The sequence below is a fragment of the Equus asinus genome, chromosome 23 (assembly GCF_041296235.1).
Source record: "Equus asinus isolate D_3611 breed Donkey chromosome 23, EquAss-T2T_v2, whole genome shotgun sequence".
Lineage (NCBI taxonomy): Eukaryota > Metazoa > Chordata > Mammalia > Perissodactyla > Equidae > Equus > Equus asinus.
In genome coordinates, this window is record NC_091812.1 from 57,799,188 (window position 1) to 58,087,545 (window position 288,358).

General features: G+C 42.7%; 4 protein-coding genes and 1 long non-coding RNA gene across 10 annotated transcripts in view; 2 read left to right on the forward strand and 3 right to left on the reverse strand.

Moving 5' to 3' along the window:
- Positions 1–7,320: 7,320 nt before the first annotated feature.
- On the reverse strand, positions 7,321–20,409 carry EQTN (equatorin). The gene is given in 7 exon segments (XM_070495698.1): positions 7,321–7,600; positions 8,092–8,245; positions 11,089–11,151; positions 12,417–12,467; positions 16,044–16,130; positions 19,769–19,882; positions 20,334–20,409. Coding segments are annotated over 7 exon segments (825 nt in total).
- An 11,481-nt stretch (positions 20,410–31,890) lies between these two features.
- Positions 31,891–218,442, reverse strand: MOB3B (MOB kinase activator 3B). Its single transcript, XM_044756594.2, has 4 exons — positions 217,620–218,442; positions 152,994–153,609; positions 66,398–66,600; positions 31,891–37,125 (listed from the first exon to the last, which is right to left on the reverse strand). The coding sequence occupies exons 2-4, from the start codon at positions 153,409–153,411 to the stop codon at positions 37,096–37,098; spliced, it is 651 nt and encodes a 216-aa protein (XP_044612529.1). The 5' UTR covers positions 153,412–153,609; positions 217,620–218,442; the 3' UTR covers positions 31,891–37,095.
- On the forward strand, positions 198,143–212,861 carry IFNK (interferon kappa). Its single transcript, XM_070495527.1, has one exon. It carries the CDS (start codon positions 212,171–212,173, stop codon positions 212,795–212,797), a length of 627 nt encoding a protein of 208 aa, XP_070351628.1. The 5' UTR covers positions 198,143–212,170; the 3' UTR covers positions 212,798–212,861.
- Positions 218,443–233,909: 15,467 nt separating the features above from the next.
- Positions 233,910–258,213, reverse strand: C9orf72 (C9orf72-SMCR8 complex subunit). Of its 6 annotated transcripts, none has more exons than XM_044756709.2 (13): positions 257,851–257,892; positions 256,359–256,558; positions 255,845–256,041; positions 252,950–253,437; positions 251,785–251,844; positions 248,220–248,315; positions 247,432–247,496; positions 245,163–245,235; positions 242,948–243,064; positions 240,385–240,620; positions 237,120–237,177; positions 235,887–235,996; positions 233,910–235,763 (listed from the first exon to the last, which is right to left on the reverse strand). In XM_044756709.2, the coding sequence occupies exons 4-13, from the start codon at positions 253,391–253,393 to the stop codon at positions 235,577–235,579; spliced, it is 1,446 nt and encodes a 481-aa protein (XP_044612644.1). In that variant the 5' UTR covers positions 253,394–253,437; positions 255,845–256,041; positions 256,359–256,558; positions 257,851–257,892; the 3' UTR covers positions 233,910–235,576. The 6 variants fall into 6 exon arrangements, with proteins under 6 accessions (XP_044612644.1, XP_044612643.1, XP_014708863.1 ...); XM_044756708.2 differs by having other exon boundaries at positions 255,946–256,041; positions 257,851–257,890; XM_014853377.3 differs by lacking the exons at positions 256,359–256,558; positions 257,851–257,892 and adding an exon at positions 258,117–258,213 and having other exon boundaries at positions 255,946–256,041.
- Positions 258,129–288,358, forward strand: part of LOC106838954 (uncharacterized) — a 294,189-nt gene continuing 263,959 nt past the window's right edge. Inside the window, exons 1-2 of the long non-coding RNA XR_011497260.1 lie at positions 258,129–258,265; positions 260,383–260,532. This is a non-coding gene — a long non-coding RNA (uncharacterized lncRNA). The remainder of the gene's footprint in view (positions 258,266–260,382; positions 260,533–288,358) is intronic.

Consider the following 288,358-nt stretch of genomic DNA (forward strand, 5'->3'; position numbering starts at 1 on the left):
TTTACACGTCATAAAAGAACTTCACCATTTATAACAAAAATTACAAGAGGTTCAAATTACTTTGAAAAACTACAGTCAATTCTCCTTATTCACGGCAGTTATGTTTTATAGAATCTCGCAAACACTGAATCAGCGAATCCTGAACCATTGCTCCGAGGGCAAATACAGAGGCAGTCACAACATTTTCATCAACCAATCAACACCATCCTTGTTTTAAGTGTGTTTCTGTTCAAAGATACTTTATTTAGTACACATTGATGATTCGTTCCCGTTGAACGCGTGGTCAACAGCACTGGAACTCACAGCTGAACGAAGCTGATCTAACACACACATTTTCTCCATAAAGCACATTCCAGCCTTCTTGCTTGTAGGAACGCTAGACAGCACGATACTTGGGGGTCATTTTAAACAGTGAAATCACCAAATAAAACACAAAAATACAAAAACCATGGCCCTAACTAGACTGAGAAAGGGACATTAAGGCAGTGTTGCCTTGTCCCCCCTTAGCTGCGAATGTGCTCATTAGGCAACTCAAAATTTTTGGCACAACATATGTCTGCAAAAGACCACAAAAGCACGAGTCTTGATTTTAAGATCACAAATTTAAGGTTACAAATTAATTTCACTGAATAGGTGAATTCGCAATTACAAAATCTGAAAAATAATGAAGATTGACTAGATTAATTTATGGTTAAAAGGCTATGCAGTAGCAATACACCTGCTTTTAATGAAAATGTTAGACAAGGGGGAAAAAACAACGGGGAAAATGCTTACAAGTAGGAGTTAATTTTATTGACTGCCCACTTGTGCCCCCTGGTGGCTACCAAGACAAGTACTAGAATACAATTAAAGCTCAAAATGACAAGGTATGTTCTTTACACAATAACGTGCCACACAAGACAGGAACTAAATGACTCACGTCAAACTTGGCAATGTGTGTGATTCTCCTTTTTGGTCCAGGAATGTTTTGGTAATACAGCATATCTAATTTCATTTGCTTTCCTGAAGCCTAGTGAGATAAAGATAAGAATCATCCAATTTCAGCATAGGAAAGGTAAATCCAGCATGTTTCCTGAAGAGCCACAGGGATCCAAGCTACGAAATACTGGACAACTTACTAAGAAACAATTCACAAGAAATAATTTAATTTGGATAATCTGACATGCAGAGATTCCTATAAAAGATTCCTCTAATTTGGGAAATCAACTATACATTACTGTATGTAATAACAAGGCCTCCGGATACTGTCAAATCTGCAAGACACTATTGCCAATTATCAAGGCTTTTGCTTTGTCATTCCAATATATTATTGATCACAAGTAGTAGAACATATATATGTGTTGTGTGTGTGTCTGTGTGAATATATCCTATAGCGTTTAGAATACAGAGAATATGTACTTAAGGGAAATTCCTTTAGCTTTAGTAAAAGAAGGGTAAAGAAAACTGGCCAACCTGCTTAGCACCCTCTCCCCTCCGAGCTTGACTTTCGGTGAACTCATTGAAAATTCGAAGACATTCCTTCACAGTGTCACCAGAATCAGAGGGAGTGTCAGCTTCAGGACGCTCCTTATCAAAATCAAATTCCACTAATTTGCTGTCTTCAAAAGTAGTGAAGTCTTGACTACCGCCTCGCACGCTCAGCACACTGCCTTTTGCGTGCTCATCTGAGTAAGCGCTTTGCGGCTGGCTTGCTGAATACTGACATTCGGTTTCTTTTTGAGTATCATAAATTGTTTTTACATGGTTTTTCCTCTTTGGACAACTTGCATTATGACTTGTGTTCTGTGTTTCTTTGTCCCTGAGAAGTGCACAACATATACTTTCTTCTGAAATACAGACATGCTTTTTCTCACCACCAAAGCTTCCCATCCTAGAAATGTGGTTTTTTTTTTTTTTAAAGATTTTATTTTTTCCTTTTTCTCCCCAAAGCCCCCCAGTACATAGTTGTGTATTCTTCGTTGTGGGTTCTTCTAGTTGTGGCATGTGGGACGCTGCCTCAGCGTGGTCTGATGAGCAGTGCCATGTCCGCGCCCAGGATTCGAACTAACGAAACACTGGGCCGCCTGCAGCGGAGCGCGCAAACTTAACCACTCGGCCACGGGGCCAGCCCCTAGAAATGTGGTTTTTAACACCATACATGTTTATGTTACTTTTAATATCTAGTGAGGTGTTCGTGAGCGATTTGGGTGGTTCTAGTCTGCTACCATCATCAGCTATTTGCACAGCTAGTTGGGTTTTATCTACTCTCCTCTTCTGTGCCACTAATTTGAAGGTTTCTCTCCTCCAGGGGCATTATATGTACCCTTTCATCTATAGTCTGGTATTTGAAGCCTCTAAATGGTCTAGATTTTTTAGAAGTAGGCATGACCGGAGATACATCTATCACAAGGTCATCTTCATCAGAATCTTGAAGATTTATTTTAATTCTTATTGGTGAGACACAAGGTCTCTGGCTCTCCTGGGACTTGTGGCAATTTTCACCCACAGATTTTTTCAGGTGGCAGAAATGCTGGGTATCAGTGTCACCCTGCTTTGCTTCAGATGTCCCCATCGGCCCTGCAGAATAATTGAGCAAAGGATCACATTCAAGATCCGCTGCCGGACACGCGTGGTCCCCCGCATGCTTTCCAGGCTGACCCTCTCTGTTCTTGGGTGGCTCCTCCCGCTTGTCCTTCTGGAGCAGGCTACCTTCGGGAAAATCTTCTCTCACACTTGTGCCACGAATGGAGGCCACAGGGCTTCGCAATAGCTCTTCAAGTGCTGAAGTAAACTGAGGCAGCCTCTTCTGCTCTTCAACTTCAGTCTTGACTGACTCAGTTTCTCTGTTGATTCTTTCCAGTCCTTCCATAGTTTTGCCTAGTGTTGTCAATGGAAGATGAGTTTTATCTTTAAAAATGACTTAAGATGAAAGACAGACTCCAGAATATCCTGGACAAGTAGCTTCCCATTAGAAGGACATTAACTCTTTGAAACCCAGCCTTAAACACAAGCAGTTGTTTACTAACTGATCAGTTCTTGGGAGGAGGAGAAGTCAATGGCTATCATTGTTTAAGTCTTTCGAACGTCTAGCTCATTCTCATGACTGATTAAAGTACATTCATATCGTATTACTAGAATGGCTATACATCAGTGAGGCAGGCCAGGTTTACACATAATTATTAGACTGTGTCAAATGTCACATGGATGGTATACACTATTTACCAACCAGTGAAAATTTGAAAACAGTTCAAAAGCTGAATGCCGCTTACACAGAACTGTACATAGCATCACACACCAATACATCTCTTCTGTCATAATTTATTTAAAGCTCTAGTCTTTCCTTAATTTAGTGAGTCTAAACATTCCCACTAAGGTCTCTGATGTCCTACAAAATGACTCAAACACAAAATATACCAAAACACCCCCCATCAACAACCACAAAAACTTAAAAAAAAAAAAAACCAACACATAAAACAAAACTCCAGAACAGCCAGATCCTAACTCCTGAAGAAGCCCAGGATAGAGACAAGAGTTAAGGTTTGCACTCATGGCTGTTCACAACACCTGTCAGCTCCTCCCTGACTTTTACTAAGGAAATCACCACCTCTTCCCTTTTTCCAACACACGCTTGTCTATATCAGTTACGGGGCAATTTACACACTTCTCTCTTCTTCCAAACAAGAGATCTCAGATATGAGATGTGGTCCAAATTACGTTTAAAACTCTAAATTTATTTTAGATAACCTATGTGTTTTGATAACACACACATGCTTCCTCTTTACACAATGAGCTTTCTCCTGGCTCAACAGTCTTCCTATTCACCACTCATTTTCTATTAAGAAATTAACTCTATTGAAATCCACAACAACGTCTGTGTGACAAAGGTGTATGTCATTTGGATGGAGGAGGGAGAGGGCAAAGAGCAGGCACGAGATTGAGAATTATCCTCGAGTCCCAACATAAACGCCCGGATCTAATTTCTCTTTAAATAAACTTGGAAAGGGGAGTAAACTCTGGATAACCAGCCAGAATTGCATTTTAGCATAAGCTGTTTTATTTGTAGTCATGATTCCGGAAAGGTCGTTTAAGCAGTGCTTTGGGGGCGCCATTTAAAAAAAAAAAGTGATTATACTTTCCCTCCGTGTCACAGTTTATATATTTTTTTTTGCTCCATCGGAAGCTAGATCTGGAGGGCTAATTTTGAAGTTTGAAGGCACACATACAATCTTTCCTCAGTTAGAGGTGCTGGGGAAGAGCCTTTTGATTTGTAAATACTCCTTGCCCCAAACGGGGTCCCACCCCACCACCTTTCACCAGAGCACAGGAAACCCCCTTCTAATAACTCCACGCTGTGGTTGCGTAGTAGGGAGAGAAGATACAACCACACAAGACCACGCACGTGCATCTTACAACCAGCAAACCTGGGCACGCCTTTCGGGGATCCTGCGCTCCCAAGAGCTGGCATCTGCAGATCCTTACAGGGCAACCACAAACCCACCGCACGCCCCTCCCCCCTCCTCCCTGGCCACGTGACTTCGCCCCCCCCCCCCACTCCCGGGCAGCGCGGGGCCACCCACGTAGAGTGGGGCCGGCGCCTGGAGTTCTCAGTTACTGTTACCAAGGAGGAGGCTTCCAACAAGAATAAGACGGGCCAGGCAGCCCACGCCAACCATCTTCCTGAATGTAACTCGGACGCCTCCCTACCCGGGTCTTCAGGAACTGTGTGTGCCCCAAAAGGCCTGCAAAAACGCCCCCAAAGAGGACCCCCCCAGCACCCTCACTGTTCTGTATATCTCGGAACACGCTTTCTGTGGGAGGGACGAAGAAAGACCAAATAAATACTAGCACTTAAGGCCCCTGGTCCTGGGGGTGTGATACTGGGAGGATTTTTCTCTTAAGGACTCTAGAACAACTTGGTTCCTCGCTCTAAGGCAAGGGCTTTTTTCTCTCTTGCCCATTACAGCCGCTCTGTAGGAATTGTCTTAAGTAGTTAAGGTAGAGGAAGACAGACTAACGTCCCTCTTTGAGGGCTGGGAAAGGGGCAGGTTATAGGCAGAGAAAGGAAATACGAGAGTGCAGAATGGCGGACAGGCAGGTTAAAAAAGGAGCTGGTTTTATTATGTCCTTTCAGAGGAAACAGATCAGAGGTGCAGAGAACGCACTCAGGAAAGACAGGGATGGCATAGTCAGCATGGGCAAATGAGAAGACTCCCCTCCCCCCCCCCCGCCCGCTCCCTGCAACACACACACCAGCCTGGGTGTATGACACCCTCGTCACTTCTAGACTAGAGAAGAGGGGAGAAGAAAGGGAGCACCGGTAAGGACTACCTGACTTTCTTCATGCCCACCCACCCCGATACCTTGGCTGCACTTCACCGATGGCCTCTACAATGGTATCTTCAAGCTATACCAACTGAGGACGAGAAGCCAATTTTTTAAAATATAGTTAACATCATCTCCTTTGGCCATTTTAGCCCTAGTAATGCTATACTGATTAACTTTTGCACTCTGCAATACTTTGGTACTGGAGACAAGTTATGTGATTCAAAAGTGACTCTTACACCTATTTTCAATCAAGAAAATTCTTGGCACCTCCCAAGGATGGGTGGAGAAAAATAGTGGGAATGGTTGATACTCAACCCCTCCCCATGCCCACCTGACAGTCTTCCCACAAGCCCTCGCTCACCCAGGGATTCAACAGGGCTCCTCTGCACCTGGAGCACCTGCAGGCAGCTGCAACCACCTGCTTCCCTCGGCTCCCGCCACATTTCCTGGTGCCTGAACTGGCAGTACAAATGCTGGCTCCGCCCCCTGGGGCTGTCGAAAGGGCATGGAAAATGGCAAAAGTACCACAGAGGGTAGCATGGGCTATGCTCAAGGCCACCCCTTGAGAAACTATGCTATTGGCAAGATCAGCCCACCCTGCTGCCTCTTTTCCCTCAAGGGTACCATCTTATATAGCCATAGCTACTCAAAGGTGGAGCTTCATAGCTTTCCCAACTAATGGTGAGTCTGGGGCTGGTGTCAGGGGAGAAAATGGGAAATGAGTGAATGACTGTGAGAATGGATGGTAGGGGGATTGGCAGGTGAGTGTGAAGTGTATGTCTGTCCTCCATGGAAAAGAAGGTTCCTAGACACCTAAACTAGAAGTAGGGAAAACAGTTTCCCATCCTGCCTTATGGATGCCAGGCCTACACTGCTCCTAAACAACATCCTTTGACTTAGAAGTTTGACTATTAACCTTCATGGATCGTGGAGGGAACCTCAGTGTGGAAGCACATCTTAGCTTTGCCCCTCTCTAGCAGGAATCTTAGGCAAGGTATCTGACTTACCTGAGTTTTTGTTTCTTGATCTGTAAAATAAACTTGCTTTTCATAGGGTAGTAGAATTCAATGTGATATAATGTACCCATGTGCCTAGCATAAGGTAGGTGAGAATTTAGGAGGGCATTAAAATGTGTCCTAAGTTCTCCACCCTCCATTCTCCATACCTATTCACAAAAGACCTGTTGCATGTGCCTAAAATCCTTCTAGTTGAAAGTAGAAGGGAAACAATATTCCTATTCCATTGGTGGTCTTTGTAAATGGAAATACTCCTGGGATAGATGGCCTCATAAGTCACTAATAACTCAGATTAGTCTGTGAAAGGCTTTGCTTTTCATCCAATAGAGCATGAGCCTGGATCCTTGGGGTAAGAGAGAAGGAAGAGGGCCCTTCATCTCTAAAGCACATGGGGTCCGTAAAATCCCCCTCTAGGAAGTTACATGCTGGGATCCCTTCTTCTTTCTCTTCTTCTGGAACACCATGTTATCTCATATGGTGATGGATGCTTTAGAAATGGAAAAAAAATCCTTTCTTAGTCTGTCCCATGAGAGCAGCCCTGATGACTTTTACACAATTCAAGAATGCTAGAATTCTCGAGCACTAATTTAGTTTCATCTCTTGATAGGGCACAACTGTTTTGCCAGTGAAACATGAACAGGTGTGTTCTTTTTGCTTTGGTGGTGGGGAGGAGCATAGGTGGTGGTGATTACCCTGAAAGTCCTCAAAAATGGCCCCAGGGAAGGTCAATATCTAAACGTCCTCATTTAAAAATGAACCAGCCTAGAGTAAATACTTCTCCTAAGTCAATTTCCAGGATTATTTTTACTTGATGAGTTTTCTACACCTTAAATTATTTCCTTGTATTTTTTTCCATTAAATAATTTTTATAGCTGAGAGAATTTTATTGAATATGTCCTTTTAAGATGCTAGAAAATTTAAATGTCTCAGCAGAGTTTCCAGATCATGATATTAATGTGAGTCACAAAGATGCTTTTTTATGACAAAATATTAAAGCTGTCTATTCATCCATGGGGATTTCCTCCTTTAGTTCCTCATTCTGAATTACGTCTGGCTCATCATTCATGCCTGTATCATCTGAGGCTGTGGAAACAACGTCCGTTGTTCTAGTTTTTGACACTGTGTCTGATTGCCTCATTTCTGAAGGAGTCCCCAAAAATGTGCTGCTCTCAGCGCTCTTAGAAAAAGATGTGTCTGATACGCCTTCTGATGGATGGAAGTAAGACAGAGCTGCCAGTTCTGGGTTGACAGAGTATTCACTCTGAGATGTCTTATTGTAACTGAAAAAGAAAAAATATATCAAGAATTGTTTTGATTGTGTACATTTTCAGGTCAACTCAACTTGGAAAAGCATCAGAAAAGTTAAAGCAATATATGATTTCTGTCCAATGTATTGATACTTGATATAACACTATACAAATGGATGAAGAACGTTAGACCCTAAACAGATGTGCAGTTCAGAACAGAGTTCATAGCTCTTTTGCTCCAAGGCTATCTAGAAAGGATACATATCTAGATTCTCTATATCCTTTCCAATTGACTAGGGTTATTTCTATCCCTAGACTACTATTTTAGATGTTGGGGAAAAGTTCAAGTGGATATTCCCTGTGAGACAGCCCGATGCTCCTTTCCAAATCTAGGAAATGGAGCCCAACTGGATACGTTATAGATAAATTTGGGAGTCACATTTTCCTAACAATCTACTAAAGCGAGGAGGGTGAGAGCTTCACATCACGTATGTTATGAAGACTCCAGAGGTCTGTAGACTTACTTCTGCAACTTCACTTTGTACAACATGGCACTACCGATTGCCAAGAGGGTGACGAGGAGGAAGAGGGTCAGCAGTGAGATGCCCAGCATTAATTTTAACTTGACTTCCTGTAGCTCTGCCAGTTTGTCTTCATTTGTAGCATTCACATCAGAGCCTGAGAGGAAAGAAAGAAAATGCAATGGAAAAGAGTAACTGTGCTCAGCATGAGTTCCTGGAGGAGTGAGGATTGCAAAGCAATGGCTGAGAGTAGTGATCATCACTCCGGATGGTGAGGTGATGATCCGGAGTGATGATCACTACTCTCTCCTCCTACCCTCACGCGCTGCAAAGGCAGCTGCAGGCTACTCCCCATGGTTAACTACTCTTAACTTTTTTTCAGGTTTTTAATGATTTCATTGAGGTCATGTTGGTGGATAACATTGTGTAAATTTAACTTTTTCTGTTTAACCTTCACAGCAATCCTGGAGGAGCCATCCTTAGATCCATTTTACAGGATCATGGAAGCTTATGAATTTGCCCATGGCACCTGGGTAGTAAGTGGCAAAATCTGGTTTCAAACCCAGATTACCACATGTTAAAATATGTATGTAGCCGACTTCCTCCTTGATTAATAAAAAGTAGTTCAAGACTCTGAAGAGATTACTATTAAAAATGTGATGAATTTACACACACGGGATTAGTCCTTTGGGAGAGAAAGATGCAATTCCACTGCTGGGCCATGCATTAAGTTTTCTTTTAAACTAAAAGGATGGTGTATTAGATGCTTTCTCCATGAAGCTTAAGAACTGAATTTACCATTTTATTACTGAGATCAAACCTAATGTACTTGATATTAAAAAAAAGAAATGGAAACTTACTTAACTTTCTAAGTTATGTAATAAAAATCATGTCTGGATCTAGAGATGTCAAAAGCTATTTTACTAAATCTATCAATGGAAATATATCTTTACTGCCAAATTTTATATTTTCCTGAATATGTGTCTGACTTAATAGACACATTTATTTAATGGTGACTTTAAATGACCCGTTGATATTTCTCCCCCTTTCCCCAACTTCCTTCCACCCAAAAGTTCCAAGGGTTTCATTATTTTCTAAGTAATGATGGTTTAGGAATAAGCAATGACAAGCTCCCATGTCTATATTTTCTGATTTTTAAAAATTGTAATTGTCTAAGTGTGATTGTATGCCAAGGGTTAATGAAATGTGTACAATTGTCAATGACTGATATCTTGACTTTGAGGCGGATTATTTGGGGAATAGCCAAACTAACGATGTTTAAGTGGGCTGTGCTCTGAATTGCTTTGCTAATCCTTAAAAGCGTTTTTGTAAAGAGTTGTGCAGGTAGTACATTTTGTTCATCAAGGTGATGGTCAAAACTAGAGAAGGGTTTGGAATTCCTGACCATTGGAAATTACAGAAAAGGTAATTCCCACTTTGGCCAGGTTTTCTCTCTAAGCCTCAGTTTCCTCATCTGTAAAATGGAGATAATACCAACTTCATGGAGTTGCTGTGAGGACTGACATGATAATGTATGGAAAGCACCTGGGATGTAGTTTGTGCTCAATATGTGACAGAAAATCAGTCATTCTCAATTTAATTACTTGGAAAGACAAAATATTTCTAAAGTGGCACGCCATTTGTCATTCTTATACATAGCTTTTCTAAACAAAGAAGACGCATTCCATTTTCTCAAAGTACCACAGGCAAGCATCTGTACTTGTCAAATAGTCAAGTGCAAAACTGAAGTGACCATCCTTAGATGTATTACCAGGTGCCATTTCTTTTTCAATGGTTTATTTGTAGGACTGAGGTTTGGGGGAAATTAATATATTGCCTTGTCATAAAATTTGCCATTCAAATCAGCAGTTCTTTTACTCAGATATAACTAATTATGAATTATAATAAAAACGACTTCATTCGGCAGCAGGAATGCTCTCATTCATTGCTGCTGGGAATGCAAAATGGTGTAGCCACTTTGGAAGACAGTTGGGTAGCTTCTCACAAAGTTAAACACAGTCTTACCAGATGATTCAGCAGTCACGACCCTTGATACTTCCTGAAATGAGCTGAAAACTTATGTCCACACAAAAACCTACGCATGACTGTTTATAGCAGCTTTATTCATTATTGCCAAAAATTGGAAGCAGTCGAGATGTCCTTCAACAGGTGAATGGATAAACAAACTGGTACATCCAGACAGTGCAATATTACTCAGTGATAAAATCAATGAACTATCAAGCCACGCAAAAACATGGAGGAATCTTGAATGCGTATTACTAAGCAAAAGCAGCCAGTCTGAAAAGGCTACATACGTATGTCTCCAACTGTATGTCATTCTGGAGAAGACAAAACTATAGAGGCAGTGAAAAGGTCAGTGGTTGCCAGGAGTTGGGAGGAGGGACAAATGGATAGGTGGAGCATAGGGGGTTTTTAGGGCAGTGAAACTACTCTGATTGTAATGGTGGACACATGCCGTTAAACATCTGTCAGAACCCCTAGAATTGTACAAAGAGTGGACCTTAATGTAAACTATAGACTTTATTTAATAATAATGTATCAGTATTGGCTCACAAATTGTAAAAAATGTACTACACCAATGCAAGATATTAATAATAGGGCAAACTGAGCAGGGAGCATCTAGGAGAACTCTCTGTACTTTCTGCTCAAGTTTTCTGTCAGTCCAAAGCTGCTCCAAAAAAAAAAATAGTTCTATTAAGAAAACCCCCACATTCTATATATCATTCCCCTCCCTACTCCTCCATTTGGTTTATCTGTTTCAGGAACAGAAGTTACAAAACAGGAGGATGGAAACAGTCATCTGCAATATGGTAACTGGAGAACAGTACTTTCCTAAGTCAGTAAATGTCCTCTCTGATACGGTGTTAGCCTCCATGCTACCCTCTAAGCTACACTATAACTCACTAGGGAAAACAGTATCACCATGCAGGCACTAAAATGTGTGTGAGTATCCATTTAATTGAAATATTTTGTTCTTACTTGGAATTGGTTGAAATAATTCATTTTTTCCATCATTTTCCTCACTGGTTGTTGCATTTAGAGCTGTTAAAACAATAAATTGGTGTTATGGTAAACAAAGCTCACTTACTAAAATTATTGTATGTGTGTATAATATATACAGTTTATTCTCGTTATTCATGGTAGTTACGTTCTATGAAGCCACATGTACACTGAACTAGTAAATACTGAACTGCCGCTCCTAAGGGAAATACAGGGTGAGGTTCCTGAGAGTCTCTGGTCACATTTTCATCAACCCATCCATGCACGACCTTGTTTTATGTATGTTTCTGTTTAAAAACGCTTTATTCAGTATATGTTGCGGATTCATTCATATTGAACTCGTAGTCAACAACACTATAACTCATGCTTGAGCGAAGCTTATCTAACACACACACATCCTCTCCACAAGGTGCATCGCAGCCTTCTTGTGCTTAGGAGCACTAACCAGCATTTTAATACTACACTTGGGGGCCAGTTTGAATAGCAAAATCACCAACAGAAAGCACAAAAATGCAAAACACATAGCAGTAAAAGGACACTTATTTACTGTACAAGAGCTGAAAAAAGCATCCAGAGTGTTGCCTTGTTCCACCTCCACTGGAAACATGAGTGTCAGGCAGCGAAAATCTGTTGCTGCTCTGTGTATGTCTGCAAATGACCATGAAAGTGCAAGTATTGATTTGGGGGATTACAAATAAATTTCAGGTGTAGATAAGTTCACAAATACAGAATCTGCAAATAATGAGGATCGACTGAATATGGTATTTCACATTTATGACACTTGCTTATATGTGTGTGATACATGAATTACATTTATACATGCATGCATCTATATGTGATATATAAATTACATTTATACATGCATACATATATGATAGGCATGTTAAATTTATACATCATGCCTATATATTTATGAGATATACATTACTTTTATGCGTGCATATATTTTGATATCTGCTTTGCATTTATTCATGCATCTCCATGTGCTTATGTGCATACTGCTCTAAACACAAAGAGGGACTATATTGGGCAAGAGCCTTATTTAATATTTTTAATCATAACTATATTAAATGACTAGATTACAACATTTGTAGGGGAATAAAACTTTTGGCGGGAGAATCAGAAAATGTGTGACACTTGATCAACTTTCTGGGTTTGTTTTACATTTTTTATTACATGTGATGACGGCAGCAAAATGTTGACATTAATTCTCAGTATTAGAACTATGTACACTGACCTTGGCTTTCTTACATAAGCCTTTAGAAAACCAGAACATTTTCCCAGCTACCTAACTACTATGAGTTTACCTTTCGCTAAATTTGTCCAAAATTCAGGCTCATTTTGACCCTGGGTGGATTCTGTTTAGAAAACAAAATAGAAGATAACAAAATAAGGTAATTTGGCTTTAGTAGATTAGTGATAGAACATTCGTTCATTCATTTGTTAGTTTAGTCATTTAACAATAATACTTTTAGTTCCTGCCCTGTGCCACCAAGACACAGGTCTTATGTTCAAGGAATACACTCTCAGTTTGGGAGGCAGACAAGCATCACTGATAATTATGTTGCAGGATAATGAGGACTTTAATAGAAATGCACAGGTGGTTTTCAGAGGGACCTAATTCAGGTTGCAAAGGCCAGAATCCCTTCGAATGGGAGCTGATGCTGCCATATAGGCTTAGAGGACTAGAAACTGCCAGGCAAACAAGGGGAGGGAGAGGTCATTCCACTGTGCACAAACTCAAGAGTCATGAGCAGGGTCAGTAAGCTCTGAGAGCTTCAGGCAGTCTGGAGTGAAGAATGTGGATGGGGAATGTGACCAGAGATGAGACTGGAAAGTTCTTGAATGGTCAGATCATTTCGGACTTGAATGCCTAGTTAAGAAGTTAGAACATGACCCCAAACCTAGTAGTAAATTACTAAAGATATTTAAGAAGGGGGATACCAGAATGATCAGATTTCTATTTTTAAACTTATGAAAAAAGTGAATGTTTAAAAAAAATTTTAGTAGTGTTAAAGATGCAAACGAATTCATAGTAATCATATAGAAACATACTTGGATTGCATGAACAGGAGAAAACAGGGTTTCATGTAACGACAGGTCCATTGCCTTCAATTAGACCACTCATTCAAAACTTTAGAGGAAGCCATCCTGGGTTCATAGGGTTTAACAAATATTTTATAGGGAACAATATTCTTGGCAAGAGAGTAAAATGATGATTTTGATTTTGCAACCTCTCACTCCCAACACCCCCGGCAAAATAATTTTAGGAAACACTAATAATTGACTCTAATGAGACAAGTTTATTCCTCAAGCAGGTAGAAATTTTACATTATGAATAAAAAATTATATTAAAATGTATTAAGTATGTTTATATAAATATAAATTTATATTTAATGTAAATCTATAGTTAGTATAAACATAAATGTAATACATTTTATTAAAATAAAATCATTTTAAAAGACCTCACTTCCCATCCCTGGTCAGGTAAATCTGAAAACTGACTCTTAGATTTTCACTGTTTAAAAGATTTTAGAGGGCAGGCCCCGTGGCCGAGTGGTTAAGTTTGCGCATTCTGTTGCAGGGGGCCCAGTGTTTCGTTGGTTCAAATCCTGGGCGCGGACATGGCACTGCTCATCAAACCATGCTGAGGCGGCATCCCACATGCCACAACTAGAAGGACCCACAACTAAGAATATACAACTATGTACCGGGGGACTTTGGGGAGAAAAAGGAAAAAAATAAAATCTTAAAAAAAACAAAAAGATTTTAGAGTGACTGAATTGCAGCGGTACAAATTCTTTGAGCATGCTATTAGTCTATGAAATACTCAGAGGAGTGAAACCGAAATTTTTAAGTGATATAATGATATGCTCCAGGTATGACTACTGTGTAGTAACTTTAATACTTGGAATATTATTTTCAGTGGGTTCTTCAAAAGTTTCTTCTTCATTGGTGACACTTTCAGGAGGTGCTGTGGTTGTTTCATTGACAAGCTGATCTAGGAAAAGGGATAATGGATTATCAGCATGTAAAGATATTGATGCGACATCTGTGATTAGGCATATTTTTAAGCGAAAAAATGGAACAAAGAAAAGGAGACAGGAAAAAAGAGAAAAAGATGTTGACATTTTCCTGAGGTAACTTAAAAGAGGGGAGAGAAGAGGGCATTGAGGAGTAAAGTTTTTATGATACTGGGTTGCCTGAAGTGGGATTAATATGCCACTAATTTGCAAGAGAGAGAATAAACTGGAAGCGTGGGGCCACAGGCCTCCTCTGGAGGTGAGGAAGACCTGTTGGATGAGACACATTGGCTTCAGCTGGCTCCCTGCACAGGCCCTGAAGTGATATTCTCAGCCTAGGGCAGCTTGGTTGCTGGTGTGTAATGACACAGAAGACGGAGGTAGCATCAGCATCCTAGTAAATTGGAAACGTATGCAGTCTAACTACTCAGGACAGAGTTTTGGACTTAACGATCTGTGGCTACAAATCGAGTATTTTCAGGCCTGATTTAGTATATTTCTCAGTCTATAATGTGTCCCTCTGGAGACATGTCGGTAATGTATTTGGGAACAATTGTGACTGGAGAACCATTTTTTTTTCCCCATGAAGTTGGCCATTTCAGTTAACTTGGCTTAATACAGGAATCAGTAAAGTACAGGCGATCTCACCATAGGAGGAGTTGACAGAGAGGCAGAATTAATTCATACTGAGCCTACAAACAGCACCATTACAGGTATCTTGTTGGCAAAAACAGAATGGAAAGGAGACTCTATTAACAGAGGTGACACTGATCCCGGCAGGACTTCACAATTGATACGTAATCCTTAAATTCTGCAACCCTCATACTCTATTTTGGAGAAAAGTGTCTGGATTGCCTCAGCTCCTCTCCTTGCCCTCAGAGTCTTAGGGACTAAAAGAATCATTACTCAAATTATTCTGGAGATTTCCATCTCCTTGAGGGACTTGTTCTTCTAGAATGTCCCCACCATGTCAGTATGTCTCCCTCTGTCAGAGCCGCATTTAAAATGACAACGATTTCTTGTCCCATCCAACTTCCTTTGACAATCCTTTGGGGACCTGAATTGTGGGAATAGAAGTTAGGGTATTAAAATCTCTTCCATGGGTCCTGTGGTCCTCAATAATCCATCTCCTAAAGGAATTTGAGGTCCCCAGTCTGTTTGAGAGCTGGCTCCCTGTGTCTTGTCCTAAACAACTCAAGATGTTGTTAGCTGTGTACAAGCAAAATTCCTGTAAGTGATTTGTTAATTAACGTACGCCCTTGAAATGTCCCTATCTAATTTATGTCCCAAGATTTGGAATTGCTCAAAATATTCCATTATTGTCAAGTGGCTCTATTAATAATTAGGCATTACTGAGTCAGGCTTTTCCCAATATTGAAATTGCGATAGCCAGAAACCTTCTCTTCCCTATTTAGTTTCATCCTCTTTTCCTTGTCTTCTGTTTTATGCTTGTGTGTTTCATAGATATGAACTGTTGACACCACAAGGTGAAGATGTGGCATGTGTACTTTGGAGACTTTTAATGGCCTCCAAAGTCAGATGCTGGCAATAGTTTTACCTACCAAATAGTTAACGCTTGGTGGAAAGATGCGAAAAGGAAATAAGACCATTTGAAGCTGAAGGTATAAAGCAGAAAGGAGTAAAAATGTGGGTCTAAGAAAGACATCCAATTTTCTAGAGTCCTAAATTTAGTTATTATTTGATTTTTCTTTCCATGCAAACCAAAGCTATGAGGCTAAGAAATGTAAGAAGCTCCTTGCCTTCCGAATTTATCAGTGCAATGGACATGCTATCTCCTTATTTAGGAACTAAGACTCCTTGACCTTTTTCCTATCCAAGACCCTCTGTGCTCTTGTGAAATCTTGCTTTAAGGGCTTTTCAATATTTGCATTGGCGCCTTTCAGTACTTACAGTTTTTAAAAGCAAAATTCAGATCGGTTGTTGCTCTCACGGATATTTCAGAGTGGGTGCCATTGGGATTTTGCGTCGTGAACACATCTGCAAGTGTAAGACCAAAAGTTTTCAGCAGCTAGCTAAACTTGTTCCTTTACACTATTCCTCATCTGATTTTTTTTAAACATATGCACTAATTCCAAGAAAAGAACAATAAAGTATTTGGGACATTCTTCCTCTACTAAATAAAGTGGAGCAAGGGTCAAAAATTCATAGGGAAAAAAGCTAAACTAGTATCCTTCTGCTAAGTGACTCTTTCTGAGAAGAAATTACTGAAGAAATTGTGGAAAAACATATATAAGTGCGTAACAGGTGCTGAAGTAGATTTATAGATGTGTATTAGTATCACCGTTTGTACTGACATGATCAAAGAGCCAAGTAAGAAGCATTTGTTTGCCTTGAACCTTCTGTTAGACTGTGGAACAGTTCAGCTTGAAAAGCATGTACTTTAATAACAATCAGGGTCTCCCGTCTGCATTCACATTCATGTATGCACATGGAAAATCCTGCTCTGAAGAGTTGTCAGTGGGGCTGATTGCAATTCAAAACTACTGGGCATATCCACCCAACCAGAGTCAAAGTAAACTGGACCAAGATGGCAGGCTGAACATGCATACACGTCTCCTCTTTCCAAAATCTTATGAGATGACAAAATTTTATACACACGTGAATGTATATACGTGTTTAATACGTACATACATATTCATTCTCCCCAGCACACACACACACAAAAACAGTGCCCTTAATATACCATAATTTTTGAGGAATTTCTGAGCTAGATTTATGGAGAAATAAAAGGAAATCACAGCCCAACATTCATGTTATGAGTTATGAAACTACAGAAATCAAATTTATTAATTATTAATTTATGTAATTTATAGTTATATTTTATATAATTTATTAAAATTAATTTATAATTGGAGCTGGCCCCGTGGCCGAGTGGTTATGTTTGCGTGCTCTGCTGCAGGCGGCCCAGTGTTTCGTTGGTTCGAATCCTGGGCGCGGACATGGCACTGCTCATCAAACCACGCTGAGGCAGCGTCCCACATGCCACAACTAGAAGGACCCACAACTAAGAATATACAACTATGTACCGGGGGGCTTTGGGGAGAAAAAGGAAAAAATAAAATCTTTAAAAAAAATTAATTTATAATTAATTTTTGCAGAGAAAGACAGATCAAAGAAACATTAAAAAGATAGTAATTGACCCAATTACAAATGAGAGTTTAGACTATATTAAATGTGAGTTTCACGTGAGTAGGGCATTGGTGGTAGACATTTGGCAATCCTCCTTGAAAAATATAAAGTTTTATGCCTATTTTATGCCATATACAGAAATAATTGGACTTAAGATGTAAGAGTCGAAATAAAAATATGAAATTACTCAAAAAATTAGGAACATAATTTAGTATCTTGCCTTGGGTAAGGCCTATCTAAGCAAGATCCAAAAGGCAGAAATTATAAAGAAATTAAGAATTGATTTTATAAAATCTGAAGTTTTCTCTGTGATTAAGATAGCTAAACAGATTTAAAGATAAGCAACAGCCTGGGAGAAAATACTTGCTACTTTTACTATAGAGAAAAGATTAATATACTAAATAAAAAAGAGCCCCTACAAATAAATGAAAACATAACCTAATACAAAAATGGGCAAAGGATATGAACAAGCAAATCATGGAAGTAGAAATAAAAATGCACATAAATACAAAGAAATACTCAATTTCACAGGTAGTCAGAGTGCAAATTGAAACTGATGAAAATTTATTCACAAAACATGATTAATAACGTTCACTGTAGATGAGATTGTGGGGCATTCTTGGGGGATGTAAATTGGTAGATACTTTTTGGAGAGCAACTTGGTGATATCTATCAATATTTTAAAAGATTTACCCTTTATTCAGCAATTCCAGCACTTGGTATCAATCAAAAGAGAACACCCAAGTGTCCACGAAAAGAATGTACAAGGAAAAAACTGCACCTGATCTAATTCCTTAATAAAATAGTGGATAAATTATGGCACATCATTTTATGGAATACTAGTCATGAAAAATAATGAGGCAGATGTGAAAAGAGCTCCAGAGATGTTGAATGAGAAAAGCAAGTTATAATACAATTCTTTAGTATGACCCCACTTATGTTTTTTATATATGTGTGTGTTTATGTATATAAGAAAGATTTTTTGTTTGTTTGTTTTGCTGAGGAAGATTAGCCCTGAGCTAACATATGTGCCAGTCTTCCTCTACTTTATATGTGGGATGCCACCACAGTGTGACTGATGAGTGGTGTAGGTCCCTGCCTGGGATCTGAACCCACAAACCAGGACCGCCAAAGCAGAATGTGCTGAGCTTAACCACTGTGCCACGGGGTCAGCCCCAAGATTTTTTTCTTTCATCAAAGTAATCATCAGGCTCTTGATTTATTTACCCTTTGGTTAATTCAAAATAGAGAGACATCCTGAAAAGGAACTGACTGCACCATTCTGCACACAGTGGAGGAAGCCTGGAGGTGGACAGACTAGACCCCCCTCCTGACTCTGCTTCTTAGTAGCAATGAAACCTGGCAATTGACCTCTCTGAGCATCAGGGGCTTTTTTCACCTACAAACAGGGAACGTCGATTCGTTAAAGAAAAAACAGAAAATACGACTTAGGCATTAGCGTTTCCAAAATGCTTGAGTGTATGTATATATATAGATATATCTCTCTATATAGATATATCTTGATTGTATTTCTATTCTTTTTTGACTGACCTTAATACAGATCCCAGGATAATTAGATTTAATCTTGATTTTTAAATTTTTATCAAGAACTTATGAACTTTTCACTTTTTAGAATGGTGGACCTTATACAGACATGGAAAGAAAGTCCACGTGAGGAATGGTAAATAAACTAAAGTTTCATAGACCTTCCAAACATCTCAAAGTCATCCTGTTATGGGTGGAATTTTGGCCCACCCAAAGACAGGTTCTAGTCCTACCCCCAGTACCTCTGACAGTGACCTAATTTGAGAATGGGATCATTGAAGATGTATTTGGTTAAGATGAAGTCACCGTGGTGTGGGATGGGTTCCTAATCCGATGTGAATAGTGTTCTTCTGAGAAGAGAGAAATGTGGACACAGACACACAGGAAGAACATCGTGAAAATGGAGGCAGAGACTGGAGTTCTGCTGCCACAAGCCAAGGAACGCCTGGGGCTCCCAGAGGCTGGAAGAGGATAGGAAAGCTCCTCGCCCAGAGGCTTTGGTGAGGGCCTGGCATGGCCCAAAGTTTGATTTTTGATTTCTGGCCTCCGGAACTGTGAGAGAATAAATTTTGGTTGCTTTGGGCCACCCAGATTGTGGTACTTTGTTTCAGCAGCCCCAGGAAACTTGACAGACATCTCCAAATAAATCCTGGTGAACTCATCATAAATGAGGTCCATCGTTACCAATGTGAATAAATAACCATAATGCCATGATGAACCCTATGTCAATTATAGACCGTTACCAACAGAACCTTGTTAAAGTTCATCTCATCTCATGAAAAAAGTTGTAGGAAATAAGAATTTCATTTTACACACTGAAAAGTCTAAGTTAGAATTTAAGAAGTAGGAAATAAAGTGATTATTGGAGTTTTAAAAAGAGTTAAAAATAAACCAGTATAATCAGCTTCATATATGTACGGCTATTAACTTTAAAGACTTACATTGTTTTATATCTTTATAATAATTGCCACTTTTCTCATTAGCAGGAGTATTATCCTCATTTGCTAGTTCCTCTTTATTATCTTCTTCAGCTACAGGCATCATCATATCAGGCTCTGAAAAAAGCATGACATACCATAGATCAGAAATACAGTCGTCCCTCGGTATCCGCAGGGGATCCGTTCCAGGATGTCCACCAGATATCAAAACCCGCGGGTGCTCCAGTATCCTTGGTCGGCCCTCAGTATCCGACGGTTCCGCATCCGCGGATTCAACCAACTGCGGATTGTAAACAGTACAATCCGATCAGCAGTTGGTTGAATCCGCGGATGCGGAACCGACAGCTATGGAGTCCCTACTGTATGTTGATTTCTTTTACTACTTTCTTGTTCTAACTGCATTTTTTCACAAAGTATTTGAGGCAGAGATTTAAAATCTAAATTATACCATATTTCCAACAATAAACTTTATATCGTCCTAAGGAACATTCCCACGTACCAATTTTCTAGGATAATGGGTCATCTTTCTCAGCTACCATTTCTGTGAAAGCTTTAAATGCTTACTCACCTTCACTTTTGGGAGTAAAGTCGCTAGTCTGTGAGGAGAAAACCCCGGGTAAAAAAAGATACAATATAAAATTCATTGGGAAAACGATGTGCTTTCTCCAGTAACCTACTGCGTCTCCTCCGAATTTCCTGTCTCTGGCTCAGCAGGTCCTGTGCCCAGAGAGGACATTATGACGTCACTGCCAAACGGAGGTCGGAATCCTGGCGAGGAATCTCCAAAAGCTTCGACTCAGCCTGATGTCTATTTTACCTTCGGTACTAGGATGGTTTTTTAGTTTTTTAAAAATAAACCATTGTTAAGATTGTCTTTGAAAATTAAGACATACGTTTTCATGAAATAATGTGAATTATTGCCCCTGGGCTTTAAAGAACCACTAATATGGTTGATAGTAAAATGAGAACAGACCTTTTTGGTTTTCAAAGCATTACAATATTGTATGTTGTTTTAGATTACTGCAATCAAACTGTTAAAAACTCATCAGAGATACTAAGATTCAAGGCAAATTTGCTGCAAGTTCTGATTCATAGGCTATCTGAACTATAATTCTTTAGGAAAAGTTTTTGAAACTCATCTTTGTTGGGTTTTAAGACCTATATTCTTTATGAAATTAATATATTTGTTTTGCTTAAGACTTTTTTTAACAATGAAACCCATCTTTTACCTCACATGCAGATTGAGAAAATTACCTAATATTTAGTTAGAAGAGTACTTAGGCATAGGTAATATTCTCCACATATTTCTCATATAATAACTCACATAGTGAGCAATAAAGGCAAGAAATCAAATGGACAATATCACCAATATTGCTTTTCATGATATTAAAGGATCACCAAACTTCCCTTCTCTCAATTTTAATTATTGTTGAGGGATACCTCTCAGGGTTAGAGAACATTCATAATTAAAATGACACAAGCATCAGGGAAAAAGCGTGAATTTAAGAAGACTTGAAGGTTTTTTTCAGTGTAATGAATGCTCACAAATTACGTCCAACCTATGGTCTCCACTGGGCATACCTGATGGACTGGAGAGGGAGCTCCCCAGGAAGCGAACAGCAGAGGAGGGTGAGGGGAGGTGAGAGGACGACTCCTCAAGGAGGAGATGGTCAGGATCAGAGCCTTGGTCAACCAAAGGGCGGTGGTCCTGTGTGTAGCACTGGTTTTCTTTCAGGTCTTCTAGCCCATTCTTAGGTGAGCGCTGGCAGGTGGAGAAGAGGTGTGAGTAAAGAGCAAGCAGGCCTCTGGGACCATTTACTTGGGTATCTGTCTAACAGACTGCAACACAGAAAAGGAGAGAGACCTGAAGCAAGGACGCCCCAGGTCGCTGCAAACACAGCTTGGGATGATGCAGCTCAGCCATCATGAAACTTGGCAGAAAACACAGGCTCCCGGGGGAGAGGGGGCAGCCAATGGAACTACTGGTGGTATCTGGTGATGTTCTGGAGAAACATTACCACAATAGGCTCAAAGGCTGGCACAATGCTTGGCACGTAACAGGTGCTTGAAAAATGAGTGAAAACAACACTTTATTCAGTTCAGGAAGCACTTCAGTACCAAAAGTCAACTACGCGTTTTCTAATGACAACAAAACAAAAATCTCTTGGTTGTTTTATCATCTATGCCTATCTCTGCTGAATCCTCTGATATTCTTAGGATAGTTATCTTTATTTTCTGATGTGACAAATTCTCTCTACAGGTAATTGAGTTGGTAGAGTACAGCTATGGTAGATTTTTTTTAAACATTGGATTTCATGAGACTAGGTTTGTTTAAAAGTTGATTCTAATTTTCCTTTATCCTATGATCAGTACCCTTTCTAGGTGTTATGGGTTGAATCATGTCCCCCCAAATTCATATGTTGGAGTCTTAACCCCCCAGTACCTCAGAATGTGACCACGTTTGGAGATGGGGTCATTGCACATGCAATTAGTTAAGATGAGGACAAACTGAAGTAGGGTGGGCCCCTAATATGATGCGACTGGTTTCCTACAGAATAGGGAGAGTTGGACCCAGACTCACACACAGGGAGAATGCCACAGGAGGTTGAAGGCAGAGATGGGGATGATGCTGCAGAAATGGAGGAACACCAAAGATTGCCAGCAAACCAGCAAAAACTAGGAGAGAGGTATGGAGCACATGCTCCCTCACAGCCCTCAGAAGGAACCGACCCTGTGACACCTTGGTCTCAGACTTCTAGACCCCAGAACTACGAGATAACACATTCCTGTTGTTTAAGTCACTGAGTTTGTGCTACTTTGTTATGGCAGCCCTAGCAAACTAATACTAGATAAACCCTTTGGATCTTGGGAAGAGATTATGGAAACTAAAATGGAATGTGTCTTCACTGGATGTCATTGTTATTTTGGGCTGTGGTCAGTCATTCCATAAATGTAAATATTCTATTACTCAATATAGTAGAACGTTTTCCTTAAAAAAGAGGCTATATTTATTTTCTGTATATTAAACTATATTTTAAGTCTTTAAAGGATGCTCTAAGAAGGATGCATTGCTAATACCAAGAATGTCATTAGATATGCTTTATAATCTATGATTTTATTTTATTCCCCAAATGGTTTCATGTTTCTTGACTATGTCTGGAGTACAACACCCTCTCCGGTTTCTGTGTCTTCTCCCACAAGAGCACTGGGCCTGGAGGCAGAGGGCATATATTTGGGTCTTAGTTCCATCACTTTCTGCCTGTTTGATCATGGGCAAGTCATGTCCTCTCTGATCCTTAATTTGCTTGTCTGGAAAATGGGTAAATTAAATATCATACCAAGTAGATATTTGAGTCATTTATTGGGTTGAATGTATTCCCTGAGTTTACTTCATAGTTATGTATTGATGATATATTTAGGTCTTCTCAGGTTCTGCAGACCTGTGTGTAGGGCAATGTCAGTGTAAATAATAAACTACACCTCTGTGGTTTACGTTGCCTCACCTCTCCGGCCTGATGCCCTCGCTGCATGGAAGGACAACTCTAGGAAGCAGAGTGGGCTTGTCTCTAAGAAACGTGTACAAGTGTCCATTTCCAAGCTCTCTTTGTTCCACTGGTGGCTCAGGGACAAGACAGCACAATCCTACAAGGTCTGAGAACCTCAAGAAAAGAGAGTCATTTCTTGTCTATAGGGTGGGGGGAGAGGTCACAGCAGTTCTGTCTTCAGGTCACAGTGGGGGCAGTGGCAGCAGCTAGGGTGGGCTGGCCTGGAGAGAGGGCTCCCTGCCCTCCCTCCCACCAGTGGTCATGCAAGCAGGGTCACATAGAGAGGGACCAGGTGGTGAAGGGTCGGGCTCCCCAAGCATAGCAAGTACCTCTAGGCCTTCAGGCTCCCCAGGAGCTCCCCCCACCAACTCACAAACAAAAACAGCACACAGCTACTTCAAACAACTGCCTGACAACCAGGTCACTTCAGCCAGTGTCCTACTGAAGGCATACATGCTTTAACTATATTAGGGGAACCTAAAGGACTGGCTATTATTCTGAGATCTACTTTTTCTATTCTTTTTGAATGTTATTGAGGTCACATTGGTTTATAACATTATGTAAATTTCAGGTGAACATCATTATATTTCAGCTTCTGTATAGACCGCATTGTGTTCACCACCAAAAGTCCAGTTGCCATCTGTCACCATATATATGTGCCCCTTTGCCCCTTTCACCCTACCCCCTACTTCTTCTACTCTTTTGGTGTTGAAATGTCCTTTCTTCACCATGAAATAAGGGTGATGATAGATGGCAGCATTTCTAAGTCACTCTCCATTGTTTAATTTTAAATTTTCTAGGCCACGAAATCCAAACATCTGAGGATGAGAGAAAGGCGGTCGGCCATTCTTTCTACCCCTTGAAGAGCCTGAGTGGGGGCCTCACTGAAGAGAGGGGTTTAGTTCCTTCTGGTGGGGGTGGGCCGCCAGGGAGGGATCCTGAGGGGTGAAGAGGAAGGCGTTGTGATCTGGTGTGGGATTTAGAGAGAGCAGCCTGATTTCGGTTTGTGAAAAGTGGATGATGAGAGAAGATCCTGGACACAGGCAAAGTCCTTGCCTGGCTTTGGTACAGTCATGGCCCGAGGAAGGAGGGCCCGAAGCAGTGCAGGGCCGTGGGAATGGGAGATGAGGGGCCGCTTTGGCTTTGAGGCTAATTTTCTAAGAGTTTGGGCAAATCTTTCCCCTAAATTGCTGAAGCTTATCTGCCCTTTTGTCTTTCCATAATCTCATTAAAATAAGGAGGCTACCCTTCAGGACAATCTTTCAAACAATGGGACAGAAAAGAAAAGGGTGCAATTTATGTTCCACTTTTTCTAAATACAAGCTTTTTTCTCCTTCTGCCAGCCAGACTAGTCTGTTTTGGCAAGCTTCCATGGGTAATAGCTGCTTTCTCCATTCTGTATTCACAGATCGACTGTATTTAAACTCTAGTAATTATCAGATTTCTTTGTGTCTGCAGATCCCCCGCATCTGGCCCTAATGCAAATCACATCATGGTAGTTACCAGACATGATTGGTACAAGAAGGGATGCTGAAGATTTGCATGGAAATGGGCAAAATTAGTCTTGTCAAAGGGCTTCTAAACCTAGGCATGAGAAAAGGCAAAGCAGGGGAGTGCACCCAGCTCAAAGCGCGGGCACTGAGGTTGACATGCACTTGCTCCTGTGAAACCCACGTAAGGATAGTGTTTGCGGGTAAGTTACTCTGTTGAGTAAGGGCCTCTTAAGCATGCTCAGCCATAGTACGGAGGCAAACGTCTACTGCATTGGATTGAGTTTTCCTGCGCGTGTTCCAGTATAGGGCATTCCTATTGCCCAATTTGAGGAGAAAATATTTACTTTCCTCTCCTCGGTCTATACCAGTCTTCCTTGGTAGACTAAGGTTGGTCAGTAACGAAACTGTTGTGTGGGACAGATGGAAGGGTGAAGCCCTCTGAATCAAAGGCCAAGAGCTTGGGGGCGGTCCAGTGGCACAATGGTTAAGTTCGCACGTTCTGCTTCTCGGCGGCCTGGGGTTCGCCGGTTCAGATCCTGGGTGTAGACATGGCACCACTTGGCAAAAGCCATGCTGTGGTAGGCATCCCACGTATAAAATAGAGGAAGATGGGCATGGATGTTAGCTCAGGGCCAGTCTTCCTCAGCAAAAAGAGGAAGATTGGCAGTAGTTAGCTCAGGGCTAATCTTCCTCAAAAAAAAAAAAAAAAGGCCAAGAGGTCTCCTGTAGCCTTGCCTGTTCTTAGCAAGCTGGCCAAGACTGAGCTTCTCTTCTCAGTCTTTCTTCCCTTTTTCCCCAGGCAGTGGCCTGGTTAGCAACATGTGCAGCAAGGCCAATAACCCACAGTCCCTCCCCATCAGTGTGATGATCTTAACTTTGACAAATAGAAATGGCAAGCAATAGGATATATTGGAGTATATGAGGAAGCCATTTGGTGTAAACCTAATTCGGCCTGACCTTGTTTTTCCAAAAGGGCCAGACTGTGGCCATTGAGCACCCATTGTATATCTGCTTTCAAACGTTTCCTATGGCAAGAACAAAGGCCCTTGAGATAAAGGTACAACTTCCCCCACATTGGCATTTCCTTAAGGATAAGAATCTTTCCTTAGGCTGGGAACTGATTGCTGTGCTCGCCTGTGACCACCCAGCTCAGGACAACAGAGCTGCCACCCTGCTGTGTTCACCTAGACAGCAGACCTACCTGCTCTTTCCATCAATCACTGTGCCGACAGAGCAGTCTCGTGACTATTGTAAAAGGGACATTTCAATCATATGTGAAACATTCCTGTTTGGGGGTATATAACCACTCTGTGCACCCCACTTCTTCTGTGCCCTTTCTTCCTTTGGGAAGAAAGGCCCTGGGCAATGGTCCTCAGAGTTTAGCTCAGAATAAACTCTCCCAAATTTTCATTTGTAGATTGGTTATGGATTATTTTCGTCGACAACTTTCAATGGCTTTCAATGGTTTCCTTCAATACTGTGAGGGAAGCATTCATTTTACCTCCTCATTGCTTCCCAAGGGTCCTTGGGGCTTTGGGGGATAATGAATTTTATGATCCTCATGGTGAAAGAAACTTTTTGTCACCAGGGTAGCAGGTGAACAATCTAAAAGGTGGAATAACTTTAATAAACAAAGTGTGTGTGTTGGAGGGGATACAACATAATAATGAAGAGCAGAGGCTCTGGAGACAGACCACCCGGGTTTCAATCCCAGCTCCACCACCAACCAGCTGCAGGCCCTTAAATAAGAGCCTTGCTCCTAAACCTCCATTTGCTCATCTGTAAAATGGAAATAATAACAATGGTTTCTACCTCATAGGATTGTGCTGAGGCTTAATTCAGATAGTCCAAATAAAACCCTTGGCACCATGCCTAGCATGATACAAGAGTGGGGACCGTCCCTGTGGGAGCTCAGCATTGCTCCCCAGCAGGCAACCAGCCCTCAGCCTCCACACCCGCAACATGTCACAGAGCAGCTGCCATCACCAATACCTCCCTCAATGAACAGATGTGAGAATGGGATGGGAGAATGTACGTCAAGTGCCAAGCACAGTGCTCGGTGCAACGTAGATCCCAGTAAATAAATTCCCAGCCCTTCTCTCCCCTAAAATGCCTTCCTGATTCCCCTGAAAGCACTGTGCGCACCACCCACCCTGCTCCCAGTCCTTTCCAACAAGAAACTTGGGACTCTATGAGCAGCTGAGCATGTGCATTTAAAAACCACCTCTTCTATCTTCCCTTCCTCTTGGCAATGGGCGAGGAGCTAGAGTGCCTTTCTTTCCCATTTCTCCATCCAAGTTGCAAAGAAGTCTTTTTGCAGTCGCTTAGGAGAGAGAGTGCGAATTCCAATTAAATAGCATGAGCCCCAGGGCAGCGCATTCTCTCTTCTGAATGCAAGCAGAAGACATGGCAATAACCAGCTTATGGTTCTTAGGGACTTTCTGGACTTGCAATTTTTTATTTCTTTTATTTGAAACCCATAAACTCACAGGGTTTTGCTGAATTCAATGTCCAGACAATGCCCTGCCAGTACTTAACAGCAAAGCTACACGTTATGTTATCTGCACAACCTCAGGAAGCTCGTGCTAAGGTTGGAAGTGTGCTAAAAATGATTCCTGGGTGTGTGAAATGGGATTGCCTTTTGAATAAATTTTCTTTAACTTCCATGGTTCAACAGTTGCTGAATCTAATGATTTACTATTAAGCTCCTCCCCATCCCTGCTCCTTTCCTGACAAATGCTGCCTCCTTCTATATTCTGTAGTTGAATCATTTTGTGGACAACATCCATGCAGCCCTAGGAATGGGAAGGTAAAAGTAATTCATTTCATCCCAACATATTTATTTCATCCAGCCTTAAATCATAGGCCAGCATTGCGTGTGCTGATGTCGTAAAGATCTCCCGACGGGACCTGGAGCTGGAGAACGTTTGTGGTCTGCGTAACTCTTTGTGACCTCACAGGAAGCTGCATAAGTCAGGTGGACAGAATGAATGCTGCTTTTCAAATGTACTGTGATTCCTATTCATTTCTAAATTTAGTCCATGGAATATATGCATTAATAACTCTCACAGCCGCGTATTGCTCTGGCCTCTCAGTTGCATATTTCTAGTTGTTCATATGCTCACATATTTTACATTGTGGTTGAAGAATTAGTGCCAGTTAATTTCTTCAGTAAGGAAGGAAAATTAGCAAAAATTAACTGTGATAGTTTTGCAAACTTCTTACCGTCAAAACTAAGATCTTCTGCTTTGGGTGTTTCTGTTTATTAATTCTTTAAGGTCTGCTTGTTTTCCTATAAGAATGAGTAAAAATGCATGCATTTTTTCCATTTCTCAGCAGGGAGCATGACCCAGAAATTCCTTGATCATAGGATACCCTGCTCCCAGCCTGGAGACTCCTCCTGGACTTTGGGGTTGTCTTCCTGTCTCCTGCCTGCTCAGGACCCCATCTGGGCCTCTGGTCTTACCCTCATACCACTCAACATCGTGCGGACTAGTCATTCTAACCTTATTGGTGTCCCCCAGTTAGATCATTGTCCCACTTAATCTCTGACTCAGGGTCCACTTTATATTTGTGGATAGAAATACTGTATGATCGCAGATGGGCTGGTCATAGAAGCACTAACACAATCACATGAACAAATGCCCAGGAGAGAAACTGAAGGCTGAATTGCTGCAGCAGCTGGAGCCTGTGTCCATAGAGAGGGAACCGATCTGGAAGAGAGCCGGCTGCCCAGTGGGTGAAGGTGATTCCTGTGGTTCAAGTGCAGGCTCTGAAGCACACCTGGGTGGTGTTAACTCCTGGCTCCGTCACTTTCTTCCTTGCGACCTTGGGCAAATTCCTTAGGTAACCTTGTCTACAAAATGGGGATAACCACAGACATCCAACCTCACGGGGTTGTCACAGGCGTTAAATGAGAATATCCATGTAAAACGATAGAGTGTCCTTAGTCGACAGTATGCACTCAAATGTACACTTTTGGTGTTAGTATCATCAAATTAATATTGTCATTGTTATATAGTGCTTTTAATTCAACTCTCTCCAATAGCAGACTTTAATTAGTCATCTATCTGCCAGGTGAATTCATTCATTCATGTTTCATCCAAGGTTTATTGAGCATCTATGTTCCAGACACTCTCCTCTAGGATACATCAATAAACAAGATAGAGATCCTGATATCGTGGAATTTATATTCTAGTGGGAGGGAGACAGACGATAAACAATAAACTTAATAAATAATATAATATAATAATATAAATGCTATGGGAAAAAGAACAATTTGAGCAGAGAAAGGGGGATGGTGAGTCCTGGTGGGCAGGTACGATCAGCAGAGGCCTCACTGAGAAGGTGACGTTCGAGCAAAGACTGGCAGGGCAGAAGGAGTTAGCCAGGAGGCTATCTGGGGGAGGAGCCAGCACCAAGGCTGTGAATGCGAATGTGCCCTGCATGTGTGAGGGCAGCAAGGAGGCCAAGGGGCTGGAGTGGAGTCAGAAAGGGGGAGCTGAGGCTTTTCCTCCAAGTGTAAAGGGAAGCACTGCAGGCCTTTGAGCAAGGAAGGGACTGTGTTTTCATCCACAGACGGGCCGGGTTGGGCCGCCAGTTCCTCATTTCCAGCCGGTGTTAATTTCTCCCAGTGGTCTTCATCCTGTCTAAAAGGCCTCAGCATCTTTACCAAGGTTTTGCCTTAACCACACACTCACGTGGGCCCAACGCCTCTGTTGTACCTTCATGTGATTACACTTCTAAGACAAGCCCTAAGTGAAATAATTGGCCTTTAGATAAACAAACAGATCACAATTTAGGAATCCTCTAAATGCTGCTGTCTCTTGTGGATGTCAGCCAGTGTGTAGTTTTTAGCAATACTAAACACATCATTGGAGAGACATATATATGCACAGTCATGGAGAACAGTTCTCTGTAATATTGTTTCTGAGTTTAAAACACGGGATTCTGTGGAAACCTTTTTCCCCTCTACATTCACATATTTCTTGAAAATGCTTAGACTCTTCTCCTTTGCTGACTTGATAATATGTGAGGTCACGTCTCAGTCGTATGATGTGATTTCCTCTGGAGCAGATAGTCAACTTAATTTAGTATGCAGTAATACAGTTATAAACTCAATCAAAGTTTAATGAGGTTGAATTGGATTTAGTTTTTAATTTATTAAGTACGGAGAATTTTTGCTTGGTTTTTGTCTTCATGAAAATTCAGAAGATGAATGCTGCATTAAAACAATGAGAAGTTTCTGTTCAAAGAACGTGGTCTGCTAAAATCTACTTTACAATGAAAAATAAGAAAAACGAGGTAAAACATCACATTGTGATAAATGACACTACCATTGCTTTTCAATGACATTTCTTTATCATTTTGGTCAATGTAGCAATGAAGTTTGCTTGGAAGCAGAGTTGAAGGTTAAGAACTTAGGATAATCAAACACTGGATAGATTTAATGATCAGCTTAACTTCTGTGGGAAGGAAGCTTCCTGTGGGAGTATCAGTTTTTGCTGTTGTTGGGTGGAGGGACTGAAGGCATCTGGTTTCAATTTATTGTCTTCTAAGATAGTTTTCTATTTATTATCATTAATACAATGTAGGTTACTAGAAAGAATATAATAATAGAGCAGATATTCAATGTGTATGGGGATAAATTTGAAAACTAAAATAGTGGTTTCCTCAGTGACCTCTCTAGACATGGTGTAGCAGGGGCCACAAACTGAAAATGCCTTCAGGGGAGTGGCTAGAAATGTAAATAAGTGAAGGATCCAGGGTAAGAGGACAATGGTAACTGACCATCAGCCACATATCTGGGAGGCAATAGGGAGTGGTGAGGACAGTGGTAAACTAGAGAAACATACCCCATCTAAATGGGTCAACACCTTCTCAGTTGACTCCTGCCACTTGAAAACAAAAGCCTGGAGTTGCCAGATCTGATTTTGTAAGAAAAGCCAGAAATTCTGATTTTTATGTATCAAATTTCCCAAGTTTTAAATGTTAGGAGTTTAAAAAAAAAGAAAAGTGGTACAATACTGTGAAAGTCCAACAAAACATGCCTGCAGGCCAAATTCAGTTCACAGTCTGCCTGTTTGTCACATCTTGGTGCCCATTTCAGACAGTGGAACTGAGAAGCAGAGAACCCTTTATATTTGTGATTGGGTTCCAGAAGTCCCACTCCTCAATGCCCTGTGTCTAGAAATCACCTTGTCACAAGTAGCTTTTGTTAGATATAGTACTCTATTGTGCTATGAGCAACAGTGGCTATTACTGGAGTCACAATTGTTATATATAGTGACTGTAAATGTACTAATAGTAAACATACAGAATTCATATTTGTTTTTCCAAATATGTTAATATTTTTACCTTATATTATTTTCCAAAAATAGTTATAAGTTATATAGGAACAAATCTATAAGCCCAGTTGCAGTTCAGAAATCTGAGGCACAGAACAATTAAATATACTACCCAAGGTCACACAAGTAATGCAGTGCCAAATCTGAGATTAAAATTCAGGTTTATTTACTCTGAGTGATGAGTGTTTTTCTGTAGTCTAGACTTTATTATATTTATGTCAGGTTGTTATCAAATTTAACATTGAATCCTACTGCAAGAAAAAAGCATGTATGACATTAATCTGTGGAGAAGTTGAATTACATGCATGACACCCTCCTGGGGGAAATCCGTAATAGGATAAAGGAACTTCTGAAATACAAATCTGTGAAGGTGTGTTCTCAAATAAATTTTGAATTAGTTTTTATAGAATTAATAGGTTTTTTTTTTATTTACCTGTTCCAGAACCATTGCAAGATGAAGAACATCATATTTGTTAAAGAAATGAATTAGCACACAAAAAAAGACATAGATGATGGTTATGTGTCTTTTATTTGTGACATTTCAATTCCTAAGCTCACACAGAACTGATTTCATAAATATCCTTTAGTTTTATCTTGCTTTTCTAATCGATCGAATTGTGTTAGTCTGTTCTTATAACCAAACCCTTACCTTAATCACAAATGGAACTAAAAATATGGTAAGCATTTTTTTCTGAGGCAATTAGAAAAGACACTGAAAAACTTTGAAATTAGAATACTACAAGCTAGTAAAATAGCTTAATTGTCAGATTAGAAATGGACTCTTCCCTCTAAAAGTTACAAAAATCCTTATTTATTCATTGAAAACTTCTTACCCAGAATTAATAACTTACCCAGAAAATAATTGCCTATTATAAAAGTTTTTTTGTTGATATATTTTTTTAAGGCAGGAAAAAAGATACCATTATTTCCAAAACACACTTTGTTTGGCTAATTCTAGGAGAGAATCACCTTTTCATCAAGTGCCAAAATGATCAAAGCACAAATGACAACAGTATTATACAAGTGACACATCCAACTCCTCTGGGTGATTTTGCTTTTGTACACATTTCTTGAAGACATGGCTATACGTTTCCTATGATATTTCTTTTTTTCACAGTGTGATGCCCATGGGGTGTGGAAGTGATGTAGGTTAGAGACCACAGGATGTGATCTGCTTCCACCAATGACCAGAATGACGGACTCCACAAAAAGATGAGAGGAAGTCTATTCAAGTCCCTTAATGCTCTGCCAAGTAGAGAAGTGATTAAATAAAACAAAGCAGCGTAACCTTACGAAGAGTGTTAAAGGTAGGAAGGAAGGAAATTCAAGAAGATGAATCAAAATGGTTGAATATAATAAAGATTTCGTGTGGGCAAATATAACAGGAAATTTATAAATGTATACAAATCAAGTCAGCACTTAGCAAAGACACAATATATGGAGAAAGCATGCAATAATTTTACATGTTCACTGTTGGTTACATCCATAATGCACAGTGACATCACGGAGAGCTTTGGGAAGGTTTCAAGTTGAGCTACAAAAATGTTAGCAATGGGACAACAAGACTTCCAAGAGAATTCTGTCAATGGGAGAACACTAAAGGAAAGAAGGCTGAAGGACGATTGGTAACAGTCTTCAAATATTTCATTGATATGCAATAAAGCTCTCATTTATGATGTTTTTAATGGATATGCAACTAAAGCTCTCCTTTATTATGTTTTCAATTATCTGATATCATTTTTGGATCTTTCTTAATGTGGGACACCAGAAAAGGTGAGCTGAAATTCAAAGACAATAGTTGGGCTCAAGTTGGATGGAAGGATTTCAGATGTTGCAAAGTGTTCAGTGGGTTATACCAAAGGACGCTATAGGAATTCCTGTGCCTGAAGACGTTTGAGAGAAGAATAGGATTTCCACCTGCAACATTACTGATAGGGTTTGGGAGGGTAGAAGGAATGGATTAAGAAATCTCTCAGAGTTGCTTCCATTCATCCTGGCCCTCAGAAATGAGAAAACACCTCAGGAAGAAAAAGTTAACAACCTTGGAAGCAGAAACTGACTCTAGATGACTATGTGTCAACCCATTTTTTTTTTCATTGTCATCCTCCTAAGGAGTAGTTTTAGACATTTTATTACTAATCATCTCCCTATCCCCATGAAATTTTAATACCTCATACATACTTCACATACGTGTATGTACTGTGGCCCTTTGGAGGGCCATGACCCATCATAATATCTAAGATTGCTTCCCCACGCCCCACCAAAAGCAACTTTTGCACCCTTGGGCAATTACCTTCAATGAAAATGCATGCTCTCTAAAATACACCATGGGTCTGAATGGGAGGACAGTGAGGATTGGAGGAAAAAAAGTTATATATATTTCAACTCTGGCTACAGGGACCATACAAATTCTCATCAGCCAGAATACTCATGTATGGCCTGTGCAGGAAACTTCTTGCTTCTCCTTCTCTCTGGTAAATGAGAAGAGATGAATTCTTTGTCACTGCTTTATCATCTAACAGCAATGCTTGTAGTCTCTTGCAGATCCTGGACATCTTAGAGAATGTTAAGAAAGGAATGCACATATGCACAGCCTCACACTCTATAAAATGCAGGTATCCTGAATTCAGAGCTTCATAGTGAATTATGGACCTTTCTAATGAATGGGTCAGGTAGCAACACCTGAACCCACTGATCAAGCTTAATATGAAAACAGACAACTAGACAGTATATGCTTCCTGAAGTGATGCAATAGGAAAGAAATAATATCACTAATGTAGTATTCTTGCTAAAAATGTTTAACCTGGATCTAATAAAGAGGAAATAATCAGAAAAAAATAACAGATTGTGGGACTTTCTACAAAAAACCAACCTGAACTCCTTAATAATGTCAGCGTCGTGAAAGAGACACACGCACACACACACACACACAAAAGCAGAACTCTAATCCATTAACTACAGAGAATGACAACTAAATGCAATGTATGATTCTTAATTGGATCCTGGATCAAAAAAAACATTATAGGGCAGGCCCCGTGGCACAGCAGTTAAGTTCGCATGTTCCACTTTGGTGGCCTGGGGTTTGCCGGTTGGGATCCCGGGTGTGGACCTACACACCGCTTGTCCAGCCATGCTGCGGCAGGCGTCCCACATATAAAATAGAGGAAGATGGGCACGGATGTTAGCTCAGGGACAAGCTTCCTCAGCAAAAAAGAAGAGGATTGGCAGCAGATGTTAGCTCAGGGCTAATCTTCCTCAAAAAAAAAGAGCTATAAATATTTTTGGGACAGTTGATAAAGTATTCTAAAGTTTTACGATGTCTGCAACATATTTTGAAATGGTTCAGCAATAAGAATGTATATTTTCAGAGAAAGAAAAAATACGGAAAATGCTAACAATTAAAAAATGTTAACAATTGATGCACACAAGTGAAGGGTATATGGATGTTCATTGTAATCTTTCCTTTTTGAAATTTCCACTTCGAGATTTCTCACAGTAAAAAAAGTAGTGGATACATGTATTACTCAACTAAAAAACATAGTGGAAAATGAAAGAGAGCCAGCCAGGTTAGGAGGAAGAAGCAGGGTGTCAGTCTCAGAGCCAGAGAGCTGGAGATGCCCGAGGCAGACACCGGAAGCTCCCGTCCTCCATTTATAATGAGACCTAAGTAAGATGTAGTCAGGCCAAAGAGACAAAAATCACTTGTAATGATTTTCTTTAGAATTTGCCAAACAAAGTTCTGCGGGAATAGAAACACTCTGTAATTAAAAAATAAGAGTGGTTTGCCAGAACTTAGCCTAGAAGAGTTGATTAGTGCAATTAGCAATATAACCAGGAGGAAATTGTTCCAAGAAGTTTAAAAAATATTTGGATTTTTAAATTGAGTGGAAATTTCATATGCACAAATAGTTAATAGAAAACAACCTTAAAAAGAATTAATAACAAATGTCTTAGGAGTCTACCATCCTACTTGATTAGGCATTACTGAAATGCAGGAACACAGTCCACTGTTTAATGCAAAACTCCTGTGGTTTTCCATGGTGAGGCGCTTCTGAGTTCCTCCCAGGGCAGGGGCTCCATGCTGTCCTTTCTTGGTCCCACTGCTGGACATTCCCACGTGGTACTTACTGCATATTGCATAGGTCGGGAATAGGGGCTCGTATTTCTCTGTTCTCTGGATCCTTAAGACAATCAGATATTCTTTCAGCCAAAAGTGATACTGGGAAAAATCTTTGCCCATCCTGTCTTCTCAAAGTTACTTAGGAAGCCAAAAAATAAGGGTATATTTGTTGTGGGCTGGAGCACAACAATACGGAGAGAGGTAGCAACATTTGGATTCCATGAGACGACTTTGATGATATGAAGCAAGGGTCGATTTGCTGGGTTAGGTCAATGTAGAATGCCCCGTGCCCAGACAGTCAGCCCTTTCTTAGTTTGGACAAAGAAAGGTTTCATGCTTTCTAGGCTGTCATGGCAGCCATAAATGGCTTTAACACACATTACGTATTAGGAAACAAAATCAGAACTATTTAGTTATTCTTTAATCAGTATTACATTAAAACACACTAATACATTCTTATCTACTTCCCTCCACCAACTGCGATTTTGTCAAATTCCAATGGAAGTACTATTACCCCTAGTCACAGGCTGTCACGGCCACCACAGTTTCGCGCATGAATCAGAGAAGGCAACATTCAACTAAAACTCACTTAGGTTTCAAAAGGCAGGATGTAGCACAGACTGCATTATTCTGTCTACTGGAATAGAAAAATTGGGACGGATGGAAGAAGGACGTCAGCTCCAGCTCCACTGTTACCCGGGCAACTGTGGCACAATGAGAGGCGCAGAAATTAATTTTGTGCCATAAGATAACAGAGCAGCGGAGGGGGGAGCGTGGAGGAAGAGGAAGAAAACATCGGCTGGATTTAGAAACGCAGAGGGACCGTTAGGAAGGCTGTAAATCAATGAGCTGGGCGTTTCAGCTACACGCACCGAATAACCAATTGTACTTTTGTCTTTTTCACTGAAATTTTAGTGTTAGGCAGAGTCAGCCACGACTCCCTCCCATTTCATAAAGGACAAATGCTGCACTGATGTGGCTCAGGGCTTCTGCTGATCCTTCTTGGTCATTTATAACTTCCTTTTATTTCTCTCTCCTGGGAAACAGTAAAAAAGATCTTGAATGGAAGAGGCAAGGAATGGTGTGGTTACAAGAAACACATTCTGTTCAAGGTGAACTGGTAAATCATCAGCCTTATACCAGCAACCACTCTCTTCCCTGTAGGTAAAGCGTGCAGACCCTGTGTGGGGCAGAGACAAGCCCCCCATGGAGTGGTCCCTGATAAAACTCCCAATTAGGGAAACTGTGTTGATGCTGCGGGCTGGATCTCAGGTCTCTGACTTACAAGTTGGACCACAGGATCAAGGCAGGAGCTTTCCGAGACCTGAACACAAAGGCTTGTTATAGAAGAACTTGCTGCGCATCCGGAGTTCCAAAATTCACTGGGTACTTAGAAAACACGTTACAGGAAAGTCGGCCAGCAGACAAGGCAGATAAGTGGAAAACTACAAATAGGTATCTCAGTCTCTAAACCTGAATTCCAGTGAAGCTTAGGCGGCAGGTCACAGACAGGACTGTGACACGCACGGAGGGCAGCGCCGTCTTCTGGAAGATTCGGAGCCGGGAAGGTGGAGGGGCGGTCCTTCTCCCAGCCGAGGTCGGCCAGGTCCACACCTGGGGCTAGCAGCACTCAGACCGCCAAAAGCGTCCGGAGGGAGGGGAGAACGTCTCTCGGAGCCACCGCCACCGTAGCCACCGCTTGTCTCCAACTCGCCCGCTTCTGGAAGGAGGTGCGCCATTTCAGCCAGGGAGCTCTCCCTCCTCCCCGCTCAGGGCTCCAGCAGGAAACAGCTTTTCTCTTTCTTCCGAAGGGTAAGATGGGGCGTTAGTGACACATCCTGCTCGTCATCTCTTTCTGAAAAGCAGAGGGAGAAGGATGGTTAGGAGAAATTGAAAGCAGAGCAACGACTTGTTGAAGGATTGTGAAAAATACCCTGGGGACCTCTGGAGCCTTTAAACACAAGGTTGCAAGCATGGCCCATGAATAAGGCTCAGTATGCAAACGTGTTGTGTTTTGCTTTTGCTTTTTAAAATCAAAACGATGTTTAAAAACTTGGCTAGCTTGCCAAAAATCCAGGTTGCTTGTTTTTTCTGAAATATTGCAAGGGCTGGAGCCACTAAGCAGCTGGAGCTGAAGAATGACTCTCCTCTTCAGAGGGAGAATACGCTCTCCAGTTTGCCCCAGTCCCCACCACTCTCAATTGTCTCTCCAATAGGAATAAAGTTTCACTTACTGGTAGATATAATTGGATCTAGACTGCTGTTTTTCTTAGAGTGGAGAACAATTTCTCTTTACCTAAGTTTCAGTCAAAGATGGAAAAATGAAGGGTAGCTTAAGTGGGTATAAGTCAAGCAAAGCAGGAGGAAGGACATTTCTTAACGGAAATGAAGAATATACCAGTGGGTCTGACATGCAACCACCTGGGCTTTCACCCATTTACATCACCTGCCTGGCCCTTGGGGGCATTTACAGATCTTAATGTGTCATCCGTTCTCTTTCTCTGGGCCTCTGCACACGCTGAGACCCTTGCCTGTGGCCTGTTCCTACCACACCCTGTCCTCTTTACTTGACTACCACTCATGTTCCCAACTAAGCCAAGATGACTTTTACCAGCCTGGAAGACCATCCGACCCTCCCACCCCACCCCCTGTAGAGTTAGCCACACCCCCACCTGTGCCCACCTGGAGTCTTGCATGCAATGAACTGGTTTATACATGTGTGTGTGCATGGAGGATGGTGGTGTCTGTTAGCCCTGCTTGACTGTGAGCTACTGCCAGATAAAAGAAATCTTCATTCGATCACTACATATGCTTTCATCCTGTATCCCCCACCCTTAGCACAGAGCCTGGCACAGGCTGGCGGCCCCTCTTTCATCCTCAAGAATGGGGCCTGGATAGCAAGCTGGCAATGAGCCCTGTGCCATGCTCAGGGAGGACACGTTTCATGTCATTTTAATTAGGTGAACGAGCTGCTTCCATGTTCCACCTGCTGCAGAGCTGATGCCAGCTGCTACATCTCTTGCTCACTGACCCTGGGTCACCCCAGCCTATAAAACAGGAAACATCTGAGTAAGAGGAGATGGCAAACAGGAGTGCTCAGGGAGTCTTAGAAAGGATGCCAGCAGGTTGGTTAAAGAAAGAACATATGTGGTGGAATCTAGGCACTTTCACACCCCTATAATATTATTCGATACAAGCAAGTACATAGAGATACATATATTGAAAAATTAAATGACCATTTACGATGCTTATTGCTTGTACTATGGACCAGGTTGCTGTTTGCAAGGAGCTACAATCTATCCGGGAGAAAGACATGTAGATCACAAGCCAAAATACAATGAAACAAATGCAGATATTTAGAGGAGGAGAGGCCATGAGGCCTGGTAGAATCAGATGCACCCACATTTAGATCCCATTTCTGCCCTTACTAACCCTATGTGACCTCCCCTAGCCTTTGGGTCTTTGGCTGAAATACCCCTTTTTAAGGATACCTTCCCTAACCTCCGAGATAGGTCACGGCCTCCTCTTCTACTTTCCTAGCATCTTCCTTCACAACTGGACTAGTCTATTATTTGTTTCATTCTTGCCTCCTGGATTCATCCCATGTAAGATCCTGTAAGAGCCACAGAGGAAAGGGCTGTGTCTGCTGTTTGCTGCCGGATTCCCAGTGATGTTCAATAAATGTTTAATTAAGCAATGAATGGGCCCTCAGTCTCCTCATCTGAGAAGTGGAATGCTGATATTCACCTGGGAAGGTGATTGGGAAGGTTAAAAGTCTTAACATATGCATGAACTCAGTATTCATTCGTTCCCTTTTTTGGTCTCTTCAGAAGCAGGAACATGGCAGCCCTCACTTCGTGCTGGGGAAAGAGGCTTGAGAGACTTCTCTGATAATGTACTCAGAGATGGGCTCCAAAATTTGGAGGAGAAGGAGCCTGATGGATGAGGGTGGGAGAAAGATCTGAAAAATAGGGGCTACAGTGGAGGGAAGAGTGGCCAGGGTGCAGCCCGCCCGGGATCTGGGGTTGCTGTTGCTGGAGCAAAGGGGCCGAGAAGGATGAGGCCAGTGGTGGTGGGCAGGCAGCTAAATGCACAACTGTTCAAATAAGGACCCACAGCCTGGTGGGAGGAACGGAAATAAATGATGACGACCTTAAAGCGAATCTGCTGTTCCTTTGTTAAGCTTCCAAAAGTTCTTGTGTCTTTGGTTAACTTTTGATGACAGAGATGGGAAAAATAAGGTGGGAATGCCGTGTGTGTGTGTGTGTGTGTGTGTTTGTGTATGAAAGAGAGAAGGAAAGAGTGAGTGAGGGAGGGATCATGGGATGAACACAATTTTGGCTTTATAACTAATTCTGTACTTATTTGCAATGGGTCAATATTTTCGGAAAGAAAGGAACTAGCATTTCTTAAGCACCCATGAAATGCAGATGCTTTGGGATGGTTATATCATTGCATCTGTAAATCTAAGAGAAGGAATGATCCCATTTGACAGAGAGGAATCCGGTCCTCAGAGCAGAAGTGGTTTGCTCTGGGTGGATAGGTGGCTGCAGAGCCTAAACAGTAACAGTTGCTTCCATGAAACAAAGGTCCATCACTCCCAGTGTCCCTTGCGGCTCTATAGACATTACCCCATGTAACTCTTACCCTAATCCTGTGGAGGAAGAGCTGCCATCCTCATTGGACTGATGAGGAAACAGGCTCAGAGAGGGACAGTCACTTCTCAAAGTGCCACAGAGAGTGGCAGGGGTGGGATTTCAGCAGAGGTCCATCTGAGTGCAAAGGCCAGCTCTTTCCACTACACCAGGTGACACATTCTTATGAGTATGCATTTGGATGATTTTGACATATGTTAATTGACATACATGAATTATAGATGGTTGCAATCATTCCTGACTTTTCAAAATGCCAAGGAGATATTTTTTCTTAACGCAGACTGATGCCACTTTGAATTACAAGTGCAATGGGTAAATACTAAAACGATTATGCCACTAAAAGACTGTAGACACTAGAAATATGGAAGAGTTTAGAAAAAAACCCAAAAAAGCAGAAGAGAGAACAGTTTGAGAGCGGATATGCGACTTCAGCAGAGCTGCTGGGTTAGTCTGTGAAAGGCAGGACCAGTGCTTTCCTCACCACACCGCAACCTCCAAATGCAGGTGGGAAACTGTTTATTGGGATGCCTGTCAACATTCTTATAGGGGAAGAATGGTTGAAATAACAGATCAGAAGCGAGGAAGGCTGTCTCAGCTCCATCCACCCTTCAAAAGCCTACAGCCCTTCAAAGGTGTATTCTAGCACTTCCCCATTGGGTGGCGCCAATGAGCTGGTTAAGAAACAGCTGGTTCTGAGATTAAAGAACAAAAACCAAAAAGCCGGCCAATCCTGGGTTACAGAGCTTTCCTCCTCATCAGAGTTCCCCCGCAGGCATAAATCAGCATGGCCAAACACATTCCTTCCTACTGGGGAGAGTGGCCTGAACAACTTCTGGGCAGGTTGCTCCTTAGAGACAAATTTGCCATTGCAGGAGTTCCCTGAAGGCAGTATTCTGGCAGGTCACTGAAGAACTCCAAAGGTGCTTAAGAGGCTTCTGCACAGGTGATTAGAATTTTCTGAGAAACGTTCATCAAGACTGTATTTGGCTTGTATAGGAAGGTTTTTTTAAGCCCCAAGATTCTAAAAAATCCATTCTTAAGAAAAGAGTAAAGCCAGGTTTTGGTTGTGCTCCCTGGGTATCATTTGCTTTAACATGAGGTGAGGCAGTAATGGATTGTGTAAAGTTCCTGGTCCCCCAGTGTCAACAGAACAAATTCCGCACTCTGCAGCCTGGCAGACAAAGCTGTTCACACCCAGGACCCACCCACCCCTCTGCTCACCTCGTGTTGAACCCCACTCACCACACCCGCTTGGTCTCCTACAGTCCACGGTCTATCAAGGTTTCTAGTAGGTTCTCATGGGCTGTTTCTTCTATCTGGGAAATGCCTGGCAAATTTTGGTATCCTTCAAGATCCAACTGTCAGCTCCCAGAAGGGCTTAACTGGCTCTCTTCTTGGGTTCCCTCATCACTTTGCACACACTTGCATCTCATCACTTGCCACCAGCATTGGAATTCATCATTTCATTTTCGCCGAATCTGAGAGGAGCCTTAAAACTTTGTTCTATGTTAATGTATGAAGAGGGATATTTTGGTCAAGTCACATAACAGTATATATAAATTGATCTGATTACTTTGGGAAAATATAAACAAAATATGAGTCCAATGTGATGGGTTTATCTCTGGGTGAATGACTGGATATATGTTTTCCATTTCTAATTATTTTCCTTTTGCATATTCTCTGGATTTTTAGCCCTGAGCTAATATCTGCTGCCAATACTCCTCTTTTTGCTGAGGAAGACTGGCCCTGAGCTAACATCGTGCCCATCTTCCTCTACTTTTTATGTGGGATGCCTGCCACAGCATGGCTTGATAAGCAGTGTGTAGGTCTGCGCCCAGGATCTGAACCAGCGAACCCTGGGCCCTGGAAGCCAAGCATGCGAACTTAACTGCTGTGCCACTGGACCAGCCCCTATTCTCTGGATTTCTAGGTGTTTTTAATACACATGTAATTTTTTCTAAGAAAATCAGCTCCAGTAATTGAAAAAAACAACAAAAAGAGAAGTAGACCAAATCCCCAAATTAAAATCATGTTTTCTTTTAGAAATGAAGTTAAAATGACTTTTGCCTTGTTTTTATGGGGAATGGTGGTGGTGGAAGAAATAAGCATACCTTTTGCATGAGATGCTCAGCCTCTTCCGTTCTGATTTAAAAACTTTTAAACTGAAATAGAGATATTTGCTAGCCTTTGCAACAAGTTTTTTGATATACATAGAACAAACTCACGTGAACTCTAAGGGTCAAATCTCTCATCTTTCAGTGCAGCCATTTTCAGGACTGGTAGTGAAGAGCAGGAAATAAGTGGTCCAGAAAAGTAAAATGACTCATTCTAGGTCACACCAATAATTTCTGACCCAGCCAAGACTACAAGGAAACCAACGGACTCTTTAGTTTATTACACTCTCCCATCATACATTTTAGTAACCTATCTTTATATGGAAGAGATAAAGAAAAAACTTAGATGTCTACTGGGTGTCAGTCATCACACTGGCATAGCAGTTTTCATCAGTTAACATTAGGAATTATGAAACAAGCCCCGAAAAACAGTGACAAAATTGCAGGATCACAGACTCCTGGTAAAGCTAGGAGGACACTTGGGTATTATCTAGTCCAAGACCTTCACTTCAGAGACGTGAAAATAGACCATGAGAGAGTAAGCCACTTGCCTAAGGTGGCACGACTAATTAATGCCAGAGCTAGGACTCCTGGCCTGTGGACTCTCTGCACACCTCCTCGATTCTAGAGAGGCACCTTGTTGGGCCAGCTCAGCGTGCTTCAGCTAAGTCCCTCTGGCATTATTAGCTGTTCTTAAGCTAAACTCCTAATGGCTCTCCACAGTTTTCAAACTAAGTCCCAACTCTATCATACAATGCTCTTCTTGATCTGACCCTTCTCAACTCCTCAGCCTCATTCCCCATCACTCCCCATCTCGCCTCTCCTGTTCAACCCACAGCAATTTCCATATATCTGCTTTCATTTGGCCCTCTTTCCAGAACACATTTCTCCCAACTCCAACATCCTTCAAGGCTCTTGATCGGTGTCACTTCCTCAGGCACACCTTCTCGTATCTTCCCCACCCTGTCCCCAAGAAGTCTTAGGCGCTCCTCTTCTGGTTCCCCTGAGTGCCGGGAGCACCTTTCACATTGTTCTGTGGGAGGTTATCACCGTCCTGGTTCAGGGCAGCACGAGACCGCTCTTGAAGAGAGGAATCATACCATGTTTCTGTTTGGACACTCATGTATAAGACCTGGCACATACCAGATGCTTAAAAAAATTTGTTAATTAGACTAAATCCAATGAAGAAGAACAATTATTAGGTCTATAGACCCAGTCAAATGAGAGGCGGAGGGAACTATGCATTGAGTACCTATGGTGGTGGCGCTTGTATTTATTTTGTGTACTTCTTTCTCAAAACTCTGTGAAGTGGGCAGTCTTTTCTAATTTACAGATGAGGAAATGGAGGCTCAGGGAACTGAAGTATCTTGCCCAAGTTCACATACCTAGCAAGTGGAAGAATATGGATTTGAACCCAGATTTGGTTGACTCAAAAACAAGTAAACAAACGAAAACCATGCTGTTTCCATTACTCCACTGTGGGGGTGGGGGGGGGCGAGAAGAACTGAGGCTCTTTCTTTTTCCTAGTGTTTTAACATATATTAGGAATAGAAGTGCCACAAGAGCATTTTAAAGCCTATTTCCTGTTTTTTTTTTTTTTAATTTACCAACTTCCTGCTAATTCTGAGAAACAAGAAGAAAGGAAAGGGAGAAATATTGGAAATAAAGTAATGATTGAGGAAGAACGGGACACAAAGAGACAAAAGGAAGGTGGGTGGAGAAGGCAGTGTGGTCAGCAGAAGGAGAACACTGTGCTGAAAACTTGGTGAAATGACCTTTGTGTAAATGGACTCACCTTCTCCAATAGCAGAGCTTCTTCAGCACATTTAAAGGTAATATATTAAGGTGATGGTTGCCAAAAAGACACGAAAGAAAAGCAGTGAGTGCACCACAAAAGGCAGTTGGACCTGGTGCTCCTTTTATAAAGCGCTTTTTTGCCCACCAACCGGCAGCCCGGCTCAGGCCTCCAGTCACCTGCCCCCATGCTGGAGACGGCCAGGCCTCACCTCTCCTCAGCCCCCAGGCTCCTCTCAGGTAGAGACAGGCTTGGGAAAGAGGGCTTGAACTGCATCACAAAGTACAGGGACACCATTTCTGGCTGGGCTGGAGGATGAGGGTGTGGGTAATGCCAGATCCCTATAATCAGGAAGAATTTCATTCCCCACAGCGGGTCAGAAAGATGCTTTCTGTGGTGCCTTTCATCCTTCAAATTCCATTTCTTAGAGATTTAAAAACCTCCAAGTGGTATCCATATTGCCCATTTGTTTCTTTTGTTATCGGCTATTTTTTTTCTTCCCCTAAGTGCATGGATTGACAATGTTAACCATCTTGAAAATTCTACTTCTCTCATGGGTCTTGCCCCCTTCCCCCCTCCATTTCAAACAACTGGGCTGGCTGTGTCTGCCAAGATTCCACCAGAACCATCCCTGACCCACCTGCCCCTCCAGGGTCCTCCGCTCCTGCCAACACCCGTTCCCCCAGGCCATGTTTCTACACTGGAGGCCAGGCAGATATTTTGCTATTTCCTTGTCTCAAAATCTAACCCAGCGGTAGCAAAAGCAAGTCCCTTTGGAACTAGCAGTTTTCCTGGAGGAGCGAGGAGGATGAGAACAGGAAGAAATGCGAGTTGGCATCAGCAAGGGATGCTGTGACGGTCAGCTAAACCACGTGGGTCAGCTTGAGGCAATTTCTGACTGTAGACAGGAACAAAGATTCGATGAGGCTTCTTCTAGCATCATGACACTATGAGAAGCATCGCCATACTGGCATCAAAAGAATTCCAAGGATGGGCAGGTGTGGGTTTAGGGGCTGAAGATTCAGAAGAGGAAGTGGTATTGTGCTAAGGCATTTGATTATAAGATTCAGAATCAGCTGTTGTTTCCTAATCATCAAGTGTGAAGGGCTCAGAATTTCCTGTGATACCACGTTGCCCTGTGATTCCAATGTGTAGCCAAGGTCAACGGTGGAGAAGCACTCTCTAATCTCTGCGTGTGTCATCAACAGAGCTGCTGCAAATCCAAAGAGGCATACACTTGTTTCCACTCATCTCCATCTCCTAGCAGATAAAGTCCCAGCAACTTCCAGTGACTGCAAGGATTGCAGGATCTGCCTCCCTCTTCTCTCCAGCCTCGCACACCCCTTGCGTGTTTGTTTCTGTGTCTTGCATGCTTGTTTCTTTTGCAAGGACAGCCCCTTTCCTTCACCTGCCCAGAACACTCCTGCGCATCCTTTCATGCCCTGCTTCCATGTCTGTGAGGGTGCAAGCTGCCCAGATGGGAGACAGAGCACTCAGAGAAAGGGAACAGGACTCAGGGGGCGAGGAAAGACAGAAAGAGAGAAAGAGGATCCCAGGACCCCAGAGCTGGTTGCTAAGGATGTGGCCTGGCAGCTAGCCCTCCCGCAGACAGGGGGCACAGTTCTGCCCTGAAGGACAGCGTTGCACTTCCAGGGGGAGCCCAGGAAAATGGCAGCCAGCTTGCTGCAGGGAAATCCCCAGGATAAGAGAGAAGAGAAAAAAGGAAAAGAAAAACAAACACGCAGATACAAAACATTCCCAACTGCTCTCCAGCCCATTCCCTGTGGGAAAGCTGGACGGCTGAAGGTGGAAGCAGCAGTGGGGTGGGGGCAGCTCCCTCCTGCCTGCCCTGCTCTCAGGACCACAGCTGTCCAGATGAGGTCAGCTCTCCCCTCGCTGTGGAGTGTTTCTCCTCTCACTTTCTAGAATCCAAATAGCTGTGTGTATCAGAGAGAAAAAGACTGGCCCTTTCCCAAATGCCTTGACAATTCCAGGGGAAGGGCCTCTCCAAGCCCAGCTCCCTTGGGTATGCAGGTTATTCCATGGCTGGGGTCTCCTAGGGCATGACTTTCTCAGGAGCCCTCAGGTCTGCAAGGCCGAACAAGAGAGGAGGATTCCACCTTCACCCAGAGCAGGGCCACTCTGTACATTTCCAGGTGCATGGACCCAGTTCAGTCTCCTTGCTGAACTGGACCATTCTGAGCTGGTTCCGGGAGCCTGGGGAAGGTTGGAAACACCATGACCCTGCATGGAGGATCTCTGAGGTGCCCTCCCCCTGGGCTCAGAGCCCTCCACTCCTGTCCTCAGGGCCTTTGAAGCCAGAGGACGCAGGTCCTCCCCAGTGGTCCTGGGGCGGGGCTTCTGGTCTGGAAGCTTCTGTTCAGGAGGGCAAACTGACCAGGGAGTAAAGAGCATGTGTCTTGGGTGAGGATCCAGCATGGAGCCTAAAGATTTTTTTAAAACTCTTTTTCTTAACGTAGTTGTGTCTATTTATTGGGAATTGAGAGAAAGAATTCCAGTAGGAGCCTGTCACTAGCCACCCTAAATGAGTCTTGGAACGAGGCATTATACAGATAAATAACTTGAGGATAGAATGAATGAAGTAGTGTCGAGTCACAAAAGATGGAGTGGGCAAGATGCGGCAGCAGTGTAAGAGCCTTAATCGATTAACAAAATTGTACCGTGCTCCCCACAGAGCAGTATCTAGCACTTCCTGCACTTTTTCTGCGTGCCACGTTCTGTGCTCAAGGCTTCCCATTCATGATTTCATTCAGTCCTCACTGCAGGCTGAGGTAGCAAGTGGTGTCATCCTCACTTTACACAGGAGAGAACTGAGGTTAAGTCCTTTGGTCAAAGACACATAGCTAGTAATTAGGCTGGCCAAGGTTAAAACTTGAAAACCTGTCTTCCTTACTAGTTCACTATATCCCAAGGGATCGTGCGAATAGATCTTCATTCATGTCTGTGTGAGCTTTCAGCTGAATCCCCTTGAGTTAGCTGCCATACAAAGCCAGCCCTGGCCACAGGGACAGGGACTTGGCCAATGGAACCATGCATGGGCGGCCCATAGCCAGGGCCACTGTTTCTCCTTGCTAATATGCCAAAGTCTGAATTCTCATAAGGCAGGCAGGGCGGCCAGACAACAAAAATTTTTTAAAACTTCTCCCAACTTAAAGTATATATGGGATCCAGCCAGCACACAGGAATTAGAAATGTTCTTTCTGCTTTCTTTTAGGAATGTGGGTGGCAAATAAGCCAAAAGAAATAAAAATAGAAACATGGCAGGGCCAGACCTCCCTAAACAGGAAAGAACAATATTTATTTGATTAGTTCTGTTCTTAAACAGCAGCCCACATTACTGACACGGACGGCGTTTCCCTATGGAGGGGTGTGTGTATGAATGTATGCACACGTATGCACGCCCCCAAGCACATGTATACATATGTATGCATAGATGAACACACAGAGCGACCACCCATGGAGAATATTTATTCATACGATACAAGAATCAAACTGCTCTTCTTTTCCCAAATCCCGCAAACATTAAAAATTAGTCATTTTATGTAAACATATCCAGTCTCTTGATTTACACTGGTTCTTAGAAAGGCAGAGCTGCACATTTTTGAAGCTCTTTTATTGAACCACAGGAGATGGGTTATGGACACACGGCAGGCTGCCTCACAATGTCTCATGAAAGCAAGAGCATGAATCAAAACATTTTGCCGTCACTGCATTTCTCAAGATCTCCTCACCAAAGCCCCACAGGCCCCCATTCTGCCACGCTGTGCTTTTTAACAACCTGACTCACTCTTCAGAACTACCTGCCACGTCCTCCCCTATCCAATCCTTATCACTGGCGCACTCTTAGCTCCTGACCGTGACCACGCATCCATCAGCGTGATGCTATCGGTAACCCAATGAGCACAGTCTCGGCCCTCGCGGGCTGTCAGCCGTTCCTCCTCCCTCCTCCCGTCTCTGCCTGCCCACCCCCTCCACAGCCTGGCTGGAGGGCCTCACAGCTCCAAGGGGTCTGACTTCCTCCCTTCCACACTTCGCATTTGTCAGCACAGCTGGATTGCTTCTGGCAGATGCTCCTTATGCCCCTTGTTTTGGGATGAGCAAAGGGTGATCGAATGCACCCACCCCCTTAGAGGGATGTAACAGATTTCAACATGGCCCAGTGCCCACCTGTTGGGGTGCCCAGCTCTTCGAAGACTGGATGTGGGAGGGCAGGGGAAGGAATTCTCCCCTTACTTCTGTCACTTGGCTTTTTCATCAGGGTGGGGAGGGAAAGGCACCGGCTGGTGAGGGTAGGCTGCAGGCGCAGACTTTTATTTGTTCTGAAAGAAGCTTAATGGGTCCAACTCTTAATGATGTTCAAGAGAACCCGAAGAAATAGGATTTGTTGTTTGGGGTGTGTCCTGAACTTTCAGGGCATGGGTCCCTAGAGAAAGAATTTACCTCCCCAGGGAAAACAAAGAATTCCACAGAAGCCATTCAGCCTAGCTGAATTCACCACAGGACAGAGCTTGCCATCACTTAATAAGACCTCTATTGTGTGTCTGGTGAAAACACATGGAGATTTTTCTTCCTCAGAGAGCCTGTAATTTAGGAAGTTTGTAGTTTTTTAACAGTCTCATTCCTTTGGTAGGATCAAAGTATTATGTTAATGGAGTAAATAGACATGACACAAAGTGAATTTTCATTTTAATAAAATAAGATTGCTTGCTAGGAGTTTGGCAACCACCAAGTGAAATGGGTTCTCAAGCTCTCGTAGAGAGAAATATAGCCTCCTCAGGGCTTTAGGGGCTGGTCACCGTTTCGTGTCCCACTTAGTCACTGACTCTCATCTCTGTGGGATGGCCATTATGTTTCCCTATGGAGAAACTGAAAGTTGGACACATTAGCGACTTGCCCAAGGTTGCATGTTAATACTTGGCAAAGCGAGAATTTGAACCGAGATCTGTCATTCAGATCTCGTCAAAGGGCCTTGGAATCCTGTTTTTCCTCTACATGAGGGGCGAGGAAACTACAGCCCACAGCCGAAATCCAGACCACACCTGTTTTGTATGGCCCAAAAGCAAGAATGACTTTTACATTTGTAAATGGTTTAAAAAAAAATCAATAGAAGAATAAAATCTCATGACACCTGAACATTACATGACATTCAAATTTTCACATCCACAAATGAAGTTGTATGGGAGCACATTCACACCGATGGGTTCATGCACTGTCTGGGGCTGCTTGCCCACTTCAGTGGTGGAGTTGAGTAAGTGCAACAGAGACCATTTATGGCCCACAAGCCAAAACATTAGGATCTGGATCTTTTTTTTTTTTTTTTTAGGAAGATTAGCCCTGAGCTAACATCTGCCGCCAATCCTCCTCTTTTTGCTGAGGAAGGCTGGCCCTGAGCTATCATCCGTGCCCATCTTCCTCTACTTTATATGTGGGACGCCTGCCACAGCATGTCTTGATGAGCAGTGCCATGTCCGCACCCAGGATCCGAACCAGCGAACCCTGGGCCGCAGAAGTGGCCGCGGTGCACTTGACCGCTGCACCAGGGGGCCAGCCCCAGTATCTGGATCTTTTCAGAAAAAGTTTGCTGACCCTGCGGATACCACGAGCAGTGTGACTCTATCGTTTTAAAGCCCAGGTGGTTATAAATGGGTGCCCAAGCTGCCTTTCCAAAGTCACGTGGCCATAAACAGTCCACTATTTCTCCTATCTTGGGAGGGCAGTGATGCTACATCAGTAAGAAGACACATTTCGAACAAGAATGGAGTAAACTCCGCACGTGCCTACAGTCCCTTAGAAACTTCCACAGCTGTCAGAGAGCGGGAGGAGGCGAGCCTTTCTCTTTTTAGTCTCAGATTCCCAATTAATGAACCATGAAAACAACATGAATTTTACATAAAGGGAACGTGCTTTGGAGGCCAAGGCAATTTTTACTTGTTAGGGCTGCTTCCTTACTTGCTCTTCTGATATTTTATTACGTAACTATAATTTTAGACTTTTTAGCAATAGAGGTCACTATGTGGCAATGCTGTCACTCTGTTTTGCTCCCAATGTAAGAGGGAGATTGTCTAATGTATTGAGAGTTGCGAGCAGCACTGCCTCTGCTGAAGAGAAATGAAAGCAGATACCATTTTCCTTTGCATACTTTTTGTTCCCCTTTCTGGCCTCAACTGCACATCCTAAAGACCTGGCTCACACGTGAAAAAACATTAAAAAATAAAATAATAAGAACCATACGTATCAAGATGAAAAGTTCTGGAGATGGATGGGGGTGATAGTTGAATAACGAGGTGTGCATGCTTAATGACACTGAACTGTAAACTTAAAATAGTTAAGACGGCACATCTTGTATTATATGTATTTTACCGTAATTTAAAATAAAACTAAACGACAATGAAAAAGACGGCATAGATACCAATTTTGGAAGAAATAATTTCAAAGCTTCAAGGAAGAATACAATTCCATTAACACAATGAAAAAAAAATACTCAGAGAAGGCATTTTCAAAGATTTGAAGCTTTATCAGGAAAAAATGAGTATTAGCATGTGTGTGTCTGTGCACATGTGTGTGCTTGTGCTCCAAGAACACATGCATGTCCAACTAATTAAATTCCTCTGTTATTGCTGTCAATATTGGAAACGAAAATGTTTATAAGAATTCTTCCATTTGGAACAATGTGTCTCTATTAATGCAAATGCCAAGCACCCTTGCACCATCAACAGAAACCAAAATAAAGAGTAACTATGTCTGAGAACCTCTTATAACGCTAACATCTCACACCAGTGACACCAAGCAGAAAACCACACTCAGTGAGCACTTATTAAGATTCCTCTGTAGTGTATGTACAAAGGCTGTTGTAACCACTAGGGAAGCAGTGAGTTCCAAAAAAAGAGCAAACCACAATAGAAACCTTATATTAAAAATGGAATTTAGATACGAGCAGGAGTGCCAACTTTAATGACAAGTCTTCCTCTTCAATCATTAGGGCCATAAAACGAAAACCAGCGTATGTTAGATGTGGGTAAACAGCATATTTGACTCCTGTCCATTTGCCAATGTTTTTCAAAGATGAATAGATAAAATCTCTTGAGTGTGCTGTGAGTATGCTGGTATTTTCTGCCAGTTCCCTAGAGCAGAGGTGGTATACGACGGGGTTTCTGAAGGCTCTGTTTGGAGTAGGCATATACAATAACAACAGCTGCTGACGGCCGGGGCTTGGCAGCAACGGGGTCAACAATCTAAATGCCAACTGGCGATGACACTGGTCGCGTCAAGTGAAGCCAATGATAAAGGAACAGATGTGACTGTGCCTTGTTGCCTGCAGCAGTACAGCCCCTGCAGACCAGCAATGGTGATGGAGCAGAGAGCAGTACGGTATGAAATTGACATCAACCTAATCAAATGGCCATTGCTTTGTCTGCTTCACACAAACCCCGTACACCCCAAACATGCCACCCGCCCCCCGGCATGTTTCACTTCCTATGCTTGGATGTTCTGGGTTTTCGAGATAAGGAAAAACTCTAAAAATAACACTCCAAGTGCAGACACTGAATGTGTAATGTGCCAGACTCTCACCTGCCCACCACAGTCTCTGTTTAAGGCAGGAACGCAAGACGATGGCCCCTAGGCAATTGTACTCCTAGGAAGAGAACCGCTCTAATCGGTTGCCACCATTTAAAATTCTGGAGAGTTCACCTAAAATGTTGGAGCTCCAATTTCTTTTGATTTGGAAACCCCGGGTCTCTGCTCTCCCACTGAAACCACAAGCTGGGGTTGCACGCTGCCTGCTCCCACAGCTTCCTATCACTACCGGCTTGCTAACTCACAGGTGCGACCTCTGTAGGACCTTGGTAGGCTTTGGGTTTGGGTCTTCTGACCTACAGACATTGAACTTCTTGAGGCAGGGGCCATGACTTTTGGTTGCCCCGGCACTGAGCACCAGCTCTTTGCACACTGTTATTCACTGGAGTCATTCAACAACGCACATTCCGTGACTCAGACTGTTGATGTGACTTGACTACGGTCTCACAGCCAGACACTGCTGAGAGAGGAAGAGAACCCTGGGAATCATCTAGCTGCTGTCGATCATCAGAACCCAACTGAGTTAGTGTGTCCCTGGGCAAAAAGCCACCTCCTGCATTTCCTCAGCAGAGGCCACGTCTGGGTTTTGGAGTCAGAATGCATGTGTTCAACTCCTGGCCCCACAGAGCTATGTGATATTGGACAAGTTACTTCACCTCTTTGCCTGATTTTCCTCCTCTATAAAATGGAGATAAAAACAGTATTTATCTCATAGAATTGTGTGCAGAATAAATGAGGTAATACACAAACATATTTCCTAAAGCACCTGGTCCTTGGCTTTACTGAAAAAATTTCCCTCTTGTTATATCCTCAGATGCTGACCATACCAAATTTTGAAAGTATATAGTTATTACAGGCCATGTAAAGTTCTTCTATGCTGAAATATGTTAATAGGACATAGACATAAATCTCTACCATAACCCTCTGTTTTAAAATAATTATACTAATAGAAATAAATGAAGTAAAAGGAAAGGCAGTGACCATCGATGTCATTCTAGATCCACAATGTGCCAGAACTGGAGGGAAATCGAAACCTTTCCTAATCTGGTGGGTCTACAACTTGTTTTAGCAGCAGAAACCATTTCTTCTACCGTAACGTCACACAGAAGGCAGGAAGGAGAGAAACGTGGCAGCTCTGGTGGAACAGGAGGCAAGGTCCCACAACTGGGCTCAGGCTCCACCCAGCATGTTCACAGAACCTCATGCTAAGGACCACTCCTCTTGGTTACGGCCTCTCATTTTACCAGTGGCAGAATTAGGACCATTCACATCTCGGCACTGATAAGAAGGCTCATGTCAAGGATCAAGCCTGGCCAATCGCTGTATCCCCAGCACCTAGCTATGTGCCTGGAGCACTGGGCCCCAGTAGCACTAAGGTTTGTGTGATGGGGGCTCTAACACAGGTGAGGCATCAGGATAAAGGGGTGAGGTCTTGGGGGATGGGCTTCTAGAGTATGGTGATGACTGCTGCCAGCAGGGGGTGATAAAAAAACCACTGTCTAGATAGGGTGCTGGGTGTCCAGTGGATCTGGGGGAAGGGCTGGGGTGGAGGCAGGAAGCCTGGGCTTAAGGAAATAGAAGTAATGGGTCTGGATGCCATCTAAAATATCAAGATGAGGCCCTGGCCCGGTGGCGCAGCAGTTAAGTGTGCACGTTCCGCTTCTCGGCGGCCCAGGTTCGCCAGTTCGGATCTCAGGTGCGGACATGGCACTGCTTGGCAAAAGCAATGCTGTGGTAGGCATCCCACATATAAAGTAGAGGAAGATGGGCATGGATGTTAGCTCAGGGCCAGTCTTCCTCAGCAAAAAGAGGAGGATTGGCAGTAGTTAGCTCAGGGCTAATCTTCCTCAAAAAAAAAATCAAGATGAAAGGGCCACTCTTTGGCCCAGGCATCTTGTTGAACTCCAATTCTGCTTAGAAATTTGAGAATAGCTGGTATGCATTTCAAAGTGTGATGCCTGGACCACCTGCATCAGAATTACCTGGGAGCTTATGAAAAATGCAGATTCATGAGCCCCATTACAGGCTTACGGAATCAGAATTTCCAGTGGTAGAACCCTTCCCACGCTCTCAGATGTTCTTGGGCAGGACAAAGTTTGAGAAGCACTGGGGCTTTCCCGCAGTGTCACAGGAGAGCCATCTGGAGAGCTTTCCTTCGCTTGGGCCCCAAATTTGGAGATTCTAATTTAACAGGTCTGAGATGAGGCCTGAGAACTGGGATACTTTCTGGAATCTCCCCAGGTGATGTGCTGCGGAATGGGTTACAGTCGTTCCTACTATTGCCAGAGGGGACGGAGAGCCACCTATCTCTGTGACATGAAGTACTTCTGGCTACTTTTCCTTCCACTTTATCTCCTTAACCACTCATGCAGCAGGAAGACAAAAGTTTTCCCCGAAGACCTGTCAAAACATTCTTCTTGTGAATATTGAGGTTGTTTGTAAAATATGTCAGATATATTTATCAAACATACTTTAAAAATAAATTTTATCACGGTATATTTTGTCTCCAGTAAAATCCTTCTATTTGAACGTACAGTTTGATGAGTTCTGACAGCTATATGCTCCCACGACACCACCACAATTAAGACATGAAACATTTCTATCACCTCTGAAAACTGCCTCCTGTCCCTTTGTGGTCAATCCTCTACCCCCACCCTTGGCCCCAGGCAGCCACTGATCTGGTTTCTGATGCTGTGGATTAGTTTAGATGGTTCTGGAATTTGATATAAATGGGATCAAACAGTTGGCCTTTTTGTGTCTGGTTTCTTTTGCTCAGCACAATGTTTTTAAGATTTATCCATAACGTGAATTATTAGTGAACTATATTATTCATTGTTTCTTCTCTGTTTCACAAGTAAGTGCACAGGCCTGCAGGGGTACTGCTTCAGGAGAAAGAGCAGGTTTCTGGAGTGACCGAGTGCAGATTCCTGTGAATCAAAAGGGAAGTGAGAGAGTGGAGTCCACTGCCTACGTTGTCTTCTTCAAGGCGCGTGGCTAGGATGGGGAAGAGGAAGTGACTACACTGAGGTGATGGGTGTTTCCACGGAGGCAGGCGATGTCTGGAGCAATGAGCACTTGGGAGAGGTGGCAGACCTGAGCTTTAGGATGTGGGAAATGAGAAGAAAGGGCAATACAGGGGCCGAAGACAAACATCACCAGTTAAAAAATTTTCGTCTGTGTGGTGCTTTAAACATACATCCAAAAATTCTTGGATATTCCTCTCCTCAAGAGATAGAGCTTAATTCCCCTCCCCTTAAGTGTAGGCTGGACTTAGTGACTCACTTTTAAGGAACAGAAAATAGTGGAAGTGATGGTTTATCCCTTCTGACACTACTCCTTCCAGATATTGTGGCGTCTACTTGGTTGCCCTCTTTGGGATCAGGGAGCTCTGGGAGCAGTCCGCAGGGACCTACCATGATGTGGAGTGAGGGAAGTCGACTCTGAGGAAGGGATGTTTAAGCCAAGACTTGCAGGATGAGCAAGACTTAGGAGGACCTGGAGGCAGACGGATGGGCACATATCATGGCCGGGAGGTAAGAGGTCATGGCCCATTCAAGGAACTCCAGGGAGTTCCCTTTGGAGTAGTCTGAATTCCTCTTTCTTCCTCCAGATCTACCTGTATGCATTTCATTTTTATTTGTTGGTCCATTTACACTCAGATTCACAATGTGGTAGGAATCTATGAACACTAACATCATGGAACTAATACTGATTAGTACTATGGTCCAGTACTACATTATGGCTAAGTGGCTTTGTTGGTAGCTTGTATATCTGACCTTTATATATAAAATTACTTCATGGGAACAAGTGTTCTTAAGGCCACACAAGTGACCACACAAGTCCCTACTTAGTGACTGCTTATAATCTTCTCCTCATGCTTTTATTGTGGTAGGACAGGTAGATGGTGAAATATATACTGTTATATTTCAATAAGGAAAACCTTCCTGCATTCAAATCCCAACTTAATACTCATTTGACATCTTTTGGAGCCATAGAATCTACTCTTATCTGGCTGGGAAATTTGAACTAGTCTAGACCACACATAGCAGCCAACACTTGGCAGGCTCTCATATGGGCATCAAGCCACACTGACAATTCACATTTTCATACAAATGCTCATGAAGATGAATTAATTCGTGCTGTGATTGACATTCTACAGCAATTTCCAACACTGCAGGCAGAGTAAAGTGTAATGACGATTTGGTGCCCCAGAGACCAACAGCACTCCTGAGGTATCGAGCTGCTCCCTGAGGTGGAGATCCTGAAATGAGACCTAGGCAGAAGCATTGAGCAGATGGTTGTGAGTCTTATCTGTTCTTCTTCTGTAAACTGGGAGGGAAATGGCCTCGCAAAGAGAAGCAGACCATCCCAGGAGCTTAAAGAGCTAAATGGCAATGCCTCACTGAGGCAGCATAGGGACAATTTTGAACACATCTGGCGGCCATTCATGGTTGGAGAGGGTCTTAATAGTGTATCATAGACCTCTAATTCAGTGGTGTCCAAGAGAATGTTCCACAATGATGGAAATGTTCAGTATCTGTGCTACCCAATACAATTAACACTAGACATGTGTGGCTAGTAAGATAAGAACCTAATTTTGATTTAATCTTAATTAAGTTAAATTTAAGTAACCATAGTGGTTAGTGGCTACTATAATGGACAACGCAGCTCTACATAATGGGTTGAAGCATATGATTCTATAAAACTGTGAGCTTTTTAAAGAATAGAGATGCATCTTATTTGACTGTTACTCTGGCACACAGCATGATGTTTGACATACAGTAGGTGTTCAATAAATGCTTAACAGACCCTCAGCAGCCAGAAGAGAATGACTTTATAATACAGAAGGTAATTGTATAAGACTGTGTGCTTAGTATTTCCCAAAGGGTATTTCAAAGCCTTAGACGCACAAGATGCTCTGTAGAGAAAGGATTCCCTGAGCTAATAAATCTACATGTGCTATGCCTCACTGGGAGAGGTGGGATGCATGTTAAGGTATTAAAGAAACCAGAAAACCTTTATTAACTCACTGTTTCCCCTAGTTATTTGATCCTTGAGCCTCTTTTCACACAATATCTTTCGACATCTGTTAGAACTAGTAGATTCTGGGAAAAATACTTTGGGAGATGCTGCAGTAATGCAGGGTAGGATGAAACTTCCAATGAATTTTTTGAAAGTAAGGATCTGATTTTCAGCACACAGTCAGCAAGTAATAAATGTTTACTGAACAGTCTATAAACGACTCTCTTCCACTCAAAAATCAGAGGCAGTCTATAAACCATTCCCTTTCAGCAAAGGTAAAGAGAGAAGACAGTATATGATTTTAAGCCTAGACAATCTTGGGCTGCCATTGTGGGCATACTTGCAGAGCTGGAGGATAATCTGACATGTAGGAATTAAACAGAGGTATACAATGACAAACTGGAACAGAAACAATAAGAGTTATAGAAATATATCGATAGTTTTTAAGACTATATTTTAAAATTTAAACCAAGCAGCTAAACACTGAGAATTTGTTGTGATTAGAAAATCAACCCCATACAGGGAAATGACCAATCCAGAGACACAGGGTGGTATAAAGCAGGACGGGGCATGGGTTCCTGGGGATAGGAGAAGAGACTGGTCCTCTCTGAGAAGAAAAATGATAAAACAAGACCAGACCAGGACAGAGACATTTCCTTAGTCACCTCTGGTCTTGGTTTTTGCTAGTATCTTAGTAAAAGGGGTTGGAATTAACTCTAGACCCATACTATAGTTTCAGCTAAAAATTATTTGTAGCTATTGTAGGTACACTTATGCTTAAGTTCAATAAAACTGTACATAGACCATTCCATGGTATGGATTAATCTCTTTGCAACAAATCTCTTTCATGCTCTTTTAAAACTTGAAGTTAGAAAAAACCCCAAATCTCTCCCAACCTAGTTAAGTAGAGGAATCTAGATGGAAAAAAATGCCAACTAAAACCTTCAGTCATGATCATGGTGCCCTTGGCAGTGAGGTGCCTGAGCAAAGCCTGTCCCTGCAGAGCTGGACATGTTAGGTGTGGGTAATCTGCAGACTTCATCACGTGCTTTAGAACCACTGAGATCTGCCCACTCCAAAACTAAAACTGTACACATTATAAAGATAACATCACCTCAATGTTTACACGATGCTTAGCTCCCCACTCTAGGAGGGACCACCCAATATCCAGGGAAAGCTTGTTCACTGCAAGGTGGTTGTGCACATCCACCTCCAACTACAGTCACAAAGCAGTCTGCATAACCACTGGCTTGCTCCTTTGAGCATCTCTGTCAACTGCAGCCCTGTGAAAGGGGGAGCAGAGGGCATGGCAAGAAATGGGAGAGAGCACACTTAGACCCCTGGTCCTGGGTACACGGGCTGCTTGTCATGTGCAGCTTTGGTCTTTGTTGCAAGGCCTTTTATTTTTCTATTTACTTATTTTTGTTGTGAGGAAGATTGGCCCTGAGTTAACATCTGTTGCCAATCTTCCTCTTCTTGCTTGAGGAATATTGTCACTGAGCTAACATCTGTGTCAATATTCCTCTATTTTATGTGGGATGCTGCCACAGCATGGCTTGACGAGCCATGCTAGGTCCGCACCCAGGATCTGAACCTGCAAACCCTGGGCCGCTGAAGTGGAGCACATGAATTTAACTACTATGCCACCGGGCCGGCCCCTGTAAGGCCTTTTAAAGCATACAGTTTGATTTTCTGATTATTGTAAAAGTGATGTATGTCTGTGATAGAACCCTTCAAAAGCCCAAATAGCTATATATAAAAAGAAGCATTACCCATAATTCCACCGAGATAACTGCTCTTCATACTTTTTGCCGTATTTCCTTTCTCATCTATGATTAGATGATTCTAGCAAACAAGACTAATAGATAGACATATGATTATAGAGATTTTCTAATACAGTTTTGAGTCCTATTTTTATCACTTAATATTATGCGCTGACAATTTCCCCATGGGCATCATCTTCAACTCAACTAGCTGATCATATTTTAGATTCTAGGATAAACCAGAGCACATCTTACTCCTGACCCCCAAAAAACCCAAAACCAAAACCAAAAAACAAAACTCAGCTATCTGTCATCCTACAAACCAGAACAAAAGCTCTCTGGACACCAAGAGAGGATGAATAAATAGCACCGACACAGACATGTGACTGATTTGCCGCGTTCCCAGTAACCCAGCACAATGCAGTTCATTGAAAACAATCCCACATTGCTTTGCTATTTTTCAAATTGACACGTTAGGATACATCTGCCAAAGCTCCTAAAATGGTCTCTGGCAGGCTCTCCCTCTCATCTCTGGGCATTTGGGATGTCCTGAACAACAACCACCAGCTGATGCCATACTGGACACACACACAGACACACACACACACACACACAGACACACACACGAACTATCCAAATTGACAAAGTCTCTGAATGCAAACTCCAGCAACTCTCTGTGCCAGGTACATCCTCTCTGCTGGCATAGTGGGCTTTAATTCATGAAGGCCTCTCTAAGCAAAGAGAGAAGCTCAGCCTGAATGAAAGATGACAAGGCTGGTGAAACACCATGTCAAAGATCATAATCTCAATAAGACAAGCTGGGGGGACTCCAGATCTGCTCTCTTTCACAGATGGGAAACTGAGGCCCAGAGACATTACATGCCTCTCTCAGGGTCAGGCAACTTAAGTGGTAACATAATAGTGCAAACATCACTGTAAAGGCCAAACGGCCAGGCTCGCAGGCTGACGCTCTTTCTTCTTCAACGCCTGTGTCCATGTCCGAGCCACTTGGCTTAAAGTCAAGGAACCCGCCTGACGAGAAGCAGCCGGAGGCCTTTGCAGAGATGATGTTTCAAAAGAAAAGCTCCTTTCAAAAGCCCCACAATGACTCTTCCTCGCTGGCTATTTTGGGGAGCGGCTCTGGCTCCTGTGGGAGGCTCTGCTTCTTTTCACAGTCCTGACCTGATCTTGCCATGACAGGCCAACCTTGGCTACTGCACTCACCCAACCGTCTCCAAGGGAAGTGCAGGCATGACCTGGCCACCTCTTGGGGGAACACAAGGTCAGCATATGCCTGGGCTTAGATGGGCTGTGCCGGGCCTTTATGAGACAAGGCTCCCCTAATCTTTGGTCTTCAAACTGTTTTTCTTCCATCTGGTCCTAAAATACCCATTTTTAAAACAGTGGTTTTGGTGCTGAAGCCTAAAATCATTTGTTCATGAACCTCAGTCATCAGCCAAGAGGCACCACCTACAAACTGGTGGAGTGGGGGACGCTTTGGTGTGACAAGATGGCAGTAATGAGAAAAATGAGGGATGGAGAGGAATGTAGTTTGAATGTTGAGAAATTGCTCACCACATCTGTGTGAAATAAAGGTAACAAGTGTAAGAGATGAAATAATCTATGCAAAGTGCTTAACGGAACATCTGGAACTCAAGAAATGGAGCTAGCGTTTATTTCTTGGGAATCCTTGTGTGCCTTGCACATGGTAAGAACTCAATGATCTTGTGTGTCACACCATCATGTGGGAGGACTGAGGAGTGAGCATGAGCAGGGCAGGGTTTCTTTTCTTTCTGTGAAGCCCTCCCATTTGATGAATTTCACTTCCTTCCCATCTCCCTCTCTGAGTCTTATCTCTTACACATCCAACGCAGCAGTGGCGGGTATGCAGTGGCCAGGGTGGAGGCAGGGAGGGAAAACTCAGAATCTAGTGATCCGCCACAAAGATGAACGGTGTTGCCCAAAATTGTTCAACGGGTCATGATCTCTCCAAGATGTTAATGAGTGATAACAAAAGAAAAAAGATTTCAGGAACCAAATGCAGTTAAATTGGGTGGGCTACACAAAATCGAACCAGTGTCTTCACTGGAGGACTTCTCAATCTTCTAATCTGTGACTGAACATTTTGAGTCTCCAAGGGTGGAGATGACAGAGCATTTTGCAAACTCATTTGACCAAGTAAAGAAGTCTGTTTTCACTGGGCCATACTCGGGTCCAGCATTTTGAGGAATACTCTTAGCCAACACGGATCCTTAGAGTTTTCTTCTTTGCTTTACCTTCCCACCTCACTGAGCTAACCACAATCCTAGGGAAGGAGAAGAAATGATGTGCTAAAAAAAAATAAGTCTCCAATCTGAGAGTAATTGTCAACTAGAGTCTCGCCCCTCAGAATGTGGCCTGGGAACCAGGAGCATCCGGGAGCAAAATGTACACACTCACGTCCCATCCCAGGCCCAGGTGCACTGAACCAGAACCAGCATTTTGGCAAGATGCCCAGGTGACTCAAATGCACAGGAAAGTATGAGATGCAGACCGAGGGGGCTTGGTACTAGGTACTAAGCTCAATAATTCTGATTTCAGTATACGATGATGCACGTTTAAAAATACCGACTCTAGGAGATTCTGATGCAGCTGGTGTGTGGCCCTCTATTGAGAAACACAGAGAGCTCCCATGGCCCAAGTGCCCTGCCGTAAGGTAACAAAACAGCCCTGTGGTGAGACGTGGTTTCACAGCAGCACCTTGACAAAGTAAGTGATGGAATAATCACCTTCACTGTTAGAAACAGGGAAATGGAGCCCGAGAGACAGAAGGTGAAGAGGCTCTCGACCAAGGTCACCCAGGGGTCAGCAGGTGCTTTAGGGTGAACGAGCACCCTGCTGTCTTTCCTCCCCACCTCGACAACCTCACTCCTCCTCCCTAATCAGCTCTTTATTCACCAGCTCCTGCATTGCTAACAGCGCTCTCTGAGTCTGCTTTTGTTTTTAGTGAAAGGCCAACAAAACACTGCTGGCTGCAGTGCTTGCTAATGATAATTCTGATTAGCTCAATTCTGTCAGCTCACCCCCGGGCTGCCAAGCGCCAAGAGCAGCCCACTCATTCAATCAGGGCCCGGCCCATTTTCTAATTACCACCATCATTTGGGTTCTTTTCCACCAACTGTGAACTGCTTGAGTTCAAGTCATCTTCAGCTGTTGCATTTACATGAGAAATGGATTGCTTGTCACGTCTGTCTCTGTGTCAGTGCGCCAGCATCCCCCTCCCTGTTGGAGACCAAATGAAATGGCCTGTGTTTCCCAGGCTGCTGCTGACCAGCAGGTCCCAGTGGGAGCCATGAGGCATGCCTTACGGGCAAGATGGACGCGCTGGCCTTTCTCACTGCGCTGGCCAGGGTGACATCCTCTCAGCTTCTGAAATCCAAAGTATATTCCCACTCAGAGGCCTGATAGGGTGACCAACCATCCCAGCTGGCCAGGGACTGAGAGTTTTCCCAGGACATGAGATTTTTAGTGCTAAATCTGGGAGGGTTGGTCACCTTATCCCCAGCACACCAGGACACACAAGCAGTGAGAGCATTTAACATTCCCTGGGTGACCTAGTTTGAATCTGGAACAGGGAACTGACAGGGAGTTGGGGTCCCATCTTTCTCTGTCAGCCCTAAGCTTTATGATGCATCCCTTCACTGCTCTGCACCTTTGCTTTTAATCTCTTTGGCTAAACTGCTAAGATGAAGCATTTCCAGCACTGAATAAGTGGAGGTCTGCAGGCAGGTTCTGAGATGAGCGTGGCACCAAGGAAGGAATGCTTGGTGTGTAATCCCTTTGAATGGAGGTGCATCATCCTCGAAGTCTCTTACCAATTCAGAAACTCACTAAGCACTTATGTGCTAGGCAACGTGGGTGGGCAACGCAAGCATATATCCTGTATACTCCCAGCCCTCAGAGTTGACAATCCTGTGGGAGACACTGATACCAATACAATGAACTATATCAATTACAAGGCTACCTAGAGGATGGCTAAGATGGCCAAGGCCCTGGGAGACAGGAAGGGAGAATTAGGGTATCTCTGCTTACTATACGCCAGCTACTTTACATTCACTATATCATCCAACAGCTAACATTTCTTAAGCACTTACCATGTGACTAACTCATTTCATTTTTACAGCAACTCTATTATCATACTCATTCTATGAATGAGGAAGACAAGGCTTTGAAAAGCCAACTCTCTTGCTCAAGATTGCAAGTCAGTAAATGAAGGGTCCAGGGTTTGAAGCCAGAGAGTCTGAGCCTTGTCTTAAGCCCTGTGTGAGACTGAATCTCTTACCCTCGGGGGGTGCTGGCCACTCAGTCAACATCAGACAAAAGCAAAGGATGAGTGTGGTGGAAGCATGGCGGAGGGAAACTGAGGTGGGGTCTCTGAGTTCCATACTGTGGAATCCCAAGGCATGACAGCAGGAATGTCCCACTGGAGGTGTGGGAACTCTGGGAATGCTGATGTTCTAAAGGGAACTGGCCGGATAAATGCTGCCCTTCTGGCCCCTGGACATTCTTCTAAAGAATGTCCAACTAGAGTGTGAAGCCAAATGCCTAACTTCTTTATCATCCTTCAAGGCTGGAAGATGAGTGACAGTCATTATTTTATATTTTTTCAGACTGCATTTGTATATTCTCAAAAGCATATCTTTCTGATGCACTTAGCACATTTGAGCAACTTGCTTTGCCTATATAGGGAATTTGATACATGCAAATCAAATAAAAATGTGTTGATTTGATATGATATGACTGATTTTAAGATATGCATTGCAGCAATAGACAAAAGTTAGGTATTCCAGCACCATCAACTATTGAAAATGCTCATTTCAGTAATAACAATCCACAAGTACAGTATTCCTGATGTACATTGGACTACACTAAGTATTCAGAGCTTGACATTATATAATTATTGTCCTCAGAAACATTCTCAGTATCTTTTTTTTGTTACTTTACAGGTTTTGGTTTGTGTAAAGTGAATACATAATTTCAGACACTTAAGCATTAAAAACACTTGTTATTAATATGTAAAAGCATTAAAATGAATCTCCCTATAATTATAATTAATTAAACATAAAGGTAGGAAGGATAGTATTTCAAGCAAAATTTAAAGAATTATAAGCTTCCAGGGAAAAAAAACCCTGATACTCTTTTTGTCCCCTTCCACTGTTAATAATTCCTGGTTAATCCAACTGTAGTTTTTTCTGGGGCCCCCAGTGTGGCTCTTTCTAGAATACTGGGTTATTCAGGGCCTTTCTGTGATTCTGAGGCTTCAGTCAGCTCCTGGCACGGGCAAGTGTTAGAATCTCTTCAGTTATAGAAAATAACACAGTTTTTTTTTTTGGGGGGGGGGGTTTGATGAGGAAGATCATCCCTGAGCTAACATCTGTGCCAATCTTCCTCTCTTTTATATGTGGGATGCTGCCACAGCATGGCTTGATAAGTAGTGTGTACATCTGCGCCCAGGATCTGAACTTGTGAACCTTGGGCCACCAAAGTGGAGAGCATGAAGTCAACCACTCTGCCACTGGGCTGGCCTCCAGAATTTTTTGATAGCAAAGAAAGGCTTTCTCTACTCGCTAACTTACACTCAGCTTCATCCTACAATGGCCTTTATGCTGCTGTACATTAAGAATAAAGTGACTTTCTGCTCTATCCATCTAATGTTTCTGCTCCTTTAGTTCGGCAAAACCAAGACTGTGAATGCTGAGGAGGGCCTCTTCTTTCTGGTGGACCTACGGAGAAGGTATTTCCCTCCACCTGAACATGTCAATTGTAGAGAACTGAGATGAATTTCCCAGACACGGAACCTCAATCTCTATGAGATCAGACTGGTTCCTCTACTCTCTTCACTTACATGGCCCCCATCTACTCTTTCCTCTGTCCTTGACATTTTCTGAAATTAGCTTTATCACTCTTTCCAGCATTTTAACTCCCTGAGCTATTTGCATAAGCTTTTCTTCTTCTAGTGGCTGTTTACCCACAACAGCCTTTACACAGGACAAACTAGCACAACTCAATCATGATGCATTTTAGCTTCTTTCCACATTACTTGTCCAACTGAAGTCAGACACAACTTAGTTCCTGCCTCCAAGAACTTTCTAGAAAGCTGCTGTGAAAGAAAATGAAAACAATTAGCACTTGTTGGGCCAATGATAAACCTCAATAGTATGCAGAAAGTCTTGCTTTATTCCAGAACTCTTGAATGATGCAAAGAAAATATTTTATGCCATGTCCTTTCACAGCGCAATAACAGAGTTCAAGTTCAGAAACTCTAAACGCGATGTATGAAAATTCACTAACATCTTCTTTGCCAGATACAGGTACTGTACTGTGTTAAACATCTTTTATTTTTTATATTTTGATCCTTTCATATCTGGGGCCTTGCTGACCCTGGATGGACTACCCCTCCTAGGGCCAGCCAATTCCTAGAGATAGGAAACAACTCGCCCATGAGCTGTTTACTCACCAACCAACACAAACCCACAAATCCAGAGCCCACAACCCCAACCACCTCCTCTGTCAGCCTCTCACACTTAGGGCTACTAGTCTCCTGGACCAGGCACCAGACGACTAAGGACAGCCCCCAAGCCCCAGAGCCTGCTGAAATTATTCACGATAGTCAATCTGAAACCTTCTTACCCTGCCTCACCCCTTCCGTCCCAGGGAAACCACAATAAAGTCTCTTGCCCACGTTTTCCCTGCTCCCTCTGCCTCCGACCCAGCCTGGTGGTTACTGTGTGGCCCCCGGGACATGGTGTGCCCCCTTCTTTTGGGATCGGTGAGTATAACAAATGATCTCTTCAGTGGCAGTCGTCTCCTGAGCTATTGGCCTCGTCATACATAAATAATCATAAAATTTATATTTCAAAAACGTGTACATAAAGAGAAAGGAAGATAGGGTAGCAAAGATGACTGCAGCCTGGCCCGTGCATTCTGGCCATTATTCAGAGGGACTTGGATGAAACCTAGTTGCTCTGTCAGTTACATTTAGCAAAAATGCCACTTTGTTTCAAGGAAAAAGCACGACTTCACCATAAAGCACTGCATTCTACTGGATGAGAAAGCACTCAACAGAGCTGACCAGAAATAGCTGTGACGAGGGCATCCACAGTGAGATATCACATTACAACAGATGACAGGGTTTTCAGAGGTCCTTGACTTCTGAAGCACAGATTGAGTCCAACTGTAAAAATAACTTATGAAGAAAAGAAAAGTAGTCCCCATTCACCTAAACAATAATAGTAAAGTTCCATATCGAATGTTTTGGATTTTAATATATCCAATTAAAACTGCATCACAGGTGGGACTGGCCCCATGACCTAGTGTTTAAGTTCAGCGTGCTCCACTTCAGCAGCCCAGGGTTCATGGGTTTGGATCCCGGGCATGGACCTACATCACTCATCAGCCATGCTGTCATGGTGACCCACCTATTAAAAAGATAGAGGAAGATTGGCAACAGATGTTAGCTCAGGGCTAATCTTCCTCAAGCAAAAAAAGAGGAAGATTGGCAACAGATATTAGTTCAGAGCTAATCTTCCTCAGCAAAAAAAAACAAAACAAAAAAACACAAAAAACCAAACCACAAAAACCAAAAAACAGAAAGCTGTATCACAGGAGTTTCAGTATGAAACACAATGTCGCTGTGATAGTGTATTCACACTCATCTGGGGCTTCCTTTTGTCTCTTTCTTTGGAGCAAAATCTTTAAAGGCAGTTGTACTTGACTTTATATGCCCAGTAGCTGCTGCACAGTAGGTACAAAATATTCATTTACTGACAGAAGAAATGTTTCTGGTCATGTTTGAGTACCAGTGTAAGAGATGACATGAGAGATCAGAGGCCCATTTAAGGGACCAAGTAAGTAGGTGACTGGTTTTGGAGCGAAGAATTAAAGCTACTCTCCCTGGTCCAAACCATTACAATCCCACTACCTTCTGCCACCTCTTGGAGAGAAATTTAAGACCCTTATTTGATGGCCATTGACATCCTGGCATCTCCTGACCTTCCTCTGACCTGTGCATTAGTCTGATTCTGCAATCCTCCAGCTAAGAGCTAGCCATCGGGGAGCATTTTGCATGGGTCTGGAAGTGTACTGTGACCCACGGCTGAGCTCCGGGAGGTGACCGCTGCCAGCACTGCACAGTGACACTTACCAGGGGCTCCAGCTCCTTGCGGTCTATGAGGTTCATCTCTGTGACGAAGTAATAGAAGTGTTTGTAGCACGTGTTAACATGAGCCTCTGCTCCCATCACGATGACCCGGTCGAAGTGGTGGATGTACACGTGCACAAAGACCCGGAAGAGACGACAGAGGATCTTCTTGCAGATCTGAAGGAAGTTCTTTGGGAAGGGAACACCTAGAGAAGACAAAAAAAGGGAACCAAACTATCACGGGGGAGCTTTGGTAGGCCCTGGAGCACATGCATGAGGCTGGAGAACAGCCTGCAGATGCCTGCCTCTCCACGGGCAGCTGCAGGAGACACTGTCTGAAAAGGTGGCTAAAATGGTGTTAAATGCAACGCCAACAACCATCAGGAAGAGACCAAGAAAAAAGGGAAGAAAGCCAGGTTTGTTTCTTTGGTTGTATCTTTTTTGGTGCAGATACCATGCAGAAATATTTATTCTTACACAGAAACATGCATTCTCCCTTCTTGCTTTTTAATTTTTTCCCACTTTATACAGCAAAAGAAAGTTCATTTTCCTCTTACCTCTATTATGAGAAAACTGGTAGGAGGAGGGCAATGGACGCCACCGGGAGACTGGCACTCCCTGTCACAGTAATAGGGAGCAGTGGGGACTGTGGCAAGCTGGGATGCACCTTCTTGTCAAAGGCAGCAGCTGCTGCACAGCCCCAGCCAATGGGGACGGAGGCCCAGGGCTGTCAGAACTTCTGATTTTTCAAGATAATTGAAATCTAGAGTTCTGTGTGAACTCGTTACATTTTTTAAATGTTAGCATTTAATCTGAAGTTTTACAAAGTACCACAGATTGAAATAAAACATCTTTCTAGGTTAATTTGGCCTGCAGGCTACCAGTATGCAAATTCTGATCCAAACCCTTCCTGAGATACACTGTTTCCAAGGTGGGCAAATGTACAAGCTTCGTGGGTACTTCACACTGCCCTTGTCACCACCTCACCGCCTGGAGCAAGCTAAGAGTGAGGGGTTCTGTTTCTCACACCACAGACAGGGGAAGTGGTCAGAGGAGGCACCCAGATTTCCCGGCTGATGACCACTACTCCCAGCTTGGTCAAAGCAACAAGTAGCAGAATCACAAGCCTACTTCCTTTCTCCCTCTCGAACCTGGCTTACACTCTTGTTTTTTACACTGTCCTGAAGTGGCCACACGCTGTAAGTTAAACAGACTTTGAATTCCTACTCTGCTCCTTTTCCAGCTGTGTGACCATGGGCAAGTTATTTAACCTCTCTGAGCATCAGTTTTTCCATATGTAGGATGAGGATAAAAATTCCAATGGTTGTGAGGATTAAAAGTGGTACCTGTGCAACTTTGGTTTCTTGACTGTAAAAGAGGGGTCTTAATAAGGCCTTCCTTGTGTGACTAGGAGGGTTTTGACATGAGTAAAATCTTCCTACAGTGCCTAGAGCAGAGTAAGAGCTCACCAAATGGGAATGACCCCCCTTTCTCTCTGCAGTGTAAGGTCTGGAGCATTTAGCTGTGCTTGTAAGGAAAATAATTACCCTTATCAAGAAAAGGTAGACATGACCACAAGCCTTTGCAACCAAATTTCAGAGCCCCACTCAGGGCGAGCCCCTGGTTCCTAGGAAGCCTGGAGTTTTGCTGTCCTTGCCTCTGCAGGGTCCCGGTGGCAGGTGTCTGGTGAGAGACATATAAGGGGATCACCTGGGACCCCCAGGGCGGGATGAGGGAGATGGAAGACAGCTGGCAGTTGGCAGAGGCAGGATCTGTCTGCCCAGGGCCTGGCACTGCATAGTGGCTTTTCTTCAAAAACAAAGTGGCAACACATCCAATGAACCCGGGGAGAGACTGGGACACAGCTTGGCAGCTGGCTGGCTGGACAACAGATGCTGGGGTTTGGGGGGTGGGGTGAGGGGAGGCTGGGAAGGAGCTGGAGGGCAGCCCTTCGCAGAACTGATGGGTGGTGTTCTTTGCTGCAGGGGGCCCAGTGAAATCCACTGCTGCCAGGCTGGGAGAGGGTCTGGAATCTTCGAAGAAGCTCACATCCCAGAGATGATGGAATCCTCTCTGAGATAAGCGTGATCCTGTCAGAAGGGGCGTCCCGTAACTACAGGTGACAACGCCAGGGGGTTGACATGTGTTTCCTTTGCAACTTATCTGTGAAGTCCCTTTTGCTCTTCCTGTGTCACAGAGGAGTAACACTGAGGCTCTGAGGCGTGGGTGAACTTGTTCCAGATGACTCCGCTAAAAAGGATTTGGACCAAGTCAGCCTGATTCTAAAATCCAAAAGATCTGGTTATGTTTGGGGAGTGACTCTCTGAAAGGATAGAGGTGCAGCTCGAAGAGCAGCGAGGCATCTAAAGGTTACTCTTTGGTGGCTCAGAAATAGAATTCACAAAAAGAAAAGGGGTGAGGCAAGAAAGATGAAAAAAGGCCACACCCTCAGGAGCCACAGGTCCAAGGTGACAGGAGATCCCCTAATACCCTCTGCTGCCTTCAAGGAGCAATGCGTTTTCTCTGCCCATGCCTGAGGACCGTACACCCGGGACTAGGAGGAAAAGCCAACATTTACTGAGCACTTACTATTTTGGGGCTGTGCTGAGCACTTTATGTGGATTAGCTAATTGAGTCCTCAGAACGAGCTTTGAAGATAGGTACTATTACTGTTGCCATCTCAAAGATGAGGACACAGACTCTGGAAAATAAAGCAGCTGCCCCAGGTCACCCAGCTGGCAAACAGCGAGGAGGGGTTTGGATCCAGGTTTGTCTAACTCCCCAGGATCACCCTGAACTCCTGAGATGCTGCCCTGGGGCTCTGCACACACCTCCAGCTCTGTGGCCCTTCCTTTCTGGGTGGCCTGCACCCCCTCAGGCGCACTCACCTCTCACATCCTCTAACTCCAGCCTCAATGGACACTCACCAGCTGTTAGGGACACGGGCAGGCTCCGCTGTGCCAGTTTATGTGTTTGACCTTCTGAGCAGCCCCCACCCTGCATGCTGACTGGGTATAAGGCCAAGTCTTGAGCACACTGAGGATGTTCATGGTAACAGCTGGGTCCCTCTAGATTGTCCCCAATTTGCATTTTTCCCCCATCCCTACCTCTGCTCAGCTCTCAACTCTTGTCTCTGTCCTCCATTCCATGTGTGGTCTCCGGCCTTGCCTTTGGCCTTGAACTCGATTTGCCTCTCGCCTCTCTCTTTTTTGGGCTATGGCTGGGAGTAATCTTCAGAGTAGTTGAGAAGAGTTGGTTTTGGAGTCTGGAAGACCCAGTTCAAAATCCTAGCCCTACAACTTACTAGCCATAGAGACAAGTTACTCCATCACTCTGTTATAAAAGAGGGAAACATTTACTTTGCAGCGTTCTTGTGACAGTGTCTGTACTTAGTGGGCACGTAGTGGGAGCTTGGGGACTAAGTTGTACTTCTGTTATTCTCACCTGAACTCCTCTGGCAGCCAGGACTCAGGCTCAGAATCTCTTGGCTCTGGCTGCTAAGCTGGACCTGGCTCTTCCACATTCCCTCCCTTGCATATAATTCCTTCTTCCAGAGTGTATGCTGCAAGTGGTTCAAGGAGAACATGCTCAGTGTGCATCACAGTCACCCAGGCCAATTCTGGAAGCTGCGAAGTCCAAGGCTGGGCATCCTCGGGAGCCCAGAAACCCCAGAGGGATCTGCAAGCCAGAGACAAAATCCCAGCTCACAGAGCACGGGGGTAGGAACAAGGAAGCCCCACGGCAAGCACCACGGGAATTCATTCAATATTATCAATGGTTCAGGGGCCAATTCTTGAGTTTGTATACTATCTCAGTCTTTTGCTCCTTTTCTCTTCTGCCTTCTAGGTGTTCAGATTTGTGTGTGTGTGTGTGTGTGTGTATATATGGGCATGTATGTGCATGCCTGTGTGTACACATGCGTGCATGTATATTTGCATCTGTGTGTGTGTGCATATGTGTCTGTGTGGGTGTGTATGTGTCTGTGTGGGTGCGTATGTGTCTGTGTGTGTGCGTATGTGTCTGTGTGGGTGTGTATGTGTCTGTGTGGGTGTGTATGTGTCTGTGTGGGTGCGTATGTGTCTGTGTGTGTGCGTATGTGTCTGTGTGGGTGCGTATGTGTCTGTGTGTGTGTGTATGTGTCTGTGTGGGTGTGTATGTGTCTGTGTGTGTGTGTCTGTGTGGGTGTGTATGTGTACTGTGTGGATGTGTATGTGTCTGTGTGTATGTGTCTGTGTGGGTGCGTATGTGTCTGTGTGGGTGCGTATGTGTCTGTGTGGGTGCGTATGTGTCTGTGTGGGTGCGTATGTGTCTGTGTGTGTGTGTATGTGTCTGTGTGGGTGTGTATGTGTCTGTGTGTGTGTGTCTGTGTGGGTGTGTGTGTGTCTGTGTGGGTGTGTATGTGTACTGTGTGGATGTGTATGTGTCTGTGTGTATGTGTCTGTGTGGGTGCGTATGTGTCTGTGTGGGTGCGTATGTGTCTGTGTGGGTGCGTATGTGTCTGTGTGGGTGCGTATGTGTCTGTGTGGGTGCGTATGTGTCTGTGTGGGTGCGTATGTGTCTGTGTGGGTGCGTATGTGTCTGTGTGGGTGCGTATGTGTCTGTGTGGGTGCGTATGTGTCTGTGTGGGTGCGTATGTGTCTGTGTGGGTGCGTATGTGTCTGTGTGGGTGCGTATGTGTCTGTGTGGGTGCGTATGTGTCTGTGTGGGTGCGTATGTGTCTGTGTGGGTGCGTATGTGTCTGTGTGGGTGCGTATGTGTCTGTGTGGGTGCGTATGTGTCTGTGTGGGTGCGTATGTGTCTGTGTGGGTGCGTATGTGTCTGTGTGGGTGCGTATGTGTCTGTGTGGGTGTGTATGTGTCTGTGTGGGTGTGTATGTGTCTGTGTGTGTGTGTATGTGTCTGTGTGTGTGTGTCTGTGTGGGTGTGTATGTGTCTGTGTGGGTGTGTATGTGTCTGTGTGGGTGTGTATGTGTCTGTGTGGGTGTGTATGTGTCTGTGTGGGTGTGTATGTGTTTTTTTTTTTTCCTTAAAGAGTGGCACCTAGGCTAACAACTGTTGCCAATCTTCCTTTTTTTTTTTTTTTTAAGGATTGGCACCTTGGCTAACAACTGTTGCCAATCTTTTTTTTTTTTCTGCTTTATTTCCCAAACCCCCCCAGAACATGGTTGTATATCTTAGTTGCAGGTCCTTCTAGTTGTGGGATGTGGGACGCCACCTCAACGTGGCCTGACGAGCAGTGCCATGTCCGTGCCCTGGATCCAAACCCTGGGCCGCTGCAGCGGAGCATGCGAACTTAACCACTCGGCCACGGAGCCGGCCCCGGGTGTGTATATGTTTTAAAGAAACCTTCTTCAGAAGGTGGGAGGTGGATGTAGAGAACTGGATGTCCACCCCTTTGGTGGACTCTGGACTCTCACCCTGCGTAACTGGCCTCATGGCAGCAAGACAGGGCCAGACTCAGCCCTGCTGATCCACTCCCTTCCCTGACAGGGCCCAGAGGGGCCAGCTCATGAAAACAGGTTGATCTGAGAGTTTTCTGTCTTCATGGTGCTGCTAAGAAATATCCGCTCTCCATTGAATAGCCAAAGAAAAGGGAACTCTGGGTGAGGCCTTGTATGTGTATGGGTGATGTTGGTTAGTTTCAGTGACACCCTGAGCAGTGGTATCATTATTTCAATTTAAAAAAACGTAGCAGGCTTAGCTCAGTTAAAGTATTTGCCCCTGGCCCCTCAGCTTTTAAAAGGAGGTGGAACAGAGAGCTGGCTCCAAAACTCAGCCTTTTCTTTGCATCATGTTCCTGCAGGCTCCATGGTGGCCATGAATGTGACTGTTGAGATCACCATTTTACGACCCAAACTTCGTTCAGTACCGGCTTATAGAAGAAGCTCAAAAGGCGTTTGTTGGTTTGTTTTAAATGAATACAGTCTAGCAGTAGGAAGAATGAAAGGGTAAGGAATCATCTCAAATGGACACTGGGCTAATTACATGGCAGCCTGAACCTGAGAGGCTGTGCAGTGGCTGGGTCTGGGCAAAGGGCAGTCTATGTGGACACATGCACCACTGACCCAGCTGAGGACCACATCCAAACCCCTCCTTTTGTTGCTTCTGCTTCTCTTGAGTGCATAAGATACTACGGACCCTCCGCTCCAGTATTTCCCAACATACGTCTTAAAAATCACTAATCCTGGGAGATCCTTGGCTAAAACAAGAGGGTTGTGAGGTCAAATATATTCGCAGAAATGCTGCTTTCATAGAGGTTTACAATACACCTAAGCACAATGAAGGATCTCAGAATTCCTATAGCAAAAAGTCCTATTTAAGTCTCGACCCTCTTTTTTCCCAAAACATCTATTGATTTAAAACAGAGTCTGTAGTCAGACTTCTCAGGCTCCAGTTCTGGTCTACTACCTATTAACAATGTATTCAAATGCAAATGGCTTGGTGTCTCTAAGCCTCAGTTTCCCCATCTCAAAAGAAACAGAGATGTTAATGTAATCTGTAGCTCACGAGGTTGGTGTGAGGAATAAATACACACAGAGAAGGCTTTGCTCATGCCTTGCAGATAGTAAGCACTCTATTGTGAACTGTTAGTTTTGGTATCCATGGACCAAATATTCTTTGTAACTTTGGGATTAAATTCCTCCCATCCATGTTCAGGAGGGCAGTCTTGGTATTAATACATCAGTTCTGAACCGGTAAAGAACTTACAGTGGCAGGTACTCAATTAAGCTGGGATATATTCTGCCTTACATTATCTTCTACAAGTTTCTCATACTTAAGTCTTGTATTACTGTAAGTCTCTGAACAAAGGGACTGTTTCATATTTTGATTCTATCTTTTAATGCACCTGGCAGAGGGCTAGGTAAGGGATATTCATCAATCAAAGCTGAGTCATAAAAGAGTGGTGATCGTATTTACTTGAGACGTGAATCCATCATCTCCTATTTAGGGGAGGAAAGAAGCCTACAGCAGAAATGAAAGCTTTTTACCAGAGTCTTGCTATGATCCTGGCATGGAAGGTCGCACACTGCTTTTGGTGAGAAGGGAGGAGAGCTCTGTGATAAGAACATCTTGATCTAGCCAAGGGGGTGGAAGAAAGAATCTGAAACTCATCTCTTTATCATTAAAAATCTCCCGTTTTCGCCTTTCGGTCTAGTTTTTCAGGTGGTGACAGTTAATTTTCAGTCTTTGTACTCAATTAGAAGTTAATGCCAGACGATATTAACCAGCAGTCTTAACTGAAATAGACTGCATTTCTAAAAGATTTGGAGTTAAACTGTGACTAGTCTTATAAGAACTCAGACAAACCATCCGGCAATAATCCCAGACAGATAGGTATTGATGATATAGAAAACAACCTTTGATCAGAAGGTCTCTAAGTTATTTGCAAGCAGGAATTGAGTCTCAGAGCACCCTTTTCCTTTGTCTTACACTAAGCCATATTCCATACTCTCAGATTCAAGCTGGGAAATTTCAGACTCCAAGAAGTTGGCCGGAAATGAGAAAATGTGTTCAGATGAGTGTTCCACAGAGGTGGTAGACATGTAGGTGTTCAAGGGTGACCCTGGGCCTGGATGACCTGGGTCATGTGGTGGGGCTTGGTCTCTGAAAATGGGTCAGTACTGAAATGGAGTTAGTGAACCTAAAACAGGGCCAGGCTGAGCTCAGATTGCAGAGAGAGCTGAGGCAAAATGCCTGGGCAGAGGTCAGAATCCCAAACCAGTCACTCATAGGCAGTTGCTACAGGAATTTACACAACAATTAGACTCAAAGCAAGACTAGAGTTTGTTGGGGCTGGCCCTGTGGCATAGCGGTTAAGTTCAGCGCACTCCGCTTTGGTGGCCCGGGATTGCAGGTTCCGATCCTGGGCAGAGACCTACACCACTCATCAGCCATGCTGTGGCGGCGACCCACATACAGAATAGAGGAAGACTGGCATGGATGTTAGCTCACAGCTAATCTTCCACAAGCAAAAAAAAAAAAAAAAAAGAAAGAGGAAGATTGGCAATAGATGTTAGCTCAGGGAGAATCTTCCTCAGCAAAAAAAGACTAGAGTGTTGAGCAATTGGCCAAGGAAGAGGCAGGCCAGAGGGTTGGAGTGAAGGTGGATGGTAAGGTGACTCTGTGGAGCCGGAGTCTCTCTTGAAGGCCTGACAAGGCAGCCTCACAGCTGTGCTGCTCATGACGACTCGGTGCTCCTCCGGCACCAGCATCTGACAGAGCCCTGCAGAGTTTATGAATGTGTCTAACCACATCTTTCTGATCTCCAAGCCACATTCAGTACAAAAGCTAAACCAAGCATGGAACACAATATTTCTCTGAGGCCCCACACGGACTCGCCTTTCATCTCTGACTTAGTAAATCTCCCTTCTCTCAAACAGAATTTAATAAAAATTCCAGTAATTTCTGAGCTTCAATCTATTTTCTTTCCCTCTTCTCCCCTCCCTTCCACTAAGCCCTCAGAGGCTCCATTCAATCCTTCCTTTTTGGGCACTCCTGAAAGAAAAGAAGTCGTCTAAAGGGCTTGTGTGTTTTCTTTTATCCTGTTATGGAAGCCACAAAGGAAGAGAGTCCTCAGAGAAGACAGAAATGCTTTGGATGACAGGGTCACAGATGGGCGACGAAGGTCCCACAGTCAGACAAGACCCGGGGGAGTTTCTGCATCAGCTCCTGCTCATTCTGTTTTCACTGTGTTCTCTCTTTTCTTCTGAAGAAAAAGCCCGATGCCTGAGGATGAGACCCAGCTGAGATCATGCTGGGCTGGACCTGGGCTGTGGAGGGATGGAGAGGAAGGCTAAAAGGATGTCTCCAGGGACACCAGAGAACTGGCCTCAAACACCCCAGGTGCCCAAGCACTTGGCAGATAATCCTGCCCGTCGTTGACCTAGATAATGCCTCTTCTTTCTTAAGAGCTCAGCTCAAAGTCTTCTCACATCCCTAGACTCAGGTTCCCCGGCACCTGTTCTCTGCTCCTAAAACTTTCTTGAGCACAGATCCCAGATGGAAATCCTACGCTTACCTGTGGGAATCCCTGCCTCAGGTGTGCCACCCCCTGAAGACCAGCCTGTACCCTCCCTGAAGGCAGGGAGCACGTCCACGCTCCTCACAGACACATCCTGAGTGCTAGCGTGCAGCCTGGAGCAGGGTGGGTGTGGAATCAAGAGTTGCTGGCTGCAGGAATGAGTTGAGCTCTTACACCATCTGCTTACCCTAAAATCAAAGCTCCGAAAGGTGAAGGGATGGCCTGGCTTGGGATTTACAGAGCTAGTTTGTCATGAAAAGGGATCTGAATTCAAGTCTGTCTGATTCCAGTGCTACGCTTTTCCACTCTACCGGGAAACTTGACAGGGTTCTGAGAGCTCCTTTCATCTGACTCCAAACCAACTGGCAGAATTGGGGAAGCGAAGCTTGTTAAAAGATGAAGGTGGATGGGGGCCAGCCCCGTGGTGGAGTGGCTGGGTTCACACACTCCGCTTCGCGACCCAGGGTTTCGTTGGTTCGGATCCTGGGCACGGACATGGCACTGCTCATCACCAGGCTGAGGTGGCATCCCACATGCCACAACTAGAAGGACCCACAACTAAAATATACAAGTATGCACTGGGTGGATTCTGGGAGAAAAAAGCAGAAAGCAAAAAGTAAAAAAAAAAGATTGGCAACAGTTGTTAGCTCAGGTGCCAAACTTAAAAAAAAAAAAAAAGACAAAGGTGGAAAAGGCTCTTACTTCCCCAACCGTATGTGTCACCATGGTTGAGGATACTGGTTAAGCGCCTGGCTTTGATGACACTTGGGTTCAGATTCTAGCTGTGGAACTTCCGTGCTGCTGGCCCTTGAGGAGATCTGCTAACTTCTGAACGCCTCAGTTTCCTCATCTGAGGATTGGGGATAATAGTGTCTCATTCTTCCTGTGACCGTGAGGACGAAATGCGAGCACAGTGCAGCAAGCACATGGAAGGCACTCAGGAAACACAGCCGACATTACTGTCGTTGTATAGATGGCTCTTCCTCATCAAAGCCAAGGGTGGGGGCAGGCAAATGAAACAGGACAGGTGGAGCTGCCTTTTCTCTCCAAAGGACAAAGTCTTCTTGGAAAGCGGATCTGGAGCCGATGTGATATATGGGGAACATCGTGCGAACTGACCAAGGAGCTTCCAAATGACACGAGACGAAACCTAATGCCCTGCCCAATCCTGTGGGGACCCCGCTGGCATGTCAGCAACGACAACCAGAAATGCCCACATTTCTCCTTAAAACTGTTCCTCACGAGAGCATTTGTGTTGTCCTTTTTGTCTCTGGAGTCCAGTAACAGGAGTGCACATGTGCAAATCCCTCTAGAAGTCATAAAAATCAGTCATTCTCCATAGAGCGTGAATAAAAACAACATCCCACACACGTGGGAAAAGAAGACAGCCCTCGGCTGGCAGCGTGGCTGAGAACATACCATTTCCAAAAATACTCGCAAAGCAAAATGCAATTGCATCACACAGAAAAAAAAACAACTAACAACACAGATGTGTTTCTTACAAATACCTCTCCTGCCCATTCCATCCGCATTCTCCTGCCTCCTGCAAAATGTATACATATATAAACTTATCTACAAAAGCCTCATGCTCTTGCTGAGGCTGATGAAAACTCAGCTGCGGACTGATTCCTCTAAGCAGATGTTTTTTGTTATCTCAGAGCGTTCCTCAAGAAAGTGTCTGTTCATCACGCCAAGGAAAACAATCCCGTGGAGCGAGACTTTGTTCCTCCGCCTAAAAAAAAAAAAAAAGCCCCCAAACAAGCTGACAGCTGCAAATGGTTAGAAATAAACTGGCTACTACTCTACTCTCCAACTCCCTCTGCCCTTCTCCAGGGCCTCTGGGTTCAACTCCGACCTATTATCACAGTGGTTGGACCAAAAGAAAGAAAAATAGACCAGCACGTGATTACATGTTCTAAACAGATTGTTAATTCTTTCAGACATGCCATTCGCCGGGCAGAGGAAGTGCTGTTTCAGCCACCCAAAGGAGCGAGTATAAATACAGTGTGCCTGCTTGTCACACTTCCTCTCTTCCCCCAGGGCCACTTCTCTGCTGCCGAGGCTGCTCCTTATCTGCATCCCCGTCTCCAGGGTGGCTGCCTTCGCCCTCTGCTGTTGTGGCACAGAGGTGGAAGTAGACCAAGAAAGACCCGAGAAAACCTGAGAAAAGTATTCATTCACGATGGATTGACAATAAAAGCCATTAAAAACAAACTCTACCTAGTTCAGACCCGCTGAAAATCAAATGGGCCAAAGGAGATGGAGTGAGCTGAGAACGGGATGCTAATGAATTTCATTAGTACCGGAAACGGAAGCAGCAGGACCAGTACCTTGATCCTGAGCCCCAGCAGAATTTGAAAATGACTCAGCCTCCTTGTCCTGGATGATAGATATATTGTGAGTCTCTTCACAAATAAAACTTTTCTTTATTCACCAGCAGAATCTTTCTTCCATTATGTGAAGGGCAATTAATACGAAGTCTTGTCTGAATAGTTTCTAATCTACAAACTTCTCTCCAACCCCACTGCCACTTCCCTCTCTCAAGCCACCCTCACCGCCTGCCTGGTTTGCTATAGCTCCCCCTTAACTGAGCCTGCTTCCTCTACTCTTGGATTTCTCCAGTCTCTACCTGGCAGGTGGAAGATCTTCCTAATATGCAAATCTAACCAGGGTGTCTGTCTTTCTGCATAAAATTCTAAAGTTAAGGTGGGGACTGAGCAAGAAATGGTGTCATTGCATTTGCAAATAAACTCCAGTAAAGGTAAGTTGGTGGCATAGGGACGAAATGGAGTTCTAAAATATGTTCACTGGGTCAAAGTAGAGCTAAATTCACAGACAAAGCTGTGTATCTGTAAGTTACCTACTTGAACACGATTTGAACCAGCAATCACATATCCAAATACCTCCAGTGGTCAGAAAGAAACATAAAAGAGTAATGTAGGCTGGGTGTAATATAATAGGGAGTGGTGAGGACTGTGGCAACCTGGAGAGTGCTTTATGCAGGAAAGGAAAAGATCATCTCAGCCTTAGCTGATTGTTGTTGAACAGAAATATGGGTCCAGGACTGCCAGACCTTCTGGTCTTTTAAGAGAGTCCAGAAGTCTAGATTCTAATGTGAAATCTCTTCAGAATTAAATGTTGGTAACTCAAAAACATTAAAAAAATTTTTAAGCATTTTATTTATTAATGTTACTTATTTTTACACAGTTAACTCAGTCTGGAAGAGTTGACTATAAAATGACAGCTTCTTTTAAAAATTTACATTAAAAAATTAAAAAACACTCTGCCAGCAACGAGCACATGCAACATCCAGATCATAGTTTCTAATACCATTCTTCAATAAAGGGAATCAGGGCTCCCTGGAGAAACGGCTGATTCTAGGGCTGGGGCAGAACATATTAAAGATGGCCTGGAGCACCTTGCAGTGCCAGAAAGAACGGAAGTCCTCAATAAAAACACATTGATGGAGCTATGTCCAAGGGACATTGGAACCAACCTTAAAAGAGCTCCTCAATGGCCAAAACTGGAATTGGAGCAACAAAATAAATGGAATAGTATTGGATTATAACCCAAAGTATAAAATAAATATCCATGACTCTAGACTGATATAAATCAATGACTGAATAAATTAATGGGGAATGTACAAATCTCCTATGCAGCAGAGTTACAAATAATTTATGTAGCTACTTCCCCCTGCAGGAGGTGCAGCTCCCTCCCCTGCCCTTGACTGTGGGGTATGCTGGGTGACTTGCTTCCAAAGAACACAGCATGAAGAGGGAGGCCGGAAGAATAACTTTATAATGGAGAAAGCTGGGAAACACTACATTGGCCAGGTGGCCAAAGTTAACATCATCAATGATAAGTCATGCTCATGGCATATACGTTTGACATGACGCGATGAAAATGTCACTTTACCTCTGTGATCTTCCTCCCAAGAACCCATAACACCGGTCTAACCATGAGAAAACCATAAGGGTGGAAAACTTTTCCTTTCTTCCCTTCTAGGTTCTTTGGCTGCTTTAATAGCTAAATTGACATAAGACATTAACAGGAGAAAAAACAAATTTAATTTCATACGTGCAGAAACCCCAGAGATATGAGGCTCAGAGAAGTGACCAAAGCAGGCTGTTTATATACCTTTTAGACAAAGAAACAATAAATTTGTGAAGAACTGACAAGTAAAGAAACTCAGGCTTGGGTACTATTTAGGGAAGAAAGCAAGCAGAGTTTGTTTACACAGCCTTCTTGGCGCTGGATTCCTTACCTCTGGCAATAAGGATGTCTCCTCTCCTCCTGGTGCAGGGAGGGTACCTGTCACACGGCAGATTTATTTCCCACTTTCAAGGAGAAAGAGAGGAGGGTCAGAGCGTCCTCCTTACACCAGTTGTTTCTCAAATAAGTTGAAGTCAAAATAATCAATATGCCACTTTGGCATATTTTGGGGCGGCCCGCCCTGAGACACGTGAAAAACGTTAGACATACCCAAATTGAGCAACATTCTACAAAATATCTGACAAGTACTCCTCAAAACTGTCAAAGTCATCAAAAACTAGGAAAGCTTGAGTAAACATCATAGCCCAGAGGAGCTTAAGGAGATACGATGATTAAATGTAAAGTGGTACCTTGGATGAAATCCAGGAACAGAAAAAGGGAATTATGGGACAACTCATAAAATCTGAAAACTGTGTGGAGTTTAGTTAATAGTAATGTACTGATGTTAGTTCCTTAGTTGTGACAAATGTACTGTAAATATAAATATTAATGTAAGATGTCACCAACATGGGAGACTTGATGCGGGATATATGGGAACTCTCAGTACTATCTTTGCAACTTTTGAGTAAATCTAAAACTATTCTAAATAAAAAGCTCATTTATATTAAAAATAACCACTCTGTGGGCCAAAAATATCTGATTGGGTCCAGGGGCCATGAGTTTGTACCCTTTAGTTTATGCACTGACATTTCTACGTTTACTGATGAAACTCTCTGATCAGGACTGGCTACAAAATTTGCAGAGTCCCGTGTTCAAAAATTATTAAGAATTTCAAGACAGCAACAGCAGAGTATTAAAGCAAGCACGGGGCTCCTTTGAGAGCAGTCCCTGTGTGACCTTATAGGTGCTACACCTGGGCAGCCAGCCACCTCTGGTATACAGCATGCTCTAACAGAGATGTCCAGCTGGTAGTCAGCCTTGCCAGATAAAACTCCCACCATGCACTCTTTATTTGTTCATTAACTAATTTAAATAACTAACAAACATTTATTTATTTGGGGATGTGGTAGATACTAGATATTCAGCAATAAGCAAAAGAGAGTTAAATGGGACTGATAAATCATAAGGTCACCTTATATGTAAGTGAACTCGGGCACTGAAAGTTGAGCCTAGGACCTCCTCTGGATACAGACACTCCTTAGGTTCATCCCCTCACTCTCTATTTTCCTCTTTTCTCCCATCTCATCTGAAACATTAATTACCACAATGGGACTTCTGAAGGAAGCGGATTTTTTAAATTCTAAAATTACATATACAAAAGCATTATGAGGCTATTTTGCAAAATTCACAATTAAAAGTTTCAATTACATTGGCTCCTAAGAGAAACTTACATTTCCTGAGTACCTAAGGGCACCAGACATTAACATATGTTAATATCATTATCTCAAACAAACCCATAAACGGTCATCCCCATTTTGCAGATGAGAAAATGGGAAGCTAAGAAAGGGGGAGTCACTTCCCCAAGCAATAGAGATGATTGGCGGTGGAGCTGGAATTTCAACCCAGATCCATCCCACTCCAAAACATACAATTCTCAAATAATACATCCTCTACCATGGCAGTTCCTTTAAAATTGTTTTGAAAATTAAGCTCATCTTTAAGAAAGTTCCTCTTGAAAGTACTAAGAAAGTTAGTTACTAAAAAACTTCAACAGAAATAAATTATTGTAAGGCCTTTAGTCAATTTTAAGGTCCTTAATGAAACAAGACTTTTGAGAAGAGTCTGAGAGTTTAGGACACGTCTTTTGGAATTTGGTGGAGGAGGGTAAGAAGAGGAGTGAGAGGACACAGGTGACCACAGCAATTGCCTCTCTAGGGCTTGAGATTCTGCAGCAGAGGTGAAAAACTGAGGGCTAAAGATCAACCTCAGCTAGCAGGCGTGTTTTCTTTGGATTATATAGTATTTTTGAAATGCTGCCAACATTTAGAAATTGGGAACTATAACACATAGATCAAGAATTCTGGTTTCTCTTGGGAAAACTCAAAAGACCTGGGACAACTGGACTGAAAGTCCCTGGTGGCAACAGCTAAATGGTGTCTGCTTTGTGTAAATGGGAGATGCTATACTCACCTGGGCAGTCCCACTCATTTTATTTACTTATTTTGCCAGCCTGAACCCTTTAAAGAAAATGTTGCATGTGGTCACAAATCTGATTGCAGTATATGGTAGGCACTGCTGGCTGGGTGCCCTACTGTGGGACAGGTCTTCAGCCCTTCCAAGGAGAAGGGGCTACCCCAGACTGGTGCCCACTGGCCTGTGTGTGGGACTGGAATTGGCCACCCCAAGATATGTCTCTTTGGCATGAGGATTATTTTGGGCTGGTTACTTTTAAAAACTGCAGACAGCAAAGAAACTCTGAAAAGTAGAATTTACTTACCCTTTGTTAAGAGATATTTACATTTGTAAAGGAAATCTCCATCTGTAAAGATGTCTCCCTCTCTGTACCAGGAAGAAGAGGGGATGACCTTATCTCTAGAAACTCATTAATGTGGAAGGCAAGGACTCAAATCTGCATAATAACCTGACTCTTGTTTACTGGGCTTGTCTCGTAATCGCCCGTGACTGACTCCCCCCACCCGCAACATCCTCCTTTGTCTTTAGCTGAAGATGATATTTAAGGTGGTGGCTTCAGCCATTTTGTCAAGTTGTTCAGTTTGCCTGAGCCTCTCCCATGTATACATGTTATAAAGCTTTGTTTAATTTCCTCCTGTTATTCTGTCTCATGTGAGTTTAATTCGTTGTCTGGCCAGAAGGACCCAGAGTTGGGAGAGGAAATGTCTTCCTCCCCTACACCTGCCACCTGCTCTCAAGGCTGGGCCATCAGTCCCATGTTGTGGAAGCAGGAGGTTTTTTTTGTAAGGCCAGGTGAGGCTTGATTGCATAGAAAATGTCTATTGGCTATATCAGAAAATCATTACCCTAGTAACACGGTCCCTGAGTACATAATACTTTCAGATTCCTTTTTCCTTCCAGATCTCCCTGAGTACTGAAGCAGGATGGTCCTCTTTCTAGTGCTCCATTTGACACAAATGTGCAGAAGGCATCATTTACTTGCTTTCTCAAGCAACCCCAGGGGGAGCATTGCAGACAGATTCCTGAGGGTGAGGAAGGCAAATGGGCTTGGTGTTTTGCAACACAGGAGTTTTTCCCTATGTCTTTTTTTTTGTTAACACCATAGCTGGTCCTCATTGAATAGGCTTGACTTTCTTACCACCTGCATATTTGCACAGTATAAGTGGACATTGCTAAACCCCCTTTCGTATGGCACACTTGTTCTATTCTATGTTAACTGCAGTGATGCTTTGATGATGTCACCCAGCTGTACTCGCTGGAGGAGAGAACGCCCCACCCCCACCCCACCCCATGCATCCTGGGAGGCCCCCGGGAGGCCCTACTGCCTGCTCTACCAGGCAGACCACCTTGAAGAGCAAGTGTCCCCTTGTCCAGCACTACTTCTCCCAGGTTCTGTGAAGGTTCTTACATTTCCTAGGCCCAAAGTCATTAGCACCCTTTGAGACAGTAATTAGCAATTTTTAAATGTTTTCTACTTCTCCGAAAAACTTCTGACTTATAAATCTATAGTTCGCTTGCCCTTTGTGACAACATGGATGGACCTTGAGGGCATTATGCCAAATGAAATAAGGCAGACAGAGAAAGGGAATACTGTATGATTTCACTTATATGGAGAACCTGAAAAAAAAACAACCAAGCTCAGAGATACAGAGAACATATTGGTTGTTGTCAGAGGCTGGGGACAGGCGGTGGGCAAAATGGGGTGAGGGTGGGGTCAAAAGGTACAAACTTCCAGTTATGAAATAAATAAGTCATGGGGATGTAATTTACAGCATGGTGACTATAGTTAATAACACAGTATTGTATATTTGAAAGTTGCTAAGAGAGTAGATCTTAAAAGTCCTCATCATAAGAAAAGAAATTGTTTTGTAACTACGTACAGTGATGGATGTTTTGCAATATATACAAATATCAAATCATTAGTGTGTACAAATGAAACTGATATAATGTTACCTGTCAATTAAACCTCAATAAAAACAAAAGAAAAAAGGGAAAAAGAATCCACGGGTTGTATTTCAGACAGGTATTTGGAAACATACCTTTATAAAAGTAGGTGACTGCCTAAATTCTTTTGGTCTAATCATAAAAGCAATATTGTTAAAAAAAATTGGAAAATCCTGTCAAGTATAAATATCATTATTACCCATAATCCCACCAAAAAATAACCACTGGTAATATTTTGGTGTGTTACCTTCCAGACTTTTTTCTGTGCATATATATGTTGTATGTGCATAGAATATAGTTTTTAAAAGTAAGATTAGAATCATACTGTACATAGAGTTTGTATCTTCCTTTTTGCACTTAACATTATATCATGAGTATTAAATGTTCTTTGAACAAGGAATTGTCATATACCCATTACACAGATTGAACAATTATCAAGACAAAATACTGTTTGGATGACTCTCCTGGAGCACATCTTTCGTGGTTAGTCTCTGACAATCTTCCTTGGTTAGATTCTTAGGAGTGGGTTTAATCCCATCGACTATATTAGTAGTTCATGCACATTTCGCACTTTACTCCATAGCAGATTTATTTGCTTAATAGAGAATATTAACATTTTCCTAAATCTTGAAATAAAATTAATGGGCTCTATATATCCTGCAGCGTTGGTACTCCCTGGCACACCACTGAGTTCCCCAGCCGTGTAAACGCCTCCATTGGAGAAGCACTGACATAGGACTCAAGAACTTAAGCTGTAAACAGCAATTAGTAGTCTTCCTCTGAGTATAGCAGTGGTTCTCAACCCTGGCTGCACATTAGAATTATAAGGAGCATATAAAAGAAATATAATAAAGGATGGCAGTGTCCCATTCTAGAGTATTTCAATCTAAAATTATCCAGATGATTCTAATATGCAGCACTGGTTGAGAAACACTGGCCTAGAGTAATGATTCTTAAAGCATGGTCCCTGGACCAGCAGCCAGCAATACCTAGGAACTGATTAGAAACGCAAATTCCCAGGCCTCAACCTGGAGGAACTAAATCTGAATCTTTGGGACTAGAGCCCAGCAATCTGTGCTTTAAGAGGCCTTCCAGATAATCCTGATGCATGCTAAACTTTAAAAACCACTGGTCTAGAATATTCCTTTGTGCATATTCCTGATTCAAGGACATAACCTGCTTAACCAAGTGCATAGGCTTATTGAAGATTCACAGAATCTGATGTCACACAGCCGGAGTTCAAGTCTCTTGTCTGCCACTTTCTAGCCACATGATCTCAGGCAAGTGAAATAGCCTCTCTGAGGCTTAGTTTCACCATGCAGGCCATGGGGATGATATGAATAGTGCCCACCTCATTGGGTTGCTGTGAGGATTAAATGGGAAAAAAAAAAATGAAAGGTATTTTCCAACATAGATAGAGCTGGATAAATACTGGCTATTATCATTACCCAGGAGAGATATCATCATTCGTGGTCAGGAGATCAGGAAGGGAGCTTCGGAAGTGGAGAAGGCCAACTGATCCAGTGGTTTGAACATCCAAGATGGACGTCTGTTCCCTGACTCTTTTCTAACACAGGCTTGGATTTAGATTACACCTGCCATTGGCATGAACAGATGAGTCTCCCAGAGGAGATAATTAATCGTTCTCTCAGAAGCTATCTTCATACTGTGGAAGTGCTGACAATATATGGCTAGAGACACAGGCTTGGTCATCTGGATCTGAAAACTGCCAGAGGTGGGACGAGGGGGAATAAGGACGAGGATCCCCACTAACACCTAGAATGTTCTCAAATGGGAGCCCTGAGAAGCACCTGGAGGTCTTGTTAAAAGACAGGTTGCGGGGCTGTACCGTCGAGTGTCCGCGTGTTTAAGGTGGGTCTCATGTTTTGCATTTCTAGCAAGTTCCCAGGTGATAATCATGCAGCTGGTCCGGACCACACTTTCTAGGCTAAATTGAAACTTCATGAAACTGAAAGGCAACACTGAATCGTGACCTATAAAAGTTTAAGAAAGGAAGAAATGTTTTCTAACACTATCACATTTCCTCTGCAAAATTCAAATTCCCCTTCATGTGCTATGTGGCTTTGCCTCAGAACAGGACCGGCCAACTTTACAGACATGCTGATGTTTTCATTAGAACCCTTGGAGAGGTGGAGGCACGGCAGCCCCTGGGCTTCTTGAGCAGGTGGCAGTGATGGGGAGAGAAATCAATCATTTCCCAGTTGCAACTCCCCCTCCCAAGAAGCCAGCACCCATCAATCACTGAGTATGTACTAAGTGTCTGTATACACTATGTCATCCCGTCCTTCCTGGAACCCTAGAAGGTAGGTACTACCTGTATCCCAATTTTACAGATGAAGGTCACTGAAGCTCAGAGAGGTTAAAGAAATTTTCTGAAGGCAGGTGGCTAGCAATGAGGATCTAATAAGAAATCAGGTCTCAAAACCTTTGCCTTTCTCTTTCTGACTCACCCAATGGGTAGAAGAATCCTTGCTTCTAGACTGGAAAGACCCTGCGCATGGTTGGGAACAAACCAGGCATTTTTGGGATCAGGACACCTGGAATCTGAGCTGGGATAGGGCTGAGGTCATTGAGATGGGATCAGCATCTGGGTGTGGGTCAAAGGGGCACAGCCTATATTTCCTGCTCGTTTGCCCTCCAGCAAGCTCTGGTCTCAGCATCTGCACAAGCTGAACAAGAGGGAGAGTTGGCTCTGACTCCATCCAGTTCCCTAACCTCAAGGATGTGGCCAGGATGAGGACAGCTACCCCTAGTGCCAGCTCCAAAGGGACACAGCCAAGGTTTAGTCCCAGAAGCATCAGCACTAGAGGTGAGCTTAGCTGAATGACCTTGGGGAGAGGGCTGGGGATTTGCTAACCAGTCTGTTGCTGGCTCAGTCTTTGGTCTTCTGGTCCACTCTCCCAGCCCTTGCCAGCCCTGCTTCATTTCCTGCCCCAGAATCACACCTGGGGAACCGTATGTATCTTTGGTTATTACATGACTGGGCAAAGGCAGAGCCTGGGCATGTGCCTAAAGTAATAAGAGAAACTGAGGTCTTACCATGTAGGGAAGCATAGGAGAAGACTGGAAAGATAAAGTTCAAATACTGAAAGCCTGTCTTCGGAAAATGAAAAGGAGAAGAAAATAGCAAGCCACTCGCTCAGGGCCACAAAGCTAACAAGCCCTGGAGTGGAATTCAAGTCCATTTCTTTATGATTTCAAAGTTTGTTCTCTTTCCACCATTCTGCCTCCTTACAGCCGGAGGCAGCTCCTTCCTTCTTTAGGTCAATGTGAGGACAAACTTTCATATTGCCAGAGGCATCCAAAGTGGGATGCATTGCTCAGGTGGTGGTGAGCTCCCCATGCAAGGAGGTGTTCAATTAGAGGGTACTTGCTAGTGTTGTTGGAGAGGGGACCCTGGCAAGAGATGGCGGTTTCTACCACTGGCTGCACATGACAATCACTTGCATTTGTTAACAGGCCAGATTCCCAGTCTCCCTTCCGATTCCCTGAGTCTCTGGTGCAGCTTGGGCATAGCTAATTTTTAAAAGCATCTTGGAGGATTCTAAGGCAGCCTTTGGGGATCGCAGGGGTCTCCTTCAACTCTGAGATCCTATGACTGTAGCGACACTGGTGTAAGAGAGGGCCGGCTGGGGTGTCAATGCTGGTGTTAACAGTGACAACAATACTTGTTACCTGTTGAGTGTTCACTCCAGGCCAGGACCACTGCATTACCTCACTAAGTCCTCACACCAACCCCACAGGCTGGCACTACTGTCCTGCCCATTTCACAGATGAGGAATCGGGCAGAGGAAGATGAAGTTCCCTGCCCAAGGGAACCACAAGGAGTTGAAGGAGCCGGGCAGTGAGCCCAAGCAGGCTGCTTCTAGATCTTTACTCCCAGCCATAGGAGAAGGCACCAAATGCGACCCGTCCAAAGCCATCCAGTCCAAGGCAGGTTCTGAACAAAACCCACCTTCAATCAATCTCCCAAATAACAAAATCTGCATGGTACATGAGAGTGAAATGGACTCTTAGACCATGAAATAAATGACTATGAGAACTGAAAGAGGGGCCGGCCCGGTGGCTGAGTGGTTAAGTTCGCATGCTCCGCTTTGGTGGCCCAGGGTTTCGCCGGTTCCCCTCCTGGGCGCGGACATGGCACCGCTCGTCAGGCCACACTGAGGTGGCGTCCCACATACCACAACCAGAGGGACCTACAAGTAGAATGTACAACTATGTACTGGGGGGCTTTGGGGAGGAGAAGAAGAAAAAAAAAGACTGGCGACAGATGTTAGCTCAGGGCCAATCTTAGAGAAAAAAAAAAAGAACTGAAAGAGTTGCCAAGCTCTCAAAGTATAAAGTCTAGACATTTCTTTGGCCTAACTGTATTAGATTTGGTTCTTAAAATTTAAACTTTTCAACACAGCACAAATTGCACCCAGGTAATTCCTACTGCTATACCTTCATTTAAAAACAAAACAAAACTTGGTCGTTAAAAATGGTTTTATTGTGTCATGGAATGTTCAAACAAAATGGCATTAAGTATATTGACACAACGGTTAAAATATTAACCCCAGTGAAACTCCTGATGTGCTAATTCAACAGAACCAGCCCAGGCCTTTTCTGGGAAAAGCTGGGTCACCCCTTGTACCTTGCAAGGTGTGTCCAAACCCTCACCCATCAAGCGGTTCAGAGGCCACCAGGAGGGCAGCTTTAGCGCAGAGCCTTTCTCAACCAAATATATTCTTTTTTCCTCTCTTTGGGCGGCTCTCAAAGTCTTAGGAGGGCCAAGCGCAAAAAAAGAAATGAAATCTCTACACTGCGAGTGCTGAACTCACGGGGACTTTCCAGGTTAAATACTGCATTAAACTAAGCCTCTCTTTAAAGTCGACTCTGGGCAAAACGGCGGGAAGAGCAGAGGTGGTCCATCTTCTGCCTGCCACTTCCCCTTTCCCCAGTATTTCAAATCGCCTCTGTTGTAGCTTCCAGCCCAGGGCTCCTGAGCTGTTCTTGCCAGTTAATGGGCCTGTCTCTCAAAGCTCCTAACCCCTTGAGATTGGTTAAAACTCACAGGAGAGAGTTGAAACAGCCTGAATGGGATCAACCAGTCAGAGGAGGTGTCTGGGGTTTTTCATGCTGGCTAAGGAAACTCAATTTAACCTGTGGGATGAGGCTGAGCCAAATATCACCTTTTGACACCTAGAAATCATCTGGGAAATACCAGTTGGCTACCTCTTACCAGGCTAATGATCCAGGTGACTTTGGAGGGACCTGATTAACCTCTCCAGGTCAGGCTCCTCAACTGACCAACAAGAGGTCTAGCTGAGATCAGCGTGTCTCAGACTCTCTCCTGCAGGTGCTGAGATGCCGCCCAGCTGGCGGGAGGAAGGGCTCTCTTCTTCCACCATCTCTCCAACCATGCTCGATGTTCAAGTTCTAGGTAGCATTTCACTTGACAAAATTCAAGTGTGACAGCTCCTGACTTAGGTGATTGGTAAGGTCCCTTCCAGACTTCACAGTCTACACTTCTGAGACTCTATTTTCTACAGAAATCGATAGCTGTTGCCTCTTGTGTTGCTTTCCCAACTGATGCCGACCTGGAGACTGCTAAAGGGTTAACACCTCTTCCCTGGAGTCCTTGGGGCTACAAGTCTGTCTCTGCCAGATGAGTGAGAAGCTGCCTCCATCTTCTGCACATCTAGGGATCAGATGGGACTCTCAGTGTCCATGGAATTCTGCCAAGTGCTTATGCAAACCAAGCGAGAGGCAGACAGCAGGGGTCTGGGTGGAACAGCTACTTCGGAAGTGACATCCCAGGCTGGGCCCCTCATGGCACTGTCTGATTTGTGATGGAATTAAAGATGTTTTCCTTTCAGGCACTGCCCCAGAATTTCCAAGTCCATGAGAAGGTAATATGAAATCGGTGCGTGGTAGGCAGAACCTGATGGGAGTGAAGCCTTGGGGCCAGAAAGCCCCGGGGTTTGTAATTCTGACTCCCTCTCATTGTAGCTATGGGGCCTTGAGCACATTATTTCATCTTTCTGAGTCTCAGCTTGTTCATAGGTCAAATGGGTGATGAAGAGACATTGTGTGTGTCAACAACTTGGCACAGCATCTGGCACTGTAAATGTAATTATTTGTTATTATTGCTGCCACTTTGTACTAGGTTAGCTCCTGAACTGCCTCAAAATGTGATGAATAATAAAAAGAGCCCAAAAAGTGAAGGAGCTCCAAGTTACCCAGCTGTGTGGACACCCATCAGACACCAAGTCAATTCTTTGCACAAGGGCTTCTCTGCCTATAGTCCTAGGCTCCCTACAACACGCTAAGCACATTCAAATGTTCTTAGTTACTCCCAGGGCCCAGACTCGCTCTTTGCACCCAGAAGGTGGAAAGTATGTGCATTGTTCAGAAGATCAAGGCCAACCCGCCCCCCCGACTGCCCCTCCCCCACTCCCATGGCTTAGGGCAGAGAAAACCACCTAATAAATCAGGCGCATTATGAGTTCCTTCCTGCTGAGTCACGCAAACAGCTCCTTGGCTCCTACCTGGGCTGAGAAAAGACGAGACCAAGAATTCCCTGGACCTTGCCCTCCCAGGACATAATAAAAACCTGACAAACATGAAATTGTACTGATACACAGTTCTCGAGTGTGCCATGAGAGATGAAGTGATACTCAGGGGCCACTCGGAGTCTTATCTCAGAGCAGAACTGGCAGAAACAGGGCACTTCCTGCAGTTCCTCCAGGGATGTAAACTACCAGTGCCCCCCACCCCCCAATCCTATTCAAAGCCCCACAACAATATCACAAGCTTCCAGGACTTGGTGCTATGGGGTCCTTATGTGTCAAATACAAACAAACAAATAAAACCTTATTAATAAGCAAGAAGGTCCTGGGGGAAAGGAGAATAAATTGACTAATAATAACAGAGAACAGTTGAACAAAGGGAACAGATGTGGAGGGAGAAGAGAATGTTCATCAATATACATCTACTATGTGCCAGGCATTAGTCAGGTTCTTCATAAGAAGGCGGGAAGGTGAAGCAGTAAGAGCGTGGATCTGGGACCCAGCCCGCCCGAGTTCATGTCCTGACACACGCTCACTTGGACGAGTTCGAGAACCTCTCTGAGCTCAGAGGTAATAACAGAACCTCACCCACAGGACTTCATGAAGATGAAACAAAGTCATATATGTTGGGGCTCGCACCACAGTGCCTGGTGCACACCAACTGCTATGGAAGAATGTGCGTTATTCATAAGCTTTCTCATTTAATCTCTTCATCTCATTTTGATCTTTATGAGGTGGGCACAGTCCAAGTTTTACATCGGGAGAAACTGGGGCACAGATAATGTATCTGGGGTCACATGGGTAGTACATGGAGGTTTGGGAATTCAGACTCAGGATCTGGTGATTTCAAGGTAACCGACAAATAACACTGATTCATGAAGGTTGCACGCGAGAGGCCAGACAACCTGTCAAGGAGTCGACAGAAGGGGCTGCGAGGTGGCTCCTGAGTCAAGTCTAGAAGGGTGAGCAGGTTGTTCACATGCGGATGCGGGTGCAGAAGGGCACCTAACCATGCAAGCATGTTTTCAAGGCACCTAGTGAGCTGGTACCTCTAAGGAGTACCTAGGAAATATGCACCTATGTACATTTCATGCTCAGGTGCTAGCAGACTGCATTTATTTACACAGTATGCCACGCAAAACACAGCGGGCATCTAATAAACGGTTGCGATTACCCTTACCACTATATGTTGGCATGAGGTTAATTAAATTTAATGTATTGTCTAGCATTCCCCAAAGTCTGCTGTCTTGTGGCTAGACGGTTCTTTAAAAAAATAAATTTAAAGGGTAACAGTTAAATGAAATGCTGTTTACCCTAGCCCTTCCTAGGAAATTTCCTGGTGAATAGAAACATCAGAAGGGTTCTGAGAAATTCTACGGTAAAGAAACCTGCGTACTTTGAATGCAGGATTTCTTAAAGTTGGCCACAGAATCCTTTTCTATATAATAGAAACTTTGGAGAATATTGAAATTACCTGATTAAATTTTGACTTCTCTGCAAGTGAGGGATAATTATTCCCACTTTCCAGATGAGAAAATAGAAACTCAGCTGGCAGCTGGTGGAGCCACAGCTAGACGCCTCAGTCTCTGCTTCCAAAATAAGAACACTTGCAGTTCCAAAACACTGTGCTAGGAAATCCACTGTCCCAGGCGTTGTGTCTTTTGCTTTTCATTTTTTCTTTTTTTTTCCTTTTCTTCTTCTCCGCAAAGCCCTCTAGTACATAGTTGTATATTCTAGTTGTAGGTCCTTCTAATTGTGGCATGTGGGACGCTGCCTCAGCATGGCCTGATGAGCGGTGCCATGTCCGCGCCCAGGATCTGAACTGGCGAAACCCTGGGCTGCCGAAGTGGAACACGTGAACTTAACCACTTGGCCACGGGACCAGATCCTCATTTTTTCAATTACAGGTAAAACTAAATTTTAGTAGAATTAAGTGACTTGGCCAAAATCACAGGGCTGGTTAGGCCTAAGTTCACTAACTTTTTCCCATCTGTAAACCTAGAAGCAAGCAATCACTTGTCCTGAATGGTTTGAGTGCACACCTGCCTGAGCTGAGAAAAGGACCAGCAGCTGACCTCTGATGGCATTTAGGGTGGGTTCCACGAATGGAACTGGGGAGATCCTGTTATTTCAGAGCTCAATAGCTCACACAATCTCAGTCCATTCCTCTTGGCAACTAGCTGGCACGCAGTTCACTGGACTGATGAAAATAATCTGGTCATTTGGCAAATAAAATCAGTCTCATTGAAATGATTGTTCTGCAGCAACTCCTATTCTTCCATAGGAAACAACAGCGGAGATGAATGTGCTTTAGGACTGGAACACACCCATGGCAACGCTCTATCCAACGACACCTCCCTCCAGCATTTCCCCAGCACATCTGAGTGGAGGACAGAAGCATCCCCAGGCCTGCCAGGTGCCTCCTAGTGCAGCCCCTTTGCTCTTCTGCCAGTAAGTAGCATCTGAAACAGACACCAGTCCTTCTGGCCACGTGGCACCAGCTGGTACTCAGGAAGGGGAGCTTGGGCAAGGGAGAGAAGGCGAGCCTCGTCCTTGGCCAGCAGCCCCCAGCCTCCCTGCCAGGAACCCAGGTCATGTCTCTTAAGGTGCAGCGGTTGGTCAGGCAGTCCCTGTCCAGGGGAGGTGGGCTGAACATCTGGAGACCACCAAGGGATGGAGATAGGCATCTTGCCCTAGAACTTAGCGTCAAGCCAACACTGTTTAATTACTGCTGTCCAGTCCTGTTGCAGGGCAGGAAGCAGGACGGCAGGAGGAGAGGGGAGGCTATGTCTCCCTGAAGGTGTTTTCTAGCTCGGTCTCCTCCATGCGGTTTAATAAACTCCCCTGAATTCTTAGACTCACATGACATGTTTGAAAGCAAAGCAGGACATGCAAAAGGACAGTGACTCCATTTTCCCCATTCATGTCAACTCTATTAAAAATGTAACCAGCACTCCCAGAGTGTCAGGTCCTGTGAGACAGTAACAAGAGAGTGACGATAAGATAAAGAAGGTAAGACAGGACTGAGCCGTGGTTCTGAAACTGTATTCTGCAGGTCTCACCACGTGTCTACAGGACCTCAATGGAGCCCGGGGTGGTGAGAGGCTGGGAGCCCTCTCCCCACCCACTCCAGCAGCTCTGCTTTCATCTATTTTCTCTGTTTCCTTGCGGGGAGAGCTGTTGGGAGACTTCATTTCCTGACGTTTAGAAATCCCCTGGGAATATTTGAAGGTACTTTCTGCAGGACTGGTCCAGGAATGTGACTCTTATTAAGCATGCAGAGACAGATGCCAATATTGATTGCTCTAATGGGTTCTGGCAGAGGAAACGCACTTACAGCTAATTGTGTGCTGAGAGGTTCTGAGTGCGCCCCAGCGCTGGCCAGGCTGGCACTGCCTCAGCACCTCCTTGCTCCCTTTGATAGTTTGCTGCGGCAGCTGCTGGGGTAAGCCCCGGAGCACTTTAAGCTTTGGATTCTTTTCGTGCCACCCATTATGGTGAAGGGTGCCTCCAGGCCTTGGGCATCAGCATGAAGAAGGTTCTCAGACACTTTCCCTCACTCATGTCTTGGGGGGATTTCCATTTCGCAAGCTCTGGACACCTGGATTGCTGTGCAGACATGCACAAGAAGCACACAGACAGTCCTCCTGTTGCTGCTGCGTTTCTTTAGGCGTGTGATGTTCATAGGTGGGAGGTTGGAGGCAGCATGCAGAAGACATTGGGTGCCCAAGAATGTGTGTGAAGCTCAAGTTCTGGTCCCACTGCTGCCTCACTGTGACCTGGGGCTGGCGACTCCTCTCTTTTTTTGGTGAGGAAGACTGGCCCTGAGCTAACATCCGTGCCAGTCCCCCTCCACTCTGTAGGTGAGACACTGCCACAGCATGGCTTGATCAGTAGTGTGTAGGTCTGTGCCTGGGATCCAAACTCACAAACCCTGGGCTGTGGAAGCGGAGCATGCAAACTTAACCACTATGCCACCAGGCCGGCCCAACTGCTCTCTTTAAGCTTGTATTTTCTCATCTGTAAATCAGAGGGCAATGATTGTTCCTATCTCATGCGGGTGAGGGGTTAAATTATCCACATAAAGTTATAAGCATATTAGGTAAGTATCCAATACACCTTAGCCATTTTTACTATTATTTCATTATTATGACACATCTGAGAAGAACAACTCAACAAAGCCCAAGGAAATGTCCCATCCTGGCCAAACCTCATTTGATGGTCTGGATCTGGAAGGAAGGATCATCAAAATGAAAACTAAAGCAGATTGAAGGAGCTGCTGTGTTGATGGCAATTTTCTATCTTCTCAAGAACAGCATGAAGAATTTTTTTGGATGCTACAATGCATAAATGCATGAAACTTCTCTCCTTAGAGAAATTCACCAGATGGAAGCTCTTTTCGAAGGAATTTCAATATCTATAAACGTAGCACACACAGGGTCAGGTGTAACCCTCTGTCGGTTGTCATCACATTCTTGATGGTCCTTAGGCTGAGTCGGCCTGAGTTCCACTGATATTTTATTAGCTACAGGAATTGCATTTCAGAACATGTTTTGAAGAAAAATGTCAGGAGCTTCTCTTTCCAGGGGCCAAGGGGGCAATCAAAGAATCAGCTCACGACTCGTGTTACATCCCTCATCCAAGGACGTTTCCCTCTGCAACCTGCTTGTTCCTGGAGGAGTTCTAGGAGAGCATGAGCATTCGTCCCTGCTAAATCACGTCAACTCAGCACACCTGTAATTTCACAGCTGCCTGCAGTTGCTACAATAATAGAAATGTTTGTATTGGCTTCTCCATGCAATCTGGAAATAGCAGCAGAATGTGACAAGAGTTGCTTCTGGGTACAAAAATAAAGTTACAAGCCTGTGAAAATGAATCCCTAGGACTTAATGAAATCTGTGGCCTAAATGTGTGTTTGCTAAGAAAACTGAAGTTAGATGTCTCCTTTAAATAGAGTGAAAGGGGAGCAATGGATGAATAAATGAATGATCATTTACTTAAAATATTTATCATCAGTGGGAATCACAATTTCTAGTATACTCTTGAGGATGGGAATTCTCAACTAAAGGACTTTGTAAATTGAGAATAATGATTAAGGATTAAAGGTGAGGCATCTTAGCAGGCAGATTACTTCACACCCACCTGCCCCATATTCTTTCCCATCAGATGCCCCTCGCCCGCCTCCAGTGAAATGGAGGATGGACTGAGGGTTGGGGGCAGATGGCCCGGGTCTGAGCCTGCTGTTACTTCACTCTATGTGTGATCTTGGGTGAGCACATATACCTCAGTTTTCTCATCTATAAAATGGGGATGATAATACTACTACCAAAGTCATGGGCATGCTGTGAGAATTGGGTTAATATTTTTGAAATATTTAGATCTGTGTATGGCACATTTCTACATAAATGTTAGCAGCTGTTACCATTATTATCAGATTTTTCCATCTTCCTCTTACAGGCTGTGCTTGAGTTTCCTACATCTGCAACATTAACAGGAAGATTTTAAGGACAGAGATGTCCTCTCCAGAAGATCATTGCAGCATCTCCTTAACCACTGACCTGTTCATACATTTCAGACTGATTCAAAGTCACCTTGAAAGACAGCGAGTTCTGAGAGGCTGGGATAGAAAACAGGTATATTACATGAGGAATAGAGTTTGTCTTGTGGTAAGGGGGTCCCACGAGGGGATTAATAGGCAGGGCAGTGCTTCTCAACTGGGGTTGATTTTGCTCCCAGGGGACATTTGGGAATGTCTGGAGGCATTTCTGGTTGTCACACTTGGGATGGGGAGGTGCCACTGGCCTCTGATAGGTAGAGGCCAGAGATGCTGCTAAGCATTTTACAGTGTTCTGGACAGCACCCTCCTTTCCCCACCACTGGCAAAGAATTATCCAACCCAAATGTCAATAGTGCCAATGTTTTAGAAACTCTGCATTAGGGTAAACTTTGGGCAGAAAAGCACCCTGGCCCCACAGCAGCTTCCACTTTCAGTCGGATGCAGTGTTAACCTCCAGCCACTCAAGAGCTAAGCTAGTTTCTGAAGATGCCTGACCTGCTCTACAATGATTTACATGGGATGCTACTGCTGTAGTGCAGGAGTGATATATTACTGAGCCCTCCCGGTTCCCGGAGAGAAGACTGAGGAGCTGGCTTGGTTCCCAAGCACCCAGATAGTTTTCATTTCAGCACTGACCAGAAGGCTATCGCCCTCAATATTTTTAGTCCCTGCCTTGAAGCATCTGTACATGCTCGGCTCTGAGCCTTTAGAGATAGTTGTTCAAATTTAACACATCCAAAATATGTCCAATGAATTCCTTTCCTCTCCTTTCCAAACACGTTCCTGCCCCAGTCTTCCTCATCTCAGTAAATGCCTTGACCATCTTTCCTGTGTCTCAAGCCAGAAACCCAGGCAACATCCTCCACTTCTCTTTTGCTCACTCATCATATTTCATCCTCAGGTAGATCCCATTGCTGCCACCTGCTAAATACATCTTGAATGCTTCCTCTCCTCTCTACTGCCACTGCCCTTGCCTGACCACTGTGAAAAGCTCCCTAAGTGGCCTCCCCATTTTCATGCTTTCCAATTTCTAATTCATTTTCCACACAACGGTCTGAGTAGTCATTTAAAAAATAATAATTAAAGGCCATGGCTCTTGACATACTTTGATGGCTTCCCACTAATGCTTTCAAATAAAGCTCAAATCCTTTACCCTGGCCTGAAAAAGCCCTCTGTCAGGGGTTCTCAAAGAGTGGTCCCCAGACCAGCAGCATCGACATCACCTGGAACTTGCACTGAAATGCAACCTGCTCTCTGACCCCAGATCTAATGGATCAGAAACTCTGTGGGTGAGGCCCAGCAATCTGGGATTTAACAAGCTCTCCCAGTGACCGTGATGCATGCTGGAGTTCGAGAACCACTGCGTATGTGACCTGGCTCCTGCCCACCTCTCCCACCTCACCTTGCTCTGATCTCCTCCTTTCCAATTATGCTCCAGCCAAAAGGGTTTCTTCTCAAGACCACGCCAAGGTCTTTCTACTCCAGGTTCTTACATAGCTTGCTCTTGTATTTCCCATCTCTCTTCTCATACCTCCTTCTCAGATACTTCCTCTGACCCACTCCTTCTAATATGGATTTCTGCCTCCACCTTTAATTCTCTGTGCCTACAATCTGATGGTTTTCTTCATGGCAGGCCCTATCACTAGCTTTCCATCTTTATTTTCTGGCTTACTTATTTTCTGGCTCCTCCACTAGTCTGTAACCTCCACAGGGCCAGGGCCATGTCTGGTTTGTTTGTCAATGAATGTACAATGGATACTACAGTGCTTGGTACACAGTAGAGGATCAGCATATTAAATGCTGGATGCACTGTCAACCTTAAGGTACTTCCGGTAGAGTATAGGAAGAGAAAATATCTGCAAATGCCCCTACTCCAACATTTGAACAAGACAGAGCTCTTTGATCTCCAGTCTTTCCCCCCTACACCTGGATACGGCCTCAAAATTTTTCATGATACTTCACTCCAAGCATCCACTAAAAAACAAAAAGCAAAGTTGTCACTTGCAATGGAAGTGGAAGAGACAAGTACATCAATTTTTCTAAATAATATTTTAATAATTTAATTGCTACTATTATTTATGTGCCAACTAAACTAAACAGTGCCAACACTGTGCTAACATTTCACAAGCATTATCTTATTTAACAGTCATGTGAACCCTAGGTGGAAGGTACAGTAATTTCCCACTTATAGATGAAAAAACTGAGTTGTAAGACAATGTTATCTGCCCAAGTTCCCACAGTCAGTGGCAGAGAGGGCATCTAAACCCACATGGTCTGATTGTGGCACCCAAACTAATTGCTGAATCCTTTCACTATGGTGAGCATAACACATAGTACCAGTTATGAGCGAGAGACAGAGGGCGGAGCACCTGACCCAGGTTTAGTGTCAGAGGGAATCCAAAGTCATGAGCGAGTCAAAGGCATGTAAAGCAAAGAAGTGGGGAAGCAAAGGCAGGAAGCCTTTACTCATACCTTTGTTCTTAGTGCCATAGATTAGATTCTGAATCCTAGTGACCCTGTGCACAGCAGGGTGGACCCCTTCCTGGTCTTTTTGCACCATCCTGTCACCTTCTGGGGTCGTATCAGACAATACTCTGCTGCTCTTCATAGGGTTTTCATGGCCAATTTTTTCAGACATGGGTGACCAGGTTTTTCTTTCTAGAAGTCTGGAAGCTACACTGAAACCTGTCCACTATGGGAGACCATGCTGGTATTTGAAATCCCAGTGGCATAGCTCTCAGCAACACAGCAACATGCAGCTGCCAGAATGTGACAACTGACAGATGGGTGGTGTGGTCCCCTCACTGGGAAACAAACCTGGGCCAGCAGGGGGAGTGCAGAATCTTAACCACTAGACCCCCAGGGCTGGCTTTACTCGTGCCTAGTCCATTCTTTTTTCAATTATTTTATTAAAGTCATAATAGTTTATAACATTGTGTATTTCAGGTGTTCATTATTATTTATCATTTTTTGTATAGACTGCATCGTGCTCACCACCAATAGCCTAATTTTTATCTATCATTGTACAGATATTCTCTTTTACTCCTTTTGTCCACCCACAACCCCCTTCTCCTCTGGTAACCACTAATTTGTTCTCTTTATCCATATATTTGTTTATCTTCCACATATGAGTGAAATCATGACGTGTTTGTCTTTCTCTGTCTGGCTTATTTCGTGTAACATCATACCCTCAAGGTCTATCCATGTTGTTCCAAATGGGATGATTTGTCTTTTTTTATGGCTGAGTAGTATTCCATTGTATATATACATATATATACACCACATCTTCTTTATTCATTCATCAGTTGATGGTCACTTGGGTTGCTTCCACATCTTGGCTATTATTGAAAGAATTTGAAGAAGACATAAAGAAATGGAAAGATATTCCATGCTCGTGGATTGGAAGAATTCTTCACCTAGTCCTTTCTTAAAAGCGGTCTTAGTTGGAAAGAGGAATGCTTTGGTAAATGAGCTCAATTCACAGGATGATGTTTGGCTGAGCATATTCTGTTCAGAGGTGATGCTGCTGCCTGCTCTCATCTCAGCCAATTCTTCAAGGATAACCTTTTTTGAATATTGACAGCCTATCCAATCTCTGTAAAGTTTATTCGTGTACATGAATGCTGGGGTGTGGTGCGCTGTGCTTAGAAGGTCTCCTGGGGAAGAGAGCAGAGCTTTTCAAATTTTATTAGTGCCCCAGCTAATCTGGTTCAGCTCCCCTGGGTCAATAATCCCTCCACGTAATGAGTTAGGTTATTGTTGGAAGTCTGCTGTTCATGTGAAAAATATGATAGCAGAAAACATTTGGAAACCATAAATTATTAAAGTATTTTAATAAAAGTAAGTGTTTATCCCAAATATCCTCTCTGAGTGTGATCCAAAAAAAGAAAGTTTCTCAGTTGATTTGCACGAAAAGAAAATCTGCTCAGAGCTGGAATTCATAGCAGAGGCTTCACTTCCACGGCAACTGACGGCTGTCTCACACAGGATGGAGACTCTCTCAACGGGCCCAGGATTCAGCTTGGAGATATCACATATTTAGCTAAGCATAAAAGTGATTTCAAATTTAGGAAATGGGTTTTTTTTCTTTTAAAGATTAATTTTACTTAAATTGATTTTGGAAGGAAGTGCTTAAAGCAAATCAGATGGTTCTTCTCCAATATTTTAATCAGAAATGGATGTAGAAATCTCATATAATTCACAAAATTGAGCTTGACATGATGCCATATCTTGAAGGAAAGAACAAAGAATTCTCAATGCAGGGAGGGATCATTTCATATGATCCAGTGCCTTTATATCAGAGTTCCTGAAAATATTATTCCCAGATGAGCGGCATCAGCATTGCCTCCAAGGCTGCTAAAAACTCAAATTTGGGTCCCACCCAGAACTACTGAATCAGTCTCTCAGGGCAGGGCTCTGGAGTCTGAAATCTTAATGTTTCCCAAAGAATTCTTAATTGGAACCATTTTTTGGTAGAATCTGAACAAAGAAACATTCGTTTATCATATCTGCAAGCAGGTAATTCTTGAACATCATTACAGCTTAATGAGAAACAGGCCATAATCATACACTAGGGTGCAAAGAGGGGGCATTTAAAGAATTTACATGTATTTGGAGGGAAGGTAAGATGTAACATAGCAGTACCAGACTTCCGGGTTTCAAACTCCAGCAAAATTTTAAAAATTGGGCAAAGAGATCCGCACGAGTTGTTTTCTTTATTTTACCCACAAGGGCAATTAAAAATGCCTCACCAACTCCATACTTTCATAGAAGAAAAGGCATTTTTAACACCAAAAAAGAAATAAGTAGGAAAGACATAATCTCAGAATAAAGGACAGTCCTTTACATGGAATAAATTTAGGAAGAAGTATGATACATTTGATACCATGTCCTTATTTTCCTTGTTCTCATTTTGTCACAGGGAGCACTGGCTTGGCATTGACATTTGGGCAGCTCTCAGGTAGTGGAGAGACCAGGGTTTCATACAGAGAAAAATCAGTTCTAAGCTCTGCCTCTTGCTAGCTGTGTAATTGGGGCATCCCTTACATGGCCGATTTGTCTGGTCTGCTGATCTACAAAATAAAGATAATCGTCATTGTGACCATTCATGACCTAACATGGACTGATCCACTGTCACAAAGAAGGGACTCAAAAGAAGCCCTCCTTCCCTAGTTTTCTGTTCTTATGGCTTTGCCATCTCCTAAGAATCCTGTGGGATGTTAGATAAAAAGACTTGAGATCAAGACTTGTTTGAGAAAAAAAGGCTGCTAACTAATTGTTTCCAGCTTTGTTTTTCTGTTTTAGCTTCTCTTGCTTCAGAATTGATGGAGTTTCACATTAGACAGATCTTTGGTACCTACCTGACTGTTACGGACTATTTAAAATAGCAGCTTTCTGCCTCATTTGTCACCAAACACAAGGGGTACAAGTAAATCCCTGCCACACACGTTTAAAATGCATTTTTGCTTTTTCTCTTATGCCTATTTATGAGTAAATTATTTCCCCAAAGTAAATATAGGTCTGGTGATTATTTGTAAAGGATGCAGAGTTGTGTGTGTGTGTGTGTGTGTGTGTGTATGTGGGGGGGGGGAAGAGAGGGAGGGAGAGAGAATAGTGGAGGGGGTGGGGGGAGGACCACTGTGTTGCACAACTCCAGGCACCATTCACACTGTGTTCTATGTGAATGATGTCCCATTGTTAATTGTGTCCCAAGGAGTTGTGCAAAATGATGGACCTGGACTGAGGGAGGCACACAGATAAATACTGTCCCACAAACAGAGCCCACACGTGACCCTCCCAAGAATTTAATAAAATAATCTCATAGCTAACCCTTTCTAAGTGCTTATGTGTCAAGCATTGTGCTCAAGCACTCTGCATGCATTGTCACGTTTTATCCCTCACAATAACCCTACGATTTATATGAGGAAGCTGAGTCTTAAGAGATCACTTGCTCAAGACTGCCCAGCTGGTCAATGGCCGAGGAAGAATCTGAGTCTAGGTCTGTGGAAATTCAGAACCTAAACTCCACACCAGTTTTCTAGACCAACCCTCCAGAAAACAGATCCTGTTTAACACTTATAAACTTGAAAGGAGGGTTGTTTTCTCTTCTTTCCTTCCCCCTAACAGGCAGTAGACCAGCTTTGGCTTACGTTTTACCTCTGTGAAGGGAGAAACAAAGGCTTCTGGGAATAACTCATTCCTTAATCCTAGAGCAATGGTGTCTCTGTTTTCCTGGGCACAGGGCACTTGAATTTGAGGCTCTCTCGGCATAAGTTGGTCACTGTGTTTCCTAAAGCAATGCCCTGCCTTTCTTCAAGAAGTCATCCCTCATGCCCCGCTGAACTGGACAGAAAGCAGTAGCCAAATATCCTGTCATCAAGCCTCCTCCGAGGCAGCTCTGGGGAGGGGCTACTCTGGAAGTGCCTCCAGTATGGCACGTTGTGCAACTTCAGTAAGACTCACTTTATTAGCTACCACCAAGAGCTAATAAAACATGTCAGGAAGTCTCCGTAAGCTGTAAAAACATTTCCAAAGGTCACTGCCGACACTCCGGACTTCAATGACTTTTTAAAGGAAAAGAAAACAGAGGCAGAGGCCCGGAGTTCCAAAAGACAGAACTACCAAAAGCAGTGGCCCCAGATGGCCTGCGAAGGCTGACAGCTCCATGCTGCACCAGCCATGGAATAAACTGCCCAGAAGGTGTCTTGAAGGAAAGGTCCAAAAGCCACAAAAGGGTGGTGGGGATGGTGACCAGGAAGGGAAGCAGGACACCCTAGGCTTGATCTCATGTCAGGATACTCTCTTTCTCTTGGTTATTTAGATTTGGTGTGTGGGGCACCTAACAGCTACCCTCTCTTATATTTCTGGCAGCTACAATAGACTCCTTTAGGCGCCGGCCTGGTGGCGCAGTGGTTAAGTGCGAAAGTTCCGCTTCGGCAGCCAGGGGTTCACAGGTTCAGATCCCAGGTGCGGACATGGCACCGCTTGGCAAGCCATGCTGTGGTAGGCATCCCACATACAAAATAGAGGAAGATGGGCATGGATGTTAGCTCAGGGCCAGTCTTCCTCAGCAAAAAGAGGAGGATTGGCAGCAGTTAGCTGAGGGCTAATCTCCCTCAAAAAAAAAGAAAAATAGACTCCTTTATAGACAATGGTGTAGGTAGCAGAGAAGTGATTAATTTTAGGTTAACCACAGCATATCAGGCATTTTTCTTAATAAATGGCCCTTTTCTATGATAAACATAAACATGCTTTTCAATAAAAAGTAGTAAACTATAAAAAAAGGAGAAATAATCCTGTCATCTTAAAATCTGGGAATACAGTTTCACGTGTTATGTTTTGGGAGCTTTGACATTTGGGATGTCTCCAGACAAAGGACCAAAAGCCAGTGGTTCTGCTAGACTGGAAATATTACTAATCATTGAGATTTTCATTTACAGCTAATAGGCTGGTCCAGGCCCAGAAGAGACAATGAGATTTTTATCCTGGCTTAGGATAACAATTTTAGACTTGAAATCCAACCTTCGGGGGAAAAAAAGGTCATGTGCACAGTCAGCAAATCAGAATGTCATCTGGTAGAAGCTCAGCATGAAAGGACTGTTGATAAGTCAGTACGTCTCAGACGGAGAGAGGTGAGGCGGGCTCTGGCCTGCTTTGGTGCTGTTGCTGGGCTGCTCCCATGCACAGATTGGGCATGGCTGTCCTTAACCACTTATTGCAGGCTTCCATAGGCAGCAAAGGTGATGCAATTCCCTAAATATTGCAATGCTCAGTGAACTAGTCAATAAGCCAAGATACAGTAGGGCTGAGCTGCTCCTTCCCTTTGGCTGACTCTGTTTCCTTTCTCCTCTTGTATTTGCTAAGACAAGCAACACAGAGCCCCAGCAAAATGCCTGCTTCTGAGTTTCAGGCTGGTTCTCTTGCTCCTCTCGAGGCATTTGCACAGTGGAGATAACAATAGGACTTGTGGGGCCGTCCCAGTGATGTGGAGGTTAAGTTTGCACGTTCCGCTCTGGTGGCCTTGGATTTGCTGGTTCAGATCCTGGGTACGGACACGGCACCACTTGTCAAGCCATGCTGTGGCAGGCGTCCCACATATAAGGTAGAGGAAGATGGGCACGGTTGGTTAGCTCAGGGCCAGTCTTCCTCAGCAAAAAGAGGAGAATTGGCGGCAGATGTTAGCTCAGGGCTAATCTTCCTCAAAAAAAAAAAAAAGGTCTAGCCTCAAAGAGCACTTGGAGGATTAAATGAGGTAAGTTTTTAAAGCTCTCAGCAAGAATCTTGGCACCTAGTGGGCATTCAATTAGTGAGGAACTCAAGACACTGTTGCTGGACTGGGAGCTTGTCAAGGACAGGGGTTCCATCTTCTTTTTCAGATCCCGAGCACAAGGTGCCTGGGCACCCAAGGTGGGTGGGCTCTAAACAGGCTCAAGAACAAATTAATTTGGTTTCATTTATTTCACTTTCCTTTCCTGGTACGTTCTCCCTGTTGGCTATTTTTTTTCCTTCTCCAAAATAGTAAACCATGTTTTCTCTTGCTTCAAACAGATGTCTCGTTGACAGCAGGGTGAGGCTGTCCAATTCTCTTATTTTTTCACTTGTTCTATAAATATTTATCTTTCTTGTACTATTTTTGAGAGTCAGCATTCCTTTCCCCTTCCTCTTTTCAGAGTTTTCCTCCCTGGGAAGACTGCTCATCCATCAGTTCTTGGGGTTTTGGCGAGTTTACCAAGCTGTTATCCCCCCACTCTGCCCCTACCCACCCCAACTGACACCTGCCCAGAATCCTCATGAGACACTAAGGTTACCTACTTTCTAAGACATCCTTGTTCCTCCTCAGGTTAGTCAGAGCCAGTTTCTGTTGCTTGTAACCAAAGAGCCCTAAATGATATTTATCTTGCTTTTTCTTCCTCTCTGGTCCTCTCTCTTTTCTACTGGATGGTTTCCCGTATGTCTCCTTGACCGTCTACCACCAAATTCAATCTCCTTCCTCTGAGCATGGCAGACTTTATTCCCTTCTGTGACAAAGGATGACATCACCCCTCTCCTAGTAAGTTCAGCTTTCCTCTTACCTAGCACAGTGGCTCCATGAAATTCAGTTGTCCTCAAGGCAACCTTATTTTTTGCTGAGCAGAATGTTAATGGTAGCATCCTAAGTGCCTGAAGACTTGGCTTTCACAATCTTGAAAAGGTAACGTGTCAGGAGAAGTAGCTACCACCTGCTTTACCTCTATTCATTTTACGGCGAGGAAAAAGAAGGATGAAGGAAAGACTTTCAATGTCTTGGGCACAGCCAAACTGCCAGATACAGGATGGATTAGAACGCAGCCTCCTGACGCTTGGTGAGGTGCTGTCATCTTCTTATTGAGAAACTTATAAGGAAATACTATTTTGGACCCAATCCTAGCAAATTTTCTTTGTGAAGTAGAAAAGGCCTTCGTCACAGGACAGTAGCATCTACAAGGCAGTCTCATAATAAAGACACCTAAGAGTTGTTCAAAATAAAAAGAAGTTCGGGAAGAAAGGAATGCAGGAAGAAGGAAGAGAGGTGTTAAAGAAAAATCTCTGATATTATTTCTTCTAGAGGGAAATGCAGGGATCCTCCAAAACAGAATCATTACAAGTTGTTCGCCAGCCAACACATATTGAACTCTGACGTGCTGTGAGCTGTTTTAAATTTGAGAGTTCCCCCCCCACACACAAAAATAACCATTGGGTAACTGACCCAAAGCAATGAACTAATAAAAAAGTTCTTTCTTTTAAATTCATATATAAAAAATATTTAATTTTCTTTTGTCCCCAAGGAATAAAAATTCGTAGCCTCTTCAAACTCCCTGAGTCATTGAATGAAGGAAATGCAAGAGATAGATACAGACTTTAGAAATGCTTTGCATAAAACATGCAGAGTTCTCCAAATTTTTTGTTAGATAACATTATAGAAATGTCATTATCCCCAATTATGAACACTGAAGGCACACGGCAATGATATGAATCTTTAAATTTCTCTGATCTAAAAATCTGCTTTATAGCAGATATTTTCTAGACAGAGATGTGGGTCATTATAGCATCTAGCATATTACACTAGTCTGAAAAATGAATGAAGTTAGATGTGCACACTTGACATTAACCACAAAGTTAAAAGTCTGTATATGGCAGTTGCAACTGACAAAAGGTAGAGCAGATATAGCTTTGTGATTTTTTTTCCCCCCACAGGATCTAACTCAGAGAACTTTTAACTTCCAGGCTTAGAAGGATAGTGCTTAACTGTTAAACACATAAACCAGCTTTATCAAATATATGGCTTACATATCACCATGCTCCTCACCAGACTTCCAAAGCCGACATCACCAATTGACCACAGCACTCTTTTCCACTTAGGCCAAACAGTCCCAGAATTTTCCCCATGCACTGCAACAAAATGCCGTAACCGACAGGTAAACACAAGGAAACCCACTTACCGTTTCTCTATTAACTACCCTGGTACTCATGGCTGCTTATTCAATAGTTGGAATTTCCATAGTTCTCTTATTCAGTTCATTAAGTAATGAACTTGCAATATTTATAATGAAGAACCACATGTATCACTTACAAATGGTTCTAAAAATGTGGAGAAGGCCTGGGCCATTCATTTCCCCTGGTTCTCAAGAATATACAGCTGGGCCCTAGGGACCCCCAAAGACATTAATTATCTACCCCAGCACGTTCCGTAACATCGCACCCAACTCCACCTCTATAATTGAAGTAGAAGCATCATCAAGTAAGAAAGAGCAGTATTTTTTCACATTTTCCAGCTAAAATATGGATTTCTTTTCCTTGTTCAAGACATAGGCCCTGACCTCTTCAATTTCATATCCTCCTCCAAGTGGAAATAAAACCCATATGGCAGGCCTAGGATGAGAAGCTGTGACTATGAGTCTTAGAGAAGTGAAATCGCTTCCTCCTCCAAAAGTCAAGATTGACATATTAACAATCTCATTTCACTCTTCTTCCATTGAACCACAGCATATTTAGAGCTAATATATACATTAGAAAGCAATCACCAAATAAATGCAAATCAACAGGGCCGGCACTGATTATTATGTAAAGCAATATATTACAAGGGAATAAACCAATGTCTCAATATTTTGAAGTTTTCTTCTTCTGAAATTATGAGTGATCATCTCCACCCCTTGCTCTGGTGAGTGTAAGTCTGTGAAATTTGACTACGTCTCTTTCTTTTAGTACAATATACTTTTTAAAAAGTTTGTAGAGATCTTAGAAGAATCTAATAATAATAATAGAAGCTCCCTCCCAAGAATTGCTTTCATGACTAGCAATTTTGTCATTTATAATTTGCAGTAATTCTTTTTGTGCAAAGAAGGGTTTCCAATTACTTGAAGATTCATGACATTAACTCGCCCTTTTACAGCCGTAGAACTGTGTTCTCAGCAAGCGCGTTTATACCAGAGCTTCTCACCCTCAGCACCGTTCACACTGGGGACTGGAGAATTGTAGTGACAGGCTGTCCTGTGCATTGTAGGGGGGTTAGTAGCATCTACCCACTAGATACCAGGAGCACCCTCCTAGATGTGACCACCAAAAAATGCCTCTAGACATTGCCAATTGTCCCCTGGGGGCAGAATCACGCCCAGTTGAGAACTCCTGCTTTAGGCCATTCATCTATTGCTTACTAACCTCTCCCCTCTTTTGATAGATGATCCAAGGGTAAATCTCCTGGCATTCCTCCTCCCTATTCAAAAGATCAGCTTCTGGGTTATCTGAGTAGAAATTAAAGCAATTTTACTTTTAATCACATAGCATTCCTGGGAGGAGCTCATGTGTTATCTGCAGTGCCTTTGAGCAACAGAATCTAACCTCACACAGCTTTACTGTATCCCCTTCTCATCCCCCCTCCCAGTCTGGGCAGAGAGACCATCACCTCACCTTTGCCTTCTTCCCTTGGGCAGATAAACTTTGTACAGAAGGATTTCATAGCTCAGAGCAAGAACTAACCAACAGCAACCATCTCCTAGATAATTCTGGACAAGTTTTCTAACCTCTTGGAGCCTCAGTTTTCCTATTCATACAAATGAAGATAATAATTCCTACCTTTTAAGGTTGTTGAATTGAAGAATTGAATTGAATTCTTAGAATTGATGAAATTGAAGAAAACTGGAATTGAAGAAATTAGAATTGAAGGAAATAGTGTATATAAAGCATTTAGCACAGAGTTTAGTGTATAGTAGGTATGCATAACAAATGTTAGGTCTTTCATTCCCTCTTCATGGGGAATCTCAAGCCAGGGCCACTGCATGGTCATTTGGAGGTCACGTTGGGGACCAGAAGAGCTGTGCGGAAGGCAAGCAGTGCATGTGGCACCCACCACAGATATGGATGAAGGGGGAAGCTCCACGTGCCAGAGAGGAACACATCTCTGAAGCGGAAATACAGTGTAATCCTGCCAAGTCTTTCTATGAATAAATAATTACATATAATTAAATACCGTGTTGCCTTTTCAAAGTCATGTACAATCTGAATTAACAAAAAGAGACATCTGTGTCTCTTGTGGCAGGTTACTCAAAAGGCACTACAATCTCTCTTACTTTCACCTCACCATGCCCATCCCTTGCTGTTAGTAGGTTGAACTCTATGAAATGGCTGATATTCGACTACTTTTTTATCTGCAAAATGGCACTTTCTTAGGGGTTCATCTAAGTTTTGGGGGGCAAAACAGACTCTTTCAAATATCTAAACAGTTAGGTTCTCAAGTGGAGGTCAAATAAGTTATTCTTAGTTATGTGTGGAAAATTCTGAGGAAACCAAGCCCGCATGGGACGCACTATTATTACAGGTGAAAATTCTATTCTTCACCATCTTTCTTTCATAAACCCAAGAGGCTAATTTACAGAGTTTCCAAAAGACCCTCCAGCAAAAGAGGCAGGTGCTTGACCCCAAATCCCAGCAGCGCTCTGAATTAATCACAGGGAGAAGGGCTAATCATTTGAAACTGCTAATAGGCCATAAAACAAAAGCGATGGCATATGTGTGCCACACTGGGGCAGGATAAGGGAAGAGGCCATGCAGCACAAAATGGCAGCTGGAAGTGCAGTTCAGGCCATCATGGATTTGGGGCTGGTGAGCATCCTACCCCCAGCTCACTCCCACCTAGTCGCCCCACTGGGAGCAGAAAGTGCCAGGGAGTAGGAGTTAGGAAGGAGCTCCAGGGACTTGGCTGGGAGAGGTGAGTCACTGGATGGCTGTTTTAGAGTATTTTATACACCAACTGTACCTTAACGGGTGTGGCCTGGACACCCTTCCATTAATATGAATCTTGAAAACTGTCTTATATGCCTCTCTGACCCCTTCCACTAATCAGAAGGACAAAGAGATCAAAACTGCCAAATCTGTATGTGCACTCCTAATCCCTCTCCCGAGCCTCAGACTCCCTTATCCGACTGCTGACAGGGCTTCTCCACCTTGGTCTCCTAGTAGGATCTCAAATGCAATATGTCCTTAAATGAAATCATAGCTTCCAGCCCATTCCTGTTCCTATCATCCATCTGGGTTAGAGCTACCACTCTCGGCCCCACCTCTAAAGAGGAAAACCTTCAAATCCGCCTCAAGGTTCTTTTTCATTCTCTCCCACATTTAAATAATTTGGTCTCAGAAGCGTGTCTCAGGCCCAGCTGCTCCTCTCCATCCTGCCTTGGACCAGGTACTCCTTTCTCACCTGGACGATTACAGGTGCCTATTGCCTGCCCTCCCTGCTCTTCATCTTCCCTCACACCAGTCTCTCTTCCAAATTGCCTTGAGTCCTCATCCCAAAAAAGTAGCTTTAAGAGTTTTACATTGGTTGGACATTGTCCACAACACATTTCCTTGGCATTTAACTAAAGAAGAATAATACATATAAATGACTGACTTTGTCTCTGGTTAGAGAATAATGAATAATACTTCTAATAATTATTAATTGCATTTTTAATTGTATGTACAGCGCTTCAAAATCTGGCCCCAACCTAACCTTATTCTTGCTGCTCACCCAAAACACTGACTTTTCCAACCTCACTGACTTTCTCTTAGTCCATGAACTCAACAGGCCACTTTATAACTCCCTGCCTTTGAAAATTCTGTTCCCTTAGTCTGGAGAGCCTGCCTCTCTCCTTCCTTCCCCAACTGCCAGGGAAATTCAGCTCAAAAATCACCTCCTAGGTGAAACCTTTTCCAATATCCTCAGGTGAAACTGGTTATTTCCTTCTCAGAGGAACAATTTTACACCTCTGCTACAGTAGCCCCCACATTTGATGGTGAATCACTTGTTTGCTGTTCTCCCCATGATACACTGTGAACACCTCAAGAACTGGTGCTATGTCCTCGTTTTCATTTACCCAGTATCTAGCACAGAGCCTGAGTCCGCGAAGGTCCATGTGATGGAGGGTGAAAGGGACAGCCAGTAGCCTGAGCTTAAGGATGGTTCTTTCAGAGTTACATTAAAAGTATAAAGATAATTACTTAAAGGGGGTAGTTTTTAAATATGCTTTCTATTCCTTCTTTTAGTGTTTCTTTAAGGAGAGAAAAATATGAAATATCTAGCTTGGCCTCCTGTGGAGAAGGCAGAAGTGTCCGAGTCCTAGAAGTAGGGCATCATGGGCTTCCTCTGTCCCCTTTAGCTGTGGTAAAAATTCCTTTACCTGCTTTGAAACTTGTGTTTTGATCTGTCCATTACAACAAACAGAAATCCATTCAATTATTTAAGTAAGTGAGACATCTTTCTGTCCTAAAACGTGGCAGCCAAGAGTAGGTGATGAAGCACAGTGATGGAACTGGGCCAGGGAACCAAAGAGTGGGGACTGGCTGCTCTTCTCTCACAGGCCATGAGGTCTCACTTCTCTGTTTCATTCTTGTCCCTGGAACCCATCTCTTCTTTTTAGTTTCCTGTAAGACTTTATTTTCTCTTCATTTGATGTGTACAGGAGCCCCAAATGGCAGCCTCAGCCTGCCCCCCATGACTTTTCAACTCAAGGGCTCTGACTAACAACTTCTCCCCCTGGGCCTGAGTACTGTTCCATCAATTAAACAAGGAGGTGGCTCTAATGCCTTAGTAGCCTATGCAAGCAAACCAAAACCTAAGCCTGAACCACCTCAAGGTTCAGAGATCAAAACCTAAGACAACTAATCACAAACAGCCACCCAGTCTTTCCCAAATAAGGCAACTCTTAAGCTGGAGACAATCAAATAATTTCCTCACCTTGCTTCCGCCTCTTCTCCATAAACGTCCAGCTCCTGTCTGTGGAGCATTTCTAACCACTTCTGGTTTGGTGCTGCCTGATTTGAATTGATTTTTCTCAAGCTCTTAAAATTTTTAATATACCTCAGTTTATCTTTTAAACAGTACAAAGGTCACGAGAGAGGGGCTCTAATTGGTCCAGCTCTCTTTTTTGGTGGCACACAAGTCACATGGTACAGACCAACCTATTGGTGGGTCTGGTTCAGGTCAGATGTTCACCCTGGTCCAGTCACCAGTGTCAAGGAGGGGCAGGATCACGTGGACAGATGCCCTGTCAGCCGGGGCTACGAGCAAGGATGGATAGTCTGAGAAGGGTCACAGGCAGTACAGCCACCTCCAAAAGTATACTCCACACCCCTCTTCCCCAAGGAACTTGCCTGACACCTTTCTGCCTCATACCTCATCCCCAGTAGCTTTGCCAGCCTCCTGCTCTGCTAGCATCAACAGTGCCAGACAGAGCACATCTAGATGCCAAGAGTTAAATCCTCTTCATACAGCAATGAGGAATTAAAGCCATTAAAGGGACATCAAAGCAAGAAAAGCAAAAGAAAAACATACAGGTAAGCCAAAAGTTAGAAACACATGGTGAATTTAGCAATCTGTCTCTATTGGATAGCAGATTTTGAAACATGGTGACCACAATTCTGGGAGCTAAACTTCATTTCATCCATTGTTCCACATAACAGGTGGGCCTTATGCTCTATCAATTTCCTCTGCTCCCCTCTGACGGCCAACATACAGGCAGTATCTCCAATGTGCAGTTATTTCTGTGCCATAGAGAAGCTGGAGTCAGACTGAGTTATGCCTCTGAGTACTTGTGACCGAGAAAAACTCATCTAACTTCTTTATGTCAGTTTCCTCATCTATAAAATGGACACAATAAAACCTATTTTCCAGAGTTCTTATGAATGTTAATTGTGATATGTATAAAGCACATCCCCCTATGCCTGGTATATAGGGAACAATCAATAAACAGTATTAAGTTGAATCATATGAAGTTGACATTTTGGTAGGCCAAACTAACATCCTCCCCCTATCCGAGGACTTATCACTTTTCATTATTATTGTGTAGTTATATGTTTCTACCATTAAACTATGAGCACCATGAAAGAGTAGCCCTGCCTATCTTGCTTGCAACACAAAGCTTAGTACAGCTTGCCAGACAGTAGGTGTTTCATCTGTATGTTTTGAAGAAACGAATGTTGATGACGAGGGTAGGGATGATGATGTTGAAGATACGTCTTCTGGACTGCCTACATCTGGGACAATACAGCCCTTTATTCCATTGCCTGGCATAGAGTAAGGACATAACGAATGTCTACTAAAGGAATGAACGAGAGAACAAGTAAATGAATTTCAAGTCTATGGAAAGTCCAAAGAAACTATCAAGTCCATAAAAAGTTCTATGAAGCGGGGTGTTGGTCATTGCCATCACAAAACTTCGAGTGGCTTGCCTTCATTTTCACATTTCCAGCAGGCTCTTTGGTGCTGTGTGGATACTATCAGCATTCAGTTGGCCCTGTGGGCCTCCCAGGAAAATGAAAGAGGCAAAGTGCTGAACTGCAGCCTGACAAGCCAGGGAAGTTTAGGATTGTTGTGTGTAGCTTCCAGAAGCCTGCTGGCTTTAGTCTGCCCAGAGACAGCCAACAGCACACGACTGTGCGATAAGCTTTTGGACGGAGGAGGACCCTCCCAAGGCAATGTGCGCAGCTCAAGCGACTTGATGCAGTTTTCATCCAAAGAACCTGCTTGGTTGATGCCTGCATCTCTCATCAAACATGAACCTTCCTCAGAGAAAAACAGGTTAGAAGGGAGAACAGTCCCGAAAAAAAAAAAAGACAGAAAGAATGACAGTGAAAAGACTTCATCCAGCCATACACATGTCTTTAAAATTTCAAGTGATGGCCAGTTTTTGTCTCTGGGTTTTTAGAATGAAGTCACTTTGAGAGGAGGGAAAGGTTCTTTCTGGTTTTGACAACAAAGAAAGGAGGAACAAAGTATGAAAGGTAGAATGCAGTTACATTTAGAAGAGTATCAGTCACCTTCAGCCTATTTAACCTTCAGGAACCACAAATATGCACCCACGGGGAGAAGGGAAGAAGGAAAGAATGGGCGAGGTCCACAAAGACAAACACACAATCTTATCTCCAGAGATCTCCAACACCACTTACTGCCTGGCCCCGCTCTTTGCTCAGGGTTATCCTGCAGGTCTGGGAAAGACTGAGTGCCCTGCATGTCACCATTTGAGTTTAGAAAAAAAGCTCAGAGCAGAACATCAGGGAGCCGTTCCCAGACGAGGCTACCATTTCTCATGACTCGGGAGCTGGTCTTTTCAACTCAAGCTACTGTTTACAGAAGTGTTACCACTGGATTATAATTATGGGTTTTGTTTAGTTATAAAGAGGATCTGAGGCCTCCATCAAAGGAAGAGGAAACAACTCACTCAAAGGTATGGAGGGACTTTCACACCCGCTGCTCACTGGAATGCCAGTGGTCTGCATGGATTCAGGCCAAAGCATGAGCCCTCGAGGCAGGGAGAGCTCTGAGCTCATGGTGGGCAGGAGGGCCAGTGTTCTGCTCTGCCTTTCCCTTCCTTGGGAGAAGAGCCGGAGGTGGGGGAGGCAAGGAAGTCCTGTACTCCCTCGGGGCCAGCTCTCCCACCTAGGCAGACTTCCTTCTGCTCTAGAGAAACTGGTCACTCTCATCTCTCCTGCAGAGTATAAAACCAAAAATGCATGGAGGGGAGGTTGTCTTGGCCATGGGAATGTAGGGAAAGCCTCAGGGACTGTTTCTGGCAAGACAGTAGGATCTTTGGAATGCCTATCTGCTCCCCATATTGCTTCCTCTCAACTTCTTTCCTTGTCTTTTCCTCTATTTTTGCTCCGGATCCTGAAACTTGGGCTCCACAGTCTTTGACAACCCATCATACCACTGGCTTGGGGGACCCAAGTCTTGGTCCTGCGGGCCCTAGTTGGTACCCTCATTAAGTCCTCACAGGCCTCTCCATCTCCAGAGGCTGTTTCTGGGCACTGAGTCTGGTGCCTGGAATACCAACAGCTCTCTAGCCCAGGGCGTCCTGCTGATCTCTGGGTAGGACTTACACAGCACACTTGAGTCTGAGCCTCTGAAAGAGTGTGGTAAGCACAGAGTAGGATCTGTTGACCTTCTACCCCATGAAAGCTGTACAGATTAATGTAAGGTGACTCAGCCACCGGAATAATGCATGCACCACTTCTGAAGTGTCCCTGCAGGCTCTGTCAAGTTGATTAGACAGACAAGCCACACTGGGAGTGAAAGGAAAAATTATTCTCCTCCTAAGAGAAATCTGCTTGACACTATCCAGCATCTGTCCACTGGACACACAACAGATCAGACTGGGACTTAGTCCTCAGCCTGCCCGAATTCCCAAGAATATGCATTTCTGCACCCAGATGGGAGATGCATTTTCTATCAACACCTGAGTAAAGGGGGAAGTCCCCAGCTTTCCCTTCCTTCAGTCTACTTCCTCCTGGACCTGGGACATGAACATTCCATTTACATTTGGTTACCTGAAGGTACATTTTCCCAGCACACTATTATGCATCTTGAAAGAATGTGGTAGCTGCAGCTACAAGACCCACCATCAATCACTGGTCATTAATCCCCACTGAGTGTTCCTCTTTCTGTAACCTCACTGTGCCTGTCCTGGATAAGGTCCTGCTGGCTGCGCCCATTGGGACCATGCCTGCTGGTTCTTCTCCCTCTGCCTCTGGCCCCTCAGCATCATTGCTGGCGAGTGCATTTGCTCTAGGGAGCTCTGGGCAGCTCTGGGCTTAATGGGTTTTGCAGCACTTCCTCTTCCTTCCTGCTACAAAGCTCTGGCTTAGCATGAAAGCCCACCGAGATTCCTGAACCCATGGCAGCCTGCCTGCCTCTCGAAACACGTCACTATGTTGCAGACCAGGGCTTAGCATTGGCCTATGTAAGAAGCCCTCTGCTTGGTCCTAACAAGCATATTACCAGTTACAGAGTGCTCACTATGTGCCAGGCAGTGTGCAAGCACTCTCTGGGCATTGTTGCCTTTAATCCTCACACAACCCTGTTGGAGGGCACCGTCTTTCTTCCCATGTTATGGCTGAGGAAATGGAGCCTTAGGGTTTAAACTTATATCAGGTTACAGAAGCTAGTAAGTGATGGAGCTAGAATTCGTTCACTCAACAGATAATATGAAGTTCTTATTATGTGCCAGTCACTGTCCTAGGCCCTGAGGATACATGAGTGAACAAAACAGCCTAAAATTCCTCCCTTCATGGAGCTGTTTTCCTCCTGGGGTTTAAACTCAAAGCTGTCGGACCCAGAGCTGGAGTTAAATTTCACGACACTAGTTCAGAGGGGGTCACAACCACACAGAAAGAGTTGCTTTAAAATGGATCATAACCACAATGAGCTACCACTTCACACCCATTAGGCTGGCTATTATTAAAAAAATGGAAAATGACGAGTGTTGGAGAGGATGTGGAGAAATTGGAACATTGTCCATTGCTGGTGGAAACATAAGGTGGTGCGGCCACTGTGGAAAATAGTTTGGCAGTTTCTCAAAAACTTAAACAGAATTATCACCTGGTCCAGGAATTCTACTTCTAAGTATATACCCAAAAGAATTGAAAGGAGGGGCTTGACCAGATACTTGTTATGATATTGTGATTTATAAGAAATATATTTGGTCATTCAGATGACCAAAATATATGTCTGGTGTTTGTCCACAGTTCCTAAAAACCTTGGTATTTCCCAAGTGTTGACGGTGATAAAGGCGTCTTTTGTTATGTTAATGAAGCGACTTTTGGAAAGTACCTCAGGATGGAGACTGGCTGCTAATGGAGCCAACTGTGTGATTAGAGGGTTGGAATTTTCAGTCCCACCCTCCTGACCTCCAGGGCGGGGAGAGGGGGCTTGAAATGGAATCAATTGCCAATGGCCAATTACTTAGTCAATCATGACTATGCAATGAAGCCTCCATAAAAACCCCAAAGGACAGCTCATTGGCCCTCTTCTTGGAGAGCTTCCACCTTGGGGAACAGAATGCTTCCATGTGCCATCATGCTGGGTCCCAAGGACAATAGCTCCTTTGTTCGAGAATTCATTCTATGTATCTCTTCTTCTGGCTGTTGATTTTGTACCCTTTAATATCCTTTGTAATAAATCAGTAATCTAACGAGTAAACAGGTTTTCTTGAGTTCTGTAAGTTGTTCTAGCAAATTAATTGAATCCAAGGAGGGGGTTGTGGGAACCTCTGATTTACAGCCATTCGGTCAGAAGCAGAGGTAAAAACCTGGACTTGCTGCTGATGTCTGAAGTAGAGGGCAGTCTTGTAGAACTGAGCCCTTTACCTGTGTCTGAGGTACAGGTATTCTACCTCTGGATAGATAGCATCAGAATTGGGTTGACTTCTCGGACACCCTGTTGGCACCCAAGAACTGCTAGCTGGTGTAGGGAAGCCTCCACACACACATGTTGGAACTGGGTCCAGAAACCTTTTGCACCTGTACACAGATGTTCATAGCATCATTATCTGCAGTAGCCAAAAGGTGAAATAACCCAAATGTCCACCAACAGATGAATGGATAAAGAAAATTTGGTAAACACATACAATAGTATATTATTCAGCCTAAAATAGGAATGAAATTCTGATATAAGCTACAACAAAGATGAACCTTGAAAACTTTATGCTTAGTGAAATAAGCCAGATATAAAGGAACAAATATTGTATGATTTATTTCACTTATATGAGGTGCCTAGAATAGGAAAACTCAGAGAGACAGAAAGCAGAATAGAAGTGATCAGGGCCTATGGGGAGAGAGGACTGCGGAGTTGGTGTTTAATGGATACAGAGTTAGTTTGGGGTGATGAATAATAATTCTGGAAATGGATAGTGGTGATGTTTGAACACTGAGAATGTACAACATAGTGAATGTACTGAATTGTACACTTAAAAATAGTAAAAATTATAAATTTTATGTTACGTATATTTTACCACAATAAAAGAAACAGAGTTTTTTAAAAGTTTGATCATAAAGGAAATCAGGCCAAGAACAAGAAGTCAGCAGTGAATTACCAAGGGCCCTTGGGGTCCAGAGCATGTGCCCATTCATTCTGTCACTTGATTTCAAAATGAATGAAGATTTCTGCCTCAAGACACTTAGGGAAGAAAAGATGCCAGTTTTCCACAAGGCCTTACTCAGCTCCTCCAGTATCCAATGGGGTCTTCTATCCCTAAATAGACAGTCGGTATAGTGCAAATGAAATGAATACAGTTTGATGAAGATGATGGCAAGGGAGTATTGGAAACCGGCAAATTTGAGTCACCCAGTTCAAAAGAGTATTTAGATGCACCTCCTAGAAAAATGCTTAGAAAAGAGAATTTTTGCCTCCAGTTGTTGGAGATTCTTTTTAAGAGCACAGTTGCTCTTGTGATGAATGCATATTTTGCATCTTTCTGGAGGGTTAACACTGACCAGAGCCTTGCATCTCCATTACTTTAATGAGACTTGCTAATGAAAAGAAGGCTGCCTGGTTGGTCTTCGGGCTAGACATATCTCCTAGAAATAGCACACAGACAGTACTGCTTTCTTTAAAAATCAAATTGTTCTTTTTTCCTGATTATAAATTAATGATGCTCACTGTAGAAGATTTGGAAGATGTGGAAACACAAAAAGAAAGAAAGAAATATTGCTCATAATCACATCAGGAAGAGACAACTACTGCTTAATCTACTTAGTGGTCTAATTCTCTCTCTCTCTCAATTTATATCAGGTTTAAATTGGATATAATATATACACCAATATAGTTCTTTTTTTTTTTTTTTTTTGAGGAAGATTAGCTCTGAGCTAACATCCGCTGCTAATCCTCCTCTTTTTGCTGAGGAAGATTGGCCCTGAGATAACATCCATGCCCATCCTCCTCTACCCTATATGTGGGACACCTGCCACAGCACAGCTCAACAAGTGATACGCAGGTCCTCACCTGGGATCTGAACTGGCAAACCCTGGGCCACTGAAGTGGAATGTGCAAACTTAACCGCCACGCCACCGGGCCAGCCCCTATACCACTATAAATTGGAATTATACTACATATAAACTTATATCTCATTTTTTTCTTTAACATTATACTATATAAATATTCTTTGAAGACATGATTTTTAATGGCTGTCTAAAATTGTATTATATGACTGTGTGATTCAATATTGTGAATGAGAATGCAGAAGCCTGGTAGAAACTTGGTTTTGCTGTGAGTCTGTGAGCAAATGGTGCTCTTCTTCCTATATGCACAGAATTCTTATTATATGGATATTAAGTTTATAACAGGGTTTGACACTGTTATTAGTTAGGGCATGCGTTAGAATAGGGCCTTGGATCTAGCAGGAGGGGTCCTCCCTAACTAGTAATGGCTTCTTTCCTGGTAGATGCATTTCTTCTAGGCAAAAGGTGTATGTTCTCCCAATCTGAAATCTGCACCAGGAAAGACAGTCCTGGGGTTGGAGGAAGGTACTACTATAGTGCAGGAATCCAACTCTCTCTTGGTCCTAGAGAAGCTTCAATATTTCTAGGAAGGAGGCTCTAGGTGGTGAATCAGCGTCCTCCATTTTTCCAGCAAAACACTTGCAGATTTGCACCGACTTCTTCAGATTACAGTGTGGCAAGCAGAAGCCAGTGTGAGGCCTTGAGTGGGCAAGGGAGCCTGGGGGAACAGGACAGCCATTTTAGAGTACACGCTGTGCTGTTTTCAGACTTTTACATTGTCTATGTGCATTTCCTTGTTGATCTCCCTCAGGATTTGGCAAAGTCTTTTGAAAACTTGAAGCAATGCCAGTTGTACTAAATGAACCAACAGAAGGGGTCTTGCTCACACTTGAGGCACGACAAACATAAATCAGCAAGGAAGGAAGTAAATAAAGGGGAAGGATGAGAAGGCAGAGCATCGGGGATCTTTAGGGCAGTGAAACCATCCTGTATGATACTGTAATGATGCATTTGTCAAAGCCCATAAAACTGTAACACATAAAGAGTGAACCCTAATGTAAACTATGCACTTTAGTTAATAACAATCAATCAATGTCAGCTCATCAACTGTAGCAAATGTCCCACACTAATGCAACATGTTAACAACAAGAGAGATTATGGGGGGGGGGGGGAAGGAGCCTATGAGAACTCTCTGTATTATCTAATTTTCTATAAACCGAAAACTGCGCTAAAAAATAAAGTCTATTAATTAAGGAAAAAAAGAGGGTGCTTGTTAGCCCCAAATCATTTATTATCACTAGTGTTTTAGGCAGTCTAACAAAGCAAAGTGAAACAATTCACATAGCGTGTGGCAGGATAATATGGGGCAAAGGCTATAAAAAAAAAGGTCAGCTTTGTCTTGAAATCTGCCCTTATGGTAATAAAATAAAACACAGAGGAACAGCACACCTACCCCTCCCAGTACAGTGGTTCCAGTTGTCTCTGGAAATTCCAGGGGGTAGAGATGGGCTGCTTGGCCTGGTTCATTTCCTCACCTGGAGACTTTTCCAGAGCTACATCTTAAAAACTCCTAGTTGACTTCTCATAGGAGACGGGGTGGAGTTGCATGATGAAGCGCCCATCTTTCCAGATTCAAAAGGGTTATAGTCATACAATCCATCCTTGACATTTGTTCTTTTTCAGCGCCATGAAGAAATGTTCAGCACCAGGAGTCACTTTTCTTTCTGCTTCTGTAGTTTTTAGGGTTTCTTTCTTTTCTTTCCCTCCCCTTCCTTCCTTCCTTTCTTTTAAATTAAAGGACTGAGTACCACTTTCCCCAAAGCAAGTCTTCTGAACTTACAGGCATAAATCACTAAGGATTCCAACATTCTTAGAGCTATCATAGAAAGTGAACGATGACACTCAGGGCTAAGGGTTTATGCAGCATCATCTCTGGATGCAGATGAGCACTACAACTCCTCCTGCTTAAAACAGAAGCAGTGACCCTGAGCCATTAGCTTAGCCTATTAGAGCCAGTCACTATGACATTAGCCTATAGGTGTCTATTTCTCAGTTAAATTCTGATGACCCGTGCACATCCCATTGGTGTATATACACCAAAGCAGCTCTACCTATTGGGACATCACCTGTCTATGGCTATAGCTGATTGGACCATGAATGGACCAAGGTGGACCATCTATTCAGATGGATTCTCCTTTGAAATGCTCCCTTTAGCCACATGTAGGGCCAGAGAGCACAAAGCCACCTAACCAAGTAACAATATTCCTATCCTCTGTCTCCGGCTCCCTCCCCATGCTTTAACCCTGGCGGGGTCCAGAAGAGCAGTCAATAGTGGGCGAAGAAGCAAGTCATGGAACAGGAGTGGAATCCTGCCATTTTTCCATTGCTCCACTCCCCTGAGGCAAACAGCTCAATTGTAACTCTTAGCACAGCAGAGAGGTGAAGTGAAAGGTAAGGGGACGAGAACCATCTTTGAAATGCGATTATCATCTTGGATTAGACTCATTCTCCTTATAAATTGGGACCACTTGTATGTGTATGGTTTAAAGGGATGTAAGATTGTTATTACTTGGGAGTGACTAAAAAAGCCATGGCCTCTAAGAATTTTCTCTGAGAACAAGGGGGGATCCCCACGCTGAATATACTTTTTAAAGGGACAGTCAGTGACAAAGAATAAAGTTACATTTTGGTTGCAGCACTAGTTATACTAAAGAACCAGTTATGTACATGGCTTAATTTGTTGTAAAAGCTTACTCTTGGCTATTTTGATGAGAACGGATTGGAGAGGGGGCAAGAGTGAAGTTGGGAAGACAAAATTGGAGGGTGCTGTAGTATTCCAGGTGACAGATGATGACAGAAATGGCAACGAAGAGAAGTGAAGAAACTCTACATGCATTGGAAGGTACAAGCACTAGAATCGGAGGACAGACTGAAAGTGGGGGCAAGGTCCAGGGAGCTATCAAGAAGTTTTCTAGGTTTCTGGCCTGAGCAACTGGGTGGAGGATCTTGGCAGAACTGTGAGCAGAAGTAGGTTTGACTCAAGGAAGAGAGGGGGGCCCCTAATCAATCCAAGCCTTAGCAAGTTCCTGAGGCTATTTTAAAATAGCCTTCCAAAGAACTTTGGTTTCTTTGAGGTGTCTCAATGAACAGAAGGCAAATGCTGGAATCTGAGATGTAGTTTACAAACTGACATATGTGTTGGCGTTCGTCAGGCTTTCATTTAGCTTGGGAGCAACAAAGTATCCTGTGACATCTCCCCACCATGCGTGGCTCTATAAAACTGGAATGGGTTCCGATGGAGAAATACATATGATCTCTCTCGCTGCTGCTTCCCAAGGGAAGGTCTTGCTTTTCAAAGCACCAAATGTTTGCCTACTCTTGTCAACAGACGCCAACTTCTACAGGTACCATTTAAGGGCTTCAGAGGGCCTGGGTGCATGACTTTGAATAACCATCGTTCCCTGGCAACAGGCAGCAAAATTGCACATTCATTTTCCAGTGTTCAGGGCAGAATCATCTGTCTACAGCCACAAGGGCTTGGTGGATGTAAGCAGCTGCGAACCCGTGGGGCTCATTTATCTTAACACCAGATTGTTATAGATGTTTGCAGCTGCTGAGAGCCCATTCGGAAACTCATGGCCTCCATTCAACTAGGGCTGGGCAGAGGGATGACCCTGAGGATTCCCCACATGAGGCAAGACCCACCTCCTGCCTCAGCAGAGCTAATATGGGGATTAGGTTTAAAATGTCAGAGTCTTGAGTGAAAAAAGGCAGTTTTTCTTGGCTCTGGCTACTGAGGTTATACTCCCTATGGCCCTGGATTTGGTGATAAAGAACCGGTTACACACGGTGTAATTTTCAAAGTGCTGCCTCACTGCTTAAATCAACAGCATCAACACGAGATGACTTGGTCACGAGTTTTTTCCCTCCCCAATAAGTCAAATGCACGTAGGCCTTCCAAGCAGCTGTTTGTAGGAATTGCTGTTCAGATCTTCAAAATTCTCCACTAAAATGAGAAAGAAATCCCACAAGACTGCTTGGCTGAAGTGTACTCTAACTGGTTTCAAAGTCCTTTAGAATGAAGGAATTTTTATAAGATGGTTTTGGGTATGTGCACAATCTATAAAGGCAAAACATCAGGGTTTTTTTCAAAGATAGGCTAAAAGTGAAATTTTATTATTTGCTTTCAGAAAAATTATTAAAAATTATGACTTAATGTCAGTTTCCTGGGTTTGAAAATTGCTCTAAGGTGATGTAATGTGTTAACATGAGGAGAAGCTGGGTGAATGGTTACAAGGGAACTCTATGTCCTACTTTTGCAACTTATCTGTAAGTCTAAAATTATTTCAAATTATAAAATAAAATTTTAAAAATTAAGACTTGGTTCTGTGGTCTCTGAATTTTCCCGTCCATGACTTCTCTCTCTACGAGTGTTCTTTCCCAACGATAAAAAAAATTATCTGATCAATTCTGGGTGGGATCACGAAAAAATAAATGAGGTGGGCACTTACATTTTATGTCAGTCTAAACTTTGCAATAATTGACCCAACATGCTAGCAGAGCACCGTCAGCTAACTGTGTGAGACAGATTCTCATTTTTCACTTTCAAATAGGAAAGGTCTTGGCTGATTCAGACGGATTTGGCTTTAGATCTGAAAACCACTGCATCCTCTTGGGATGACCAAACAGATGTGCATCTACTTTACTGAAGTGCTGCCTTGCTGAGGGAAACACAATCGCATCACATCTGGTTCTCAACTGCAAGATGACTGGATTCTATCCTGATGCAGATTTTAGTGTGGGGTTCTACACACTTTATTTAGCTAGCTCATCAGACACAGAATTAGACCTGCTTTTCATATGCTGCCACCTCTGAGTTATCTATATTTCAACTCTGTCAATATTTGGACTTGCAATGTTTTTATCCTCTTATCATATGACAAAAATGTATTTTGGGTTAATACACTATTCTGATGGATAAAACTATTAGGTAGCACATACAGTATGATTGAATTCTGAACAGGTGAAATTTAATAAACTACATTCATGGAAAAAAATGACTATTTATATAAAGCTGTAAGATTTTCCTTCATGATCTTGAAGGACCTCAAGACTTTATTATAGGTATGTTTAAAGATCAGTTAATAAAAGAAACCCAGTAGCGGCATATTAGGGAAAACAATCTTTTGTTGGATTTGAATATGTGCAAATTTGGCAAAATGGCAACAATAGAGGGACCTCAGAGAACATGTGGTCTAATCCCCATGTTTTGGGATTTTAGGAAGTTTAAAATGATTGGCATGTAATTTGGGGTTGGGGTGGGGTGCCCACCCCATTGACATTCTGATTAAGCTATAGATAATTCCACCCAGAAAACGCAATCTTAAACACTTAAGATATAATTTGGAGGGTTTTGTGGAACCCCTGGTGTCTTTTTCACTTCTTTTTTGTAAAACAAAACTAAAGATAAGCACCACCATAAATCTGTAAATGTGTTTATGACTGTTTGAAGAGGCAAGGGAAAACTAAAGAAAGATGCACACCAAACTGTTATCTGGGGGCTGGGCCTGTGGCCGAGTGGTTAAGTTCCTGCACTCTGCTTCTGCGGCCCAGGGTTTTGCTGGTTCCCATCCTGGGCGTCGACATGGCACCACTCATCAAGCCACGCTGAGGCGGCATCCCACATGCCACAACTAGAAGGACCCACAACTAAAAATATACAACCATGTACTGGACGCGCTTTGGGGAGAAAAAAGAAAAATAAAATCTTTAAAAACAAAAACAAACTGTTATCTGCGTTACATTTGGAGCTGGAATTGGGTGGGTTCAGAGGTGAAAGAAACTTAATTTTATTGAGACTTGAAACACTTGGTATTTCTTAAATTATTAGTGCCAGAATGTATTGCTTTTGAAAGACAAAAGCTTGAAATGAATTAGAGGAGGGAAAGACAGAGACAGAGACAGAGACAGAGAGACCCCCTCCTTTAAATGAAATGGTAAAATTTTAGGTTTGAGAGATTTGATTGCAGCAACTCTGCTCATCCCCCGCTACCCTGGCTCCAGGAATCAATAGCTCTCTTGCCTGGGATTTTACAAAACACCCTCTAAGCCTCTAAACTGCTGCTCAGAGTCTATTTCCTTGGAGACTTTGGTGTCCAATAGGAAAGGGCTGGTAAAGGCAGCCAATGTTGACGGAGCTCCTGCCAGCACTTTACATATACGATCTCGTGAGATCCCTACACCATCACTCTGGGTTGAGAAAATAGGAAGGTCAACAACACACATCACTGACCCAGAGCTTGACAACAATAATCATCTTATCTGTATGGTGAGGCCTTCATCATACTTGAGGGGTAACCTTGCACCCAACTTCCCTCGACAGGGAACAGAGGTATTCTCACCTCCATTTCACAGATGAGGAGTTGAGGCTTGCAGTCAAAGAGCTAGTTGACAGTAGCAGAAATCAATGCAAATCTTTTGCTCACACCCAGGGCTTCTCTCAAACCATGCTGTTCTCTACACAGCAGCTGGAGTAGTTCTCTTAAAAGTCAATGGAGACGACTTGACACCTCTGCTTAAAACCCTTCACTGGCTCCCCATCTCCCTCAGAGTAAAATCCAAAAACCTTAATGTGCCCTTCATAATTCGACTTCAACTCTCCCCATTTCCCCACTGGCATCCCTGCTGTTCCTTGAACGTTCCAAACATGGTCCCACTTCAGGGCCTCAGCATTCCTTTTCCTCCAGCCTGGAGGGTGCTGCCCCGATGTCCAAAGACTTCTCCCTCACGACACGCAGGTCTTGCTCCAGTATCCCTTTCTCAGCCATATAAAACAGCACCCCGCCAGTCTCGACTTTCCTTCACAGCACTTACGACCATTTGATAAGTTCTATCCCTGATTACAGTCAGCCCTCCTGCTTCACTCAGATATGAGCTCAATGACAGTGAGGACTCGGTCTTTATTATTCTCTGCTGTGTGCCCCGTAAAAGTCAAAACAGTGCCCGGAACCTGGTAGGGGCTTAATCAAGATTTGCTGAGTAAGTGAGTGAATGAATACACGAATAAGTGAATGAATGCTACCTCTCCCAGGGCAATAAGTTACAAATGAAAATGGTGAGGACTAAATATTCAATTCAGCTGACCTTTCTAGGGCTGAGCCTGCTTTCCAAACAGATAGCTGGCTGAGCAATTTCCACTTGAGCTTTCCTATCCCAATATTTCCTGAGTTCATTCATTTAATCCTCGCTGCATTAAAATAAATCAAGCATCCACCATTTCATGCATAAATTAAATTCAGTCCAACCTTACTGCTTACTTTCAGAGGAGACATTTACAACAGAGGCATTTGGTGAATGTGAAATATGCTGACACCTATCTCGGTGTCATTTCTCTAATTCTGCTGATGTCGTCTGACCTGGGTTAAAATAGGTACCCTGTAGAAGTTAAACATACTGGTGGATTGTAACCAAGGAGTCCTATTTAATCAAGACAGCTGAAGAGATTGTATCTCTCTGTTGTCATGCCTTTGCAATATGTAGTTTTATATCTTGCCAAAAATGTCAGGGGAGTGATGTACTTTGTAAGCTTTTTGTATAACAATCCTTGTGAGATCAGCCTCTGATGAATACTAATGGCTTTGAAAAGATCGTATCTGGAAGAGATAATCCCAGGACTGGTTGAAGCCTGTATCCTACTAATTCTACTTGGTAAGTTGCAGTTTCAGAAACAATTTGTCAGGAACCATTATATTGTGATTTTTAAAACTTGCTAAAGGTACTTATAAAATTTTAAAAGCTGTGCCTTGAAAACTAGTTTTCTATGTCCTGAATCTGTAGACAGAAAAAAGATGTGGAGATATAGATAGCTGTTGGGTCTTGATAAGGTCAGGAAAGAAGTGCTGTTCAATTGCTATCTGCAAAGAAGTAGTATAAATCATCCTGATAATATTAAACAAGCATGAAATCTAAAAATTCTACAGAGTTGAGGTTTTGCTTATGTTCTGTGTAGAGAACCAGAAAGAACACTACATGGGGAGTCAAGATGCCTGGATGTCATTCAAGCCAACAAACAATACAGGTACTGATGATGTGTCTGGTAGTGACCCTGCCTGTGACGTGGGGTCAGTCAATTTACTACTTAGGGCTTCAGTTTCCTAGTCTGTAAATTGGGCATAAATCCTGCCCTGCTGACTTTAAATCATAGTTTTTATTATGACATAGACAATCAAGGGTGAAGAATGAACTACTAGACATTACAAGTCTTCTGGTTATTATCATTGTATGTAAATATAACAATTTCACCTGTCCTACATGTAGATAACTTTGGCCCCCATAATTACAATAGTAAGGGCACTAACTCTTTTTTTTTTTATCCAAGATTTTAATCACACCATGTCCCAAGCAAGCAACTATTGGTGTGACTATTGTAAGACACCCTCACCTCTACTTACACTCTGGTCCTTGGAGGATGTATGGAGCATTTAGTATGGCATAGCTAAAGAGAAAAGACAATAAAGTTGGATTTATTATGATCTGCCTTCTGTCAATCTCTTTAGAAAGCATAGTGCCTGGGTCATAGCACTCATCGCATGTGTAATAACTTGTTTAACATCTGTCTTCACCACGAGCCTAGAAGATGCATGAATTTTTCATCCATTCAAATACAGTGCTTTCATGTGGCAGACACAAAACACACAAAACAAATATTTGTTTAATGACTGAATAAGAGGCTAACTCAGATTCTATGCTCTTAAGAGCAAAGTATCAAATATTTATCTAGGACTTATATGCCAGGTACTTTCTAAGTACTTTAACATACATTAACTCATTAATTCTCACAACTACACGAAGTAAGTGCCTGTATGCCTACTTTACGGGTGAAGAAGTGAGGACACGAAAAGATTAAATAACTTTCTGAAGGTTATATAGCTGGTAAGGGGTGGAACTAGGAGACAACTCTGGAAGGTTGGCTCCAGAGTCTGTATCCTTTCATCACGACACTAATCCAGGGTGAATGTCTGTGTACACTGTGTAGGTGTCTCAAAGCTCCAGCTTCCTGACAGTTGGTCATCACTCAATTGACCTAGCCTCTTGACATCCCCTGTGCCTATGTATGACACTGTCAGATAAGAGAAGGAAAGTGGGAAAAGGACATTCAGAGAGGTTTCCGTGGCTTCTTAAAGACACTAAGACTGAAGACAATGCCCTTAGAAGAAAAATGGTTAGGCTGATGTAGAGGTTCATCCCAAACATCCCAAGCAGTCGTGATCACGTGAAGCCTGATCCCGGGCCTGCTGGTCCAGGAAAGAGAGCTAATGTGCGTGGAGCTCAAACTGAAGGCCCAAGAAATACTGAGGAGCGGGGCAGGTCCTGAGTAAGCACCTCTTTTCAAATCAATTGCTTTTTACCATCCTTCTCCCATTTTACTTCATTTCTCACATATTCTTACGTGAACCAAACTCCACAACTGTGGGCAAGATCAACTCCTGCTATCACCACACCCAATGAAGGAACCACTGAGGGTCAGTCACAAACTGCACAGGGACCCATGACTGCTCAGTTAACTAGATGGATGCTCAGAAGCCTGGGAGCTCAGCAGAACCTTGGAAGATCACCATAAAGAGATTCTACAAAAGGCAAATTCTGATGATGGGTTTAATAGGAAAGCACAATTTGTGTTGGCTATCAAGCACGGAATATATCAGCCTGGAAAGCCAATCCATCAATTGACATGTACATATTAAGTTCCACCGCTTCCTATAGATTAGGTCTCCAGGGTTATAACTGGTGCATCAATGGGCAGCCATCCACGTTCATGCCCCTGAGAACCCGAACACTAGAGAGGGCATTCTAAACTTCCCAGACCCACTTCCATCCCCTTCTGGAGGCAGCTGCATTTCTGTGCCTGGGTTCTGTGAGACACGCCTCTAATCCCTGAAACAAATTTCTCCCCCACCACCTCCAATCTCTTGTTTGTCTGCTTAAACTATTCCAAGTTAGCTTTTGTTACAGAAAAATCCTATTCAAAGTCATTGGGGACATATTTGGTTCTAGAATTCAGGATTTTCCAGAATTTAGAATGGTAATATCGTGCATACACTGGCCCCAGCAGGGCCAGGGACACCATCTTGGAATCAAACACATTAATATATCTTTGCAGCAAAACCTAAGAATGTTCATACTAAGTTAAACAAATAAAGAATATAAATAGCCTCATGCAAGAGGAAAACATTTGTGGTTTTCACACCTTTTCTGGACTCCAGAAGGGCTAATGATGGATTGTAGACCCATATTTATAACCTGAGGCCCAATACAGTGGGCTTGACAAACCTGGAATGTGGTCCCAGTGGAATGGAAGACAGGGCTCAGCATGTCCATCAGAAAGCCTACAGGCTCTTTCATCAGCCCTCTCCTCACTTCATTTCTCTTTTCCTAGCCCCCCCAAAATTAATGTACTTCAAGTCTACTTTTTACCATCTGTTCGTCAATCAAACTACAGAGAGCTCAAAAGGTGGGACTAGAAAAGGCAGAGAATAAGTTAGGAAGACTGATGGGAAACTGACTCGTCCATTAGACAACATAGTGCCGATTCATCTCACAGAAGGAGGAGGGCGATCTGCTTCTCTATGGAAAGAAGAAATACAGTCCAATATTCACTCAGTGCTTACCATAGCAAAGGACTGTGCTAAGCCTTTAAATATAAGGTCTCAGTTCATCCTCTCGGCAAGTTTTAGGGGGTAGGTGCTATTATTATCCCCATTGGATCCATGAGGACTCAGAGACTCAGGAAGATTAAGAAACTTGCCAGTAAGTGGCAAGACTGGGATTCCCGTCTAGCCCATGCTGATAACAGAGCCCACACTCTTAATCTGTTCAACTTGGTGTAAAGAAAGTCATCTACACTGAGTGGTACTCAAACCCAATTTTCTCAGTGATGAGCATCACTTAGGAAGGAGAGAAGGGCCATATGTTTTGTTGGTGTTTTGTTTTCAGTTTTGCTTGGCATGAACAGGACAGGAATGTGTGTGTGGTGAGAGGTGGGGAGGAGTCTTGGGGGGCAATACAGATTTTTAAGCCCTTGTCAGTTGAGATACCACACATATTGGCAGAGCTCGTGCACAAAGAGGTCCAGGCAGGTGACCTGGCTGTTGTGAAGCGAATCTGTTGTTTGGGTGCATAATTCCACTCCTGCGAGGATTTGCGAAGCTGTCTTGAGAATGTCCATGCCATTGCCCATCACAGAGCTCTAGTTCATGTCTAGGCAGCAGCTGCCGCTTCTTCAAAAGAAGTCCAGGCTCAGCTGAATTCTGATCTCAGAATAATAGATGACACTCTTCCCCTCCCAACTCAGAATTCAAGGAGAAAATGAGCTGCTCCAGGTTCCCCAGGACTCTTTTTCCCAGCTTGCACTACTGCCTTGTCTGCAGCCTCCTGCTGCCTAGCCAGGGAGGCCTGGCTTCAATCAGAATAGTCTCCCCTCCCCCAGGAGTGCTGTGGAAGCAAGCTCTCAGCATTCATTACAAGCATAGAGAGGCGGATGGGATGGAATGGGCAAGGACACTTGATTTTTCTTGCAGGACCCCATGCTTGCAGAGGCAAGATGGAATTTGTAAGCACACACTGGATTATCCTACGTGCCAACTTCAGCAGAGGGCATCCAAGTTTGCCACAAGGAAAAGTAGAGTGAGTGCTACAAGCTCCCCTAAAAACAGACCCGGCCATTGCAGGGCAGGCAGTGCAGAAAGTCTCCAGGGCTTGACTTCTTGCCCATCTGCAGTAGAGTTCAGGGTCCCTTGATGCAGTCCTAAGACAGTGCTGCTTCCATTTTTCTCCCCACTAGATCCAGTGCTAAGCCTCCTTGGTACAACCCCCAGAGTCAATGTTTCACCAAAGGAGAGATTTCAGTAACTGACATGCCACCAGTGTGCAAGCATCCCAAAAGAGCTCTGGTTATCTCCTAGGGAAAAGGAAATGCCAGTGAGAATGAACCATTTCATCTGCTAGATTCCCATGTGGCTGATGTCAAACATTCCTTCAGTGCCCAGTTAGAAGAGAAATGTCTGCACAGACAGGCACAAACTTTTCAGAGCCAGCCGCCCCCCCTGCCCAGTTACTCTAATGGTGCCTTAATGTTAGTCCAGGTGGTCATGCCGTTGCGATAAGTAGGTGTGTAAAAGCCACTACTAAAATCTCAGATTTCCTAAATAACTTGAGAGATGGATTTAATCCAAGTTTTTGGCTTGAGACCAGCCCCCACCTCAAGTTCAAATGCATAAGAGGAATGCACTGTACAATAAAAATTCTGTTCATATTTTTTGCCTTGACTTTGATCTAGTTGGAATCTGTATTTCAATATTGGGTGGGAAATGAATGCCGCTGGAATTTCGTCTACCTGTCCAAACTTATTACCCGTCATGCCCTTCAGGAACCCTTACAGAGGCTGCCTTGTCCACTCTTCTGCTTCTTTGGTTCAGTTTTTGCTCCTCTTCCTCCTGGGTCAGGCTCTTCAACTAAGCCCACCTGGCCCCACCATGCCCATTAAGTTGGTTATTACACCTGTGGGCCTGGCTGCCTAACCTCAGCCAGTCCAGCTTCTGGCTCCACCACCTGGTACCCAAACCCACCTCCATCTCCAGCTTGTCTAGGTTAATAGCTCCCAGGTCACAGTTTAGGCACAAGCCCTCTTCTAATAGCAGCCACTGCAAACAGAATGTTTGGTCTATACCATTATTAGAGGCAGCCCATGCATTCAGCAGCTATTTACTGAGGGGCTGTCCTGGAGTAGGCAACCAAAGCACCTGTGAAAGGGGACAGGGTGGTGAAAAACCCATGTCCTTGTGGTCAAGGAGCTCATGATGCAGGAGATCTGTGCTTCATACACTTTGATGTGCATATGAGCCACATGGGGATATTGTTAAAATGAAGACTCTATTCCAGCAGTCTGATCTCAGGTGGGCCCTGAGATTCTGCATTTTTAACAATTTCCCATGTGATCCCAATGCAAATCATACTTGGAGGACGAGGTGGTAGGAAAGTGGATGAGCAGGTAGAGGAGCTGCCCATCTGGGTACTTCTAACTTGGTTAGTGATACTGCAGCTGAGACCCAGAGGATGAGTAAGAGTTGGCCAGAAAAAGTTGGGTTTGGTCTGTGTGGGGAAATGAGGGCTGCAGAGGCAAAAGGTAAAATAACGTAAAAATGTTGAATTTCCATTCACTGAAGCCCCAAAGCCTGAAGAGAAGGAAGTGTTTCAAGATAATTGATTGATGACTTACTGCCAGGGGAGATGGCAATCCATCAAAGGTGATGGCTTCAGGGCATATCTAAAATGGCTGGAGGGCATGTGCCAGGGCTCCTAGCTCTGTCAAAGATGCCTGTGCCCAAAGACACAGCACACTCAAGTGACCCATGTGACCTGGGACAATGGGCATCTCAGTGGCAACCAGAGTAGATAAGGACTGGCTGGGCTGGCTTTGGCACTAAGTCCCAGAAGCTTTGCCAAACTCTGAGGAAGGACATCACACCTCAACAATGTCTGAGGCTGGGTTTCCCACCACCTGGTGGAATGGGAACTGAACTCAGATATAAGCTAAATTAAGGAAAATAAACATGACATTCCATTCACACTCAATTCATACTGAATTGTGTTCTTAGTTCATATACACTTCAGGAGCTTAAGGTATTCAAAATGTTTAATCTGTGGACGACAAGCATAAGGAGACATCCAGCTTTAGGTCTACACGACAGATGCCAGGGCACAAAGGGAAAGGTCCAGAGCAACACTTTGAGTGCTTCTCACCAACCCTAGGAACACCCTGTTACACTCACTCCAACTAACAGGTCTTGGTTGAGTTCTCGACTTCAGAACAATGTTATAAGATGAACCACTTGGAAAGCCCACTCAGATACAGCAGTCAACACATCAACGAACTGCCTAGCCCCACGATGAAAGGTGTGATCTTTGGAAATACTTCCACGGGAGGAGATGGTATATGCAGAATGAGTGATAGTGTCTCACAGCAGACATCGGCTGAAACCTGATTTCTGAAGTTAAAGGAAAGGAGAAGAAGGGGAGACTCTCCTAAAAATATTTTAATCCCACTCAGAGCAATTTCTCAGAGAATGGGGAGCAGTTAAGAGCAAAATATATCTTAAAACCATTAAAATAAACAGAGAAAATACTCTTGGAAGATAGAATATGATTTGTTTTCTTAGTTTGCTGTGGTAATTTGTTAGTGGCTAGAAGAGGAAGCTGGGCTGGGCACTGGAGAGTTAGGAATCTGGGAAAAGGAGTACATGGAGAGATCCTGTGGCTGAGGCATGGATGAGAAGCTTGAGGCAGGAAGGTTACCCAGTTTCAAGGTTACCATTCAAGAAATAAGCACCATCGTCAGATAAAAGCATGGATGACATCTCTAATGTCTGCTGTGAAACCAAATATCAGGGAGGAGCAATGGTGTTGAGGGTTAGAAGACCTAAGATAGTGTCCGAGGCAGCAAGATCAGTGCTTAGAGCTCAGGGGTGCATGCAACAAAGCTCTTTGGAGCCCCTCTGCTGCAACAGAGTTCCCTGATGGGCCCCGAGGGCATCAATTGCCTTGTAGGTGCTTCCCAGAGTCATACCTTGAACGACCTTGCCTGATCAATCTTTCTGGATTTAAGGAGACATCGCTGCTCCCTCACCAGTTACTCGCACCATCCATATCTTCGGCCAGGCACACCTTCTCAGGGTAAATGGGAAAGCCTGGAGGAATTGCTGAGAGCACGAGGGGCTGGCATCTGAGCCCCAAGCCTCTTCATTTCTCTCTTGGTCTGTGACTCTAACAACAAGAAGGAAACTAGGCTCCCAAGGGAAATCATAAGTGACAAATATTTCTGGAGCAATGGTTTTCAAACTGTGTTCTCTGAAGCTTTACGGTTCCACTTCACGAGTGAGGGAAACACTTCGCCTTAGAGGAGTCGGGGCAGGACTCAGCCTTTTACCCACCACTGCAGCCAGTGCAGACCCAATTTGACTCATCTTATTTGAGGGTCTATGCCTTTGTTTGTTTGTTTGAAGAATATAAAAAGGTGTGAAACCAGTAAAATGCTGGGTCTGTATCAATAACATCACACCCTATTTTTTACAGTTAAAACCACCGAAGTTTAAAGCCAAGATAAAAGTGAGGTGTGTCCAGGTGGAATTCAAAGGAGATGGAAAATTCCTAAAAGAGGTCATTATGAAACACAAAAACTCATTGGGCCAATTATTTTGCCTATTAAGTGAGGGTTTTTGTAGTAGTTGTTTTTAAGTATTTTCTGTGAAAGGAGGCATAACAAGTCCTGGTTCTTACCACCATAATGTTAACCTTCTGAACCCTCCCCTTCAGAACATTACCCACATGGATTCTGTCCTGCAGTGTGGTAAGCTGCCATCCTGCCTGCCAGAAAAAAAAAAATTCCCAGTCAAGGATTGGATTTCACCTGAGACTCTTAAACCCCAAGAACTTGGCCACTGCTAATTTAGCCATTCCTTAAACAGGTTTCTCCACTTGTAAATGACTGGGACTTTGTGCATAGCTAGAAAAACTTTTCGGAATTGGGAGAAAAGTCAACTTTTTTCTTAAAGAGAGAAATTTTCATTTTTTAAAATAATTTCCAGTCTTGAAAGGACATTCTCTATATTCCCAAAGGAGGAGATGATGGATGACCCTACAATTAAAAAATAAACAAACAAATCCTATGAATCACATCCAAAGAATCAAAAGTTAACCAAACAACAGTATTTTCCTCACTCAACTAGAGATATGTGGTTTTATTTTAGCAGTTAAATCTAACTCCTCATGTCCTCAGCGATCTAAGGGACCTCATAACCACATTTGAAAGGAGAGCCGGGAAAGAAAATGGAGACAGAGCAGAGGAGAGATCAATCTTCTTGGTTGTTCCTTCCCCAATCTTCACAGAATTCAGAGGGCATCCAAATTCATAAAGAGGAGAGCCTCAAGCACTTTCTAGAAAGACAAGACTTCCCTTGGGAAGGAAAGCTTGACCTCAGGGGGCAACAGGAGCTACCCACCATGGAGCAAACCTGAGGACTCTCGATGTGAATCTCCCCTGAAAACCAAAGGACAGCGCAGATGACTGACAGCCACCTGACTCCCACCTCGTCCTCTTTCAGGTCCCTTTCTACTCAGCTTTGAAAGCTGTGGGGTTGGGGTGATTGGGGAGGTGTGAAGCTGGGAATGTAGTCATTCTGAACTGCAAAACTCTTGAGGCAGCCCCAGAGGAAGAAGAAAAAGAACATTCTTTTCCAAATGACACCAACCGGCCTTAAGTCAATTTATTTGTTCGGAAAAGGTCAGTAAAGTCATGCTTTTCCCATTAAAAACTGTACACAACTGATCAACACGAGGGATAAACACAACCCCATGTACCAAGAGACCCAAAACATGCTAAGAATTCCCCCAAACTCTCTAGGGTACCAGGCTGATACATCACACACACAATTGACGAGCTGAGTTTTTGGGCATCACAGTGCAGGGCAGTTTAGAGCCAAGCTAAATAAACTTTGTAGGGCTGGAATAAATGAGCACCAGCCTGGAAAAAAAAGGTAACATTAGAAACAGTCCAACATCCATTAGGTAATGTGCTTCACAAAAGCAAAAGACATCAGGCAATCAGCTCATATTTTCAGAAAAATAATGTAGAGACTTGCACAGCTAAGAGAGAAATTGATTAAAGGGAGAAAGGTAGCCTATTATTAAAATAGTCGTAGAAAAGAGCAGTGGATCCAAGGTTTTACTCCCAGTCATTTCCATAAAACTTTTTTTTTTTTTTTTGGTGAGGAAGACTGGCCCTGAGCTAACATCTGTTGCCAATCTTCCTCTTTTTGCTTGAGGAAGATTGTTGCTGAGCTAACATGCCAATCTTCCTGTGTTTTGTATGTGGGGCACCACCACAGCATGGCTTGGTGAGCAGTGTGTACGTGTGTGACCCAGAAGGAAACAGGCAAACCCTAAATCAGACTTGCTTATTTTCAACCAGGCATCTCCCAAATTTTAAATCAGAATTCGCTCCAGTCCCTACCGCCCCTATTTTCTAGCTCCAAACGCATCTTTCACCCTGTCTGTCCCGTGCTATAACTATTACCTTCAGCCATCCTGAGCAGCAAGATGATTCTAAACTGAGAAGCAGCCGTGAGTCAAGCCACACACAGGTGAAATCATTGAGAGATGTTCAGTGGAAATGAGGGTGCAGACCTCATTTACTATCACAGAAATCAGACATGCAAAAACGTCTTGGAAATAAACCAATCTCATGCCCTCTGCCTTAAAAAAAAGTATTTCTCTCACTTCTTCATACAGCCAAGGAAGCCAAAAATGAGCCTGCAAAGCCCCATCTCCACCCTTCCAGTTAATCAAGTCTGAAAAAATTCCTGGAAGCGGAACAACGAAGGGAGGCTGCTCTTTGAACTGTCAAGGCCTTTAGAACTCTTGTGATTTACAGATGAGAGGGAGGCCTTTCTGTGCATGTTGAAGGTGCACGGGATTCTTAATTTATGGTTTAGGAGTTGCAGGCTATAGCCGTAAACCAGCAAAGCTACTGAATCACTGCCAAGGATGACCTCTAACGGAGCCTGCAGAGGTCAAGCAGCTACTCCTCTGCAGTCAACGAGCTTTTGGCTTACCCAAGGTGCTTTTGGTTGAACTAAAGAGAAAACCACGTTAGTGACCATAAGCTAATGTTGGCAGTTGGGTGGAAGGAACAAGAGCAGGAAATGCAGTCCAGCGTCACGAGGGAATGGAAATGGAACATTCACCCTCTCTGAGGATACACGGTATCTTCGTGTCTTCTCGCTCCTCCCTCCACAGACTGATGCTCTCTGCTTTGGAACTAGGAATCAGAGATGCTGGTTGGGCTCTGTTAGGTACTGGTGGAGCTCAGAACGTCTTTGGGACGACAAAGCTGCCTCCCCTGGACTGTCCCTGTCCCTCTCGCTATGTTCTTTTCTGTGTTCATCTTACTTAACCTGCCAACACTCTACTCTTCACAGTACTCTCTTCTCTCTGCTCCTGTAACATCACTCGCTCCTGGTTTTCCTCCTGACTCTGACTTCTTCTCAAACTCCTTTACAGACATAACCCCTACTCTGCCCCAATAAACATGGTGTCACTCAGGGCTTTGTCCTAGGCCTTTGCTCTTTATAACTTAAACTCCCTCCCTAAATGATCTCAGCCACACTCAAGGCTTCAATGTCCTTTATACGGTCCAGCCAAGACCTCTTTGCTGAGTCCCAGATCTGTAGATCCACCTGCCTGGTCCATGTTCCTACTTGGATGACTCAGAGGCACCTCAAAATCAATGCATCCAAACTTCCAGCCCCCAAAAACTCCTCCACCAAGATTCTCAACCTCAGTGGATGGCTCTACTTAGTTGCTCAAGCTGGAAACCTGAGAGTCAGCTCTCCTCCCCCTGCTCCCAGTCTACCCCCACCTATTCCATCACCCGTTTTCCCTCTAACCCTCTCAAATCCACCTAATTCTCTCACACTTGAGTTTAAGTGCTCACCATTTCTTATCTGGACCGCTGCAATGGCTCCTCGCCAGTCTCTCTGCATCCATCCTTGCCCCTCCCCAATCTGCGGCTAGAGCAACCCTTTTAACATTCGAGTCTTAGCACGTCACTCGTCTCCCTTCAGAGGCTTCCTGTGATGGTCGAATAAAGTCCAGAGTTCTTCTCTGGACCTCCTCGTTCTCTGGCATGGTCTCCAAGGCCCTGCCAGCTTTGCAAACTCATCAGGTGTCGCTCTTGCCTCACCCACGCGCACTCACACCTGTCTTCTGTCAGTCCCTCAGAGATGCCGCACTTGTCTCACCTCCGAGCATTTGCACACGTTGCTCTGTCCTTCTGCCTGGACCACCTTCCTGCTCCACTCTTTCCACCTTGCTGAATCCCATCAGCCTGCCGGTCTCACCTTAAATACCACTTTTGAGGTCGCCCTGTTAGAGACTCACTGTGTATGTTTGGGAGTATCCACGTATGTTTGTATTTTGTATATCTGGCACACTGCAGTTTCCTCTGCTAGACTTTTACACTTGTAATGATTTATTCCACTTGTTCATCCCTCAGCTGACACAGGGCAACCACCTGTGTCAAGGACTGCTCTAGGCCCGGGGGTTGCAGCGCCGGATGGGAGAGATCCCTGCACTCAGGGAGCTTCCATCCTTTGTAAGGTCTCACTCCACGATTGATGAGAAGTTCCGTGAGGAGAAGCTCACACTTGTTTTGCTGACCGTGGTATTCTAGTGCTTAGTGCACTGTTTGGCACGTGTGCAATATTCAGTAAATATTTGCTGACCATCTGATTGCCTCCTGAAGTTACTGCTGTACCAGGCAGATAGGAAGTAAATACGTGTTATGGGCAATCACGTCCGCAGAAAAAGGTAATATTTCAGATTGATTATAATTTTCATTTTTTATTTGATTTTTATTAAGGAATTATTGGTTCTCTTATCCCTGTTAACTAATATAAATGAATAAGACAAACAATTTCAAAGTGAAAATAGTATTAAGGAAATTGGAAAGAATGGTCTAATAGAGATAAACAGAAGGGATCTATGCCACATTAGATCGAATGGACAGAAAAGTCCTCTCCAAGGCGGGGAACTTTGAACTGAGACCTGAATAACAAGAAGGAGCCAGCTATGCAGAAGTCCAGGGTGGAGGGTTTCAGACATAAGGAACAGAACATGCAGAGGCTTGGAAGTAGGAGTGGGAGGGAGAACCAGTGGGGGCGGATGCTTGTTGAGAAGCACAAAGAAGGTTTGGAGGGCTAGAGTCAGTGGGAGGGGAAACGGTGCAAGAGGAGACGGGAGAAGCAGCCACAGGCATCCTCACGAAGGGTGCAGCTGGCCAAAGAAGGATTCAGGATTTTTTCCTGGTCACATTGGGAGGACACTGGGTTTTTTAGGCAGAGAATGAACATGATCTGATTTATGATTTTTAAGAAAATGACTATCCGCTATGTGAAGGATGGGCTAAAGAGCTGAGCCCTTCTTGGCGTTAAGACCTCTTAGAATATCAAAGACCACTATAGAAAAAATTAAATTGTCTTCATGTTCAAATATCTGACTTCATTTGGGGCTACTACTTAATTATAAAGGCATTTGTTGACTTTAGTCCTTTTTGGTGAGTTTGAAGTCCTCACTGACAGCAATTGGACAAGTTTCTCATTTTATCAGACATGAGCCAGTTAAGGGGCCATGGCTCTGATACCAGATTTGTTTATTTATTTATACGAGATCTATTTATTTACTGATCATTGATGAATATGACCTGTTTGATGGACATTTAAAAAAAATGGCAGTCATTTCTGATGAACATCTCCCTTCAACCACTACAAAGTGCAAAACCTTGTCACCACAGCCCTTCCCTTTGAAATTCTCTGATGCATCTTATACTTGTCAAACTCATTATTTATGAGCAGTGAGCTATGCAGTAGAAGTGAGAGTCATCCTTTGGGACACAGTGGGCTGCCTGATATCTGAAACTGCTTATCTCCAAGGAAAAAAGAAGACTTCAGCTTTTTATCATGTCATTTAAAAACATATTTTTTACTCTGGAGCCGCCTTCTTAAAGCATGGCGTAACGACTTTGCTAAATCCAACTGAAAACAAAAACACATCTAGAAGTTACGGAAGAACAGAAGCCACATTGCTATTTCTTAAATTAAGGAGATGGCCTGCTGGACTCGATGAATGGGGCCTCTCATGGGCGCTCCCATGCAATATGCCAGATGTAGTCCTCCTTTTCTTGTTTAGTTGCAACACCATTACGACACTGTGATGGAAGCCAGATTACCTTTTAGAAGCCACATTCGTAGACAGCAGTAGCAGTAACTGGATAAAAGTCAAGTGCACTGAGAATTCTTTTAAGGAAGGGGCTGCACCATGCTCTTAGTCACTCAGCCTTCTACCACCGCTTCAGCGTGGGCAAAGGAGCAGAGCACTGACCTTAGACAAAGCCTGAGCCGTAAGTTCAGCGTGCTAGCAGCTAGAAGGGAACTTGATGTAGAGCCCTGTTCCCGCCCGAGTCTGGGAGCCCTCACTGGCTCCCTGTGAAAGCGCTGTGCTCAGCCGGAGGTTGGCTGGCCCCAGAACTGCTGCGGCTAATTGATGGTAGGTGGCCCTCTTCAGTGGCAGGGGGTTTAGGATCCCTGATAGACCCATAAGGCTGAAGCAGGTGCTTGGGGCAAACTCAGTAGGAGGCAACACAGGGAGACCTGGCAGATGGCAGAGTGCTAGAACAAGAGGACAAGGGACTGGCAGAGGGACTAGGGTCTGGCCAATGGTCAGCATGGAAGGGGCTGGCATCAAGTAGTGGGGACCCTGTCATTGGTCTGACACCAGGAGTATAACTCCAATATGGCACAACTGGGCAGATAAGGTGGGACACCAGTCTTAAGTGACTAGGGTACTAGATAGAGCCCTAGTCAAGAATTCATTTCCTGGTCTTGGAATTTGGAGTATGGAGTTGGCCAAATAAAAAATACTAGGAGAGTCCATCTTCCACTAAAACCTGGGGAGAAGGTCAGAGCCTCTGGTGGGCCTGAGCCTACAGACAGGGTTAAAATGCTCCAACTGTGGGAACAGAGGGCTCTCAGGAGTGTGGAGGAGACCCCAAACGGCAGGCACAAGGACCAGGCAGACTAGTCTTTGTATCCCACGGCCTGAGACAGTACTTGGAATATGCAGGTGTGCAAAAAATAGTTGCTGAATTAATAGCCCTGAACTTAGTTCTGAAACCTACCTTTTCAAGAAGCCTATCCTTAAGGATCTATTTTTTCGGTAATTTAAGAAGTTCACTTTGATAACACTCCCTTTTCAAATCATCTTGGAAAAAGCTATACACTATTTTATCTGAAAAACTTGAGACCCACTTTCGGTCGTATTTATCATGAGCCAATCAAGTGCCCCACAGCCCTTCCTCCAAGGCCAGCTGCTGGATGGCACTGTGGGGAGCCAGGGAGCCGCAGGGGGTGAAATGTACACCTGTGGCACCTGAAATAACATCGAGCCCAGTCAGCCCCATGAGTCATCAGAGACTGATAAGAGTAGCCAGACTCCACAGCTATTTTAAGAGTCAACATGTTTTAGGGCTAAAAAATTTTACGGGCCCCAAAGTGTCAACTGTCTGAAGGGTGACTGAGAAACCACGGTTGAAACGTCCAGAAACCTGTCTCTGACGCTGCCTGTCGAGGGGCGTAGGGCCTCCAGGTATTCATTTCTGGGAGCCTCAATCATTTGTTGGTATGTACAGCTTATGGGAGAAAAACACAGCAATTACTTTGCAGTAATACAGTATCAACAATATTATTAGTAATCATGTTAGCTGGTATTTATTGAACATTTTCTACATGCCAAGCCTGGTGTATTATCTTATTAAGACTTCACAGCAACCTTATGACCTAGGTCTCGTGGTGTTACAGGAGTGGAAATAGAGTTAACAGACCAGGGAGTAAGAAGGGAAGGCAGACAGAGTCACAGGGTCTGAACATGCTGGACTGAAAGAGAAAAGTTGAAGACTCTGAATTATATTGGTCTGCTCATTTGTTCAATGTCAAATCACAGGGCACTAAATGTAGCAAGTTGATATACCCTCATATTCTTTTGTTTATCTTTTTCTTCCTTTTATTCCTACCCAGTGAGATTTTTACCTTTAAAAGACACACACAATACATACACACATGCACACACATACAATCAATTCTCACCACATACATGAAAATTATTGAACCACGTATTTTACCTTATTAATAGAGGTCTGTCCCACTGGCATCAGTCTTCCTAGTTTCAGCAGACCATGAGTCAAAACCCAAGTATTCAAGACACAATGAGAAAGTAACAAAGCCATGACATGAAATATCCTTTTTCATCCAGGCAGGATTTCTTCTGCAAAGGCCACATGCTTTGGTGTCATAGGAAAGCCAAACTTTTTGCTTCTTCAAATTATCCTTTCATTTTTTCCCTCTCTCACTGAATCTTTGAATACATTTATGTCCGTGTGTTTATGCAAGGCATCATGCATGTTTCTAGAACGCACATATCACAGAGGTCCCTAATGTAGTGAAAAAACACAGTGGAGTCAGAAAGACCTGTTACAGCCCTTTACAAGCCGTGTGACTCATGCCTCTCTCAGATGCAGTTTCGTCATTTGGAAAAGAAGCAAAAAACACCTTTCTAAAAAGGTTGTGAAAAGTAAGTGAGTTTTGTAAAGCACTTAACCTATTGCTGGACACTCAATAAATGGTAGATATCACTTTTACATCATCTGCATAAAATCACAGCTAGATATGATACAACCCACTTAGAAAGGCGGGTGTGAGATGTGTCTCCGACACTTGCAGTAAAAACACATTTATTTGGCATAAGATGTTTTGGCATAAGAAGTTTTTGAATGGTCTGCCATTCAAAAATTCAAAATTGAATGGCAGACCGTTCAAAAGCTAGTCTGTCCACAGAGGTTTACCCATCTCTGCCCATTTGCAGGCTGAAGTAATGTGGCCCTGTCCATCCAAAGTTGACTGATGGTCTTCTCTATCAGTGTGGCTTTTTGGGGCTCAGTTAACGCTGAATTCAATTATCTATGCTGATAGAAAAAGCAGGATCCAAAAAAGCAAATACTTTCTAAATCATTCATTCAATTTCCTTTCCATAATAGCTACCTTACAATATTACTTAGGTCTTGGCTAATGTTGACATCCTATGAGAATATGTATCAGTTGATGGAGAGAAGAAACTCATAACTCATAACCTCACGACTCAGAGAGAAAGCTATCCTGAACTTGAACGCTGATGCATAAAATTTGCAAGGCAAATAATTGATGGTGGTCTATTCCACGACAATAATTGTATCACAGTGATTCTATTCAAATTTTAAAATACTTCCTGCATGCACATCAAGTCCCACCAGTTAAGTGTCTAGTCTGAACTAGCTCATTAGCTTGGCGTGAACGTAGTGCTAAGGAAATCAGAGGGTGCTCTATTTCAGAGACTAATCAGCATCTTACACTTGGTGGTCCTACAAAAGTCTGTGACGGGGAGACAGCATGACAATGAACACCGAGGTGAAGAGCCATCAGTAAATACCACAAAGCATGTGTCCTACTGATCAATGGGGCCCTGAGAACAGTGTTGTCTAACTGGTTTATACTACCACGATGTCACCAGTGTCACCATTTATCACAAGGGATGCTGTGAAACCCTCAATGCAATTTTTTTCTTTTTTAAGATTTTAAGATTTTATTTTTCCTTTTTCTCCCAAAGTCCCCTGGTACATAGTTGTCTATTTTTAGTTGTGGGTCCTTCTAGTTGTGGCATGTGGGACACCCCCTCAACATGGCCTGACGAGCGGTGCCATGTCCGCGCCCAGGTGTTGAACTGGCGAAACCCTGGGCCGCTGAAGTGGAGCACGTGAACTTAACCACTCGGCCACAGGCCAGCCCCTCAATGCAATCTTAATTTGTGTTCATTCAATCAAAATCGTCAAGCGCCTATTAGGTGCAAAGAAACCAGCGTCCTTATTGCGTTGTCTACAGCAGTGGTTCTCAATGTACGGCAGGGATTCCCGGGGGTCCTTTTAGGGGTACACAAAGTCCTCCCCTTTCCAACTGTGTATCTGCGTGAACCCAGAATCGAACTTAAAACAACGTATCACAATAGACTGAAATGCAGAAGCAGATAAGAGAGTCCCGTTGTACTGTATAAAACCAGACATTAAAGAGGTTTGCAAAAAGTAAAACTATGCCACTCTTCTTACTCCATTTTTTCTGGTTTGGGAAATACAGTTATTTTTCATTAAAAAATGTTATTTATATTAATATATGATGGGTTTATTATTTTTTTTCAATGAATTCATAAATAAATATTTCAAAACTTTCCTAGTTTTAATTTCTATTATGGTCACTATTGATAGATATAACCCATGTAAACAACAGCAACAAATCTTTGGGATTTTCAATAATTTTTAAGAGTATGAAGGAGTTCTAAGACCAAAAATATTGAGAATTGTTCTAGATCTATCTCATTTAAATCTTACCACATGCTAATCCCCTTTCCCAACTTTGCCTTCCTGGAACTTATCACTAGCTAAAATTGGATCACACATTTATTTGCTACTTATTTGTTTTCTCCAAATGCCAGTCATTTGCCTACTGGCTCTCAGATCCATTCTCTACATACATTTCCCAGGCTCCTCTATGAAGGACAATGGGAGGCACTGACAAGGGACTGGAGGAGGTGAGCAGATGCCCAGGTATCTCTCCCTGCTGTCTGCCTTTGGACTCAGCCATACGCATCTTCTCTTTGGTTCCAGCACCTGCAGAACGGGCCTTTCCTCTCTGCTCCCAGCTCCTGCTGAGCAGCCCTGGCTCCAAGGCACTAGCAACACCCTCTCCTCCTTTTCTCAAATCCCACGGTGCAGTGGCTTACAGCTCTTTTATTATCTGGTTCCTTCACCATCCCAGTCTGACTTCTCAGCTCTCCTCACACTTTGGGAGAAGAAATTTATCTCAGTTTACTCCTTTGAAAATAAGAATAATAATAATGGTCAACCAGGGCTGCTGTGAGGATTAGAAAAAATATATATATAAAGGACCCAGCACACTGCTTGGCACAGAATAGGTAATAGATGTTAGTTAATATTATTATTCCTGTATTTTAAACTTTGGAATTACTACCTTTCATAGAAAATGGAATCTGCTGCTTTCAGCTGGTAGTTAACTTTGGATTATGAACTGATATTCTAATGGATGTGAAAAAAATTTTTTTCCAAGATAACTACCGTAATTACGACATGATCGATAGCTTTTCTCAGCTTTTACTTCAGTTGGAAAAGAAATGTGCAGAGAATACTGCCGGAGAAATTCTGCTATGTCATCACGCATTGCAAACTGCGATAAATCATAGGTCTTCCCTTTTTCTATTACTGTGAAAAGGAAATAAAGCTCAAATTTATTCAGCACTTAACTCTCTTCTGGGAACTCACTAAGAGCTTTACATGCAAGATGACACAATTCTCATAACCTTACAAAGCGAATATTATTACCTCCAGTTTACAGATGAGGAGATGGGCACAGAGAGGGTCAGGGCTTGCCAAGGTCACACAGCCCATAAGGAGAGGAACAAATTTGAACCTGGACTGATGATGAGCCCTGACCTCTACACTATTTTTAGAAAACAGAAATAAAGCCATCAAAACCTATCCCATGTGTTTTGACAGTTACTGCCCACAAATAGTTTCCTGGGGGCCTTGGTACAAACCACTAAGATATTTGTTCACATTTTGCTTCAAAGACATTGAAAGACAGATGTTCTCAGCTTCGGGCTTGTTGTTTTTCTCACTTTGGGAGGATGAAATAGGAACGGTTTATCTGAGGGCCATAACAGGTACATTCCCAATATCCAACAACTTTCTTCCCTCTGCTCCTGGTGGCCATGGTAGGATTCCCACGCTAGGCCATGCAACCGAAGTGATGTAAAAGGAAGTCATCCACAAGTAATTCCTGGTGGTCCCCAGATGCTGAGGTCCCACTGCGCCAGCACACCACGCATTAGGGCTCCCTCACTTCTGCCTGCCATTGTTGGCAGACTCCTGGAGGCCATGACACAGGGGTGGAAAACAAAACCAACATCCCCTAGGTCATCACTGCTCTCCCACACTGGGATCCTGGGCTGGACAACACAGAAACACCGAAAACCTATTGCTTCTTTTGAAGAACTGATTTTTTCTTTTCCTGAGAGAGAACTAACAACTCCAGTTGGTCTTTCCAGGAAGACAAACATTTCAACTTCCAAAGACATGCAGCAAGGATCAATTAGACACATCACTAAGGATGTGCTTGCATAATAAAAGGATTTTTTGCCAAGCTTTCTTTCAATATGGAACTCTCTTTGAGGAATGAAAATATTAGCCAAGGGACAGAAAATTCAACTGCCTCACGATTTGCAGGAATACATCTGTTCTGTGATATGAACTACACGGCATCAGTCAATCCCTTTACACTTGCATAGTAGGACTTAGTTCATCAGGTGTCTACTTACTGCACTGTTATGCTGGGTGCTGTGGCCTGTAACAGAAACAAGAAGGTGGAACTGGCCCTGTGCAGGCTATGCATGTGCTACGCATGCAAAAAATCGGCTGAAGTTCTACTGTGGACCCATTCCAGGTTCTGGCTGTCAAGGCCAAGTGAAGTTCGTCTCATCCCATAAATGTTTACCTTTTCTTCCGCTGGTTCCACAAGATACAGCAAAAGACAAAGGGCACATGGATGATCAGCTCCACAGCCAATTGCTTGATATACTTAAGGATTTTTATCCTAGGTTCTTTCCTTTCTCACTTCATTTCACCTCACACGTCTATATCATCACGCTGATACTGTGTGGCATGGAGGGAACCGACATTGAAAGCAATCGTACTCTATGTCCCAGCATTGGGCCAAGTGCTTCCAACGTAGCATGTTATTTAACACTCTCAACAAGCCCATGGAGTGAAAACTTCTACATGCATGTTATAGATGAGGAAACAGGCTTAGAGAGATGGAACATTTGCCAGCAAAAGTCGATAACTGGGGTTCAAGCTCAGATCTGACTCGTGCTTCTGTTCCTTTTTACCACCTCCTCAAACTGGCTCATCTTCCCAGAGCATCCATTTTACCAGAGACTTAAGGGAAAAACATGATTATGTGAAGGAAAACATGGATAGAATTATCATTTAGGATGGGCTTTTAAGATAAAATACCAGAAAGGTTGTGTATGCAGGGGCCTCACAGACGACACGTGTCCCAGGACCTACAAAGGTATTTTAAAAGAAAAGCTTGTGAGTCACTCTCCATACATGGAGGTCCAGGGCAGGCTAATAAGTTGGCCTCCCTTCAAAAATGACATTATTTAAGCATCTATACCCCCTCTCTCTAAAGGACAGGCAGGGTACTGGAGGGGAGGGCAGACAGAGAAGGCCTCTGGTGTCAGGGCCCTGCTGATACGTCCTGCTCAGATAAAGAAAAACCTGTGCTCTCTTTAGAAGCCAAGGTGGGACCTCAGTGACAACACAGCATGCTCTTGGGGATCTCATCCTCACTTCAAGTGGTTTCTATAACTGTGCTTTCCAACTCCATACTCTGTTCTGGGCAAGAGTTCTGGTTAAGTCATTTTTCTCCATCCCGCTGCTTTTCCAGATACATATCCACATCCTTTAAAGCTTGGCACTGAGCTGGCCTGCCTCTCCATGCAGCAATGACCTTCACCATGCAGGCTTCACTGGCCAAGGAAGGACACTATGTCTGCATCCACTAAAAGAAGAAAAGCAACAGTTGCCCCCTACTCAACATGGCCTTTGTTTTTCATCTGTTTTCCACGGAATATCATATATCTCCTTTCCCTTCCCAGCTGATGCTGAGATGTAACAAGTTGTCACCTGAGATATGGCCCATTAAAATTACATAGCACAGGTAATGGAGAATGAGTGCAGGTGGGGCAGGAGGTAATTAGCCTGTCCTTGCAGGGCAGACGCTAGGCCCTCTGGGCCTCCTGTCTCCACTCCTTCCTCTCTGCTCTTTAGCACACAGGAGGCCCTCCTCATTCTTCATAGGTGTCTCTTGGGATTTGCTGACTGAGGGTGATTATTTAACACTGTCCTCATTAACTCAGCCACCAAGTCACCGAAGTATTGGGTTAACAAGGTGGGGGTGGGGAATGTGACAGTGCACAATAGACCATCACTTCTCTAGCAGCCAGTGGGGGTGGGGAAGAGTGGATTCAACTGTCTCTGCCTGTTTTCCATGGAGGGACAACTCAACAAACTTGGGTAACATCAGAATCTAGAGGAGGCAAGTTCTTAAAAGGAGCAGAATCTTGGGGTTCCCATCAGTAAGGACCCAGTATAATCTGCATCAGATACAGGGCCCTGTCTGTTTTCACATCCCTCTCCATGACTGCTGGGTTTGTCTTAGAATACTTCCTAGAAAGGATTTAACATTTGAAGCAACAGGCAGGGGTAAATCAAGGGTGACGTTGATTCTGGGATAAGAACATCACGGACACGAGATGTTGGAGTAGTTGAGAAGTGGGCTGCAGCGTTGGGCCATCTTGGATCTGAATACTAGCTCTGCCTATGTGACCCCGGGCAGGATACTTAATCCTTTTCATCTGTGAAATGGTTGCCTTGCAGGGTTGTTTTACCTGCCTTATGGGGTTGTTTTACAGATTAAACAACATAACGCAGCTAAAGTGTTCAGGGTAGTCCGTGTTCAGAAAATGGCAGCTTTGTTATTATGCTCTCCTGACTAGTAAAGTTTTAGGGAACTAAATAGTTTATTAGATCCCAAAGGCAAATAATGTTTCCAGAGCCTTGGAAAAACTTGCCAAGTTCTTCCAAGCACTCCATTCCTGGCACGGAGAACACTTTTCCCATCCTCTCCAGAGATCACATCCAAGTAACCTCGCCCAACACTGATGTTACTGAGAGGCTTGTCATTAAAGATGCGACTAGCAGTCTATCTCCCCACTTCTCCAGCTAACCTGCACCCACCCTCTGCTGAGGTTAGCTGGTTTGACACTGGACATGGGCAGGTTTACTACTCAGCCTTCTGAAAAGCAAGAGAGAAGACCCATCCTAGTGGCTTTCTCTCTAAAGAGCTGGGTGCTTCTTCCTGAAACCAGGAGCTGGTCCAGCTCCTAAAGAAACATTGACATTTCCCAAAGTCTTTGAGAGATGACAACCTGAAGTATTTATGACCCCTGTCACAGAGCAACTCAGCAATGAAGACTGCTAGTTTTTACAAATCTGGTTGTCTTTCACAATGCATTTTATTTTTGTGGTCTCCATGAGTTTTGGTTGATAGTTATGCAGAAATATACGCAGGGAGAGAGACAATGAACACACATTTATTTTTAAGCACCTCTTAGGAGTGCTTCTGGCTCTGGACTGGGTGTTTTTACTCACACTCCTCATTTAATCCTTAAAACAGCCCCATGAGATCAAATTATTATCTTTAGTTTACAAACAGAGAAACATAAACTCAGAGGCGACACATTTATCAATGTCACACAGCATTGTAATGGCAGAGCCAGCTGAATAACTCCGAGTCTGTCTACAAGTCCACTGTTTGTTCTACCACACTATAAATATATTTTGTTGATGTACATTCTGTCTTACCAGCGTTATACAGATTTAAATAGAAAAAAGAGGGAGTTGTACAATAGAAAATAAAAAGTTAAAATTTAAAGGCTAATTAGAAACTCAGTTCTCTGACACCCCATGTCTGAAAAGCTCATCCCTATGGGCATTTTTCTCGTCTCATGTTTCCGGTCATAATATTTTGAGAGAGGATGAAACTCAGCTGCAATCTCACAAGAAAGGTTGCCAAAGGGATGCAACTGTTTCCACAACACACTTGACCAGTGAGCAAACTACTCATTTTAGGAAAAACGTGCAGAGCCATTTGGAGCAACCAGACATTCTGGCCATTACGGAAACTGCCCAAGGACAGGAACTCTGTCTGCTTTGCTCGCTCTTGGTGCCTAAAATAGAGCCTGCTTCAGAGCAGGTGCTCAACAAACATTTATTGAATGAATGAATGACTGAATGGCAGTAACAGGTAGTCGTGGGCCGCCAAAGCACTTTCATGAGGCTAAGGCACCCTCTTCCCAATCTTAGAAGGGAATGTGGGAACAGTTACAGGGCCTGGATACACGCCTCAGGTACCTCAGAGGTGATTTTTAAATAGGAGCCAACAAAAACAGAACAAAATAGAAACAAAAAAAGAATCATCTCTTTGAAAGTTATAGCAAAATCAGGTTTTCTGAAATTTTCTCCATCCTAAACAACCTCCTAAAATCATTGATTGAGATGTCTTTAGCCATGTGAAGAAAAACTTGAAAACAAAGATAGATGCTATGAATGGCAGTAAGTGACAAGGACACAGATTCTTGGCCAGACACTCTTGAGTTCAAATCCTGACTTCTAAAGGACTTATTAGCTGTAAGACCTTGGGAAAGCCCCTTATCTTGTTTAAAAGCCAGCTTCCTCACTGGTAAAATAGGATATTTAATTCACTGAGTTACGGTGAGAATTAAGAAAGATGGACACTGGCAGGTACAACGCCCGGCACTGAGCAGGCTTCATAGATGGGTGTTCCCTCCCTCGCTTCTCTTCCTTCTCGTCCCTGCTCTTTTTTCCCCGACATCCAAATATTCTAAAACCATAGAGCTGTCTGAGATCCTGTCATTATGTTTTAAGTGTTCTTATTCCTCCCGTTCAAAGACTTTTTAAAAACATGAGTTGGAGGAGCTCGATGTTTTCTGCTCATTTTTTCTCTGTCAGCTCTAAGATGTTAAATCATATTATATAACAGAAAAACAGGGAGACTGGAGGCCAGAACATAAAAATTATTGTAATTAGACAGGAAACAGAATAAAAAAAAAAGGCTGAGGTTTTCTATTTTTCTGTCATCTCCAAAAGTGGTTAAAAAGATACAGTCGAAGGGGAGGTGGCCCTTGCTTCTGAAGTTACTGCTGTCTTGGGAGCTTTAACAGGGACATCTGTTGGCTTTTTAACAAAGGAAGCTGAGGGGATCAAGGGAGAGTGGAGGAGACTATGGTTCACAAGGGAGCCACATCTGTTTGGTATTCTCCCAACTGAGAAAGCTCGACTTCTGAAATGGCATGGGTATCCTAGTGCAACTAGAATCCAGGAACAGATGAAAGCTTTTCTTTCCTCCATGTTTCAATGGCAGAGATCAACAGCTGTTTATATCCTTTAATACCTAACTAAGGGGGGAGCCTTCACATCTGTCAGTATTTTCCGGTCCTATTTCCTTGGATCACAGTGGGGAGGAGGTGAAGTGTGAACCCCTCCCAATTCCCAGACCACAATGCACGAAATATGCCTGGGACTCAAAGTGATAATGCTAAGCAGAACTCCCCATTTCTTACCCACCCAGGGTCGGCTCTTTGCTGAAATTTCTTCTTTTACTTTCTCCTGACAGACATCTTGCTCATTTCTATAAAACTGACTCACGGCAGCACAAAGATCAAAAAAAAGAAAAGTAGGCTGGAATCAGGGGGAGGAAGAAGAGGAGGAAATGAATTCTAACAGAGAAAGTGGTTCCTGAAGATAAGTTCTTTCAAAAGACAGCAACAATATTGTCTGAGGACAATTAACAGAGGTGAGCAGAATGCGGATGAAGACCCTCAGGGTGATGGGGGATGGTGGTGGTTTTTACAGACCCTAACATTTCACCTTAGAAAAACTAAACAGAGAAAATTAAGCCCTGTGGAAGAAAAGTGCAGGAAATACCCAGGGTTGGTGATAAAGGATTTAGAGACATTTCTTTAACTTCGCTTTGATCACCAGCGCTATACACGTTGGGATTTTATAAAGATGATTTTTCCATCCATCTGTTCAACAACTTATAAGGTACCAGAACTGGACTTAGTCCTGGGATATTCAAATAAATAAGACATATTCCATAACTTTAGGAGGCTTACATCTAATGGGTGAAAGCCTTCACAGAGGACTTGGTATAAAGGATGCATAAGAATTCACTAGATAGAATGAATGGGTGATTCCAGAAGGAGAGAACAACATGGATAAAACCAGAGAGGTAGAAACAGACTGTTTCTGGGGGAATGACAAGGCTTCAGGGTGGTTACAATAAACAGAGGAAGAGTGGTAGCTGTTTATAAAAAATGCAGATTCTTAGGTCTCACCTAAGAGATTCTGATTTAGTTGTTAGGGGGGAGGACCAAGGAATTCACATTTTGAACAGAAGGCCCAAGAAATTCTTATACAAACAAAAGTTTGACAACTCTAACTATTATGTAGATTAACACTTCCCAAGAGACGCTAATGGTGTTCCATTAAAAAAAAAAAGGTACCAGGTTCAAAATAGGAAACACCCTATACTGAAGTATTCCTTTCTTGGAGAGAAATATGCACGTTATAATGGGCGTTAGCATATTAAAAGTCCTGCAGTAAAGAAATCAATTTCACTCAGCATTTCCCAAACTAATTTTCCTGGAAAAATCAATCAGGGTAAACCTATTAAGATGTCTCAGGACACTGGCGTAACTACGCAGCATAGATTGGGAACAGCTGAAACAGAGGATTCTCATCAGGGAAGTCTGTTTCCCAAGCACACTGAGTGGCTAGGGAAATGGCTAGAAAAAGACAGCAGAGTCAATTAATCTGGAGGATATGGCAGCATCCACAGATTTCCTCCAAGCAAAGTAAAAAACTACCTATGATGTCCTATTTTCCAAGGAGACCGCCAGAAGCTTCCTCATTCTCAAGTACCACACCATGGCTCTGTGATGTTATTTCTGGTCAGCAACTCTGTGTGGTCACTACAGCTGCCAGAAAGAGCAGAAGTGCCCAGAGCTCAAAGCATCAAGGAGCAGAAACAGACGGGGAAGGACAAAGAGGAGGTCTCCTTGCCACATTTATTTATCTTTATTACTATCACATGTTCTGCACAGTGCATTGGAAGTTGCTTGTAATGCTTTGGGGAAAGAAAAATTCCTCTCAGCTCTAAAAGAAGACTCTGACAGTTAATGAAAGTGCAAGAAGACATGAACCAAAGAAATTCCCACCCCTCCAAGGTGCCTATTACACGGCCAGGGAAATTTTTGAAACTGCCTTCTTCCTCCCATGTTGATGAGCCAAGGGGCTTGGAACTATCGCCTACTTACCTCCTTCCTTAAAAAGGGACAGCAGAGAGAAAGAGCATGATGCAACTGGACAAGTCAAGTCAACACCAGGATTCTGAGCAAATTGCTTTATGTGCTGAATATTCCAAGATGTACATACTGCCCTCATCAATTTATATACTTTTTTTTTCTGGTATAAACTTAATTACTTCCATATGCCCCACCTCAACTTTTCATATGGCACATGGACACACACACCCCATCTAGAGGCGATTTCAACAATGTGATTCAAACATTTTTTTTTATACCCCAACCATCTCAGAGCTTTTTAATAATACTTTCTAACAGCCCACGTATTTTTTCAATCATTCCACAAGTATTTCCTGAGTGCCTACAAAGTTTCCAGGGCACCAGGCTTTAGGCAGGGGAGATACAACAGTGGAAGCAGGAGATTGCTCATTCCTATTGAACCTAGGACCTAAAACACTCAATTCTAAATTCAGCCTGTCAGTGCATGGAACATCCAGGGATGCGAAGCATAAAGAAATATAAGAGGGAGAAAGGGTTTGGTCCATCCCCTTGAAGAGTTTTATGGCTCAGAGGACAAAGCAAACAAAAGTATTTGCATTTCAAATTTCAAATTTCACAGGGGCCAGCAGTTAACAGTACAGCCTGGAATTAACAATCTATGAGCAGGAGAAGGAAGAACAGAATGCTTATATCTCTATTTTCCCAGAATGCCGATCCCCTGTTCATTTGATCCCCAAGCAAATCCATGGATTCTCAAGAAATCACGGGATTTCTTAACCTGAGAGATGAATATCAGTGATTGCACCAGAGTTAACATAGCTTTAATAACTCTTTAGTCCAAAAATCAAAATCTTATCAGGATATCTGGGTGGGTTTGGAGTCTAGTCCTAAGGAAGCCAGCGAGATGAAATCTAACATTTCACCAAGTCAATGTTCTCCAGCATGTGGTATGTGTACCACAGAGGTCCATAAAATCATTGTAAGTGATCCACAAATAATTTTTTTTTCTTAATTTCAGTGAGGTTCTTAGATATGGAAAAAGAAATTGCAGGTATGCGAGTGATGGAACTTAGGGAGATATTGATATGGGTGCGAGCCAGCATCCAAAGGCAGGCCTGGAAAAAGCCTCTGCAAACTTTGCGGGCTTGGGCGGGATGTGACAAAATAACCAAGAAGCTGGTCACAGACTTACCCACGCACGTTGGAAATATGTCCTCGTTGTTGATCTGGACCTCGATCCAATCCATAAGAAGGTTCATGTACTGGGGAGCTGGCAGTGCAGTTGGCTTCTTGTACTTGAGGTCATCCTGCCACCGATACTCATATTTGGGGCCCCCTGACATCACAGGGCAGGTCCGCTCGGTGCAGAATTCACAGATGGTGCCATAGATGAGGTTGATCCGATTGAAGAAGTCCACCACATGCACCGCCACCCAGTCGTTTTGGTCCTCCCCACATGGCAGCTGCACGGCCGCCTTCAGGTCCACGCCTGAGTTGAGGGACGCCTGAGCCCGTTTGTGGAGCTCAAACCTCTGTGTGCCAGGTTCAAATTTCCTCTTAGGCCGGAAGGTCTTGTCCTTGTTGAACACCTGCTTCAAAGCCATGGACATGGTCTTCTCCTTCTCTTCCTTTCTTTTGCAGGAAGCAAAAAGGCACCTGGTACTTTTCAGTGAGGGTTCACAACCCAACAGGGTTTTCCACTGCCAGCCCTCTGGCCCCAGTCTTGCGGCCTGCAGCTTTTAATTTATTTTAAACAGCCCCTTCCATCTTCCTCTTGAGTAATTTCTAGGAGAACCTCATGTTTCTTCCTAAAGACAGGAGAGAAAAGGGTCTCATTAGTGCCCAGTTTGCGTTTAAGAAATGACAAAGGCTTAGACCTGATTTCCACCTTGCTTCTGGCTGTGCTTACTTCTATCCAGGCATACGGATGCGGAGATTAAGCCAAACCCCTAGGACTCTGTACTGGTGATTCAAGTCATGCAAATAACTAAAGAAGAAGAGACGTCACATTCTTATTCTTCATGGCCTTGGTCCAATCTCTGGTGACTTCTCTGTGTGATCATAGGCTCAGTGAACCTCTCCAAGGTGCTAAGGATGAGCATGTTAGTCAATGACCCATCCCATCCCACATGTGATCCTTTTGAGAGCATCTGCCCCACCCCCCACTGTCCCTAGTGAATCAGCAGGGAGCCACTATCTCCACCCACCTGGATACAGCTGATTGAAGCAGGGGTGGCTACTGCACCAAGCTGGCTAATAAGAATATCTCTTCTGGGAATTTGGAATCAGGACCCAGCCTTTGTTAGGCATTACCCCTGAGAAGTGATGAAAATTGGGTCTGGTTGAGCCCTATTTAGACCATGTGTAGTGCAGATGAGAAACCTTGTCTGGAGAGGAGGGAAGGAGGAGATAAGAAGAAGGAGAGAAGGAAGAGGAAGAGGAGGAGGAAGAACAGAAACAAGAGCACAAGTGGCCACAGGGAGAAGAAGAGAAAAAGAGAGAGACAGTGAGAAGGAAAGAGTGGCTTCCTCAGTTCCTGATAATCTTCTAGGAACTGGTCCCAATTTCTTTTGAAGCCTGGCTGTGATTCCAGCCCTTGGGATCCATATGCTTTTCCTGAATTAGTCAAAGAAATCCCTTGTTTAACTTCAGCTAACTTGAGTGGGTTCTGTTTCTTTCTAAGAATCCTTAACTATGACAGCATTTACCACCCCTACAAGGTAGCTTATGATTTTTGTGCCTTTATATCCTTATTATCACACCCTAGGGGTTGGCCCGTTGGTGCAGCGGTTAAATGCACACGTTCCACTTCGGCGGCCCGGGGTTTGCCAGTTTGGATGCCTGGTGCAGACATGGCATCCCTTGGCAAGCCATGCTATGGTAGGCGTCCCACATATAAAGTAGAGGAAGATGAGCCCAGATGTTAGCTCTGGGCCAGTCTTCCTCAGCAAAAAGAGGAGGATTGGCAGCAGTTAGCTCAGGGCTAATCTTCCTCAAAAAAATAAATAAATATAAAATAGCACACCCTAGATAGCACTTTGAGGCAGAGCTGTCCAATAAAACGTTCTGTGATAATGCACGTTTCTACATCTTTGTTGTGCAATATGGTACCTACCAGCCACATGTGGCTACTAAGCACTTAAAATGTGGCTATTGTGACTGAGGAACTGAATTTTTCCTTTTATTTAATTTTAATTAATTTAAATTCAATTAGCTACATGTGGCTAGTGGCTACCATATTGGACAGTGTAGCTTTGAAATCTCCAATGTTTTCTTCTCCATTATCTCATTTGACGCTGACAAAATTCTGGAGAGGTTTACAGTAGATTTATAGTAGGTATCATCTCGTGGGTCTCCATGAGATAAAATTGTCTAACAAGGTCCCACAGCTAGTAGGGGGCATGGTTAGGACTGTAATCCAGTTTCTTGACTCCTAGCAAACGCTTTTTCCACGTGGCCTTATATTCTAAAATGTGATACCCATCAACCTGTCTTTCCTGCTGGTTCATGTAGCCCTTTATCCAAAGCTTCCATCCACATATCCCCCAAAGACCACAAGTAGAGACTGGCCAGAGGTGAAGACTGTGTCCTGTGGTCTAGAAACAGGAAATGAACTGATCCACTCAGGGTCAAGCCCTAACAAAATGAGCCAACAGCAACGGCCAGAGTCAAAAGGGCCCATCATGGAATCTGTTGAAATAGACTTGGAGAACAACCCCACTGAAGAACTCTTTCCCTACCTAGAAGGGGTTCTGTCATCCACACTCAAACATGGCTTGGTGATGCATTCAACCTTAAGTTATTCAGGAAAAAAAATATACCTGAGCCATCCCAATTCCTTCTCATGGACTGCACTCTATTCAGAACCACTGATCATTCAGCTGAATGCCTCCTCTGGCCACTGCCTGCAGCCTCAGTCCGCTCGCTTCCTCCCTTAACCCCACCCTCTTCCTATCAGGTTTTCGCTGAAATGCCATATTGGTGAAGTGTTTCCCCCCTCACACGGCATTGGGCATACAGACACCCCACAACGGGACCCATGTGGAAAAGCAGGCCATGTGACACTCTGAGACTGTGAATTCACACTCCAGGGTACTTCGGGATTTCACCAGGAAGGACGGAAGGAGGTCATCACACAAACTCTGCAAACTCTAGAGAAAGAAAGGGGCGACCTCTTCTTCACAAGAATTCCTTCCCAAAGGCTTAGCCTGCCTGAAAAGAGGCTTAAGAAAACTGAGGGCCTGAAAAGGACATTTCCAAAACAAAAGTATGAGTTTGAGGTTGGGAAGACAGAGAAAAGATGATGAGGACTTGGGTTTTTTTCTTCTAAAACAGACAATAGTCCCTCTGTATCACAAATGCTTAATTGCTGACAGTGAAGCAGTAACAATGCAACAGCCACCGCCTCATGTCTCCAGCAGATAAGACCTGTTGTTCTGTTCTTCTGATAATGAGGGTACCATCGATTCCCCACGGTCCTCAGAGCAATCTTCGCGAGCCGCCGTACATGACACTCCGTATCACTAGTTCTATTGTTTCCCATGGTCTGGAGTGTTTGCCTGCATGGACACCAACGTGGACACCTTCCTCCATACCAGTGTCACGCTCCTGTGGACAACGTCAAGTCCCTCTGGCGCCTTTGATGAGAGTGTGTGAAGGAGACAGAATGATCACAGCGAATCCTGCTGGTCACACAGCCCTGCACTGGCTGGTACTCCCAAACATCTAAATAAATATTAAAACCTTGTTTGAGGTTTGGGGATTTTTCTTCCAGAGACACTTAGATAACGAACTTTAAGATATCACTCTCTTGAACTACATGGGCATTTATTCAAAACCTTAACCAGCTTTAAACTCACTCTTTGCTCCAATGTAAGAGGCCTACCTGAGAGAAAAGCTATCTTTGGAGGATTATTTCTCAATCAAGCCCCTTAATGTGCTGCTCTTGGCTACCATTTATTAAACTCTACTATGCACCAGATCCCTTACTTATATCATTAACATGTTAATCCTCACTGCAACCTTGCATGCTCGAATATTTTATGACCATTTTACATAAAAAGAAACTGAGGCTCAAGGAAATGAAATAATTTTCCAGAATCACAAAATTAGTAGATGGTATAGCTAAATTTTGAACCCAGACCTCTCTGGCACTGAAACATAGAGGATTTCTTTCTCACTAAAGCCATTTTAAACTCTCATGAACATGTTTATGTTTTCAAAGCTACTTCACATGTAGATTTTAAAGCTCCTCCCAACAGGATCATAAAGGAAGCTAGAACAGGTGGTATTGTTATCTCCATTTTATAGACAAGGAAACAGAAGTTCTGATCTCCTAGAGCTTGTTCCAAATGTGTTAATCATTCTGATGTGTTCAGACATGATGGTGTCTCTTCTGGTCAAACTTTTTTGTCTAGAATGAAAGTTCTCTGCAGAGTGGATAGTTTGGTTGTCGAGCCCCCATGTTTAAAGATAATGGACAATCCAGGATGGATAATAAATTTATCATGCCACTGAATGACTGATCAAAGAGGCATCTTCCCTTGTCTTTATTTGAGTGTCAGATGCTATATTGGAGCAGGTATCCAAAAGAGTTGTAGAAAAGAAAAAGGGAAAAAGCAAATCTACCTGGCCTGACTTTTAACCCAGAGCCCCACCAGGCCCCTGCCCATAGTTTATACTGTTGACTTATGAAATGGCTAGAGCAGAGCTTCTCAAACATTAATGTCTAATCTTGTTAAAATCCAGGTTCTGATCCAGTAGGTCTGAGGTGACACCTAAGGGTCTGATCTTCTAACAAGCTCCCCGTGACGCCACACCTACTGTCCATGGACGACACTTTAAGTATCAAGGCCTGATCTCACTAAGAGCTTGTTAGAAGGCAGACTCTTGGGCCTCACCCCAGACCTAGTAGATCTAAGTAAGAGTTTTGACAAAATCTCAGGAGGAGTATATGCTTTGAGGAGCACTGGGCTAAAGGGTTGCCTGACTGGCTGGGTAGAGCGATGACTAAGTAAATTTCCATTTGTTGTTTGGTCGACAGTTTGCTTCACAAACATACTCTTCAGTTGAGTGTATGTGTGTTTGAGAACAAGAATGAGGAGAGACTCATAGTTTGATTACAGTCACCTTGACAGATGGTGACAACAACCAGGTCTTTGATCTGGATTCATTTGTATAACACAGTACCCAGCACCCGGGAGGTGCTCAGTGAACACCTTTTCATGAATGCCAGATGGCATGAGGCTGCTGCTACTACTGCTGCAGCTTCGTGCAGACAAGAGGCTTTGGTTAAATCAAATGTTGCACTGGCAACAACACAGCCGTTATTCTCTGTCCTTGTCCAATCTCCAGGAAGAAAAGAATAAGTCATTAGTTTTACCCCCTGGGAAGAAACTATAAGCAAATTCTACATCTTGAAGAACACCCACTACAATGCTGGTTCTTGATAAATATTTGAAGTCAATTGCTCATTCAACCAATAAATATTTATTAAAGGCCTTTTATGTGCCAGACACAGGGCTAGGCACCAAGGACACAGAGCTCCTTAAAACCTGGTCCCCACCTTTGAAAAGTCCACAATTTGCTGTCTAGTTTTGAGGTTAGTTTATTGGCTTTTGCTTTTTAAGCTACAAAGTGAAATGCACCCACATGGGTAGTGATCTGATTCCTTCACAGTATTACTCAGGTCAGGAATGGACAGGACAAGAGAGAGAGAGGTCTTGTGGAAAGAGAAAAATGGAAATCCAAATAAACAGCATAAAATTGATAGGAGCTCCACGTGTTCTCCATATTTTCTGCTTAATAGATCGATTATAGCAATAAAACATGTGAACTCTAAAAATATACAGAGAGAATTCGGCTGGGCTGCAAGGGAATGTTGACAAGGTAACTAAGCAACGTTGGCAAGGAAAGTTCTTATTTTTCTTTCCCTATTGATGTCTTCTTCTTAATAGTTGGAAAATCAAAGAGTCCCTGCCAAGGATAAGGAAGAAATGAAACAAATCTCCCATTCACTCCAGACAGATCTATTTTCTCCAGCTGTGACCACCGCTAAAGAGACCTCGGTGGCACAGAAAGGCAGGCAAGATGGAAAGGAGAGGGACCAAAGCTGATATTTGTCAGGAAAAAAGAAGTTCAATATCTCATCTGAGGGATAGAGGACTCCTCCTGACAGGACCAGCTGGCAGGGCAATTCACTACAGAAAAGCCACAAGAGAAATGCCCCAGAAGTACCCGAGGAGGTACACCATGTCATCTTCATTGCTGGGGCCCAAGGAAATAGGATGGTCCCTGGCAAAGAGCCAACTTCACTGAATGTTTGCTGAATGAATGAATAAATGAGTGAGTGAATGAAGGATCCTTTGCATCAAAGTGAAACCACAAAAGTGAAACCAAATTGGACCTCCTGTCTTTTGTTATCTAGGGACTCTACCTCAACCCGTAAGCTCACAGCCAACTCACTGAGGTTGGAATTTACCAGCTGCTGGGCTGTTCTGAAGCACCCCCTCCTGAAAGGTCAAGACATGTCTCTAATTGCTCTCTCAAATGGGGGGCTCCTTTCCCCTCTTATCTGAAATTCCAGCTCTTCAGAATTAAAGAATGACTAGTCCGATTTCTGATCTCTCCACTACATTTTTCTCCTTAAGGCTGGAATAGTCCACGGAACCTTCCTCCCACACCCCAAATTCTGAATAAAAGTACATTAGGTTGTTATTTTAGAAGAGTGTGTGTGTGGGGGGGGAGGGGGGGTTTGTGTATGAATAAAATGAATATTATCTGACCTTCCCAGGATCCAATAAAGGACGTGCTTAAGAATGTGATTCTATCAGCCTTTATGTACTGCTTTACTCCTGCCTATTCATTAGTAGGTGCTACTTTTTTACTCACAAGACAATCCCAAAATTGGAGAGAGTCCTACCTGAGAAGCAGCTTTGCTTTTGTTTTGCTTTGTTTTGTCCAACTAATCTACCTCCTCAATGGTGAGTGCCATATCATTGCATTGTAGATTAGTTGGGAAAAACATTGCTGCCTCGTTTTAGTATTCAAAGACATGCATGATTTCAGAGCTTCAAAATGCCAAGGTTATTTCTGATCACAGAAATCCATACAAATAGACACAGCCTACAGAATCTGTCACACCACTTTCACTCCCCATCACTTTCTAGCTCTTTAATGTCCGTTCAAGTTGCATTGTTTCATTTGCTTATTTATGTAGTCACCTGTGTGAACATTCTAGCATTAAAGAGTAAATATTCCAAAAATGAAAACATCGTTCACAACCTTGTACACTGCAGCAGCAGCAGCAATCAATCAATCAATGCACAGGTGTTCACAGCAGAGACCCAGTTCACAGACTCAGCAACATTGCCATTTGGAAGAAGGCACTCAGTGGTGACCAAGAGTAGAAAGGATGGAAGGATAGGCAACGGTGGGGTTGATTTGGTTTAATTCACCACATACTCACATTCTGCTGAAGGACAGACTTTTAAAAAAATGTTTGCCCATCAAGGGACGAATGAATAAAGAAGTGGTACATATACACAACGGAATACTACTCAGCTATAAGAAATGATGAAATCCGGCCATTTGTAACAACATGGTTGGACTTTGAGGGTATTATGCTAAGCGAAATAAGTCAGAGGGAGAAAGTCAAATACCATGTGCTCTCATTCATAAGTAGAAGATACAAACAAACACACAGAGACAGAGACTGGATTGGTGGTTACCACAGCGGACGAGGGAGGGGGGAGGGTGGAAGGGGTGATTAGGCTCACGTGTGTGTGATGGATGGTAACTAGTCTTTGGGCCGTGAACATGATGTAACCCACACAGGAATCGAAACATAACGATGTCCACCTGAAATTTATATAATGTTTTATAAACAAATGTTACCGCAATAAAAATAATAAAATTAAATTAAAATTAAAAATCAATACAAAAACAGAGAATAATGTTCTCTTACACAAAGGCCTTCCAGAGGCCAGTAGAGACTAACTTGGATTCTCAATAATGAGGAAGATGGCAATCTATAGTCCAATCCTAAATAGGGTTGATCCAATCTTAGCACAGTTTTAAAAATAAATAGTGAACGTAAAATTGTTATAAGATAAAAGTTCAGTTGGCCCATTTAATATCTATGAAAGAAATCCTAATTATTTTATTAATTTTTTAAGAGGAAAAACACCTTCTCCAACTCAGTAACCACTTGCTCTATTATTTCCCGATCTTTGGACTAGCTAGCAAATATTTTTGTGGTTTAAAAAAAAAAGACATGATTTGAGAACATGATACCTAAGGCAGGTGAGGATAGGGGAATGGAGAGTGGGGAGGGAAGAACAGAGAGAGCTGATACACCAGCTGAAATAAAGAATTAAACCAGGTCAAAAGATGTATTTTGCTTTTTAAAGTACAGGTGGATGTCAGCTGGTGTGATGTCACTCAGAACCTCCATCAGATATTGGGAGAAAGGTCAATGTCACTTGCCATTTCCTTCTTTTCTCTTTGAGACGGGGTATGCCAATTCTTTTCTTGGAAAAGTCTTGCTTTAAAGGAAAAAATGTTCAAATTCAAGGAAGCTGGTTCCTGTAACTGTCAACAGACCTATTTACTCTTCGCTATGCTAAGTGAATTTGAGTCTCAGGGTCTGGGAAATTTTTATCCCTGGCACTATGGGAACTTCTGTGTGACATCTGGAAGAGATCTTTGAAAGGGGGTAGATAGCACAAAATGGTCTAGAAGACTGGAAATCGTAAAATACTGTTCTAATTTTCAAAAGAGTACTATTTTAAGCTGGGGGAGTGGGTAAAATGGATGCCAACCACAGGCAAGATTTAGAGGCCTATACCGGGTGGCTAAGAGCACAGCATCTGAGGGCTGCTGTGAGAATTCAAGTGTGTATATGTAAAACGTTTGGAACATTGTAGGTACTGAGTAATGTGGTTGTTGCTATTATTGTCATCATCATTTGAATCATATCATGATGCAAGTTTTAATAGAGAGTCAGATTCTTAAGAGACCAAACAGCCTCCTAGAACCTATCTTAGAATGCTTAAAATTCTACTCAACCTAATTATATGACAGTAACAATAACATTTATTTATTTTAATTTTTCACAATGACCCTATGAGTTAGGTATTACCATTATCCCCATTTTACACTGAAGGATATTGAGACCCAGTGAGATTACAACTTTGCCCCAGGTCATAGAACCTGTAAGTAAAGAAGCTGACTCCAAAGGTCTCAACCCCAGTTTAGGACTGCCTCTTTAGACTTGGGTCGTTCACAAAAAACAGAGGATCTTCTAGGGCATCTCTAAGGGGTTAGGGAAGGGGATGGGAGAACGCAGCCCTAGCCCTATGGACAGGGTCATGTGTCACTCTCAAAGACTTAGATTTCTTGAACCTTTGTGGTCTGGAGTGAGGAGACACAGATTCAGGTCCTGGCAATGACTCTAACTGGCTATGTCTTTGGACAAGACATCCTTTACGAGCCTCAGTTTTGTCTTCTTTAAAGATTATGGTGCTTACTTGTCAAGGTTATTGTGACAATTAAAAGAGATATTGCCTGTGAAAGCACCTCATAAATGCAGAACCATTATACAGATATTGACACGGTGGCTGGTAAGAAAGGGAACTACAACTTTTGACACAAAACCAAGAAATGAAATGAGTAATGGAAAATGATTCGCTTCCATGCAAATGAGTGTTTACGAGTAAGAGATGGGGGGAGGGCGTGGCAATTGGAGCCCTGCACAGGGGGAGAGAAAGAAATCATACGCTTCCTTCCTGCTTAATTTGGATGAACTTCTAATTCCAGGCAAAAGGAAATAATATTAATCTAGGTGATCTGATAAAGACTCAGTATTCCCCCCAACATCTGTAACCCACTTAATATTGTGAGTGAGCTCCAGTAATTTTGCACATCATAAACTCGAGTCCAATATTATCTCATGAATTCGGATATTCCAGGGGCAAATTACATCCCCCATAGCCTCCCACTAACCCCGCAAACACTTTTTAGAACGGAGTGCAAGTTTTTCATTTTAAATTTTAAAATGTTTTTCATTTAATATGACACTTTAGTTATAACTCAGCAATGATCTCTAAACTGATTAGAACATTATTCCTGTCATCAGAACATAGCAATATGGCTGGAGGGTTAACGCTGCATCCCCAGACACTCTCTAGAGAGAAAAGACAACCATCTACCTGGGAGCTTTCCAATGTGCCTAGGTGAAAAGAAAAACAAATAATTAATGATGCTATCCTCTCAACACTCCTGAACACGTCCACAACAACTAAAAAAGGGGACTGAAATAAAATGGAATCAAACTAGTAACTGTAAAGGATACAGCCACCTGGAGAACCAGAGAGAGCCCTACCCCTAGTCAGAAAGATGTGGGCTGGAGTCTAGACTCTGCCCCCAACGAGATACCCTCCTGGGCTGAATATTATCTCTTGGTACTTCAATTTCCTCTTCGGTTAAAGGAGGATATTAATACCAATACCACAGTGTATTTTAGGGATAAGTGAGATAATGTAAGTAGAGATGGGCACATGTCAGGTGTTATATTTATTAATCCAGATTTCTCAAATTATCAGGTTTTACGTGGCTTCACGACCAATAGGGATCCCAACCATAACCTGGTCTGTTCTTTGACTTATTCCCCATAAGACCTGAACACCTGACCCTCAAAATGTATAAAATCTTGCAAAGTTTTGGAGGAGAGCTCCATTTCTCCACTCCTGGTTTTTATTAGGAAGAATTTTCCCTTAAGTACACAACTGGCCTTTCTCTGACCTTTTACTAACATTGCCTCAGGGGAAGCGGAGGGACTAATTTGTTTAATTAGTAAATTTGAGAAAATCAACTGGACAGGCTCAGCTGGCTCAGCCTTCCCTCCTGGGAGCTGCCTGCCCTAAGGGAGTGTGCCATTTGCTACTTCCCCTAGGAATGCAGGAAGCCTGCTGTCTCCAGTGCTATATGGGAAAAGATGGGTAAATACAGGGTTTAGTACTCCGCAGGCTCATTTCGCTAACAGACCTGGAGCTCTGTCCTCCAATCGGGCTTCTATATGTAATAAAGCTGATATCTGGGTTTTTTTTGGTTTTTCTGGGGTTTTTTTTAAGATTTTTAAATTTTTTTCCTTTTCCCCCACAAAGCCCCCCAGTACATAGTTGTATCTACTTAGTTGTGGGTCCTTCTAGTTGTGGCATGTGGGACACCGCCCCAGCATGGCTCGATGAGCAGTACCATGTCCACGCCCAGGATTCGAACCGACGAAACACTGGGCCGCCTGCAGCGGAGCGCTCGAACCCAACCACTAGGCCACGGGGCCGGCCCCTGATATCTGTTTTTTGCTGCTGTTGTTCCAGTCAACTTCTTCAGAAGTCACGTAGAGAAGAGGGGTATTAATTGTTCACTGGGGACCCTCTTGGAGACCCCAACATTAGGTTGTCCACACTGGCTCACCTATGCCAGCTAGCTGTTTTTCAGTAGACTAATGGTGACATCAATTCAAGGACAGCACCGTTTAAGACATAACTTATTTATCTGCAGAAGGTCCGTGTCTACATTCCAGCCATCCAGTCTTCTCAAGAGTCTTCTCAGACAAGAGAGACAACCAAGTCACTGGGAGCCTCTGTCCCAGTCACTGCCCAGCCACAGGCACAGAGAGTGAGAGCACCCCCTCATCTGTGAGGCGTTTGTAAACATTCCAAAGCAGTCAGTCAGTGAGCACTAGGCTTGACAGTGCCCGTAGGTGGCTAACGCCCAGGGCCATGATAGCCCCCGTGTTCTCCACGGGGAATCTCAACACTTCCACCCCGATAAGGCCTCTCCCTTGCCCAGCTTCACTTCCTCAAACTGCTCCCCGGGTTCACTTCAACTTCTGGTTAAGTATAAGGGAACGAGGTGGAGGAAGAAGGGAGGTAGGAGGAAGGCACGGCTAATCATCCCTGTCCTGTGACGCCCGCATCGCGCACGCAGCTCGCTCTCACACTCAACACGGTGACCGCGCGCCCCCCTGGACTTCTGCACTCGCACGTCGGGTCCCTCCACCAGTCCGGGAGGGCCGGGATCGCACCCCACACCTCACTGCAGCACTCGCCCCTAACACAGGACCCAGCGCAATCGGGAACTCCATCATTTGATCTGTGCTGATCAAATACCACACAGATCAAGAGTTCCTCGTCCGGACGAGAGGGCCATGCTCCCGTAATCACGAGGAGAAAGCGTCCACCAGAGGACCTCTTCCAGAAGACGGAGATACTTCACGCAAAGACCCACAGCAGCCACTGGACACGTGGCTCCCCAGGTCAATCTAAACAGCTCACGTGTTTTCATTTTCCAGCATTCACGGAAAACTCAGCTCCTTTGGAAGCAAGCCCAGACTCAGAAGGTTTAAAAACTCATGGTAGGACCTTGTAAAGATCTTTGCATGGTCCTGCAAAGACCTCTACCTGTGTGCTTTGTTTAAAAAATAAGTTTATGGGGCCGACCCTGTGGCCAAGTGGTTGGGTTTGCGCGCTCCGCTGCTGCGGCCCAGTGCCTGGCAGGTGCGGCTCCTGGGCGCGAACATGGCACAGCTCCTCAGCCCATGGTGAGGCGGTGTCTCACATGCCACAACCAGAAGGACCCACAACTAAAAGTATACAACTATGTACCAGGGAGCTTTGGGGAGAAAACGGAAAACAAAAATCTTTAGGAAAAAAAAAAAGTTTAAAAGTATACCTCAAAGGAAAAATAATGGGGAAGAGAGAAGGTCAATCAGCTTGGGGGATTTTTTTCCCTAATATGAGAAGAAAATGTATCGTATCACCTCTGTTAGTGCAAACTCTCCTTCTGTGCTGTGACTTTGGTGTCCAGCCCTGGGCTTCTGCATATATGCATCCACCTCTGTACCCCTTCGCACGGGGACACGGCAGCCAGCCTCGTGGCTCATCTCCCCCAGTCATCCTGACCACCATGAAATTCATTCTCCTCAAGCCATCATCCTGCCACCCACCGGCTCTGTGTATGCTGGGGAGGCCTGAACGCAAGCTCTTTGCTAGTAGGATTTTATAGCAGGAACAACCCTTGAAAACAACTTAAAAAATTCAACTTCTTAACGGATTAAATACAAAAACAGAAACAAACACACTTAATGACCAGAGAAGTGGGGTGAGGCCCGCAGTCAGGACAGACCGGAGCTGAGAGCAGCACCTCACCCTGGGCGCCACTGTTCTTTGCACCAACCAATGGATCTCTTCACCGCTTATGCAAACCTGACACCTAACTGTCCTTCAGAACTGTCCCCAACTTAACTCTTTCAACACTGCCACACAAATCATATATACATTTTTTAAATCCCCCTGGCGGTTTTTAAGCCATTTTTTAAAATCAGCATAGCCCTTTTTTCCCCCTAATGAAGTCTTATGCAGGACCCAATTACATAAAAACAGATAAAAATTCTCCCTTTGTGGTTAAGCAGGGAGAAGCACTCTCACTCTTGGTGTACCCCTCCCAACAGCCACTGAGACCACCACCCCCCCCCCTTCCCCGAGGACCTTCAGGGTTGGCTCTATCAATCGGACTACTCACTGGATCCCTAATGCCCACTGCACTTGTCAGTGCCTTAATCTCTGTGCCACCCACCTGCCATCATCTTTTAGCCTTCAAGGCCTGGACAGTTGCCGTTGCCTCCTAGCAGTCTCTCCCGACTACACCAGAAGGAAGTGACTCTTCTCTCTCCTTTATCCCAAAGCTCTGAATCTGGAACCCCTCCTCTGTACCAAAACAGTCTGAATCATTCGTTATCCTCATGCCTCACCCCCAACTTCTGGCTTGTCTATAATCATGGCTCACCCACCCATCTGTCAGCCCCTTCGGGGCCATCAAAGCAGGCTTCAAACACCAGCTGCCCCTCCGGGAAGGTTCAGCCCACCCCTTCGCCTCCTCTCCTGACCTCCCCTAATCTGGCGTTGTTTCTACTCATTCTTACTCCACTCCATTTTGAACCCTTGCTTTTCAACAAATATTTATGGGTCTGACCTGCTCTTCTTGAGTTCCACCCTCTTCCCCTGCACTGCCTCTCGTTTGTTCTTTTCTCCTCTGTCATTTTTCTCCTCTTGAGCTCTGGAGACTCCAGTGGAGGTGGGTGGCTGCTAAGAAGAAAGATACAACCCCTCCTCACTCTGAACCATCTGTCCACCGACTATCATGATCCCCGGGACACCCTCAGAAATGACCGGAAGACCCAGCTCACCTGGATGCTATTAAAAATGCAGAGGCAGGTCATTGACTCCGATGCACTCCAACGTTTACTAACTCCCTGAGCTGGGCAGCTTCGCATACCAGGCCTGGCATATCCAGGGGTCCGTGGGCCAACAGTCATTTACCAAGGAGAGTGGGCAGGACAGAAATGTGGCCATTTGAAGAACTAGATTTCCAGCAGTAAGAAAGACAGAAAAAATCCTTAGGGAGAAAGAGGACTAACCTGAGGCACGCTGGGGATGAAGAGTGTGACCCTTCCCCCAACTCGTCTACCAGCTACACCACCGACAGAGAGCCCGGTTCAACCACCAGCCCCTGCGTTCTGTGTCTGTGGCCCCTGGATTGTACAGACTGGTGGTTAAGTAAGTGAGTCTAATTCTGGCTCCCAGTCTATCATTTTCAGAGCTGTGGGCTCCTGAGCTTATTATATAACATCGCTAAACTTTAGTTTCATAATAAAATTATCTATCTCGTAGTGTTGCTATGCGAGTTAAATGATGTTATCCAAATAAAGCATTTGACCCAGCACCAGGCACAAGGTAAGTTTGTAATAGGTATTAGCTTTTTTTTAATTGAGTTAATGATAGGTTACAATCTTGTGTGATTTCAGTTGTACATTAATGTTTGTCATTCGTGTTGTAGGTGCACCACTTCACCCTTTGTGCCCACCCCCCACCCCACCTTTCCCCTGGTAGCCACTAATCTGTTCTTTGTCCACTTTTTTAAATTCCTCATATAAGTGGAGTCATACAGAGATTATCCTTCTCTAACTGGCTTATTTCACTTAACATAATTCCCTCAAGGTCCATCCATGTTGTTGCAAATGGGATGATTTTGTTCTGTTTTGCAGCTGAGTAGTATTCCATTGTATATATATACCACAACTTCTTTATCCATTCACCTGTTGATGGGCATGTAATAGGTATTAGCTTTTAATTCTTATCACTAACATCCTCACTTATGTGTGTGTGCCCCCTTCCGGACAGGGAACTCTGTGGGCTTTCTACTTTCTCCTCTTATAAAAACACTCTTTAAGATTACACCTTGAAGGATGGTGGTGGTGATGGAATAAGAAAGTAGGTAAAAAGAGGTGAGCGGTGGGTCTGGTACAGAGCAGTAACCATCAGCGATTCTTGAAAAGGCTGAGCTGCCTTGCCCGGTTCTGGGAGCCAGGAACGGCAGGAGCTCTCCCTGGTCAGCTCCTCCAGCCACTAGACAGAGAAGCCTTCCAGGAGGGCAGGAGTTGGTTTAAGAGGCTTCTCCAGGGAGCACTCAGGAAGCTGGCCGGAAAGCCTGTATTCATTGGCCATTCATGCCTATTATTTTATGACGGGAATTTGAGCTCTCTCACAGCAGTGCCTGAGTCAAGGGGTACTTTCTTCATACCAAATATCTTAATTCTGATTTTCTTATGTAACCACAATGTGCAGACTTGCCAAAAGTGTTAAAAATAGAAGACAACCAAAAATCAGAGAGAAAAATCTTCTCAAAGTTTCTACATCAACTTGCATGGAAACAGTTACCCCACAAGAGCAAGATGGCTGTTCATTTTTTCATTCACTGAGGGGAGTGGTTTTTGTTTTTCCTGTTTTATTATTTGGGTAGTTTTATTTATTTTTCCCACACTATTCTTTAATGACAAGTGAGGGTGACCCCACTCTTCTTAAAAACAATAAAAGCTACAGGAAAAAAAAAAAGTCCTTAAGAGCCTCCAAGGGCTGGGGAACTTCTGCCCGGAGCAGCGTTCTGCTCCAGCAAAGCCACGGAAAACAACGGCCGGCGCGGCTGCGCGCTGAGTCAAACCCCCGCGGTGAGGACGCGCTTTATTTTGGGTCCAAGCACAGAAGCCACATCCACTGACTTCTTTTTCATTTAAGATTCTACATTCATCACTGTGTCTTGTTGAGAAAGCCTCCGTTAGAGATTTCCTCTATTTGGTCTAAAACAGAAGAGGAAAAACAGAAACACAGTCATCATTCCTGAGAAAACGGCACCTGCCAGCAATAGACCAAAATAGGTATTTGCTACCATCTCCTACTCTCTCTTTGAACTGCACTTTATTCTGAAAAAAAAAAAAAAAAGTAGGCAACTCCCTGAGCTTAGATAGTGTTTGATTTTATATAATTGCCAGATGACTCAAATTCTTTCTGGAAAAAAGTGCTTTAGGAATCCATAAAAACTCTAATAACCACAAACATTTCTTCCACCAACTTTAGTCAATTAAAAAAGGTTCAGAGGCTTAGTATAGTTGAAGACTGAAAAATACAGAGTTCCACACAGACAAGCAGGACTATCATATTAAAAAAAAAGAAAAAGCATCTAAGAACCCCTTTAGCACATCTCAATGCAGATCTTTACATAACTGATTAAGGTACAAAGCATTTGCAAAGATTTAAATTTTAAATCACACGATGGCTGTTCCCAGGCTCTAAAAATTGAAAGCGATTACACAAGGAGCTGGTCCTCACTTGGTCTCCCCTAATTTTCCCTAACCCAGCGTGACTTCTAGAAAAAGACAAAACCTGACAGACCAGGGCAGGATGGCCATGGAGGCCTGACTTATTTCAGCTTTGAAAGGCCACTGTACTCGGATTCTTAACTTCCGCAGGGAATGTAATCCACACCGCTGGGCGGGCTGTCCTGAACCAAGCACACGTTTTTCTCATCGAGCGCTGTGATCTCGCGAAATGCGAGCACAACCTGCGCAGGCGTCCGTCCGGGGGAGGGGAGGGCGGGGTCGTGTTGGGACGCGGCGTCTCTCCAGGTTTGGGAAGCCTTGCTCACACAGGAAGGAGGCAGGCCCTTGGCCTTCAAGATGTCTAGTAAGGGCAGCTTTCCAAGCTGGCATCACAAGCAGAGATGGAACTGCTGCCCTGAGAGCTCGTCCCTAAACCGATCCACATCCAAAAGGGCCTCCGCGTTTCTGGGGGCAACACCAGGGGCCTGAAGGTGGAAAGGGGGGCAGAGTGCGGGGGAATTCGAGCCCCTTCTCCACCCAGGGGGCCAGCCACAAACAGGGAAAGTCCATGACGGACCCCATCAATTCGTTCCCTCCACATCATCAGAATTGTCGCACTCTCCCGGGCTGCGCACTCCACCCACCTTGCTCATGGGAGTGAGGGGGAAGAAAGCCCCCTGGCATTCATTTGGGAAGCTGCCGAGATAGTCTAAGCTTTTGATAGCAGCCACTTGGAACTCCAGTTGTTTCATTTTTATAATAGTCTAGGTTTAGGATGTATTTAATTTTATAAAGCCGCCTCAAATTGTGTGGGAAGGAGATACAGTAATTCTGACAATAATTTGCATTTCCTCCAACCATATCCTACTAAACATAAGAGGGTTAAGTAAAGGCATTTCCTGACTAATGAAAAAATAACTGTACACCTCATTATTCCACGGCCTAGTAGAAACTCCCGAGGATTCAGAAGAAATGATTCAAATGGAGTTTCCCCAGCCCTCATCAGCCCAACCTACCTCCCCGCCCCCCCCCCCCCCCCCCCCAGTCTACTACTTTTCCGTCCCTCTTACCAAGGCTGGCTGAAAAAAAGCCTCGCCCAAGCCAGCAAATGGGTGAAAACAATAACATTTATTTATGGTACAAGCCAGGTCAGCGTACCCTACACTAGTTGCCATGATGACAGGGATGGCGTCTGCCTCCTGGTTAGAACCTTCTATCATTTCTGTTACAAGACACAGACATTTCCTGTTCTGGGAAATTTGGGAGGGGCAAGAAAAAGGAAGACAGGAAGGGAAGAGAGATTCCTGACAAAATTTGGCAAAGTCTCTTTGAGGATCTACAACCTCTCCCTCTCAGGCAACACAAAATAGTCCCATCAAAATGAACCTTGAAATCTGGAGAGAAGCTTTTGAAAAGAAATCTAGTGTTACATATGAAATTTTAAAACATGCATACTTTTTCCTTCAGCAAACCCACCTTTAACAATCAATCAACAGACAGACTATTGGACTATTTGGACAATTGTGGACTACTGTGGCAGGAGACTTCCAAGATGGTCCCCAGTGATCTCTGCCTTCTGGTATCTATGGTCCTTGAATAATCCTCTCCACCTGAATGAGGGCTGGATGGGAGGACTGACTTCTAGCGAATAAAACACAGCAAAAGAGATGGGGAACACTTTGGAGATTAGGTTATAAAAGACTGTGACTTCTGTCTTGCTTGCTCACTTTGACCAAGCCAGCTTCCGTGTTGTGAGCTGTCCTTTGGGGAGGCCCACATGGCAAGGAAGTGAAGGTGGCTTCTAGGCAATAGCCAGTAAGAAATGAAGGCCCTCAGGCCAACAGTCCCCTAGGAACTGAATCCTGCCAACAACCACTGAGTGAGCTTACAAGCAGACCCTTCCCCAGTAGAACCTTGAGATGATGGCAGTCCCAGCCTATTACCTTGCTTACAGTCTTGTGAGAGATCCTGAACTAGAGAGCCCAGCTAAGCTGTGCTCCCATCCCAGAGCCACAGAAACTGTGAGATAATATGTGTTGCTGTTTTTAAGCCACTAAGTTTTAGGGTATTTTGTTATGCAGCAAGAGATAAATAACATCGCGATTTAAGCATCATTGTTTATAATCACACACAAAAAAGGGAACCAACCCAAAAGTCCATTCAGAGAGAGCTAGTTCAATCAAGAGTGGCACATTCATACAAGAAATACTGGGCAGCCCTCAAAATACAATGAGGTCAATATATCTGTATTGAAATGGAAAAAAGTCCATGAAAATGACTAAGCAAGTTGCAAAACAACGTGAAACTTCTAAAACATGGCAGATACCTAGATGTCCATTCCTGTAAACTCCAGACAAGCTCCTCACCCCCTTTCCATCTCAGAAAATAACAACTGTAGTTTCCTAGTGTTCTAGGCAAACAAACAAACAAAAACAAAAAACAGAGACAGAAGAGAGATCATTCTTGACTCTCCTCTTTCCCTGTATCTGCTCATCCAATCCATCAGTAAATTATGTAGCTTACCTTCAAATTGCCAGCACATCCCAACCTCCTCACCCTGTCCACGGTGACTAATCTTGTCTGAATCCAGCACCCCTACTTGGGCAGCTGCAATGGACCTGACTTGTTGCCCTGCTTCCACTTCTGCTCTGCACTCTATTTCCAGACAATAGCCAGAGTGGTACTTAAAAAATATAACTGAAATCAGGCCACTCTCCTCTCTAAACCCTGTAAAGGGTTCCATCACACTCAGAATAAAAACCCAAGTTGCAATGTTGGTTCACAAAGCCATGATCTACAGATCTGGCCCCTGGATATTTCTTCCTCTACAACTCACCCTCTCACTTGTCTGCTCTACCCACATTGGCCTCCTGCATGTTTCTATGACACACCCAATTCACTATCATTTTAGGGCTGTATTAGTTTGCTAAGGTTGCCATAACAAAGGACCACAAACCAAGTCGCTTAAATAACAGAAGTGAATTGTCTCAGTTTTAGAGGCTACAAGTCTGAAATCAAGGTGTGGCCAGGGCCCTGCTCCTTTTGAAGGCGCTCAGGAAGGATGGGTTCCATGGTCCTCTCCTGGCTTCTGGTGGTTTGTTCGCAGTCTTGAGTGTTCCCTGGCTTGCACATGCATCATCCAAATTTCTGCCTTCATTCTCACGTGGTGGTCTTGCTGTGCGCATGTCTGTCTCCCAATTTCCCCTTTGGATGGGGATGCCAGTCTTAATAGATTAGGGGCCGACCCTACTCCAGTATGACCTCATCTTAACTCAACTAATTACATCTGCAATGACTCAATTTCCAAATTTGGTTACTTTCTGAGGTATGGGAGCTTAGGACTTCTACATATGAATTTGGAGGGGATATAATTTAACCCATAACAAAAGCCTTTGCAATCGCTGTTCCCTCTTCCTGGAAAGCTCATTACCCAGTGTGGTGGCCATGAGGATGTACCTCGCAGCCATCCAACTTACAAGGAGCATAACTGACCAAGAGCCACAGCTGTTGTGCTCTGAAATCCATATGTGCATGTGTGCCAAAGCCATGTTATCCACAAGCCACTCCTAATCAGTGACTGAGCATGGCAGGGATACAAAGACAAGCCTGTTCCCAGGGGATAAAAAATTCACCTGACCGGTGTCTTTGGCTCAAGGACTCCACAACAGCCTTGCCAAACTCTCTCAGAACAGCACAGTACTCTAGGGTGCTTCCACTTAACCTTCCTACCACCCCTCTCTTCTTCATCTGGGGTCAGACTTGCACTATAACCTGATGACTCTCCCAGGCTCCCACAGCCCCCTCCCCATTTTCCCTGCAGTCAGAGCAGAGCAGTCAAAAGGGCCCTGCACTTGGCTGAATGCTGTGCTGTAGTCAACTTGAAATTCTTAATATGTCAACGTTGAAAAAGGAAATCCACATTTTCATTTTGTACTGGACACTGCTCTTATTCACAAGGGTTGCCTTAATAAATCTCTTGCACTGGGGCCAGCCCAGTGGCATAGTGGTTAAGTTCACACGCTCTGCTTCTGCGGCACGGGGTTTGCTGGTTCAGATCCTGAGCACAGACCTACACACCACTCATCAGGCCATGCTGTGGTGGCATCCCACATAGAAGAACAAGAAGGACTTACAGCTACAATATACAACTATGTACTAGGGCTTTGGGGAGAAAAAAAAAAGAGGGAGATTGGCAACAGATGTTAGCTCAGGGCCAGTCTTCCTCACCAAAAAGCATACCTTAAATAGATAGATAGACAGATAAATCTCTTGCATGGCTAATCCCATCTTGGTATCTGCTTCTTGGAGGACCCACCCTGACACCCCAGATATCAGCATGACTCTTCGCCACTTCATGTAAGCCTCTGGTCAAATGTCACCTCCTCAGAGAAGCTTCCTTTGCCATCCTAAGTAAAGCACACCCCACCCAACCCAGTCGTTCTCTCCCATCACCCTGCTTTAATTTTCTTCACAGCTCCATCTGATTTTACTGTTTACTTTTATTTATTGTTTGTTTTGTCTTTCCCTGGAGAATGTTAACTATACAGGGAGAAAGACTGTGTTTTGTTTATTGTTGTACCCCAGCACCTGTAACAAAGCCAGGTGCATGATAGGAAGTCAATAAATAGTTTGTGAATAAATTAGTGTATAAAAAAAGTCTACTGCACTCACCCAGATCCTCCTTCAGTTCCAAACATATGTAAAATATAACCCAGTGTGACGCTCTTAAGAATGTACTTCACAGACCTATGCAATATAACTAACTGTGATTTTAATCAGAAATGAAGAGAGACTCAAGCCACAGCAGTAGGCATGAGAGCAAATACTGCAATCACCAGAGATGGGCTGAACCTGGATACAGCTGCTTAGGGACCTAGGGCTCGGATTTTAATGCCCAGGTGAGGGCAAGTGATGTAGCCCGGGGCCCATGCAAGGTTGGAGACTGAACTGAGATAATGGCATACAGTCAGAATTCTTGAAAACCTCCTTCTACATGAAAATAGGACTAGAACTACCACTACTCCTGAGTAGGTCAGGGAAGAGGCAAGTAAATCTGTATTCTGCCCTAGTCTTAGGGTGAAAACAATGTATCTTATGAAAAAAGAAAACACCAAGTCTGTGCCATGCACAAGTGTGTTGCCCAAATTTACACTGTTTAGATTATGTAAGAATCCTGAGCTGATAAATCACCATAGAAATGTTCCTAGGGCCAGAGAAATCTCTGTAAGAGCAAACTCAAATTGTTCTGTAGAAATATCTTTATAACTCAGGACTCACAAGACTCCCTCAGAATAAACAATTGTTGCTGAACAAAACAGACAAAGCCAAACCAGTCAGAGGGAGAGGCCACATACACAATAAGCAGAAGAATCAGCACCTCAAGAACTGATGGTAACAGAATAATCTGATGGGTCTATAAACTATTTTTAAAGTATTTTTTAAATAAAAGAAGGATAAAAACTATAAGGAAAAACCAGCCTCCATGAAAAAAAGAAAATCCAGATTTGAAAAAAGAACTAAATAGAATTCTAAAGATGAAAAATACAATGTTAAGTTGCATACTAGATACAGATGAAAAGAGAGTTAGCATCATGGAAGATGGGTCTGAAGAAATTAATCATAATGGAGCAGAGATAGAAAAATGTGAAAGTTTATAAGACATGGAGAGTAGATTGAGAAAATAAAATATACATTTAATTGGAGTTCCAGAAGGAAGGAGTAGGAGATTGTGAGAGAGGCAATATTGAAATGATAATGGCTGAGAATTTTACAGAATTAAAGTAGTGCCTGCATTCTTTATTTGAAACATCACAGGGCCTAAGCAGGATTCATAAGAAACATACACCCTTGAACACATTGTGGTAAAGTGTGGAAGCCCAGAGCCAAAGAAAAAGTCGTGAAAGCAACCAGAGAGAAAAAGGTTACGAACCTAATAGCAATCAGATTAGCAGCAGACTTTTCACCAATGACATGGAGGCCAGAAGATAATGGAATAACATATTCAAAATGGTGAAAGAAAATAGCTAATATTCTTTTTTTTTTTTTTTTTTTGAGGAAGATTAGCCCTGAGCTAACATCTGCTGCCAATCCTCCTCTTTTTGCTGAGGAAGCCTGGCCCTGAGCTACCATCCATGCCCATCTTCCTCTACTTTATATGTGGGATGCCTACCACAGCATGCCTTGCCAAGTGGTGCCATGTCTGCACCCAGGATCCGTACTGGTGAACCCAAGGCCGCCGAAGCAGAACATGTGAACTTAACCACTGGACCACCGAGCTAATATTCTGTACCTAACTAAATTACTGCTCACAAATGGGGAAGTCACAGCCATACAAAAAAAAAGAAGAGACTATCCAATTCACAGACCCTCCCTGAAAAAATATTAATAAATAACAATATATTTCAATATGAAGTAAATTAAACTAAGAACATAGTAAGATAAATAAACAATGATGAGCAAAGAAGATCATAAACATGATTGTATATGTATAAACACCCGTACTGTTTAAAACATTTTTTAAAGATTAGGGAGGGAAGGAGTTATAAACAACTTGGAATAAAATACTAGATAGCAATAGTATGGAAAGGTGATTACCTTAATGTATTCTAAGGTCTTTGAGTTGTTTGGCAGGAAAATAACAATTTTAAATAACTAAAAAACTTTAAAGCTGAGCATCAATATTATAATTTTAGGGGAAATGAGAGTGGGGATGGGGAGAAGAAATGGAACGTATAACTTCCAAAGTAGTAGAGGGGAGGAAAAGGGAAAAAAGAACACTCTAATGAGAGACAAAAAAAAACTGAAATGAATTTGCCACCAGCAGAGCCAGATTAAAGGAAATTTAAAGAATTTATTTCAGGCAAAAGGAAATTGACCACAGATGTAATACATATAAAAGGAGCTAGAAGAAGGAATTGCAATGATATATGAAGATATAAGATCCCATGATATAAGAATTAAGAAGACGGAAAGTGGCAAATATATAGGTAAATCAACATAAGCATTGACTCTATAAAAGAACAAAAGAAAGAATGCCTTGGGGGATTAAAAAAAAACTACCTAGACTTAAAATACACAAAAAGACTAGCATAGGAGTTGGGTGGCATAAATGGGAAGGGTGTTGTTCAGAGGAAGGTAAAGATATTGATCACTTTAGAATTTGGTAAGTTAAAGACATATGCTGTATGTGTTTCTAGGTGAACCACTAAAAGAATCAAAAAAGACAGTATAACTTTCAGAGTGGTACAGAAGAAAAAGTGGAGTGAGACAACAAACCCAATGAACCCAAAAGAAGACAAGAAAGGAGAGAAGAAACAGAAATTGTGGGACAAATAGAAAGCACAAAAGACTCTGGCAGACATGAATTAAAATATATCAGTAATGATAACAAATATAAATGCGCCAAATGCTCCAGCTAGAAGATGGTAACAAACTCAAATGCTTTCTGGGGCAAGCCAGGCCACATAAATGAGTAAACAGCAGGTATAGGAAAGCAACAGGTCAAATAAGATGGTAACTGACATCTCCTCAGCGTCAAGGAGACAATAGAGTATAGTGGGGCCTGGGGTAAACTAGTGAAAGAAGGCAGCTCTCACAGATTGTTGCCAAGTGGGAATACAAGCCCAGTGTCATGGATGTCAACTTTCAAACAAAGCTAGAAATTCAGAGTTTTGTTGGAAATCTGATTTTTAAACATGGGGTTCTAATTTTTTAAAAAGCAAACACTGGAAAAAAAGGAAAAGAAATGCTATCAATCCAGTGGATGGAAGGAAAGGAGATAAAATGAAACAAATAGGCAAAAAGCATGGTAAATCAAATGCAAAAATAAAAACATAAAACAAAAGAAAAAAAAGAACAAGCCTTGCAAACCCTTGCAACATGAATGGAAGTGATGGCTTACACTAAACACAACTGTGATCCACACCCTGTAATTTCCACTCTGCTCAACCTTATCATTTGGCTGAGAGACCCACCATTAAAGGATGGGAAAAACACTGAATAATCCAAACAGAAAGTACATGGAGCAGCAGTGGTCACTCAAAACTCAAAATAATGTCTGGATGTTTCTTCCATCTCTTCTGCTTACACTCAGTCTCCTCTGGGGCTTACTGGATACTTGGGCTTATCTAGCTGCTAATAAAAACAGTGACGTTAAAAGATGCCTGAAAGGATGGAGAGGAGGAAGCAGAGAAGGGAAAAGAAGAATCAACTCTATTCCCCTTATGTTACTCTGAGTCTGTTACTTGAGCCAGTTCTGGAATGTCAGTTCTTCCCATGGCCTGGGAGGTAGGGTCCCACATGGTCAGTGTGCCTCCCCAGGCCTTTCAGACCCGGCCTATCTCAGCCCCCGCCTCCACACCTTAGTTCCAGCTCGTGCTCCTGCCAGGATGCCTTCGCCTCCCTTTCCACACTTCAAACCAAATCCACTCCCAGCGAAGCATTCTCTAAAGGTTGCTTGATGTTCCTGGTGAAATCCCTGTATGAAGAATGTACCACATGGCTATTTTTAAACTCAGTTGGGCTCTGCAAAAATATGTGTAATGAGACAAAGAAAATTGTGTTCATCATAATTCCCGAAGACTCAAGGGATAAATGGATGGGCCTAAGGGGGCTGCTCCTGGCAAGGGATGAAGCCACAGAGCTTGCCTGTGGATGGGCCTCCTGCTGAAGCTGTCTGATCCACCGGAAAGCACAGCTACAGTGTCCATGGTCTAATCTCTATGGGATGGACATAAATATTTGAAGGCTTAAAAGAGATTACTGTCTCCAGAACACAAAGAGAAAAACATAAAAATAAACAAATGTTTAAGCAAATGTCTACAAATATATGAGTTTACTTCTTTAATTGTTAAATCTAATATTCAAAGATATTTTATTCTATATGAAAATAATTGGTAGGCTAAGTTTTCTCACTTTTTAAGAACCCATGACTGCAGAACTCCTGAGAAATCAAAGCCAATCAAAATGGAATGAGTTATTTATAGCCAATTTCAAAAGCCAAATTATAAAAATGCTTTTCATTTCTTGCAGCAAAAATTACATTGAACGTGGGGTGTGGGTGCACATTGATATGTGTGGTATGAGTGTGGGAAGAAGAGGAAAGTCAGAGAGACCTGGTCCCCTGTATAGCTGGACGAGACAGGGAGAGCTGGTAGGATGTGGACTGGGACAAGGGGACATGGCACAGGGTTGGTTCCTCCTCTGCTCCCTGCCTCTCATGAAATCGTTAATGAAACTGTAGACCCAGGAAAAGGCTGATTTCCACTGCATTTCTTGTAGAAATGGAAAAAGGATGAGGCTCGGAGTCCAGGATGGATTCTGAGTGGAAGTGAGGAGGCACGATTCAGGAGCAGGGGCAGAGAAGAACAGGCCAGGGCAGGGGTGAGGGGCCGTGCTGAACTCACAGTACCAGGAATTGGGGTTCAGACCAAGTTCTCCCTAAGTCTTTGAGGGGCAGGTCTGCCCCATGTGACAGATGTTACCTGCATTTCATAACATATGCTCTTCTGAAAAAGCACAACCTGTCCAGATGGTCTGGAGTTAAGGACTGGGTGAAATAGAAGTGGTCAGGAGTCCTTCATTTGGGCTCCCCTTCAGGGATTTGCATTAACTGGGAGAGAAGCGGTGAGGGCTAGTCAAGTGCTGATCCAACAAGGTCTCCTGGAGTTTTCACAGCAGCCTGCTGCCTGCCAGGTGGGGGCTGAGAAGGTAGTTTCTGTGCTTCCAGTTATAATGGACCAATATTAAAACAAAACAAAACGCCCCGGTGGGACAGGAAACCATAGGAAGTGCACATTTCTCCCTCCACAAAGCCGATGGGTGGGAGGCAGCGAGCAGAGAACAGACTAAAATCCATTATTTTCAGCTTATTTTTTACTTTAAATAAAAAGCACAGAGAATTTGAAAAATGTTTGCTGTCAGCCTCCAACTTTGGAGTCACTCTAACCCATTCACATTAAAGGGCCACCATAAAGGTTCCATTGGCAGCCGTTCCAGGATGATTCCCTCTGTTTGCTCCAGATGTTGTTCCTTCTGCATTTCAGGTCTGCCCACCTCCCAAGACAGCAGCTGCCCTGTGGGCTCCACGCCTGCACAAATCAACCCCTCTGTTCCCACTGTACACTCCTCTCTCTCTAAGAACTCAGGGTCCCCTGCATCCTGGGAATTTGTCTGCAGGCACTCAGATCCAGGCATCAGGCTCATCAGGGTACCAGCCAGCAAACCACATCTACACAGTCAGATCCAGGTACCCACCTTGGATGGGCCAGCCTAGGACTCTGAGACATACAGTGAGAGTGACCATTACACCTCAGTTCATGGAAACTTGACTCCTGGCCTTTAACTCTGACAACACATGACCACCGTGGAAAATTGGCCTTGCCACTGTTTTTAAACAGACCACTCATCTAAGCTCTAAACCAGCATTTTCCATTGCCAAGTGGACAGTTTCAGCAGGATGCCCCATGGGCATCCAGTCCACATATTGATAAAATATTAATAATAATAAGGATCATAACAAACACTTCTCTATATCACTTACTGTATACTATAAACATTGTTGACCAAATAAGTACAAACTCACTGAGCTGATAGGCAAGCCTCTTTACAACAAGAGGGGCAAAAACCTACATTTAATTTGTCCAATCAATATTTCTTGAGCACCTGCTACATCAGGCTGGGTTTGCTGTGATGAACGAAACAGACATGATTCTTACCTTAATGGAAGCTTAGAGTCTGGTGAGGGAGAAGCCATTAAACACACACACACATGCACACATACAGTTACAAATTGTGCTGTGTGCCAAGAATGAAAAGAGCAAGTCCTACAAGAGCAGACAACGGGGCAAGGGCTCTTTTAGATGGTGGGCCCAAGACTCTGGTTCCAATTCATTGCCCCACTAAGCATCAGGGAGGCAAGGAATAGAAATAATTTCCTGTATCTTGGGCAGTCATGTCCCAGATGAACAGAAGCATAATTGGATCAAGCATAACTGATGTCAGTCCCGTGGTATCCAACAGTCAGGGTTTCATATTTGATTGTAACTTTCACCTGGCATTCAAGGCCCCACATTCTGACTACAACCTAATTTTCCAGCTTTATGTTAGTCCTGCTGTTCCAGAGCAGAGGAACAGAAACTCACCCAGGCTAGTAGAAGGTAAGGAGTGGTGCTTTTAAGACTGTAAAGGCAATAAGGAAAACATGAGTTTCATGTGGATCTAAACAGGAGATAAAATAAGGCCTTGGCCTCGTGTAAACCGGAAAGAGAGCCAAGGAGGCTTAAGAGTCCTTAGTATTGGAAGACAATTCTCCATGATGTTTCTACAGGACTTATACCAGACTATCGTTTCTGGGATGTCTGCCCAACAAACAGCCTAGGAAGCTAGAGATGGTGTCCCCCTCCAGATCTGAGGGCACATTTGTTTCCTGATCAGCATAGTTAAGACAGAGAACATCCCCCGGCCCAGAGAAGATCTGTTTACATTCCAGGGTAATAAAGATAATGGCTCTGTCTATGGAGGGAGGATGGGCAGGTATCCCTGTAAAATTGGCGTTTTTCTAAGCTCAGTGTTGGTTGGACCCCTGTGAGCACAGCACCTACATGGGCCCACATCCACATCACCCATGGGACTTGGGGTGCAAGGGGAACTGATGTGAACATGAAGTTCATGCTGCCTGCTGTACCTTGAGTAGTAAACTATCTGGATGCATTTGGGCTCGCTGTTTCCTTACTAGTCGATCTAGTCGCTTCCCACTAAGCTGCTACTTAGGGACCACTTGATCACCTGACCCTTAGGAGCAGAGATTTGAAGATTTTCACTCTTGAGTCTGCCATTAAAATGATTCAACTCTTTCCACAGGCTCTCCATGTATATCTTCTTCACTCTGATGCTCTCTCTCTTTTCTCTGCCTTATACCGTTGTCTCTGCTGTATCATGGTTTCTGCCTTCCCATAATTTGGTTTGCTTATGGCTTCTTACATGCATCCTTTTAGCTTTCACTGCTCTCTGATAATCTTTACTTCCAAAATCAAGTTTCTGAGATAAATAACCTACTGACCACCTTGTCCGGAAGTTGGCTGGAAGTCTGCAAATGATTTTCCCAAGCTTCCTCACCAACTGGTTTCCTATTAGGTTGCAAACATGGGAGGCCGTGGAGGGAGAGCATCAGGTAGAGGACAGAATCTTCCTGCATTTAGCTCTGCAATGTGGCAGCTGCTGTTGTAGCAGCAAGAATAGGATGATTCAGAACTCTAACCATACCACTGACTCAACATTCAACCCCGCAGATATCATGGTACGCAGCAAACATAATTCTTTACACAGAGATTTGAGATCGGCGTCACCTCAACAGGGGGTTCATGACGCACCCATTGAGCAGCACTGACTTCATCACACAGGGCACTCCTTTGCATACCCAGCCGGACACGGTGACATCGTGGTCAGCACGCAGGGGGAAGGGCGGCTTGCATAATGTACATTTCAAGGCTGCCTGTGCCTGCTTATCGTGCCAGGGCCGAGAGAAGGACTAGCTAGCACAGGCTTATAACCATCCCATGGCAGGGGCTCAAATTCTTCCTCCTTATTCTGGAAGGATTGGTAACTTGCACAGACTAAAAGGGCAAGACGTGATGTTTTACATGACGATGTCTGGCGGGGATGTTAGATAATTATGGTTCCCACTCTCCTTTTGGAAAATTTGGATGTTGCCACCAGATTTTCTTTCCAGCCATGTTGGGCTTGTTTTTCAGCTTTTCTCTGCTGTTTCATGCTCCCACATATCCTTCTGCTCTGGCACAGCCTTTTGTCAAGAGGATTCCCTCTTACTTCTAGGCTGTCCTCTTCTTTCACTGGTAGTTTTCTTCCCTAGTCATTTAAGCTTCCTCAGCTATGCACAGAAATCCCACAGAAGCCTTTTGTGTGGGGATTCCCTCACTCCTGGACAGTCCTGAAAGCAGCAGGTGCCCCTGCACAGGCTTCGTTGGACCTTAGACCCACACCTAGCAGCTGCTGATCCTGGGCTCTCACTCTTAAAAGCAGTAAAACGGACTTAAGTCAAAAACAAGTGTGGTGGGGCTCACTCTCTCACCTTGAACTCAAGCTACTCTTGCCTCAAAATTTTCCAAAAACACTAAGCTCATTTCTCTCACCATGGGAAGAGAGAAAGACTACATTACTGCTATAGACTGTGGCTGACGTTGGAGGTGGCGAGGCACGGACTTCCTTAATCAGGAGACAGAGGCAAACTGTGTGTGTGAGGGTGCGGGGGTGTGGGTGGGGCTGGAGGGTGGATGGCAGGGTGCCCGAGCTGCAGGTGAAAGCACAGATTTTCATAGCTGAGAAGAGGTCCCTGGGGAAGGGAACAACTACATCAGAAAGGAAAGAATCTATTTCCTTTTTTTCCAGTAAGGCATCAAGGCTCAATATCACACGAGTAACGTCCACCTGCAAAAGAGCACCCAACTAGCTTCTCCACTCTATCAACACAGATGTATCCTAAAACAGTCATGTGAGTTTAAAAAAACAACGATAAAACCTGACTTTATGTTGTTTATGGGTTCATTCATATATATAATCAAAGTAGAAAAAAATATGCAAGGGATCAGTGCTTACCAACGGCAAGAGAGTTGTTACCTCTAGAGACGAAAGGAGTGACAAACAATGGGAGTGCAGCTTTAGGTGTATCTGTAATGTTTTATTTCTTTAATTAAAAAGACAGATGTAAAGCTTTTGCAGCAAACTGTTTACCTCTGCCAGATCTAGCTGGTGTGTATTTAGGTGTGTACCATATTATTTTCTGCGTATTTCTGTTTGAAATATTTCATGATATAAATAACTAAAACAAGAGAAATGCAGATGATACAGTAGGATTTCCCAAGTCACACTCTTCTCTTTAAGCCCTGGAAGATGAGACTAATAAAGTCATGAAATCACATTCGTTGAATGTACTTGAGAACAAAAGACAGGAATGGACACACCTCGATTTCAAAAATTATTTAGGAATGCTCTGACCCATCCTCCACAGAGCCCAGAGTGATCTTTCTAAGGCTCAGATCTGATCAAGACCCTGTGCTGAGAGTCCTGAGGGCTCTCCGTTGCCTTCATAATGCAGCGAAAGCGCCTTGCCACAGCCTAGAGGACCCCTCTTGATCTGGACCTTGATCACTTCTCCTTGAACTCAGTGCCACCATACCCCCTCCTATGAACTCAACACCCCAGTCAGAATATCCTCTTGAGTGCCCCCATAGCACCTTCTCTGACTCCTGCGCCTTTGAGCATGCTGCCCGCTCTGTCTGCCTTGAGCACTATCCTCCTCTCACCCTCCCTGACCCCTGCCCTTGCTCCCTCCTGCTCATCCTTCAGATCTGAGATTAGACCCACTTCTCAGAAGCTATCCCCGCCTCCCCAAGTCTGAGTTAGGCACTCTCCTCTGTATGTCCCATCTTATAACTCCTATCACAGTGGAAGCCAACCGCCTGGTCATCTCTTTCCCCACCAGAGAGAACTCCACATCAGCAGGAACTGTATTTTGCTGTCCTCTGTCACCTAGGACATGGCGTAATGCCTGGCCCCCAGGATCCTTAAGTAAGTATTTGTCCATGAGTGGGAGAGTGGATGAGTGAGTGGATGAATGAATGGATCTAGAAACAGGACTAATCGGCTCTCCTGGCCACTTCTAGTCCAATATCAAGAGGCCCAATAAACGGTTTATTTTCTGAAAAACCATAAAAAACTTAGTGAAAATCTTTCAACCAGTTTTTGATTTCTTAAAGTGGTCACTTTTTAAATTAATTAATCAAATCTAGCAGGCCTACAAATTTATTATAAGAAACTCTCAGTGATGACTCTCTTGATTCTTTTTTTTGAGGAAAATTAGCCCTGAGCCAACATCTGCTGCCAATCCTCCTCTTTTTGCTGAGGAATACTGGCCTAAGCTAACATCTGTGCCCATCTTCCTCTACTTTATATGTGGGATGCCTACCACAGCAGGGCTTGCCAAGCAGTGCCATGTCCGAACCTGGGATCCCAACTGGCGAAACCCGGGCCACCGAAGCAGAACATGCGAACTTAACTGCTGTGCCACCGGGCGGGCCCCTCTATTGATTCTTAAAGATGGTATCACAAGGCATCAGGACCAACAGCACAGCTAAAGTTCAAAAGAGGTAATGTGTCTCTCTTGCCTACCATGTACCCAAACTTATTCCACTGACACACTTCCCCTCTGTGCTGTACATACAAAGTATAACATCGCTGGGCCCCCGCAGACCCAGGTCCTCCTGTTTAAGGTTTCTGTCCAAACACAGAATTCCATGGCATTGCTTTAATACCATCGTGACTCTCCTTCCAGTGCCCTTTTTTACTAGACCTTGATGTCTTTACAGCCAATGAAATGCAGCCACGTGAAACTAGAGCCAGAAGCTATGGAGACAATGGGAAGCTCAAGGGGAGGCCAGATGGAAGCATGGAAAAGTGAATCAGAAGGTGCATTATAACAATGACAACAGCCAGGACAAAAAGATTACTTATCAAAGCTCCAAACAGCACATTGTATAGCCATTTTTTAAATTTAGAAAATAAAGTGTACTGAGGCTGATAACAATAGTGATAATAATTGCAACAAATGCTCGTAGTACTTTACACTTTTAAAATCCTCTTTTATATATATTATTTCATCACAAGAATAAGATAACGATGTAGTAAGGACCAAATTAATACGGAGTCCATAACTAAAAAGAAGATATATTATTTATAAGTATTCATTTGAAGCTATCACTGCTGGCAAAATAAAAAACAGACGTCTTCATGCTCAGGGGTTTGGCGCCAATTCCACATAAACCAGAAGGTTAGAAAAAGAGAAAATAGAAGGATCTTCATGCTGTTTATTAAGGAAGAGAATGTTTTCCTCTCCAATGGTGGGGGGCTTTGAGAGGTTGAGCAAAAGAACACAGCAATGGGCAGGGAGAAATGAGCACAGCGCACTTTAGAACATTTTAGGCCCCACAATAATTTTGCCAGAATAAGGCATATTTTCTTTCCAAAACTAATCACTGTCAATCAAACTGCTTAGTTCTGGAGAGTGGGGAAAAAGACATATATCACGATCAACCATTCTTTTTCCATATTCTAGATTAGAAAGACAATTCCTTAAACATCAATATAGGCATTTTCATATTTTATAAGCACCTTTTATTTGGCATCGCCACCTTTATGAGATGTAGCTCCTTAAACTTCAGTCTGAGATACCTAAACGGAAAACAGCCTGCATATTTCCCTCCACTCAAACTGAGAATCCTTATAGTGAAGAAAAAAGAATTTTGTAAACGTGACTTGAGAGTAGAGGGAGGGACATCCCTGCATATTGAAAGCAAATTGCACATTTTTCATAAAACTGAAAACCTTGTATATGCACATATCTGTTTGTGTACGTTTGCATGAAGAAGGAGAAAGATGTGAAGCTACACAAGTCAGTCTGCAGGGTAAGTGGGAAGGAAAATTAGGGGAGAGATGCTTAACTTTTTCTTCATATAGCCTCATAATGTTCACATCTGTTACAAGGATCAGAAAATGTCACACTTTTCCTTTGATTGAATAGAAAAAAACTTGAAAAGAAAAATAGACACCACGAATTTTTTTAAAAATCTTTAAAAGATTGATTCAGTAAGAATTCCCTGAGTAAAATATATCCCATAGCAAAGAAATAATCTTTTAAGGCCCAGATGTCTAACAGGTAATTTGTCAGCCAAATGCTGCCCAAAGGGTCCCTAAGGTGGGATCTACCTGAAGAATTTCAGAAAAGTGATTCATCTAATATTCAGCACCACAAATAAGCAGACCAACGGGATTCAACCATTGACCAAAGCTGCCTGTGGAAGTGGGAGCCACCAGGCATCATGCTCGCAAGTTTAGAGTGACATTAATGCTACCTGGAGCAGAAGATAGTTCCAGTTTTAGATGCTTGGGTTTAGGGGACTAAATTTCTATCATGAAACTGACAGATAAAGGAAACTCAGTGTAAAGCAAGCTTTCGGGGATATGTCTCCAGTATTGGGGAGTCTGTCTGGGTCCTGCATGGGAGAGAGCAAGGCTTTGGAACCAAGCAGTCCTGGGTTCAGAGTCTGGCTCACCTATTACTTGTCATGTGGGCTTGGAAGGATCCTTTAACCGCTGTGAGCTTCTGTTTTCCAATGTGCAAAAGCGGGATAAGCATTCCTTTCTTGCAGATTGTAGAGAGAAATGAGTAAAATCATCTATTTAAGTCACTTAGCAGCTACACTGGTAAGGGGAGCTATTATTATGAAATCATTCCAACACTCATTAAGCAAGAGTGGGCTCTCTGGGGCTGGCCTGGTGGCATAATGGTTAAGTTTGCACATTCTGTATCAGTGTCCGGGGGCTCGTGGGTTCAGATCCCAGGCACAGACCTAGCACCACTCGTCAAGCCATGCTGTGGTGGCATCCCACATACAAAAAGTAGAGGAAGATTGGCACAGATGTTAGCTCAGGGCCAATCTTCCTCACAAAAAAAGAGGGAGAAAAAGGGTGGGCTCTCTCTGCCCACTCTTTTAAAAACGCATATTTGGGGGCCGGCCCAGTGGTGCAGCGGTTAAGTTTGTACGTTCCGCTTCTCGGCGGCCTGGGGTTTGCTGGTTCGGATCCCAGGTGCGGACATGGCACCGCTTGGCATGCCATGCTGTGGTAGGCATCCCACATGTAAAGTAGAGGAAGATGGGCATGGATGTTAGCTCAGGGCCAGGCTTCCTCAGCAAAAAGAGGAGGACTGGCAGTAGTTAGCTCAGGGCTAATCTTCCTCAAAAAACAAAACAAAACAAAAAAAAGAATGCATATTTGTAACGGTACCCTCTCTACCATCTACACATGAGGAGTTTTAATCATGTGACAGAATTGGGATCCAGGAGATCTGGTTAAAATGCAAATTTTGATTTGATAGGTCTAGATGGGGTCTGAGAGGCTGCCTTCATAAGGACTGCTAGTGATGCGGATGATCCTGGTCTGTGAGCCATCATGGGGGTAGCAAGGCTCTAGGGTACAACAGTTATTAATTAACATAAAATGAATAAAGCTGAGGGAGATAGGATAGACTGTGAGGCAGGGTTAGCTACTCCATCCCAGGGCCTGCACACATTGAGCGCCCTTAGATTACAGCACTTATCGCACTGCTGCAATTCTCCTGTCTGCTCAGCTGGGCTGTGAGCTCCTTGAGGGCGAGAAGCCCATCCTACAGCCCTCAGTGGCTGCTGCACTCAGTTCAGACACTCAATTTGGTTACGAGTCAATAAGTGAACACAGGAATGGATCCATGAATGTGGCGAATGAATGAAATTCAGGGAAATTGCTCTTGGTTAACGTACAAAAGTCTAAATGGGTTTGAACTTCATATTTCTTCATTACTGGGCTAGCTTCACATATTATTAGTGTTACTGGGATTAAGTATTTTACTGAGCTTGACATTCATACAAAAGAACCATCAGGAAAGATTAACCCTGGACATTCACTTTAGAAATATAAAGTTTAAAGAGTTCCCTTTACTGTATCACAAAAAAGAAAGATCCAGAACTCCCTTTTCCTCTCAAGGGAAGTCTCCTGTCCTCAGGGAATAGTAACTACAATTCTTGGTACCTCAATGGAACAACATCTCTTACAAAACAATCATGCTGGTAACATATTATCATAATTAGCAGATTCTCTTGTAAGGCATGTAAAAGCTTTATCCCTCTACCACTCCGGTTTATAGGTTTACTAACTAATTAAGGATCACTAAAAACAAACAAAAAACCTTCATTGCTTTTATGACAAAATGCAGAAAGTTTTCCAACTGGGGGTGCCCATCAGCATCAGTTTGTACAATGAAGCCACGTAGTCTTTCCATGGTCAATCCTACTGCATGGACAACTGGAGATTATATTTGCCAAGTAAACTACTATAGCAAAGTCTGGTTTTGTTGCTAGGAATTAGAAGCCTCATTAAACTCAGAAGGACTACTGAAAATTTAAGTTTTCATTAGACAACGCTAGGAAGCACTTGTCCAAAATTGATCTATTTACATGATTTTTTGGATCAGAGCCTCAGGTTCTAACTCAATTTGTCCCTTGAGGGCTGTCGTCCTATGGCTCTTTTGTTGCAAATTGGGACACTGTGCATTGAGACAGTACAATACCTACTTCTAAACTTCTCCAGCATGTTTAACATTTTAATTCTACAGCCTAAATGTTCAAAAATTTGAGTGTGGTTAGCTGTGGTTCATCTTCTCAATAGAATAATAGGACTCTAATAAAGATAGTGCGTTACATTTATAATAGAGGAAACTGTAATTAGGTGTGTCTTAAAATTTAGCTTTGGTTTAATCAAGTCACCCCAGGTAGTCAAACATACTAGTCTTTCTCAGTAAAAGAATCCACCTGTTCCGAACTGAATCTTTCTCCCAGCGCACCTACAGCACACACTCTCCCTAGGCTTCTAGAGAACTTTAAAATCATTCTTTAATTAACACTTTCAGGACCCCTGTGGCCTCATTATGCTGTTATTAAGCATTGTAGTCTCTTGGTCCCAAGAGTGCTCAAAGCAAATACATGTTCTCCAGCAGGCATTTATGTTTTCTTAAGGAGTGATGGTTTTCCATTCACCATATAAAACAAATGTTAATTAGGATGATGGTTAAGATGGCCCAGACTTTTTCCAAACATTTCCATAGTTGACGGCACTCCACTTTCCTCTTTCCTTCAGCCAAGAAGCCTAAGTGATTAGTCTTCTTCATGGGGTAAAAATATCTAGGTAAAAGCAGTCAAAGAATATTCAGAGCAGCTTCCCAAAAAGACATCTTTAGAAAAGCTCCCTATTTAGGGCTGTTGTAAAGTGCCATTGGGAGGTTCAATGCCTACAGTCTTTCTGGGGGTCTCCATAAAGCCCAATGAAATGCCCTTTGACTCACAAGTCACTTCCGGGAATTTTTCCAAAGGAAAAGTCATAGATGCACAGAAACCTTATGAATGCCTGTGTCACAACACTGTTTATCACTCAAATTTGGAAAAACTTACCTTTCCAAAAATAGATCAATCATAGGGTATCCATATAATACTACATAGACTTTTAAAAAACTCTAATACACTACTTAAATATATGGAAATATTTGATCTAATATTACACATAAACAAGTAGATAATGAAATAGCATGTCTAGAATTATCTCAATTTCCTAAAAAATATACATACATATTTGACTGAAAAGGAATAAACTCAAAAGTTAACAATAATTCTCTCTAGATAATAGAATAGGGTGATTTTAAATTTCTTCTTGAGTTTTTGTAGTTATATTTTCTAAACTATGTATTACTTTTGTAATTGAAAGATAAAATATTTTCCTCGTTTTTTCTCTTATCAGCATGAACATAGCCTTCATACATGAGAAACTAATTAATCACTAGATTAGTGATTAGTGATTAGATTAGGAAATAAATAAAGTTCAGTGAACATAAAGTTAACTTACTATACAGATTTCGCATTAACTTCTTATATTTAAATAAATTCCTCCCAATAGATTCTCTACCAACCAGCTCCAATTTCTACTAGCTGATATTTTTTTTGAAGCAGTTCAATGATTCTTCGTAAATCCACATGAAAACCCAAGACAGACAAGGAAATAAAATGTGCAAAGGAAGCTGGCCTTGGCGGTATGCAGAGAAATGGAAAGCATGAATATGAATGGATGGAGCTTTTGGACAAGAGGACAAAAGAAGAGAGAAATGCTATTCAGATGACAGCTGCCAGCTCCCTCTCCCCGACTGTCACTCCCCTGCTGCCCGCCCCCTTCTCCTGGCCTTGATTCCCAGCCCACAGGAACGCTGTGGTGCATGCAGCCTTCGCGGTGTTCTCACACCAAAAGCACAGAGGATAAAAGGCCACTGTGTTGTAAGCTTGTGCCTCATAGAGTAACAACAGTGATAAAGTGCTTAAGAATACGTTGCTACTTTTCATGTCAATCATAGCGTTCACCAAGCTACTCCCCAATCTACTGGGAGGTACAGGGTGAGCACTGTTTAATTAGCTTTGGGAATCTTATGGGCTGTGCTAGACCATTAATTAGAGGACTTGTTGGAATAAGTGTATGATGTGTGTGTTGGGGAGGGGAGGGCTGGTTAGGCCATGGTTTCGGCAAACCAGTTGCAAATGCACCTTTGGACAAACTTAAGAGAAAATAGAAGAAAGGAGAACTCACTTCTTACAAAAAGAAAGTTCAAAGCGGCAGCACTCAAAGTTTTTGTTCAGGTACCTAATCTCTTAGAGTACAAATGCCACTTAATAAAGCTTAATAATGCTCAATGCCAGAATTTTCTCATCCAGGCCAGCAGAGAAAACTGTGAGTTGTCATATCAGGGTCTCCTAATTAAATGCTTTTAGCTGTCAGGTAGATGAAGAGACAAACAGTACTGGGCACATGTACCATTTACAGGGGACAGTTATCCAGCATTAGCAGCAGTTGCTACTTTGGGGATGAACACCCAGAATTGCTGGATCTTTTGATTTTTCAAGAGTAACTGAAAATCCAAATTTTTATGTGACATCTGTGTCACATACAACCTGTGTTACAGGTTAACAGTTAAAAAGAAAAATCCATGCTTTCTATGAGCAAACAAAACATCTCTGAGGCCAATATAGGCCTATGGACTGCTAGGGTGCAACCTCCAACTCAAAGAACAAGATCTTAACATAGGATTTTTAAAGTGCATGTTACTAAATTTATCTGTGTATGCATAAATTACCATCCAATAAACGGACTAGAAAAGAATCATGGATTTAAATTCTAAACTGCCTGGCCAATTTACCCCAATCAAGTTCCTAAATTCATTTGGGGCCTGTTTTCTTCCTTTTATTAAAATAGGAATAGTGTAGGAGGGTTTTACAATTTAAATATTTTACTCAAAGACTTAAAAGGGCAAATGCATTTATTTTTATATCTCAGAGCTACTGTTAATGATTTACTGCTTTTACAGGTGAAAAAACTGAGGAACAGAGAAAAATCTGTGTAGAAGCCAGAAAATGATGCTGGAACCCAAGAGTCCTTCTTCCTTATGATTCAACGATCAAATAAGAATCTTCGATAAAGGATGACTAAGAAAGCAAGCCTATTAACCCTTTAGGCTCACGAAGCAAGTCATCATGTAAACAGACTCCTGCTAGATGAACTCAAGTCCTCATTTAAAACACTTGAGAAGGAAATGTGTCAGGTTAAGACATCTTTATCTGTCTTTAATAACTGGAATATTAATCACGTTTAATCCAATGTACATTTTAAGATGAGTAACTCAAACATTCATGGGGCTGTCCAATTTAATAAACATTCTCAGTTTCCCAGGACAGACACTTTAATATTTACTAATTGCTTTTCTACACATGCCATTTCTCGTTAGAATGGCAACATCCAGTTTGTGAGGGAAATGAGTCATGCTATGCCACTATCCCACCTTCTGAAGGACAAGTTAAAGCAGGAAACAAATGGCTTTGTGTGTGTGTGTGTGTGTGTGTGTGTGTGTGTGTGTGAGTACAGGAAAACAGTACATTCTAATACTTAAGGACCTCAACTTGGGGGCACGATTTTTTCTGGATACTGTTTGCAACTTTCAGAACCGTCTTATATTGGATAGAATTATAATTTTGCTGTGAAGTTTCATGTTGAAATGATTTATAATATATACATAGATATCATTAAATGTTTATGAATTTTTCATTTAAAATCAATCTTTTCTTTCATCTTATACAAAGACAGTCTTAAGTTAGATTTCTGTTTTTTACACCTAACAACTGCATCTTGTTCTTAAATGCTAGAGCGTACTTGACCAGACCTCAGAATCATTGAGAACTTCTAAACAATGATTGAAAAATCACCATTAAAGTGAGTATACCAGAAACCAGAAAGCCAGAACTGAGGTGCTAAATTCCATTTAACTGAGTCTAGTTCACCTTCTTTGTTTATTTCTTTCTATGGCTCAAATTCTCTGTACTGGGAACAAAACTCCGACTTTCTACCTATGTGGCATCTTGTGAGGAATGCAAAGGTCCTTTGCAAGGCTGCCTTATTCTACAATCCAAAGCATGGACGGCACAAACAGGTATCCTTACTGAACAGACTGAGTCCCCATTTAAAACTCCAGTTACAGCAATAGGACCTTTAGAAAAAGCACTATTTATGAAATGAAGAATCTACAATGAGCAAAGTAATGTACTTCCAGCAAGGCAAACGTCAGAGAATCGACACTTTAGGGCAGTCTTTTGTTTGACAAAAAGCAGTTGCTGGGCAAAAGGAAATTTAAAAATTACAGTTCAAAGTTTTACCTTTAGTCCTCGATGCTCTTTCAGGGAAAGCACACCACTGACACAAAGGACGAACTGGAATCTAACCTTGTCTGTCCTTCACTCCTCGGCCACCAGTCCAGCTCTCCTATTTCTTGCAAACACACACCATCCGTCTCCCTACCAATTGGGCAGGTCTCCTGTTTCCAATCATGATTTCTAAGTGTAGTGCTGTAGGCTTTACTTTCATACTTCACTGCCTGCTATCAGATCAAATGAGATAATGAGAGAATTCTCCGTTTCAAACCCCAAACAACCTTCATCTCAGCAGGTCCAGCCACATGGGATCTGGAAGCTAGTGACTTGGTGGAGGCACTAGTCCGTGTCTCCTACACCATATCAAAATTGAATAATCTGGACACATTCGAAGTCCACAATCTCTGCCACAGCCACACGATCATTTTGGGATTTAATTATCCTTCACCTTTTCCCTAACATCTAGGGACTCAACCGACAATGACCTCTTTAACTTTTCATCTTCCGTTCAGCATCTTACCTCTGAACTCAAAAACTACAGTATATCCCATGCTGAATTAAGGATAAGCAACGGATATGGTTTTAAAAAAATAAAAAAACAAGGGGCTGGTCCGGTGGTGTAGCGGTTAAGTGCGCGTGTTCTGCTTTGGCAGCCCTGCGTTCACGGGTTCGGATCCTGGGTGCATACATGGCACCGCTTGGCAAGACATGCTGTGGCAGGCATCCCACATATAAAGTAGAGGAAGATGGGCACGGATGTTAGCTCAGGGCCAGGCTTCCTCAGCAAAAAGAGGAGGATTGGCTGCAGATGTTAGCTCAGGGCTAATCTTCCTCAAAAACAATACATAAATAAAAAATAAAAAAACAGAAACAACCTTCAGCCAACTGAGGACTGTTGGTTGAAACTCCAGTCCAGAGAGGTCCAAACACATGGCAGATGTCCCACTCCTCCCCAGGTGTAGAGCCAGGGCAGTCACCAGCCAATCAGACAGGGGCTCTTTCTGCTTCAGAATCTTTCCTAACTCAGCCTCTCTGGGCAGCCACCCCTGATAGGTCAGACTTGGTTCCCTGGATGACCAGTCTTTGTCAGGTGGCCTCCTAACTCTCAGTCCACCAGGATGCCAAGACTAAATTCTTACAGGCAGGAGCATCTCCAGTCTTTCTTAAGAGAGTAACACAGGGAAGTAGGCACAAATCTTGTTTTATCTAGTATTTAGCCTAAGCGTTGAGATCAGCAATTCTAAAACACGCTGTCAGCCCTTTGTGACAAAGTCCTCTATTATCTTGCTTGTCTCCCTGCTGATTTCTTAGCAACCGCCCTCTGAGATCTGCTGACCCTTTTTTTTGGGAGGGGAGGTGGCGGGGAGGGGAGGGAGAGGGCAAGGGAAGGCTCTCAAAGCCGTAAGTATGAGCTGATCAGTCACTTCAGAGAATGAGAGGTGCTGACCCCATTGTTTTCCAATTCAGGCAAGTGGGAGCCAGACTCCGGGCATCTAATTCTTTATGAATAAAGAGCTGGAGGTCACTAAACTGCAGAGAGAACCCGATGTCTGTGTGGGGCCCAAGAACCAAACAGAAAAGGGAGGGTAGGGGACGGGCAGGGCGTGGAAAAAATTTAATCTTTTCTTTACAGGATATCTATATTTGACTGGAGGAATAATTGACCACAAATGTCAAACTTAGCAACTTTTTATTTCAAGTTCTTATCATTTTCTCTGTCCAGTTCAGAGCCAAAGTGCCTTAAAAGGCCAATACAAGACTAAGTAACAAGACCTTGAACTTGTCTCAAATTATTAAGGTACCATAAATAAAAATGAAAGTGGAGGCTGATCCAGGCCCCTATGCTGTTCTTTACTCTGGGAAGGGGGAGTTCTGGCCTGGCCTTCGGCCTCCAGCAGTCCTGACCTGGGCTCAGCAGCCTGTCAGTTCTCCTGGGCTTCAGGCTCATCTTCCTGCTGACTGTGCCCCAGATTCTGACTTGAGCCTTGCTAGAAACATCAATCAGGTCCCTCTAAAGTTGGGCTGTCCAGTGGCACCAGAATTGTAGAGTCATCGGTGTGGTGGACCCTGTAATGTGCTGCCCAGATCCCCTGAGGCCTGGAGCATTAATTCCCCCAGTTGCAGGGAGAGTGGGGGTTGCCAGCTCTCAGCTGAGTGCCTCTTCAGGATTACACTGAGATAGAGAGGGCCACCTCCCTGAAGGGAGTTATTTGCTGGGGTCAGGGCAGCCCACATCCAATGACTGGCTGACAGAGGGCCATCAAGGCCTGGCCCTCATGCATTAGTCAACTCCCTCTGCCGAAATCTGCTCTCATGTCCCTGACAGGCATTGCTGCCATAAGCAGCCTCGAAAAACTTCCTACCTGCAAATCTCAGGGTCTCAGAATCTGTTTCCTGGAGAACTGATCCGTGATCATCAGAGACAAAGTACAAATAGTGCTTCACTATCCCTTGCTGCACTTTAAATTCCTGCACTGTTTACTGACATCCCTGACCCTTGCATCAGCCACATTCAGACTTCAGTATTCAGCGGACGTACGAGGGCATGGCCAGGCTGCCCACCAGTCGGGTTATAACAACTATATTACAGGATTTGCGCCATAGTTTTAACATATGCAAGTCCTCATTTTGGCTCAGTTCTGATACGCATTCATTTCAATGACTACAGTTTGGTTAAATAATACCAGTCCCACAACCACCCAGTTCAGATTTCAGTTACCACAGTGTATTACAGTAGTAACTGCATGAAGTACAAACTCAACAGCTGGCCCTTCAGTCCACAGATCACTGTACATCACAGGTGTGCATCACGACCAGCAACCAATAGCATCGCTTCTTCCAAACCTTGGTGGTGAGTGGTCACTGCACATCCAAGCAGGGCAAGCCAGAGCTGGAGTGATGATTAGCCCCTGGAGGTTGGGGAGGCAGAGGAAGGACAGCAAGATCCACTTGGCCAGATCGTGGTTAGTGACAGCACCTCCCTTCGAGTGTCAGTGTCCTGAAAGGGTGCAGGGTCTTAGAAGGGTACTGGAATGCATTAATCCTTCCACCTTGTTCAAGCACAGGAAAGGTGGGACCAACAGCAAATGCCATGTATTCCTTTCCTGTTGCTGCTGTAACAAATTACCACAAATGGAGTGGCTTAAAACAACACAAAAGCATTATCTTACAATTTGGGGATCAGATATATAAAATGGGTAGCAGGGCTGTGTTCCTTCTGAAGACTCTAGGAGAGGATCCATTTCTGTGCCTTTTCCAGCTTCTAGAGGGTGCCCACATTCCCAGACTCGTGGTCCCACATCACTCTGACCTCTGCTTCTGTCCTTGCAGGGTCTCAGCCTCTCACCTGCCTGCCTCCCTCTTATAAAGCCCCTGTGATTCCACTGGGCCCACCCTGATAATCCAGGATAATCGCACATCTCAATATCTTTAACTTAGTCACATGGGCAAAGTCCCCTTTGACACGCAAAGTAACATAGTCACACGTCCTACGGATTCAAATGTGGACATCTTTGGGGAGTGGGGGGCATTATTTTGCCTACCACACCCCATCGGGTTTTTTCCAAATTACTGTGCTCTCCTGCACCATGACTTCCATTTGGCTGCTAGAAAGATAGAGCTGCCTGTAAACATCTGTGTCTGTATCTGGACCCCCTGGGAAAGGGCAAGAACAGAGAAATGATTTACCCTGGTGCTTCTGACCCTGAACCGCTCTGCCCCAAGCACGGCTCAAGCCTCTATTGCCTAGATTCATTCTAGATCCAAAAGGACCACTTTGCAGCAAGTGTGGGAAGTCCTGCATTCATATTCTCCCTCCTGAGGCACTCACAATTCAGACAGGCCTCTCAGAGGCCTTGAGAAGTCCTGCAGTAAAGAAACATCTTTAACGTGTGTATCCCTGAGTTTTCTCAATGTACTTTTCACCTAACATTTCATGGAACACTTTGGGAATGCTGCACTAGATTGCACTCCGACTCTGGTCAGCCACGGAAGCAGCTCTGTGGGGCATCTGCACCCCCTCTGGCTCCTCGTAAGAGCCCTCCTGCTGGGGGGAATAATGGTTCTCTGGCCCCAGCCCTCAGGTGCACTTTGGCAAACCCAGAACCTGCCTAATGACTCACATACTTCAAGTATGTGAAGTGATATATCCCTCAGGTGTCTCAGTTCTGCCTGGAGACTCATTTCCTGGAGAGCTGGGGTTTTTTTCCTCTTTTCCCTCTCCTTGACTGCCTCTCAAAACTAAAGGGAAAAAAATGATCAGGACATAACGTGCCAACTAATACGCTCGTGAGCTTTGCCTCCCTCCCTCACCTGCCAAATCAAATACTTAGTCAGATGGCCACACAAAAACTAAGACATTTTCTTCTTTCAGCAAATGGATTGCTACTGTCAAAACAGAGAAGAAGGCACTCCTTGTCTGATTGGTGTGTTCCATGCTGGAGCCCTGGAGCCCTACTGCACGGGATGTCTCATTCACCATAGTCTTTCTCAGCGATCACTGGAAGTTTTGGAGGAAACACAGAATCTCAGAGTCAGAAGGAAACTTAAAGATTTCTCACTTGATTTTCTTCTAGAATCTTTCTTCCATATCCCTAATCAAGAGGTTCTTCATTTATGTTTCATACATTTTACCCACCGCCATGTACCTTTCAATTACTACTCACCTGAACAAGTCCTCTGTCTCAGAGAACTGGGTAACTTGCCAGGCCCAATCCAGGCTATGTGCCTCCTCCCTGTGTCTGAGATGCCTTCTCTCATTTATCCACATTTTTCATAATAATAATAGCAGATATTTACTGCATGCCTGCCACATGGTAGACCCTAGGCCAAGCCTGTCAATTACATCATCTTATTTAATCTTGACCACAGTCCTATGATATAATATTGCTACTTTATAGACAATCACACAAAACTATTTATTATATTTACTGATATTATGTACTGTGTTTTCCATATTTCAGACACTAAAGTGCTAAGCAATTTACATTTTTATCATCACATCTATGAGAGGATGTTATGCATCCTCTTCTGCAGATTAAAAATAGAGGCTTCCAGGGGCTGGCCCCGTGGCCGAGTGGTTAGGTTCGCGCGCTCCGCTGCAGGTGGCCCAGTGTTTCGTTGGTTCGAATCCTGGGCGCGGACATGGCACTGCTCATCAAACCACACTGAGGCAGCGTCCCACATGCCACAACTGGAAGGACCCACAACAAAGAATATACAACTGTGTACTGGGGGGCTTTGGGGAGAAAAAGGAAAAAAATAAAAATCTTTAAAAAAAGATAGAGGCTTCCACATGGTAAGAAATTCAACCATGGTCACACAGCTAGTAAAAGGCAGAGCTGGGATCCAAATCCATGAGTATCTTCTACTCATCCTTCACTCTCTCCTTCTCCCTGTTGTCTTTCCAGCCAAAGGGGTCCTCTGTGTATTTCTGAATTCACAGAGCATTTATTCATCATCCCACTCTTGTCACTTGTCATATTCTGCTCAGTGGTTAATTTTACCTCACTGGGCATCTCTTACACTGCTTTGCATCCCTCAGCATGCTGCTCATAACACATGCTCTACAAACATAAACTGGTTTAGACGAAGTCTTCTTACAGCAACCAGAACCGGCATGAAAACCTATTTTTGACGAAGGGTTTCCAGGTCTCAGCTGATTTCTGGGTGGCTTCAGGAAAGAGCTATACAATGGCATTCATTACAGGGTATTAAACTGAATAGTCTGTCCCTCGATGCCTGTTTTAGCAGCTACCACAGGAGCAGGTTACTGTCAGATTATGTCCCCTCAGATCTGGTGAGGCCAAGGTTGGAGGAATCTCTATGAGTCAGAGTTGAATCTCCAACATCTAGGAAATTTCTTCGCACACAGTAGGTGTTCAACAAATACCTTTTGAATAATGACCAGTTACAAAGTCATGGCCTACAGATTTGGCACTTAGAAATGATAATCTCCTTTCACCTCTGAAGGGCTCCTTAGAAATAGTCCATCTAGAAGAAGCTTTAAGTTCTTCAAGTAGTCATAGCTGATCATGAGAAATAATGACACTATTTTCTTTGGGGATGGATTTGGCATGCTGATGAGTTTTGTTTTGTTTTGTTTTTTAAAAGAATTCAAAGTTACCTGTTAGGAGGTTAAGAAGAGGGTACCAACAGAGAACTACTAACTAGCTCCAACCCAAAGCCCTGCACCATTTGGGGGAACAAAGGAGTATACTTGGGAAATATGACTCTCTTTGACATATGCACTCAGGACACACAAATCCTGTGAACAGTTTCTGAAGAAACTATTTCACCGATATCATAAGAAATACCTTTTGGCTAAAGCCTACCATCGTTTGACTGAGTCTTTTGAACTCTCAGTACCGAATGTTGATGTTCTGCAAACAACAAATCGTGAGCAGATCTGAACTGAAAAGGTTTTGAAAGATATCACATTAAAAAACACAAGGCTCACGCAGAGCCTCTTCATCCATTAAGCCACCAGGGGCTTCTCCATGGGCTGAGGAATCCAGTGTGGGGACGGCCCGAGAAGCCCTGCAGGATACGGGGGAGACTCAAGGGGTGGGTTTCCCGGGAACATGGCCTACGCACATCTAGAAAAATAAACTCATAGAGGGGGCCTGCATCCCCAGGAATGTGCAGGAAATCAAAACTTCTATTCTTTCATCTTGAAGGCCATTCTTCTAAAAATAAATACGTAAAATACATAAAGGTATATTAAAATATTGACTCATACGGAAAACGATGAGAGAGATACGGCTTCAGATAATCCTAATAATGCAAAGAGGAAATCAAATGTACAGGCTGAAAACTGTGCTGAGTTTAAATGAAATTTGCCACCAAGACAGTCCTTGGTAGGCAGATGCTTAACGTGGATGCTTCAAACAATATAGTAAGTTACCTGGTCTAAATATATGAAGAAAATGAAAATGGGGCCCACCAAGGCCACTTCCCAAGGTCAAACAACTCATTAGAGAACAACCAAGGTATCCTAAACTCTAATCCTTCCACTACTCCAGGGAGAGCAAACAGCTCCAGTTCCAGTTGCTCTGTAGTGAGTGCCTGCCTAGGACGTGGAGAAAGTCAGTCTGTGCTTAGCACGAATGAGTGCTGTGATTAGTTAGTGATGTCCGCCATGGCGCTATGATAAAAGTGATGGTACATGTGCTACTTAACTGCCTCTCTCCAGTATACTGTGCCACACAACCCAAGTCTACACAATCAAAATTGTTGAGTGACTAATACAAACGCTTTTCGTTTTCTTAGTGTCCATCATTCACATAAAAGATACACTTATTCATCCAGTAAAATATATATAAATACACACACACATTAAGAGATATTGAGTTTTATAGTTCTGATGCCAAGCCTTAGTATCAACATTTTTTGCTATTAAGAAGAAAGGAAGGAAGGGAAGGCAAGAGAGAGAGGGAGGGAGGAAGGAAGGAAGGAAGGGAGGATATATTTCAAGTTCCCGAAATTTAAAGAAACATCAAAGGAAATTACCAGCTCAATAAAGTTATGTAACACCTTTTAGTGACAATACGCACTTTATTAATACTTTTATTTTCCCTTCAATGGGATTTTAACACATCATCTGAAAAGAATAAACATTACAATTTCAAGCAACTCATTTGATGATAGGAAGAAGTTTATGTGGTAATAGAAAAAGAAAGGGGGAAGAAAACAAAAAGAGGGCAAAAGCTTTTTATAATATAAGAGTGTTTCATACTTCTCTTTTGTTTAAAAACAGAAAACACTGGGGTTGCATTCGATCATTGTTGCTGCCTATGTTGCCTAATGAAAGAATAATTTTGTCATCCTCCACAAATATAAGGTTCCACTGGAATTGGACATGCGATTTATTTTTCTAACATTATCTTGTTTTTATGCTCTGTTTAGATCAATGTTTCACAAAGTACATTGCCCTTAACACTGGTTCCTCGGAATATTAATAAATGTGACTTTTGTTTTTTAAAGTGTATGGTCAACTAAGTTTGTTATATCATAGGATAAACAAGTTTAACAGGTGTCTTGCTGTAAGATTTAGAGGGTTTTAATATGCTAATATACATTGTGAGTCTATATTAAACACATTTTCTAAATTTCTTGAACCATAAAAAGTTGCTTTCATGGAGCTTCTTGCAAAGTTAGTGTTTCATGGAAATGACTTTGGGAAAACTGATCTGAGTACTTCTGCCCCTGAAGATGCTGTGTGGACAACAGCACTGTCCTCTCCTCTAACTGCATGATGATGCTCTCATCCTCCCCATGGCTTTTCTGCTGCAGGATCCCTGGCATTGACTTCAACTAGGAGCCAAGCCCACTTGGGATGCTCCTCCCAGTTGGCTGCTGTGCGGAGCCCTTGGCAGGCCCCGTTCTTGCCCCTTCTCACAGGGGCAGTAGGCCTTTTCCTGCCTCTGCCACAGAAGCCAGAAATGAATTCCAGCCACACCCTGGAATCACATTTGCCTGGTCCCCTATGTACGGTCAAGCTGCAGGGACTCATAAACAGCTTTCAGCATCCAAACTGACCACATGGGAAGGGAAAGGGTCTTGTTCTCCATGAGCAGAAACACACACTCAGGTGTGTTTAACTTATTTTTCAGAAGTCAGGAGTCTTTAAAAGTCTTTCTTTAGAAAGCTATTTTTGAAAAGTGAAGGTTGTGATGTTATTAGGTGACAAATTTTCTTCTCTATTAAAAAAAAAGATGTACTCAAGACACTTATTGTACACTTAATTATTAAAAATTTAACAGAAAATCAGGCAGACCTTAATTTTATGTGAACTTTGCCATGTTATTAAATTTTTGCAGCCTTAGTTCCTCAAAACTGTAAAATGGGATCCTGCAGGATTCTTTTGGTGATAAAATGAAATAACATATACAAACTTAGTAACGCTGTGCTTGATGCATGGTTAATGCCCAGTGTAGTATTAGCTGTGGATGGTACTGAAGGATCTTCTCCTACATGTTGGTCCTCAGTAGAAATAAGCTCCATGGGTTCTGTTTGTTACAAGAAAGCAAATGACAGTATCTTTCTACCAAAATAGTTTTCTTACAAGAAAAGTATGCCTTTTTTAAAGACACTAAATTAATCATTTCTCTTCTTATTTGTATAGCCTTGAAAAAAAAGGGAAGTCTTTCATTTCCATAGTGCTTCTTCTACTCTTTAGAAAAAAAGAAAATAACCTCATTAGAAAGCTGCCTTTGGTCAACAACTCCAATTCTCTCCAAATGGATAAAAAATCTTTATTGGGTATCTACAATGGGTCCCATCATGCCAGCCAAATCCCCAAGTCAACTCATACCAGTGCCAACACATCTTGATTGCTAGACTTTTTCCAAATGGATCAGGAGCATAGGAGAGATGGGCTCTCCGTTCATCACACTATCCCCTCTTCGTCCTGAGCACATGGCTGGACTAAATTTCCTGGCATCCCTTGCACTCAGCTGTGACTATGTAACTAAGTTCCTGCCAATAGGATGTGACTAGAAGTGATGCGTGCCTCTCTCAGCCTAGCCTATATAATGCTCCCATGTACACCCCTTCAGTTCCTTCTATTTTGCCCCATCTTGATGAAGACAAGCCCTGCAACCTTGGAAGCCACATGGAAGATGGCAGAGCCAGAAGATGGAAGGTGTCAGTGTCTATGATCACTGCTTGGAAGAAACCCAATTGTAGCTCAAGTACCTCTGTTCCAAAGTGAGAAATGCTTCTGTCACATTTGAGCCATTCTATTTTTTTTTTTTTTGGATGTGTTTGTTATAGTACCTGGCATCTGGAAATCCTAGGATTTTTGCAAAATTATGAAATACTGATGGATTATTTGTAAAATAATGAATCTAATCATTGTGTGTCAAGACAGATTAGCTCATAAAATAATTGAATAATCTGGAACTAAGATATCATTATAGACTAGCTCCTACTCTGGGTAAACCATCAGAGGTGCCAAAAGTTCAACAAAAATGTTGTTGAAAACCTTGAAATATAGAATATTCATTTTATTTATTTAATTTTTCTGTGACACAAGAGAAGTCTGCTATTGCTTGACTTTATTGACAAGAACATCTTGATCCAGCCTATTAAACACCAGTATGTTTACTGGGAGTACAGTTTGTGTCAGAGCATTTTTACAGACAGACATTTCTGACAATTAGACATTTCTGAGATTAAAAAAAAAATCAAATTGGGGAGAATTGGAGTTGTTAGCCATCGGCTCTCACCTATATTTAGTAAATAATAGATTAGGATTGCTTTCTTTAGGATTGTATGATTATATTCTATTATGATTTGATTATAGATAGTAATCTATGTTTTAAATTGATCACGAAACATTATTTTATTTACATTTTAAAATATACAGGAAGATGCATTTTTTCTGTGTACACATAGGAAATACATCAGGGAACATTCTCAGAAATTTAAACAAGCTAAACCTGAGAAATCCAAGCCTCAACCCCAACCTAAGTCCAAAGTATAAGGGACCTAAAGTAGTGTAAGGCCATCCAGTTAAAGACGTAATGCCAAGTGAGATTATTTACTGGTTATCCAAACACTATCACATTAATCCAGTAAAGACCTTATCAAATGGATTATCAATGGCAATTCTGGAAAACTGCCTTTGGTGATCACAGATGTTAGCTGGACCCAAATGCACCATCAGTAACTTACTAAAAATACCTCTCAAATCAGTCTTATTCTCTCATCTCCATTGCTCTGACCTCTATCTAGGCCACCACAACTCTCACCTGGCCTACTAAAATACCTGCTCTCAACCTGGGCTCCTTGCTTCCACTCTTGCCCCTTCACCAAATTGTTCCTCCTCCCAGTGGTCCCCAAAGTGATCTCTTTAAAGCACATGTCATATGATGGCACTCTCTTGCTTAAAATTCTTTCATCTGTCTTCAATGGTCTTAGAATAAAATTGGAACTCCATTATGGTCTGCTACACCCTATCCAATATCAATTTATCCCAGTGCCAACCTCACATTACCTTCGCTCCAACCCAACTAATCTCCTTTGTGTTCCTTCAATATCCTAACCTCTTTTCCATCAGGACTTTTGAACTTCCAGTTCTCTCTTTCCTGAAATGCTCTCCCTCTAGCTCTTTACATGGCTGTCTTTTCTTCATCCTTCAAGTCTCAATTCAGCCATCAACCTCCCCCAATTACCCTCCTGCCCTGTTGATCTCCTTCATAGCACTCATAACACCTGTAATTTTATTATTTATTATCTGAAAACTTGGATACTCTACAAGAACATGAATTTTTTTTTCTTTTTTACTGACTGTATCAGGTATGATATCCTCAGAGATGGATGGATGGATAGACGAATACATGGATAGAGGGATGGATGAAAAGATGGATGGATAGATGGGTGGATGGATGGATGGATGGATGGATGGATGAATAGATGGATGGATAGATGGAAGGATGGATGGATGAAATGTATAGGCAATCGATAATTTCATCATTCTCTGTCCCAGCAACAGGGGCCATCCATGAGAAACTGTATTATCACATCTGGCAATGAGTATTACTGCCCTGTGCCAGTGGGGTTGGGTACAGGGCAATCTCAATTTCTGCTCTCTTAACTGCATCTCTCTTAAAAATGTAAAGTTTAGCTCTGAGGCCATCTATATGGCCCTTTTCACACAGTGAGTTTTACTTTTAAATGAAAAATGCTTGAGTTTTCAAAATTGATAAACTCAAAAGAATGTGTCTTAATATTTAATTATTTATAATATTTGGAGACACAAGGCTATCCTCGCTTTGAATTTTAAGCCATTTAACTTAGGAAGAAGCTCTTTCAGGAAAAAAAAAAAAAGTCACCTCAACATAGAGTAAAACCACAGGCCACTTCCGTATATTCCCTTCCTGATCAGGGATTATTGCCCTTAAAGGAGTATAGTAAATCAAACCTATGACTGTGTAGAAATCCAGCATACACTTCACTTTTATTTATGGCACCGGGTCAATCTGACAGAATAGCTTGTTTTCCCAGTTCTGACTAAACGGAAGAGAGTCTTGCCTACAAATGGTTTTCTCAAAATTTCCTCTGTATATATAACAGGAAATGGAGGATTGGATCTGGGCAGGGGCTCTGGAAATGTCAGGGCACTCTCTCCACACTGAACACCCAAGAATGCCAACATGTGTGACCACACTTTTCCCCACTTTGAGCCATGATGAAGAAATGCTAACCCAATCCAGCCAAACTGATGTACTCCATTCTGTAGCTCCACATGAGAAAACTCCACAAGCCCTGCAGAATGCCTACCCAAGAACCACACACTGGCAATCTGACATCCGCCAGCACGGAGGGAGGTTAGGAGAATTGGCCCTGCAATGCATGTGGTGGTGGTGGTCACTCCTGTAAGGAAGTTGCTGGGGTCTTTGCCCAGGAAACCCAGTGCTCTCTTCTCGAAGGTCCACAGGAGAGATTCCTCCTAGGACCCAATACCAAGAAAAGCTTTGCTTCTACTGAGGATTTAGCTTTATTGCTGGTTCTGGATACTGTGATTTCTTTATCAGATCTTATTTCTTCTTTGCTTCTAGAAAGCCCAGAGACAGATTTGCAACCCTCGGCAACAATGACTCTGGACCTTATGACATCATTCTTATATTCTAATTGTATCTGACTTCATTTTGCTTTCTTGCTCTTGTTTTCCCTCAACTCTGCTTCCTTTAACTACTTTTTATTCTCTTGTATTGTATATTTTCATAAGCTGCTTCAAATCCTTTGGGGAATGAAATAGGCTATTAATGCATAAATACACACAGTGATTTTACACCACACTTTTCACCCTAGATCCTATAAAAACATAATGTAGCCTCAGACAGACCTGGATTTGAATCCTGATTCTGTGGATTTCTAGCTATGCGACCTTGGGCAAGTCAGTTAACATTTCCAAGCTTCCATTTCCTCCTTTTTAAATTGAGGATAATAACGTCTATACTGTATAGTGGCTATGAGAATTAAAGATAATTTATACAAAGAGTAGGCACTTAGTAACTACTAAATAAATAGTATCCTTTATTATTATTAATAACTATGCAGATGGTTACCAAAGAATACCTAAAGACAATGTCTAGATAACACAGGGACACAGACACATGGAGAATGTGAAGTGACTATGGAGACAGAGATTGAAATGCTCCGCCCACAAGCCAAGGAACACCAAGGATGGCCAGCAATCACCAGAAGCTAGAAGAGGCAAGGAAAGGGTCTCCTCTAAAAGGTTTAGAGGGAACATGGCCCTCATGATACTTTCATTTCAGACTTCTGGACTCCAGAACTCTGAGAGAATAAGTTTCTACCGTGCTAAGCCACCCAGTTTGTGGAAATTTGTTACAGAATTTCTAGAAAACTAATATCTCCCCCAACTCCTTATTCCCGGACACCACCCCCAAACTCAGGCATTGCTCAGACACTAAAGAAGTCCTAAAATTTGGGGCACACAAGTCTTCTGTCAGTCTAAGAAAAGCCCACTTGAATTTTTCCACAATATTGCTTTTCTTTGTTCTTCATAAAGGTCACGAAACCTTATGTCCACATACAAGCTGATAGTAATTAAAAGAAGACACTGACCTCATCTCTGCAATGGCAACTCCTTTTTAAATATTTATCCCAGACAAGAGGACATCTCTGTCCATCACCCACTCTACCCTTGTTGTTTCTTCATAGACTACAGGCACCCTTGGATGTGGTCTGGGAAGAAATCCACATCTACTCAGTGGGTAAAGGGGAGGATTATTCTGGTAGGTGACATCTCTCATCTGAGATGCTTACTGCCATCTCAGAAGTGAAAGCCCCATTAGGGTTTGAACAAACCAAAAGAAACAATAGTGGAACAAGGATACAGATGGAAGCCATTCTGGTAATGCCAAGACTGAGGGTAGGTTTTACTGATGGTACATATTTACTGACTTATATATTTATCCCACCATGTTAAATTTCTTTACATCAGGGATCATTTTCTAATAGCGCAAGTTATTTCTGTGTAGGAAGTTACTACATGCATAATCTGAAGCTGGGCTATAAAGGAGAATCAAGTGTAAGTGTGCCCAAAGAACCTCCCTACGAGTGATTGAATAAAATGACAGCTACCAGGAGCATCTAAGATGAAGAAGTGGCAATACTGGGGGGAGAGGAGGAAGAGATGGTCTTAGAACCTCTCAGCAGTGTTGCCTGCACAGGTTAATACCCAAACTTGAGAAATCACATGGCAATCTTTTATTCACAAGCATTTCATGTCTTTATGTAGGAGGTGCCATGGATCCCAAACTGAAGGAGACACATTTCTGGTTTGGAGGGGAAGGTATATAAGTCAACCAAACAATGCAGAACTAAGTGATACCACCAGTTTAGAGGAATGACAGTGCTCATGACCTAACCAGCCTCGGTGAATCCCAAAGAGAAAACAATGGAATCAGGAGAGGGCATTAAAGGGACACTTGAGCTGCCATCTACCATTCTGTGAATGCATCGAGCTTCTCCAATGCCTGATTTTGTCCTCCTGATATCCCTACACCAAGAGAACTAAACCACCAAATGACTTGCCTGTCTTTGAGACACGGCTTCATTATCTCCCTTCAGTCATGCAAAAGTAATTATTGAGCACTGACCGAGTGCCAGGTGCTGCGAAAGGCACCTGGATCTTTCTGATCCACGTCTGGTGAGCCGCTTATCCTGGGCCTCATATTCGTGAAGGGTTCACAATCTAGATTTTTTATATTATATCCAAACGATATCATATAAATAGTCACAGAGATACACTTACTGGATTAAACCTCAAAGCATATCACATTTTTTATAATCCTGTTTTGGCAATTTTTTAAAAAATATATACAAGTCCCCTCAATCCCATGCAGCATGTCACCCATGGAAGGGATTCAGGTCTCTCGCGACCTCTGTGGGTCCTGCTGGGCATTCAAGAGAGAGCAGCAAACAAGCCAGGTGTTGCCCTTGCACTCACAGAACTCAGTGATCAGTGTGGAGACAGATATCAAATAAAAACACATACCAAATTGATAACTGTTGCTACCACAGGAAAGGACAGTGGTATGACGTGAGGCTGAGCTGGCAAGCCAAGCTTTCACTTTAGCAGAAGGGTTTGAATTTTCACAGTATGGACATATCCATGGATTACTATGTAGTCATAAATTTCTACACCAGGTACATCATTAAGAGAACAGGCAAGAAGTGGACTCGAGGACCATAGGAGAGGCTGACCCCAACCCAGTGAGAATGAGTGAAACACCAGTTGGAGGTTCAGGGTTGGCTGGGATTAAAACAGCTGCACACAACTGTGTGGTAACCATTGTCTGCATGCCCGAGGAAGCACTGCCAGGCATGGATGCAAGGCTTTCCATTTCTGAGCTCTCCACTGGGCTCAATCACCTTCTGATCCCACAAATGGAATGACTTAGGTTCATGTACTGAGTAACGTGGATGATCAACAAGTTACTAATCACCCTGGTTTGAAACTTGCCTTTTCATAAAGAACAATAAATCTTACCAGAAGATGCCAAATGCCCCTGAGCTGAATCACAGCTGTCTTGTCTAGACTGAAATGTCTCATCTTGATTTTATCAAACAAATTGTGTCTTGCCCATTACTGTTAAGCTTGTCATCCACATGGACTTCACATAGCTCTGTCAACAACATGGCAGCCCCTGCTAATCAGCTTTCCCTCCAAGGAAAGCCTAACTATATATAATGAACTCAAGATAGGCCAGAGAAGTAACCGCAGATATCATGGAAACAACAAGAGCCATGTCAACTCGTAGCCCGCTAATGGTTGTGATAGAGAAATTTGGGGATAAAAACACTTCCTTACACTGTCATCCTTTTCGATTTTCTGATTATATTTTGAGATATATTCAGATGGCATGGCTTTACAGAACAGAGGCACAACCAATGACTGATCATCCAGCAACGCTTCTGATCAGAGCAACCACGTGTGAGTGTACACGTATGAAGGTACTATTTTGTTTTAGTACGGCAGGCGGCCTCTTTGGCTTGTGAATGGTTGTCAGGGATACCTGTATGTGCACAAGTCACGTCAGCACAGAGAAATGCAATCAAACGCACCTCTGCACGTGGTGGACAGCTGACAGATGCAAAGCTTCCTACCGACAGCTTTGTGTCTGAGTTCTGCTCCAAGAGATCAATAGAAGTTTGCATGGTGGATCAGGTTGTCAGAAAAAACACGAGACACCCAGCTAAATTTGAATTTCACATAAACAAGAGATGATTTTTTAGTATATATATGTCCCAAATGTTGCAAGAATGCTCTGTATTTTCATTTGTAAAATTAGGCAACCCTGATGGTGAAAAAGGAGAAGACATGCGTGTCAATCACCCCTCCTTCTTTGCCATGAATATTGTCAACATCAGCATCAGTTAACATTTATAACACATAGGGAATGAGGTCCATGCTATAAGGAATACCCACGAATTACTCCTGCTACCTAAAACATTCGGAATATGTCTGCTTCTTCAATCATGGACTCCTTGAGATCAAGAGCTATGCAGGACCTTGCCCAGTGACTGGCATGTGGCAAATGCTAAAAATACAGTTTTCAATAAATGGGGCTATGATATGGAATGACTATAAAGGGAGAAAGTTTGGGGTGAGGGAGATGAAATGACAAAACTGTACATGGCAGAAAATACAGGGATCTTCAAGATGGTTGACAAAAGCCAAATCTGCAGCCACTTCCATCACCTAGGAGCAGAACCTCTCAGCTTAGCAACTCAATAGAACAATCTCTTAACTTGGTTAGAATTGTCTCAGATAAGTGCAAAGGATGCTAAGTACCCTGGGTGAGTGGAGGACAGGGGTTTACAAAATTGGGAGATCAACACATACATAATTATCTATTTTAAAAAGCCATAAGTAAGGAGGACAAAGCATTGCAAAAGCCCCAAAGAGGAATAAGCAGCTCTGACTGGGACAACTGAAGAACTTTTAGGTAGAAATGATGTGAGGTATGTAAGAAGTTATGGCCCTCAGATGAGCTTTGCACAAATAGACTCTGTGTGTGTGTGTATATGTGTGTGTGTAATCATAAACATATGTATATATAAACATATATATTTTTAATGAAAAGTTGCAAGAATAGCGCATTGAACTCCCATATACTCTATATCATTCATATCAACTAAATTGGAACTGAGTCAGGGAAAATTCACATTTTCTTTTGAAGTACCCTAGAAGAGAAATGTTTAAGTAAATAAAGTAGTATTGATCCCAATTGTAGACGTATAATAATTTTTCTTTTTTAATGTATCTTGTTTTAAAAACAGTTTGCCTTATTAAATAAGGAATACTTGCTGACTATAAAAAACTTTAAAAGTCCAGGTAAATAAAAATCACCCATTACTTTTCCAATCAGAGATATGCTTCTAGATTTTTTCTGTACATATATGCATATGTCTATATTTAACAACACAGTATCAGACTCTATATACTACCATGTAAAGTTTGTTTTTAAGCTATAAAGTCTGTCTATCCAAGTGACCACATATATTCCTGATAACACAATTTTTAACGCCTGCACAGAGTTTTCTACTGATGGCTTACTTAAACAAGTATCTGTTGCTGAACATTTAAATCGTTTTCAGTTTTTTGCTGTGATAAACTTTCTGACCGCTAAGTCTTTAAAGACATCCATCTCTATTTCTTGAGGAAAAATTCCTAGAGGGAGAATTGCTGAGTCAAAGATTATGTACATTTTTAAGGCTTTTGCTACATAATACCATTTTGCTCTCTAGGAAGGTTGTGTCCACTTATAATCCTATAAAAACGGTCCATTTTCCTAATTATTTTTCCAAGTTAGTCACCCCATGAAATCTTTCTGTGAAATGAGAATTTATAGAGAGAGAGCACATAGAGTAATATAAGTTTTCTTTCCATAGGCAACCAGTCCAAAAAGCTACGACTTTAAGAAATCTCACTTGTCCACAATAAGCCTTTGATACAGCCAACTGATTTAGAGAAGAACTTTTAAAGTCAAATTTCCAATCAAAGTTCTGCCATATTCCTGGAACTGTGGTTGCTTACCATTCTAAAATGACTTTATTGAAAACTAATGTATTGCTTTTTCCAAGATGATAAAATAAGCTAATCTTGTTTAACGACATCCCATTTCACTTTCCTGGAGAAAGGAATCCCTTTACCTTGACCATAACCAGGAGGAGGTTATTTGGTCAAATAAAGTGAAAACCATATATGATAGATGGCCGTCACTACCACAGCAACATTGGTCCAGGTATGAACTAGCTAAAAGGCTACGAAGGTGATCACCTACTCACATACCTCCTCAGTGAAACACAAACAGGAACAAACAAAAACCTTTGCAGCGTCCAGAACATCCAATAAGGAAGGAAAGACAGCCAGGCAAAAGTTTTTAAATACTGTCTAAACTATATCTAAAAATAAAGAAAATGCATGCTACTACAAGAGAGAAGCTGCTGAAGCAGAAAAGTATTCCCCAAAATACACGTCCTTGGAGAACTTCTAGGAAAGATATTGGAGGCGTACGAAATGCTAGATGGGGATGGGAAGCACTGGTTCTGTTTTAACTAAAGGAAAGGATGGAAAGTTTCAACATTTCTAATGGCAACAGAAAACCAAGTTGACTTAGTCTTCTATTTGATAAGTGCCAGGCTCAACTGACAAACTCTGTTTTTCATCTTTTTTGAGATGCAGAAAAATCAAATAAAAAGAGAAAATATCCCAATGTAGAAGCTTAATTTAACAAGATTGGGAAAACCTAAATTATATTATGGTCCGGTGGCCTTACAACCAGGTAATCATAGTCATTTGGTCAATGTCTATGACTAACTCAATGAGAGGAGATGTTTGGCTATAGAGCCAGTTACGCAGTGATTTTGAAGGATTGCTCTCTCTTATGTAACAAAGTTGGGTGAATGAGTGAGTGAGTGTATAGAGTCACAGCTTTCAGTTCTTCCTGAAATACTCTGCATTAGTCTCGTTATGATGATTCTATAGTACTGGGATGGATCATCCAGGCATCTAAGGTAACACAATGGTAATGCTTTGCTCACTTGTCTCCAAAAAAAAAAAAGATAGCATTTCCAAAGTCAGCGTAGTCACCCCAAGTCAAAAAAAGCCTCAGAGGCAAAGGAAAGGGGCCGAAACCTTGAGAACTACAAAATGACGAATGAGAAAACTCCTCCCCACTGAAGATATTCAGGTGCATAAAAGGCACATGAAGGAACCCTGAAGACCTAAAACATCATTGCCAAGCTTGAGTCTTGTGGATTTTTTAGCTCGGAAAAAAAATGAGCGTCAAGCCTGATGTGATTCGAAAGTGTCTGTGGCCTGCATGCCTTGTGGGTCTGTTCATCAAGGGCATCCTCTCGCTGGACTGTAACTTTCTGAATATTCACCTGAGTAGAGTCACCTGGCAAAATCTGAGACTTCTGAGCGTTATGAGCAATTCATTTCCTATAGAGTGTCTAAGAGAAAACAAAGCTTTTGAGTTGCCCGAAGAGATTCTATCGCACACCCAGCCTGTGAAAAACGACATCAAGGAGGCCTTCTATGAAGCGTCTGTACAGGCTTTCAACATCTTCAGTCAATACACCTTCAGATCCGCTTGGGAAGAGAAACATCTGAAACAAATCCAAATCGGACTTGGTCAGCAATTGCAGTACCTGGAACAATGCTTGGAGGAAGAAGAGAAGGAAAACGAAGACATGAAGGAGATGGAAGAGGAAGGGACGAAACACTCAGCAATGATGGTCCCCCGGCTGAGCCACCTAGAACTGAGGAGGTATTTCAACAGGATAGACAATTTCCTGAAAGAGAAGAAATACAGTCACTGTGCCTGGGAGATCGTCCGAGTGGAAATCAGAAGATGTTTCTATCTCCTTCTGAAATCCATGGCACTACTCAGGAGGAAATAAGGTATCTTTTGAGAATTAAAATTCCATTTCTTGCCAAAATCTCCTACTCCTCCATCTTTTTTTTTTTTTTAAAGACAAGTTTTTTTTTTTTTAATGATTTTATTTTTTCCTTTTTCTCCCCAAAGCCCCCCGGTACGTAGTTGTATATTCTTTGTTGTGGGTCCTTCTAGTTGTGGCATGTGGGACGCTGCCTCAGCGTGGTTTGATGAGCAGTGCCATGTCCGCGCCCAGGATTCGAACCAACGAAACACTGGGCCGCCTGCAGCGGAGTGCGCAAACTTAACCACTCGGCCACGGGGCCAGCCCCTCCTCCATCTTTTTTTTTAAGAATTACTGTGTTATCCTTTAAACCTGTCATGGGCTGTATTGGTGGTGGTTTATGTAATGTTTACCATCTCTAACATTTGGCCTTGAAACATCAGCCACATTCACCTCTCTAAGAGAGGTGAGGCCAACCACCCCCTGGGTGACCAAGAGTCTTGTTAGAAAACCCTGAAGGCAGTTTTAGAGAAATAAGATTCCTTCTCCATCTTCTACTCTCTGTTCCTCTTTCCTTTTGCTATTTTTTACTTGCTTTGCTCCATCACCTTTGAACTTGGCCAGAAGAAAATAGGGATCAGAAAATGTTGCAAAATGTAACACCTCAACAACTTAACCTTCTTGCAGCCAAGGCTGTTTATCTTACGAAAGTTCAGCACTGTTAAAAGAGCTCATATTCGCTTCCATAGAGTTAATACTCTCCCTTTCTTCCCACCCCCCCACCAAAAAAAAGTTGAAACTGCTGGCCCATTTGCTTCTGAGCTTGGTTTATTTGAAATGATACAAAGTTTGTAGCATGGTATTTTATTATTTTAAGAGAGTGAAGAGCCACAGTGATGTTGGATGGCTGAGTTAGAAGAGCATTAAGCCTTAGTGCAACCTTTGAGAGCCTATGATTCCAGTGCAGAGAGCACTGTTCATTTCTAATGCATATTATTTAATTTCTATATCTATAGGCTGCAGAAAAGTGTAGTTTCTGCCTTTCCTGGGTTTTTGTGTGCCTGAAATGAAATGCCTACAGTCACACTATAGAAGAATTTCACATTGGATTTTCCCAGTTAGAAGACCACTTTCTAAGTCAATTAGTCATCCTAATAACACATGATGCTTTAATATATTTTTTCTCGTGTAAAGTTATTTTGTACCTAGATTATCCACATTATGTACTTAAATTTTCTTGTGTGGTCCTTCATCTGTATTAATTCATCATCTAGCTGAAATGAATTTTCTCTTCCTCTTTCTCCTCTACCCCATCTCAGAATCATCTACCTTCAAGCAAGAATTAACACAGAGATTGTGGCTACACAAATGCAGAAAAGAGGGTGAGACGTGCCTTGTTCAGCCCTTGGGAGACTCTCTCACTATTGTTATAACCGCATGCTACTAAACTGTTTGGATTCTAGATTCATCCAAGTGCAGGCTCCAATGCCAGAGCCAAACAGGGAAAGTCTTATGATGAAACTGAGGCAAATTCAATCCAAAGGTATAAGAAATATTTAAAGGAACAAATTGTGGATCATGGTATATTGGTTATCCGTGGAAGGATCAGACAATAAAATGAGTTAGTATAATCCGTTTAGTCAAAACAATGCATCAACAGTTGATCTAAAGGGGGAAAAAAAGCATTACAAGCTTTAAAGGAGTTGGGGCACGGAACTACGAGGCACAAAGCATACCCTTGATATTTGCCATTCATTTCTCTAATAATGCCTTTGTGTGGTCTCCCTAATAACTCTACTGGGATCACGTCAGTTACTTTGGTAAATTACGGTTGTGGTCTGGCCAAATGTTTGCTATGCAGGAGGGAAAAGAAATGGCACTCCAAGTCAGTAAGACTGACTACCGGCAGAGGCAGAAGTGAGACAGTATGCTTTTATTAACAGCACCGGGTTAGAAAAAGGAGCCCAACCTACCGAAAAATAAGTAAAGACACAAACTCACATCACCCCAAAGGAGGAAATACTAATAGACAATATGAAAAATGTTAAAGGAATGCAAAATAAGATACTCCCCTCCCATCCGTATGGCAGAGATAAAAAAGAATGATAATATAGAGAGTGAGTGGGGTGTTGAGTACAGGGGAAAAAATCCTCTTGTGTATTGTGGGGAGAGGGTAAACTGGCACAAGCTTCCTAAAGGACAATGTGGCAATCTGAAATATCCTAAAATGTACATCAACTCTTTTCACCTCACTATCCCATCTCCAGAAATTTCTTCCAAGGAAATAACTGGGTAAGATTGTTCACTGAAGTCTTGTTTATAATATCCCTTTTCCCTTTGTTTTCATTTTCACCTCTCTCTATTTTCTATTTTTTTCTACAATGATTTGGGAGGGGGCATTTTTTTTTTTAATTCTAAAATTAAAGAAACTGTACAAGCTTATCTTTCACCACAAGTACCCTGTTTTCCTTACTGGGGTGGACTGAGACAGGCACTGCCTTTCCCTTTGTTAATGATGCCTGTGGGCACTTCTTGAGCAACCCAGGTTCTTCTTGCTGGTTCTCTCCTGAGCTGCTGTTGCTAAATTTCAAAGGACGCCTTCCTTGGGGATCCATTTTCCTAATGAAACGTTTGTAAAGTGCCCTCCGGTGCTTCAAAGATTTTGCTTTTCTTCTTTTGTTGGTCCCACTGGTCATATCCAGAAATCGCTGGAGAAAGTGCTCTGTGTCCACATTCCTGACTTAGCCACCTCCTTTCTTGCTCTTCTTTATTAAATGGAAGCTCAAAAGTTCTAAGTCGGGTAAAGGGAAAACTCTTAAAACTGTGCAGAGCCAAGTGCACAGTTTCCACTTATAATGCTTGAGTGGGTACACAGGTCACAAACGTTCAGATGGAAGCTTCCTGTCTCCCCTGGCTTGGATGAGGGATTGAAAAGTGGAGGATAAAAAGAGTGTACTAACTGAGTCTCTTTGGAAGAGGGACTGATTTTTCCCAAAGAAAAAGCTTGCAACACCGGTACAGGAAAGCTATGAGCAGGGATCGGTTCCAGCAGGTGCACAGATTCGGCCTCCTCCAGTCATAAGTAAAGCCACTCTCCGGGCACCATCCGGGGACCTTGCCCTCTCAGAGTGGCTACTTTGCTTTTGCCCTAGTTCTTTAAGAAATAATCCATCCACACTCACTAAGAATAAGCACGATGTGTAAGCATCTGATTTGGGAGGGAACGCAGAGAAATAGGGCCACCTATAATCTACCAGGCGCACCCATAGGGGACCTCGGGGCCTGTCCCAAGCCACTAGGTCGCAGGGACTTGGAAGCGGCGCCCGTGCTGTGTCCTCCGGGTCTGCTTTTTCTGAATGCTGAGAGGGGGCGTGGGATTCAAACTTGGAGCCCTACGCGAAGTCAGAACTCCACGTTCATTCTGGAGGGAGCCACCCCAGCACTAGTTCCAGGCAAAGTCTTGAGGCTTCCCAGGTTACTTCCGGCTCCATTCTCGCCTGCCCTCCGGCCCCTGGAAACTCAGAACCTCGGCTTTCTGCCTACCCGAAGCGCCCCGATCGGTCCCACTGCCCTGGCAGCGGCCCAGCCACACGCCTTTAGCCAGAGACTGAAATCCGCAGGAACCCACCACAGGACACCCTGGATTGAGGCAGGACCTGGATCTCACTCTCTCGAAAGCGGCACCCCTTCGCGGCGCGTCTGGGAGAAGATCTAAGCGCTGCGCCCTGGCCCGGGGCAGCCGAGGGGGCGGAGAGGAACAACTTTCCCTCCGCCCTCCAACCGCAAGGCCGGGCGGGGCGGCCTCGCCGGGGTCGGGCTCCGCACCGGCCCCAGCCGGGATCCCGGGCGGGAGCGGGCCGGGGTCAGGGGGCCGGGGGCCGGGCGTGGGGGGCGGGGGCGGAGGCCGACAGGGGCTTCCTTCTCCCCCAAGCTCCGCCAGATGTTGGAAAGGCAAACAATAGCGGAGACGCGGAGAAACAAAAGGCCATTGGCCACGATCTCCATCGGCTCTGTCGCGTGGTCCCTGTGGGGAGGACGTCAGGGAGGGGGGTCAGGAAGGTGGGTGAAGGGGGATCCTGAGGAGTTTGGGGTTCTCTGGTACTTAATTGCCAGGCGCCAGGGGTCGGCCTTTTGCCCTTCCGAGAGGGGTTCAAAGGCAGGGGGGAGCGATCAAGGAAAGTTGAAGGGTTTTCCCCTTCTTCCTCGTGCAGCGAGAGGGAGGGGCTGGGATTCCAGATGTTTGACAGTTGCTGGCCCACGGGTTCAGCAGGATTTGTACGTCCTTTACACACCCCTCCCTCCACGAAGCACCAACAGTCCCGGGGACGGCCTGGCCGACCCAGCCGAGTCCCCCTCGCAGCCCCAGCCGAGCCTCCTCCTCCAAGATCAAGGCGCCCTAAACCTTGCCCCCTGCCCAGGCGCACTTCTGTAAAAGTTTCTCTGCCTGCCAACCGCCGTCCCCCTCCCGGCCCAACACGCAACCTGCAGTCATCTGCGATTCGGGATGGGTTCGGGGACAGACTTGTCCCCCGAAGGAAGACGGATTTTATTGATACGTCTTGTAAAATCAAGGCCCCGGAGCCGGGGTGGGGACTGGACTCCGTTCCTCCCCGGGAAGAGCCCGCGAGGAGGCAGCGAGAAGCCCAGCCGTGGGCAGGGGTCGGAGCGGATTCCAGCGCCGGAAGCCCGCGCCCGGGGGCGGGGAAGCGGGGTCAGCCATCTCCCGCCCCCCCGGCTGCCCCCGCCCCCCGGGGCGCCCCGCACCTCTGCCTGCCGGGGCGGCCGGGCGCGAGCAGCTGCCGGGCTGCGCCACCTCCCCCGGCTCGGAGCGGGTCTCACTCACCGTGGGCTTTTCACTTCAGCCCGGGGCCCTGGCGGCTCCTGGCGCCGGGTCAGCTGCGGCCGGCGCGAGGGGAGGAAGCTGAGCTCCGGGCCGGGGGCGCCACGCCGGCGGATCCGCGCCAGGGGCCCCGGGGCCAGCGCGCGCGGTCTCAGCGGGCCGGCCGGCGGGCGGACGCGGGGCTCCGGCTCCAGCCGCCGCTGCTCCAAAGTAGCCCCTAGCGGCGCCCGGCGCGCGGCTCCCGAGCGGGGCCCCTGGCGGCCGCCGGCGGAATGACAGCTCCACGAGGGAGAGGAGGCAGGTCGCCTCTGGGTCATCTTCCCTCCGGAAAGAGGTGGAATGGGCAATGTGCGGGGCTCCCAGCCTAGCGGAGAAGACAGCGACCCTCCGGCCAGGGCGGCGGGGAGATCCTGGATCAGAAAGGCTGCGTTCTGGCTCCACAACGGCCACATCCAAGGCACCTAGAGACGGGGAAATCGCTTACCTTCTCCAAGATTCTCTGACTTGCTGAAAAAAATGCCACAGACTGCCTGACAGTGGGGAGCATTCATTAATCATTGGAAAATGCTTTGAGATTCTGGCGGATTTACTAGAACAAGCTGGGAGTAATGGGATGAGCGCAGACCTTACACCCCAATCCACAGCCTGCCGCTTTCTATTTGTGTGATCTTGATCTGTAAACTCCAAGCCTCAGTATTCTTCTCTGTAAACTGGGGAGAGCAATATCTATCTTGCGGGGTGGTTATGAGGGGTGAACTAAACATAAGAAGTGGTCTTAGCTCGTAGTGGAAGTCATTAAATAAGCTTCCTGAGGAAAAGAATGTCTTCTACATCTTTTTATTCCCCGTATTGCTGCATCTTAATGCATATTGTTGAGTACAAATAACGGTTACATTTTACAGTTCTTACTACACAGATTAAAGAGGTATGGAAATAAGTAGAAATTAGGATATATGGAGAAAACATCCCTCCCCCAAAAGTGGTTTCTTCAACTTCTAAATAAGAACCTCTAAAACCACATGCATCGTTTGCCATTTCAAGTCATTTCTGATGCTGAAAGAAATATTTAATAAATAGTCATGGCTTAATGATATCAACCCTGGATTAAATGATCCCATGTAATTCTGTGTCACTTGGGCAATGCGAAAATATTGAAGATTGTGAATACAAAACTCAAACATGAGGGGAAAAAAATTGACAGACAACAAACCTCAGCCACTAAGCACTTTCTGCTTGTCATCGAGTAATGAAATCTCATTTCCAAACTACTTCAAACCCCAGTCGCTGCATTTAAAGCTTCTTTTGTCCTTTTGGTCCCATGGCAATCAGAGCGCTCTTCATCATCCAGAAGAGTTAGAATGGAAGTGCCTCTTAATTACTCCAGTTTACCTTTAATCGTCCTGCTCTCTCACTCTCTAGACCCTAATTGGGAAGAGGCTGTTGGCTGCCTGAGAATTCTCATTACACTATCTTTGCTGTTCTGTCAAGAAGAGAGGAAAAATAAGGTTTCTTGGCTTAGAAGGTGAAGCGGAACATGGAGATCAAACTTCGGCCCTTGCAGACAGGGCTCATGCTCCAGGGTGCAGCTGAGTAGGGCATGGGCAGGGCGAAGAGGGCGTTCGATTCCAATCAATAAACATTAGTGGAATTGCCTCTGCCTGTCTCCCTGGGTTTCAGCCTTGCCTGTAGGGAAAAGAGATCTTCCTTCACACTTCCGCCCGTGCTTGGCCACTTCCCTGGAGGAGAATGGTAAATCTGGGAGTGGGAGGGAGACTTTGGTACTTCCTGGATAACTGTCACCAGTGAGTGGGGTCAGTGACCCACTGTCTGATCCAGCTTCTCCCCACCTGTGACCTGGTGGCTCGAAAAGAATGGTTCAGCCTTCAAAATCTGCTCTTTAAATTCAAACTCTCCTTGGTCCTCTTGTGTCTTTGTCTGTTCAGGCTGCTATAACAAAATACCATAGACTAGGTGGCTTATAAACAACAGAAATGTATTTCTCACAGTTCTGGAGATGGAAAAGTCCAAGATCAAGGCGGCAGATTCAGTGTTTGGTGAGGCAAGTTTCCTCATTGACATCTTTTCCTGTGTCCTCACATGGCAGAAGGGGGCAAGGAAGCTTTCTCCAGCCTCATTTATGAAAGTACTAATCCCCTTCATAAGGGCCGTGCCCTCATGACATAACCACCTGCCAAAGGCCCCACTTCCCAATACCACCACCTTGGGGGTTAGGATTCCACATATGAATTTGGGAAGACACAAATGTTAACTCTATAGCATCCCGGGCTGCATCTCATTCTCCAATCCAGCTTTTATCGGAGCCTGGCATGGGTGTCGTGTAGCGAACCGGCTCCATCGTGAATTGAGCAAGATCCTCTTTCCTACGGGCCGTTATTCCTTATGCGATGCTTCTTTGCTTCAATGGTAAAGCAATCTGAAGGGAAAGAATGGGGGAAGGGCAGGATTCAGGCACCGAAATTCAGCCAAACTGAGCTGATCCTCTCCCTCAGACATGCTCCCACTGCTGTCTTCCCCAACTCAGCGAATGGCCACTCTAATCATTCAGTTGCTTGAGGTTCCAAACGATGGAATCATCTTTGACTTTCCTTCTTTTCTATTCTACTTTTTTTTTTTTAATTTTATTTTATTCCTTTTTCTCCCCAAAGCCCCCTGGTACCTAGTTGTATATTCTTAGTTGTGGGCCCTTCTAGCTGTGGCATGTGGGACGCCAAGCCAGCATGGCTTGATGAGCGATGCCATGTCCGCACCCAGTATCCCAACCGGCGAAACCCTGGGCCACCAAAGTGGAGTACACGAACTTAACTACTCGGCCACGGGGTCGGCCCCTCTATTCTGCTTCTAATCTATCAGCAAGTCTTGTTGGTTTTACCTTCCAAAAGATACCCAAAAGCAGACAGACCTCTTCCCACCGCCTCCACAGTTACCACCCTGGTCCAAGCCACAGAGACTCTTAGCCTGGATTCCTGCAATAGCCCCCTCCCTTTTCCCCCTGCTTCCCCCTTGCCCCCCAAATGCTCTATTCTCAATACAGCAGCCAGTGTAACTCCCTTAAAATGTATGTTGCATTTTGTCACCTTGCTACTCAAAATCCTCCTTGGGCTTCCTGTCATACTCAGAGTAAAACCAACAGAAATAGGCACCCCTTTATCTCTGACCTTGTCTCCTACTACCTTCCCCATCACAAATTCTGCCCCACCCACACTGTCCTCTTTGGTTCCCAGAAATGTCAGCTAAGCTCCTACCACAGGGCCTTTGTACTTGCTGGGCCTTCTGCCAGCAACACTCTTTGCTCAAGTACTTCAAGGCTTACCACTTCACCTCCTTGCTCAAAAGTTACTACAGGCCTCCTCATTAACTCTATTTAAAATTACAATCACTCCCCCGCAACACTCCCTGTCCAAGTTCACTGCTCCAGTTTTCTCCATTGAATTTATTGCCCTCTGATACACCACATATACTGCCTGTATTCATTTTCTATATTTACTGCCTGTGTTAGTTTTCTATGACTGCTGTAACAAATTACCACAAACTTAGTGGGTTAAAACAATACGAATGTATTATCTTACAATTCTCAGGGTTAGAAGTCCAACACAAGTCTCATTGGGCTAAAATCAAGGTGTCAGCAGGGCTGCGTTCCTTTTTGACGTCTTTGGGCAGAATGAGTTTCCTTGTTTTTACCACTTTCTAGAGGCCACCCATCTTCCTTGGCTCATGATCCCCTTTCTCCATCTTCAAAACCAGCCACGGCAGGTCGTGTCCTCATATTGCATCCCTCTGGCGTTCCTACCTCCCAATTCCGCTTAATAAAGGCCCTTGTGATTACACTGAGCCCATCCAGATAATCCAGGATTATCTCCCTATGTTAAGGCCAGCCAATTAACAATCTTAATTCCATCCTAATTCCCCTTTGCCATGTAATGTAACATAGTCCCAGGTTCCAGAGATAAGGATGTGGACATCTTTGGGGGCCATTATTCTGTCTACCACACTGCCTTACTTTTTCCACTAGAATATAAACTCCACGAGACAGGTATTTTTGTCTGTTTGGTTTACTGCTCTATCCCTAGATTAGCTCTATAAATATATACGTACTTACTATGGACTGAATTGTGTCCCCCTCCAAATTCCTATGTTGAAACCCTAACCCTGGATGTGACGGTATTTGGAGATGTGGCCTTTGGGAGGTAATTAGGGTTAGATGAGCTGCTGAGGGCCCTCATGATGGGATAAGTGCTTTATAAGAAGAAAAAAGAAAAGAGATCACTCTCTCTCTGCCATGTGAGGACACAGCGAGAAGGTAGCCATCTGCAAGACAAGAAAAGATTCTTTGTGAGGAACTGAATTGGCTGGCACCATGATCTTACACTTCCCAGGCTCCACAACTGTGAGAAGTAAATGTTTGAGTATGTGAGAAGTAAATTGTTTAAGCCATCCAGTCTACGGTATTTTTTATAATAGCCTGAGCAGACTAACATAACACACAATAAATATTTATGAATTAATTAATGAAGAGACCTCACTGTAAGCACTGCAAATACTTAACATCTATTAAGCACCTACAATGTGCCAGGTACTTACTAAGCACTTTACATGGAATATCTCATTTCATTCTCACAAGATCTCTATGTGGTAGGTATGGGTAAGGAAATTATAGACTAGAAAGTTGAAGTAAGTTTCCAAAGGTCATGCAGCTAGTACATCACGGAGGAAGATTTTAAACTTGACAGTGTGACTTAAACCCATGGTTATAACCCTCTCACTCCCCTGCCACTATCCTATGCCAATGGGCAACCCTGGATCTTGCCCTCAAGATGCTTACAATCTAAGAGGAATGACCAGAGAAACCCAAATGGCAATAACACAGAGAAGACTATGGGAGGTGGTATAGAGGAGGCCAACTCATTCCTGTGGAGCATACGGACAGGAAGGATGCATTCTGGGTGGAGTTGATTGTAGGGAGCTTCAGGGAGGATGTGGCGTTTGAGCTGGGCTTAAAAATGGCAGACATACTTGGAGTTCAATAGAAAGGTTGTTTCAGATAGAGAGACCCACAGGAATAAAGACACAGGAAGGCAGAAAAATGCTTCATGAATTCTGGAAACCAAGATCAATCTAGTTGGTATGGGAACTAGGCATGCGATTAGATGATAAGGATGTGATCCTAAATGCTAGGCTAGAGATCAAAGAAATTTAATGATTCTTGTTAACAGTTATTAATGGAGAAAAGTTGTCTTAAGGAACTGCCAAAGCAGTGTTTGAGGCTATAACTCAAAAGCTATAAGCAGAAGAGAAAAATGAACTTCTGGAGCTACTGGATAATATGTTTTCAGAGGCTGCTTACTCTGTTTGCCACATTAGGCAACCATGGACTCCTAATTCTGGGTCTAGAGCACAGCCTCATCTATCTTAGACTCAAAAAGTTCTAAAAGAGAGCAAAAATGGATAATGAGAGCAACAGGGCCATTCCTGACCTTTGGACAAGTAGGGTTTTCGCCATTTCCATTTCAGAGATAAAGTAACTAAGGCTGGAAGGATTAAGTGACTTGCCAAAGATGACACAACCAGTAAGATTCGACACCGATCCCAGGTCTCCTGACCATTTGTGTTCTGCATATCCTGATACATCCGTGGAAAAGGCCACAAGGGTGCATTTTCCAAGATGAAGTTGTCAGCGTTTAGGCTGTTTCAGATAATCCTCTCCAAGTTCCTGTGGAATAAGTCTGAGGACTTTGGATGGGGGCACTCATGAATCTCCCTTCCAAGCTCTTCTAGAGAAAAGAGAGAAGCCAGGATCACCTGAAGGATGCATTTTAGGGAGACAAGGTGATGTGGTAAGTAGGAGAATGAGCTTCAGAGTCTGAAAGACCTGTATTAGCTGGTTCTAAGCTCTCTGAGTCTCAGTTACTTCATTTTATAAATGGGGATAATAACAGAGGTAGTTGTGTGGATTCAGTGAAGGGATGCATGAAACATCCTCAGTCACATGGTAAGTACTCAAGAAACACCACTTCTTTTTCTTTCCAGCATGTAGTTCTCACACCACCCTCACGAAGACCCTCCCCTGTGAGGGTAAGAGACCCCAGCACCCAGCATGTGTTATATTCCACTCTAAATCTAGAGCCCTCGCTGTCCCTTGGGACGTCAACTCCTGGAATTGGGAACAAAGAGAGCATATTTCTAGGTAGTTTGATATAGATGAATGATATTCACATTTCTTGCCCAAGTCAGTACTAATTACTTTCCATCATTTCCAGTTCACGCTTTATACATTTTCTGTAAGAGGAAATTCATGCTGGTCTTTAATGGTGTATGAGAAAAATCCCAGAAAGATTCTGTTGCCAAGCCACCTCATTACAGCTTCCTCTCAGAGGGTACCAAAAGCGCAAAGGGATATCAGAAAAATGTCACTATAGCAACATCATAACAGGCAGATTGCAGTAGAGTAAAAGTGGAGAAAGGATGTTTGCATCATCATTGACAAACATAGATGCACAATCATATTGCTCTAGAGAGTAGTGCTCATGGTTCAAGGGCTACTCAACTTAGATTTGCGAGAGGGTATCCCTATTTATTTTGGTGGTCCAATTACCCAGTGTAATTGTGTGCTAACTGTAATTGTTACAGGCAGCTTACTAACAAACAGCAGACATTATCAGAGTCCTTCCTTTCATCCAAAGCCATGAAAGTTACCACATCTAAGTGTCTACTTAACAAATCTTCAACAGTAAGACATACTTCCCCTTACCTACTCTGATTTTGCTTTCAAAACCCCAACTATTCAGAAGACTGGAGAGATTGTCTCAGTGCTTTATGGGGCATCTCTGGGTCCTAGAAATAAACATGCATGGCTACCCCTAAGCACTGAAATAATGGCAATTCAACCAAAAGAGATAGATAGATAGATAGATAGATAGATAGATAGATTTATATAAATCTTTTATATATATCTAGCACATATATATATGTAAAACTTTTTGAGCAATTTCAAACCATGACAAGAATCCATCTGTTCTTAAAGCTTGTTTTCTGCTAGCGTAATTCTTACCATTTATAATGACACGAGATATCTGTAGTCGTTTCCTCTGAAATCCACATGACATCAATCCCATTTTATATAAGTGGAACTGAGACAGAGAAAGGTCACAGAGCTGAGGGCTGGAAAGAACCTATCACAACCTTGAAGTTGTATCAGGGCATCTGAACGAGTTGGTGTGGTTGGGAATCACAGTGGACAATTACCTGCCTTCAGTTCCACAGGAATCGAGTGAATGTTGATTCCCAAGTTATTTTTTTAAGTTAATTTTATTGAAATGAGACTTATCTTTCCTCCTGCTCTTAGGAGCTGTTGTATTTTTCACAATGACCCAATGTGCCTTCAACTCTCCCTACCAGACTGTGTTTTTTAGTTTTCATTTTTGTCTAAAATCATTTGAATCTTTAATAAGTGACTCTTCTCTGGAGATAAGCATGATGTTTTCGCACTGGCCTGACACAAGCCAGCTGTGGTACACTTGTGGTCTGCCTCAGTACTTTGAACAATGGAGAGGAACTGTCTCACCACAAAACAGGTCAGCTTAGTGATGATCCAAGGAGCGTTACCTGCCAGGAGAACCAGGGTCTACGGCAGTCTCCTCTGAAGACACCAGAGCTTGGATCCCCAAAATCAATGTAAGAGTGAGACTTCAGCACCTTTCTCAAATGGGAAAATCAGACACTGTGTGCTCAGTGGGTTTGGGAAGTTGTGCTCTCAAAGTAATTCATACCGAAGGGGATAGGAAGACAGAGGAGAGGCTAGTGTGTCATGGACGTTTCCAACTTGATCGCAGCCTCCTCTCTCCTCCAAATAGGAAAATAAAGATGAGGATCTCAAATGAACTTTCTCTTGAAAGGGGGGAAAAACACAACTTTACCACCTTTGTAATCAATGCCCACTACATGGCCAGTAAGTCAGTCATTAACCCCCAACTGCCTAGAATGGCAAACCAAGAAAAATTTTCTGTACCTCCTCAGCTCTCCTTGGATATCTGTGGAAAGAAATGAAAGAAATAAACTTTTCTACTCTCAGACTGAAGGCGGCTGTTGAACTGAGTGCCTCTCCAAACCGCCCCCTGCTCTCCTGACATAAAAAATAAACAGGATTTTCCTTTTCCCATCATGATTAAGGCAAGACACTAAAGTGAGAATATCACTCATCCTGACCCACTTCAGCCTCCAGCTATTTTACCTACTCAGGACCTTATTTCCTCAGGATTCTAATTAGATTTGATACACTGCTCAATATTAATTTCTTCCTAAGAAGCTACTTCACCATTTGGAAAGCCCCTTGGGTTGAATAACTATTGAATTTCTAAATGGCCTCAGGCCAGTCTCAAACGTGGTAGTATTTCATGTCCAGTGACATGAAAGAGACTTGCCTTGAGTATTGAACAGCCTGATGCTGCTTTTCTGAGGAAAAACATCTCTGAAAGGTTTTTAGAAAAGTTTCAGTTAAAATTTTTCCCAAGTTTTATTGCCTAACGCTCAACAGTCTCTGTAGAGATGGATGGATAATTTCCTTCCTTCCTTTCACATATTCTTTCCTTCTTCCCTCCCATCCCTCCCTCTTCCCTTTCTCCTTTCTTTCTTTCCCTTCCTTCCTTTGTTACTTTGTCCCAAAGAGGATTTATGGCAGCTAGTAACTCATCGAGATTTCTATCCAATGTCTCAGGAGAACAATTCTCCTGTTACACAAAATCAAAGTACACTTTCCTTTCCGTTCCTTGTCTTTTTGCCTTCCTGTGTTCTTTTCCGTTTTTCTCAGGAGATGCTAACCCAGGTTTTCATTTGAAGTTGTTCCTCCTTGTGCTCAAATTGTGGGCAGAATCAGCACCAGAAACCAAAAGGAAGGCACAGTGAAGAGCTGGAAGAAACTTCCAGACCATTTGTGTCAGCATCTAGTACAGCTCCAGGGCATTCACAGGAGATGGAGGACAGGGAACTCACACTTGTCAAGTGCCTATTATGTGTTAGGAGTTGTGTGGGGCATTTTCACATGAATTAGCTCATCTAGTCCTCACGATGACTTTGGGTGGTAGGGATGATGACCCCCATTTTAGAGACTGGCGAACTTCCTAGAGTTCACACAGGTCTTTAGTGCTCTCAGTCCCAACTTGTACCGCCTTGCATCTGTCAGCCAGACAAGGGCTGAGATTAGTGTTTAGGGATAGCGTTTGGTGTGGTAGCCACCCTTGGTGCTCCTGCTCACATCTTTGGGCACATCTCTGATTCCAGTACATTTATGGTGGCTGATTTCCTAGGTCTCAAGCATACACCAGGCATCACTTCACTGTCTGCCTCAAGGCTGTTTCCACAGCTGCAGGATCCTGCTCAGCCTAGGAGCGAGCTCGTGTCTGTGATGTCTTGTGCTGCAGGGAGGGAGAAAGGGCTAGTTAAAGCTTCTAGGGCCAACCAATGGGGAATGAGAGCCAGGGAATAAATTCTCCATCCTCTCATCCTTGAAGTGGATGATTATGGGATGCGTTCTTTACGTGTCTTAGAAATTCAAGCCTGCAGTGGCCAGTTGACAGTTTGTTCTTTTATTGACTTTTCCTTCTTCTTGTTCCTGTCAGCCTCCTCCCTCCTGCATCCTGGAATCACCTGCCTAATAAACTTAACTGCACTCAAGTCCTTGTCTCAGGCTCTGATTTGGGGGGAATACAAACCAAGATCCTTGGGTTCCTGGTAGACTGGAAATGAAGACCATCTTATGTGCTGACTAGTAGGGGAGAAGGTTATAGTTGTGAGGCGTATAAGAAAATAAGCTCAGATTAAACCAGAGACCCTGAAGCTGAAAAAACAATTTCAAGCCAGCAACTCTAAGAAATTTTCCCTTAAGTAGAATTCTCTTTGAGAAAATATACTCAAAGTGTTCATGAAACATGCCTGGAAGGAAATATGTCAAACATTAACTGTTTTTCTCTTCTGAGAAAAGTGATCTTCCTCACTTCTCTTTATCCATCAGTCTTGACTGCCCCGCCAGGGTATCTCAATTCCTATCACTGGAGATAATGACCTTTTTTTCCCTGTTCCTCAAACTAGGTAAAAGACACTTAGCCATCATTCTCCACCTGGAAAGCAGCATAGCATGTTAGTTAAGAATAGTGTGGGCAAGCGAGGCAGGTCAAGTTCTAGTCAGCTGGGTGAGTTGGTCTATCAGTAAGGTTTTGCTACAGAAACAAACAACCCCTCAAATTCAGTGGCTTAAAACAGCAAAGGTTAATGTCTTGCTCATGCCACATGTTCATCTTGGGTTGATGGGGATGGATAAGGGGGGGCTCTTCCTGTGGCTCCCACTGCAGGACCTAGACTATGCAGCAACCACTTTCCAATCTGTTAATGGTCACTGTGGCAGAGTGAAAAAGAGGCAAAGCTCATACTGGCTCTCTAACCTTTCATCTGAAAGCACACATGTCACCTGCTCAGATTTTCATTGGCTAAAGAGTCATGTGGCCATGCCTGAGTTCCACTGAAAGGGAAAGTACAATCCAACTTCTAGGTGAGAAAAGAGAGAGAGAGAAAAAAGCAGAATATTTGTGAGAAATGTCTATCACATTTGGACAATCATTAACCCAAGTTTCTGTGTCCTCATCGTGTAACCCAGGCATACTCCCTTTGAGATTGTTGTGAGGGTTAAATGAGAAATTGCTCAGTAGGCACCTGGCACATAGCCATCACTCAATAAATGGTGCTTATTTGCCCATGATCTTTGAATACCTGAAATATAGTGTTAATGTTTGCCCCAATACTTCCCACAACTCTGGGATGAATAATAACATGTTCTTTAGTCCTTTCCCAAAATTGCATTTTCTAGTGTTTAAAAATGATTCCTGTGCCCTTTCTCTGAGTTTTGCCAACTTCTGTCCATTCTAAGCTATGGCTTCTAGCACAGTGTTTCCCACAGAGAAAGGACTTGACTACTCCTAAGGAATGAGAAAGTACTTTGTTTTGAAGGAGAGTTATACAAATATCAAATGATGATCACTGTATTTATTATTTATAGCAAGTATTATTCTAGTAGACAGATAAACTCATCATGAGTTCATTAGAACAGTATGGGCCTCATTAGAAAGGACATCATGTTATTATTATGCTTGAAAAACTAAGGCTGGGTATGAAGTTATAATACTGTGGGCTCCTTTGGCCAAGTGTGTTATTATGATTTCAATGGACCCATTATCTTGTCAACAGAACACATGGTAAAACCTGCAGGGGCTTCCTCTGACTTCATGTGAATGAGTAGACTCTGGCTTTCCCTAGAGAAGGCAGCAGCCTGGAGGGTCTGAGCAAGGGCCAGAGGCACAGGCTGTAGCCCCCCCATCCCTTATCATCCTAGCTTTTGGTTTGGAAAGCCAGCATTTTGAGTATCTAGTCATGAGACTTTCTCCTTGTCCTTGGGGTGGGTTGCTGCCGTTCCCCTCGTTCTCACATGATGGTCATTGACTTAGTTTTATAAGGTGTTCTTTATTCCAGCAGATTTTGGACCAGTGACTCCTTCTTCTCAGCAGTGGCTCAGCTCACGTGTACCCCGGGGTTGTTTACGTTTTCAGGACCTACTATTGCGAAACTCTAAAGTTTATTGTACATAGCTAGCTTGCTTTTGCCAGAGTGAATTCATTTGCTGAAGTTATTTTTAAAATGTGTTTTTTTCTTAGCTTCTTGGAGAAGCTCTAGTCTCTTGTTTGTGTGGGTCTAGGCCAGAAAAAAATGCCGAGTCTACTCATGGAAGCCAGAGAAAATGTCTAGCCAAAGAGGATCAAAGAAGGTCCTCAATTTGAAGTCTCTACTCTCTGAATGCTGGCTTAAAACACTTTATGGTGCTGATCCCAGGGGCTGAAATCCTTGATGCTTCTAGAACCAGTAAGGCCATGTGAATGAGTCTCAAACTGCGTCTACAGGTGTGTGTGGGACAGTAAATGGATACTCATGCTGGAGAGACACCCACTACAGTCAGTTGGAACCACCACAGGCCAGCAGCTGGAAGACTGCTGGAGGCAGCTGTAGACACATGAACCCTTTGCCTCATCCGGGCATCTGGGCTGTTGCATCAAGCTACCCTGCAAACATTTATTTCACAACTGGTTTTTAAAAATAACTCTTTGGAGGGGGCCAGACTGGTGGCACAGTGGTTAAGTGAGCATGTTCCGCTTTGGCGGCCCGGGGTTCACCAGTTCTGATCCCGGGTGCAGACATGGCACTGCTTGGTAAGCCATGCTGTGGTAGGCATCCCACATATAAAGTAGAGGAAGGAAGATGGGCACGGATGTTAACTCAGGGCCAGTCTTCCTCAGCAAAAAGAGGAGGATTGGCAGCAGATGTTAGCTCAGGGCTGATCTTCCTCAAAAAAAAAAACTCTTTGGAAGTTAAATTCTTACCTTTTGGGGGAGTCAGACACCCCTTTGAGAGTCTTTGAGAAGGCTATGGACTCACTACCCAGAAAAATGTACATATAATGCAAACTTTTGCTTAAAACGTCGGCAGTATCATAGGGATAAAATCCAAGATCTGCCGAGGGGATCTATAAATCCCCTTGCTTCAGAATTTGGGGAAAAGTTAAATCTGAGACAAATATGTGGCTACTATTCATTCTGCCACAAATTACTGAGTTCCTGTTTCATGGCAGGCGCTAGGCCGGAAGCTGGACATATAATGATATGTAAGACAAGGACCCAGCCTTGTGCAGCTCACAGTCTAATGGGAGACAAACAAACTCCTAATAATGTTGCATAATAATGAGTTAAGTGCTATAGTAGGACTATACACATAGAAACCTACAAGAGCCTGGAATAGAGGGTAATTAAGTCAACATATATTTAATAAATATATTATATGCCAAGCAATTAGGTATAAACTGGTGCACAGACATGGTACCTGCCCCACAGAGCTTAAAGTCTGCATGCTATAAATTTGAAGATGAAGGAAGTGCCTGGAAGAACATGACCCCAACCAGAGGTGAGTCCTGATTGGCAAGTGAAGTTCATCCAGGTGAAGGGGGTGAGTGTTCAAGGCGGTGGGAGCAGCATGTGCCTGGGTGAGCGATGAGAGCCAGCTGAGTGGGGGAACTACAGACAGTTCTTCAGGCTCCATGTGAGGGATGAGTGGTGAGAGGACAGGTGGAGAGGTTTGCTGGGGTCAGATCCCAAAGGCACTTGTGTGTGCGTCATCATGGATTGCGGGCTTTACAGTGTGTCAAAGGTTGTCACTGAGGGTTTTTTAAAGCAAGTCAGTGAGATCAAAGAGGAGATTATATCAGAAAGATCACTCTCCTCTGTGGAGAAAATGGGTGGATCGGGGGGAAGAACGGTGGTGAGCAGGTGAAGACCAGAAGGGAGGAAGCTGTTTCATTCATGTGGATGAGAAGTGATGAGGTCCTACTAATGGCAGTGGAGATGGAGTGGACGGACTTGAAAACAGGATGAGGCCTCTGCATAGGACCTCACGCACACTCTTTCTCCTGACCTAGAATGACTCTCTCCAAAGGCAATGCTCTCTGCTCTGTGCAGTGAGGTAGTGATGGGTTCACAGTAATAATCTTGCTAACGAGGCAGTATCACCTAGAATCAGGCTGTAGAATTGTTGTGGTTTTATAGTCAGATACAGGAACTCTATATTCAGTTGCTTAATGATGATAATGACAACGACAACAATGCTAACAGCAACAAATACATTTTATTGTCCCCTTACTCTGTGCCAGTTACCCTTTCAACCATTCTGCATGGTTTAACCCACTTATACTTCAAACAACCTCCTGATGTAGGATCTACCCTTATTTCTGTTGAATAGATGACGATATTGAGGCAGCACAGAGAGGCTAAATACCTTGTCCAAGGCCACACAGCTAAGCGGAAAAACAGGGATTTGAGCCTTCGAAGTCTGGCTCCAGGACCCACACACTCCTACCAACTCTACTCTCTGCCTCCAATTAAAGAAATATTGTCTTTCTTCATAAAATTCAGTACGAGCAAGAAAATGGACTTCTTCAATTTGTTCTGAACAATCTAAACCACCACAGTAAAAAGGTCTGCATGCCACTCACATCTCCGGAAACATATCAGGAGAGGTACATGAAGCAAAATGCTGGGCGTGAATGTTTTGCAGATTCAGGCTCCAAAGAACAGAAAAGCAGAAAAAACAAACAATGGTGTTTTTAAACAATGAATGTTGTTTTCCTTTAGCCATAAGGGAGTTTTAAAACTTGACAAATCCATTCAGCTTTCAAAGCATTCCACATTCCCCACCCACGAGTAAATGCCAGAAGGTGCCAGTGGGAGCCAACTCTGAGCTCGGGAATGATGTTCTAAAGACCGGATCAGATTTCTTGAATGTCCACACTCCACAAATGGATACTTACCATTGTCCTAATTGGTGTGATGAAAAGCGCTTAGCAATTTATCAAGCTATTAATTTAAAAAGAACATCTCAGCAAAAGATGAGATAGGGAGGCACAGGCGCAGAAACAGAAAATGATAGGGTATTACTACTCTGAAAAGACTGAAAGTCACTGCCTTAAGGTCTTTGAAATTTTAGAGCTAGGTTGTGCACAGGATCAAGTTTAATGAAGGATTTTCTGGAAAAAAAAATTCTGATTACATAAAGAAAACAATTTGCATAATTTGCAGGGACCAATTCTTTTTGGAGAGGACAAAGAAAATAAGGTTTCATACACTCGTTGTATTCATTCAGCTAAGGTTTTTTGGCAGCACACGCTGTCCCCAGCACCATGCTAGGCTCTGAGATACAAAAATGAACGAGACATGGATCTTGTTCTCTAGTCAGCAAGACGGAGAAGCAAAAGAACAGGGTAATAGATGCAACGAAAGAAGAGGGGAGAGGGATGAACAGAAGCTGTGTTGCGAAGATTCTGGATTTAATTTTGTAAAAGATGCACAGCCATTAAACAGAAGTGATCGTCAGATTTAACTCAGAAGGATCATGCTGTTACCAAGGTGAAGAACAGGCTGTAGCTGGGAGACAGCAAAGGCAGGATGAGTTACACTCTACACAAATCACCCCACATTCTGATACCTCCCTTTCTGCTCCCCAATCCTTTTCCTCTTGTCTCCTAAACACACGATTTAGAAATTATCTAAGCTTTTAAAAGTGCTATTTAGTTTCTAATTATTTGAGGTTTCCCGAGATAGCTATTATTGGTTTCTAATTAAATTCCATTGTGGTCATAGAACATACTTTGTATGACTTGAATCCTTTTAAGTTTATCGAGACTTATTCTATGGCTCAGAATATGGCTTAGTACATGTTCCATAAGCTCTTGAAAGAATGTGTAATCTACCGTTGTGAGATACTGTGTTCTATAAACGTCACTTACATCAAGCTAGCTGATAATCTTGTTCAAGTCTTCTTCATCCTTACTGAGTTGGATACAGATTTTTTTCCTGGCTAGTTCGTCATTAAAATTGAGCCTATGCAAAATCTAGTTCTAAAATTTGTTTCTTGTTCAAACATTGAGAGAGGAGTCTTCAAATCACCAAGTATAATTGTAGATTTGTCTATTTCTTCTTACAGTTCTATCAGTTTTTGCTTCATGTATTTTGAAGCTGTCATTAAGTGAACAAGCACTCAGGATTGTTACGTCCTTTTGCTGACCTGGCCCCTTTAGCATTATGAAATGATCTTTATCCTTGGTAAGTCTTTGCTCTGACATCTACTTTGTCCAATATTAATATGGCCACTCTTGCTTTCTTTTGATTAGTGTTAGTGAGGTATATCCTTTTCCATCCTTTTAATCTGTCTGTCCTTTATTTTTAAGATGTGTTTCTTGTTGGCAGCATATAATTGGGTCTTGTTTTTTTATCCAATCTGATAATCTGCTTTTCAATTGAGGTATTTAGAGTATTTATATTTAAATTTCTTTAAAAGATAACTGACTGTTTAAGCAAAAATAATAATAAAGTATGGAGCTTATAACACACGTAGAAGTAATATATAAGGCCACAACAGCACAAAGGAGAGAAGAGAGAAATGGAAGTTTACTATTGTAGGGTTCTCACACTGTATGTCAAGCGGTCTATCACTGGAATGTAGACTAGATTAAAGACGTAATCTACAACCCTAAAGCAATCACTGAAATAACAAAACAAAGACTCATACAACTAATGAGCCAATAAAGGAGATAAAGTGGAATCACAACAAATAATCCAGAAGAAAGCAGAAAAAGAATACAAGTAACAAATGGAATAAATAGAAAACGAATAGGAACATGAACAAGTAACTGTAAGAGACAATATTTCAAAGATATTTTATTCAAAATTCTCCATCTAGGAGAAAAGATATATAACAATGTTTACACATGCTTTAATAACTTACTTCACTGTACAACTTCCACTCTATGTAACAGTACAATAAACCAGCAAAAGAAGACAATTGGTCAGCACTTAAATAATCTATCGTGTAAAAAGCTTTGAGTGAGGGGCACAACAAGGTACGTGTAAATTTTTTCATGACTGAGGTACAGCGCATCAGTCATCTACTTCCGTGTGTGTCTAAAAACCAAGATGACGACACCTTTCTCCTTAGTGATGGGAGAGGCTATTAGGACCCTTCAGAACAGGACATCTTGGTCTTGGTGAAATATGATGGCAAGGGCTGAGGGGCTCTATCACTTATATCCCTTTTTATAAATACTTTTTCCCTTTTGTGTACTTCCATAGTTTTAAATAAAAATATCTTTTTATGCTTAAGTGTACTATTATGACAACACTGTTCTAGGACAGAATTATGTTAATCAGTTATTCTATAGCTAGCAAAATGGTCCAAGCATATTAAGGAAACAAAAGAAACTGACCACTTAGTTCTGCCAAAGCAGCACCCAGTAAAACAGCACATCAGTAAAGTTTCTCCTGCTATTCCTCATACAATGCAGGCAGACATGGTAACAACTTCAAAACTAGGGGCAGAAATATAAGAAGGGAGAAGACAAAATAGTATTCTCTGTTCCTGAAAAAAGATCTCATTATTTAGTACATTCTCTACTGCATTGAATAATCTCGGCGTTACAATGATTGCCAAGTCAGAGTACGACTACACAAGAGGACAACAAGATGACTGACTAGTGAAATCTGAACTTCTTCCAAGTAATTATATTTTCCAAGGGGAAAAAAAAAAGGCACAGGAGGTACACATTCCAATTTGGCTCAAAAATAATGAAAATTAATTTAAAAAATTGGCAATAACTGCTAACACACAAAATCCAATTTCCTGTACTTTCCTGACAGAGCTCAACAAACAAACACACACCACGCTGATTGTGGTTCACCACGATTGGGACTATACATACTGCTTGACATTTCCACACAGACCCAATATGAAGGAACTAAGTCTACAAGTAGAAGCTAATAATTAATTTCAATTGACCATCTGCTTGGCCAATATGTTCTTCCTAAAGCCTAACCTATGTTCAAGCTAACTCCTGTTCGTGGAACTGAAATGATTTAGATGCTCTAATTCTCAGCTGATTGCAAAAGCATTACAGTAATCCCACATGCCAAGGAACCTCAAGAGATGGAAAGTCGACTAGCAGTACATCTGTGAAAGCTAACTCACATTTCACTTTGATACATGTAAACCATAGATCGTAAGTTTCAAAAAACAGTAGTTGTGGTCAAGTTTACATCCTGTTATTATATCTTTAAAAGATACCAATAATACGTATTATAATTGTAAACATAAGTCTGTATCCCAAGGGAGCACGTCTAGGAAAAGCTGCATCCATTGTAATGATGCACCTGACATCCCCTGACAGACTTCTTGTGACAACTGTAGTGTAACTTAACTGCCACTGCCGGGTAGGAGTGGGGCATGACCCGAGGGAATGATGCTTGCCACACCCCTGGGCTACCAGAGCAGCAATCACGATTGTGACAAAGCTCGCTTAACAAGCCAGACATTCAAAACGTCATCAGAACATCTCGTTCTTGTACACTAGTATAGAGAGGTCTTCCGAAGATAAAGGAGTGCAGGCCTGGTTTAATCTTCTCAGCCAGAGCCATTATTATGTTCAGATCGCCCTCTGCTGTTAAATCAAGGTCTGTCTTCAAGTTCCGAAGAGATTTAAAGGGTTTCTTCCCCTTCTGCCTACAAATAATGGAAAAAAAAATACATATATATATATATATATAATATAATATAGAAAATGTCCCAAGGGAACAAAATGAGAAACAACGCACAAAGGTTTTCCTTCCATATACTTTTACTCACGTGTCATCTTCTATATATTTTATTAGCGTCAAGGCTTTTCTGTGAAGGACGAGTAGAAACTGTGCAAGGAAAGTACTCCTGAGAGATAAACCAGGTTTCAAATGAAAGACCTACGAGAAAATGAAGCGTGTTAATGAATCATTCGCTCCCATTCTACGTACGTGGCATGTTGCCAGCAGAGTGTTGACAGTGTCTGGCAGACAACACGCATTAGGGCCGGTCTCCTCAATCACTTCCCCTGAGGCCCTGAACATACAGGATTATAGCCGGGGTTGGGGGGAGGTTAGGGGGGTGCGGGGGGGGGGGGTGGTCTGGAAGCAATCTGACGGTTCTTTGAAGTCTTCTATCTTACCCTTGAAAATAGACTCGTATTTTGCATTCTACCTCAGAGTGTATCCATATTTATTATTAAAACTCATGATGTAAGTTACTTCCAGTTGTGTTACTTAACTTTTTCTGCCCACATCTTCAAATAAAATTGATGCTCCCACAGTGGAGCCATGCTTAGACTACGGTTTTGAGATATTCATATCCCCCTACTCTTGGGGGGTGAGGGTGCATGTGGAGCGGTAGAAGGATTTTATTTCAGCTTGAGAAGCATGGAAGGACTTGACTACGAATTATCCTGGAACTTTGCAATATGTCACAGACCACACAGACCTGGATCCAAAATTTCCAGTTAACCTAAGGATCTTATCATTTCAGTGCTACATCCATGACACTGTTTCCTGGCCTGATCCCCAGAATGATATTATGATAAAGCTCTGTTATATTAAGAAAGAAGGCCCAAATAATCTGCATTTTCTTCAAATGTATAATTAAGCAGGTTTTTTTCAAAAGAATGAGACAATAAAGATACTATCATTTAAATAGAAGTATACTAAGTTTTAAAGACATTTTTGGCTCAATTAAGGCAAATAAAAAACATACATCCCCACCGCCCCCCATAAAAAAGAAGAAAACACCTTGAGTTATAGGTTAGTGCTTGGAATTAAAACATTTATTATTTGCACTGGGGAATGTTGCATCTTTAATTGTCACTATGCAGGCTACTCTCACTAACAATTCAAAAGAAAAATCATGTAGACACTTTAGAAAGACTAGAGACAAGACAAAATGACAGTGACTTAATTCCATGATGTTTATAAATATATAGCACAGGCATTGTAGGATATATTAAAAAAGAAAACATATCAGATCATTCACTCGGACAACCTCAGGTTTAACATTTACCTGATCCAAGAAGGCTTTTACTAGAGTGTCTCTGTGTAAGACATCTTGAAAAATATTCCTATGAAGAAAACAGTCCAAAGGTTGAAATGGCTACACAATGCTACTTTCCACAATCCCTCACTCCAGCCAACAAATTAAATTCTTAAAAATGGGATATTGTATGTAAACATATTTATAAAAATTAGATGTACATATTTGCAGATATAAAATATATAAAACATTTGTATATTACTGGAGTTTGTCATGCCACCATGTAATTAATTTTCTCTTAAAGATACAGGCAGTCCCAAGGAGGGTGTGTATGTATCTCTCAACCTATTATAGTACCCTCACCTTATAAAAAGAGAGCCTTATACAATTAGTGAACATAATTACCAATTCCTGCATCTCAAAAAAATAAAACAGCAACAAAAATAAACACATACCACTAGCACCAAAAACCACCACAAAATAAAAGGCTAACTTTATGCACTAATAACTCTAATAAGCAGTTTAGGAAGAAAAAAGGTAAAAGGATGAATGCTAAGAAACATTCACATGGGAGGGCCAGCCCGGTGGCACGGCAGTTAAGTTCACACACTCCACTTCTCCGCAACCCGGGGGTTGCCGGTTTGGATCCTGGGTGCGGACATGGCACTGCTTGGCACGACATGCTGTGGTAGGCATCCCATATATAAAGTGGAGGAAGATAGGTACGGATGTTAGCTCGGGGCCGCTCTTCCTCAACAAAAAAGAGGAGGACTGGCAGTAGTTAGCTCAGGGCTCAACTTTCTCAAAAAAAAAAAAAGAGAAACATTCACATGGGATTAAGGAATACACTCTGATGATTACCTGCAACATCTTGACCACTGAGTTTGCATCAACAAGCCCATCACCTGGCAAGTAACATGAACCAGCTACTTAAGAAACTGCTACCCACATTGGCAAAATGATCAGAGTAAGCAGTTAAAAGACGTGATGCACACTCAAGAAAATGTGTATCTAACACACCACCCAGGATGTAGCAGGTGCTTAAAAAAAAAGATTGTTCCCTTCTCAGCTCCAAACCCCCTTGATCTTTTCTCTTCTTCCTTCCCTCTCCCAGCCTTCTACTTCCCTAAAGAATTTACTGGGATGCCAGGTTATACTCAAGTCAGAGGGGCAACATGACATTTAATAAGGTAAACCATTTTTAACTGAAAAGACAGGTTGAAAATAGGATCATCATACAACTGACAGTAGTGGCAGGGAAAGACGTATGCGTGCAGAGGCAAGTAGGAAAGTACCTAAAACTTCCTCGTTTTAGGAGATGGGTGTGGCAAACTACAGAAGGAGGAAACACGGGAAGGGAAGAAATCAGCATCTTGTGACCACTGGCTGCCTAACTGGTGGCCAGCGTGGGCGCTGACAGGCCCCTTCTCTGGCATGGAGAGAGAATAAGGCATTTAAGTCTTGTGTTCTGAATATACTTGTTCACAACTGAATGTCTTGGTCATAAGTGAATTAGCTGAAGCAAAGTGTTAAAAAAGAGTATTTCCAGTGACTGATTTTTCCTGTCCTGGCAGTGAGTGAAATTATTTTTAAAACTTAAAATGAAAAATATCTTAAGAATAAAGAATAGTGTTTAAAATAAACTGAAAAGTAAAATGTCTATAATAAGTAAAAGTTAACAATACCTAATCCAGTGGTTGCAAATGTTATGTTTGGACAATTGTGTGTCCAGAAAATTTACTTAGAGCTGGAAACAAATTTTAAAAATTCATGACTTGACTTTGCTATGATTAGCAAAACAAGACTAGCTGGCTAACCACAGTTTGTCACATCAGTGAAGCAAACATACCTGGCTAAAATGAGGAAGAAATGTGAAAAGCATATACCTATCTCCTCTAAAGAAAACGTACTAGATGGCTGCAAACCCATTCTGAAGTTCACTGAATTCCCCACAAAAAGCTCTCAAGCAATCTATCAGAAAAGAAAAAAAAAATACTCAACACTTTAGGACAGAAGAAAACGTCTGGAGGCACAGAGTGATTCTGAGAACTTCTACACATGTACTGAAATGACCAATATGTGAAAAATTAGTAACATGGAATTCCAACTTTGACCAATTTTTTTCCTAAGCCAATTCCCCTCACACTTTCTAAGGAACCAGCTTGGAGAGCTGGGAGAAGATGGGCCCAAAGGAGCCGTCTTCCTGCACCTGGAGCACAGGAGGCTGGGGCTCCCTTGGACATGGTGCTCCTTTTCTCTTTTGGTCAGCACCTTCTGTGTGGCTCCTGGTGCCCCACATGTCTGCTGCCTCAGCTCCAAATTTTTCTTAGAAACACAGGACAGGGTTGGCTGCTCCAGTTGTGCTGCTGCTTTACACACTCAAACCGGATTATTCCAGTTAACATTTACTGAGCACATTCTGTGTGCCAGACACTGTAAACTAATTAAAGAGAACTGTGATAGTATACCACATTTCTTTTCCTGATTTCAGAACATCCTTTAAATGTTTGCTTGGGGTTTTATAATTCAGATTTATCACCATTTTCTTTTGCCCTAACTGGGTCCACATTCAACATTTTAGTATTAGGATTTTTCTTTTTAACTTACTGATCACACTTTAGGGTAAGAAAGGAATAACACAGTAAAAAGTGCAGAGTAAAAGAATGCTCTATTAATATATTTTGACAGTTTTGGTGTATTTTATATTCATACATCAAGAAAAATAAGACAGAATTATTTCTTTGGTTTAGTTAATAAACCTTTTAATGACTTTAGTCTACAAGCGATATTAGGGCTGGGGCTGGGGCTGTCTGGTTGGTCACTGTTTTTCTTTTTTTTGTTGAGGAAGATCAGCCCTGAGCTAGAGATCAGCTCTTTTTGCTGAGGAAGGCTGGCCCTGAGCTCACATCTGTGCCCATCTTCCTCTACTTTATATGTGGGATGCCTACCATAGCATGGTGTGCCAAACGGTGCCATGTCTGCACCAAGGACGTGAACCGGCGAACCCCGGGACGCCGAAGTGGAATGTGCGAACTTAACCGCTGCACCACCGGGTCGGCCCCTTAAGTAGATATTTTTAAGGACTAACCTAACCTATCTTACGGGAAATACAATTATATTAAGAAAAATAGACATTTAAGAAAAAATGCTTGATTAACCAAATTATTTCTTCAAGCATAATTCTCCTAGTAATATTTATTTCTTTTTAAATGCAGACTTCCTTGTTTTTACTCGTAAAAGACACAACTTCATAATACTGCTTAATGACAAAATCAAAAGACAGGACATTACGTACAGATCAGGAGTGAAGCTTTCGTCTGTGTAGATGATGGTGTCCTGAGCCATGTCCTCTTCCGAGGTGGCCCTCCAGAACGCTGTCAGCTCTGACCTCATGTATCTGCGCTGATTGTAAATATGTTCATGACAGGGCGGCATCTGCTTGACGGTGTTGACATCCACATCTATGTGTGTGGTGGGATAGGGAGCATACATGACTTGCCGGAAGGGTAGCACAAAGCTTCCGGTTGAATCCTGTCGTAATGACAAGAAAATTTACTGTCTTATATGCCAAAAGATATGAAGAATTTTTTTTAATGAAAAAAAAAACTGGCTTTGATTAGCAAATCCATCTCTAGAAATTTATCCTAGGAAATTAATCATGATTGTGTGCAAAGTTTTAGTGATGTGTGCAGTACAGTACTGGTTTAAACAGTGAAACAACCTAAACATCCAAAAAGAGATGTGATTAATAAACATGGTTTATTATTTAGCTGCTAAAAATTAAGTTGCCAAAGTTTATGTGTTGATACTGAAAAATGTTCACAACATATTATGAATAAATGAGGTTAAAACATGCAGAGTATAATCCAATTTTGGGGGAATGGGAGGGGAAGATATGAAAAAAATACAAACAGAACAAAAAAAAAGACCAGAAAGATATATGATACTGGCTCAACACAAGGTAACATAAGGGAAGCCATATTGTAGAAAAGAAACCCGATTGTAACTCTGAATGACCTCTGACTAACTGACCCACCTGGATATGCACCCACCAGGAGATCCACCTGCTCTGTAGAGTCTATGATCTCTGCTTGTGCATGTACCGCCCAGCTGAGATAAGACGATATCTTCATTCTTTTGAGTTCCTTAGCAATGTGATGACCCCCAAATGGAGAGTCTGTGCTGACAGCTATCATCCATGAAAACGGAAAGATCTGGTGTGGTGACTCCTGGGTCAACATTCCTATCACCCTCCCCTATAGCCCACTGGCCTGTATAACTACTTCAAGATTCTGTGCCCCCCTTCAGATGGTTCTTTTGGACATTAGTCGGCCATCTTCCCTCTTGTTAGCAAGCTGTAATAAAATGCCCTGTCTCTGCCACCATCCTGCCTCTTGTCGACTGGCTTTTGTCTCACGGCGAGCAGATCGTGCCCTTTGTGCGGTAACATACATGCCAACATATCAACGGTGGTTATTCATTGGATTATGAGATTACGAACGACTTTTTATTTTCTTCTTGATTGTTCATATGTTCTTTTAAATCTCAATGAATATGTATTTTTACAATAAGTAAAAAACACACTTCTTTCCGGGTACAGTCAGTTGGGTAGCAGCTGCCATGTCACAAGGACCTACTGTGTATGAGGCAGTGTGGTGTGTGCCATCAACAGAAGACAGAGCCGACGCAATTTTTCACTCTATCATCTTTGTAAGTAAACCTTTTTCCATATATAATTGCTTCCTTAGGATAGATTTCCAGACATAGAAATGCTAGGTTAAATCTTTGAATATTTTTAAGGCTCTTGATATATAATGTCAAAGTATTTTCTAGAAGGCTGTATAATTTACACCTGCATGGAAAACTCTTAAATATTTTTTCATTAAATTATAGTTTCAAGTTTTCCTCTATGCATCCAGTATAGGTCCCTTTCAGGGATAAAATTATACGATTAAATGAGAGAGTGCTGAGGAAATAAAAGTACTAAGTATCTTATTATGCCTTTGATAGGAAGAAATTCCAATTTTCAGATTTGTACAATTCAGATCAGAAATGAGTTCTTTAAGTATTTTCTGTATTTAAATACTATTATTGAGCTCATAGCATACACATTATTGAAAACTCAAAAGCTGAATACAGTTTTTATTTGCAACAATTTTTCATATTTTTTCTTTCATTTTGCTATGTATATATCCTCAAGAAAGCAATCACTGTGACAAAATCACAAAACCATTAGGAAATCTATTTCTTCACGTCTTTGACTATTATTGAAACATCAATAATACAATTCTGGTAAAGTGAATAATTGTCTTTCCCACAATCATTGAAAATAATTGCTAATTTACATGTATCTGTTTTTTTCCTTGAAAAACAGGCTAAAGTAGATAAAAGAAAAATGTAAAATAATTTTTTCTAATACACACATGTAAAGGAATTCCTCAAATCCACTTTTTAAAAAGACAGGAAGCAGCTTTAAATTTTTTTTTCAATAAATGAATATGATACATAAACGCAAAATGGTAACACAAAAATTCAAATCTGTTCAATAAAAAAGAAATGTTCCCATTTCAGATGTGCGACCTGATTCAAGTACATATTGAAAAAAAAAATAATCCTGAGGCCAGACAGGCAGCTATAGGAAACCAAAGAGAAACACAAAGAAAGATATTCCGTGATGTTTCACTGATACTAACTATAAATCCACGGACACACACGCTATGCTCAGACCTGTGTAAAGCAGGCGGCTCCTTGGCATACAACATGAGATGTACTAAATGCTAATATTCAAAATATATTCATAAAGAGTCTCAAAAATGATTTTAAAACATTGGTTTCACTGTGATAAAGGGAAGCTATACCTTTAGCAGACCTTGTACAAAGAGCCCTGACTCGTATTTAAATGATGATTCTGCTTCACATAATCGGGAGCATTTTCTCTCTGCTGGAGTCAGAAAAAGGCATAATGTTCTTACTATCTGTAAAAAAAAAAGATTTTAGCATTAAAATATGAAATAAAAAGGCCACTGGTTTGCTTATGAAAGAAACTTGAATAGAAATTTCCATTGTTATTGTCAATAAAATACATCCGGAGAAATAAGCATTCCTTAGTCCCCTGGAATAGTCCGTGGGATATAACAGTTGTTGCTTAAAATAGGGATTCTGTGGTCAAATAAGCTTGAGACATGCTGGTAAATTTACTGTATGATATCTCAAAACCTCTAACATTTGAATACATATTGCGACTCTCCAGGTAACTCAGAGAATATGCAAACTTTCTCAAACTTATTTGACCATGGAACTCTTATTTCAGCAGGAAATAATGACCCAATATAATTATTGATTGTATATCTAAACCGAGCAGCAAGTGTTTTTCAAACAAGAAAACAATTTTGGACAAGAAAACTAAATGCACTTAAATTAGGCAGAATTATGGCTTCTGTTTAATAGTTCTCCATGTGAAATCCCACTGTAATGAGTAATAGTGTCCAAATCCTTCAACAGAATGAGAATTAACTCTATCATATTTGATTTGAAATAAGCACATCACTGGTTGAGGTTTAGAAACCTGTGATTCTAACAGGATTTGATCACTAGCTCTATTAGGAAAAACAGAAAGCCATGTAACTACACTGGAATTCAGACTCTATTCAGAGAATTTTTATATCAAAGCAGTGGCTTTCAATCCAGAGCAACGACAACCTTTTTCTCAAACTGAAAGATAAAAGAGGGGCCGGCCCCATGGCCGAGTGGTTAAGTTCGTGCACTGTGCTTTGGCAGCCCAGGGTTTCGCCAGTTCAGATCCTGGGAGTGGACATGGAACCGCTCATCAGGCCATGCTGAGGCAGCGTCCCACATAGTACAGCCAGAGGCACTCACAATTAGGAGATACAACTATGTACTGGGGGGCTTTGGGGAGAAGAAGAAGGAAAAAAAAGAAGATTGGCAACAGATATTAGCTCAGGTGCCAATCTTTAAAAAAAAAAAGCAAGAAAGCAGCACACTTGTTGGGCTTCTGTGTACATATTAAAACAAAAAAATCCTTAAAAAAAATAAAAAGGATACAAGAGAAGCTATTAAGTCAGAAGAGGATGTGGGATGAAAAAAATGTTTAAAAAACACAGAGCCCCAACCACAGAGCCCTTATCCCTCCAACAAGGGACTGGGAAGTCCCTCTGTGGACCTGAGGCTTCGGGGGACACAGATGGAAAGCTAGCTACCTTCTCAGGGTAACAGAGATAACAAGAAGTCACTGGATGCAACACAATCATAGAAGTAAACTAATCTTTCATAAATGGTTGTATGAGAAATATTATGTTGGTAAATTAAAGGTCATGTAAATATACAAGGTAGCTTATTACAGAAAAAATTACAAATAGATTTGTCAAGCAAATAACCACTCCTAACAAATTTCCTGTGTAAAACTTAAGAAGAAAATTTAGGTTTAATTAAATTGATAGATAGGTGCACTTATCTCTTCCGATTTAATGGTCAGCGAAGAAAAACAAAAAAATCCCTTGCTTTATTGTCTAATGCTTGGAAAGAAACCGTTCATTAATTCTTTATTAACTCATGTAGCACTGAAGGAAGTGGTCACAAACATTATTGAATAAAGTATAATCTCCATCCACCACTTAATAGCACCAGGTCCCCAAAAGGGGCAGATACAGGAGAAAAGCCGGCTAATGAAATCAAGATAAATGACCAGATAACATTTCTTTGGAATTAGTACCAAAACTACATGGCTATCTTCATGTTTATTAAAGACAACATCGGGAAGTAGAAGACACATTTTTAAAAAATACCTGATTTTAAAATATTCTCAAAACCATTTATACAAGACTGAGACTGGTATTTATGAATTATCGAAATTAAACTGATAAATGGCTTCTTATTCAAAGAGCTTACTTTAAACTCACTCTTGCCACACAGGGTGCCACAGTAATTTGGTCAGATTATATTGCCTCCTTATACTATTAGACCATCTTAGACGGCATCCTAACCTTTAAATTACAATCCATGATATGTTAGCAGTATTAAAAATCAGATTATTTGCTAGATTGTAAAATAAATTACCTTGTTTACTTTCTCTGCACTGCTGCCTACTACGACGGAACAGCCGCAGGTCTGCAAGTGTGAGCTAATGGCACTGTAAATTGAAGAGAGAAGATGAAAAACATTGGCTGTAAAACACTTTCACAAACTAAAAAAAAAAAAAAACAAAAACATAAAGGCAGGCAAGCTTCAAATAACTGAGGGGAGCTTTGCAGGACGAAGACCAAAGCTGCATGTCTGATGCCACCTGTATGTCTACAGTCCTTCACATTTTCCACACGCCTTTCAGACATTCTCTCATTTGAACCTTAAAATAACCCAGTTAGTAAAATATCACCATTTTGTAACGGAAGCAACGGAAGTGTAGAGAGCTTAAGTGATTTATTTAAAGTCAAATGGCATTAAATACAGCATTATGAATGGCTGACACTAAGCAGAATCAGGACTCAAGTGCTTCTGATTCAAGCCATGTAAGGTTCTAGGTTAAAAACACTCGTGCCTTTGAGATTCCATCATGAAGACAGAGGTAAAGACTGTGGACATAAAGCAAGTACTTTATCCTTTCACTTCTCATTAAAAATATTAAATTTCATAATACACAGTTGTAAAGAAACACAAAGTAGATGAGACTATACACGTAGAGAGAGCACTTAGCACAGGGACTGACACATAGGCACTCAATAAATATCGGCTATTATTAGTGCTATTTTCCTTAGAAGAAATATAGACAATGTTAGCTATTAGCTATTATTATCTGCTTATACTGTTTTAAGTGCTTAATACGATTTATCTACTCAATGCCTACAACAACCCTATGAAGTAGGTACTATTATTATTATTCCCATTTTACAGATGAGGAAATGGAGGCACAGAAAGTTCAGCAGCTTGTCCAGGCTCACATAGCAGTAACCCAGGAAGTCTGGTTTTAGAACCCACACTCTTAAATACTAAAATCTACTGTAAGATGAAAAGGATCAGTACAAATATGAATAATTTTCTCTTCTAGGCCGAAATACGTTAAGTCCATCCACAGTACAACTTAATTTGAAAGGGTTCTGTGATACTGTGATTTATAAGAAATATATATTTGGTTATTCAGATATTTCTCAAATATATTTGGTCTTCATCAATAGGTTCTGGGTCACAGCTCTCAAAACCCTTGGGATTTCCTAAGTGTCGTCCGTGATAAAGGTGTCTTTTGTTATGCGAATGAGGTGACTTCTGGAAAGCACCTAAGGATGGGGGGCTGGCTGCCCATGGAGCCAATCCTGTGATTAGAGGGTTCGAACTTTCAGTCCCACCCCTTGACCTGGGGGAGGGGAAATGGGTTATAGGTTGATCAATCACCAATGGCTAATGATTTAATCAATCACGCCTATGTAAAGAAGCCTCCATAAAAACCCAAAAGAATGGGGTTCAGAGATCTTCCGGGTTGGTGAACACGTGCAGATTTGGGGAGAGCGGCATGTTCAAAGAGAGCATGGAAGCTCCGCGCCCTTTCCCCATACCGTGCCCTCTGTGTCTCTTCCACCTGGGTGTTTCTCTGTATCCCTTATCATATCCTTTTATGATAAACTGGCAATCCAGAAAGCAAAAATGTTTCTCTGGGTTCTGTGAGCACTCTAGCAAATTAATCAAACCCAAGAAGGGGTCATGGGAACCTCTGGTTTACAGCCAGTGGGTCAGAAGTCCAGGCAACAATCTGGACTTGCCGCTGGCGTCTGAAGTGCAAGGAGGGGTCCTTGGAACCTCCAATCTGTAGCCGGTTGGTCGAAGGCACAGGTAACAGCCTGAGCTTGCGACTGGCATCTGAAGTAGGGAAGAGAGGGGCAGCCTTGTGGAATCTGATGTTGTCTCCGGGTGAACAGTGTCGGAATTGAGATAAACTGTAGGACCCCGTGCTGGTGTCGGGAGCACTGTCTGCTGGTGTGCCTCACCACCCTGGCCCGGGCCCTGGAACTGAGTGCAAGAACCCCTTTAGGTTCTTAGTGTAGCTTTAATGAGAAGTAAAACAAGAAACCAGAACCAAACAAGGGACCAAGCTTTCGTATCTGGGCACTACGGAAACTCAGCTTCTTTAAATATTAGTAAGAATAACATCAAGTATATCACAGACCTATTAAATAAAAAAATAACACAAAGCTAAGTAATAGCTGAAATACGGAACATTGTGCCTAGAATAATCTGGGTAGGTATTCTCTTATTTTCGCCTTTCCAAATCTTGTCATAGGTGAGCACAAGATTTGTATCTGCTTCATCCAGCTTTTATGAAAAGAAACAAAATTCTTACTTGAGAAGGAAGCCTTCATGACAACTGTCACCAATATCATCATCGTTGAGAACGGTATCAGCTATCTAAAACACAACAACAGCAACAATTATTCTGGCTATAATACAGTGTTGAAATCACTTTTTTAATACACAAGTTTTCCGAAGTCGAGGTTCAATCTAAGACACTGCCCTCATTTGTGAGCATCAAGAATCCCCGTAAAACCACCTCTGAGCACCACCACGCAAATGTGAAAGCTGGCCAGGCAGGCTGAGCAACAACTGCTAGAGAACCACTTCCTCCTCTGAGCCGTCAGAACCAGGAGACAAATCTTAATGATGAAGTCAGACAGCAACATGAGTTTCCAAAAGATTTCTCTGTACTTGCACCGTGTGCGATTCACAATGTCCTCAACAAACGCTTAAGGCAACTAGATTAGTGACTATCACCAAACTTCCATTAATTGCCACTGACTGTACACGGCTTTGTTACAAAAAGTACTGCATGAAATACCAATTGCTTCTATGAGGTCTGGAATTCTGCCACCTCCAGGAAATACAAGAGTGGTGAAATAAACTAAATAAATTTAATTTTATCATACTAACCAAAACAGCCTCTGTTTGGCCATAAAATTCAGGATTTTAAGTGTGTTTGTTAAAGTGGCTAATACTTCATATGAATAGTATGTATGACAAAAAATGCATACTGCTAAACTTAGAACATTACTAATATATATAATAGTAATAAAACTCAAGGGAACTGATACTGGGTATCACTGCTCCTGTTTAATAATGTAAGTAAGAGCTTACATCTATCTCTTCAGGAACACTGTGTGATTTCATAGATGAAAGCAGTTCCATGACAGGAATTACTTCTCCAGTAAGCATTGGAATAATACTCTGACCCTGCACAAAAAAGCAAAATGAGGTGAAGAAAATCACACAATATAGGATAAGCTGGGCAATAAAAAATTAGAAACTGAGAGCAAAGAATAACACCCTTTGATAGAAACACTTAATAACTTGTTAAAACAGAGACCTAAACAAGTCCACTACTACAAATATTTCTAAAGGATTTACATGTTATTTAAAACCCATTTTCATTCTTCCAAGAATAATGTTCTTTAATCAAAATGGAATCGTTGGCTCATCATTTACTGTCACATGCAATAATTAAATCACCATGCCACATTTAGAAAAGATCTCCTCTGAAATTTATTTGAGATATAAAAACTCTTGTTAATTACAGGTCATTGACGCATTTTATATTTAAAAATGAGGAAAGTGGGGCATAAAAAGACTTTGAAATCCTCAGCAAAGAACTCAGTAGTAAAGTCTGAATCAAAACTCAACCTCCATATTCATAATAAGGTATAATCTACCCAGAGGCAAACCCACATACATTTTAAGAATCAATAAAACAGACAAGTTTCCTTTGAAGTTCTTTCAAGATACTACCACTATTTATTACATCTGAAAAATGTAATTTTGAGGAGCTGGCCCTGCTGCTGAGTGGTTAAAGTTCTGCGTGCTCTGCTTCAGTGGCCCAGGGTTCCCAGGTTCGGACCCTGGGCGAGGATCTCCTTCACTCATCAGCCATGCTGTGGAGGCATCCCACATGCAAAATAGAGGAAGAATGGCACAGATGTTAGCTCAGGGCCAATCTTCCTCAAATGAAAAGAGGAAGCTTGGTAACAGATGTTAGCTCAGGGCCAATCTTCCTCACCAACACCCCCCCCCACCCCACAAAAAAATTGAAATTTGTAGTTTCTAGAATAAAATTGAAAACTCAATATAGAACACTACAAATGTAGAGCATCTCCAATATGGCTGGATCCTTCATTTATTCACTACCAACACCACTCCCCCCCAATTTTTTGACTATCCTGAATACATACACTTTCAAAGAGGTAGATGAAATTGTCATGTTTAGCGATTTTAAGCTAAAAAGGCTTTTAAAATCACATATTATTTAAAATCAATCTAACAATATTTTTTCTCACATTTCATGAAATGATTTTATTCAAACTCTTCACATGCATCTTCAAATGAGAACCTTAGTCATCCCTAGACTCATTTTTTGAGTGATCAAATCAAGTTTTTCAGAGTCCCTTATCAAGTAAGTTGCTTGAGAATTTAAATGTGATGCTGTCTCTAGAAATTTTACCCTAAGGTAAGGTAAAGGCCTCGTGCATCACATAGATTTTATTATTTAAAAAATTCATCCTGTATTAACCTCCAAACATTACCACTCATTGTTTCTGCCTTTTTTTTTTTTTTTTTTTGGTGAGGAAGACTTGTCCTGAGCTATCATCTCTTGCCAATCCTCCTTTTTGCTTGAGGAAGATTGTTGCTGAAGTAACACTTGTGCCCATCTTCTTCTATTTTATGTAGGACACTGGCACAGCATGGCTTGATGAGCTATGCTAGGTCCATGTCCGGGATCTGAAGCTTTGAACCCCAGGCCAAAGCACAGCACATAAACTTAACCACTACACCACCAGGCCGCCCCCCACCATGTTTCTGCTTTTTAAAGTAATTTTTTAAATGCCTATTTCCAATTACAATCAACACTTGCAATTCAACAAGAATAATGACCAAAGCTGTGTTAAATTTGCTTCCTTGTAGAGCGACTTTATCAGATGACAGCTATAAGCATCCAAACTAGCACTGACTGAAGTCGTTTGAGACTAATGTGTCATCCCCAAATAGTATTTCTTCATTCAAAATAAAGTCATTGAAACACACGATGTGAGATTTCCAAGGACTGAGTGATCAGGCAGCTCCTTCTTTTCAGAAAGGATGATTGCGGGAAATACCTTCCCTCAGGCGTAGGCGTACATGGTACGTCACACACGCTATCTCAGACATCTAGCATCATAAGCAAATGGATATGCTCACTCAAGCGTTAATAAAAAAAAATCCTACAAGGCCGAACATAGAAGAGGCTCTGAAAGAAAGTCCCTCAAGTTTCTTTTCCTCCTGGGGCTTCTCTAACTTGAACTTCTCAGCAGGAGCATGTTTCCCCTAGAAAACCCTCCAGTTTGTCCAAATACACAGAAGTGGTGGGATAACATTTTCAAGAGTCCTCAAAAGAGAAATAAAAGTTAATAGCGGTAAACTTTATTAAGTACAGGTTTCTGGTTGGAAAAAAAATCCCAGTGTAAGTAGAGTTTCATTGGGTCCTAAATTTCCTTATCCTGAGCTAGCTCTCTAATTACTGCATCCCTAGCAGGTACCTCCAGAGGCTGGAAAGTAACCCCGCCACTTGGCACCCTGCTTAGTGACCAGCAAGTAAAGGCCAGGCTTCTCTGGGTAAAGGAAGCATTTTCTTCCAAGTCTCAGACTTTTCCCCAGAATTACCTCCTCTGGCCTGGAAAGTTAGTCACAAAAGTACAGACACAACAATTTTGTAAAGGAGGTCATTTTATAGGGTTTTGTATTTTCCTTGTTTATGTCCCTGTATTTTCACAAATTTTTAGAAAGGTTATTGTTTAAAAGTAGTATTCCATCTTAGGCATGCTGAAGAGAACCAGAGGAGAGGCCATTCAGCCATGCGCAGACTGGAGTTTGAACAGCTGGCCCGTGGAGGGTGGCCAGAGGCAAAGGGAGCAGAAGGAAGGAACCCTTTCTCCACTGGAGAGTCCCCTTCAGGAGAACTCTTCTGCCCTACACTGAAACGGTTTGCATTGAATTTCTACAAGGGAAGCCATATCCTTGCAATCATGCTCCTCAAACACCGGGGCCTGCTCCCTAAGGGTCTTCAAAGCCACCGGACAAAAATGGCCTGTTCTCCCAGAGACTTGCTATTACCAGAAGGCTGATGGGTAAGGTGAGCAATGTCACTGGCAAACTGTAATACTAAAACAAATAGACACATCCTAGAACAAAATATAAATTGCATGAGTTTTAAAGACACGACATGAGACTTCCAAGAGATACGATGCTGAAAGCTGTGCCTGCCCCCTGAAACATCTTTGGGGTACACTCACTTCCCTCCTGGTACAACGACTTCTGCAGAAATGTTTGAGAAGCAATATCTTAAAGAAAATCTCATATAAAACTTAAAATTTTTACTATGAACGAGTTTTTCAAAACTTATTCTTTGCAAACAGAAAACAAGGTAACAAAATAGTAATTTGTAGATGCAACTATTATCCTTTACTTATTTAACTCTTCAGGTCTAAGTGGCGGAAATTTTCATCCAGTTGATTCCACACATCTCCATAAAGGCCTTGTTCATTCTCAGGCTCACTCTGTCAAAATGACATGGCTTGAAGGCCCTAAATAAATTAGCCCTCAGCCTTATACAGGCTGAGGCCTTACATAGGCCGTGGGCTCCGTGGTGGTTGACAGCACACAATCTGCACCTTACCTGATCTTCCATCCTCTCGGTGCCTTCTAAGACTATTTTCTGGACATTTTCTTGCCTTTCCTGAGCAAGAGAAAATTCATTAAAATTAAAAAAACACGATATTTTGATACTTGCTTATTTTTTACAATACAGTTAAATGGCAAATATGTTCTTGTAAATTCAGTTCATTGTAAAAATACTTTCCACTTTATGGCAGGAAAAAAAGGGGGGGGCAGGAAATTAACCCAACAAATCCATGCTCTCATAGACAAGACAGAATGAAATAAAAACGCCTTTTTTTTTTTCCTGCAGTTAAAAACAGATAATTTAGCAGAAAACAGTCAGCGGGACATCCGAATAGCTTTACAAAGGAACTGATGATTTGCACTTTTCAAATTAAATAAGATCAAGCTGAATCTGGGGCTTCCTGATTTTAAATGATTTTCATAAACATATAAGAAATAAGGAGCAAGCCTGCCAACACAGCAAAAAACTATTCTTTTAAAAGATACAACTTTTTCTTACTATCTAGTAAAAGCCATATAAAATTAATAACACTTTAACAGACTTCTATGTTAGTATCAAACTGCTATGTAGACATGAGAATTAAATTTGTTCTTTAGATCTTATTTAAATATAAATATCACTATATATTAAACTATAGGATTTGGGGTAACAGTAATTTCCTCTAGCTCAATCTGCAAAATTAAAAGGAATATCTCCTAGAAACCACCTGGTCTAACCTCCTCATTTTATGAATTTTAAAACTTGGCAAATAAGTTAAAGGGCCCAAAGGTTATGTGGCCACCACTTATGAAACAATTGCTTTGAACTGCTTGTTCCTACACACAGCAGTAAGTGAAACAGGGTCATGCAAAGCAAAAACAAAAAGAAGGTTTGGGGGGGCTCCCAAGACAAACCTAGACTCTAAAACATTATGTTCTTAATTTCTCTAAGCTTTAGCTTTTTATTTGTAATGCGGAGCCATCATCTTCTACCTTCCAGGGTTATTATGAAGATCATTGACTTTAGACTAGATCTATCTGTATCTAGTAGGGCAGACGCAAAAAACAGCTATTGTTTGAAGTTCACTGCATACAATTTCTAAAAACTAGATAAAAATCTATCAGAAGATAAACTTTCAATGGCTAGGTTAGCGTGATTAATAAGCTCAAAAACCACTCACCTTGTGCATCCATATCCTTCCTTTCCTGATAATGTGTGTTAATCTATCAACACACACTCTGTGAAGCGGGAGGTAGAAGCTAAGTTCCGCCTGTGGAAGTATAATTGATAGTCCATATGTACTCCTATCTCCATTCCAGTTTCCATCAAAGATCAATGAAACAATAATCACTCCTTTTTCAGACAAGACAAAAAACTTTACATCGATAGCCCCACTCTCTGCATTTCGAAGAATTTCTCCATTTAGGGTGTGGTTGGCAAGAAAAGTTATTTCTCCATCGCTGAGAAGTACCTGTTCTGTCTTTGGAGCCCAAATGTGTCTTACTCTAGGACCAAGAATATTGTCCCAGTAAGCAAAGGTAGCTGCTAATAAAGGCGATTCACCACTTAAGGCAATCTCTGTCTTGGCAACAGCTGGAGATGGTGGTGGACAGAGATTCGACATCACTGCATCCCAACTGTCACATTATCCAAATGCTCCGGGGACATCTAAACAGTGACAAACAAAACCAATGATTAGGGTCAGCAATTTCAAAGTCATCCGCCAAAAACTCAAATGACTTAGGCATATGTGATTTTCTCCTCTTCAGACAAAAATGTGAAAGCATGCCTCTTACAGGATAGGCATTCAACCAGTACAGCAAGTGCACATTAAACACTGACATGATGATAATTTTATGATCATAGTAACTCGTCACTTAGACTCAGGGCATACACTTAGAACTCCAAAATAAGAATGAACTAAAAAAGGGCCTCTGAACATTAATATGAAATAGTAGATATTAAAGCTCCTAGAATAAATCCACATTGTTCCCACATATTCAGTCTATATGCAAGTCTAATATGATTTGATATTTGGTTCCTAAACCATCGCGAACAAAGAGGAGCAAATGGGGAAGGGGAGGGCTCAGCTAGAGACCACAACACTTGTTGTGGGTTGAACTGTGTCCCCACAAAATATGTGTTCAAGTCTTAACCCCTTGTATCTGCCAACGTGACTTTACTTGGAAATAGGTGTAATCAAGCTAAGACGGGGCCACCCTGGAATAGGGTGGGACCTAATCCAATGACTGGTGTCCTTATAAGGAAAGATCTGGAACCAGGCAGACACAGAGGAAACAAGGCCACAGGAAGACAGAGGCAGAGACTGGAGTGATGCAGCTACAAGCCAATGAACACCAAGGATGAGTGGCAACCACCAGAAGCTATGAAGAGGCACGGAAGGATTCCTCTCTGGAGCCTTCAGAGGAGCAGGCACCCACTGACACCTTATTTCGGACTTCTAGCTTCCGAACTGTGAGAATAAATTCTTGTTGTTTCACACCACCCAGTTTGTAGCACCTTGTTACGGCAGTCCTAGGAACCTAGTGAAACACTTGACAGCAGAAATACCTTAAAGCTGCCAAAAGGGCAAAAAAAAAAAAAGACAAAGGATTGCAAAAACACAACCACCTAGAACAATAACAAAAAATGAGCAAACACTGGTTATTCTCAATGAACTCTCTGGGTATCGGGGCACTAAAGCCCAACAATGGTGTTTAAAACGACACTGAAACATCAAGACAAAGATCCAGACATTTAATATGCTCCTCAAGAAAGCAGTGTAGCATTTTATCATCACAAAGAGAGTTCTATACTAAATGGCTAAAATAAAAATACTTCAGTTATTTAGCACATGCAGAGAACCAGATGACTGCATGGGCCCTGTTTAAGCCTTTCAATCTACTGAGAAAATAGAAGAGCAAAGAGCCCAAGGTCACAGAGCTGGGCTAGAATCCAGACTCTTGTGTATCTTAACCCACTCAAACATAACACTCTAAAAGTGTACATTCCATGTGAGATTAGTGTAAAACGAATCAGTCTTACCTAACTTTAAAATTACTTGTGTTGAAAGACCAAGAATGAAAAAGAATTATGACAATTTTGTTTAAGCAAGTCTAAAATTGTGGAATCTAATCCTCACAGCGGTAAAGGATAGCAGTTAAGAAGTGAACTATGATATACCTATCTTTGTATGATTGCTTAGGGACGCAACATTTGGCCTATAACTAAAATCATGTCAAAATAAACCATTTTACTTAAAGAATTTTATCTACATCTTGTCAAGAGAGTTCAGAGACTGATGAAAAGCAATGACTTCTATTTTTAGAGTAGTAGGTGAGCACTTCTATCACGGATGTCAAGAGTAGGTTTACAAAGCTTGGCTAAACACGTTACAGTAAGAACTTGCAGAAACGGTTTCACATGAAGGCAGTTCTCCTGTGTGTATTTTTCATTTCAGAAATTTATTTAGGGAATATTTACTTCTTAATGTGTTATATCAATTTAACAGTCTTAAGAGACTACACTGGACATAAGCTTCATAGCTTATTTAAAATATCCACTGTTTTGGATACAATTTGAACAGTTTACAATGACAGAATATAGGAATACAGTTTGAATTGAAACTGTAATGATACTATTGTCATCATTAACAACAGCAAACTAGAGGCCAAGGAGATGAATTAAGTAAACACATGGCCATAAAATTATACTATAACATATTTTTCTTTTGTTGTTTCTTTTAGGATAGAGAAAAGGTGAATAATCATAAAGGCAATATTATAACTCAAACATTTCATCATTACACTGAAAATAAAAGCATTTCCTAAAACTGAATGGAGGCCTAGGGCAAAATCTGGTTGGGTTATGGGAAAATGTTTTACCTGATGGTGAAAATTAAATTATTTAGACCACTAATTACATTCAGTTTCACTGCTAGTATCATTAGAAAGAAAACAAAAGACAAGGATCATGTTGGATTGTCAGCTTACAATCTCCCCAAAAGAAATAACTTGAAAAATGAAACGTCACAGAGAAGTATAATTAGGAAAGTTGTAAAAATGATTTTACTAACACAAAGTCATCATCTCTGGTGAGGAAAATCCATGTATACAAATGTGGCTGAAAAAAAATCAGTTCTAAACCAAAAGTCTTTTATCTACATATCTTATTTACATGTAGTTGGCGACTCCAGAGGGTTATCGAACATTAACCATATGTCTTTTGAGGGAAGCCAGGATCCAACTTGGGTGATGCGGTGGCTTGCCACTCCTGTAAACAAAGAACAGGGTTCATGAGGATGTACCCAATATACTTTCTGAAAATAATCCAACATGTGCAGACATAAAGATTATATTAATTATCAGCTGTTACAACTGTTAGCAGAGTGGTAAGTTTGAAGCTTTGTTTTTTCTTAAACTTTTGCTAATAATCAGCCATCTCTTCTCCGGTTGGTATTTACAAACTTGGTTGGTCCACTGCTGTTGTAAATCAGAACTCTACCACCACAAAGCCCACACTTCTTGCAACCATGCTGTCTGTTTATTTTCTCCCAGTCCGAAGAGAAGCAGGGTCCTAAACTAGCCCACCTTCCAAAACAGGAGCTGTCCAGGCCAACTTTAATGACAGTGAACTGCTTGTAACTCCCAGACTGCAACATGTTCTCAATTTTTATCAGGCCAGACTCAGAGATGAAGTTCATGATATCAGCATCAGGCTCGCTCTCTCACAGATTGCAAGTTTCTCAGACAATGGCCAATTTCTTTCTCTGACAGCAAATCTTGGACTGCTAACAGAGCCAAATAAAGAGACTATCTTACCAACTTTATAAGGAAAGGAAATCTTTAGCTCCTATGAATTGTTTTCTGGAGCAGGTTAGTGCTGGTTTAGGCCATAATCTGGTCTATGATTTCTCTCATTTCTGTCTCACATGTATAAAGAGCATTGTCATCATGAGGCAATTCCCAACAGATTCAGGACTATCCCAGGCGCAAATCTGGGCGAGGTGCTGGCAACAGTAGCTGCATCACATAATACTATCGTATTTCAAGGATTCTGACTCCATAGTATTAATCGCTCGTATACTATATTCTTGTTTCTGTGATGCTTCCATTATGTTACAAGTTTTCTAAAGTATGAGAAAGATGGTATCTAAGAGTACTTTCCAAATTAAAAGTAATGCCAGAGGTACTGTGTGTCCCCTTGCTTCGCATCACAGGTGAGGGATGGGCACAGTTTGAATCGGAATTTATCCACTGGCCACAACCTGTTACTTTGCTAGAGCCCAACAATCTCCACTGTTTCTGAAAGAGTCATCTCTCTTGGGCAAGTGCGTCTCCTGACTACAGAGCCTAGGGGAGTTCCCGGGGACCAGCCAGACCCTGCGTGGACACGGCAGACGTGTAATCAGTGCACTTCTTTCCGCAGCTGATACCATCAGTCAAGTTATGCCCAAGTCACAGTGGTCACTTCCTTTAAGTAAGTCTGCGTAATCACGGAGCTGTGAAGCAAGAGGTCGTGTCCCACGGAGTGGGAGCAGAACCCAGGCTAGAACTGTTGCCCAAATTTACAAGGCATCAGCAATCCTTAGAAACCTGTACTTAAATTCTGTAGGCGAATACTACAGTACGTCCACACCGCCATCCCACCCGCATCAGCTCTCGGACCCCGACGTGGGCCGGAGCAGCCGCGCACCCCCTACCCTCTGGCCTTCCCCCAGGCCAGGCCTCTTGGGGCCAAGGATCCCTTCCCCCGAGCCCGCGTCGCAGCGGGTCCTCCCGGGCTCTCGCCAGGTCCCCGGGGAGGCGCCGGCTCAGGGACTGCGGGCGGGAACACGGGGAAGGGGTCGGATCCCCATCCCCTAGTCTCCGCGCCGCCGCTGCCGGGAAGCCCGGGGCCCGGATGCAGGCAACTCCATGGGTCGCCGGGCTGGAACACCCGATGCCGGGTTTCGGGCAGGAAAGAGAGGGGAAAAGAAAGGACGAGCCCAGCCGAGCCCCGGACCGATGCTCTGCCGCCGCTCCCGCGCGGTCCCGGCACCCCGACCCCAAACAGCGGCCTGCCCGCCGGCCTCTCACTTACCCATCCGCCGCCGCCTGCGCCGCCGCCGCCGCCGCCGCGGGCGCACGGACCGCAACCGCAGCCCCGGCCCTCCCGCCTCGGGCCCCGCCCCGGCCCCGCCCCCGGGTGACCACGCCCCTCGACCCCGAGCCTGCCTCAGGCCGCAGTTGTTTCCCGCCCTGTGTTCCTCTGGTTAAATATTATCGATCTTTCCTGGTTCACCCACCGCGAATACCGTGAGAGCAAGGGGAGGGGAGAAAAGGCGGGAAAAACAAAAACACACACACCTCCTCAGCACACAGCTCTGCTCTCTCTAGACCCCGCCCCTAAAGGGAAGGAGCGGGCAGCAGGCAAGGCTGACGCGTCCGGCGCCATCTTTCAAGTGGGCGGAACGAGTCGCGGCTGATGCGCCCCATTTCCTCGTGGGACACCGTAGGTGCGTCCTGGCATTTTCGATTTGCGATTCCGTGAGCACACGGGGCGTGTGAGAGGGGCGGGCCAGACTGGTTCAATGGGGCGCTCTGGGAGGGTGTTGGCTGCAGATGTTAACGGAGACAGACAGTCGTGTTCTTAGTGGGCGGGCTGCCAGCCCCGGAAAGCAGGCGGAGTTGGTGGTTGTGAAAGGTGTTGTTTGTGCTTGGCAGGGAGTGGGCGCTTAGCAAATATTTGATGAAGGAGTGGATTTGTCTTCGCCTTAGCACACGGTTAAGTACACTGTAACTTCACCGCAAATCCGGTTAGGTAATTTCCTTTTCCCACGGTACGTAGTCACCCCAATTTTGTCTTCTTTACGTGCAAGCATTTTCTCAAGCATGATTTTCACACCTTTAAACGTTACTTTTGCCAGTTACACGATGTGGATGAGTCGGGTTTTTTTAACCTTTGAAAACGTACTGTATGATTCTTTTTTAAACTTCGAGTTAAATTAGCCTTTTGGTCTGCAAGTGTGTATGTTCAGGTTATTCGCTACGGATGAATGGCACAGTATTTGTCACCTTTAAAAATCATACAGCGCATCTTTATCATTCACTGAGGAAGCAAAGGAGGAATAAATACACAAAGTGACTCCCCAAGCCTATACCCTCCGCAGGATCAGACCCCCAACCCACTGTGCTAGACTTCTAACGCCAAATAACTACCATTTTTCTAGTTCCTATTGTGTGTTTGGTACTGTGCTCCTCAATCTACGTGAAGAATTATGCTTAATCCTTCTGCCATATCTAGGATATAGATATTGTCATCCAGTTTTGTGCAATTTCAGGCCCCACTGTGTCCTGAGGACACTACGCTGGTACTGAGTTGATAACAGCCCTTGTCAGATAATACGTATAGGGGATAATACTTATACCCCCAGTTCAGAGTAAGATTGACAGTCGGAATAAGCATCTGGGGGAGGAATACAGTACCAAGAACAGTTTTTCATACTTCAGAATTTTGCCTAGAGACAACATAATTTCCCTTGTCTCCAATAGATTTCTGGTTTTGTGCAATATCAACCTTAGAACAACTATACAGAGTATGCTAAGAGAGAAATAATCAAACGCCAAGGCCTAGATTCCGCCTGACCATGAGACATAAGATATGTAATGAAAGTGGGTCTGTATGCATGATGCTTTGTGGCTAGCGAATGTGAATTATTTCCCCCACGTCTAATCAAACAATTAATTAGGCATTATGTAGCAGTAGCTTGTATGTCTTTCAAAAGATTGGAGTAAAAACACCAGGAGGGAAAAGGTAATTATGACTTAGTACTGTGGTCCATAGTACTTATATGCGGAGAGGTGTGAAATCGGAGAGCAGATACCCTAACACACATCCCTTCTTCAGGGAACCAAAGAGAAATGATACTCAGTATGTGATAATATGGTCCATATTAGCAGCACCAAAGGACAGCATGAGAGGGCCTTAACCCTTACCCCCCAAACTCTGTTCATCAGTCCAAATCATCTACCCTGAATAACTGTTCCATCTAAGTGAAAACAAGTTTTGCTATTGAAATTTACCTTCAAGCAAGAGCCCTAGTCCCCCATTTCCAACCAGAATGATTCCCTAAGACCCTAGTTAGAATTTTTTGAGCTATCCAGTTATCCACATAAAATTAATGAACAGTCATACAAAAAAGCTCTCCAACTAGGGGAGCAGTGAAGCAGATGGTTAAGAGCTTGGCTCTGGTGTCAGAGCTGGTGTAAATGTTTCTGCCTTTGATTAGTTATGAGACAATGGTAAGACTTCTCTGTGCCTCAGTTTCCTCAGCTGCAACATGGCAAGTGGAATAATTTTTCACAGGATAGTTATGAGGCTCACCTGAGACCAAGCAAGCTCTGAATTCTAGACTAGCACATTCAGGAAATGGTGGCTCTAATCTCAGTTTTCATGACTACACAAGAATAATAGAAGCAATCGCAAATGCTGCATAAACCTCTTAAACTATGTACGTATTTATAATCCCAATAAATATAATATCAGAACCTAGGGAACATTCTTGCTACATCACAAATGTCAGTTATTGTCAGGAAGCCTTTCCCCCATCCTCTCTTTATTAATGTATTTCAGGAATGTATTGTGTGCTGCTTCAGAGCTGGAGCTGAGGACTTGTTGATTACCTCCCATTTACCAAATTACAGCAAATTAGATTGAACTGTGACTGGCATGTGAACGATCTGATGTTGGACATGGATGAGGAATATTGCTCTATAAACCACAGTGAGTTTAATTTCTTTTAAGTAATGAGATTTTATGTGGTTGCCTTAATCATTGCAGACTTATCAATATGCATTTTATGGTACATTACCTTTTGGTTGGAATATGAATGAGCCAACACCCAGCTGAGGTACTTCTGGTTGGAATCTTAGTTCCTGGGTATATAAAGTTAGTTCTGTGAGCTAGTGTGATATAAATGTTTAGAAAGCTCTAGTAGGTTCATGTGTGAGCTAAGTTTATAGTTCTAATGATGCACAGTGTAGGAAATGCCTCTGCAAGAGAACATCCTGAGGCTCCAGTATATATTTCTTTTCAGATCCTCCTGGGACTCACCATTCTATGAACAATAAGCTAGTAAGCTTCTCAGTGAGAGGAATCACATCCTCAGCCTGGTATTAACCTCTCTTCCTTCCATGTTGGTGATCTGCACCTCGCAAGCAACGGTCGTGACTGATCTAAAGCCCAAAATAAAGAGTTCCCAGGGGGAGGAAATTCCTAGCTCGTTACAGCATCATAAAACACGCAAGAAAGAGAACAAGAAGTAGGAAGACAAGTCTACCATTTTCTTAAATCTTAGACAAGATCATGAGCTAATTTCCTGTAGAGGAGGACAGATTTTGAAGTTGTGTTTTGATAAATTTGTCACAATTTAGATGCAATCGGCAGCGCTTGGTGATGGTTTTGGTGCTGCTCTGCTGTACCTCTGAGTCATGGTGGACCAGTAACATGAGCGGCAGCACTGTCAACAGCAGTGGCTCCCTCTCTAGCCACACACTTCCCAGACCCACCGCAGAATGCCCTGAGCACATCTGCCTGTGGTTACCCCTCTACGTGTAACTCTGAGCAGTTTTTGGATTTGTGCTTGTACTTTATTGTACTTAGGAGGGTACTGCGTTGAAGTAGCTTCTTTAGTTATTTCATGTGTGACTTCTGCCTCTCAACTTTGTCACAGGCTGTTTGAGACCCAGGGCAGTGGGCGTCCAAGTTCATCTTCTGATGCCTTTGTCTTTCGCACATATCAGATGATTGGCGGATGCCAGGTGGCTGGTTGAGACTTCACTCCCACTGCTCAGAATTATTATCCACAGGCCAGGCTTCTGTGATGCAAGCGTTCTTTCAAAAATAGCTTCTGTCTTTGTTTCAGAGTCGGGGTCACTCTGATGTAAAGTGGGTGAGAAGCCGTGGAGGAGCTCACCTCCCTTTTGTCATCACTGTCATCTTTCCTGTGTCTCTTCTCCACACCATTTCTTTAACCCGACAGAGAAATATAAAACCACAACTAATGGATCTGGGCCAATCTCAGGTCACTTAGTTTGAAAATGTTTTGACATCTGGAGGGTTTTGACATCTACTCTTTCTCTTCTTCAAAATTATCTTGACAGACTCAGCCCTGTCTCTTCCAGTGAATGTGAGGACTGACGGGCCTGTAAACTTCCACAAATAACCTTGGAGAGCTTTGCATCGGAGTTGCATTGACTTTATAGATCCATTTACTGTCTTTCCATTTGCGAGTGTGGTTTATCTCTCCGCTTACAACTTCTCTTCTATTCGTTAGTTAGCTTTTAAATTTTCTCCAAAAGGACACTTCCCATCTTTTGTTAGATTTTCCCAAGTTATATTCTAATTGTGTTGCTACTGAAAATTGTTTCCTCTAAAAATGACATTTTTAGTTATTTGTTGCTGGTGTTTAGTAACGCTAGTTTTGTATGTTTACCTTGTATCTGACAATCTTGCTAAATGTTCTTACTGGTTGTAAATAACAACAAAACAAAGAAATAAGCCCCAAATAAAAGGTGCTAATCATTTCACTCCCGTGTTTCTCAACTTTCAGTCGCTGCCCATTTCCCGTAGTGTCCAGCATGACTCGAAAGGCTCTCCACGATCTGCTTCCAGCTGACTTTTCAAGGTGTCATTCTTCCTGCGCTTTCCCCATGTTCCTTGCAGATCTGCGAGTGATTACTGCTCTGTAATCACCCACACAGTTCCCTCAGCCTGGAATGCCCTTACCTTTCCAATTCTGTGTGAAGAAATCTTATTAACTGCAGCATCATGTTGCTTCCTCCAGGAAGTCTCCCTGGATTTCCCCAGGTAGAATCAATGTGTCATTCTATTGTGCATCCTTAACCTCCACTGTTAATATAAAAACCAAACTCTTTGTATTTATACTTTACATTTTGAGGGCAAATAATGGTCATATAATACTGAAGCTAGAAGCTATTAGAGATAGTTAGAGCAACACAACATAGGGTTTAAAGGCATCAGCTTTAGGCTTAAATCCTGGCTCAAAAACTTTATAACCTTGGGTGAGTTACTTAACATCTTGAACCTCAATTTCCTCCTTTTGAAAATGAGGTTGCTTTGAAGATGAAAGGAGATAATCCATATAAAATGTTTGCCCTGATACCTGCCATGTCGTAATTGCTCATTAAGGTTGGCCACTATTATCACATGGTAGATGCCCAATTGGTGTTTGTTAAATAAATCTATTCCCAATTCCCAGTTTACAGATGAAGATATTGAGAGGGCAAGGAAAAGGGACACTCGAGCTCACACTTGAGATCCATAACCAATGCCTTTGTGCACCAGCAGCGGGGTGAGAGCTCTTTCTGCCCTATCAACCTAAGGCGGGTAGAAGTCATCTTGTCACTAGACTGCCACTTGTGGACGGGGACCTTGTCTGATTCACCTCTGTCTGCCCCTTGCCTCTAAGCATCGTGCCTTGCTTCTTGTAGATTCTCGGTAAATACTGAATGCAATTTAACTTAAGAAAGTTCCCATCAGAAACAAGAATAAATTAAGAAAATTCCTTTAATCAGTGCATAGATTTGACTTCGCAGAATTTTACTAAGCTCCAGATATGGCACATGATCAGGTGACATTAATAAGGAAAAGCTTAAATTGAATGTCATTGCTTTTTTTTAGGTGACACAAACCGGCCACTTAAGCATCAAGATTTCGAGATTAGAGTAAACATTTCATATCCTACCAACTGAAAAGGATAAAAAATTCAGACACATTATTTTAAACCTGCAATTGTACCCGTGGCATTAATCATCAGTTTCAAATTTGATCATGAAAGATAAGCAAGTATTGCCTTTATGGAAGTAATGGAATTTGCCAAGTTGTTATCATGAAGGTTAATTAGGACTCTGTGAGAGCAAGCAACTGAGTCACAGGCAGTAAGTCTGTTTTCGAAAACATAGAAAGGGATGGATTGTCATGTCATTTTTTTCATCTTAAGGTATGTAGAGAGATATTCATCTTTTTAGTAGCTTGCCTGGGAAATTACAGAATGTCTTTTTGCCATAATTAAGTTTTTGCAGTTCTTCCTATGAATTACAAATATACAGACATGATAAATAATTTAGTATAGAACAATAAACTAGATGGATAGATGAGAGGTAAGTTATTGCTATCAAATCATAGTATTAGCTCTCCCAAAATTTATTTTCCTGCTTATAAATGACTCATTCTTTGCTTGCTCATATTCCATGTGCAGAGATATAAAAGAGAAATAGTGCTCGAACATTGCTGATCATGTCTCAAGACTATCACTTGCTTTTACAAGATAGTGCATTAAGAAAAGAACGAAAATACTGCACGGAAAATGGCATAAGGATCTAATTCTGAAGCACTTTTTCCACTAAGGAACTAAACATTATAAGTCAGGAGATGTGCACAATTCTCTTCTGAACACAGAGGAAAAAGAAAAGAAAAGGAAATGTTCCCTTTGATGAATAGCAAATAGCTAACGCTCTTCTGGTTTTGCTACACCAAGATCCAGGTATCTCCCACATTTCTTCAAAGTTCTTACAAACTGCTTGTGTATTCAGCTGGTATTAAAAGAGAAAAAAATACAAATGAAGAAAAAGGAAAAAGAACAAAATTGCAGTCAAGACGATTTTAAATGCCTAAATTATGTCACGGTGAGAAAAACACCACAAAAAAGTGCAGTTCAAATTCATACTCGGTCGAGGGCAGCTTGTATACTGTCCAGCTCAGTGGGCCAAATGCTTGTTAAAATTAATTATTGTACAGCAGCTTTCGATCCCTAAGTAGAGCTCACAGAAAATATGCTTGGAGTGAAGAAATGCAAATTGGGTTAGGAGGTAATTTTATACTCTAGGGACAGGGTTTTTTTTTCATTTCACATTACTGCATGTTGGAAATGGTTCATTGTTATTTATAAAGCAGAGCAAGCCCCAAAGCCAGTCCATTTCCAATCTCATTGTCACTTTCTACCTTCCAAACACCACTAAATTCCAAAAAGAGTAGGCTAATTCTTTCCTTACACAGCCATAAAACTTGCTTGGGGTATTACTAACTCAGGTGACAGCACTTTATTCAAAATAATTCTTATTCTCCAGGAAGAGCATTCAAACACCTTATTTCTGTGTGGCCATAACTGGTGGGAGAGAAGTAGTCCTGTCTCTGGTTTATCACAGCTGGATTGTGTTTCTTTGAGCACCTTGGCGCTACAATAGTGGGGACTACTGAAATTCTTTAGAGTGTGTGCTTAGAAGACAATTATTGTTCTACTTATCAGTTTACACATTTAAGAGGCACTCCTGAAAATGTTATTTTTCAATTGAATTTGGGTCAACTAGATGATTAAGTGGTACAATTAACATAAAACGCGTAATATCCTGTTTTGCAGTTAATCTAAACATTATTACCTAATAATTATTTTAAATGCAAAAGTGATAAATGTTTGTTTGGAATGAAGTTAACAACAAGAACAAAACATTATTTACTCCCTTTTCCTCCCCCTCCCGCACCCACGCTTCCTGACTCGAAATTAACTTAAGGCAGAACGATTCTTCTGGAGTGACCAGTTTAACTCTCATGAGATGGATTTGTCTGGTCTGCAGGGTTTTGAGGCTAGCAGTAGAACCAGTGGGTTGAAGATAGGAGATTTTTCCATCTAACATTAGAACTTGCTGACAGTCAGAGTGGATCAAGATGACAATGGTAGTGAGTTCCTGTCACGGGAACGGTTCAAGGGTGGGCCAGCTGTCCAGACAGGCCATTCAGGTCTTAGATGGGCGGTTCCAATCCCAAGAGTCATGTCAAATGACCCCTTTAAGGACATGTTCCCTCTTTTCATCACTGTGGCCCAAAGAGCATTTACAAAGTGAAACCTCTCTGTAAGTGTAGGAACAGAAACTTACAGTTCTTCTGATTCTGGCCAACCTGTGCCGAGAAACTGTGAAAGCTGTCAAAGAGAAAAGCTTCCCGAGATGATGTAAAATTTTAAATTGGAAAGGAATAAAATAAAGAAGTGAGACTGTTTAAAATTGTGAGTTTCAATATAACTCTTATTTCTGCGTACTACTTCTGTTTTAAGAAAGGACCAAGATGACCAGGGAAAACTAATCTTGCAGTGTTACTCACTTTTTGATAATTGAGTAGAAATGATAAGGCATGTCCTTCCAACTTCCCCCCACCCTCTAGCCCACTTCAGAAAAATCAATACAATCAAGGCATTCTGAAAAAAAAACTTTTTTTACAGAAAAAGTTCTGTAGAAGAACTTTTTGTGAAAAAGGTTTAATTTGTATGATGCTAAGACCCAGTTCAAGTTTTACTTGCTCTGAAGCATTTTTGGATTAGTTCAGCCAATGGGACTTTTTCCTCTTCTGATCTAGAAGCATTTTTCCTTCAGTATTTATTTAGCCCTCTTCTGCAGTACAGATAGTTATCTTTTTATCCATATGTGTTCTGTCTCCCCTAAGATCCTATTCACACTAGACCTGAGGGAGGAATGTTCAAAGTCAAAGATGGTACCTTTACTCCAATATAACTTACAAACCAGGACTTCCCTTCCTCCGCCAGCACCCACCAATGCAGAACACTGGGTCTAACACATTGATGCTCGTAAACACTCATTGTAGTTGGTTTGAAAGTGTTACTGTAGTACTGAACACCAAGCTTTCTGCATAGCTTGGTAATCAATAAATATATCTTGTTTAATTTAATTTTATGAATAGATAACATGTTCACATGTTAAAAAATCAGAATGATACTAAAATCAATACATTGAGAAGTCCAGCTCCCACCCTCACCCACTCTATTCCTCCTCCCCTTCGTAGGAAACCACATTGTTCTATTCAATTTTTGTGTCTGTCTAGTATCTCTTTATGTAAATGCAAACAAATATATATTCATATCACTTCCTTTCTTAGACAAAAAGTCTCGTATTCTGTGGCCAGTTTTGTTCTTTTTTCACTCAACCATCTATCTTCCTTCTGTGTCAGTGCATAGAGGGCTTCCTCATTCTTTTTTTTTTTTGAGGAAGGTTAGCCCTGAGCTAACATCTGCCAATTCTCCTCTTTTTGCTTCTTGCTGAGGAAGACTGGCCCTGAGCTAACATCTGTGCCCATCTTCCTCTACTTTTTTTCATATGTGGGACGCCTGCCACAGCATGGCTTGCCAAATGGTGCCATGTCCGCACCCGGGATCCAAACCGGCAAACCCGGGGCCGCCGAAGTGGAACATGCAAACTTAACCTCTGCGCTACTGGGCCAGCCCCTCCTCGTTCTTTTTAAGGCTGCAGAATGTTCCTTCTATGGCTGAACCGGAATTACATAATCAGTCCCCTTTAGATGGACATGTAAGTTGCCTCCAGTTTGTTGCTGTTACAAACAATTCTGTTATGAATAACCTATAATAAATACTCACATTTTCTAAGTGTGCAGGTATATCCTTAAGATAAATCCCCAGAAGTAGGATGGCGGGTATAAATGCATTTATAATTTTAAAAGATATTCCCAAATTTCTGTCCATAATTGTTGTTTCATTTTCACTCCTCCTAATAGTGCATGAAGAATCCATATTTCCCCCTGAATTTGCCAACCAAATCTTTAATCAAACTTTTGGATGTTTGCAAATTTGATAGGTGGGAGATTTTAAATTAGTGTGGTTTTATCTTTGCATTGCTTTTATTGTGACTATGGTTGGAATCTTTTCATATATTTAAGGATCATTTGCATTTCCTTTTTTTCCCCGTTTTATATTTTGCCCATTTCTTTCTGTTGGATTATTGGTCTATATTTTTTATTTCCAGTAATTTACTACATGTTTTAGAAGTTAGCCCTTTGGCTGTAGAATGAGTTTCAATTAATTCCCCAGTATTTTGTCTTTTGATTTTGCCACATAGTTTTTTTTAAATAATATTTTTATGTAGTTGAATTGTTTGATATTTTTTGTTTTATGACATTTGAATTATGAGTCGTAGTTGGAAAGGCCTTCCCTACTCCAAGATTATAAAATTTCTCCATATTTTTATTTCATATTTCCACTTTTCAGCCATGCTGAGGCAGTGTCCCACATACAAAATAGAGGAAAATAGAGGAAGATTGGCGCAGATGTTAGCTCAAGGCTAATCTTCCTCACACGCACACAAAAATAATAAAAATGAAAAAAAAACACACTTCTCCATATTTCTTGTAGTTCTTTCATGTTTCATTTTAAATCTTGGGTTTATTTGGAGTTTATCCTGGTGTATAGTTGTGAAGCGGGGATGCAATTTCATCTTTCTTGCCCAGGAAAATCACCCAGTAGCAATCCATAAATATGGATTGATTGTAAATAGCTGTGACCACTTTAATATCCAAGCCAGTAGATTGACTTGGTTAGTTCAGAGAATTGATTTTGCTAATCAAATCAGAAAAACTAGAAACAAACCAGCAAACAAACACAAAACCAACCCAAACCAAATCAACAGATTCTTTGTGTTTATCCTTAACCTCTATTTGATCTTCATGAAATGGTTGAAAGAGTTCTGTTAGGCCTCGGTCATAGCTCTGAAATGCCTGGCATTGTGCTCAGTGCTTCCCATGGGTTACCTCTAATGCGTCCAGTTCCATATCAGGTGGCTGTGATTATCCTCATCATGGGAAACTGAGCCTCAGAGAAGTGAAGTGATTTGTTCCCGGCTCATTACTAGAAAGTGTTTTGAATCCAGGTGTGAGGTTACAGTTAAAGGTCTTCACATTTTCAGAAGGCAGTGAGCTACATCGTCTGAGATATGTGCAAGGGAAATAAGGACGCCTGAGAGAAAAATGATGTATTTGCTAGACAGATGCAGAACCACATCAGCCTTACCAGTGCTATTGTATTCATGTAGTTGATCCTAAAACCCAAAATGCCCTTATACAGAGTGTACTACAGTCTCCTACAAAAATTAATTTCCTTATGCAAAAAAGTAAAGAGCAAAAGCATTTAAGGTTGTCACATATCTTTTGGGCTTTGTGGTCAATTTTTAGGTCAGAATACTTGACTAAGAAGCCTTCATTAAAACTGAAGCTCTAGTCTGTACAAAAGTGAAATAATTTTTCCATCTTCAGGCATGGGTGATCCAGGTCACACATTGATTGATTTGATGGTGAATATAAAAAGCAACATAACGTTAATACAGACCGGATAACTTTATTATACTTGAAGTGGAAAGGGGTGCAAAAGAAATTATATATTTATCATTCCATATAATGTGGTTTTAAGAATTTAAGTTCAAAGAATGGTATTTATTGGAATTTTCTTGTAGAATTTCTCAATAGAAAAAGGACCCAAATTCTCAGGTTTGTGTCTCAGTTTCAGTGTTGTATTTGATTCTTTCTGTGATGGTTGAATTGTTCATTTATTTCCATAATGCATAAACCTATGTTTTAGCATAAACCTAAAATAAAACTGCATATTTTCAAAATGATCTGTTAATCCCTAGAGCCTCTGGGGCCCACCTGTTAGGCTACGGTAAACCAGGAATTGGGACTCCTGTGGCAGTGAACACACAGGCAGGAGGTACCTGGGCTAGGCATCAAATCTATGATAAGCCATGACAGTGTTGCCCAGGCCAGGAGGTTACACCATAATTGGGAGGAAGATTGAAGTCTTAGCCAGGCTGAATGGGAAAGGCATCCAGTAAGCAACCCTACCAAATAGCCAAGAGAACAAAAATGGAACCTTGAGTGAGGCACAGACACTGCTCATCAAGAAGCAGGCACTTTGTTTCAAACGTTTTGGGAAGTTAAATCTGAGAACTGCATACTTTTGCGGAGTCTAGTCTATAGGTGTGGAGACAGTCACTTCTGCTTGAGGTTGCTGTGGGATTGTTTGTGTGCCTCTAAAATTTACGTGAATAGCATCCTTTTACAACCTGCTTTTTCCCATCTCAACATTTGTGGTTTTGAGATGTATCAGGATAATACTACATATTGTCTGGGGTTAGACAGAAGGAAAGTAAAAGTAGAAAAGTAATGCATGACCCAGATACATACCAACTTTGGGAGAGGGAGGGAGAGAGATGCAGAGGGTAGGAGAAGAGCTTTAAATCTGGGGAGGTGGTTGTATTATTCTCTGTGCTTTTCTCTGTTTTTAAATATTTTATATCTTTTTTAGTTTTTATTTTTAATTGTGGTAAAATATACATAACATAAAATTTACCATCTTAACCGTTTTTAAGTGTATGATTCAGTAGTGTTAAGTATATTCACATTGTTGTGCAACAAATCACCAGAAGTTTTTTCATCCTGCAAAACTAAAACTCTGTACCCATTAAACCACAACTCCCAATTCCTCCTCTTCCCATTCTACTTTCTGTTTCTATTAATTTCATTGCTCTAGATACCACATACAAGTGCAATTATACAGTACTTGTCTTTTTATGACTGGCTTATTTCACTTAGCATGATATCCTCAAGGTTGATGCATGTTGTAGCATGTGTCAGAATTGCTTTCCTTTTTAAGACTGAATGGTATTCCATTTGTATTCCATCTTATGTATAAACCACACTTTGTTTATCCATTCATCCATTGATAGACACTTGAGATGCTTCCATCGTTTGGCTATTGTGAATAATGCTGCTATGACTGTAGGTGTACAAATATCTCTTTGAGACCCTGCTTACCGTACTCTTGGGTATGTACCCAGAAATGGGATTGCTGGATCATATGGTAATTCTATTTCCATTTTTTTTAGGAACTGCTATACCGTTTTCCACTGTGGCTTCATTGTTGTACATTCTCACCAATAGTGCACATGAGTTCCAATTTCTCCATATCTTCACCAACACTTGTTATTTTCTGTTATGCTTTTTTTAGATAGTAGCCATCCTGATGGGTGTGAGGTGATATCTCACTGTGGTTTTGGTTTGCATTTTCCCAAGAATTATATATGTTTTTGAAAAGATTCTTTGTTGTGAACTAGAGTAAGGGAGATAAGTGGGACTCAGCGATGTTGAGGAAGGGGTGGAAGAGACGTAGATCCAGTAAAGCAGGGAGAGAGGGGAGAGAAGGGTTGAACCCTTCCGTGTACCTAGCAGATGCAGGGCTTTCTATGAGTGATCAGGACCAGAGTGAGCTGAGTGAGTAAAGGAATGGGGCAGAGACTGAAGATGTTGCCTGGGATAAGTGAGAAAGAACAATGCACATACAGCAAACGCAAAGGAGGCACCCAGATTCCTGGTAATTAGTTATATTTTCAGTGAGATTGAGTTCGAAGACGTTACTTGGTAACTGCCAGTAACAAGTGACAATTAGGCTCCTTTCGTAAGTCAGAAATCAGCTGTCGTCTACTCTAGGGTGTTTGGATCCATCAGACTTATATGATGATTAATTCAGTGAGACCGTTTAAATGATAAGAAGTTTAAGTGTGTACTCATACCCTGTCTGTCAGCGGGGTCTGTGCATGGGAAGAGCTGGGACAATGACTTGTCCCTGGTAGACACTCTGTCTCCTTGTGTTCCTTTGGGGAGATGCACTACCACTTGCCACCCAGAGGAAAGATAGATGCCTAGAATTTGCCAGAAGGTGAGTATTTTTCAATCAGGAGGGAATTGCCTGCTTCTTGATGAGCAGTGTCTCTAAGGGTGTATTTAGGAGGTGTATTAGTTTTCTAGAGCAGCTGTAATGAATTACCACACACTGGATGGCTTAAAAATCACAGAAATTTAATCTCTCACAGTTCTGGAGGCCAGAAGCCCAAAATCAAGGTGTTGGGAGGGCTGCACTCACTTTGGAAGCTCTAGGGGAGAATCCTTTCGCGCCTCTTCCTGTTTCTGGTGGCTGTTACCATTCCTTGGCTTCGTTGGCTCGTGGCCACTCTAACCTCTGCCACTCCAATCTCACATCGCATTCTCCTCTTCTGTCTTCTATGAGGACATTTGTCATTGAGGTTAGGGCCCACCTGCATAATTCAGGATAATCTCATCTCAAGGTGCTTAACTTAATTACATCTGCAAAGACCCTTTTTCCAAATAGAGTAACATTCTTAGATTCCAGAGGTGTGGACATGGATGTACCTTTTGTGGGGGGTATTACTCAACAAGAGTACAAAGCCTTCTTGGAGAACACCAGCCCTTACCGACTGACAAAAATCCACTCACTCTGGGAGTGGGAAGAGATATTGGGGCTCGTGTGCTTTTGTTCAAATCTTTAGCAGATACTACCCAAAGTCAGTAGCAGAGCTAGCTAATTTGGCATTTGGGTCAATGTAATGTCCCCACACATGTTGGTGGGTGCTAGAATTTCAAACAAATGTTTTTAGTGCTCCCATTTTGACTCATTCTCAGGAACATAAGTCCTCTTCTGCTCCATGCCTTTCTTGTCACCCCTGCCCAAAGCCCTACCCATTCACTGAAGCCTCTCTGTTCTGTGTTGGCGGCAGGAAGAAGGTAGTACTTACTGAGCCTCAACCCTCCTCAGTAACCTGGGTAGCCTGAGTCAGAGGAATCCAGCATCCATACTCCTAAACTATCCTGTTGGACCCTGTTTACTGATGGAAGTCCTTCCCAGTTGTGAGTGTCTTCTGACTAGTGCAGTTCCAGGACCAGGTATGTGTGTCCGGACAGCAAGTCTAGAATTTTATAGAAACTATTTCACATCAATAGATACATCATTACACAACACAAGATCAATATTTCTGATTTTCATGCTTAGTGTTAGTCTTTGAGAATGACCAGAAATTATCGTTTATAGAGAGAGATGTTCTATTCTGATAATGCTAGAGAACAGATAATGACTTGGAAGAACATCAAGATTAATGTTCCTTGGGTCAACATTTATTCCCTAGTCAATGTAATTTTAAAGCCACTGCTGCAGTTTACCTGAAGGGAGAATAAATCCCCCCCTTTTTTTGGTCAACAAATAATATATTTAGGAAGCCCTATATTTGTTGCATTTATTTTGTAAACTTCTTTTTAAATTGAGGAATATAGCATGTATACAGAAGAATGCACAGTTCACAGGTGCACAGCTCAGTGAATTATCACAAAGTAAACACACCTGTGTAATCACCATCCAGGTCAAGAAAAAGAACATTGCCAGCCTCCCTCTCCCCTGGAGGGACCTTTGAGCCCCTGCTCTATCACTATCCCCTCCCTTCTCACCCAAGTAACCACTATCTTGACTGCTAACAGGATTAATTTTGCCTGCTGTGGAATTTTTTGTTTCATATATTCCTTCAGCCTTTTTTAATCAAAGCATTTGGAAACCATTCCTTTCATGACGTCCCATCTCAGAAGTAGAATAATTGTTTCTTTGTAGGTAACTCTCTGTCAGGAAGAGGAATAGCTAACCCCATAAATCATTATCATAAAAACTTATTTGTAATTTACATGAGAAGTCAGCATGAAGAGTAACATCATGGCCTTGTGATCTCACACATGCACACAAATGGAATTATTAAAAATAAAGATAAATGAGCACTGGAATTTTCAATTTGTGAATTATCTGGTTCTCCTTGCTTTAGTCTTTCTCTCTTGATAGTAAGGTGACTCTCACCTTTGGGACATTGTAGCATTCTTTTGATTATTTTTAATTTGTTTTTCTTTCTACCAGCTTGGTCTCTTATTCAAATGCATTTTTCCTACAAAATGTTTTAAGTTTTAACAGTGTAAAAGAGAAATGACTTCAAAGCCAATAATATGTAGAGAGGTGTATATTTGGGGACATACTTCTAAAATTTTGACTGGCCCTAATTCCCCTGTGAACATTATATTTACTCAATTCCAAGGAGAAATCAGGTGTGAGATGCATTGAAGAAGGAAAAAGAAAGACATTGAATGTACAGTCAGGTGGAAGTTACAATCCAGTTTCAGAAATGTTGAAATGTCGAGGGCAAAGTGCCTCTTAGAATTCAGGAGTTGTATTAGTGCCATTTGCTGATGATATTAGCGGATGATACTGGCCAGAGGTGATTTGATGTTGGTAGAGCTTCCTCTAAAAATAAACAAGTCGAAAATAAAAAATAATTCAGGAAGTCATGTTGGAAATTTGTATTGCTGTCCATCAGCTGTCACTGGAGGTAGGAATGAGTGACCCTTTGGAGGTAACGGGGACATTGGTGCATCATGTCATTTCTGGAGTTCTACAGAAACTCCTCTTGCCCTTGTCTCATTGTCTATCCTTCCTTCCTGCCACCTTAATAACTCCGCCTTTTGAGCCAGTCTTTGGATACGGTTTGTATAAGATGTCTAGGAAAGGAAATTGACTTCTGGGTTTCTCCCATAGCTTTCTCTCAGTTCATTTGCATGGCTTAATTGTATATGTTAACTAATTGTCACTATTAAAAGCACAGATCCTGACCTTGAGGGAATGAGGCGCAGGACAGATACCTCTTGATTTCCTGCCTGCAGTCTCACTTTACTTAGAGTAGAAAAGCCCCTCCAAGGCCTGTGAGTGCTTGATGAACAGAGGGAGTTTCCCAAGAGTGTAGAGGAGGAAGCCCAGTGGGCTGAGTAAGCTGTTTCTCCGCCTCGTATGTCTTAATTTGAGCACTACCTCTTTTGCGTGAGCTTTAAAGAGTGTTCAGTAAAAATACTAATTTAAAGCTGTTTCACTTTGACTTACCAGTAAATGGATGTATTTAATGCAGTGTCATCTGCCATATTCTTGTAAATATCTGAGCTATTACTTTCTTAGTATTTTTTAAAATTCAGTTAGCTTTTGAAATGTAATTTATTTTAAAGGAAAATTTTATATTACTTTGATAAATAGAAAATCACTATTACTTCCCATAAATAAAAGATAAGCATTAAATAAATGCATACCTTTAAAACTATCTCCCACTTTGGGAAATAGCTTAGAAGAGTGAATTTGGGATTGAGAATCAGAGGACCAGAATTCTCATCTCAGCTCCCGCTTACGAGTTCTCTAGTTTGAGGAAAATCACCTAACTTCTCTGAGTCCCAGTCTCCTCAAGGAAAAAAAAAGGAAAGGATAATAATGCCCACTGCAAAGGGTTATCATGGGGTTTAGAATGACACTTATAATACCTGGCGCATTTTAAGTGTAGGGACTCAGAGGTTGACAACTATTTTTATAATTATGTTCTTACTGTCAGTGTATCAACTTGTTGTTCATCCCTGCTCTCCTCTGAAGCTTTCTTTGCCTTCTCTCTTTCTTTCTCCAAGTGACATTGGATAAATCCAGCTGCAAAGGAAGGTGGGTGGTCTTTAAACCTAAAGTCAAGCAAATCTGGCAGATGGAGTTCACCTCAAGTGCAAACACCATTCAGTGGTCGTGGTGCCTGGATCCCTTTCTCCAGAAGGCTTGTGACAGCAGTGCTGTGACTGAGTAACGCTGGCCGTCTGCCCCAGGTGTGGGAGGGACGAAGGCTGGTACTGCATATTTGACAACCCTGAACTCCTGTCTCCTCTTCACCAAGCCCTCTTAGCTTGCCAGGATTTGTATCTTGCAAGGTACCTCCAGTTCAGCAAGGACTTCTTCCTCAAAAGAGCCCCCAAAGTCACCTCAAGTCAGTCACACCCGTTAAGTCTATTTTCCATCCTAAAGCAGTGTCCTGAAATGAAGCTCTCTCAGGCTCCTCTGATTCTGTCACCTCTCTCTCACTCCCGCCAAAGAACCCACCTTCCAGTCCAGCTAGTTCTTCTGTTTAGAGAGAGAAGAGCTGCCCATGTAATTGGGGCTGTTGTTCTCCCTCCCTCCTCGCTCTGTGATGTATCGTAAAGCTTTAGCAGGTGCATGCCCACCCAAGGAGGCGGGGGCGAAGGAGAAATGTGGGAGGGCTGTGCTCCAGTTGGTGCTGAGGTCTCCATAGCAGCTTGCTGAATGCTCATTTACGAGGCTCTGCAAAGCATTTTGGCAACGGGAAGTGCTACCGATAGTGACGTAGTGGAAAGTCATGGGACAGAAAATACTTTATATACACTTCCATTTTTTCCCCGCCCATACTCTGGAATGAACCAGTAAACATGTCATTAAAACAAGAGCAAAATCATTCTTCTGGGATTTAAGGCTCTGTCTTAGTAGGAAAAGAATACTTAGGAGAACTTAACTTTTAAGTGACGTTGGATGCCAACAGATTCTAAAAGCTGACATCGACATTTCTGATATTTGTCCATTACTGTTTAATGCCGCAGGTTAAGTGTTGCTTCAGGGAACTCGGAATTGTTCACTTCTAAGAAGTGAAGAGGATGCTCATTATTTCTCTTATTACTTCTGTTTAGAATTTGTATCGCTCTTATCACCCACAAACTGCTCCTTGGTAATTTTCATTACTAACAATCTTGTAACCTGATTGGCTTCTTTTGAAATTGGGGGTATCGTGAAGTCACTCAGGATATAGATGTGGTGCTGATGGGATCAATTAAAATGAATCGTAGCCCAGGGACAGGTGCTTTGTGGAGCATTACAACGTGACAAAAATGAGTTTAGAAATAAGCACTTATTTTACGACCGCATTTCACAAACTTGTTCACCCAGATATTTGTGACAGTCACATTCTGGACCAACATAAAGGGTGAGATAGAGGAAGAAAAACTGGCAAACATGAGGATTTAAAAGGAATTGATGTTTACTGACGAGAAATTCATCATTTCAAAGGGCCTCCAGGAACAGGCAACTCCTTTTTAGACAATCAAAGGGGACTGTTAATCCAGATCGCATCATCCGCAGGCTCTCCTTTCTAGTGTCTTCTTCTCCTCCTTGTTAGAAATCACAGCACCTCTGTGCGGTAGCACTTTAAAATGACAAAAAAAGCAAAGTTTGACTAAAGGCCAAGGTTAATTGGATATATGAGAACGTGCTGTTATTTCTTATTGAATTGGGTGGCTGAGTTGTATAGTTTTGTTCTATTGGCAATCTGAATTTAACGATTATGTAAGAACCTTTTAATGTGATGAGAGGTTTAAATAACTCACCACTAGAGTTTTCTTCCTTAGCTTCAGGTTTCATCCCACATCTCCCTTACCCAAACCCTTTCAAGGGTTGCCTGACTTCTGCGGAACCCCAAACCTCTGCCTGGCTTTAGAGACTCACTCTCTTTGCGTTCCATCTGTCCTCCTCCTCTCTCCTCGTCAGGCTGTTCTCTGTAATCTCTCTGCATCTTCTTTCTCTGTTCCATTTCTTACCTTCTCTCCCCACTTTCGTTCCGTCCACCCATTTCCAGATTTGACTTTCCTTTCAGTGTCTCTGCCTCTCCAAGTTCAGCAAGACCCATTCAAAGACCATTTCTTCCAGAGGACCCGGATCACTCCATTCTTTACTAAGATCCCCTCTCAATATAGTTTTAAAGATTGGCACCTGAGCTAACAACTGTTGCCAATCTTTGTTTTTTCTTTTTTTTCTCCCCAAATCTCCCCAGCACATAGTTGTGTATTTTTATTTGTGGGTCATTCTAGTTGTGGCATGTGGGACACAGTCTTGACGTGGCACGACTAGCGGTGCCACATCTGCGCCCAGGATCCGAACCAGCGAAACCCTGGGCCGCCGAAGTGCAGCACGCGAACTTAACCACTCAGCTGTGGGGCCGGCCCCCTAAAATACAATTTTTAAAGCCATGTTATCTAATAGAGATAAAATACAAACCATATGTGTAATTTTACATTTTCTAGAAACAGGTAAAATGAATTTTAATAATATATTTTATTTAATCTTATATTTCCCAAATATTTTCATTTCTACCTGTAGTCAGTTAAGACTATTAATGAGATATTTTCGTTTTTTTCCACATCTTAGAAATCTGGTTTATATTTTATCCTCAGGCACATCCCAGTTGGGACTAGCCACATTTCAAGTGCTCAGGGTGGTGAGTGACCACTGTATTGGACAGTGCACGTTTGGAGTCTGTGCCATGTTCTCTAGCTTTCGTGTACTTTCTTATTTCATATCTTATCACCTGGACCATGTTGCAAACAGCTCCTTGGAGCTGGAGACCACGTTTTATACTTCCTCTGTCTTCACACTTCATTTCTGAGTGTATAGTAAACTGTTAGTAATTGCCTGTTGATGGACTGGTAATGTTATTCTTATCTGTGACCCCTATTTGGGTAAATATGATAATACTTACTTAAGCATTCTTACTCCCACTACAACATCCTTATGCTTGAAATTTCCCTCCTCTTCCCCATACTTCCATCTTGATTCCATCACCATACTACCTCTGTTTTGTTATATTTGAGCCTTTGGGTATGTTGGATGGGATTATAAGAAATAGATGTGCATTATTTGCAGTTCTGTTGCACTAGAGAGCAGCATTTTCACAGAATACTCATCATTCAGACAACTCAGGCAAAATAGGATTTATAGCTGAAATCCGTGGAGTAATTGCCTCCATTGTTCTTTTTTACTTTCTTAGCGATACCAGCCAAAGATGCACAAGAGTCTCCTGGTCACAGGACCCACTGGGGAAGCAGGGGCCCTCCAATTTGATTACATAATGGCAAAGACACAGTTTTACAAGCTGAAACCAAATCACAGGGATAGAAAGAGCTTGTAAAATTGCAAGGAGGGAAGGTTGTGGGGAAGGCCAGGAAACTCTAGAGAGTGCAGGGACAGATGGGGACAGAGGACAAAATGAGGAAGGTTCCAGACTCTGTCAGGGTGGGAGGAAACAGGAGGAGACAACAAAGCTTACCGTTCCACGGTTCTATGAGTGATGTCCTGATGCACACTATTTCTAGCCCTCTTCTCAATTTAGCTCAAGGCAAAGGTCCCAAAGACGGCATGCTGGAATTATAATTCTGGAACTGTGCCCATAAACAATAAGTCAGAATCCATAATTTTTCTCATCACATAAAATTGTCTTATTAAAGTTACAGATGTTATCTCCATACGGTCTAATGTTTAACACATCTTACTATCTTTATTAAGCTTCTGTCAGTTGGTCCCTAAATGACCCATTTAAATTTTTTTTAAATTTTTTAATTTTTTTAATTTTTTTTATTGAGTTATTGATAGGTTACAATCTTGTGAAATTTCAATTGTACATTAATGTTTGTCAGTCATGTTGTAGGTGCACCACTTCACCCTTTGTGCCCACCCCCCACCCCACCTTTCCCCTGGTATCCACTAAACTGTTCTTGGTCCGAAGTTTTAAATTCCTCATATGAGTGGAGTCATACACAGATTATCTTTCTCTCGCTGGCTTATTTCACTTAACATAATTCTCTCAAGGTCCATCCATGTTATTGCAAATGGAATGATTTTGTTCTGTTTTGCAGCTGAGTAGTATTCCATTGTGTATATGTACCGCATCTTCTTTATCCATTCGTCTGTTGATGGGCACTTAGGTTGCTTCCACGTCTTGGCTATTGTAAACAGTGCTGCAATAAACATTGGGGTGCACAGGACTTTTGGGATTGCTGACTTCAAGCTCATTGGATAAATACCCAGTAGTGGGATGGCTGGACTGTATGGTAGTTCTATTTTTAATTTTTTGAGGAATCTCCATACTGTTTTCCATAGTGGCTGCACCAGTTTGCATTCCCACCAGCAGTGTATGAGGGTTCCTTTTTCTCCGCAACCTCTCCAACATTTGTTGCTATTAGTTTTAGATATTTTTGTCATTCTAACGGGTGTAAGGTGATATCTTAGTGTAGTTTTGATTTGCATTTCCCTGATGATCAGCGATGATGAGCATCTTTTCATGTGCCTATTGGCCATCCGTATATCTTCTTTGGAGAAATGTCTGTTCATGTCTCCAGCCCATTTTTTGATTGGGTTGTTTGATGTTTTGTTGTTGAGTTGTGAGAGTTCTTTATATATTATGGATATTAAGCCTTTGTCAGGTATATGACTTGCAAATATTTTTTCCCAGTTAGTGGGTTGTTTTTTTGTTTCAATCCTGTTTTCGTTTGCCTTGAAGAAGCTCTTTAATCTGATGAAGTCCCATTTGTTTATTCTTTCTATTGTTTCCCTTCTCTGAGAAGGCATGATGTCCGAAAAGATCCTTTTAATACTGATGTCAAAGAGTGTACTGCCTACGTTTTCTTCCAGAAGCCTTATGGTTTCAGGTCTCATCTTTAGGTCTTTGATCCATTTTGAGTTTATTTTGGTGAATGGTGAAAAAGAATGGTCAATTTTCATTCTTTTACATGTGGCTTTCCAGTTTTCCCAGCACCATTTGTTGAAAAGACTTTCTTTTCTCCATTGTATGCCCTCAGCTCCTTTGTCAAAGATAAGCTGTCCATAGATGTGTGGTTTTATTTCTGGGCTTTCAATTCTGTTCCATTGATCTGTGCACCTGCTTTTGTACCAGTACCATGCTGTTTTGATTACTGTAGCTTTGTAGTATGTTTTGAAGTCAGGGATTGTGATGCCTCCCATTTTATTCTTTTTTCTCAGGATTGCTTTAGCAATTCGGGGTCTTTTGTTGCCCCATATGAATTTTAGGATTCTTTGTTCTAATTCTGTAAAGAATATCATTGGGATTCTGATTGGGATGGCGTTGAATCTGTAGATTGCTTTAGGTAGAACGGACATTTTAACTATGTTTATTCTTCCAATCCACGTCCATGGAATGTCTTTCCATCTCCTTATGTCGTCATCCAATTCTCTCAGAAAGGCCTGGTAATTTTCATTATATTGGTCCTTCACTTCCTTGGTTAAATTTACCCCAAGGTATTTTATTCTTTTTGTTGCGATTGTGAATGGTATTGTATTCTTGAGTTCTTTTTCTGTTGGTTCATTACTGGAGCATAGAAATGCCACTGATTTATGCAAATTGATTTTATACCCTCCAACTTTGCTGTAGTTGTTGATTACTTCTAACAGTTTTCCAATGGATTCTTTGGGGTTTTCTATATATAAGATCATGTCGTCTGCAAACAGCGAGAGTTTCACTTCTTCCTTCCCTGTTTGGATTCCTTTTATTCCTTTTTCTTGCCTGATTGCTCTGGCCAGGACCTCCAGTACTATGTTAAATAAGAGTGGTGATAGAGGTCATCCTTGTCTCGTTCTTGTTTTCAGGGGGATGGCGTTCAGTTTTTGCCCATTGAGTATGATGTTGGCTATGGGTTTGTGGTATATGGCCTTTATTATGTTGAGGTAGTTTCCTTCTATGCCCATTTTGTTCAGAGTTTTTATCATAAATGGCTGTTAGATCTTGTCAAATGCCTTCTCTGCATCTATTGAGATGATCATGTGGTTTTTATTCCTCAGTTTGTTGATGTGGTGTATCACGTTGATTGATTTGCGGATGTTGAACCATCCCTGTGTCCCTGGTATGAATCCCACCTGATCCTGATGTATGATTCTTTTGATGAATTGCTGAATTCTGGTTGCCAAAATTTTGTTTAGAATTTTTGCATCTATGTTCATCAGTGATATTGGCCTGTAGTTCTCTTTTTTCATGGTGTCCTTGTCAGGTTTTGGTATCAGCGTGATGTTGGCCTCATAGAATGTGTTAGGAAGTGTTCCATCTTCCCTAATTTTTTGGAATAGCTTGAAAAGGATAGGTATTAAGTCCTCTCTGAAAGTTTGGTAGAATTCCCCAGGAAAGCCATCTGGTCCTGGGGTTTTATTCTTTCTGACCCATTTAATTTTAAAGTCTTCTTTCTCTTATTGGTAATATCAGTCTTAGTTCCCCAGTAACTTTCTTCCCATACGATAGCAAATATATCTGCTACTGAACAGAATTGCTTAACTTGGCTTAATTGTACATATTAAAACTTCCACATTTTAAGCTTTTGGTACTTTCACATGATAGTAGGATTTTGACAGCAGGGTCTTAATATCACGGGCAATTCAATGAAAACAAAGGTAGAAATCAAGACCCACATTGCTTCAAATAAGGGGCTTGGGAGTCACGCTGTGACCGAAATCTGAAAAGTCTGTGAAACTTCTGCTGCGGACATTTTTTCTCTCAGCATCTGTGCATGCCCTGGCCATCTCTCTGATCCTGAGCACAGGCCTGCATGTGTGCCTGCCAGCTTCTCAGGGGCCTGGGAAACACCTCTGTTTCAACGCACATGTACCCCCCGCTAGCTCGTGCCTGGCAACCTAAAACGAAGGCAGCTCTCCTTTCGCTTATGTATTTTGTCAATGAAAATGGAAATGCCCACAGGTGGGAGGTTTTGCTTCTTAGTAATTTATGCCAGTGTTTGGCAAAGGGTTGACTGCAGATGGGGCCAGTCAGTGATGCTTTTTTCCTACTTTGTGTTTGATTTTATTTCTTGAAATGTAATTTTAAGTCTCTTAAAGACAATAGTAAAAAAATTAGGACCTGTATTTTGTATGTCTTGATTTTTAAATTTCATTTTCTACTAATTTGTTTTTATTGTATTTTACAAAAGTACTGGTCTTCAATGGGTCTTTTGTCATGGATAGTTTGAGAAACACTAATTTTATTTTTTAGTGAATAGAGTAGGCAAGAGATTTTTTTTTTTTTTTTTTTTTGCCCTGAGAGTAGGTTTTGATAGGGGATAGGAGAAAGGAAACCTGGAGCCCTGGACACCAGAGGGAATAAAGGAGGACAATTGTTTCAATGAAAAACATGGCTGCCATCATTATTTTGCCTGAGGCTAGCCCCTGCTTCTATGAACAGATTTACCATTCTCCAGGCCTTTTCTGAATGTAGAATGCATTCCAATGTTCAAAGCAGTGTCCTTGGTGCTGAAAGGGATGGCGTTGTCCTTATTTTCATCTTGTTCAAGCTCTAGTCCAGTGGTCCAGGACGGGATAGGGAAAGGAGATCTTCCTGAGTATCCGGGGAGGAAGGGAAATGGTTTGGGGAATACACAGTATTGTCTCTGCCACAGAAATGTAAAGTGTAGTCTCTGTTAATCTTTTAAGCAGTTTTATTTCCTCCAAGGTAGTAGGAAATGAGACCCCTGAAGAGACACAGTTTAAGCAAGTCCAAGCTTATTTCGGTAGATTCTCTGAAGGGAGCTACAAAGGGTGTCCTGCTCTTAATTTGCCATTCCAAAGAGTAAATGGTTATAGAGGCCATTTGGTTTTGTATTATAAATTATATCATCAGTACCTCTAATAATAGGTATATATTGGCCACCTCCTGAGGACTCCAAATACTGCTGTGGCCATTTGACATTCCAGATATATATTTTTTAATAGTCAAGTTTTATTTATTTTTTATTTTATTATTTATTTATTTTTTTTTTTGAGGAAGATTAGCCCTGAGCTAACATTTGCCACCAAACCTCCTCTCTCTGCTGAGGAAGACTGGCCCTGAGCCGACATCCATGTCCATCTTCCTCCACTTTATATGTGGGATGCCCACCACAGCATGGCCTGAAAAGTGGTGTGTAGGTCCCCGCCCAGAATCCAAACCTGCAAACCCCGGGCCGCTGAAGTGGAGCATGTGAACTTAACCATTATGCCACCGGGCTGTCCCTGACATTCCAGGTATTTTGAGGTCCAGTCCTCTTCTGATCTATTTGACACTTTGATAAAGATTCCTTAATATATGAAAGGACAAGCAGTATTGTTAGAGAAATCAGGGGGTCTAACTCTCTGAAATCTGATTAAACCATGTGAAAAATAAAATCCCCAAACCTGAGCTTATGAACTTTGCACTATCTTTGGGAAATGAGTTGAAATATTGATTGTTGTATTGTATATGAGAAAATACTAGTATGAAAGGTGGAAGAGCTGAGGGTCCCAGGATAACATAGAGAAGTCAGAAGTCTGTCTGGCTTGAAGAATCTTTGAAGGTTTTATCGACTTTATGAGGCCTGGTGACAATGCAGGAGCAAGCTACATCTTATGTTAAATCTGAACAAAAGTAACTTACGTGAAGCTTTTCCAGATGATGTCACACATTATCTTCCCCAGTCTCCTCCAGGTTCTATCCTTTCTCATTACCATTACATTCCATTTCCTATAATAAGGTCTTCAAGAAATTTTGGCTGGGGGAAGGTAGGAATCTTTGTGTCTATGTTACATTCCATGATATATAGTATATTTACATATACTACCAGTATATTTATTACAGTATATTTATTACAATTTAAATATTTCCAACTATTCTAGTTTTCTAAGTGCCCCATATTTTAAGACTAACATTGAACCTTGAGGCCTCAAGAACCAAAAAATATAGGAAGAAAAGAGAGGCCAGAACCAGAGTGTTTTGCCGTATAGTATGCTGCCCTTGAATTGGGTATAAATATTAGTTTTCTGTAAGTCGTCTTTAATATTAGTTTTCCTCAGACTTATATTATATTAATTCTCACTAATACTCTCTCATTTTTATTCTTAATTATTCCTGAGTTTTCACTTACTTTTGGACCAAAAATCTTGATATTAGCTGCATCCTACTGAAAGGTTCTTTCTTGAGCACATTTGCTTGTAGTCATTAAGAAATCCTGTAGGGGGGCTGCCCTGGGGCCGAGTGGTTAAGTCTGTGGGCTTCACTTCAGTGGCCCGGGGTTTCCCCAGTTTGGATCCTGGGCACCGACATGGCATGGCTCATCAGGCCATGGTGAGGCGGCGTCCCACATGCCACAACTAGAAGGACCCACAACTAAAGTATACAACTATGTACTGGGGGGATTTGGGGAGAAAATGCAGAAAAAAAAAAAAGATTGGCATCAGTTGTTAGCTCAGGTGCCAATCTTTAAAAAAAAAAAGAAATCCGGTGGGTTAACCCCTCCCAAGGCCGTCTTCTCTTTTACACATCTTCTCTGCTAACTGATTCCTTATTTGAGCAGACACCAGGTAATTGGGTGTTTCAACATGCTCTTTCAGTAAACTTTCCATTAAAACTCATCTCCGGAGCCAGATGACCCGGATCTTTCAGTGACGCTTCCAGCGTGTGCTGTCAATTCTTCAATCTTGACTTCTATCAATTCATCAAGGCTGTTATCTGATGACTGCATGCGTGAGGACACTTGGAGGGAGAGTGAGCTTCCAGACATAATAGGCCTCATGTGACTTCATTTTTCTAGTGTAGTGGTTGATATCTAAGTCTGAACAGCTAGAACACACAGTCCGGTCTTGTCCAATGCAAAGGAACTTAAAGCTCAGCGAAATTAGGTGATTTAAACAGTCACTCACCCAGTTAAAAATAGGACCTATGAAAGTTAGGTGAAGATATAACCAGCAAATAGTCCCTAAATCCAAGAGTAAATACAAACTTTTTATTGGGTTAAGATGATTGGCCACTTAAAATTGTTTTCTCTTATCAGGTTTACGTGCTGAGTTACTACTCTTCTGAGCAATTACCTTTTTAAGTAATTACACCCCTGGGATGGAACCATAGGAAATAACTCAACAGAAAAAAGTTGTATGTACAAAATTGTTCATTGGACCATTATTCAAAATACAATTTTTAAATGACCCAATGTACAATAAGAGGCAGACCATTAAATAATTGGGGATGGACCCAAATGATAGATTATAATGTAATTGTTAAAAATGATAATTGATGACTTTAGAGCAACTTGAAATAAAGCCTGTGACATATGTGAGATAGAAATACCAGGATACAAAGCTGTGGGTTTTCCCACCAATAAAACAAAGATTCACTAGGCAAAGGAGGAACCACGGGAAGCAATCAGAGGACAATGAGGTAAAGCATAAAATCTGTCATTTCTGTGAAGCCTGAAGTATGGACAAATGAAAGGCAGGAAAAGTTCCAGTGCAGTCCATTCATCAGCTTTAACGCATAGCATTGTTGTAGATCCCATGAGGAAATAAAAAAGTTTTAAAACGGTTCCTTCATGGATGCTTGTCTATCCAAGGTCACGATTTCATTGAAAGCTCTTTGCAAACTTGGGAGCACTTCAGTTATTAATACATTCAAATAATATCCGAAATTCCTCAATAAGGTGCAACTTCTAAAATAATAGCCCTTTCTGGAACACACATGCTGCACATACAGTTACCAAATATTTGAATTTTAACAGTTTTTAGGACTGCTTTCTGCCCTTGGATTGAGTTTTGGTTGAAATAGTCTGAATCTGTCTTCTCTATTAGCAAAGCAGAGGATAAGCATACACCAGGGACTCATTATTTTGCCACTAAACAAGTTGCAAAAATAATATTTATTAAGCTCCTGGGAACACATGTTAAGAACAAAACAAGTTACTCAAAAGATATCCTGGTTTTGCAGGAAGCACCCCTGACTCTGGAAGGGGACTGGCAAGGTTGTAGCACAGAATCGAAAGGCCAAAGGGGGCTTGAGAAGTCCTATTTTCCATTCCCTGCTTCCATGCAGAACTTCAGCTAACCCATCCAGCAAAAATAAGACCCTGGTTTTTAATAACATCCAGGGAGGCATATTGTAATCACACTGAGGAATGGCTTTGTGAATGGACAATAAATACGTCTGCATATCAGTGTGATTGCTTTTGAAAAAACGTTGCTGAGGTATTGAAAAACCTCAAGGATTGAAGATGCCTGTGTGAGGACTAGCTTTGTGCTGGCAGCTTGTTTCTCAGGATTTCTGTGGTCTGTGTGTGGGGAAGCAAGACAGATTCACCACAAACTGTGCCCACTGATAAGACACATTTATGCTCATTATTTCTATTAAAAAATAAAACTACAACCATTTCTACACAGGACTCTATAATTAACTATAGTTTTATTACCAAATAATGTGTTAAATATCTTCAGAACAGTTGTAACATCTTAGAAAACCTGGTAATCTCATTTATTTGTTTATTTAATGAATTTTTATTGAGGCTCTATTATGTGCAAAGTATTATCTTAGGTACTTAGGTACATGCACAAAAAATGGGTCCTGACCTCAGACAAGCTCGGGAGTGGGGAGGAGACACAAATAACACGAGCCAAGGAAATTTATAATACAGGACTGAAGGGAGAAGGATCTCTTGCAGGGGAAGCTATTAGAACCTTGAACTTGGCCTAAAGGGCAAATGTGCTCCTGCTAAGTACATTCATTCAACAAATATTTTTTCAGTGACCATGTGTCAGGCACAGTGTTGGTGACGGGCAGACAATGGTGAAGGCATATTTGATCCAGCTCGCTTCAACCTTACAGTCTAATGAGGAGGTGGGGGTGAAACAATCATCAAGTAAAGCCAAAATAAAACCGTCTCAGGAATGCTCAGCTGATTCTGCGAGGAAGCACTTCATTCGTCATTGCCATTGGAGCAGGAGCTGAATCAACTGTTCTTCCTGAAGGCTTGCAAGGATGCAGGTCTTTTGTGAAATAAATTTTAATTGGAAAAATGATACCTTAAAACCTCATAAGCACTAGCTTTCTGCCAAAACTTGCTATTTAGGCTGTTCTACTGCAGAAAAAACAGGGGGACCCTTAAAGGATCCCCTTTGCAATTACTGTACTTTGATCATCTTCCTATTAGAACCTGTCCTTTGTTTGACATTGTGGCTGATTATATACGTAAGTCTGGAAAACATGCAATAATTCTCATTGCTCTAGTATATTATGCCATGCATTATTCACCTCTTCCCATGAACAATGAGACGTAGACGGCTTTGTCATTACCTATAATGTCTCATTTAGTCCCATTATCTATAGCATCTCATTCTTACTATGGAAACACTTCATACTTCCGGACGCTGATTTATAGATGCACTGCAATGAAATTGAATTTAAAAATAACGGTCAAAGCCAGGAGCGTTACACTTGAATGCCTCACCTCTCAGAATACCTGAGGCTCTTCCCTTTCAAGATGCTTCATTAGTGTATTTATTATTCCCCATTACTCTGCTCTCGGTGTTTCTGTATTAGTTTTCAATCCAAGTAATTTGCAGCACAGGTTTACCTGGTAAAGGAATTTGAAAATATCCCCTCTGTAAGATTAAATAGTTAACTCTGCATTATCTGTATGTATGGGTGATGATATAGTGTGACTAAGTCAAATCCAGAGATAATACGCAGAAGTGTAACTGAATCAGTGATTCTCAAACTCTGCATTAGTCCTGGAACCTGTTCCTTGAGCCTGGTGTTGTGCATTAGCCTGATGAAAGCGGAGCTGCTCTGATTAAAACAGGTGGGAAGCTGGAAACGCCTATTTCTCTCGGCCACAAGGACCCTCCAAGGAGCCTTAAGGCTTCTCAGAACAAAGTTCTGAAGCCTCTACTTCAGACTGGAGATCCTCAAAGCTTGTGATCCACGGGTCCCTGTGGGCCATGGATTCCTTCTGATGGGCTGTGAAGTGATCATTTTCGTAAGAAAATCATGCAAATTTCTGTAGATTTTAACTTCCCTGTATGTCACTAAAAACAACTTAATTGTGATCTCTTCAAGTGTAACTATACAAAAACTTGGTACCCTGTACCATCTTCATTATTTTTGCCTTTCTTTTAAAATTTCTTTTCATTTATTATTATTTTTCGAAGCACTGAGTTCTTTCTCTATTGAAAAGTGGGAGCCCAAATTGGGTCTTAGGTCTTTTAGTTGACCTAAATGAGCCACCAGGAAAAGAGGTTTGAAAATCTTTCCCATAAAAATACATTCAATTTCTTCCCTGTCCAGTCTTGGCAGCAAGTAGACAAATGAGCGTGTTTTCATTTCAGTACACTTTATTTTCTCTGGCCGCCTTCTGATGGAGGTGTGAAGAGCCAAAATGTGGATAGCTGGAGGGAAAAGTAGAAATAGCGGCGAAGGGCCCCATTAATGGAAGTGGCAATATGTGAAACGGCTACAAG

Bases quoted from the DNA above. Each gene is read 5' to 3' on its own strand.
- MOB3B (XM_044756594.2), bottom strand. From the start codon at position 153,411: ATGTCCATGGCTTTGAAGCAGGTGTTCAACAAGGACAAGACCTTCCGG. The intron at 66,601-152,993 runs GTAAGTCTGTGA...TGTCTTCTCTAG, and splicing joins CATATTTCCAACGTGCGTGG to GTGTTCCCTTCCCAAAGAAC. The intron at 37,126-66,397 runs GTAAGTGTCACT...TCTGCTTTTCAG, and splicing joins GCAAGGAGCTGGAGCCCCTG to AAAGAGATGACGAGCAGGAT.
- IFNK (XM_070495527.1), top strand. From the start codon at position 212,171: ATGAGCGTCAAGCCTGATGTGATTCGAAAGTGTCTGTGGCCTGCATGC.
- C9orf72 (XM_014853377.3), bottom strand. From the start codon at position 253,393: ATGTCGAATCTCTGTCCACCACCATCTCCAGCTGTTGCCAAGACAGAG. The intron at 245,236-247,431 runs GTAAGAATTTTG...TTCAATTTACAG, and splicing joins CATGAAGGCTTCCTTCTCAA to TGCCATTAGCTCACACTTGC. The intron at 243,065-245,162 runs GTAATTTATTTT...TTTTTTTTACAG, and splicing joins GTGCAGAGAAAGTAAACAAG to ATAGTAAGAACATTATGCCT.